The sequence below is a fragment of the Megalops cyprinoides genome, chromosome 3 (assembly GCF_013368585.1).
Source record: "Megalops cyprinoides isolate fMegCyp1 chromosome 3, fMegCyp1.pri, whole genome shotgun sequence".
Taxonomy (NCBI): domain Eukaryota; kingdom Metazoa; phylum Chordata; class Actinopteri; order Elopiformes; family Megalopidae; genus Megalops; species Megalops cyprinoides.
In genome coordinates, this window is record NC_050585.1 from 24,411,144 (window position 1) to 24,663,134 (window position 251,991).

At 42.1% G+C, this 251,991-nt stretch overlaps 10 protein-coding genes and 2 long non-coding RNA genes across 13 annotated transcripts; 7 read left to right on the forward strand and 5 right to left on the reverse strand.

The window, feature by feature from the left end:
- Window positions 1-3,534: 3,534 nt before the first annotated feature.
- Window positions 3,535-4,242, forward strand: LOC118774071. The gene is made up of 3 exons (XR_005004805.1): window positions 3,535-3,601; window positions 3,782-3,879; window positions 3,963-4,242. It is a non-coding gene; the product is annotated as an uncharacterized LOC118774071 (long non-coding RNA).
- A 12,455-nt stretch (window positions 4,243-16,697) lies between these two features.
- Window positions 16,698-23,454, forward strand: LOC118774728 (ras-related GTP-binding protein A). Its single transcript, XM_036524185.1, has 10 exons — window positions 16,698-16,797; window positions 17,784-17,911; window positions 18,332-18,431; window positions 18,912-18,978; window positions 19,740-19,962; window positions 20,064-20,159; window positions 20,245-20,367; window positions 21,381-21,472; window positions 22,635-22,750; window positions 22,991-23,454. Exons 2-10 carry the CDS (start codon window positions 17,885-17,887, stop codon window positions 23,092-23,094), a joined length of 948 nt encoding a protein of 315 aa, XP_036380078.1. The 5' UTR covers window positions 16,698-16,797; window positions 17,784-17,884; the 3' UTR covers window positions 23,095-23,454.
- A 16,118-nt stretch (window positions 23,455-39,572) lies between these two features.
- Window positions 39,573-40,455, forward strand: LOC118774729. Its single transcript, XR_005004826.1, has 3 exons — window positions 39,573-39,649; window positions 39,830-39,927; window positions 40,011-40,455. It is a non-coding gene; the product is annotated as an uncharacterized LOC118774729 (long non-coding RNA).
- A 31,256-nt stretch (window positions 40,456-71,711) lies between these two features.
- Window positions 71,712-77,591, forward strand: LOC118774844 (endothelin receptor type B-like). The gene is made up of 7 exons (XM_036524390.1): window positions 71,712-72,124; window positions 73,232-73,344; window positions 73,847-74,051; window positions 75,303-75,452; window positions 76,323-76,456; window positions 76,634-76,742; window positions 77,069-77,591. Exons 1-7 carry the CDS (start codon window positions 71,831-71,833, stop codon window positions 77,201-77,203), a joined length of 1,140 nt encoding a protein of 379 aa, XP_036380283.1. The 5' UTR covers window positions 71,712-71,830; the 3' UTR covers window positions 77,204-77,591.
- A 13,524-nt stretch (window positions 77,592-91,115) lies between these two features.
- Window positions 91,116-100,588, forward strand: LOC118774835 (vesicle-associated membrane protein 7). 2 transcript variants are annotated; one of them, XM_036524374.1, is made up of 8 exons: window positions 91,116-91,249; window positions 95,320-95,558; window positions 96,176-96,233; window positions 97,881-98,018; window positions 98,983-99,073; window positions 99,356-99,423; window positions 99,513-99,605; window positions 99,741-100,588. In XM_036524374.1, exons 2-8 carry the CDS (start codon window positions 95,413-95,415, stop codon window positions 99,807-99,809), a joined length of 663 nt encoding a protein of 220 aa, XP_036380267.1. In that variant the 5' UTR covers window positions 91,116-91,249; window positions 95,320-95,412; the 3' UTR covers window positions 99,810-100,588. The 2 variants fall into 2 exon arrangements, with proteins under 2 accessions (XP_036380267.1, XP_036380265.1); XM_036524372.1 differs by lacking the exon at window positions 91,116-91,249 and adding an exon at window positions 93,150-93,270.
- On the reverse strand, window positions 99,852-111,495 carry LOC118774437 (calnexin-like). The gene is made up of 14 exons (XM_036523782.1): window positions 111,433-111,495; window positions 111,187-111,260; window positions 110,269-110,327; window positions 109,946-110,087; window positions 109,738-109,819; window positions 108,904-109,096; window positions 108,600-108,789; window positions 108,144-108,257; window positions 107,714-107,870; window positions 106,852-107,046; window positions 105,972-106,091; window positions 105,384-105,486; window positions 103,922-103,986; window positions 99,852-100,061 (listed from the first exon to the last, which is right to left on the reverse strand). The coding sequence occupies exons 1-14, from the start codon at window positions 111,493-111,495 to the stop codon at window positions 99,852-99,854; spliced, it is 1,767 nt and encodes a 588-aa protein (XP_036379675.1).
- A 904-nt stretch (window positions 111,496-112,399) lies between these two features.
- Window positions 112,400-118,795, reverse strand: nup62l (nucleoporin 62 like). The gene is made up of 13 exons (XM_036524960.1): window positions 118,722-118,795; window positions 117,869-118,164; window positions 117,280-117,710; window positions 116,793-116,891; window positions 116,205-116,324; window positions 115,739-115,849; window positions 115,037-115,160; window positions 114,686-114,830; window positions 114,479-114,528; window positions 114,124-114,258; window positions 113,461-113,572; window positions 113,176-113,242; window positions 112,400-112,577 (listed from the first exon to the last, which is right to left on the reverse strand). The coding sequence occupies exons 2-13, from the start codon at window positions 118,150-118,152 to the stop codon at window positions 112,486-112,488; spliced, it is 1,770 nt and encodes a 589-aa protein (XP_036380853.1). The 5' UTR covers window positions 118,153-118,164; window positions 118,722-118,795; the 3' UTR covers window positions 112,400-112,485.
- Window positions 118,796-119,739: 944 nt separating this feature from the next.
- Window positions 119,740-122,091, forward strand: dnaaf6 (dynein axonemal assembly factor 6). Its single transcript, XM_036523045.1, has 6 exons — window positions 119,740-119,856; window positions 120,016-120,082; window positions 120,990-121,095; window positions 121,362-121,458; window positions 121,576-121,661; window positions 121,833-122,091. Exons 1-6 carry the CDS (start codon window positions 119,770-119,772, stop codon window positions 121,960-121,962), a joined length of 573 nt encoding a protein of 190 aa, XP_036378938.1. The 5' UTR covers window positions 119,740-119,769; the 3' UTR covers window positions 121,963-122,091.
- A 2,688-nt stretch (window positions 122,092-124,779) lies between these two features.
- LOC118774438 (cyclic nucleotide-gated cation channel-like) lies at window positions 124,780-131,974 on the reverse strand. Its single transcript, XM_036523783.1, has 6 exons — window positions 131,868-131,974; window positions 131,416-131,526; window positions 128,520-128,681; window positions 127,835-127,942; window positions 127,117-127,223; window positions 124,780-126,200 (listed from the first exon to the last, which is right to left on the reverse strand). Exons 1-6 carry the CDS (start codon window positions 131,972-131,974, stop codon window positions 124,780-124,782), a joined length of 2,016 nt encoding a protein of 671 aa, XP_036379676.1.
- A 5,503-nt stretch (window positions 131,975-137,477) lies between these two features.
- Window positions 137,478-170,916, reverse strand: LOC118775256 (plastin-3). Its single transcript, XM_036525078.1, has 16 exons — window positions 170,824-170,916; window positions 155,320-155,427; window positions 153,120-153,283; window positions 149,340-149,469; window positions 148,990-149,122; window positions 148,773-148,854; window positions 148,199-148,364; window positions 147,558-147,700; window positions 145,404-145,499; window positions 142,564-142,759; window positions 141,639-141,717; window positions 140,738-140,855; window positions 140,274-140,407; window positions 139,733-139,856; window positions 139,509-139,633; window positions 137,478-139,066 (listed from the first exon to the last, which is right to left on the reverse strand). The coding sequence occupies exons 2-16, from the start codon at window positions 155,378-155,380 to the stop codon at window positions 138,934-138,936; spliced, it is 1,884 nt and encodes a 627-aa protein (XP_036380971.1). The 5' UTR covers window positions 155,381-155,427; window positions 170,824-170,916; the 3' UTR covers window positions 137,478-138,933.
- A 20,679-nt stretch (window positions 170,917-191,595) lies between these two features.
- Window positions 191,596-198,305, reverse strand: LOC118774377 (charged multivesicular body protein 1b-like). Its single transcript, XM_036523721.1, has 8 exons — window positions 198,133-198,305; window positions 196,746-196,843; window positions 196,483-196,629; window positions 195,627-195,695; window positions 195,236-195,343; window positions 194,325-194,368; window positions 193,786-193,858; window positions 191,596-192,344 (listed from the first exon to the last, which is right to left on the reverse strand). The coding sequence occupies exons 1-8, from the start codon at window positions 198,146-198,148 to the stop codon at window positions 192,300-192,302; spliced, it is 600 nt and encodes a 199-aa protein (XP_036379614.1). The 5' UTR covers window positions 198,149-198,305; the 3' UTR covers window positions 191,596-192,299.
- A 10,176-nt stretch (window positions 198,306-208,481) lies between these two features.
- Window positions 208,482-210,915, forward strand: LOC118774439 (terminal nucleotidyltransferase 5C-like). The gene is made up of 2 exons (XM_036523784.1): window positions 208,482-209,083; window positions 210,269-210,915. Exons 1-2 carry the CDS (start codon window positions 208,482-208,484, stop codon window positions 210,849-210,851), a joined length of 1,185 nt encoding a protein of 394 aa, XP_036379677.1. The 3' UTR covers window positions 210,852-210,915.
- Window positions 210,916-251,991: the final 41,076 nt, after the last annotated feature.

Sequence of the window (251,991 nt, forward strand, 5' to 3'; positions counted from 1 at the left end):
TATGTCCATCCTTCTACTGTAAGTGTAATTATTTTTACAGCTGATGGACATACAACAGTGGACTATGACATGAGTGACATAGCTCAGCCCTCCTTGGGGTTAGTCATGCTCTTATGCTCAACATTTTTCTTCGTGGTTTTGGCTGTAAATGTTATTTCTGTTAATTTAAAATATGTAAAAATATGACAAATGTTTTTATTATTTTGTAAAAAGTATATGTATTATTTCTCTTAAATAAATATAAATATATGATACTGTATACCATATTATTGAAAATATTGAAATATTTCATGGGGAGGAGGGTGTTGTTGGTAGTTGATGCAGCTGGCCTTTGATAAAAGGAAATGGGCATTCCTAAAATAGTTTCAGCGGAAGGGAATAAACTTCCTATTCAAGATTTTGGGTTTTGGATGTTTCTCACTTGTGATTTCACTCCATTTGCATTTCTCCTTAAACAGCCAATAAAGCTACTTGCAACATATGCAGATTTTTACATATTTTAGGTCAGGAGGAAACTTAAAAAAATACCAGTCTTGTAAAATATTTGGTTGACGTCTTCCAGTAAATGGAAAGAATGGGAAATTAAGCCTTCCTTACTTATTGTAACAAAGCGAGGGACGCTGTTATTGAGAGGCAGGATCTTGTAACCTTTCTCAGTTTTGCCTTCCCCTGATTGTGTGTTGCCAGTAAGCAGTTTAGCTGCCTGGCCTAATAGGAAGGAAACATTTGTCAGGCTCATCAGAGAGCTAGTTACTATTATTTTCTGTTTCAGTGTACTGTCCCTTTTTAAGTTTCACTTCAAAATAAAAATCCCAGTGAATTCACTGAAGGAACCACATCTGCTGTTGCACTGTGTTCATATTATTGCACACCTCACCCTTGTGTTGTGAGAAATCACTGGGTCACAATATAAATCAAGTCATAGTATATGCTATATGCTATGTTATCATTGTTATAATATCAGAATTTACCCTCTTGAAATCCCTCTGGCCACTTACAAAAACATTTTACTCAAACCCAATAATCATAAGTATGTTATTTTGTTACATCGTATAATCTTAAATAAATTGCATTTGAAAATGATTAGAGTACCAGAAGTATTTCTTTAGCATTAAGATTTTTTTATTACACTCAAATTCAGTGTGAGATGTTATTAATTTGATGACACATTATGGTGAAGAATAAAAATTGACAGCGGACAGCTGCACATGCTTGTTATTGCAAAAACATGTTCACAACAAAAAGCACATTTTCCAAGCAAAATAAGTCAGATAAGATTTTATATCTAATGAAACAAAAACAGCTAATTCTATTGTTATAGTTAAACAACAAAGAAACCCTACAAACAAAGAAACCCTACAAACAAAAAAGCTAAGTTCACAACAGAGCTAATTCTAAAACAACAAAAAACTGTTTACCTTCAATTAAAAGTCAATATAAAAGTGACCATTGCTAACGTAAATATGATTAACTATAAAGAAATGAAAACAGTTTAACAAATAAAGACCATTAGTAAACAATGCAGACCACATTACAACTCTCAAGCTATATTAATGTAAAGTGAAACTATTGGTTGTAAGGCAGCTACTCAAACAACTAAACAAGTGATGTGACAAACAAGGCTATTGTTGGATGACAGTGCATGAATTAGTCCCAACAGAATCAGTGTTGCCATACTGGGCAGTATTTTTAATAGCATTGTACATGAACGCACAGTGGCCTTAGGCTACCTTGGTGGTATTCCTGTTTAAGTGCATTATTCCATCGTTATTATATATTTTATATGTCAGATTAGTAGGTCTTTGCCTCTTGTACTATCACACTGAGGTTGTCAAAGTCTCTTTCGTCTTTATTGCACTGGTGAATGGTGCTTGTGACTGCTACAGTTTTAATCATTTCATCCTGCCATGATATTTAGGGGCCGAAGGTGTTGGAACCCTCTTGTTTTTACTCGGATTATTATCATTATTCTTCTGCCACTTTTCCAATTTTGCCCATAAAACCAAAACCGTGCATCAAAAAGTCACTAAATTTGGTAGGATGGTAGAGGGTCACCTCCTGAACAATCGTCTACAATATGGTGTCCATAGGTCACATGACCTGGCAGCCATCTTGGATTGAAATTGCCATTTTCAAAAGCTCAGCCCCCTCGGCTCATTTGACGAAAAGTCACGAAACTTGGTATACAGATTTCCCTCATCACAAGGAACAACTTTGCTTCTTGAACCTTTCAAGTCCGCCATATTGGATTTTGAGCTAACTTGCATAAACAAAGCCTCACTGACAAGATATTCCAAATTTGAAAGCAATCCGTCAAAAAACACAGATTCCATAAGTGCTTAAACACGCCCCATTTTTAAGCCAATTTTTAATATGTGAAAAATATACTTAAAAATTCTCATGAACTGTAACTTCAATTGATGCAAAATTCCATTTGTCGGGCCTTTGGGGTATGTAAATTGCGAAGGAATAGTCGCTAGGTAAAATATATGGTTGGATATCATTTCAATTTTATTGATTCCAGTTCTTGTCGAATCTCGGTTCCAATTCCAATATTTTTTGGAGAGAAAAAAAGAACAAATATTTCAAGAACAAAAATTTAGCCTACCTTTATTCTTGGCACATTTAGGCTAGAATCAGTAAACTGTCAAACTCATAACAGTTCTACAAACAAGGCGGTTTATCAAGTAACGATAATTTGAGACAACAAATTATGTTTTTTTGTCGTTTATTTGGTTTCGCCGACAAAAATAATTCCTTCAGGATTACATTTACAAGAGGGCATTACAATAGTCCAGATAAGACCTGAACCAAGATAGAGCCTTTCCACTTATACCAATCAGGTTTTCAAGTCGGTCTAGGAGAGAATGAGATTATCGATAGGATTGAAGGCTGCACTTAAGTATAGGAGCACAAAGTACGGAGACACAGCTATTGTCAGAGGAGAGAAGCAGGTCATTAAGAACTTTAATGAGAGCAGTTTCCGTGCTGTGATGCAGTCTAAACCCAGACTGAAAGACTTCCATATTATTGGACTGTAAAAAGGAACTTTTGTTACCACTTTTTCTAAGATTTTTGAAAGGAATGGGACATTCGAGATGGGCCTGTAGTACGACAGGTCATTTGGGTCTAGAGTGGGCTTCTTCACAGAAGGCTTGATGACTGCTAATTTGAAGGACTGAGGTACATGTCCAGCCATAAGGGAGGCATTAATAAGATTTAACAACGCTGTGCCAATTTCAGCTGGCAGCTGTTTTAAGAATCTTGTCAAAATGGGGTCTAACAGGCAGGTGGTGTTTTTAGATGAATTAATTAGGGAGGAGAAGTAGCTAAATTCAATGGGTGTGAAAGAGTCTGGCCTAGTAAACATATCTACGTTATCTGAGACTGAACAAGCGAGGCTGGAGGCAGAAGTAGAGGAAGGTTTCAATTGTGTCTCATATCTTTATGATTTTGCTGTTGTAACGGAGCGCCTGTACCTTTAAGCAGAAGCAACAGCGGCAGTGCGGCGTCGCATCAACTGACGTCACGGTATGCGACACTAGTCATGCTAATTGTTTGCCGTGGGATCCCTTTAAAAGCCCGGCACTGCTGCAGCCAGGTAGGCGATTTGAATTCTGTTCGATTTGGCATTTTGCGTCTTATGCTCCAGTCGTTATCGTTGTTGAGCAGTAGTTGAGTGCCCACGTCTCAACCGTGAAGGTATGTTGGTCAACACTTGCTTGACGCTGTGATTTTATGCATGCCAGATTCGGGTTGCTAACTTCTGCCTTTGTTTTAGGGCCAAACACTTGAAATATTGCCCTTATCGTGCGTCGCAGTGTGCCGTATTTGGGGTACCACTCAATCGGTGGGTGCGCGTCCTTGTTTAAGTTACCGGTACGTAGCCATTCAGTGTTTTAGAATCATCGTCAGCGATTCTTAACCTGCTTGTCTAAACTACTGCTATCTACTTTACTTAGGCTGCTTTGCTGTGTTGCGGTGTCAGCACTTAGCAACGGGAGTTCACCTCTCTTCGTCTTCGGCCGTGGTGGGTCGCTTACCGGAAGTACACAAGATCAAGGCTGCATTTTGGTCACCGGCTGCTGTTTTGTCATCAATAACCCTTTTAGTTTTATGACTCTTATTTAGCGAATGCTCTATCGCGGCGGCACCGTACGAGGGTGGCCGGAGCATCTGAGTGGTAACGTGTGATCGTGTGTGTTGGTGCGTGTGTGCGTGCAGGTGATTGTGTGAGTTAGCGTTGAGGGCGCTGGGTGTGTGTAGACGTGCTCCGTGTTGGCGTGGGGTGCATGCCCGTGCGTGTGTGTGTGCGTATGGATATCGGGTATGGGGTTTCCTGGTGGGTAGCATGAGGAATGATCTACTGTGATATTGTATTGTAAACATAACCTTCTTTGTTAGCTGTCTTGGTTGTTGTTGTTGTTGTCTATTTTCGGTTTGGGTGTCTTGCGTCTGATGCTAGGCCCCACCTGTGACTAGTCTGCCCTCCTGGGCCCGTGTGTTTCACCTTGACTTTTCACACATTCCAGGATTGGTTAAGGCACCTTGTTGTGCCCGTTGGGGAAGTGTTGTGTTGTGATTTGTACTGGTGTTATTACCTGTGGCCATAACTGCTATTTGGTTAGCCCTGTGGGCTCAGACCTAACTGGTGGGGCCCTTTTCTGATGTCTTATTATTGTCTTTCTTTTCTTTCCTGGCAGGACTGGGGACATCCAGTAGGGAGGCTTGACACCTGGTGGTGGGTATTTGTGTCTTTGCTCCACTATCATTTGCAGTGTAGTGTCACCGGGGTGTGCAGTGCAGTGTGTGTGTGTGTGTAGCCACGTGTGGTCCTTCTGACCCTCCTTCCAGACAAGGTCTCCCTCTGGTAAGCTCCGCTCCTGTTCATTCTAGTTTATTTTGTGTCTTCGGTATCCGCTATCGGTACGATATTCCTCTGTGTCTAACTGGGTGTTTAGCCCCACTAATGAAAGTGTAACCATCAGACCAATCAAAATAAAGCGTGTATCCAATTTTAATAGAACCCCGTCTCTGCTTCATCCTTGCACGAACCTGTGTGCCTTGGTGTGGATTATACAGGAAGCTGGTTGTATTTGGTAACCGGTGGTTAGTTCCCACCAGGCTTATTTCCTACATAGAGATCAGACCTCCAGTAGGTGGCGTAGTCGACACAAAGCTCTAATCATTGCCCCGGCGCCTCTACATTTTGGCGCAGTCGGCAGGATTCGCATAAAAGAACAGAGACGGGTGTTCTATTTTGTGAATTTGTGTATTCCATCCCACCGCTGTAATTCTTCTGTATGGTTGTTGTATGTGTGTATGGGCGTCTGAGAACGACTGAGTAGGTGGTGTGATTCTTGTTTTCCTTTGTAGAGACAAAACAGCAGCCCGTGGTCGGAACGGATTTAGGAAACTACAGTCCTTTTTGGAGTTGCTTCTCAGTCATCTCCTGTGAGTTGTGGTAACTATAAATTTTGGCACAGTGTGTCTTGGTGTGAAATGGCGGAGGAAATGCAAGAGCTTAGGGACCTAGTGGCCCAATTAAGAGCGGAGAATGAGCGTCTTAAAAATGCTGATCTAGGGGATGCCTCTGGCGCGGCCTCTGCTGACCCTAGTGTACCAGTCATATCGACTACTGAACGGTTGGTTTTTATCCCAAGGGAGAAGAAGTGCCCAATTTTTAGGGGTAGCATAGGTATAGGTATAGAGGAGTGGAGGGAGGAAGCAGCCGCCTGTATGCGGGCCCGGCATCTGTCTACCATTGACAAGGCATATTTTCTCTTTGACCACCTGGAGGGCGAAGCCCGGGAAGAGATTCGTTATAGGTCGAGGGAGGAAAGGGAGAGCCCAGAGAAAATTTTTGAGATATTACAGGAGTTATATGGTTGCCCACAATCGTACGTAGCCCTGCAAGAGGCCTTTTTTTCTAGAAAGCAGCAAGAGGGGGAGTCGTTGCTCGAGTTTTCTATTGCTTTAATGACCTTAATGGATAAGGTTAAGGGATGTGCACCCCAAGGCATTATTAATGCGGACGTCCTGCTTCGAGACCAGTTCACGGAACATGTTAGCGAGGGCGCCCTACGTCGTGAACTGAAACGATTTATTCGCAACAAGCCGTTGGCCACTCTGATAGAGGTTCGCAAAGAGGCCATTCGCTGGGAACGCGAGGGCTCTGCTGAACCACCGCGGCCACGTAGTTTCTCCCTCCCGTCTGGTGGTGATAGAGTATTTGGGGTCTCTGGTACCTCCTGTTCTGCGACTAGTGGCCCTTTTGGCAGGCCTGAGCCAAAGTCTGACATGGAGGAATTAAAAGAAATGTTGAAACAACAGCAGATTCAGATAAATAATCTTACTCGTAGTATGGCCGCACTGCAGGAGCCCCCCAGGCGTGGTAGGTTCCCCCGGGGTGGACCCCTTATTTGCAGACGCTGCCAGCAGCCAGGTCACTATGCGAGGGAGTGTGATGGAGAGAGAATGGTGGGGCCACCACCCGCCCCTTCCAATAACGACCCAGGGCCCTGTGAGAGCAGGCCCTCTCGCTCGTCCTGGCCCTCGGAAAACTAATACCCGCCGGATTGAAGAGCCACAGTCCGGGTGGGGTTTTCCTAGGCTCAGGTACCGCTTTTGGTTCTCCCAGCGCCGCAAAGGGCTTACTGTCTAGTTGCCCCCATTTGCTTGTTTTGATGGGTGGGATCCGGGTCCCCTGCCTTATTGACACGGGGTCCATGGTGTCTACCATGACGGAAAGCTTCTTCTGTGAACATTTTGAACCTTTGGGCCAGGAGCGCTTACAATCTTGCCATTGGCTGCAACTTCGTGCTGCTAACGGCCTAGCGATTCCATACTTAGGCTATTTGGAACTGGATGTAGAACTTTGTGGTAAGGTTATGCACAACTGTGGCGTTCTGGTCGTTCGGGATCCACCAGGTGACATGTCGCCCCAGGTTCCTGGGGTACTCGGTATGAACGTGATAAGTAAATGCTACCAGGAATTGTTCGGGCAACATGGTCCCACATTGTTTGATCTGCCTTCTGTGTCTGCAGCACCCTATCCGGTGGTAAAAGCCCTGCAACACTGCCATCAGGCTGTGATTCAGCCCCCGCCCAAGGCTGGTGGTCCAGTAAATGTTAGTGGTCGAAGGCCATGGCGAGTACCTGGGGGGACTATAAAGATGGTTGCAGCCACCTGCTCAGAACAGTTTTCAGGACCCGGCACTTTGTTTGAGCCAACCGACTCAGGATTACCTGGGGGATTGTTGGTTTCACCGGCTCTCGTACAAGTGACCCAAGGCTTGGTGCATATTCCAGTGGTCAACGTGGGTTCCACAGATATCATGCTCTATCCCCGTACTAGGTTGGGACAAATGAGCACCGTTTCTATTGTCAGTTTGCCTCGGGGCATTGTAGAGGTTCGTTCTATTACTGCCACCTCTGGCGGCCAATTGCCCACACCAGTAACGATTGAGGAGCAAATTAGGGCTATCGACCTGTCACCGCTGTCTGACTCTGAGCAGTTACAGGTCCGGGCACTGTTATTGAAATATTCTTCGGTCTTCTCTGCACACGAAGGGGATTTGGGTTGTACGACCCTGATTTCTCATGACATCCCATTGTTGGATCAAGTCCCGGTTAAACAGCGCTATAGGCGCATTGCACCCTCTGATTATGAGGCAGTTAAATCACACATAAACCAGCTTCTCCAGACCAATGTCATTAGAGAGAGCTGCAGCCCTTTTGCCTCACCCTTGGTTCTGGTTAAGAAAAAGGATGGGAGTTTAAGGCTCTGCGTGGATTATCGGCTGTTGAATGCTAAGACCCGGAAGGATGCCTTTCCCCTTCCTCGGATTGAGGAGACTTTAGATATGTTGGCAGGTGCCCGCTGGTTTTCCACCATGGATTTGGCCAGCGGGTACAATCAAGTCCCTGTCTCTGAGGGTGATCGGGCCAAAACGGCATTCTGTACACCGTTCGGCTTGTTCGAGTGGAACAGGATGCCTTTTGGCCTTTGCAATGCGCCAAGCACCTTCCAGAGACTCATGCAACGCATGTTTGGCGACCAGCAATGTCATTCCGTTTTGCTTTACCTTGACGATATTGTCATCTTTTCGTCCACTGTAGCGCAACATCTTCAGCGGCTGGAGATGGTCCTGACACGCCTGCAGACAGAGGGCCTTAAGGCTAAGTTGAGCAAGTGTGCGTTTTTTCAATCAGAGGTGCGCTATCTGGGCCATATTATTTCTCAGCACGGGGTTGCCACAGACCCTGGTAAAGTGGAAGCCGTCTCCAATTGGCGCCGGCCCACTAACGTGTCCGAGCTCCGCTCGTTCCTTGGCTTTGCCAGCTATTATCGGCGCTTTGTGGAAGGCTTTGCAAAAACAGCAGCTCCTCTTCATCGGCTGGTGGCTGAGTTGAGCAGAAGCAGGTCCAGACGGGCGTCAGAGCAGAATACACAGGAGGCTTGGACTGAGGAGTGTGAGGTGAGTTTTGCGGACCTTAAGCGTAAGCTGGTCTCGGCACCGGTACTTGCTTATGCCGATTTTAGCCGGCCGTTCATCCTGGAAGTAGATGCGAGCCATAGTGGTCTTGGGGCAGTGCTTTCACAGGAGGAGAACGGGAGGGTACGGCCTATAGCATATGCCAGTAGGGCTCTTAGACCAACGGAACGAAATATGAGCAACTACAGCTCTATGAAATTGGAATTTCTGGCACTTAAATGGGCCATCACGGAGAAATTCAGGGAGTATTTGCTGGGACAGAAGTGTGTGGTGTACACTGACAACAACCCTTTGAGCCACCTCTCATCTGCAAAGCTAGGGGCCGTAGAGCACCGATGGGCAGCCCAGTTGGCGTCTTTTGACTTTGAATTAAAGTATCGATCAGGGAAGTCAAACCTCAATGCTGATGCCCTGTCGCGGCAGTATCAACCCGACACAGAGGGGGTGCAGGACCTGGCTCCAGGGACGGCAGTCCCTGGACTGCTGCAGCAGGTCACAGCCCCCGGGGACGGCATTAGGGCGACCCAACTGGTAGTCTCGGTGTTGCCGGCTCATGCCCCCCCTGACTTGCGCGCCTTACAAGAAAACGATCCCGTGATTCGGGCAGCTCTGGTCTTTTGGAAGGACCAGAGGCGACCAACTCGCGAGGAAAGGGAAAAACTTCCGTCCCTGGTGCTCGTTTTGTTGCGTCAGTGGGACCGGTTAATCGAGAGTGAGGGAGTGCTTTACCGACGCGTTCTTCACCCCAACGGGAGTGAAGAATGTCGTCAGCTGATTTTGCCAGCCTCTTTACGGTCAGAAGTCTTGCAACAACTCCATCAGCAGCATGGTCACCAAGGGGTTAATCGAACCCTCGAATTGGTGCGGCAACGATGCTACTGGCCACGAATGTTTTCTGAGGTGCGCAAATGGTGTGAGGAATGCCCTAGGTGTCAGGTGGCTAAGGAAATTGGGCCCCCTGCCTCCACGTTCATGGGTCACCTGGTGGCATCGCGACCCAATGAAATGGTGGCAGTGGATTTTACTACTCTGGAGCCAACTACGAGGGGGTTAGAAAATGTACTGGTAATTACCGATGTTTTTAGTAAGTACTCCATTGCAGTCCCCACACGTGACCAGCGGGCCCCAACTGTGGCCCACGTCCTAATAACGGAATGGTTTTACCGCTTCGGGATCCCTAGCCGGCTTCATTCTGACCAGGGGCGCTGCTTTGAGAGTGTCCTGATCCAACAGCTTTGTGTTATGTACGGTGTCCAGAAATCTCGAACAACACCGTACCATCCGGCGGGGAATGGCCAGTGCGAGCGGTTTAACCGCACGCTGCACAATTTACTGCGCACCTTGCCTGCCTCCCGTAAGAGGGACTGGGCAACTTGTTTGCCGCATGTGGTTTTCTGTTATAACACCACCCCTCACCAGTCCACAGGAGAATCTCCTCATCTCCTGATGTTTGGGCAGGAGCCCCAGCTGCCAGTGGACTTCCTCCTTGGGCGAGTCCGTGAGCCGGTTGGGGGCCGGGTGTGCGATTGGGTCCAGGAGCACCAGACCCGGCTCCAGGTAGCCTTTGATGGGGCCAGGGAGCGTCTTGCAGCTGCAGCAGAATATCGCAAAGACAAACATGACTCACGGGTGCGGGGTTCGGCCTTAAAAGTAGGGCAGTTGGTGTATGTGCGTGACCTCGGGGTGCGGGGTCGTAATAAAATTCAGGACCAGTGGAATCCGGTGGTGCACACAGTTCTGCGGGCCCCGTTGGAAGGTGGGGCCGTGTACACGATTGTCCCTACTAATGATGCGAGTAGGCCGAAACATGTGCATCGTAGCATGTTGAAAAGGGTGTTGGGGCCGCAGGCCTATAACAAGTCCCCGGGGCTAACTCCACTGGAGGAACCGCCCCCGGGCGATCCAGGGGAGTTGTCTAGCGAGGAGGATGTTCTCCTTGGGGAGCAAGTATTTAGTACTGATCATCCTACTCCAGCCATGGCTGAAACATCCCAAGATGAACCGCTGCGGGGCTCTGCGGGCCCGGATATGAGTAACCGGGATCCTCCCCCCAGCGAATTGGCTGTCGAATCCATAGGCGTTCAGCCAGTAGCGCTCTGCTCTGGCGATAGGGAGCACCCTCAGCGCCGCACCACCCGGGTCACAGCAGGTCAGCATTCCAACCCCCATCGCTTACCATGCGGAGTGCGGACCAGTGACCTCTGACGAATCCATGTTCGGTGGGTCCACACTTTGTTCAACTTTGGGAAGCGTGAGCTGTATCGTCGGGCCGACGATAAAAGAAGCGGGGGGTAGATTGTAACGGAGCGCCTGTACCTTTAAGCAGAAGCAACAGCGGCAGTGCGGCGTCGCATCAACTGACGTCACGGTATGCGACACTAGTCATGCTAATTGTTTGCCGTGGGATCCCTTTAAAAGCCCGGCACTGCTGCAGCCAGGTAGGCGATTTGAATTCTGTTCGATTTGGCATTTTGCGTCTTATGCTCCAGTCGTTATCGTTGTTGAGCAGTAGTTGAGTGCCCACGTCTCAACCGTGAAGGTATGTTGGTCAACACTTGCTTGACGCTGTGATTTTATGCATGCCAGATTCGGGTTGCTAACTTCTGCCTTTGTTTTAGGGCCAAACACTTGAAATATTGCCCTTATCGTGCGTCGCAGTGTGCCGTATTTGGGGTACCACTCAATCGGTGGGTGCGCATCCTTGTTTAAGTTACCGGTACGTAGCCATTCAGTGTTTTAGAATCATCGTCAGCGATTCTTAACCTGCTTGTCTAAACTACTGCTATCTGCTTTACTTAGGCTGCTTTGCTGTGTTGCGGTGTCAGCACTTAGCAACGGGAGTTCACCTCTCTTCGTCTTCGGCCGTGGTGGGTCGCTTACCGGAAGTACACAAGATCAAGGCTGCATTTTGGTCACCGGCTGCTGTTTTGTCATCAATAACCCTTTTAGTTTTATGACTCTTATTTAGCGAATGCTCTATCGCGGCGGCACCGTACGAGGGTGGCCGGAGCATCTGAGTGGTAACGTGTGATCGTGTGTGTTGGTGCGTGTGTGCGTGCAGGTGATTGTGTGAGTTAGCGTTGAGGGCGCTGGGTGTGTGTAGACGTGCTCCGTGTTGGCGTGGGGTGCATGCCCGTGCGTGTGTGTGTGCGTATGGATATCGGGTATGGGGTTTCCTGGTGGGTAGCATGAGGAATGATCTACTGTGATATTGTATTGTAAACATAACCTTCTTTGTTAGCTGTCTTGGTTGTTGTTGTTGTTGTCTATTTTCGGTTTGGGTGTCTTGCGTCTGATGCTAGGCCCCACCTGTGACTAGTCTGCCCTCCTGGGCCCGTGTGTTTCACCTTGACTTTTCACACATTCCAGGATTGGTTAAGGCACCTTGTTGTGCCCGTTGGGGAAGTGTTGTGTTGTGATTTGTACTGGTGTTATTACCTGTGGCCATAACTGCTATTTGGTTAGCCCTGTGGGCTCAGACCTAACTGGTGGGGCCCTTTTCTGATGTCTTATTATTGTCTTTCTTTTCTTTCCTGGCAGGACTGGGGACATCCAGTAGGGAGGCTTGACACCTGGTGGTGGGTATTTGTGTCTTTGCTCCACTATCATTTGCAGTGTAGTGTCACCGGGGTGTGCAGTGCAGTGTGTGTGTGTGTGTAGCCACGTGTGGTCCTTCTGACCCTCCTTCCAGACAAGGTCTCCCTCTGGTAAGCTCCGCTCCTGTTCATTCTAGTTTATTTTGTGTCTTCGGTATCCGCTATCGGTACGATATTCCTCTGTGTCTAACTGGGTGTTTAGCCCCACTAATGAAAGTGTAACCATCAGACCAATCAAAATAAAGCGTGTATCCAATTTTAATAGAACCCCGTCTCTGCTTCATCCTTGCACGAACCTGTGTGCCTTGGTGTGGATTATACAGGAAGCTGGTTGTATTTGGTAACCGGTGGTTAGTTCCCACCAGGCTTATTTCCTACATAGAGATCAGACCTCCAGTAGGTGGCGTAGTCGACACAAAGCTCTAATCATTGCCCCGGCGCCTCTACACTGTCAAAAAAGATAGTCATCGCTACTATGAATGCAGGGGTTGGCTGATGCAGGGCTCTTAGTCTAGCGACAAAGCTGAACAAATACCTGGGATTGTCCTTATTTTTCTCTATTAGGGTAGAAAAATACGCAGATCTGGCAGCTGTGGGGGCATACTTGTAGCTTAGAAGATTTTCTTTCCAAGCCAGGAGAAAGACCTGTAATTTGGAGGAACGCCATTTTCTTTAAAGTTTCCGTGCAGCTTGTTTGATAGCATGGGTCTGGTCATTGTACCAAGGTGCAAGCTTTTTGCAATATGGTAGTGGTTCCCAAACCTGATGGGCAGGTCAGGACCTGTAGATCTCACAAAGTTGAACGAAAATGACTGTGGGGAACTGCGTGTGCTTCCCTGCGGGGACCACACTCTTGGGCAAGTGAGAGATGTGCAGCTTTTGTCAAAGCTTGACAATCACAGTTCTGGTAGATCTCCCTTTCAGCAGAGTCACAGTTACTTACAACATTTATAACACTGTCCCATTCCCCTTCTAATCAGAAAGGAATCACACGTAAACAGGCAGATACGCTTTCTTCCTACTTTGTGAATGTCCAAGGCTAAACACTTCTGAGGAACTAACCCTTATTCAGCAGGATGAGAACACATCTGAGGATCCAGTTTTTTTTCCAGTGACAATGTAGACAAGTCTGTGCCTGCTCGCACAGAACACACAGGAGCTGTATCACCACCAGCAACCTCACAGCAGTATCCAGATAGGGTTAGACACCTACCCCCATACTCGGGATGTCAGGGATCACACATTCTGAAATTGCAAACTGTGTAACTCAAGTCTGTGGACATGTACAAGTATGTAAAAATTCATTTTTATTCACTTAGTAAAGGAAGATATTGTAATAGCTTGTGTGCCTGTTCTGCACATATGCATTAGTGCACACATCCATGATAGTGGTCAGTAGTATTTTATATGACTATAACTCACATGATAGGATGTGATTGGGAAAAATTGTTTTTTTTTTAGTTGTGCACTCAACAGTGGAGGACATGTGTTACTGTCTTAACACTAATCACAGGAAAAGAAATCAGAAGCCCACAGCTTCACAGCAGAGAACCAATGAAAAACCATAATGTGTGCTGAAAGAATTAAGGTAAGATGCTAGGCCTACATGCATCTACAGTGCATGCAGCTATAATGCATAAAAATATTATCTAATAGTGTTAGTGTTACATGTGGTGATCGTATCTCACATGGAGATGACTCCCTCAGCCGTTGCTAACTATAGCGCATATTCTCTGGGCTAAGGACCTTACCAAATGATGATGACTTTAGCTCAGCTAGTCTAACTGTACCTTGACAGCTGGCAAGCCTATCATTAGGCTATTGGTAATTAAATATTATTTTTGACAAAAATATTTATTAACTGCCATTTTTTAATTAAAATAAGTCACAGAGTTTGATGCATAATTTGATAGACTATAGTCTAAATGGCATTACTCAATTAACACAACCTCACAAAATGATATTGGGGTTGATGAATGTGTAACACTAGTTGTGTAATGTTAGCTAAACTATATGCAGTTAGCATCACTCAGGCTCGCTTGCCTGCAATTATTATGAGCAAGCTGGATCAGACCCCCACACTGGAAACAATGTCAGCGGAGTCTCAACAAGTCCCCTTCCCTCCCCTTTTAGTTAGTAAAGTAATGTACGATGAAATTAAGCTGTATGTAGCATAGCTGCATGTTTTTGCTGTCTCATTACTTGGAAAACAACACAAGCCCTTAAGGCTGTTATCCAACTGACCTTAAGAAAATTAGCTTGTTAGTTAACAAGTAACTACACCAGAATTGATCAATCAGAAATGATAGCCAGCTATGGTTATGCTAAATCATATATAAGCGTATAAAACTTAATGTTATTTTTACCTTGATCAGTGAGCAAACTTATCACTGATCTAACCTGAAATTCAGTAATAAATAGATTGGCTAGCAGTATATCAATGTTGCTACCTATATGTTGTTCAAGTCTATCATCTTTTTCTCCCTTACATGAGAATGTTGAGTTTCTATAAAGTTCATTCTCCTCATTTAAATGTCTCCATTACAGCTGCCAGTGATCAATAAAGATTTCCAAGTGTTTAGCTGTTATAATGAATTGCTTTTCAAGACAGCTGCATGAGCTTATGAACAAATTTGAAATGTTTGTCCTTGTTTATACCAAATGTTTTGGCCATATTAGGCAGATGCTTCAGAGCATCAAAAACAAGCTCTTTCATGTGGACAGTTGATGATTACCTTCCAAAGCAAGGAGTAGGGCTGGGAATTATTGAGGGAGAAATAGTTGTCTTTTTCTGTACCGTTCCTATAGCCTACATTTCAAAGTATCCAGTATTAATTTATCTAAACTTGGGATAATGTACAGAATAATAATAAAAAATATGTTGACTTCTGTATCTGTTCCACAAATGTTTTTAGGCCTATTAAAAATCCAAACCTGGAACTGTGACATCATAACATTTACCTTCTATGCAGGCAAACCAAAAATTATGACAATATATGATGCATATAATCTTTAGGCAGACAATAAATAAAATGTTTCAGTGCAGTGAAATATTTCAGTGTAGTGCTGAATTTCTCCGGCATTCATGCCATAACATGTTGCTTTTGCAGTTTTACAAGCAATGTCGGACACCTGTTATACCACACTGTAGAGTGGTAGGTGAAACATTAAACACTAAACACTTTTTTGTCCTGAAACATCTGTTGATGCTTGAATTATCAATTAAACCATGAATTTGCTGATGCTGACTTTGATATATGAAGCTATGGTATAACAGAGATTACAGTGTGGACAGAGGAGGTGGCTTGGACAATGGCTCATCTACCATGTTTGAGGTACACCAGCAACACAGTAAGATTCAACATAGTAATGGTGACATTGTGTGCCAGCCATGACATGTGTGATGTCGTGTGCTAGCATTGTGTGCCACCATTACTGCTCATAGAGCATTTTCTCATCTTTGATGATACCACCAGGTATCTTTTTCATAACTTTCATAACTTTTACTTTTTAAAAAAGTTAAGAGCTTTTTTAGGATGTCCTGTAAAATAAATGACACAGAAGGCTGAGTCCTTACAAACATTTACCAATCTAAACTTTTATATAGAATTTAAACACAACTTAAGGCCACACAATGCATATCTTATATGAAATATCCAAACTTACTGCATTTATATTGCATATCCTATACTGTGTTTTCTTCCTTACCTTCTTCTTCTATTAGTTTAATTTCCATGTCTTTTACATAACTGGAAATCCTACAGTTCAATATTATGTCTTGCCATTAGTTTCCACTGTACAGATAATTAACACTTAGGCAACTGCCAAGTGAAACTCAAACAGATGGGAATTTCTGTTTACACAGTCTGCTACCTTAGACAAGCAGGGTTTCTTAATCCTTTACATTGCTTCATTGTTTTTTTTTTTTTTTGTCTACTCTTTGTACCCTGTGATCTTGCTGTCTCCTTCCTGCAGACATGATCGGAGCACTGCAGATTAAACCCTGGTTTGAGAGTGCATCCATCCAGCCAGGGTAGACTATAGTAGTAAACTTTTATAAACAGTACACATTTAAATAATTGACTCTCATTGCAGTTGAACTGATGTTGTTAGTAGCCATACTATGTACAACCATACCACAGACTATGATACAAATCTATTTGTGGTGCAATTAGAAAATTCCCTCAATTTTAATATAATGCAAATAAATGTTTTATATAAGGGGACAGAATTGTACAAATTTTTCAAACATGTAGAGTATAAAATGTGTATAAAAGGTCTGCACCAGAGGGAGGCTTTCACTTATTGTAATTTCACTCTTTGCATGACCTTTAGTTAAAAGGCCCACACTCTAACTCTGTCAGTGTGTTTAACCCTGTAAACGTATGTATAACTTTACAAAACGAAATAAGCCATTTTGAGGGGCACGTTAAAAACGTTTTTTCTGCTTCCTATTAACAGCACACCAGCTTATATTGTATCTTAGACGGGTCGAATCTAAGTAATATTGGACTTCTTATTGCATGCCTGGCATTGGTTGAGAGAACTACCGCGATATATTTTTTTAAACTAGCTAGTCATGTGACGAAGTTGGTCCCTAGGTGGTCACGTGAAATAGATTCCTGTTTTGGGCCTGGCAGCACGCACCTGAGACGGCATAAACAAGGCAGGCGATGGGACAGATACGGACATAATCAAAACGAGTAAAGTTCTGTTGTTGTCATGGTTGGCTTTGTGTATGCAAAGTTTCATGTATTCACATTGTTTAAAATGGCTAGCAGGCTAGCTTCACTGCTTCTGGACTGTGTGCTGTATCCAAACTTGCTAACACTCACCTAGCAGGCTAGCCTTGCTTTACATTGGTGAAATAATGCAAGTTCTGACTCAGTTAGTAGTTTGTTACTTCCTTTACAGTAGTCCAAAACTGTGTCCACATTTAATCAGCAATAATGGAAATATCGTGCGGCTTTTGGACACTTATTCTGACATAAAGAGCTAGCAAGCTGGCAAAATACAGTGACCGTGCATTATCAGCTAGGCGTATGAACCGTTCAGTGCAACGTTGTAGTCATTTAGCTAGAAAAGCAGATACGACTTCTTATTTTTCCAGCGAAATTAATTGAAAGCTTGGTAACGTGCTATCTTAGATATATTAGAGTGTGAACTTTTTGTTATTTTCAGAATAGTTCGATCAGCCGTATTCTACATTCAGCTAGTAGCTAAATGTATATTTATTCAATCAGAGTAGCTACAGCTTGCTAGCGCCAAACGTTTGCAATAGCTAAAAAGCTCAAATAGCTATCAAACAGAGAAAGGCTGTTCCTTTACAGTTATAGTTACCTGTTTCATTGGTTATACTGAAAGTGTCTTGACAGGGTATTCATTTAACCGCGGTCAAAGCTACAGTAGCTATTCAATCAAAGCTGTTTTTTATATATATATATATGTATAGTGAAAGCGAAATATTTTACGTGTTTGTTTAACATATTTAAGTATTGAAGTATATATAACCAAACAAATCACTTCTAGTTTTTATTGTAGCTTGTTTTGTAATTGCATTGTCATTATTTTATTATTATTATTATTATTTGATCTTAACCAATGACTAGCTAGCATTGTAAGAATTATTTCAAGTCATCCTAGGAGTCAGTGTTCAATGTCATATTTTTTTGGTCTTTTACTTCTGAAGCAAAAAGGAAGACCTTGCTGAGAGAAACTGCTACAGGGGGAGACAACAGTATTTTGGGTGTCAGAAAAGGTACATTCTGTAGCGAACAGGGCACCAGGGCGATGTCGAGTACAGCCATGAAGAAAAAGGTGAGTTTTCCTGGCTAAGTGCTTGTTCTTGGAATTTATGAATAAAGTTGAACCACACATTTGAAGTCTTTTGTCGGTAGCGCTGTGTTGTGTAGAAACGAAATTTAGTCTTTGTAGTGAATCAATAATGTAGTTTAAGTTTTATTTTCTTATTGTAAACTAGGCTACCTTTCATTTCTGTTAATGTGACAATAAAAGGCTGAAACTGGCAGTGGCTGTCCTGTAGATGGCACTATTGTTATATAGTTGTATTAAATGCATATGTAGCTATTTTTGTGTATGGCATGTGTTTAAGCACAGGATTAAGTGTGCTGTGAAAAGATTCATGTATAAGATGAATATACGTTCATCCATCTTGGTTGGGCTAGCCTGGTTCAATAGTCTGGATATTGCACTGAATGCATTTTGTTTGTCATACAGGTGTTGCTGATGGGTAAGAGTGGGTCAGGGAAAACCAGCATGAGGTCAATTATTTTTGCCAACTACATTGCCCGGGATACCCGTCGGCTTGGGGCTACAAGTAAGTATTGTGCTATTACTGGTTGAATGGACCCTGTGCACTTGTGTTGCCCTTGGAGTGAACAGAGATGTTCACAGATGGCTAAAGAGTCAACATGACACCAACTAAGCTATCCATTATATTTGCATAAAGAGTAAAAACTTAGCCACTGATTCATAGGGGATCTTATGGGAGGGGTCCTGGGAGAGTTTGAGGTTTGTGTCTCATGAAGACCACCTTTGCAGAAGGCTTTTAAGGTTGACATTCCAGGGACTGTGAATGTGCCTACATTGAGGGTCCCCTTTTTGCTGTGCCAACACTGCATAGGCTGGCTGCTGTGGAATGTGTACATTCCCACTGAGATGCTGTTGCTTTTGCCTGAATTGCTGTATAGGTCAACATGTCACTGCTCTCTATGCAGTCTTTCCCTCATCCCTCAAATAAAATAGATTTTACGGAGCTATATTAATGTAACTGTGTCTCTCTTTCTCTGTATCTCAGTTGATGTGGAGCACTCTCACGTGCGTTTTCTGGGCAACCTGGTGCTGAACTTGTGGGACTGTGGAGGGTAAGGCTGTTACTCTGTATCGCCTGTTTTCTGTGCCTCTCCCATCTTCCACCATGCTGATGAGTTTTCTCCCTGTCCAACTGATGAGAGTCACCTACCTGCTCTTGGCTGACCTTCCTGAAGTGGGCTTTGTCTTTATGTAGTTTCATAAATTTCTGCAGTGTTTGTCTGAATAGCATACCTACTTCATTTGTTCTTTGAAAAACAGCTATTCTTTGCATATTCTGTATTAATGTATGTATGTGTTAGAGTTTTGTGAAATCAATCCTTTTTGACACTCACAGATAAAAATTGATTCCTCTCAAACCTAGGTAGAGTTTGAGGGCAAACTAAGCAGAGTCCAGAAAAGTACATTTAAATTTGGAAAATAAATGTAAAACTATATGTTGTGTAACTACGCACAGTTGAGATAATTTTGAGTTGTTTCCAGGGTGGGTTTGATGTAAGGCTGTGAAGAACACAGCTGTGTTTACATTATCAAATAACTGCATTATATGCTGGCCTATAGACACTGCCTTGCAGCAAGCTTACAGTATTTAAAGTTCCTACATTCTTACATTGTGTTTGTACAGCTGGTATTTTTTCCCCAAGAGCAAATGACGTAAGGTACCTTACAACAATACAGTAACTTTGCTTTCAGGAAAACCCATGACCTGAAGGACCTCAAAGAATTTGAACCCATGCCTTCAGATTTCACTGCTGTAACCACTACACCAGACTGCTTAATGTACTGATTTAATTGTCTGCCCCCCACCCTCAAGGCAGGACACCTTCATGGAGAATTACTTCACGAGCCAGCGGGACAACATCTTCCGCAACGTGGAGGTTCTGATTTACGTGTTTGATGTGGAGAGCCGCGAGCTGGAGAAGGACATGCACTATTACCAGTCCTGCCTGGAGGCCATTCTGCAGAACTCCCCTGACGCCAAGGTCTTCTGTCTGGTGCACAAGATGGACCTGGTGCAGGAGGACCAGAGGGATCTGGTGAGCATAGGCTTACACACCTGAACTGCAGACCAAAAACAATATTCAGCTGTGGTGTGTGTGTCTGCATCTTCAACCCCTTTGTTCTTCACTGTTTCCAGATATTTAAGGAGCGTGAGGAGGACCTGAAAAGACTCTCTCGCCCCCTGGCCTGCACCTGTTTCAGGACATCCATATGGGATGAGACTCTCTACAAGGTGAGGTGCTGAGAGAATCCCTCTGTCATTTTGTCTGTGTGATTGACCCCCTTACATAAGCTGTTCTGAACCTTCTTCTGCACAGGCATGGTCTAGCATTGTGTACCAACTGATCCCCAATGTGCAACAACTGGAGACAAACCTGCGCAATTTTGCCCAGATCATTGAGGCTGATGAAGTGCTACTTTTTGAGAGAGCCACCTTCCTGGTAAGACCTGGGGCAGGGGGGCAGAGAAACTTCAAATCCACTCAGTCATTTCAGAACAGGCAGAGAAATTGGGTTTCCAGTCAGTCACTACTGGACAGGCAGAGAAACTAAGGATCCACTCAGTCACTGTAGGGCAGGGAGGGAAACTGGTCAGTGGGGACAGGGAGTTGGAGAGGGATCTGGGGAATTTGCCGCTTCAGTAGAACTGCAGGAACAGTAGGACTGCAGCAGGAGCCTCAGTCAGGCATGAATAGACAGAGGCCTTGTCTAGCCATAACTAACAGGCAGCCTGTTTCAGCACCTGCCAGCATCTTTGGTGGGATATTAACAGCAAAAACAAAGGCTGTTTTACACACCCGCTGCCATTTTCCCTGAGGCCTCCAGTGTGCCCTCCCAGATAAATAAGATGTCTCCTGTCATTACATTTGGGCTCTGAGAACAAAGCGCTTGTTTATCCACTTACCGGGAACTTTGGTACTATCAGACCAGAAGACATTAAATTCACTTTCCATTTGATAATTTAATTTCATGGGATCAAGTGTGTATGAGACCATTGTGCCATTCATTATTCATTGTATATTTTCAGTTTGTGTATCCTTCAGATGATGACACTGATAAAGATTTAAATTGAGATTTGTTAAGAGGATATGGTGGAACTTAACAGGAATGCAGGGCTATTCTCTGGAAGTGATAGCTTTACAGTTTTTAATATGTACATCTTCTATGTGAGGTTTTCTGGAAAGATGTAAGCATTTAAAAATTTGAACCTCTGGGAAAGTGTGTAGTTGGGCTTTGTAAGCACACCTTATGTAAATGGTCCTGACAAGCTTCATTCAGAAATGCTTTGCCTTTCCAACAGAACACTTTGGTTGGGTGTTTATTTTCTCAGTCTGGATGTTGATTAAACCGTCAATGTCAAAATAGTTTTTATGACAGTTTGTCGGTTGGACATGTGATTATATTAAACATTAAAACTGTTGCAAACTTCATCACTAATGTCGTGTATCTTTCAGGTGATCTCTCACTACCAGTGTAAAGAGCAGCGTGATGCCCACCGCTTCGAGAAGATCAGCAACATCATCAAACAGTTCAAGTTGAGCTGCAGGCAAGTCCTTCCTCCTTGAGACCCCTGTGTGATACAGTCAGATGTGATCATCCTTGCTTCTGGCAGCTCTGACCCCGCTCTCCTGCTCCCTTCTCTGATGTCTTTCACACCTCTTCTTTGTGATTATTGTGGATTCGTAGGCTTGTCAGGTTTCAGGTTTCTGTCATGAAACTCCAAGAATCTGACAAAACGTGTTTAAACAATGGGTCAGAAAGGGGTCTGTTGGATCACTGCAGTGAACACCCACAGCGTGAGACTGTCAAAAAAAGGAAAATAAAAAGTATGAACAGGGGCACATTTTTGGATTTGCAGTGCTCATCCAATGCCTTGTCCCTCTGGATACCTTAGTACATCAATAAAACATAAGTATGGATGGGCACATGTGCTTTAAATTGATCAACTAACATTTAAAGTAACACGAGATAAAAAAGGCTGTTGGCTAGAGATCTAATGTTTATATAATGCATATAGAACCTAATTTTCTTTTGAGAATGATACATGTAACAGGTTACAATATCCAAGGTAAGATAACTAACAGCAGCTAATAAAGTTGCCATGTATTTTTACTTCTCACATATTTGTGGCTAGCTAGCTTTGAAGGACATTTGTGAAATATGTGTCTATATTTTGTCTTACCACTGTATCTTAGTTTTCCACCTTTTTCTTCAGAAATGTGTCCTCATTAGTTTGCCCTGAATACCCAGTGACAGTGTACGGTGAGGTTTTTTTGTGCATGCCTACATTTTTTGACCACAAGCATGGATGTTCCACATATTGGATAATTGGAGTTAATTAAAAATACAAAAACAAATTGTTACATGTGGTGGAGTCGCAATGTCATGCTATGTGGTCAAACTCTTAGTAATTTGAGAGGTATTAAATAAAAAGGGCATTATTTCAAGACAGGACAACAGTTAACACAGTAGTGAGCTAAAATAGGGAAATTAAGAAAGAAATAAGGCTACCAGAGTGACTTGCCTGGGGACATGAAGTTGTACAGAATATGGCATTCATAAAGGACTGATTTAATTAATACTCCAGAGAAGGGAGCAGCAAGACATATTCAAATGGAAAACAATGCTTGTGGTCTAGTGTGGCATGTTAAATGGCTTGGCTATGTTTCCATCATGTGAAACTCATCTGTTGAATTTGGTCCTTGCAGTAAGCTGGCCGCCTCTTTCCAGAGCATGGAGGTGCGGAACTCCAACTTTGCGGCTTTCATCGACGTCTTCACCTCCAACACATACGTCATGGTGATCATGTCGGACCCCTCCATACGTGAGTATCCCCTGCTGCAACCCTCATACAAAATGAATGCGTTCTCACGCATCAGCCTGCTGCAATGAACCAAGTATCTACATGTCTCAGATGCAGTGAATGCCTTACTTGCGCCCATAGCTTGTTTTTATTGCATTTTTGAAAATTAGCTCTGATTTTGCTTTATCACAAGTTGTTTTGATGGAATCATATTTTTTTCATGATGTGCCATCACTAATATCTGTTCCCTCTTTCCCCCAGCCTCGGCAGCCACGCTGATCAACATCCGCAACGCCAGGAAGCACTTCGAAAAGCTGGAGCGCGTGGACGGCCCCAAACACAGCCTGCACATGCGCATGCGCTAGAAGCCCCGCCACTCCAGCCATCTGCACAGCTTTGGGTCGAGTCACTCAACCAATCAGTTGCAAGGGAGCAGCTGTCGCAGCATGGGTGGGCTTGCCCCGGAACTCTGCGAACCAGCATGTGCCACTATCTCACTCAATCATACTGTGTTTTCTACCATGATACTAAAAGGAAGTCCTCAAACCTACTTGTCTTTGGAAACATTGGTGTGTTTTTTAGAAGGGGGTGGGAGGTTTTGTGCGTGGGAAGCTGTTAATGAACTGTTAATAAGGACTGTGATGCTTTACTTTCAAATATATGTGTTTATCTTAATCTTCATTGAGAAGCAAAGTTCTCTATGAAAATAAAGGGCTTGCACAGTTTTTACGCTGAAGGAGTTCTGATTAATTAACTGGGTCATCACCATAAGACATTTTTTACAAAGCACAGCAGCGTTGTCATGTATTCTGTCAGAGGAATTTTTTTCCTCTGTAATGAATTTCACTTAGCTCTTTCTGTACAGTGTTGTACACTCACTGAAATTATCACACAGTTCACATATGAACATGAAGAGGCCCTTATAAAAATATCCTGTGGGACTGGCCAATTTACCAGGGGCCTAAACAGAAGAATCAAAGTGAGTGTAGGCCAATATTTTGTGCTGAATTTACATTGTTGGATTGCCAAATAAATATGCAAATAAAATTTTCTTCTGTTTTCTTGACCTTTATTGTGGTGTGGTTGGGGTTTTGTGAATATGCAGATGTGGCCGCTTTGCGTGTAGCAATAATACAAAGTGGTCAAGGTAGATTGTGGATTTGCAGTTTTGATTGGCATCAAATTATCATGAATGCTTGGATTAAATAAAAAACTTAAATACTCCTCCCTAATCACACATTATTTGCAGCACCAAAAGTGAGGAACGTGTAGGCAGTGACAGTGATACTGGATTACCTCAAAATTTAAGATTCAATTAAAATCATGCTTGGTGGGTGAATAGTGTTGTTCATGACCTCAGTGTCCTCATTACTCATTTATGCATGTATTCTGTAGTGTCTGAAAACAGATGAGTTGCTTAGTTTGTTTAATCTGCACTATGTACTGTACATTGTGTCTCTGCTTAGACAGTGCCTCAAGACACATTCACAACATATCCTGCAACTCCTGGACCATTGATGTGGAATTTCCTGTATTAGGAACTGAACTTTAAACACGTTGGACAGAAGCGCTATAGTTTGGTTGTGCTTCTGGAAGAGCGCTTTGGGAATGTCACAATCCAACTGATGTCTCAATCTACCAGACTCTACTCTGTCTTCCCTCACATTGTCACTGACCCATACAAACTGTTCTCTACCTTTTCTTCTTTGCTCTCTCCACCCTCTCCCCCACCTCTCTCTTTTTTTACTTCTGCTGACTTTGTTATTTTGAGGAGGAAGTTGACACCATCTACAACTCTACAACTTCTATCACCCCCTGACCCAGTCTCACTGCCACCAGCTCTCTGTTACCTGCCCTGCCCTACCCACATTCACCCAGAAACACAGAGACCTTGGAGCTCCAGATGTCTCGTCACCCAGCTACGTGTTTCTTAGATCTGCTAGCCACTCCATTTGAAAAGGCTTTTCTTTCTCTCACAAATCCCCTTCATTCCGTAAGGGATGTCTGTCCTCAGTCTCAACCTTTCTGCGGCCATTTACACAGTGAATTATCATGTCTTCCTGTTGTCCTTGGCACCATTCTCAGCTGGATTTCATCCTACCTCTCAGGGCGCACCTATCAGGTGCCCTGGGGTGGAGCCATATCAACCTCTCACATCCTCTCTACAGAAGTCCCTCGGGGTCTGGTCCTTGGCCTCCTTCTGTTCTCCTTATAAACAAGATAACTTGGCTTTGTCATTTCCTCCCATTGCTTCTCATATCACTGTTATGCTGATGATATGCTGATATGGTAATGGTAATTGTTCGTCTCTTTTCCCCCATCTGATACTCAGATTTCATCACGGATCTCAGCCTAGCTAATGTTTCTTTGTGGATATCTAAAAATCATGAGACTCAGTTTGGCTAAGACCAAATTTCTGTATATTCCAGCCAAGACTTCTCCATTCAGAGATCTGACCATCACCCTAGAAAACCACCACAGTGTCAACTTCCCAGACTGTGAAGACCCTTAGAGTGACACTTGACCTGTGACCTGACATACATTTACCACATAGCAACAGTCAGCAGGACGTGCAAGTTCTACCTTTATAACATTAGCAGAATTCATCCCCTACTTAACCCAACACCTGGTACAAGCCCTGGTTCTCTCCCGCCTAGACTACTGTAACGCCCTCCTTGAAGCCCTGCATGTGTGATCAGACCCCTGCAGCATAATCAGAATGCTACTGCTTGACTGATCCACAATGTCCCCAAATTCTTTTGTGTCTCACCCCTTGATCTCCCATCACTGGCTACCAGGGACAGTTCACATCTTCCTCAAAAGTCTGGTATTAGGCTACCAAGCGATGAGATGAATGGCTCCCTCTTATCTTCAGATTTCCCATCTCTCCATAGTAGCCAAACCTCTGCTCCCAGCTTCTTCAAGTTGACAGAGCTCATCATCAGATCTGACTGCACATCCTGCTTGATGATGACACTTTTCTTGTGTCACTTTCCCACTTTCTTTCTGACTTATCCTCTACCCCCTTCCCCAATAGCTTTGATGCCATAAAACTCAGCTGTAATGAATGTGTTCCTCTGCCAATGGGACTGACAAACAAGCACAACTCTGTCACTGGCGCCAGGGTTGCGCATCCTCCCTTTGGCTATTGGAAAATATTTGTTATTCCAAGGGAAAATCAAAATATTGAGCGGAGTATAAAAATGGTCCACAGTTCTGGAGTAGAGTTGAAATTCAGGCAGTCCGGGGGGACAAGAAGCTGGACTGACCCCAGCTTCCATTCCTCTCCCTGTGAATTAAAGACTGCTGAAATCCCACAGACTCCACTAGTATGCTTGGCTCATAGACTTTTATTAGGAAAAAAGACTTGCATTTGCCACTGGTGTGAATACATCTGGGTGAGCATGTTGCCTGAATAGAAGTGTGGCTCTGGAATTGAGCTTGTGGCTCAGCTCATCCATACAGTAACACCTGTGTAATTCAAACCAGCATCTTACAACAGGGCTTATAAAATGTTCTTTAAAAGAATGTTTGTCCTTTCTATGGGGTGAGGGGTGAAGTAAACTACTGTTCTATATAGTCTTGTTGTTCTTGCTCTATGTCTAAGCTAACACAGAGCATCCTCATCACATTGCTGTCACACACTGTCACACACAAACACTTCACATGGGGTTAACTGCAGATCCACATCGAAATGCCATTGCTCCATCCTCCTATGGGTATTTTTTGTCCATGGGTGGAGCGCTAACTCTTTGAAAGGTTTGCAATGACGCATATGGAAGCGAGCGAAAATGGACTTTCAGTTGCTCGCCCATCTCCACTCTCCCCCTGTACACATTGCATTTAAAATCCACTCTTGGCATAGTTTCAAATGAGATCATATTTACAGCCTTATGTGGGTGTGGAGGGATTTTGTCTTTCCTCCTAAAGCCAAATGTGTATTCAGTACAATTGTATTGATCCAGGTCTAACAAGGTGTCCTTGCTCCTGACTGTCAAGCCAGCATGGGCAGCCAAACTGAGATTGCAGCTTTTCTCCACCTCTCCATTTACTGGCATCTGTGCTGATAAATTTGTTAGGATGAAATATCTGGGGACACCTAATCTTGAACAATGACTCTTCAAAAAGAATAACACTAAATATTATGACCTGGATATCAGAATATTCTTGCCAATACAGGGAATTTGTTTGTGGAATAAGGGGTAAAAAGAAAACAATATGCTGATGTGCTGTACTTCAAATAATCTGTCCATGTATATGAAGCCAATTCTAAATATGGATCTTTCTCATCTTCTCTGCAAGGCTTTAAAATGTGTTTATGAAATGACTGGAGGACAGGGATTTAAACACTAAAAATAAACGAAGAAAATCTTAAATAAATTGCTTTTCAAATATACTCAAGATCAAATGATTGACCTTGACCTGACCTGATAGACCATCACTGGACATGATCTTGGCTCAACATTTAAAACTTTCCAGAAAACACAAGATGAGGAAATAATTATTGTTCCATCATGCACACAGTAAGTATGATTAATTATATATTAGGCAGTCTCACTGGTGCCCAGTTAGTATCAGTCCTGCCAGAACAGATGGGGAAACTAATGGATAATGAACTTTTGGTTGCTGCATTCACAGGATGTTGAACTTGAGGACATGGTTCATTAACTGTTGATACCTCAGTTTCTACTGTTTGAAACCATGGCATTATGTCATTATTTTAGGAAAAGGTTGAGTGTAACAATCCACATGTAATAAGCAGCAGGAATTGTTGGAAGGCAGTAATATTTGAAATTGAACAAAAACAGGCATAGCAAGTAAACTTGATCTGTGAGACTGACACCTACAGTAATTTGTTTCAACAGCTGGGACTTAAGGGGTTTTAACTTGTTTTGTTGGTCTGCACTCATGACCAGATGACATCAGACTGTTTTGAGTTCAGAGAACGGATTGCTGAGCTACAGAGAGCACTATCCATGGAGGTTGCCTCCTTCCCCACTAATCACAGCACAGAATTATACTGTGGTTGCTCTCTTGGGACCTTATACAATCTAACTGCAATATGGCTCTCCTTGCTTTGGAATGACATATTTAGGAATTTTGATATATTGGAGTGATATATTCATGCAGACTGTTCCCATTTCTTACAGCAAGGTTTTAATATATTTTAGTAACCCATATATTTGCAAAATAAGTCCAGAAAACACCTAAATTTGGTCTTCAAATTAAAGAGGAAATTCAATTAGGCCCTTTGCCAGCTGGTGAACAGGTGCTTTTCAGAACCCTATATATGATTTTTGAAAAGATTTCTAAAAAAACACTGAGATGTATGTCTCTGCAAATAAACACTTTTGATAATCAAACCAGTTTAAATATCCCCAATATTCATCTACACAGCTATGGGAATATTGTCTTGGTTTATCTGAATGATAGACATAAATCACAAAGCAAATGCTTTTGGACGTTACTAAAATGGACTGGCTTTATAAATTACTTTAATGTGTAAACATTACCAATCAAGAACAACTGGATAAGATAAAACCTGTCTGAAAAGGCTCTGTGTAATTAAGACAGAGATGTAGATTACACTCTTCACAGAAGGGTTTCATTCACTCAGAGTGCTTAGAGAGAAGCGTTAACATAGCACGGAGCAGAAAGTCATCCTCATGCATACAGTCTTTACAAGAGGCTGCTGCAAAGTAGAAAGATCATATGTGGGGTAAAATAATTTCACCTTAATTTTGAAGTAGGGATTTAAAAAGACTGGGATTTTGTGTCATTAACATTACATTTTCCTCTCATTTGGGATTAGAAAAAAATGATAAATTCAGCATGCTGTATGAGTTACAATAAAAATGAACAGTGCATTGCATTTTTATTGAAATTTTATTCCCAACTGGTTGGGAGGAATTTCCCTTATATTCACATATTGCAGGGATATGCCTGTTTTTGAGTGCTTGAAAAGTCAAGGCTGAAGTTGAGGTATTGAATGCCTTGAAAGCACATGAAGATAATGTTTAGATTACAGCTGTTTGAGGCCATTGTAAGAGTTCCATTCGGAGGAGTGAGCAGACTGTAAACACTATTCAGACCTAATGAGCGAACGTGATTGAGGTTTGGCACACCTTCTTCCACAGCCATGCGGTGTGGAACTCAGTCAGTGTAGAATGCACTGGAGATGGAGGCAGACAGATTGATTCAAGGGAGAATCACATGATCAGACATGGAGTTTTTGGCTATACTAACAAGACACATGCTGCATTCCAGTCATACACATCGCACAGATTATTGATTATTTATTATCTTACAGTTGTTTCACAAGTGATTTATAATGTTAGCAATTACATATGATAATATGCCTAATATTCCTTTTTACATGAGACTTTCTTTGGTACATGCAATATTCTACCTACCAGTTGTTGATATGGAATGCTTTATTCAGACTGCTGTATATTAGATAAACTGGTGTGAAACACCAATGAAAGGATATATGCAAAATAATTATGTTCATACCCTTAAATTAACATATTTTGCAGCATGCAATGTTGGAAAAAAAAACAACAAAAACAGTTTAACATGGTGTTCTTATTCATAGATTTCACCTGATATCATGAAATAGAAGTGTGACATTTTAGATATTAAAATATGCACTAAGAAAGCTGGTTGCAATAAAGAAAGAAAAGACATCCAATGATGTATTTATTATTTAATGTATAAAAATCGGAAGTCCAAAGGATTATGCTCTTTTTGCTTTCTCTAAAAAAGGTCATTTCTATTTACAGCCAACCATAGGCAAGGTGATGTTGAAAGCAAGACATTCCAACTGTTACCAAAGGTTATTACATAGCTATCAAAGCTATTTGGGGTACCACTCTCATTTCTAGACATGGGAGCTCTCAATACATCTAACAGCATAGCACAGATTATTTTGTAGCACTTACTAAGGAGTCATCATTGTTATTCACAAAGCATCAGGAAACCACACAAAAGATCTTTACTGGATAACCCTTCTGTATACATATTGTAGTAGAAGGTAATTAACTGTGCAAGACAATAAGTCAAAAGGAAAATGTCTGTCTAATAAAGAAGCAGCAGCAACACAGAATAATTATTCTAACAATTAACAGCAGGAAAAATAATATATCAGTACAGCTTTGAAAGAGATTCATCTCATGCAGTACAGGCCAGCCAACAGAGATAAAAACAGACAGATAAAACTTACATCGGAAAATCACAGATGCTTATGGCATTAGTGGAACAGCAAAGATACTTACAACTTTAGCTAAAACAGGTTCGTTCTTTTTTAGGCTACAGCCCCATATGGTTATAGCAAGTTATAAAGCTTAATACCATAAAGTATCACCAACAACACTTGTGTAAAATAAACCTTTTTAGATTAGGCAATAGAGAGCCATAGATCACCTTTGTGAAATGTCACACCCAATGTACACATTGTAGAAAATAGTCAATTAGAGCACTGTTCACAGTGCCCATTATATCCTTCCCCACCGTTAAGTCAAGTACCTTCAAATTTTAAGCTGAACATGTGTCAAACTGTTCAAATCTTTTACGCAATACTCTCCTTGCAGTCCTTTGTGGCCTTTGCTGGTCGAAAAAAACAATCTCAGGATTGATGACTGTGTTCACTTTCTGCACCTGTCTCAGACCTCTGGCCTTCATTAAGTCTACTGGCCTGGCCTCAGCTGTGACTGTGGATCTGTCATCTGTTATGTATCCCTGTCTGAATTCTACCAGGTCAGGCAATCTGCCTGCAGAAAAGGAAAAGCCTGGACAATTTTAATCATTCTTTACATTTTGGGGCTCCTCCTTAAGTGGCCAAGAGGGGCAGAAGAAAGGATCAGAGCATATTGTGGTGCAACGCATAGTCCCTACTATTACCTAATTCAGGGTGCACCGCATATACAGGGCTTCCAGGTCTTGGTTAGCAGACCCGGGTCATCTTGAAACAGGAATAGTTGGTAAAGCTTATGGGACAGTGTGTCTGGACAGTGTCTCTGGACTGGCAAGGATCTCTGAAGCAGTGGCGGCTGGTGAGCTGGAAACAGGGGAAACCCAAACATTACCTTTAAATCTATCATTACATTCAACCTGTTCCCCTTTATCTCATGCTGTAGCTTTCGCAATAGCACACAAAGTTCAGACAATCTGTGGTGTTTTGCGAGCGTAATCATTGATTCCAATTACGCGATTAGTGTTGATTATTCTGTGATTTATTTGTTTTATGTTTAAATCAAGGAGGATAAAGGGGGACAGGTTGAATGTAATGATTAGATTTATTTAGATGTTTGGGCTTCCTCTGTTTCCAGCTCACCAGCCGCCATTGATCTGAAGTGTTAGCTGGGGATATTTACCCTACCTTCTGGTAGTGCAACACAACAAGAGGTGTGTGGCCAAAGTTGATGTTTGTCTCTCTCCACTATGGTTTCAGTGTGTGCCGTTATGAGTTCCTTGTGGATGCCAAGTGGTTCATCTAAACCATTATAATCTTTCTCATTGAGGCCTATACGTATGTGACCATAGGCTAACACCTCTGTTCCTCCAGGTATTCCAGTGGGCTGTCTTGATGATATTGACATATCCCACTCTTTCATGTTTGGGCAGCAAAGTGTTTCTTCGTCTCACACACATAGAGCTAATCTGGAACTGAATCAAACATTGAAAATGTTCAGCCAAATGACAGAGACACTGTTTGCTCCGTGGGGGCAGGAAGTAGAATTTCTGTTGTCATTTTATTTACTACTGGGTCTTTCCAAGTATAAGAAATGGGATAATACTATTTCAAACAAACTACATTAGAGCAAACAAGGAGGGTATTAGGAGGATATTAAAATCTTTCATCTTGACAGAAGGAGGGTTCGCAGCTGTGCATCAGTGCTGTATAAATAAGGCTATAGTAGCATACATAGCTGGTGTATTAATGTGAGATTAGAGTCAGGGTTATGGAAGGGTTGGGTTATAGATGAGACTGGGGTTATTTAAATAACATGTAAATTCATGGACTGGAAACATTGACCATTTCACATTAGTACCATAGCTGTGTAACAATGTTTATTTACAGTTGTCAAAGTGGAACATATTTCATGTGTAATAGTGTCAGCATATTGCCTGTTATCCTACAAAGTGTTATCCAGATGATGCCACTAGGGGCTTAGCTGTGGATATTAAATTCTCCTGGGACACTTCCCACAACATATATTTCCACTCCATCAATAGACTGTAAACTGTAGAGTGAGATATGAGGTCACTGTTGGGTTTCCAGAGCACTGAACTCAGTTGCCAGATGCTGTCTCTTTTGGTGATGGATGTCTCAGAAAAAGAACTTGAGAAGGATGCGGGCTAGTCAAAGGTACAAGATAAATATGATTATTTTTTCAGAGCCTTTTTACAGTTGAAAATGTTGATTAAAACACTAAAATACTGTGACAACCTAGTTCATGATAAAAGCAGTGCAGGGTTGTATTGTTGGAGACTCCAACAGATAGCATCCTGAGGTTGTTGCTACAGGCCCGTTGATCTCCTCTCTAATCCTTTCTCATGTACCCTAGGTTCTCATAACCTTCTGACCCTTGCTAATGTTTGGCTGAGGTTGAGGTCCACTGTAATTGAGTTAGAGCTGCTCTCTCCAGCCAAATGAACTTTGCACATAGGAAGCACCTCACTGACTTGTTGATTGGTAGCATGTGTTTTGTGACGTTCTTGGTTTCCTCACACCAGGTCATCCTTTGGACATTGTCAATTGCCAGGACAGAGAACTAGATCTTGGTGATCTGGCAATGTGAAATTCACACCTATTTTGAGGGCCTGCAAATATTTTCATGAAACTAGTAATGAATTCTTTACGACATTGGTTCATCTGAACTACATACTGTCCTTTTAAAATATTTCTTTTAAAGTTATGTTCAGACAAGAACATTGTGATTAAAACATACTGCTACGTCACTCACAAATGACAGTCATAAGGGTAATAATTATTATTATTATTATTATTATTATTATTATTATTATTATAGTATCCATAGACAGAATGTAGTCAAAAGTACCCCAAAGTCTCTCACAGAATCCTATATCACATGTACATGCCGGGTTGATAATACAGATTCTATCAGTTGTTTTAGAGGGACGCTTTCTCGAGGACTTTGGTGACTATGTATGAGGCGAGAACTCTCCTTTTCAAGGTGTAAGTTTCTGACTTGCGAAACAGAATACAACATCGGTCATTTGCACAATCATCATATCTTATCCTAGACAAAGAGCTGTCAAAGCTACCTTATTTCCCCCAAGAACCCCTGGTCGACTGATAGGAATTCCACTCCACAGCCAGGTGAAACGCTGAACTGGTGCTTTTTAATTCAAATGAGGAGAAAAAAATTACAACATAGCTGATACCCTCCAGGACTCAATTTCACACAACAGGAGTTTGTATATGTATAATTTATATGTAATTATTTAGGCACTTGTTTTATTTGGACAGAGGTGCATTGACATTAATTCATACAAAGCTCTGACTTGCAGACCACATCTGTTTGGCATAACAAGGTCACATTTCATGACTAAAGGAGAGGTCCTTTGAAGTGCATACATATATTTCAGTGTGGACAGCTTTGAACAAAACAGCAGGTTTCGCTGTGGAGTTTGTGGAGGCGCTGCTACTGTGATCAAAGACATCAGAGCCCAGTTTATTTCAGACAATCGGAGAGCTGATGGCCTATCATTGTGGCCCTCAGAGGCAGCCATCCAGACAGTGTCCCAGTGCGTACTGGGCAGAATTAGGGCAATTATCTGAAAGAAGGACTTATGTAAGTGATTATGGACAAAGGGGCAGTGAGGCCTGAAGAGGATGGTCTGTGAGACTTGCACACTGTGGCCTCTGTTTTTGGGAAAATATCAACAGGTTGTTTGCGGGTCACAAGACAAGATGCATGTGACTGGTGGGGTTTGCCAGTTTCAGCTGTGCTCTGCAAGGGGCCTGCTCCACAGGAATCCACGTTCATTCAGGAGCTACTGATCATACTCCACTGACTTTATTTTCAACGCCAGATCATTGCACCCAAAGCCCAGCAACCTCTTTTAAAGACCTACTTTCAAATCAGCACCACATTCAAGTCAGGTGACAAAAACTCTCGTGGGAACCCAGCTCTTAAATCACTTGAATAATTTATGCAGGTTGGTTGAGAAAGCTCTTGTTTTTGTGCTATCCAATTTTTGTTGTCCTTTAGTATTGACTAAAGCAAAAGTTAATTGGCAACTGACAATTAACTTCCCACATGTATTATAGATGTACTATAGATGATACATGAAACCTGGATACTGTTGTGAAGCATACTGCAAATGTTTTCTGGCCATTTGCTATCCAAGATGGTAAATCAAAATGCCCTGTCTGTTGATTTTCAAATCATGCATTAAAAAGACATTGCCCAACATAACCACAGAAAATTGGTGATATTGGACAATGGGCATAAAATCCAACAAAAGGTCATACTTTGAAAAGTATGGCACATTTTTACTGATTACATTTTACAAATTAATGGTCATTTGAAATACTAATTGAAAATGATTGTAAATATATTGGACAATTATACTGATGTGCATTGTCAAGGTAATCCAGCCGTAGTGGAACACAAGTCATTGCTTCTATTTGCTTCTTCAAGGAACAATCATGGCTCTTCACATTACAAAATTCACAGGTTTCCTTTTCACTCCCTTTTATTCAGGCATTATAATGTCAGCTTAATGTTACATACAGTAGCTGGCTTCATTAATGCCTAATCATGTGGCCTGCAGTTACACTACAAAAGGGAAATTAATTGTTGTTAGTTTATGCCATTTTAACAGATTCATCAAGAACATATTCACATGCTTCCGCATTACTATCCAAAGAGATTTACTGTTGCAAGGATAGTGTGACAGCAAGTAATTTGTAATGGGCCCATAAATTTGTGCATAGTAATCAACCCTGAAGCAAAAACCCTAGAAGTCTGTTTGTCTGCCTGACTCAGGTGCACTGCAAAGTAATTTGAGGTAGAGTCTGAGTGGATGCACTGGGGTCGAGAGGCCTCAAGTGCTCCCATAGAAAAGGAAGAATGAACACAAAGACCAGCAAGTCTCAGCATCTTGTGCATGCTTGACCCGTTAATGTTGTGGCTTTTCTCCCACATACATGCAGACCATGAATGTTACTACACATTTTACTAGGTGTTGAGAAAGGAAATTACCAGGAAATGGTGGCATTTTGGCTACAGCGTCATTCCCACAGAACCCCTTCCGTTAAAATGCAGGAAAATTGCAAGAAAGAAGTCTCTGTGGAAACTGGGTTTGAAAGAATCAGGCCAGCCCCTCTCATCTCACCTTGAGATCCTCCTTCCCTGGCATTCTCAATCGTAGTAGTCTGTTGCCCCTAATTTTTGGCACCAGTTTGTGCTAGTGATCTCCATAAATACATATTCCAATTTTTTGCATAGGGTGTATAGTTTCAGTGTTATCACACTAGTTTGAAAGTTATTTTATTTTATTTTGATATTTCCATAATGTTCACAGTGGAAAAAAACACCATAAATATTACTGTGATGCAGTGTTGCTCAGCATTCATGTGTAGAATTCAGCATATGACTGATTTGAGCAATTCTGCTCTTGAGACCATAAGATCTCTCACCTTCTCAGTCTCACAGCTGTTGAAACAAATGGTGGAGTCTCTGTTATTTGCATGCTGTGAGGTTTTTGGGAATGGTGCATTACTCACACACATCTCTTTAATGGTGTACCACCCATAAGAAGTAACAAACAGATGATGACATTATATATATATATATATATATATATATATATATATATATATATATATATATATATATATATATATATATCCAGATTAAAAATAAAATGAATGGAATTGGTTATTAGTTACGCATGTATGTATTAGTATGATAAATGATAGTCCTCAAAATATTAAAAAAATATTTTTAAAAAAATCATGACTCACTGAAAACACAAATTAGTAACTACTGTACATTCAAAAATAAATAAATAGATAAATAACCTTGGCAGAGTTAACCTCACAGACTCCACAACCTCTTGTTTGGTTCTTGTTACAGATCTTTGTTGTCCCCTCATGGGGGACAGAAAACAACAGACTTTCCTTCAGTTGCCCTCATAGAGAAGGAATCTATACCTGCTCTCTCACAACAAATGTTAACCTGAGGGAGGACTGGCATATGTGCACCACCTCAGTTTCCCACCTTACATTCCCCAACAGCATAAAGAATATTATTACTATCAGAGGTACTGCACACTGAAGCAATCTCCAGTCTTTGTATATATTCTCTTTTCCTAAACCAGATGAAACGGTCTGGAGGATGTGCCTCCATTCATGCTGACTGAGAGGTAAAAACAAAATGCCATACCAGGGAGCCAGAGTCTGGAGGGTTGAGAAGAAGGAAATATGACATATGATCAAAAGACAGAAGAACTGCAGCACTGGCGTGTGACCATGAAAATTTTCCATGAGGAGACATTAAAAATATGACAGCCCCTGACGGGTACCCACAGAAGGGAATACCACAAGGTCTACAATTAAATATTTAAGAGAATGAATATTATGAGATGCATTCAAACCTCAGCCAGGCATAGCCAGAGCTCAGTCACAGAGAAAAGCTAACATTGCCAGGAATCAGCAGATGATTGGAGAACAGTGTAACCAAAATCAGTGGCCAAGCTTATGTATATAAACAAGCTTTGGGGGTCAGGGTCCACAAACAGGATCAGTACCCCCTGAAGAATGCTGCAGCCAAGCTTGAGCTGTCAGAGAGTGGCAGCTCTCTTTTGCTCCCTCTTCTTTCCTGTGACTAAATATGCTAGTAGTTTCAGTCTGTCAGCTCCCTAGCCCGTTTACTGTCATGCCAATGAATTATGCAGCAATTGTGACCATCAAAATGAATATCATTACACAGAGAAACAGAGGGAGTTTGTTTTTCCAACTTGTGTGCTAGGTTCCATATCCTGGGCTAGGGGTGCCCCCCCTCTCCTATAGTTGGTATTAGTACTGTATTGATCCTCTTACTCTGAAAAAAAAAATACTGTGATATATCTTTATGGACATTGAGGTTCTTAAATGAATTTAATGAACTCTTGAGTGAAACTTGTGGTTGTTCAACTTTATTGCAAGCTTATGATTCAACTTTAGAATAAGCTTGTGGTACATCAGGCTTCTTCTTTGCTGGCAGGAACAGAGAGAGGGAAGGATGCTGTCATTTACACTCAGGAAGAGATAACAACTTACATGGCAAGTAATTGCTATGACTCCATACTTTAAGAGGATCTACTTAGATGTCATTTAAGAAGTGGCTTTTGTTATGGTTACCTTTCAATTTACCACATACAGGAATATACAGGAAAAGTGTCATACTACATAGAACCAAACAATTTCTATTCTTAATGTATATATACATAGTCAGTTCTTAATGTCATCAGTTTTCAACACAGCCCTGGAGTGTCAAACAAACAAACTCGCATACATAATGTTCACAGTCAAAATACTCAGGGACGATGCATGAAATTTTCTAATGGAAACTGACTTGCCACAGAACTTTGGTGCTCTGTACTGAAGGGAAGTTTTGGAAATACACTGAACCAAAAATTCACAAAATTATGCACTTCATGCAGTGTCTCCATTCTGCATGCTGGCTCAACTTCATGAACAATGAGCTCTGTTGATTTACAGGCTCACAGTCCACAAATGTGTTGAGTCCCTGCCATCTCATACAATAAGGGCTACAGTGAATATAACTTGCGGTATGACAACAAAACCTCACATTAGATATTGCATGATATATGCCTTACGAACTGGAAAGAGAATGTTTTTTTTTTTTTTGGACATGACACCCCTCACTGTCATCTATATGAAAAATAAATCTGCAAAAATATCAGCAGCTGGGCTTGTGTATGTGTTGTTTATTATCACATGTCCAAAATCTAATGCCTATATTCATATGCAGACTAAAGCCACATTCCTTGGCCCAGAGACAACTTTCAAGTTGTCCCAGTGTGGAAGACCTGAGTAATTCTTCCAAAATATGAAGTCACATCTAATATATATGCTTACATTCCCTGACACATTCTCAGAGTGCTGGTATTAGATAATCCCGGGCATTAACTACAGGTGGTGCTATATGAGTTTCTCAGCACAGACAACTCATTTACAGTGTTAACAGAATCAGAGGGTAACTACAACATACAGATCACTATAATCCTCATTGACCAAGGTTTGTGAACCGAGACCTTAAGGTGAGACCACCTTATCCTTCAGGAAAAATAGGAAGAATGAACCAAATATTTAAAATCATCAGAAACTGCACACAACTGTTTTAATATTTTCAGACATAAATAAATTAAGATTTTACTCTAGATATCCCATTCGTGTTTGATTATCACTGGCATTCTAGCATTTTCCATTTTCGCTCAATGTTCCAAGGCATTTTCTTTCAGGCTTTAATTTGAGGAAAAGTACACTGTTCGTGAGTTTTAACCAAAGATGTAATTTCTAGATTATCAGTGTAGTATGCCCACCCATTGCTAACCTAATGAGGAAGCAGTAAGGGAAACCATAGAGGGTCTCAGACTCAATCATCAATCATCAACAGTTATCACCACCTCTGCCTTCTGAATGTCAAAATCAACCCTAAATGTCTTTTCTTTGTAATTTTCTAAAGTTTAAAGTACCGTATGTTCAGCATGTGTTGACAATAGCATATTTTTACACTTTCTTGTTTTGAATATGATCAGGGAAAAAGAACCTCTTAAAATTACTTGATCTATCAGAAGGAAACAGTTGGGCCATAGCTGTGTGATAGATAGTGATGAATATTTTTTCATTGTCCTCCCTATGAGAACTATAGGACAGACATAAGCAGCAGATCATGCTGGGTAATTCCCTATGACAGCAGTTTGTACAGCATGAGAATTTTCTTTAATCTCCAGTAAAACATATAATCATGCCTGGAAAAGGATTGTGACTCTCAATAAATAATGTGGAACAGCTTTTCATCTGCTCATCCTTAAAAAGGAGACATGCTGTACACCTAATACACATGGACTTTGGCCAGATGTGGAGGACTAATGCAATTGATCTTTGCCTATGAAAGTATCCCAGCTTGCACGTGTCGGTGAGGTTCCTGTAAGGTGACATCATTTCAACGGCGTTGTTAGAATCACGTACATTAGATGAGTAAGTAACCTGCCATCTTGATAGGATACAGTGTAACATGCAAAACATAAAGTCTGCAAAGGACTAAATCTGCCATAGAAATCGTAAACAGGCGTACAATTCCTCTCTCATTGTTATCAGCCAATTACCCAGGAAATGCAACAAATGAAGACCAGAACCATCAATTCACACTTAAACAGTGACTTTCATCAAGAGCAAGTTTCAGGATGTCTAAACTAGAACAGGGCTGTGTAAGGAAACAGGAAACAGATTTTTAACCTCTGTAGAAGATTCCATCATTAAGGAAGCCCAGACCATTACTAAAAAGCATGCTGTAGTTGGCCCACTCAGTGAGTAACAACCACAACGACTGACAAAGACCTAGTTCAAAATAGCAAAAGGCAGCCACATGAGCAGTCAAGCTTTCAAATGAATTGTATCTTTTCATCTTGATTTAATCCCTTTCCCACATTTAAGATCTTTTCTCTCTGCCCTGGCAAGAATGCAGTGGCTTTGTAACTATGAGAATGTTACACATTACCTGAATATTATGCTATTGCATGTGTAACGGAGCGCCTGTACCTTTAAGCAGAAGCAACAGCGGCAGTGCGGCGTCGCATCAACTGACGTCACGGTATGCGACACTTGTCATGCTAATTGTTTGCCGTGGGATCCCTTTAAAAGCCCGGCACTGCTGCAGCCAGGTAGGCGATTTGAATTCTGTTCGATTTGGCATTTTGCGTCTTATGCTCCAGTCGTTATCGTTGTTGAGCAGTAGTTGAGTGCCCACGTCTCAACCGTGAAGGTATGTTGGTCAACACTTGCTTGACGCTGTGATTTTATGCATGCCAGATTCGGGTTGCTAACTTCTGCCTTTGTTTTAGGGCCAAACACTTGAAATATTGCCCTTATCGTGCGTCGCAGTGTGCCGTATTTGGGGTACCACTCAATCGGTGGGTGCGCGTCCTTGTTTAAGTTACCGGTACGTAGCCATTCAGTGTTTTAGAATTATCGTCAGCGATTCTTAACCTGCTTGTCTAAACTACTGCTATCTGCTTTACTTAGGCTGCTTTGCTGTGTTGCGGTGTCAGCACTTAGCAACGGGAGTTCACCTCTCTTCGTCTTCGGCCGTGGTGGGTCGCTTACCGGAAGTACACAAGATCAAGGCTGCATTTTGGTCACCGGCTGCTGTTTTGTCATCAATAACCCTTTTAGTTTTATGACTCTTATTTAGCGAATGCTCTATCGCGGCGGCACCGTACGAGGGTGGCCGGAGCATCTGAGTGGTAACGTGTGATCGTGTGTGTTGGTGCGTGTGTGCGTGCAGGTGATTGTGTGAGTTAGCGTTGAGGGCGCTGGGTGTGTGTAGACGTGCTCCGTGTTGGCGTGGGGTGCATGCTCGTGCGTGTGTGTGTGCGTATGGATATCGGGTATGGGGTTTCCTGGTGGGTAGCATGAGGAATGATCTACTGTGATATTGTATTGTAAACATAACCTTCTTTGTTAGCTGTCTTGGTTGTTGTTGTTGTTGTCTATTTTCGGTTTGGGTGTCTTGCGTCTGATGCTAGGCCCCACCTGTGACTAGTCTGCCCTCCTGGGCCCGTGTGTTTCACCTTGACTTTTCACACATTCCAGGATTGGTTAAGGCACCTTGTTGTGCCCGTTGGGGAAGTGTTGTGTTGTGATTTGTACTGGTGTTATTACCTGTGGCCATAACTGCTATTTGGTTAGCCCTGTGGGCTCAGACCTAACTGGTGGGGCCCTTTTCTGATGTTGTCTTATTATTGTCTTTCTTTTCTTTCCTGGCAGGACTGGGGACATCCAGTAGGGAGGCTTGACACCTGGTGGTGGGTATTTGTGTCTTTGCTCCACTATCATTTGCAGTGTAGTGTCACCGGGGTGTGCAGTGCAGTGTGTGTGTGTGTGTAGCCACGTGTGGTCCTTCTGACCCTCTTTCCAGACAAGGTCTCCCTCTGGTAAGCTCCGCTCCTGTTCATTCTAGTTTATTTTGTGTCTTCGGTATCCGCTATCGGTACGATATTCCTCTGTGTCTAACTGGGTGTTTAGCCCCACTAATGAAAGTGTAACCATCAGACCAATCAAAATAAAGCGTGTATACAATTTTAATAGAACCCCGTCTCTGCTTCATCCTTGCACGAACCTGTGTGCCTTGGTGTGGATTATACAGGAAGCTGGTTGTATTTGGTAACCGGTGGTTAGTTCCCACCAGGCTTATTTCCTACATAGAGATCAGTCCTCCAGTAGGTGGCGTAGTCGACACAAAGCTCTAATCATTGCCCCGGCGCCTCTACACATGTGTGCTTATATTTTCCTGCATGTTTGATTTAAATCGGATTGAATTTAAATTTGACCCAGGTTCTTCTCTCAGAATAGCCTTAGTGATTACCCACTTAAGAGGCCAGATGAGGAGCCATCCTTGGGTCCCTAAGCCTTCTCGCATTCTACTCAACTGGATAACAGATTCTGGAACTCAACAGACTCAACTGGAACCCCCAACTACCCCCAAATTCTAGACACCTTAAACAGATCTCCCCAAAACACACATTCTAGACATTTTAAAGTAAGATACCTCCAAACTGCATACAGCTTTTTAAAAAGCAGCCATAATACTTTCCTGTTTGTATGGCTCCTTCCTGGTATTCTTTCCCCCTTTCTTCCCTTCATACAATATACCACTGCTTCCCTTGTGAAAATGTGGCCTCTTTCAAAAGATAAACTGTATCAGCCAAAGCTGGGCCACTGTGAATATGCCTTCTTTATGATTTATTTTAGGCAAAAGACAGAGGGGTTTATGAAATGTGTTACCAATTTTGATGTAGGTCTTATGTCACCCTTCAGTTGATCATTTCCTGCCTCCTCCCTCAGCTGTCTTGTGGTTCTCCATGATTTTATTTATTATGTTTCATCTCAGCATTCCACCATACATCTTTACTTATTCTGACATTATGAACACAAACATGCTCATTTATGTCCCCTGACACAATCTTACATGGATGTGAGAGAGGTAATTGATTTTTTGTTAAGAAGATTGCCATCTTGAATTACTGACAGAATATTGCTGTTGTGTGCTTGAGTAATGAAAATATTTAGTAATATTAATTGATAAGAGGTGAAGTTTGAGTTACCAGTTGTACTTGATAAGAATGCATCAGTGCATAAAACAAATGGCTTATGTGAGCATTAATACTACCTTTAACCATTTCTCCAAAAATCAGTTTTATTTGTCTAAATTGGCCTAATACTGAGCACTCAGTCAAGGTTCAAAAGATATGGCTTTAAGACAAATTTTTAAGATCAGAGTTTTAAAAACCTATTATGTGATATTATCTTGTAGAATAAACTGTCTGTGCTATACGATAACCAGTAACAAATGAAAGGAAAAAATGGAAGAGCTGTCTGACGTAAATCACGGTAGACATGAGCCCTGGAAGAGTTACTTTGGGAGCTTGGGTGGTCTGCTAGATATCATTTACAATGTAACATTGGTCAATGTGTCAGCCTGCTGATGTTCAGATGACAAGTTCAGATTTGCAGTTTTGTAGAACACGATCAGTTGCACTACACATTTTGGAGAAATATTGGAGAAGACAGAAAATGCTTTTTCAGGATGGAAAGATCAACTAAACTCGGGTTGAAAACCATTTGACAGTCTGCTGTAGACGGTTTAATTTGACAGTAAGAATTACACAACACAGGTTTTTCATTCAATTTATACTTTAGTATAGCAAGGCCTTTTAATGGGAAAATGTAGACACAAGGCTAACCAGTCCAATGACCAAACCAAAAATAAATGCTAATATGGGTCACACATTTGCAGGAGGAAAAAATATAATCAATATAAAGGAGGTGACTCAGCATTGCTTTCACATAAGGGAATTATTAATAAAGTCAGGTAGGAAGTAAATTCACCAGTAGTCTTTCTTAGAATTTTAAAAGGTGTGCTCTTCCTCACATTTGAATGTCTTCTTATAACTCTGTTAACATTGTCAACATTTGTTAACAAAATTTATATTTGATTTGTAGCCTTCTCTGCTCAGCTGTCCAAGGGAATCAAAGAACCCGTCCTGTGTTCTGCACGGAATGATGGACCTCATACTCCCAGCAGCAGAATGCTGCACAGGCTTACAAACACATTCTCTGCCTTGACCCTGTGGAGCAATAACAGGATAAGAAAGTGAGAGCTGGACACAAAGACAAATACTAATCTGAGCAGTCTGTTGGTATTACAGGCTCAATCATCTCTTTGGACCATTATGTGATTTTTTAAAAATTCATTAAATGGTCTTTACCTGAGCAGAATCTGAATTCTGTTGGTACAGCCATGCAAATGGAAATTGCAGGAGTTCCCATTGATGTTTCATTGTTCAAAAATGTTCTGTTGAAATCACAATCTCTTGTGATCATATTGCTGAATGCATTATCCGTCGAGTTATTTATAAGTACGTATAATACTTATTTATTTGTTAAAAAAGTACAGTAGTTGTTTGAATAGTATCCTATTCATCTCCTCACTCACTCCATCAGGAAGATCAAAATATCACTGTCAAAGAATATTTGGTCCCTGAGTTGAACCTCAATGTTTCTTGCATAAGCAAACATGCTAAACACTGCACTAGAGTCAGATCTGATTATCTCTGTGTTACATTACATTCCTTTTGTTTGCAGATGCTTTTTTCCCCAGAGAAACTACAAAGCTAAAACATTTCCACATTATCCATTCATGTAACTGGATATGGACCGAGGCAATTCAGCTTAATGCTTGGGCACAATGGCACCAGGGAATTGAACTGGAAACCTTTGGGTTACATTCCCTGCCCCTTACCTCAATAACAGACTGCTGTCTTCTGCTGTATTTGCAAAATAGCTGGCTCATACATGGGTTGTTATTTTGTTCACTGTGTACCATGCTAGGTACAAAACCATATTATAGCATATATGACCAATTATCACACATAGCTGTGAAACTCAGTGCCATTTACAAAGTTATTGTCTTAGAAAGTGAAATCAACCTGTCAATGATTCTGCTAATGGGTCCAGGATCTTTCATACATAGACGGCTGGAACTGAAATCAGAGTGCCAACAGTGACCAGGGTTTGACTCCAGCTGCTCTCTGAAATTTGCCACAATAATACACTCAGTGAAAACTTTATTAGGTACACCTCTCTAATACTGGGTAGGACCCCCCCTTTGCCCCCAGAAATTCTTCATGGCATGGATTCAACACGGTGCTAGAAACATTCCTTAGATATTCTGCTCCATGTCGACATGATAGTGTAACAATGGAAAGTGAATTGCAGGAACTGAGAGAGGTGATTCTGCAGCTGAAGGCCGATAACGAACGTCTGGTACGGGAACGCGCAGAAGCACAGAGCCTTCTTCGGACCCAAGCCACTGTGAATGAGCCTACACCCTCCACTGGTCCAATGTTTTTAAACCCTGAGGGTAACACCCTGGTCACTGAAAGGGTATTGTATGTCCCTCGAGAAAGAAGGTGCCCTATGTTTCGAGGTAGTACTGGTGTGTGTATAGGAGAATGGATGGAAGAGGTGCGCTTGTGTATGCGGGCAAGGCATTTGTCCACCATTGATCAGGCATATTTTATTTATGACCACCTGGAGGGAGAGGCAAAGGACGAGATAAAATTCAGACCTAGAGCTGACAGAGAGGACCCAGAGAGAATTTTTGCCATCTTACAAGATCTTTATGGGTGCTCACAGTCATATGTAGCATTACAAGAACAGTTCTTCTCTCGGAAACAGTTAGAGGGAGAGTCCCTTCAGGAATATTCCCATGCTCTGATGGCGCTCATGGAGAAGGTAGTCCAGAGTGCGCCTAATAGAGTGCCTAACTCTGCAATTCTATTAAGGGACCAATTTGTTGATAACGTTAATGACACTTCTCTTCGTAGAGAGCTGAAACAGATTGTCCGCCGTCATCCAGACTATACGCTGCTAGATGTCCGGGGTGAAGCCATCAGGTGGGAGCGAGAAGGAATGCCCAGTGAAGCGAGGACAAGGAGTTATTCTGTTCCTTCCATTTGTGGCAGGCAGTGTGAAGTCCGGGGGAGGCCAGAGCTTAGGCCTAGTGCGGGATGGGAATCTGAAATGGCAGAATTAAGGCAAATGTTGAAGCAGCAGCAAGACCAAATTAGTCAGCTGACACAGAGCGTGTCATCGTTGCAACACCCTCGCAGGCAGTACAATAGGGAGGGCCCAATCATTTGTAGGAGGTGTGAAAAGCCAGGACATTTTGCACGTAACTGTGTTAACGAACGTGTAGCCCCTCAGGTCCAGCCAACCTCCCATCTACCAGCCGTGCAGACTGCCCAGCAGCTGTCGGGAAACTGAGGCCCTCTGATCTGCGGAGCCACAGCTCAGAAGGGGCCCTCTCTGGCTCAAGTCCCACTATCCCGGTGAGCAACCAGCCTGTTGAAAAACTGTTAGGTTCTTGTCCACAAGTAATGGTAAAAATCGGGGGTGTGAATGTTCCTTGCCTGTTGGACACAGGTTCTATGGTCTCGACTATTACCGAGAGTTTTTTTCGGCAAAATTTTGAACCTTGGGGTGGGGAGAAACTTAAAAATTGTCACTGGCTAAAGCTACAAGCAGCAAATGGGCTTGATATCCCCTACATTGGCTATTTGGAGTTAGATGTAGAGGTATTGGGAAAGGTGGTCTCCAAGCGGGGGGTATTGGTGGTTAAAGACCCCCCGGGCGTTTTAAATAAACAGGGAGTGCCGGGTATCATAGGAATGAATGTGATACGTGAATGCTATGATGAACTTTTCAGACAGCATGGCCCTGCCCTGTTTGATCTCCCCTCTGTGCAGCAAAGCGGCAATCCCTGGCAACAGGTTTTACAGCACTGTCACCAAGTCTCGGATACTTTAGAAAAACCGGGTGTCCTAAGGGTTAGAGGCGGGAGAGTCATACGCATCCCAGGGGGCACTATGAAACTCGTAGCTGCAACGTGTTCCCAGCAATATGCTGACCCATTGGGTGCAGTGTTGTTTGAGCCCCTCGATCATGGAGAGGCCTTGCCAGCTGGTTTGTTAGTGTCTCCAGCTATGGTGACAATACATCGGGGTACTGCGTATATTCCCGTCGTTAATGTGGGGGTCACAGAGGTTTCCCTCCACCCACGCACTAGGATGGGTGTATTGAGTCATGCCTATATTGTCAATCTGCCCAAAGGTGTAAGTGCAGTGCAGGAAAAGCCCAGCCCCATGGTTACAGCTAACCTCTCCTCTCAGACTGTTCAGGGGAAGCCGGCCCTGGAGTATATTGATGCAGTTGACTTGTCTGAATTAACTGACTTGGAACAACACAAAGTACGTTCTTTGCTGCACCGCTATCAGTCTGTGTTTTCTGGGCATGAGGGAGATTTAGGTTGTACTAACCTTATTTGCCATGAGATCCCTTTACTAGATGAAGCCCCAGTCCGCCAGAGGTACCGACGTATACCTCCCTCAGAGTATGAGGCCGTTAAGGCCCATATTCGGCAGCTGCTGGATAGCCAGGTCATCAGGGAAAGCAGCAGCCCCTACGCCTCCCCCATTGTCCTGGTGAAGAAAAAAGATGGCAGCCTACGCATGTGTGTGGATTACCGACAGCTAAACAGCAAGACACGTAAGGATGCTTTCCCACTCCCTCGCATTGAGGAGTCCCTTGATGCTTTGTCTGGGGCACGGTGGTTTTCCACCATGGACTTAGCCAGTGGCTATAACCAGGTCCCGGTAGCAGAACAAGACAAGGCCAAGACTGCCTTTTGCACGCCCTTTGGGCTGTTTGAGTTTAATCGAATGCCCTTTGGGCTGTGCAATGCTCCAAGCACCTTTCAAAGGTTGATGGAACGCATGTTCGGGGACCAGCGCTTTCAATCCTTACTGTTATATCTTGATGATGTGGTGGTCTTCTCCTCAACAGTGGATGAGCATGTGGAGCGTCTCGAGCTGGTCTTGGGTCGCCTCCAACAGGAAGGCCTGAAAGCAAAGCTGGAGAAATGCTGCTTCCTACGGAAGGAAGTCAGTTACCTTGGGCATGTGATCTCCAGCGCTGGTGTCTCCACCGATCCCGAGAAGATCTCTGCAGTCTCCAATTGGGCGCGGCCTGTTGACGTCTCCGAACTGAGGTCCTTTTTAGGGTTCGCCAGTTACTATCGAAGGTTTGTTGATGGCTTCGCGAAATTGGCTGCCCCCCTGCACCGCCTGGTGGCCGAGATGACTGGACCAAGGAAGGGAGTACAGAGAACCCTGGAGGGCAACTGGACAGAAGAGTGTGAGCAAGCGTTCCAAGAGCTGAAGGCAAGGTTAGTGGCGGCACCTGTGTTAGCATATGCAAACTTTTCTTTACCTTTTATCCTGGAGATTGATGCTAGTCACAAAGGCCTGGGCGCTGTTCTTTCCCAGGAGCAGGATGGCAAGGTCAGGCCCATCGCTTATGCCAGCCGTGGACTCCGGCCCACTGAACGGAACATGTCTAATTACAGTTCAATGAAGCTGGAGTTCCTTGCGCTAAAATGGGCTATGACTGAGAAGTTCAGAGAATATCTGTTGGGACAAAAATGTGTTGTGTACACAGATAATAACCCCCTGAGCCACCTTACTACTGCAAAGTTGGGGGCCACAGAACAGCGCTGGGCTGCCCAACTGTCAGCGTTTGAGTTTACCATCAAATATCGTCCGGGTCGCTCTAATGGGAATGCAGACTCTCTATCTAGGCAGTATGGGTCTGACGGATCCGCCACCATCGAGAAGACCTTACCAGGGACACCACTTCCAGAACCCCTGCAACAGAGAGGCGATCAGATGGAGAAAAGGGAAGTGATACAGTCCCTCATCTCCGCATTACCATGCCACTCGGCTACTGACTTGTGTGTGTTGCAGGAAGCAGATCCTACCATAAGTGTCTTTCAGCAGTTTTGGCGGAGGGAACGGGCACCTGACCAGCACGAGAGGAAGCTACTCCCTAAGTCCGTGCTAGAGTTGCTCCGCCAGTGGGATAGGGTGGTGGAACTAGATGGGCTCCTCTACAGGAGTATTTATCGGCCAGATGGTGGGGAGCCAGTCTACCAGCTGCTCCTACCAGAGGCGTTAAGAGAAGAGGTGCTTCTCCAGCTGCACAATGACCATGGACACCAGGGTGTGGAGCGCACCACAGAATTGGTGAGACAGAGGTGTTATTGGCCAGGGATGCACCAGGATATTAGGGACTGGTGCCACAGGTGTGAGCGGTGCACCTTAGCCAAAGCCACCCAGCCTCAGGTCAGGACCTTCATGGGTCACCTGCTAGCCTCTCAGCCAAATCAGATATTAGCAATCGATTTTACCCTTTTAGAGCCTTCAAGAGATGGGAGGGAGCAAGTATTAATAATGACAGATGTGTTCTCTAAATACACACAGGCCATCCCCACCAGGGACCAGCGTGCTTCAACCGTTGCTAGGGTGCTCGTACAGGAGTGGTTTTATAAGTTTGGAGTGCCAGCTAGGATCCACTCGGACCAAGGCCGAAATTTTGAGAGTGCCCTTATACAGCAGTTGTGTGACCTTTATGGCATCCAAAAGACCCGTACCACACCCTACCACCCCCAAGGAAACGGGCAGTGTGAACGGTTCAATCGAACCCTGCATGATTTGCTGCGCACCTTACCCTTGACAAGGAAAATTGAGTGGACCGAATACCTCCCACAAGTCACCTTCGCCTACAATACCACGACCCATCAAGCAACCGGGGAGTCTCCTTTCTTCCTGATGTTTGGTCAGGAACCCCAGTTACCCATCGACTTCCTGTTAGGGAGAGTGCGGGAACCGGCACCAGGTGGGGTGGTAGAGTGGGTTCAGGAACACCGGCGCAGACTACAGGTAGCCTATGATGGGGCAAGAGAGCGACTGAAGGCAGCAGCACAACGTCGGAAAACCAAACATGATCAAGGGGTAGGTGACGTTCAGCTGAAAGAAAATCAGCTAGTCTACCTGAGGGACTGTGGTGTAAGGGGTCGGAACAAAATTCAGGATCAGTGGAGTCCCACTGTGTACAAGGTCTTGAGGGCACCAGAAGGAGGACCTGTATACACAATTGCACCTCTCGACAATCTGCAGCAGGTAAAACATGTTCACAGAACCATGTTGAAATTAGTTCCTACAAACCTTGCTCCTGATCTTACCCTTAGGAATGCTGATCATGCCCCGGCACCAGTAGAGGATTCCACTGAGGAGGAAGGGGATCTATGGATTACGACCGAGACGTTAGCACCTGCAGCACAAGCCATACTGCCTAACCCAACCGTCGTATCCCCAGGCTCTCCTAGGGATGGTCTAGGTCCCAGTGGTGTCCCACTGCGTAGAACAACCCGTACCACTGCAGGAAGGCACACTAACATCCACCACCTACCAGAGACAACAGTGGGGAGGGTAAGGGGTCATGCAGATTCCCAGGTACCTGGTTCTAGTGGTATGCGATCTGCTATATTTAGACCCTGGAATTAGTGTAGTTTATCGTCGGGACGCCGATACAAAACCTCGGGGTATATTGTGGCATAGCTAGCTGGTTGGACGCCCAATGCGCGGTTACCAGGCAACCAGCTACTCGGTTGGCGGTCAGGAAACACAATCAATTCCCTATTCCTATAAATAGGTTGTGGTAGCCAAAGAGAAAAGAGAACGTCTTACCTGTCTGGTTCCGGTTTTCCCCTGGGCACTCTGAATACATGTCCCGAGAAGGTAGGCTGGCGTCTTCATCCACTTGTCGTACTGCTTTTGGCAAATCTGACGAGACTTGTTCATTCTAGGTTCCTGTGGACAGACGGGCGCTGCTTGATTGAGATCGCTGTCATTATATTCCCAAGGATGGCTGGCTGCTGTTTTGCCTGAGTGTTTTAGCTAGCTAGCTTTTATCAATTCTTGCCTAGCGCATATCGTGTCACCAGACCCACGGACTTGCCTAGCAAGCAAGCCCTCTTCCCAGTAGCTAACAAGCGACGGGTTGTTTACATTCTGTGTGGTGTCGGGTATCGATAATCTTTAGCTTATTGGACAAACCAACTGTAGAGTTGGGGCTCGGCCTCCGTTTTGTTTTAAAATTGTTTTCTTTTTGGTTGAGTGTGTGCGCGGTGTGAGACTCCGTGTCGGTGGAGACGGGTGACCGCGCGCTTCGGAAGGGGATCTTTTGTTCACTTAAGTGTGGGTGTGCGTGTGCAGACATTGAGTCACCTGAGGTTGTTTCACTTACTTGTACTTCACCATTTTGCAGTGTGTGAGTGTCGGCTACGGTCACGTGTGCTTGGTTGGTCCCTTTCCGGTAAGTCACTGACTCTCCCCGGTAGCTCTCTCACCCGCAGGCATTACAGCCGTACCTCCCCTACTGGCGTGGAGGAGGAACAACTATTTATTTTTTATTGATAAAATCTGTGTTTTTTTGTGTGTTTTAATACTTGTGTTTGCTTTTGCTGGAATAAACAACATTTTTTTATGGGATTCACGTCTCTGGTTGCTTCATTAAATTGAAGGGGCCTGTGTAAGAAACCAACGTGTTACCACAAAGGGGTAGAGAATTAATTCCTTGGGTGCAACTCCCAAGGTGGCGTAGTCCGCATAGTAGCTCCTGCTACAATAGCATTATGCAGTTGCTGCAGATTTGTTGGCTGCACATTCATGCTGCGAATGTCCTGTTCCACCACATCCCAAAGGTGCTCTATTGGATTGAGATCTGGTGACTGTGGAGGTCATAGGAGTACACTGAACTCATTGTCATGATCCTGGAACTAGTTTGAGATGACGTGTGCTTTGTGGCATGGCGCGTTATCCTGCTGAAAGTTGCCATTAGAAGATGGGCAGACCGTGGTCATAAAGGGATGCACATGGTCAGCAACAATACTCAGGTAGGCTGTGGCACTGGTATTAAGGTGACTAGTGTGTGCCAAGAAAATGTTCCCCATGCCATTACACCACCACCTCCAGCCTGAACTGTTGACACAAGGCAGGATGGATCCATGGATTCATGTTGTTTACATCAAATTCTGACCCTTCCATCTGCATGTTGCACCAGAAATAGAGATTCATCAGACCAGGCGATGTTTTTACAATTGTCTACTGTCCAGTTTTGGTGAACCTGTGCCCACTGCAGCCTCAGTTTCCTGTTCTTAGCTGACAGGAGTGGTACTCGGAGGGGTCTTCTGCTGCTGTAGCCCATCCACCTCAATGTTTGATGTGTTGTATGTTCAGAAATGCTTTTCTGCATAACACTGTTGTAATGTGTGGTTATTTGGGCTACTGTGGCCTTCTTGTCAGCTTGGACCAGTCTGGCCATTGCTCTCTGACCTCTGTCATTAACAAGGCATTTTCGCCCAGAGAACTGCCGCTGGCTGGATGTTTTTTGTTTTTCGAACCATTCTCTATACACTGCAGAGACTGTTGTGCGTGAAAATCCCAGGAGATCAGCAGTTTCTGAGATACTCAAATCACCCCATCTGGCACCAACAATCATCCCACAGTCAAAGTCACTTAAATCAGATTTCCTACCCATTTTGATGTTTGGTCTGAACATCAAAATGGGTAGGACTGATTTTATGCATTGAGTTGCTGCGAGATAATTGGCTGATTAGATATTTGCATCAATGAGCAGGTGTACAGGTGTACCTAATAAAGTGGTCACTGAGTGTATAAGCCAATTATATGACAATATACACATTATCAAATCTAATACATATTACTCACACATATGGTTTCCCCTGAATAAAGGGTAGGGTGTAATAATAATCAGTGTTTACCCTATATCCAAACAGTGGAAAGGGTCCCCTGATAACAATAACATTAACATTAATAACTACAGTGACAATAACCTGAATTAATATAGCATACTACTTATGTTATATGCCAAGCTAACTACTAAACAGTTTATAGTGACTTAAGTTTATGCCTATGGCTAGACCCATAGTAATTGTGCAGTGCAGGGAAGAAACAAGGATGACGCTCATAATGTATAATTGAATCAATTGTACAAAAACAAAACAAAACAAATAAAATATCGGAGTAGCAAGTCAGATGTACATTTTCGTTCAATGGTACAAATTTTTGGGTCCTTCATATTAGTTCCATATGTATGAAACTGCCTGAAGACCAGGCTGGTTATTCAATCCCCATTCACATCACATATTTAATGAAAACAAAACCACGGGGACAAACCCAGTGGAATACATACTAAAGTGCTTGCACATCAAACCAGTACAAAAACACACACAGATACTGATGGACAGCACACAATTAAAACAAACCAAATCCTGAGAGTAATCTTAAAGGATAGCATACACACACTAAAAGACACTGTACAATTAGAGAAATGCATGAGTTGTAGCACACAGGAAATATCATATTGAGCTCTGCTCAACAACAGAGATAAAGTATTTAATTTTCACCATTCCCTCAGCACCAGAGAAAGCATTTTCAACATTCAGAAGCACTTTGATGCGTTTATCAGGGAATGTTTAGTAGTGCTGATGTGAATTAGGAGAAATTAGCTCTTGGGAACATAACCAGTCAGGCTGTTCATTTTTCAAGGACTCCCAGGAGGATGATGAGAAAATTCAATGGGGCTAGCAGCACCTCAGCTCAGGGAACTGACATGCCACTCTGATAAGTCACAGTCCCTCACAGCTCTGCTTCTGCCTTAGCTGATCTCTTAGACTCTTTCCTTTAAGGCTTATTCAGTCCCACACAACAGGGTCCAGGTGCCCACTGTGTTCTGCTTTCAGTGTGTGTACCCAGAGTGCAAGGGCAGGCAGTTTTACTGCTGTGGGTTTCTGGTCATTGTCAGGCAATATCAAGGCTGGGCTCAGTCCTGAGCCACAGAGATCAGCCTGCTCTCAGAAAGAGCATCTTCACTAACTGAGCCACATGGAAGCCCTTTTCACATTTTTCTCAAGGGGTTAAAAGGAGCTGGACACTGCCAAATACTGAGCTCAGTCTCATGACTTTCAGGCTTCATTATTATTACTGGAACCATGCTACTAACAAGCAGGCTGCTATACCATGCTGCAAAAGCAGGTTTTCCTAGACTGTCAAATTGTCTTGTATGTATGTGTTCTCTAACTATATACATGGGTTCTTTGTTATCAGTATGCAGCAGGTTCATGGGGATTGACTAAACTGTGGATCTGAGGGTGTGGGAGGAGTTGTTGTAAGAGACACCTGTGATACACTTCCTGATCAGTGGGTCCAGCAGGGAAAGATTAGGGGTGAAAATGGCTGTGCGCTTGTTGGTGGCAGGGGAGGGGGGATGGTTTCATGGGGATATCGAACTCTAGGAACTGTGCCTATCCCTGTTGCAGCCTTCTGTCCATTCTGACTTAATCACAACTTCCTACAATGATCAGGTTGGCACATGTATTCCACAACCCATGGACTCCACAACTTTAAAAAATGAACCACCACAACTGAGATTTTCTAATATAGAATGGATGCTTTTATATCATCAACATGCTGCTACAGATGATGTACTATGTTGTAGTCAAAAGACTCTGTAGGTATTTAAACTGATTACCCCTTGTCTCTTAAACTAAGCAGATATTTGGAAACTGTGGCCAGAGGTGCCTCTCTGGCCAGTATATTCTACCTCATTATATGATTGATTTGTACACAATAAGCACCTTCATTATGGGTGTACCCATTGTATTTTCCTACACTTTGAGATGATAAAATGAAGGGGATATCCTGCAGAGATATCAGCTTTGTTCAGCTTCACCCACTGGTTCCAATAACAGATTAGATAACAAACCCCATGATGGCAGTGAGAAACACCAGTTACACAGAATTCACAATCATTCATTTGTCTTTTCATAATTCCTGATTTTTTTCAAGGTTGCATTGATTCCACACCATATTACTTTGAGAAACATTATAAATATATTCTGAGGTAAGCTTTCATTCAATCCATCCAAATTCAAAATGTATATGTCACCTATCTTATAGTAACATTTATTTCAGAGTATTTATTGGGCAGTGATGGTAAACAGGTGAAGGAATAATTTCTTACTGGAAGCAGGAAAATACTGAGTTGGTTGGAACAGATTTCAAAGGGATCGACATTTGTTTAGGTAGGGGAAAATATCTACTGTGTATGTGTAATTTGATGGAAATATGTGCGCTGTTGAAAATATCTGAGCATTTTTCCCATTAAGGAGAGAAGTGTCCAGCAGTCATTTCCTGGCTCTAAGCTGTCCCCTCACAACTGAAGCAAGCACTCAGGGACCATTTACAATACCTGCTATTTCAGCACTGGGGAAATCTGACTGAGCCTCTCGCAATGAAATCTCAAGATGGTCATATCTCCAAGTTAGGCTTCAGCACCTCCGACCGGGTCAATCTGTTTCACATGCATTCACATGTCGTGCCTAATATTTCACTGCCAAGCTGACTTTGGATAACCTTTGATGTTTTTTGTAATTCTTCCTGCCCCATCTTTCAATGTCTCTCTTTCACCCCTCTCCTTTTGCCCTTGTTTTGGTGGGTACTTTTTACTTCCTCAGGTTCAGCGTGGGAGAAAGGAAGTATCCACCTATCCTGATTCTCAAACATCTCTTCTTTTTATATTAAAATTGAATGGAGAAACCTGACCCTTTGGCCTGGCCGGTAGTGATGCACAATTTACAAAAGCCCCTAAACAAATAGTGGGGCCATTCACAGCTGCACTGCCTCTGCACTGACGTCAGCACAGGCATGGAGTTCAGTCTCCCAGGGAGTCCCATGTCACTGTTAGCAGCTGTCTGTGCCAAGGGAGTACTTTCTGAGCAAGATGAGCTAGAGAAGACATGATCCGCTGCCTGAACAAAGCCAAGATGCAGGCTTTGTTCTACAGGCAATACATCCAACAGTAAAACATTCATCTCATTTACAAGGAGCCAGCATGTGAACACTTTTAATTCACACATCTAAGAATCTATTCTCTCAGAATTCAACAGTGCACCTCTGTAGTTTTTAAAAGCTGACATTCCAGCAAGCCTTTTCATGTTCATTCTGGTGATGAGGCCACCTTATCAGAGTCCTTATCCAGTAGATAGAAATGCATTGCTATACAGCACACCTCACTACTTCCTACGGAGCAGCACTGCATTTTTCATCTGCTCAGGTACCTCACTACTTAAGTCTACAACGCCTGACAACAAGGGCTTTTTGGGGAGTTTCTCAGAAGCAGACAACACCGATGTGACTGAGACTTTGGACTGTACTCACCTTGGCCTTTTCACTGTATTTGTTGTTGTTTTTCATTCTATGTTGTTCACACAGAAAGGGGCCAGTGATAAACTGTCTATAACCAACATCTTCCCGCAGCATAAATTATTCAGAAACAATGTTCGTGAGAACTGGACCAATATGCAATTTGTGGCCCTGTTCATGTTTCATAGATGCATGAAAACATTTACACAGAGGTCTGTTCTTCATTAGACCATGCCTAGCAAGAGTACGCTTACACATTAGCGTTAGCATAATGTAGACCGTGCCTGACTTTGAGAAACCAAATGTTTGGTTTTGTTGAGATTGCCAAAAGTCTGACACTGAAAACAGCTTACAAGCACAATATGGTCAAAGTTTTAGCAACATGATCACACAGTGCCTACAAACAATGCTTTAGAAGTGGTAAAACAGCAGAAAATAATTGTAGCAGTGATAACTGTACTTGGCTGTAAGATTAGATATTTTGGCCGACCAGTATAAAGCCCTGTTATGAGGGGGGAAGGAGACAAAATCTTCTGTTGGTTTTACTCAAATTAGAGCTGGCATAGTTCAGCTGTGTGAGTGTGTTTCAAGAGGGAGAACATTCTGTATGACAATTTCAATCACCCAGAATGGGGTCTGTCTTACAGAAATCTGCCATTAAAAAGGGCTGAAGCTGAACTAGGAATAGTTAATATTTTTGACTCCTTATGTGGCTTTTTGCTTGTGTTATACTCTGCCTTACTTGTAAGTTGCTTTGGATAAAAGTGTCTACCAAATGAATAAATATAAATGTAAATGTAATGAACAAAGACAAGGCAGTAAGTTGAGAAATCTTTCCTGTGCAAGTGTTTGGTAAGCACCTACAACCTCAGGCACTTATACAGGGGCAATCCAAACTGCACCCTATAGCAAAGATCCAGCTTGCAAGGTAGCTAACTAGTAAATGGGTTGCACAATAATAAGCAACAGTAATGTTTTTACTCACTTACCCTACATATCTTCTCACACTAAAACAACCATTTTAACCACTAACTAGTAAATCAATTGAACAGTCACAAACATTAGTAATGTTAGCTATCATCTCACTATGGGATGAGGCAGACCAACTTGATTACTTTAAGTTACTGTGAGTTGAAGGAAAAACCTGACCAAGCACTTTCAAGTACATAAGCACTTTCAGCAAAGGAAGGTGAGAGAACCTCTCAGTTCTAGACAACTGCTAATGACAGTGCTGTAATCTGTTCAACTCAAATATAAGGCTGTTTTGCTCTGTGGTTGTGAGAGATGGCAAAAAGTGTGTCATGAAATATGGATATATCTATCGAAAACTGCCTGTTGAAGGTAATGGATATCAGTTGGGAGGACAAGGTTGCTCACTCATAGGTAGTCACTGCCTATACAAAGAAATGGAAAAGGGGTCTGCATAGGCCAGATACTCCAGAAATCCATAGACAACCTTTCCATGGGCACTAAACTAATCCACCAGGAAAAAGAAAGAGGCAGTTCCCATGCCATCTGGAAGGGAGAATGGACAAAATAACTTTTGCTAAACAGGGAGTGGAAAGGATAAGTGAGTAAGAAAATAGCAAAACAGCTCTAGAATTTCTCTTTTGTCATATATCCCAGCTATGTCAATATCCCCGGAGTCCACTCCATTGTCCGCTGTCCACTCAGCCCAAAGGGTCGAGCTATCTGGTCTTAGCTTAACCTTCATTCTAATGGAATGGTGTCTTCTTTCATGGTATTCACAGCCCTGCTGAGGGTCTCATCCTTCACTCTCTCCAAATTTGCAGATAACATTTTTCAGCTTTAGATGGCTTTTCTTTGAATCCAATCCATGCCTGTGAGCAGTGATTTAGTTGGTTACTGCTTGCTTTTGAAGCAGTGAATCAGTGAGCAGGGTGAAGTCAGTACCCCTTTTTCAGCCGCAAGATTACCCCAACAACTGCAGATGGTAGAATGCAGATGGCCAATGTAATCAAAATTTAGGGGACTGTCTCAAAACATTAACCTGAGCAGTCACACATCCATTCATTTAATCACACACAGAAAACAAACCTTTCCATTCAATCTACACAGTCAATTTACTCTTTACTCAAAAAAATCCTTAGGCCGGGTCATAACCTGCCTGCTCTCACCTAAATGATGACCATGTTTTCTTCACAGTCAATATCAAATGTTTAAATTTTAACTGATTTTAACACACAGTCCATAAAAAACTGTTGGTCAGAATTGGCCTGAGAGTATGTCACAAAGTCACAGTTTCTGCAACAGAATGACAACACTACATGACATCATAAAAACTTTTCATTTTTTCATGGATGTAAAGTCAAGCATAAAGTCCCTTCTGAGTAAAGAAATACTGATGTTACAATACCTTCTGCTGTTGGTAGCCAAAGATTTATTTTAAATCATTCAGTGTGAAAGACACAATATGTGACTCTTCATGCTTAAATATAATTGGCATTTCCCAATCGTAAAAGGCTAAAAGGCTTCCAGATGTGGAATTTGTAATACACAATGTATATCCTTTCAAAATATGTGTCATACTGTATGTGTGTCATGTATTATAAATATACATACTGTTCATCTGAAATCTCGTGGCAGGAAGAACTGGGTGGAGATGATCGCTGTGTGATGTATTACTTATTGTAGTATTGAACAATTGTGGATGAATACTTTTACTATGACAAAATATTAATATTTTGTTGATGATATTTATATTCATGAATGCATTAAAAACCAAACTGCTTCATGTATGGCTTCTTGAAGTTCATCAGCCACTTTGATATTACTGCCCTTGAATTAAATTAGGCAAAGTAGCCTTGCTGTCACGCATGGCACGCTGTCACACCCCATTGTCACATATGTCAAATAGCATGACTGAAAAGACACATGGTTCAGATCCAAGGTTTACATACACAACCAAGCACCATACTGATCCAAAGAAAATATGTCTTAGCAAAAGCATATGAATTTTGCTGTGGAAATGGGATGTGTTTTTCTAGTCCAAGTTTAAATCCTTTATTCCCATGTGAAGTTGCAGGTTACAAATTACAGCACTCTTCATTGGGACTATATGGGAAGCTAAAAACAGACACCCAGCCTCAAAGGCTTTAGTATCCCCCTGATTTTGTGGGGGGATATGCAGTTGACAGTTATTTCTGGCAAAAATGCTTGTCAGCAAACCAAGTGGTTCACTCAGCCGCAGTGTTTTCTCTCCATACTTATCTCCATACTTATCACTGGAAACACTTCAAGTGAATTTTATGGTTATCTGAGATTTTTTTCATTGAGGAAATCCACAGACAAGCAATTTTCCATCTTTTGACCTTCACAGGTTCAACCAAAAAGAAAAGGAAAGACCTTCAACTACCTTTACCATGTACATTGCATATTTCAAACTTAAGCAGTCTCATAGACTTAGGTGTGAGCTGATATTGCTCATTTTACTAAGCACAGGCAGTTTGCTTATGAGCAGTTAGAATAATAACAGCAGAGTAGTGCTAGGACCGTGCTGCCAGAGCTCCCTGGTCTCACTGGCAATAATCTCACACTGCCTAGGGGTGTGAGTGGCTCAAGAAGACTTGCCAGGTGCTTTATTGTAAGACATCATTCTCACAGATCTCTCAGGGATGGACAGGGATTTGGAAGAAGCAGGCCTTATGGATGGTGGGGGAGCCTAGATACTTTTGGAGATACTGCCAAATCTTGAACAAATAAACCTGTTTTAAGGGCCCATCCCTTCACTCCCTTTTCGCATGGACCAAAAGGCAGTGATGCTTACCTGACTAGCCAAGATGGTGAGATGTGATGCATGTTGACTAAGAACAGGAACAGGCTCCGATAGTTTTATTAATGCACTGATGAGATAAAAGACAGCAGGACGGGTAACAGCTGGTGTTTGTTTCTTGCTCTCTCCCTCTCAGTCTTATTCTGTATCTTATTCTCTCTTTTTATAACCTACATACATCCCATTCCCTGGACTCTATCCCCTGCGCTGGCTTTGGTGGAGGTGAGCGGCTCAGTATATGTATCCCCTCTGTCTCTGACAGCGAGGGTGAAGTTCTTCTGGGGTCTCAGGAGATTGGCAGCCATCCATTCATGCAGCCGCACCCAACAGCTGCAACAGTTCCCTGTTCATCTAGCCGTCCCACTGTCCACACATCACTGGCTCAGAATCAGTTCTTCTTCTCTGTCCCAGTCCCCTAATACTTGTCCAGTCTCCCCTGCTGAGGAAAGCCTCTGATCCCTCCCAAATCTACGGTCTGTCGATGAGACAGTATGTAATAGTCTTCGACTGCTGACTATTCACTCAGACAATATGTAGTGCAGTCTGTAGCAATAGATGTTGTAGAATTGTTTTGCCATTTGTATAAAAGCATCACTGAATAGACTTCATGGAATAGACAAATATGTGTGTTCTCCTATCACTGCTATGCTGATCTCCTATCACTGCAATGTTGATGACACTCAACTAATCTTTTCTTTTCCTCCCTCCACCCCCCAAGTCAATGAAAAGATCTCTGCATGCCTGGCTCCAGATGGATGGCCTCCAACCACCTCAAGCTTAACCTGGACAAGACCAATCTGCTGTTCATCCCGACCGAGTCCTCTCCTCTTCAAGAGCTCTCAGTTACTGTTGATGGCACCACAGTAACCTCCTCCACATTGGTGAAGAGCCTGGGTGTCACCCTTGACAACAGGCTGGACTTTAACGACTACATCTTGCAGACATGATGATCATCTTGATTCCTCCTCTTCAAAATCAGGAGGTTTCGCCCTTTTTTGACCACCTACTCCACCCAGCTGCTTATCCAGGCCACCGTGCTCTCCCACGTGGACTACTACAATGCCCTCCCTGCAGGCCTCCCAGCCTGCACCATTTGGCCGCTGCAGCTCATCCAACACGCAGCTGCTAGGCTGATCTACAATCTCCCAAAGTTCTCCCGCGTCACCCCTTTACTGAGATCCCTCCACTGGCTCCCGGTCGCAGCCAGGATCCGCTTCAAAACCTTGACTCTCACCTTTTCTGCTGCAAAAAGACTGCCCCGACCTACCTCCAGGACCTCATCCTACCCTACGGACCCTCTCGACAACTTCGCTCTGCTACAACCGGACACCTTGCTCCTCCCACCAACAGAATAAAAGGCCCACACTCCTTGCAACGTTGTTTTTCCATCATCGCCCTCCAGTGGTGGAATGAACTCCCCACCCCCCTTGAGAACATCTCTTTCACTCCAACCCTTCAGATGTGGGCTGAAGACACACCTCTTCAAACTCATAAGATGCATAAGACATCCAATTATTCCCATTTTCACTGTCACTGGTGTGTTCCAGCAGGTGAAGGGTGGTCTATAGAATATATCTAGTCTATTTTAACAGATTGTACTGAGGCAAAAACAGTAGGGCATATGTTGATATATGAGCTAAGCAAACGCACATGCTGTAATAAACTTGCGTGGCTGCATTGACACTTCCTATTCTGATTCAGTTAGAGAGAAATCTATATCTGTACTCACTGTAGTTGCATTACTGTACTGTACAGTACATGTGCAATGCAGTTGTGAGTTTTTTCATTAATGCTGTAACAGGATTATAATTTTTCTGCTAAATGTTTAAATTATGGATTATACATCATACAAATGATTGCTTAAACATGTCACTGATCCATTTTCCATTTCCATCTTTGAGAAAGATTGAATGAAATGTATTTTCCGATATGCTATGAATCAGTTTTCACAAAACTGAGATTTTCAGCTCTTCAGCCATTTAAGCATTCCAACAATACCTCATTTTTCAAACAGTGTACTAGAAAAAACATCACATACATCAGCATGAAATGATGTATCAGATACAGAAATACATGTGTCTTATTTGGATTTCTGTGGTGTTTAGCAAGAGACAAACAGCAACACTACACAGAACCCATGGCAACAGAAATTGGATTGACCTGTGAGTCCATACATATATCCTCACTGTGCATATATTAACATAATGGATCTCAGAATCACTTTAAAACATCTTGGCAGGGCAATATGTGCACACATGTGTCTCATCACCATGGTGTGCCTTAGCAGTACTGACACATTGATCTGTTGGCTCTGGTCCATGTACATGCGGCTTCAAGGCTCTGTTCAGAAAGCTCTGAGAATTGACTAAACTCTTTCCTAGATGGCAAAAATTTTCTGTAATCTAGTCTTCAGAGACAGAGAGAGGTCTGCGCTTGACAGAGGAGTACACGATCAATGAGAAGAAAATCGAGGATAAAGCAAGATGACAAAAGAGGAACAACATACAGTACAATATCAGATCTTGAAGAAGACAATACTTTTGGCTATGGTTAGAGAATTTTGTTATATGAAGTTAATTCTGGCATTGGCCCAATTGTTTTAAGGTAAAATTGCCTTTACTTCGTGACAGCTTTCCCCTACTGAAAAAGCTTGTTGTTTGATAAACAACAACCTGGCCATGTACATCTGTTGTCTCACCACAACAGTTGGAAGTGAACCCATGTAATGATGAAACACCACAGAGATTTCATGAACAAATTCTTTTTAAATAGATTAAAATGCATTTAGCAATGCAACACAGATTTATTGGTAAATCTCAGCAGAACCAGTCTTGCAGATTTTTTCAAGAAGGGGGTCTTTACTGTAGCAACTCAATGCATGCTCTTCACATTAAGTGCAGGAACAGTATTCTCTATGAAAGATATGTAGTTGTGTTTTTTGTTCATTTGCTTAAACTAGTTACATTTAAATGTTTTTCCTGCTCATTTGTTGAGTGTTTCATGGACATCTCTGTATGTCATAATTGTTATTACCCAGAGTTCCAGCTGATCATTCAGAATATTAACTGTTGTAATTCCTGATATTTTTAAAACAGTAGTGCCATAACCTGTTCTTTTGAAAGAGGATGTGTTTATTCTGAGAACAGGAAGAGACTGCCAGGGTCAAGCCTTTCCTCAGTCTGTCCCAGTCATGACAGCAACAGCAGGAAGTCAGAGATGACCAGATAAAGTATGTGAACCTACAAAATGTGAGGACATCATAAAATTCACACAGGCACTTATTCACACACATACATACACACACACGCGCACACACACACACACACACACTTACTCACCAACAATCACACATGAGATCACATTCCTCTGTGAGAGAAAGATATGTATATATATATATATATATATATATATATATTTTTTTTTTTTTTTTTTTACCAATGATGGGATATCAATCTTTGCATGTTTAATACATTTCACATTTTGTCAATTCATCATTTATTCATGTCATGATGTTCCTTTGTGGCAATGCAAATTGCAAATGCTAAGATGTTTAATGTCAGTTTTAGTCCATTATAATAATCTTTTGCTTGGAGTACTGCAAATAAAATGTCTTCACCATCTTTACATAAAGAGACTTGGGGACTGCCTGAAGGGACAGAAACTGTCTATATTTAGAGTCTCACACATCTATTTCAGGACTTTGGGCAAAGATTTAATTCAAACACTTCAATCTGGCATCACTTGACAAGAAGTCTTGTTTAAGAAGTGTCTGGACCTATTTAAAAGCCATTTAAGAGCCATGTGCTGTCGTGTGCTACTGCTGAAAGAGAAGCGCTGTTTGTCTTGGCTTACCAGATGCCTAACACACTGCACTTTGTCCCCAAGCAGAAGCTCTCATTTACCCTGTCACTGAAGAAGAGATTTAATTGTCTTTAATAATCTAATAATCTTTTTAAGACTCAGTTTAACTTTGTATTTGATTTGAAATTGTGAAATAGGAAAGGGGTGGTTAAAAATAGTATGGGTGACTTAAAAGAACTCTTCCTCATTCTATCAATTTATTGAGGATATCATGTCCACTTATTGTTGATGTTAAGAGTATAAAAATGATCCTGGACCATTTGTAGAGGGGCTCTGCCCTTTTGAAACACTGTATCTGATTATGTTAAATACAGCTTTACATAAATGTATGGTTTGCCCCATTTTACTCTCTGAGAGAAATACATGAAAGCTTAGTTGACTGTATTCAATGTATTCAAGAGACACATTTACAGTAGGCACATTAAAACCATAATCAGCAATATACTAAATGGTGGTACCACTTTCGATTAGGTACCCAAACTTATATGCTCATTACACATTCTTCATTCATAGTGCTCAATATTATGCATATGATATGTGGTCTTAATATGTTACTCGTGTCTTATGCAAAAACCTTGCAAAAACTAAGCCTTTTCATCAGATTCACCTGTCACAATTTGTCTTCATCTGAAATTGTAAATGACTGCTCAGGCATTGTGCAATTGGTTATTTGTTTAACTGTGAGGTCACACCTCCTAATTAAGAATATCAGATAATATGAATAGGAGGAGGACTGTGATTACAGGGATGACAAGGCTAGAACAGGGAGGATTGGTTGAAAGATTTATATTCCTTGTTTTAAAGAAAAGAAAAATTGTGTGAAGTACTAATGACTAATATAATAATAATAAGTAATCACAATTTCATACCATAATTGCCTGTTTCAAAGTTATGAATGACAAAATAATGTTGAAATATATTGAAAATTAATGAGTTATTTATTCTTTATTTTCTTTATTTCTGTCTCCCAAAAGTTTAAATGTTTAATGTTTAAACACTGAAAATATAAAACATGTGAGGAATAAAATACAAAACATGTTTCAAATGGTGCATATACTTTTATCTATTTTATTATTTTTTAATATATGATATTGTATGTTGTAAAATAAACATAGAGTGTGAGCTAATTCATATATGAATAAAATAAGATATGAGAGTGGTCATAATAATGCTGTCTGGCCAGTAGTCTCATGTCAACTCTGACATCATAGTTTACAATGACATCACATTACAATGCTTCGAATGACCTTCTATCACCAATGCTTTGAATTGCATCACTGAGGAATGAAAGCTGTAGAAGCTGTGCTGTAGGAAGGGAAGAAAGAGCAGAAGCTAAAAAACATGATAAACAGATGAAAATTGAATTAGACTAATAAATACAATATCACATGTAATTAGACAGGTTCATCTTTCACAGGCTTGATAGTAACTTCAGTCATCATGGAGGCCCACGTGGCCCAGGGGGAAAAAAAGTGTTAACCTTACGCATTTCATCTCTTATTTACACAACACGTTATCTAATGCCTAATGGATTCAATTCCGTCAACTGAGAGGACCCTACAGAAATCGGGATCCTAGGGAAAAGTTAAAAAAATGCTACCGTCTTCTCTCCCGCCACCCTGTTCCGCATGTTTAGAGTAATTTGTGCAAATAGTCTCTGTGGGCGTGCACGCATACATGAGAAGAGGATTAGATTAACACAGGAATTCCCTCGTATTGACTCTCATGTCACTGGCCGGTAGAAAACAGCAAGCTCTTGTGTGTGTGTGTGTGTGTGTGCGTGTGTGTGTGTGTGTGTGTGTGTACTCTGAAAGGCATTTCATTGTTGGCCTGGCACTGGTTGAGCCAAAACCAGAAATTCATATAATAACATTAAATTCCCGCTGAGCGTGTATTTAAAAAAATTGCAATTAGTAAAAATATTAACGATACAATATTTATTTAAATGAACTGTTTGTTGTTTTCTTTTGAAATGTTACATGTAACTGCTACACATGGCTACCTCTATCATCCTTTAATTTAAAATTTCAGTGCAGGTAGTTGTTGTAAATTGCTGATTATATTATGAGTATGACCGTAACTTTTCCGGCTAGCCAAGAAAATTGCCCTACTGATACCGCGAAGAACTGACAACTTGGATTACTTGTCACGTTTCCAGTTATGTAAGACTCATATATAAACTATAGAGTTTTTGTTGAGGTACATGGAGTGTTAATTTTACAGTTTTATATTGTATGTTCCTGGTTACTCATAATTTTCCGTTAAGTCGCAGGACGTATTTTATTTAACGCTCATCGTTCATTGGCCGCTGTGTGAGTACGGCGATGTGAACGCGCGCCTTCAACCATCCAGGCGCGTCTGTGATGCCCATTGGTTCTCAGCTAAGATCTTGAGGGCCAGCAGACAAAACCGCTATAAAGCTTGCTACTGTTGGCTCGAGTCATCAGAACGGGCGAGATACTAAAACGGAGTAAGGATCCAGCCAGATTCCATGGAAGGGCTGAAATAAATTAAAAAATTTGACTGCAGTCACACTGGGGTAAACTTATAGAATGCGCACGGTATTGCATTGGACTGGAATAAAGATTTCATCTTGCTTCAGGATATTTACGAGGACAACTTGGTTCTGATTTCTTGTCAGCAATTCTAAAGGTAAGTGACTCATGATGAATCAAAGCATGTAATCTACTATCCGACAAACAATCTATACCGCAAATGATAGCAATGAAAACAATGATATAGATGGCGTGAAAGGGAACCTCTCATTCGGTGATTTACATGGCATATGGTGCTGGCATGTAGTGGCTGATGGCTGTATACTGTAGACTAGGTTGTATTTTGGCATGTAAAGTAAACAAATCCAGAGACACTGAAAAGGGTGTAATGTGTAACAGCTGACATCCAGGAACGTTAGGCTGACAGGTGTTAAAATATATGCATTGGCACCTTACACCAAAAGTACAGGTGGGCAGCAAAGGATAGTTAGAACTTTATTTAAAACAGGACATTACATGGCTTGTTGTCTTTTTATTGTAGAGCTGCAAATCTGAACACGAAATGTGTTTCAACGATAATAGCTACATATCTCGAAGTCCTTTTTCACCTGCTGCGGTGGATGTTTCATGCAATAAGTCTGACTCACACTATAAATAACGAAGGCATTTGTCTAGCGTGTCCCCACAGCAGTTTGCGTCATTTGTTGTCTTTATTGCTTTTTCCATCCTGTAACTCCCACAAGGCAAAATACTACCAGTGTTTTGGAAAAGCAAATGAGGGTATGATAAGAGTGGAACAAAACGGATTTCAACAGGAACAGGAGTGGAAGAAAACACCTGGGCTCCAGTCAGTTGCTGGTTGATACTTATGCTCTAATATGCGTAGGAGAATAGTTCAGAATTACATTTACGATAGCTGTAGGCCTATAGACTACGATTTAAAAATAATAAAATAAATATTCCATATTCCGTTCAGGTAAATCACTTCACCCAGTACTATTCGTATACTTATCAGACTCTACTACCATAATTGCCATTGTTGCTAAACTTATGTAATTTAGTAATAATAATTTTAGTCATTATGTGTACTTAGGGAGTTCGAGCGAAAAAAGAGCAGGGATCCTAAAGACGTAACTTCAAATTCGGCATGTCAATCGCAATGATTTTGAAGTTTAGCCAGTAGCTCCGATAATTAGGCAATTGGGCTTCATTCTATACAGGCCAATGACACGGTCACGTAATGCGCGAGGCTACGGCGAATTATATGTACATATTGCGACATGATACATACATAAGATAAATAACATAATTGTAATATTATAATTATATTTTATGATTTTAAAACTGAAAACCTGTAGTTACAGTTTACTTTTATTTTCAACTGAATGTAACGGAAATTACAACGCCTTGTATATGTCAATCAAAAGATAACACCTAACCGTAAGTAGGGGAAAAAGCCGCACGCTTGCAGTTTTAGAGGTCAAACGAAATAGCTTAAAACACATGTAACAAAACAGTACTAAACGGAAATCTTCAGTAATTGTGTCAGTATAAAGTGAATACCAAAATATATAGGTAATAAATAATTCCCTTAATGTTTCTAGAGGGGGTTGAGAGTAGTATGTATTTTTATGAAGGACTCACACCATCTGACAACTGCACAGGTCACAGTTAGGGGCATAGCTGGTTCCCAGAGTGTGTTGACCTGACTGCCTGGCCTAAATGTTGGGTTTTAAAAGTTGTCAAAAGAGTCCGGAGCTGTGTGAACTCTTGCAGGCACGTACGCTCATATTTTCCATGTAAATCTTCATGATATTTAGGTGTGGTAACACTTAGTGTCTGCTTTGGTTCCACCCAATATAACCCCCACCTATTTCTGTGTGATAACAAAGTAATCTTTTCAGGAAAATGTTTTTTGAGGAGGAAGGATGTTGGATGAGGCTGTAGTTTTAAAGTGTCAAGAACTAAAGGTGGGAACCCACAGCTGACGATCAGTCAAAAACTGCAGTGTGTCGATGTATACATGCAACATGTGTACATGTAGTCTGAAGTCTCTTGTCCTTCATGGCCTTCTTCCTTGATTCATGTATTCAAGTAGAATTGATGATCTGATCAGAGTGCAATAGGCATCTCCATGAAAGCACCTGACATGAGCACCAATCAGAAAGAGGGCTGACTGTTCACCCAAGAAGAAGAAAGAAGACACTTTTATGATAATGATTCAGACAGACAAGAATGAGGACAAATTGAACAGTTTTTTCTGAGGAGAGGTCAGTGCTGTCTGATATATCTATACTATACAGCATCACACTATTGAAATACAATCTCTGGCAGGAGACTGAGGACCACCTAGCTAGTATTGTTTAGCTAACTAAGCTATTTTTCCCATGATAGCTAGCTAGGTGCGTTTTTTTTTTTAGTTAAACAATAAATGAATTAACAAATATTTTACTACTCTGTCAGGAAACGTTTTTGTGTATATCACAGGCAGATGTAACATAACGCAACTTTGCAGGACATAGACAGATTGAACATCAAACTGGACAGAGATAATGCCATTGCTTATGATTGAGAAGGTAGCTGGTGAGTGCTGTTAACTAGCTGTCAGAGGAGAGGATAGCTATAACTTCTGGTCTGAACAGTGTTCATCACCTAAAAAAGAGTAAAAGAGCTATCAGTCACAGTCACTGACTGACAACTGTATACCACAGAGCACCTTGATAGACTGACAGGTGTGTGTGTGTCCAGCTTAAACCTACCCCTGAATCCAACATTGCCTTTTTAGCATGGAGGTGGTTTACCGGTTTTTTCACTTGCACAAAACAATTTCCTCAAAAGTGGTGGGTCAGTTGTGCAAACCCTTACACACCCCCAACCCATATCCTTTACAGCTACTTCAGCTAATTCAATTATCTGAATATAACACCTGTAAGTACTGATTACCCAATTGTCTAGTCTGTATGGACATTTGCAATTCACTCCAGCTGAGACAAAAGGCTGTTAGAACCACAGTCTTCAATTCAGCAGAGAAGGTAGGCAGAACATGCTGGGCTAATCAGTCATTCAGCTTCACGGTGTAATACAGAAACATGTTTTTGACAATATCTATGCAATTAGAAGTACCGAGGCTCCATTGAAAGTAAATGTGGAAATGCTACTAGTCTGTGTTTTGAGCCATACAGTAAATGCACAGTCTACCTGAAAATGACTATAAGTGTGCATAACCAGAACAGCAAGGCTCTAAGAAAGTAGCTATGTAAAAAAATGTTATACTCTGCATTAGTCCCCTGCCTCTAAGACCACTTTTCCCTAGTTTACTTCTCTCTCCCTTTCCCTCCCATCTGTCAGTGCAATGGCTCCCAGTACTGCTCCCAGCTGCAACAGCCAGGTGCCTACAGTCATCAGATTTGTAAAGGTTTTACTCTGTGGCATATTAAACTCCTTCTCTCTAAATGTAAATATAGAAGAACAGTACTTAAAAGTTAATATTTAAAGTCAGTGTGCCTCTGATGCATATAAATAATCCATGATTTACTGCAGAAGGGCTGAATCAGGCAGAACAAACTGTCTGTATCTTATAGTTAACCGAGCATGCAAAGGTGGAAAATACATCTTGTCCAGTTACAGGACCTACTAAACCTTAATTGCTGTAGTAAAGTGTATCTCCTGTTATGCTCCCTTTTCAGCAGAATTACCTCATGAAAATACACAAACATAGGCAGAAGTAAATTCAGTGTCATTTTAAATTGTTTTAGGCATTCTTTTTGCTCATTCATTTTGTCCATACCCTTTGGCAGCACTCATTTCATTCCTTAATTTCCCTTCTTCTTCTAATCTGATCTCAGAAGATCAGCACATCAAAGTGACCATTCCATCTATTGCTTTGCCATCAAACAGTCAACGCTCAGGGACAGGGATTCAGACATTTAAGCAAGATTCTCATACACATTTCCTTCAAGACCAAAGTGAGAGTGAGCTCCTCATCCCTTCAGCACAATCACTGCCCCATTGTATGTGTTACTTACTAATCATATTTTTTCTTCTTATTCTTCTTATTATAATTATAATTATCAGACGAGATCAGCATTGTGATTCTAAAATCGCATTCAGAGAAAAATGTATAAGATTACCATCAAAATTGGAATCAAGCCTTTGAAGGGGATCACTCCTTTGACATCACGCAAAGTTGATTAGAATGAAGTGTTTATAGAGACTTTTTTTGGCAGAGTGTCTAATAATTATCTCTATGATATGCAATTTGTGTGAAATTCAAAAAGAAATTGTCTGATTCATACAACCTATCTGTTGGGTTATCTTTGGAGGACATCATTCTGTCTGAACAATTATCCAGCAAATGTTCAAACAGCTAAAATTATTGTTGAATTAAAGAACGTTTAAGTGTGGGGGGAGAGGTGCAGGGGTATACATAAATGACGGATGAATAAATTCCACAAGCCTCTCTATTTTTCTTGGGAGATTTTCCCATCCTTCTCTTGGCTATAGCATACTGAACATCTCTGTCTTGCCTGGTGAGGCTCTCTGGTAAAGGTCGTGACCTTCTGCCCTCACTGCCCTTGTCTCAGACAGCTCTTAACCCAATATTATTATGACAAATGGCTGAGTTCACTTGCGAGGTCCTTGCAGGACCAGTCTGTGTGCATCAACTTGTCACTGCAAAAGTGCGTGTAGTTTGGGCCAGTCATTAAGTTGCCAACATGATTTCATGACTGAAACACCAGATTAGATTTTTTTGTTATGAAAAAAAAAAGATCTTGAAATTGTAACAGAGTTAAGAGGCTGTTTGAGGTTATTTTCATTACTGGAATTAGTTTCCTCCTGTTTTGAAAAGACAGCAAAGAGCAGCCACTCACTTGTTTTAGGTTCTGATCAGCAGGGGAAATACCGCACTCAGATTTTTCATCACTGGAAGTAGAAGCAGGTGTGAAGAGGCACAAGAAGTTTGGGGCTGAGCAGGACTAAGGCAGGATGAAAGAGGGCGTAAGGGAGGTGCACAACTGGACAGTCCAGAGTGCTGTGAGGACTGAAATGTCTTGGATGAGAGGTCATTTAAGACTGTGCAGCTGGGGGGGGGGGGTAGCATGAGCCAGCCAGCCGGCATCTGAAAATATTGTTTTTTTCACTCATGCAAGTGAGGTTGTGCAATACCCCGCAAAAAATTCATTTAGACTGAAGCTCTCTGTTTGCTTTTGATGAGCACAGTTTGTGCAGTCTTTGACCAAAGTAACATGCTTTGCACTTCAGTTGGAGAGAAGGAACAAACCGCCCATGGCCTGCTTCCTTGTTTTACCCTGTGTCTCTCCATTGTTTCTATCACTGGGATCTTTTGACAAAGCTGCTTTTTTCTGTCTGTTAAAAATATAGTGAATGTACCAAAATTCTGCATGTCCAGAGGGCTGGAGGCATAACTTGTGCTGCAGATGTTCCTGGATGGTTAATCCTCTCATTTGCACACAAGCAAACTTGTGACCACTGATGGCCCCCCCTTAACCCAACCACCCTCTCAATGCTCCAAGCAATTCTACAGAACAATGTTCGTCTCATGACTTCCATCATGGGAGGAATCCACTGACATGCATACAACCCAAGGACAGGCCAGCATCTGCTCAAGTAATGGCGCAAAGGGCCATTTGTCAGGGACTTCAAACTCTCTTGTTCTAATACCACAATAAAGAAAAGAGCGATTACAGATCTAATGTCGAGAGAAGAACAGTGCTCACAGTTGTTCATCTGTTATAGTTCCATGAATCTTCGAGATAAAATAAAACAATATGCTTTTGTTTTGTGCAAAGCGCAGACACTGATGGCTTTTTAAAGCAAATATTAAAGAGTGAAAATGCAATGTTGGAGAGCTTTTATTATTAGGTTGCAAAAATCATGGCCAGCAGAGAAGGCTCACTTTACACACACAGATCTAATCAAAATTGCTACATTGGTCAAAGATTTCATAAAAGATAAGATTAAGCTATTCAGCTTGATTTCCTGCATGGCCAAAGTCCCAGAGGATGGCAACCCAGAGTTCTAGATTCACAGCAGCCTCTACAATAATTAAAGAATTACATATGAATTTGAACAAGTATATGTAATTTTTTTTTGATCAGTGACATCCAATATATCATGGACCACTACTTTAATGAGTGGAAGCTTTATTTGTATTTTTTTTTTTTTTTACTAATTTGGTTTCCCTCCCACAGCAAGCTCAGTATGCTGAGAGAATATCACAAGGGAGCAAAACCTCCTTTGTAGACATCTCCTATTGTCATTATGGGTAAGAAAGCACTGAGACCACCTGTGTGTATGCTCAACAGGTCAGTGAGGAGCTGTTACCGGACTGCTGCCAGACGTGTGTCTCCCTTCATGCCCGTGTGGAGGATGAAGGCTGTGGTGTTGCTGGTGCTGCTGGTGGCCAGTGCTGGCGGGGACCGCTTTGCACAGGACACCACTCAGAGTGGCCCTGTGAATGAACATTCCAGCCAGGGACCCGATGGGGGAATGGCCCTGGCAGAAAATAGCTCCTCTCCTCAGGCTCCCCCAGCCAGGCCCGTGCCTCCACGGTACCTACCACCTATGTGTACCAAGCCCACTGAGATCAAGCACGCGTTCAAGTACATCAACACAGTGGTATCCTGCCTAATCTTCGTGGTGGGCATCATAGGTAACTCTACCCTACTGCGCATCATCTACAAGAACAAGTGCATGAGGAATGGCCCTAACATGCTCATAGCTTCCCTGGCCCTGGGAGACCTGCTCTACATTCTCCTCACCATCCCCATCAGTGTGTTCAAGGTGAGTTGTGATGGGGAACCAGGAGAACCAAAAAACGTGGATTGGGGATGATAAACTCAGTTTTTGCCTTGATGAGTTGATACAGAAGTTTCTTTGCAGCTGCAGTAAAATATTTCAACTTATTCTAAATAACATTAAAGTTTAAATATACTGTAAATATGTAAATAAATATAAGGTAGTCCATTACCTATTTTATGGGATCCACAAGAATTTGTATCAAAGGAAATCCCCCACTTTTGACAGTGAATCAGGGTGTTGCTACAATTCAACACGGTTTTAGATACAAAGTGGAAAGGCAGAACACCAATTGGAGCTGTCTGCAGTTTGGTAGTTGGAGCTACCCCCGGCTTTCTGCATTTATACCCAGTGAGAGCAGAAGCTTACAATAGCAACCTGTTTGCGCTCCCTCACTGACTTATTCACTTCTGGCAGACACAAGGGTGTTCTTCCAGCTTGATCTGCACCATGGGATACTTTGAGTGCAGGGCTCTTCTAAATCCACACTCACTCATTTCTGCTGCTGAGAAAGTCCACTGTGCAGTCAGCAGGAGCAAGCATAAACCACTGGAGTGAATCACATCGTGTTTTACCACATTGGGTACAGATACTTATGCTCTACTTTATGCCTCTCAGAGACGTTTCAGTGAGGAAATATAAGCTACATTAAACAATGAGGGGTAAATACTCAGCCAGAGAAAGGTCAGATTTTGGATTTTATTTACAATCCCACAGAGCTAGATAGCTATGTTTGCATAAATCTCAGACTTTCATATACCCCTGTCTGACTCCAGTGTTCAGGTCCTGAAGAAAGGCTTGGGGAATCTAATGATTCCCATGTCTTTTGTTGACAGTTCCACACTGTCCAGTATAACAATGTTTGTATTGTAAGAAATATGCTGACTTTAGGGGGGATAATATATATGCTGTTTCTTAGGGGGGATAATATCATTATTGAGTCAAAATCAGTTATATTATCCCCCCTAAGAGACATGACAATGTTATGAAGACATTTAAAGTTGTTAAAAAAAAGACTTTTGTACCTTTGTCAGACATTTTATGTATTTAGAAGCAAGTGACAATTCTTTCTCCAATATCTGTTGAATCAAGCTACTGGCAGAGGATTGGCCATTTGGAGTCCTTATTTGCAAACTGACGCCCTTCATCCAGAAGGCCTCAGTGGGCATCACTGTGCTCAGCCTGTGTGCTCTCAGCATTGACCGGTGAGCAATTCATCTCCTCCTACATCTCCTGACTGTTTACTAAGAGACAGGTCCTCATCAGACCTCAGGTCTGGGGACTGGCATAATTATTAGCATGAGCTCATCAGTCTCCACTGCACAGTTAAATCCTATAATTTACTACAGATTGACTTTGTATAGTCTCAAGTACTTTGAATGTTTTCAAAGAAATAACAACAAACACATTTAAGACAGCCCGTGAGAACCCCACTGTAGCTCAAAAATCCTAATTAGTCAGTTGTCTGTTCTCATTTGACTCAGAGGGCTTATACTGGATCATAACTAAACAAATGATAGGGATGTACAGATAGGATGCACTATCTATAATCAATGAGTAGCTTGTATTTTAAATACTCAGTGCCTAATTGTATAATTATGACAGGCCTCTTAACCCTGTTATTAATTAAAGAAGAAGTCACATTGTTCTGGTTTTGGATGCTGTCACTGTGCTCTAAGCTGCCATTGGCCTCTCCAAAACCACCAGGTACCATGCGGTGACATCGTGGAGTAGGGTGAAAGGCATGGGTATTCCCCTGTGGAAGGCGGTGGAGGTGACCCTGATCTGGACGGTGGCTGTGGCTCTGGCCGTCCCCGAGGCTATAGGCTTTGACATGATAGAGATGCAGTACCGTGGGAGCAAACTGCGCGTGTGCCTGCTGCACCCTCAGCAGACCACACCGTTCATGAAGGTATGACAAGAACACCACTCTCCCAGAACCGTGGCCAAAGCTATGACTGCTAAGTAGAATGTCTTTACTTGTACCCCATGAACGGAACACGTGTTTTAGATTTTTTTTTGTCTTTTGGGTCACATTTACATCTCAGTAGTGTGTACCACTTGATCTCATGGATAGATCAAAGAGATTGTGTTTCATAGATAAGTGTCACTATGTGGTAAGCTGGTATAAATTTCACTGCAGTGAGAATGTATGTTGTAGAGATATAGTGGAGACAAGAACATAATTTACTGCATGCCGTACATATATGGCTCGAAGCACAGCTTCATAATATAAGCACAGCATGTAGGCCACCCCATAATTTTCCAGGGAAAAAATATAGTGTCAGGTTCTCATCTGAATCACTAAATCACAGAATTTTATCCAAGAACTCTGAGACAATCAGCTCACTGTACACTTCAGTACATTTAGCTGCAAGGTCCTGACTTCAGAGATGCGTATTTTTGTATATCTCTTGCAGAAAACCAACAGTATTTTAGGCACAGTTGTAAGTTTAGCCTTTGATAGGCAGAGATTTAGGATCATTAGGTGATCAAAGGGCAGTTGTTGCAATTTAAAGTTCTATGTATAAATCATCTCAATTACAATGAACAAGGCTTGTTTTTTAAAATGTCAATTACAGCTGTGTGGTCTAATATTGTACAGGGTAAACAAATCAGATATATTTCTGGATCACAAGTTGTATGATCTCTCATTTCACCACAGCACGCAAAGCAACAAGGCAGACTTGTGACAGTTAACAATGTTACAGAATGTTGAAAATGTTTGAAGATTAGGGCAATTGAAAGGTAAAAAGAAATATTTAGCCACAAAAATGCTTCATCAGGGCTGCTGATAAGGAATGTAGTGGGTGGAATAGCTTAGCTAACAGCTAACATCACTGTATCAATGCAATTGTATCCCCAGTGTTGCATAATTGTGTTGGCCAGGGAGTTATGTAGTGATTTTCCAAACCATATGGTTCAATAAAGACCAGACCGTTCACAAATTTCACAGATGAAAATTGTGATAGTCACCTTATCATTTCATACTGTTGATTGATATGATCCATTCTCAGTTAACATCCCTGGTTGAAGGCTAAATCACTTCACGTAATTACAGTCAAGGACCTTCAATGTCAGTCAGTGTATGTTTTCATATGAGTACTGAAGTGCAGTGAACTGCTTTGGTGTCTAAATAAATTTGCTTCATCTTCCCCTGCAGTTTTACAAGGATGTGAAGGACTGGTGGCTCTTTGGCTTCTACTTTTGCCTGCCGCTGGCATGTACGGGTTTCTTCTACACACTGATGTCCTGCGAGATGCTGAGCCGCAAGAAAGGAATGCGTATTGCCCTCAATGATCATATGAAGCAGGTACCCTTGAGCAGAACAGCTAGTGCAAGATAACACATTGGTACACACCACTACTTATGAGCTACTGATGAGAACTGTATAAAGAGTATTGTAAACAACTATCAAAACAGCTTATGAGCTGAGGTCGGACTGTCTAGCCTCAACTGGAGATTCAACCACACATTGATTCATCCTTTGCCAGGTGTTTAGTAGTGAAGAGGGTTTGAGCTTCTCCTCACTCCCATTATATGGCATGTATTCAGTTTTGCCCAACTCTGAGACTTAAGAGGCCTAACTGTAGGCTAAAGATTGAAACTCAAAAGGATTTTTCACTCAACGAAGGAGACAGCAGCTGCACAAAAGATAGCGGAAATCCTACAGATGAGAAAATTATATTAAACTAATTAGGATACAGGGAGCAGAGCCAGAGCAGAGCCATTTTAGCCAGAGCAAAAATATTTTAGCTGTATTTCCTAATTAGGCTTGCTGAATATTTGACAAGAAGCCAGCTGTGATTCAACAGGTTGCCAAGACAGACTCTCAGGACACTGGCTCAACAGAAGAGCACCAGTACAAAACTGCAGATTTATAGACCCCAGTTCACCAGGGAATAGTCAGAGTCACATTCCAGGATAAGGACTAATATGATAATTATCTAATAATAATAATAATAATAATAATCTGATAAGACCTCAGTAAACTCAGGTCTGCTCAAAGTCTTTTGGCAGCTTTTTCTATTCAACTACAATTAAGAGATGGATGATAAAGCAAACATAAAAAATCACCTGGGAAATTAACCTGTGTGAGAATGGGAACAAGCTGGGGAGGTTGTGGACAAGTGGGTCTCCATGCAGTTAAGGTTCTGTTGACTGTTTTCCCGTGTCACACCAGCGCAGAGAAGTCGCCAAAACCGTTTTCTGCCTGGTGGTGATTTTTGCCCTGTGCTGGCTACCTCTGCACCTCAGTCGCATCTTGAAGAACACCATGTACAACCTGAATGACCCAAACCGCTGTGAACTGCTCAGGTAAGGCCTGAAGCTCTTCATCCACCCATGTGTGGTCTGTGCAGTCCATCCCAGAAGACGTGTTGTAACTAAACTGCAGTGAGTAAGAGTAATTAATGTGTTTACTCTCATGTCTCCCTCTCTGTTTCTTTTTCACCACGCTGTCACCTTTCCCTCGTGACCTCTGCTCTCCATTAGTTTTCTGCTGGTGATGGATTACATTGGTATCAACATGGCCTCCCTCAACTCTTGCATCAATCCTGTGGCACTCTACTTTGTCAGCCAGAAGTTCAAGAACTGTTTCAAGGTGAGGATAAGGTTGTCAAAGTCCAAGGACCCTTTTGAACTTCCACAAAGCCAATGCATGTTGTGACATCGCCAGGCCTCATAGCTCATAGTCAAAAATCTGTCATGCTTCAGACATGCCTTCTGATCTGAGGTTAAATAGGGTGTCTGTGATCTGAGAATCTTAACCACACACACATGTAATCAATGAAGTGCTCTAGTGAAACAGTTCTGTTTTTTTTTGTTTTTGTTTTTGGTGTATCAACTATTTTGATTCAGACAAGTAAAACAAGCATTTTCTGATTTTCTGCCATCTCTCCCAACCTCAACATTCCCCACCCATTCTAGTCGTGCTTGTGCTGCTGGTGTCAGAGTTCTGCAAGGAACATCGCTGCTGACGATGTCCACTGGAAAGGTTACTGCCACGAGAATGTCCTGGACCAGATGAGCTCACGGTCCAGCCAGAAGTACAGCCCCTCTTAAACAGCATACAACACTTCAGGGGGCTAAGGGGCGACGATGGACACACAACCAAAAACAGCCCTGCTTTGCCACAATTAAGGACACATGGACTTTTGGTGGGCAATGTGGACCTATGCTGAAACAAGACACACCTCAACACAAAATTCCCACTGAGCTGAACATGCAGCAACCACACCGGACTGGGGTTCTACCATTGTGGCCCATCAGCAGGACAGCTGGGGCCAGAAGATATCACACCCTTCATAAAATGTGACATCCAAAACATAATCAGGCTGGCACGGCGACGTGTGGAAAAACAATAATTATGTCATCCAACAAATCATATCATCTACCTTTTACCCCTAGTTTTACATAATAGGCTACATGGACTTCTCTGTGGGACATAGGACCTCTCCTCCTAAAGCCTTGGAGCTTTAATCAAAACCAACTTGGCTGTGTGGACAAGTAGAAGTTGCCATTCAATTGGCCTTTCAAGTGGCTCTGGTGAAAAAAAAAGCCATGATGAGATTAGAACACTGTGATATTATCTGTCTGGGATGACTCACCCGTCTGAACTGACTGAGGATTCATCTGTACAGATCAAGCTGAAGGGATATGGATGGAAGACTTTATGTAATGTTGTGTATTACAGTGATATTTATCTGTGTATATACATTTTCTGATGCATTAATATACACATAAACAAATATATTCTTTTAACAAATTATGATTTTTAACTGTAAACTACAATTTATCATTTCAAAGGCATAAAGAGTCCATAAGTATATTTTTGTACACACAACCCATTAGTTTTTAAGTGATAAACATTAGTACCTCTGACAGATATGTTGTCACCATAAAAGCCTTTTCATATATGTCACAGAAGGTGAAACTTGTAAACTGGAATGGCAGGTAGGTACGCCATTCATTAAGTTACAGATTGTCAGAGCATACCCCATACCTATACAAAGGACTCTGGCCCTTTTTGGAGTTTACCATAGAAATTATTACAATGACCCTGAGGTCTGACTCATCACAAACCTCTGTGCTATGTAACCTCATTTAAAAACACAGAGTTGTGATACAATCTCATATGGCTAAACAATAAATGCCAAATCTTAATTTTTTGCTGCAATACCTCTTTAAGAATGTGTCAGGCCCCCCAGTTACACCTCTCACCATTGGTCTGCCACCATATTTAGCCAATAGCCACATCTGTTTATTGTAGCTACCTGTAAATCACTTTCTTCTCTTGGTGACCAAGAGATGACAGCCATCTTGGTTGGCCATGGAGGCTAACTAGCTAGCTAGCTAACTAAGCTAATGCTTAAAATATATCAGCTATAGTGTGCAAGAACCTTTCTAAAGTTACTTTACCTATCATTTCTGATTTAACAACCTCGTATGTAACTTACAATAAGTAGCAAAGTTAAAAGGTAGGCATTAACATCCCAGATCTGTATTTGCTGCAGTCAGTCGCAATCAACCACGTTCATGTTAAAAATTTCAAGCTACCTAACACGCTAACTGGCAGGTCACCAAGGTCACTTGCTAGGTGGGTCATTCTGTTTTCAGCCAGTGGGCCCACAAGCTAACTCGTTGGTAGCTATCTCTGTAGCTAGGTGGCTAACTTGCAAGCTAGCTACATCAGTAAGTAGGCAGCTATCTAACTGCAGGTCAGTCAGTTTTGTACATTGGCATTGATGTTTTTTTACTGAAAGTTGAACTGTCACACAAGGTTATACTTATTTGTCTTAGCGTGTTGAAACAAGTTTGAATAATATACATTTATTTAGAACACACATTAGGAGTGTACAGATGGTGTATATTTATTTAGAAACCATGTCCTCTGGCACAGAAACGCCTTCAATTTATAACTAGGTGTCTCTAGAATTCTGAGACATTAAACCATCTGTCAGGATGATTTAATTCAATTTATGGATGCGAGGAATCCTGGCTTATGTAAGGCAAGAGATGCTTGCCACTCTATTACAAAATTAGCAATTCTGAACAGTCCAAATGTATGTGCTAGTTTTCTTTTCTTAATATTACATATTTTGCTGATCAACCAATAATAAAATTGGGGTGGCTTTGGCTGTTATTTTAATTCACTTTACCATTCAAAATGGGACAGAGGAAGAACTATTATGATGGTTCCTGCACATCAGATAAAAGTACCTACATTCAGTGAAATTCCAAACTGTGTGTGGTGATGATTTGATTTGAAAGATGGTTTGATTTAAAACTAAAGCAATTTCATAGTAGCGTTTTAGAAACCAGGTAGCCAGTTAACTAATTCTATTTTTAGCAAGATAACAATATCTTTAGTTGGATAGTTTGCTAACTAGTAGCAATGTCAAATTATTCAAATTGACTAAACTCTGGCCTTGCTAATTACTCAGCTAATAAACTTGAAAATTGAATATGCTACCCAGCTAGCTAGAAAATAAGGTTAACAGTGGTTTACTCCTGCTTGTTACCTAACATTTTATTTTTAGCTGTCTAGCTGACATGTTAGTTAGCTGGCCACTGTCTTGATGCAAAGATTCAACATTCGTACACCATGAACGTGCCGTGACTAAACAAATTAACCAGTAATATTGCCACCATTATCTTCTGTTATACCTCATCAGTTGATGCATATTGTCATTGTAATTCATAACATATAGTGCAAAAATAAATTATATAAAAACAAAAGTGCTTTCAGCATACAAAAATGCCATATACTAAGTAAGTCCTTTAGTAGAAATGCTTACAAAATAGGACTGCCATTAAAATTGGTGAACCATCTTATGCAGAAGATCTACCTGATGTCAATATACAGTATTTTCTATGCTCCATCTACCTGGTGCTCATGCAACATAATGCACCTTTGGTATTATAAACTTATAGGTCTATATTACCTCTGAAGCTGTTGTGGGTCCTAGTGTTTTGCAACAGCACAAAATGCTTTTATTCCTCCTCAGGACCCTTGAGAGCACACCATTTTTCTTAAAAAGTACTTATTTTGTCAAAAATAGAGGGGCGGAACATGAAAACTTTATCTGTATTTGCAGACTTGTTTTTAAATTGATGCTGTATGAATGTGTATTCCCTTTCACTGCAGACATTTCACTGCCAAAAAGTGGATTTGTGTGCCCTATGTGTTTGTAAAAATGTACAATCAAGAACATTGTGTACACTTAAACTGGACTTCCAAAACATGAGGCCAAGATATTGCATTACATATTCTATACTGGTTTTTTAAATGCAAAAATAATACATTTGAAACATTGCTTTTTATACTGTACCGAGTTGTAAGCCAATATGCCATAAATAAATACTATTTTATCACATCTCTGGCTCTGACTTTCTTTAGCCTTATTTGGAGCAAATTAAATTTCACCAGTTTAAGTGCATTAGGGAGAATCAACCAAGTGCAGGGGCAGAAGGGGAGTAAACAGAATTTAACTGCATTCTTGTAGACGTAGTAACTAATTGAATCACTTCTGCACAAATGAGTGCCTCTTGCTACTGTCTGGCCTGCGGTTTTGACGTGGGCATGAGACTACTAGCTCACAAAGGCCCAGACAGCTAGAACTGCACTGAGGGTCAGATAAATTTAGTCACATCTCAGCAGCATCTTGTAAAGAGGAGCTGTTCTGAATTTCACTCAGCTGCAGCCTTTTTGAACAGGCTGTGTTCCCTTACCTTCACACAGTCCCAAAAATAGAAAGCTACTCAGGGATTTACTGACTCAAACCACCTTCACAGACAAAGAATGGGCAAAATGACAAATTAGCAGAAATAAGCACTAAGGGCAAAGTGTACACACCAATTAATCTTAGGTTACAAGGCAGCCTTGAAGGTCTGCATTTGTGTTGGAAGATTCAGGGTAGGAAGATTCATCACAGCAGTAATGAATCAATCAAGCCGGTGACAGGAGGCAAACCATGGTCTGCAAGACATCAATGGTCTTTTCAAAGAGTAGGGTAGGTTTACAGTTATTATTGAATCAAATACAACTTAATTTTTCACCAAACCTCAAAATGCTAGGAGATCTTTGTGAGTAGAAGCCAAGACTCCCGAGGCTTCAGACTTGAGGTAAATCAGAATGTGATGTATTTTGTAGGGACATTTCATTGCCTTTACGGAAACTAAAAATACTGGAGGTTATACACAATAGGCTAGAAATGTGCATGGTTGAAAAGTGCATGAAGAGGGAAACAAGTTGCTGTTAGCAGACAGAGATTGTGCACTTGTAAAAGAACATTTAGGAACACTGCAGTGATGCTTATGCACATATGAAACTAGTCTTCTGTAATGTGATATTAAGTACAGTGGCAGACCTGCAAACTTGCATGGCCTAGCTTCGGGCCGCTAAGGTGTATTCCCTCCGACGGAAACATTAATCGTGAATGAATTCCTGTTAAGCCATCAGTCTACTGTGAATGTTCCACCTCGATGGCCTTCAGGATCTTTGGTTTCTTCCACTGATACCAGATCTGATCATACCTTTTTGTAAAGATATTCAGTTGGCTTTACCAAAGTTCATGGCCATATGACAGTTTTTGGATGCTGGAATGATCATCCTACCACTGTCTTTCACCTTGGAAATTAGTCTTTATCACACTTTCAAAATTGATAGTGAGCAGAGAGTGTCTAAAAGATAACGGTTGCCACCTAACAGAGAAATAATCATATAATTTCCCTGAGCACCACTAAAGCTGGCACTAATGTTTGTTCATTTTGACACAATATTAAGTCAACAAAAATACTGTTCAAGTCTTAAAGCCAGAGACCACCTCCATCAACAGGGAGGAAAGCTGTCAAGATGATTTAGAGCCTGAAGCTTTAATATCCATAGAGGTGAAACAACCAGAAAGTGAAAGGGGAGGTGATATGTTAGAAAGTTTCAGTCAGTTGCAATGTAACCCGAGGGCCTGATGCTTAGAGGCAACATGTTGATGAACATAGTCAACAATAAAAGCTGTATATCCACTCAGTAACAGATACACCTTTGAAAATGCAAATATATTTTTGTATGTTTCTTTTCCTGTGTTTGTGAGAAGTATTGGCCTGCTAAACCACATGTATAGTATTCTAAGTGACCTTTGAAAATGTTTATAATGCTATTTTAAATGTTTAAACATCAATATTTCAAACTATTTTGACCTAGCTAACACCACAGAGGTGTTACTGCAATGGATCTGCTGTGCAATTTCTCTTTTATCGCGTTTTTACAATGTATTTGTTTTTATGATTGAATTTACATTGCAACCCAAACTCTGCCCCACTGACATTTCAACAGTCAGACAAGTGTTTGATCACATTTCTATAATCCAAACAAGGATCAAGTATTTACCACCTACTGTGGAATTAAAAGCTGAAAAAAACTGCAAGAACTCACTGGAATCACAAATAAATACATTGTAATTTATTGTAATTATGACATCACATACAAAAAAAACAAACAAACATCAAAAGCGATCTGAGAGCCAAGATTATGACACGCTTTTGTTCAGATGGTTTCCAGATCAGGCGTGTACCCACTGCTGTGTATGGGATTATGTGCAGACCTGCAGATACAATACAGTGCAGTGGCCTCTGAGAAACTGGGGACTCCATCCACCCATCCAGATTCTCTGCTGACGCTGTGAAGCAGTGTGCGATCCTCATGTCACATATGTGGCCATGTCGTCAGACAAACACAATTCTATACAAGCTAGCTAGCAAGCAAAGGATTACACAGAGTGAGCGTGTTGACCAGGTTGCATATCTCACCGCTGCTCCATTCACACATGCTCCTCACTGGCCTTTTTCCTGGAGGGTGTCTATTACACTATGCCACATAACACCATGGCACTGGAGGACACTGGTGACAAGCCTACCTGCTAGACTCAGAGTGACAGGGGACAGTTAGCATTCTCATGAGAAATGGAGGTGCCATAGGGATCTGCTCTGTTCCCGCTTGTGACTGAACCGCACCCTTGTTCGTGGTCATGCCCGTCGGCTGTTCTAAGTTGTCCTATTTTCATTCTTGGCAATCCTGACCACGCATAACGAGATTATAAGACGACGTCAAAACATTGATCCACTCAAGCAATTGTCACTCATTTTTGAAATGCGATGTTCGTAAAGTCTGCGGCGACCTTTTGGTAATAGTTTGCACGTGATCCTGGCAGATCTGGTTAACTCTGCAGTGCTTCCTCTATGAACTACACTTCAACTTCTACCACAGAAAGTTTTTCTTTTTATACAGCTACTCCAAACAAAAGGATAATGCCAAACATAATAACACTTATGAATAAAATTCATAAAATAGCATTTCTAAAAATGTTGACTCTGGACAACAGCATTTTTATCCATTTACAGATAACAAAGCCAGCTGTGGTCTGTGCATGCTGACATGTTAGAAGGGCAGGTAAAAGTGAGCACACTCCACATTAACAAAGCCCAAGGGCAAGTGAGACCTTTCTGTCTCCAAACGGCTACATGGCAAAGATATCCTTCCCACGGAGAGCTGTCCAGGGCTGCAGTCTGGAACGGTGGGTCAGTGCCTTTCCTTTATTTAAAGGATGAGACAGGAGGAGGAGTGGTACCCTTAACTGGATGTTCAATGCAAGAGCAGTGGTATAGTCATGGGAGTCCTGCTGGGCCCTGAGATAGATAAAAAGAGCTAAAAAAGGTTGGGTTTGACTCACCTCTTAAGTGTTGAGGACATGCTGGCACACCTCCTTCGGGTTATTTAAGCCCTTGCGAAGCAGCTCCACAGCCTGTAGTCCACCTAGAGAGATGGTAAGATCTCAAGATCTCAAATACACACACACACACACTCAAACATGAAGAAAACACACACACACACACCTTACACCAAGAAATACCTGGAGCACCTGTGAGGAATATAAGCCTTTGGGGCAAACAGTTTCTCAGATGTTCTAGAGCACTGCCCAAATGCAGTTGTAGTGCACATGGCCTCTGCACAGCACTGTCAGCAAGAGACTTACTGGACTTGAGGAGTCTCCCTATATGGTCATCCTACCAGCTCAGAGCAACCCTCTGCAGCTCATAGCAAAGTACATTGTGAAGCACTCTTTTGTTAACTGCAATGACCCACAGGCATAGCCAACCACAAAAAACACCCGCCTGAGCAAGTTGTTTTTACATGTCTGTGTGTTTTGAAACAGCCCACTGCAAGATCGAGTCCTAAAGTATGGAGAACTCATACTGGCACTCAGGGAATCTATCCCCAGCCACTGGGCCTTTGGAAGTGTGCCTATAAAGGAGGCACCTCATTAAATATGTGAAATCAACCAGCTGCAGACCCAACAATGAAGTTCACTCCAAAACTGGCACTGCAAACTCTTTCCCCTGTACTCTAAAAATGCCTTGATTTGATCTTTTCCCCTGCTTCACATGATTAAAAACGGCAATTCTGTGGAAAGTATGTAGATGGCCCACTTACATCGTATGCCATCCAATTGCTGTCATTTTCAGGATTGAAAAACGCTTCAGAAAAGGGAAAGAGAACAAAAGTTACATTCTGCTCAATGTGTACCTTCCAGAGTTGTGCATGTATGTACTATATGAAAGGCACATTACCAAACATACAGAGAAATGGATATAACCAAACATACAATGAAAGGGACCTCACCAAACATACAGTGGAAAGAACATTACCAAACACACAGTGAAATGGATATAGCTACTGGCCTCCTCTTTGCTTATCTCTGACATCTGAATAGTTCCCTGCACATGCTACAATGGACACGGTCTTTAAAAAATGCAGTTATTGCCTTCATGGCTGGTTCTGACAATTTTTATAGCTCTTGAGCTAAAACATTCTGTTTACAAGTAAATAACCACAAAAGACACCATTAATCTTATTTTAATCATCTTCAGTCACATGGGTTTTACAAAGAATGTTAAAAGATGTGAAAGACAGTCATGTTTATTACTATTCTCAGAATTATGTGGTACAACCGTTCTATTTTCCACACAATTAAACCATTAACGTACAGCATGACTGGGGGAAAAAAAAAACATGTTAATGGCTCCAGCTTAAGCACAGACAGTTTTTGCTTTATTAATACCTCTAGCACCAAGTCTTACTATACACAATATGTGACAATTCAAAAATAAATTCAGAGCCTTTCAGTTGTGGTGGGCATAGAGGAGAGCAGCATTTGTTTTTTGAATTCATCTGTTTAATGCTGTTCTTTCACCATTTATACAGGAAAGCTGCCTTGGGTCCATCATCAGCTAGAACTTGAAGCTTTCAACAGCTCCTTGCTCTCCTCAGAGCTCTGCTTAACAGCAGGGAAGTGCTTGTTTTCTTGCTTACCTGGGGTTGAACATTTGTTTCTCATAACCTCCCCTGACCTGGACTCTCCAGTGAGAATCTTCTCCCCCGCTCCCCGTCACTGCTGGGAGGCGACTGCAGCATAAAATGGGCTGAGCTCAAGTCCACAGCATTACCTCACCTCATGTATGTGCAGGCCATTTGAGCTCTGCCAAGTGTGAGCCCAGAGACTGAGCGAGCCACAAGCGAGGTTCAGGGGCCATAGGGGACTGCCTCAGTGACAGAAAGTATATGTTCAACATATCTGAACTGCAAAGTGCCTGAATGTGCTACTAGTACCAATAATATGCTTATAGGCTACCACACTAGATCCACAGATGATCTGGACAAATATTACTCCTAGAATCCCTTTAAACCACTCAGTTGGCTTAAACAAATACACAGAATGTGACTCTGGAATCTGACTGCATCTAGATGCTGAACAAGCTTCCAGCTCCTCCATCACCACATCTATTGCCACAAACTGCTCTGTTCAGCTGTGGTGTGAGGGTCAAAGTGTCAAGCCCTCTCAGGAGCACCACCCACCAGCCAAGAAGTCTGGCTCCCCCTCCCCCCCCCCTTTGCCATGTGTTAGTTCTTTGTTTACTGTCAGCTTTTAGTTTCTAACCTGGAATTTCACATTTTTGAGGAAAACTGTGTACACACACGTTATACACACACACACACACACACACACAATAACAGTATTTCAAAATAAACCAACAAAACTGGTTTAATGTACATCCAACTGCATGCATATTTATTTTGTTATAAAATAACAGAAAATACATTTTAACCCATTTTGGAGAGGGTCCTTTTACTGGTGGGTGTGTGGGAGGACTGAGATCTGCAAAAAGAGTGGCTATAGTAGTGTGGAGCCACCAGATATATGTGGAGCTTTTCTAATGACCAGGTACTAAGTGGAAACAGCAATCCCTCCTGGCTAAAGCAGTCCAAAGGTGCAATCTGCAGTGCTTTCAAACAGGAGCATGAAAAAAGAGACAAAATGTGCACTTGTGCAGTGTAATATTATACAAAAGTTATTATCATATCAAAAACGAACAGATGAGCCTCTTTTTAAGGGAACAGGAAACAATTTCCTGTTATCAAAGAAAAAAAAACATCCCAATATTTTTAAGAATATTTTTAGAATATTTTTGGCATGCAACCTTCCCAACAAAAAAAGAGTCCTTGTCCTTGTCCTGGTGTTCTTGCAATAAAAGTCTTGTTGTTGTAACCCACTGCATACAAGATGTAATACTACAGCGAACCAAAACCAGAATAGCAACCAGAATCAAAACTCTTCAATAGGTTGGTAAGTATGTAACACACTGGTTCTCAATACAGCAGTTTGTTTCCAGACACATAAGCACATATCTACATGTAATTACCACCGTTGAAAACCACCCAAAGGCATTCACAATCTATACTGATGGCCTAAAATGCTGTCTTTTTGTAAAGGAAAGAAAAAATGTGACTATTGTTTTCTTTGAAATTAGTGTAAACAAGCACATTGCATGCAAATACCTTCAGTGTAGTCTCCCCACCATTTCCACTTAATCTGTCTCAGCAAACCACTGTCACAGCAGCAAACACTTGGCGCTGTCTGCAAGAAAAACAAAAGCTGAAGGAAAACTGCTCGCCGGCTGCAGCCATGCTCCACAACCACAAAATCAACAGAATCAGAAAAACCGGCAATCAAACCAGTTATTGTTTCTTCCAGACGGTCTGTCTATGGGATAACATAAATAACATGAGCGGTTCAAAAGGCTTGCTGTGGGTTTCTCCTATTAGGGCAATGTTTCCTTTATTGACCATGACAGCTAAGTAAGGCCATATTCAGTCAACAAAAATCAATTATATATAAAAATATCTGAAATACCTAATCAGCTTGTCTTAGCATGTAATTTTTTTTAATTTTCTGGTATCTCCGCCACAGCATACCGGCACTGAAAAGTGTATAAACAGAAACAGGATTTACATGAAACATTGTCCACCCTAACCCACATAGCCAACAGTTAATTTTCCTATACAGACTATATAATCTCAGAAACATAAGAACATAAGAACATAAGAACATATGATGACGAGAACAGGCCATTCGGCCCAACTAAGCTCGCCATTTCTTACTAAGCTCGCCATTTCTTGTTATGCTAGGCTTATGCAGAAATCATGAGCAATGTTACAGTTCTTGAAAAGCTAATATACGTGCAACAGGTTCCCTTATGTAGAGCAGATCTGTACACAGAGGAGGGCAGCATAACTATAGGCGTGTTTGTCTGCTTTCTCACTGCAAGAAAGATCAGGAGGTGCATCTCTTCTTTGAAATGAAAGTGGGTCCATCTCTGTGGTCTGTTCTATCCAGACCACAAGCTGATAGGAAAAGTGTTGTAAGGGTGTGAAAGTCAGATGACAAGACTGGAAATGGATTACTCTCACGGCATGCAACGGCTCGTATGTTATCTGCTTGTAAATAACCGTGTGTCTTCACCCGCGTGCAGCCAAATGGATTACTGTGGCAGAATGCCTGAAAGTGAGCATGTGGGATGGAATTTGTGTTTTTTGTGCTGTGTGCCACTCGGTGAAAATGTCCAGGCAAAAGGCAATGACAGTGATTCCTGTTGACGTTTGTCTTCCAGCTGTACTTACAACAGGCACCAGACCTCAATCGGCCTGTTTTTTTCTTTTCATCAATTTTAGACGCTGCACATTCTCTGGTAGTGGGTGAAGAAACTGACCAGTGTTTTGTCCAAATTTGTGTGCCCTGCTCACTTTTGCACGAATTAACCTTTGCGTGTCTCAGCTACTGATCATGTAAGCTCCCTAGACATGCTCATTTGTCCCCGCAATTACAGAGACCAAAATATACTTGTAACTGTTGACAAGCTTTAAACCAATCCTTGCGTCAGAGTTGCTTGGGTGTGTAAGGAGGACCAGTTTCAGGTCAATGGTGAAGAATGTGTCAGTGTGTCTATCTGATACACAGGCTGAAATGGGGAACACGTAAATAGACTGTCTATACCACATGCCCTCCCCACCCCGCTTCGGCTACTCAAAGCAATTAGATTAGGAGCTAAAGGGACTGTTTTGTTTCTGCATTTTTGGCACCAAGCCCTACGCAATACGACAAGCTGTGCCAAGGCTTATCAAATAATCCAATTTAGAAAAATGAGTTCTCTTGCCAAGATCTCTCTGCTGGAAGGAAAAAAAAACCTCTTTTTCACTAAGGGTGCATGAGACCAAAGGGAATGGAGTCTTTAAGGCATTTCACTCTTTTTAGAGCTTCCCAGAAATATAAATGGCTTCTGATTCTATATGGTATATGGGAGCAGTGTAGTCTACATATTCTGCAAAAATAACCAGAGAATCAAAGGGCTATTTATATGCATAAGTACAAGTGTGTGTATGTATGTATATATATATATATATATATATATATATATATAAATGATAACTAACATACCCTCCCCTTTCCTCAAATGTTACAGAGGTCATTAACAATCTGAAGGCAGAGAAACCTTTCATTTCAGCTTTACTTCCCTGTCTGAAAGCCTGGATTTACATTATAACTTGCAACAAGTAACTTGTGTGGGAGGACTCTGCTTATAAAACTGTCTCATCTTGGTTTGTTTCTTGAATTATACATTGCGGCGATATCAGGATCAGCTCAAGGGGTACTTCACACAAGCATGCAAACATACAGCATACTGGCTCTCACTTCAGGTCTGGATGCATGAGTTTATTCTTGCTCTCTGAGGGCTGTGTGATGTTCTGCTCACAGAACTCCACCTTGGGGCTAACGACATAAACACACATAGCATTATTAAATGCTTGCTAGTGGAAAATGCTGAAACTCACATGGATTCTACAACAGTTACATTTTCCCTTTAGCTTTCATCATAGGTTTACATACATGCTTCAAGGGAAAGCTCTACAGTGTGCACACAGAAATAACAGTCAAGTGCAATGGTATGGTCTTCCTCATGCAGCACACTGGTCACACGCCCTTTGTCCACCCACTCTGCCTGCACCTGTAAGAACAAGAAAATAAGACTTTCAGCTTTGGTCAAAATCAATTTTGCAAAAATGACCAGGCTAAAGAGATCCAACCAGAAGCTGCAATATGCAACCAAAAGAATGTGAAGCACAAAACAAGGTCCCGCTTCATCTCTGTTGCTTGTGTTGCTACCAAACTCTAGCATTTATTTTTACCAACTCTGAGCCTGATCAAAAAGCACATACCCCAGAATTCCTACAAGGAACATGAAACAAATCATTAAGTGAGAATTCAGTCAAGAATGCCAAGCTCAAATACGTCAGCTGACAAAGCTGACAATGCTGTTTATATTGGCCAGCCTTGGCAAACAAACCCCTACAATTTACAACAAGATAGAAAAAACACCAGAGCACAGGCCAACGCAATCAGTGCATACAACCTCTCACTATTCTCTGTCAGGAAACATGGCGTTGGAATGTGACCTGAGGACTGTCTTGCTCAGGGAGATGCTGAGAATTCAGCAGCTAGCCCACCAACAGTCCTCCAACCCTCACACACATTGCAGGCACTCAGCAGCAGTTCTGAAGCCACCACTTCTCACCAGCAGTATATCATTCAGGCAGAAGAAAACAAGCAGCATGAAAAAATGTCAGAGACAGTTGTTCAGAGATCAAATGTCCATCAGCAGTTCTGGATATGCCAGTGTTGTGCAATGACGTTGTTACTACTCCTGAAAAAGAGACACATTAGGTGAGCTGCTAAAGGCACGCATCCCAAGCAAAGGGAACCAGTCATACTCTCAGGGTGATGTCACCTTCTCCAGCAGACTCATGTCACCTCTGAGCTCCTCTAACTCTGTACCCTCTAAATTCCAGCTGCAACATCAGCCAACCAATTAGCCTGAGTTGACAGAACCCCTTGCCAGAGCACAGATGTACCTTGTGAGACTGAAAAAGATAACTGAACTCATGTATCAGACACAATTAGCACAGTGAGGTAATGCCACAGACAGGTCTATGAGCCAAAGGGTGCCATCAGCAGCAGTCGCCAATTATCAGTACAGTAGATTTTTTTACAGGGATTATTACTGACATCTTAGCACAATGATGAGGGCATTGTCTGATACGTGGCATCATGCACTCCTGGCCTGCTGCATCAACCCTGCCATCAGCATCATTGTCATGCCAGTCCATTTCATTGAAGCTACTTCTTGTATCTTTTAATTTTTAAGCATATTCCATGCTGTTTAAGAGGGAAGAAGCATAAATATACATAAGCATAAAAAGCATAAATACTTCATAGCAAAATTTACTACTAGACAAAGTCCGAAGTGCAAGGCAAAATCACTTCCCAAGTTTAAGAGAGAAGCCAACTGAATATAGATGCTCTTCAACTGCTTTTTAAGAACCTGTTCATAGTAGCGGTGTTACATCAGGATATTCTTTTTCTTCTGGTGGAACAGAGCACAACAAATTTCTGTCCGCGACAATGCATAATGGTACAGTATATGTATCACTAAAAATCTTGACATCGTGCCCTCATTATCAGCTCTTTACTGCCCCCGAGTGTGCATACATAGACAGCAAACACAAGAGGCCAGCTGCAGACATAACGTTGCGTGCATTTAGATTTGAGAGGCCAATTAAACGGTGCTGGAAACCGTGGAAAACGTAGATCTAGCCATCTTAGAAGCTGGTTAATCAGCTAGAGCTTCAACGACAACTAACATTATGTTCAGCTAGTTATCTGGGTAGGTAAACACATCGGTAAGTAGACTCAGAGTACCAGGCTACGGAGTGTTCTCTTTCACTATGGCTGAAAGAACTGAAAGAATGTCTCACCAGTAATTATTTTGTCTTTCACTTACCATTTCTAGAACAGCTTTCTTTTCCGTGTCTGCCCCAGTCGTGCTTCCATCTGTTTTATTTTATTTATTTATTTATTTATTTATTTATTTATTTTACTCGGTTAGATCAGTCGATGGTATGTGACGTCACACAATTTAAGAAACTCGGGGCTGTTTCTTTGAATGTACAAGTAAATGGATTGTTTCTCCGAACTGTCCAACTTGAGACGATGTTTAATACTGATCGAGTAATATTAAAGTAATCATAACGCCAAAATCGGATTTTAGACATGTTCTGCATCTTTTTTTCCCAGACCATTTCATTATTAATGGTAACATATCACGGTGTCTATTATTTTTATTATTATTATTTACAAAAAAAAAAAAAAAAAACACACACACAATGGTTGAGATGGTAATTAGACTATACCACGGACATTCGACTAGCAGGTCCATCGTCGATTTCCGTCCTTTGGCATCGATGTTGAATTATGGACTCGGTGTGTAGAAAGAACCATTGCAGATTATCTAAAAATACCAAAAGTTGTGGACTTGTTATTTATTTATTTATTTTTCAATGATGCTAATATACTGCGAGAATTTGTCACAAAGAACCATTTAACAGTGATTTGATAAATTCCACTTCATTTATATATGAGAAATGAAAACAAATGTAGTCCTAATGATGCAACTGATAAACCCCATAATTGCATCACCCTTCATAAAAGAGTTGCAGTCAACATCTGCACGGATGCAGTTCAGTCACGGCACATTCAGAAGGGACAGTGATGGTCTGATTGGACTGATGTTACCATGAAACAACAGGGCTGTCACACAGGGAAGATGCTTTATTGGCATGACAATCAAATTTGTATGCTGACAACATGTTTATCCTAGCATACAAAATGACCAATAATAATCCAACAGCACAAAATGATAATTATAGCTCCTGCTAATAATTTACAATAATTCATGCAATCTCTGTGGATGGAATTTTGCTAATTTAGAAAGTGGCTTTTACATCCTGATGTGTTTCACATTTTGTGATGAAATCAAGATTTGTCCCCTCCACTCGGAGTGTGCTCTGTGGGCATATAACAACATCCCATTTTACTGACTAGAACCACGTATCAATCTGATTCATTCGTACCTATGTGCCTTGTTCTGTCGGCACAGACTTTGTTGTGAAACTTGTCTCTGTTGTTAGACTGTATGCTCACTGTGTCTATAACGGTGTCTATTTAATGCATCCAAGATGAATGTCTTACATCATAGAGAACGAATGTTCCACAATGGGTTTATTTATTTATTTATTTATTTATTGATTTATTTTTTACAGCATTTTAGGATGCAAGTTTACTTGGGCTTTTTACGATTGCCCCGAATGGGAAATGTCACCTTTGTGCGTTCTTATATAATTTAGTTGACTCTGAGTGTCTATATTGTAATATTCTGAGCTCAAGCTGTTTGGTGTTAACATAGGCCAGCGCTGTGACCCTCGGGTCTAATTGGTGGAGAGGACGCATTTCAGGGGAAATCTCTTGGCATTGCCAGCCTTGTCCTGATAGGAATGGAAATCGCTTCTTTTTGTTAGATCCAAAATTGGGTCCGTTTTTGTATGTTGTATGGAAACTCAAAATACTGTCTTAAATTAAGATGGTGCACAGTGTAAAGTCAAAAGTGAGTCACAGTACCGGAACTCTAAATAACTACCGGAACTTCTTCGATAAAACCGTGAGTACTGTAGGGTGTATAATCTCCCTAGTAGTAAATTATGTATGATCACATGATCTACAAGCTCAAGCGGAAGTGTCCCATAGATGCAGCAGGTGACTGGATCAAAAACAGAAGTGATTAACAAGCTGTATACAGTGCAGTTTTTAATGCCTAAAACGAACAGTTTGGCAGATTCAGACGGTTCGGAGGTACGGTGTGCGTTACAATTCTTTTGGTTATACAGTTTGCTGGTCAAGTTCGTTTCTGCACGCGCTGTTTGTGTTTCGCTACCTTGGTAGATAGACTTGCTAAATACAGATCCACTGACACAGTAGCTGGCTATCAGTGTTTTGACTGTAATAGTCGTTAACTATTTGCCTAGCTAGTAAATAACTATATAAAATGTTAGACTGGAGGTTTCACAAGTCCCACGAGCGTATCCCGCGTCTGCAATGCTGTCAAATAGCGAACTAGCGTAATAGCTAGTTAGCCTCAGCGCAGGGTTAGGTATCCAACTGTGCGGTTAGTCTGCCTTAGCCATATAATCAGCGCCCGGCTAATGTATAACGTTTACTGCCTGTAAACTAACTACGTTGAAATAATGTTTGGTACAGCCAGGTGTCTAACACGGTGCTGGCTGGGTAGTCTAACATTAACTGGCTGGTTAGCCAAACGATTGGACAAAGATGTCCGTTTATGCATTTAGCTAGCTCACAGATTGATAGCGAGACCACTCAGGCATTGTACTAATGTGAATAGCTAATGTCTTGGTTTGTGAAGAGGCCTAACGTTGCATATGTGATGGATCGATGAGGTCGGGCAGTAGTACTGTTTTTTTTTTCTTTTCATCAGAAAACGGTTAGTATGAATGCATTGAATTTGCGTTAACTTATTACATCGCTCACAAGCTCGCTCAGCGTGCATTTCACTGAATTGCAGCTGATACATCGAAATTTGGTTCTGTGTGATATTTTATTTAAAAAACACTGAAATTAAAAATTAACTACTTTAAGGTGACATTGGTTTTATGTTATAAAATGTGGAGACTGAAATATGATGTTTGCACAAGTATTCAACCCCTGTGCACTGGGAGCTCCAGATTTACACAGATGAAAACAAACGCCTTACCACTGGCCTCTACCTTTGAAGTAACGTTAAAGTAACTGTCTCATTTTCTGGATAAAACCCCACTTTGTGTAAGCGTCATTGGCCAGACTGAATGTGAAGGGAAGATGAGGAAATGAGAATTCTACAGAGGTTAGAGATAAAGTAATACAAATTCATACATAATAATAAGAACTGTATAAATCTGGCTTGTTTGGGAGGATGTGAAGGAAGAAGCTGTTACTCAAAAAGAAACATCTCAAAGCACATCTGCCACAAAGCATGAATGACCCAAAGATGTGGGAAAATATTTTGTGGTCAGATGAGTTATTCTGGCAAAAATTAAAAGAGCTATCTGTAGCACAGATCCAACACTGTCCACGCCTCAAGAAACACCGTCATGCAGTGGGGATGCTTTTCATTAGCAGGGACTGACTGAGCATCTTGTTAAAATCAAAGGAAACAACTGAAGCCTGGGAAAATGTTTACCTTTCAGCAGGATAGTCACCTCAAGAACAAGGTTAAAGCAACACTGGATATACACCTTTTTGCTCAAGAGCAAAAAGGTGTATATCCTACAGTGAACCAGTCCTAGTCTCAGTACCATTGAGAACCATTGGCACTGTTTGAAAATTGCAGTCCAGTATCATTCAAAATATCATTCCATCATCCTGAACAACCTGGAGCAAATCTGCCAAGAAAAATGGGCAAACATCAACTCTCCAACAGTATACAAAGCTGGTAGATACTTAAAAGTCTTAAAGTTGTCATTGCAGCCAAAGGTGAATCTAGCAAATATTGATGTGTGGGGTTGAATACTATGCTGCAAGCAGCATATTTCATTTATTCATTTTTCTTGAAATATTTTTTAACATAAAACCAATATCATGTTACAATAATTCATTTTGGGTTTCAGTGTTTTTAAATAAAATTTCACACAATGAAATTTCAATGTATCATAAGTAATTCAGTAAAATGTAAGAATTGGTCAAAGGTCTGAATACTGTTGTAAGGCAGTGTCTGTATATATATAGAGAGAGGCTATAGATGCTTAAGTTCAGCATCATTCTGTGTACAGTTGTTTCTGCTGCAGCCACAAAGGTGGGGCATTTTAATACTGACAGGTAGTTCTGTTATCTTTTTCTCCTGTACAGCTGAGCCTCAGAACTGTGGATTGAAAGTTTGCCCCTGCCACCTTCCATCTGTCTGTCTGCTGGTGACCAGTGAGTTGAGTCCCCTGCTTTGGCATGGCAATCCTGTTTGCTGTGGTGGCGCGTGGTACCACCATCCTGGCTAAACACGCCTGGTGTGGCGGGAACTTCCTAGAGGTGACTGAGCAGATCTTGGCCAAGATCCCCTCTGAAAACAACAAGCTCACCTACTCCCATGGGAGGTGGGTAGCCATGCACTGCTTGTTGGATGTCCAGAGGTTGTCTGCTAGTTGTTGTGTTTGCTCCGCTGAGACTGTGTATGGGAAACTGGCTGTCAGTCTTGGCTTCCTCGGGTGCTAGGCTCAGGCCTCAAGCCCATTTTAAACAGAAATTTAGTGTACTGTACACAGTTATTGGTAGAACTGGGTGTCAGATGGGAGTTGAAAATGTAACAGCAAAAAACAAAACATAGACTTTGAGTACATACTGGATGCTTACACTTTTTTGGACTTAAACATCACTGATGTATGCTGCTTTTTTCAAACCACACTCCTTGCTTGACTGATTCTTTAATCATCCATATGATGTTGCATTTTCTGAATTACAATGCAGTAAATGTCTTGAGTAAAGAATACAATGAACTGTTATGTATTATTTACAAAAATGTGTATTGATTGGGCTGTTCAAGTCATTAAGGGCAGAGGTTGAAGCAACAGCAGAAAAAAAAAGAACTGTATGCCAGGAATATGGTTGGTCAGACAGATTTACCAGCACACTGTCTTCTTTTGGGTATAATTTTGTATTACACTGGTTGTCTTAACAGTAATATTCAGAATGTCTTTCTTTCCTCTACATGCAGCTATCTCTTCCACTACATCTGTCAAGACAGGATCATATACCTGTGTATCACTGATGATGTGAGTTTTCAGTTTTTATCTCCCCTTTTAATAATTTCTATTTTGAGTGCAAAGGATTGCAAATTTGTGCCCAAAGTGAGGCATTTCTACAAAGAGAAATATCAGAGTGCGCTTCTGTGGATTAAGAAGGTAAAATGTGTGATGTTTACAGATGCTTGTGTAACCAGCCTTAATTATGAAAGTGTTGCCCGACAGTACAAACAGATCTAAAAGTATGAATCCATCTCTAAAGAGAAAAAAGGTCATGTTTTTCTGTTTAATTACATTAATGGCCATTATATTCTTTCTGTTATGCATGTATAACATTTAATAAATATTTCCATTTAATGAGCACACATTTTACTGTATTTTTTAATTAAGGCCCCATTTCAGTCTACCTACAACACACATTGTCCTTAGCAAAGATGTTAAAGATCAGCTAATTCGTTGGTTTAAGCATTATTAAGCTGCCATTGACAGAAATTGGAATATTAGTGTTTGAGGAACATAATAGCCACAGAAAAATGTGCATCAGCATTTTTGAAGTGACAAAATGACAAGAAAACAAAACTGAAAACAAAACAGTTATTCATTACAGATGACTCAAACACTATTTACATGTTTTATCTCACATACGTACAGTTGCAGAATTTGGGTGTTACTAAAATGTGAACAGCAGGTATACTAGGGAATAGGTTATATATTGTATGTATTGTATGTTATTCTATGGTATGTATTTTTTATTTATTTTTAATTGTATGGGGTACTTGCTGAAAAAAAATAGGCAAGTGTTGCACATGTTTCGAGGTTGTGTTAATACATATAAAAAGCTAAATTATATAAACGTGGCATAGTAGGATACCAGAGTTTCCATTCCAGGAGCAATCAATGCAGTGGAGAAGAGAATGTGTGCAGCAACATGGATCTTTAAAGAAATGTCATTTCAATTGAAGGGGGTGGTTCGTTAACTACACTTTGGCTAGCTAGCTGTAGTAGTTTTAGTAACAATAATTATTCATTGAGCAGACAGTAATAACAAACATCTGCAGTGTGATTGGGGAGTTTGGAGGATGGGATGAAATTTATTTTTCTCTGAAGTCTTTCAAGTCAGTAACAGCGGGTGTTTAAAAATAAGTCAGGCACTTATTTTTAAACACCCGCTGTTAATCGTTATGTCCATCATTACTCCTTGTACATTAATTTTTTTCATGTCTACGTCAACATTTCTCTTTAGTTTCACTAACTGTCAAATCCATAATGTTGTGTCAGAAATGAAAGAAGCAACTCTTGCTCTAAATATGTGACTTTTAGGGGGAAGCATTTTTCAGTTAGAAAGGACAAGAGGCCTGATTTGAATTTGCATGTTTGAAATGCTGCTGAATATGTTCCTTTTTACTGTAATTTGGACATAGTTGTAATTTGGAATATCATACTGTTATAGCATTGATTTTTAAACTGAATCCATGTCTGTCCTTTTGTCATCCTTCCTGGACAAAGAATATGCTAAATGTATAGAGGTATAAAATACATTTTGTGACCTGTGGAAATAAAAGCTGGGTTGAACAGGTGTGATGGGTAAAATGGTCAGACTAAGCAGCAAGTGCAGAGAAGATAGCTGTAAATGATCACAGCTAGCATGACGTCTTTGTGCACCTCATTGGCCTGTAGGACTTTGAGAGATCGCGGGCATTCAGCTTCCTCAGTGAGGTGAAGAAGAGGTTCCAAACAACCTATGGGTCACGGGCACAGACAGCGCTACCCTATGCCATGAACAGTGAGTTCTCCAGCACGCTGGCTGCGCAAATGGTGAGTAGACAAGGATCATCTCCCAGACACCTGCTTCTCTTATTTAATTAACTGTACCAAATGGAATTAACTGAACAAATCAGCTGGTGCAGTGGTTGCCAAGGGACCTCTTAACTACACCCTCGACAATTCTACTTTTAAAAGGCACTTCTGGCTGCAACTTTTTAGTCTTAATGTATTCAACTCAACTAAATTAAGAAAATGGGCCTTTCAAGGCTTACATGAAGTGCTCTATAAATCCCACATCTTTCCCTGCTTTTTATTCTTATGGAACCTCTGGTGCATTTGAAATCATATGGCTTAATGTTTTCATGTTGTAATGACAGAACATGATGTAGAAAATGGTGGAAACCAGTAATAGCACTGAGATTATGGCTGCAGTGTTGAGTTCTGTCTTCATTACCGACTTAAACTGATCCTAATCATGTTGATTTACACATTGCTTATTCTCAGCTTTTTGTCATGGGCTCTGCCCTGAATGCGGGTGTTGGGGGAGGTTGGCTGCAGAGATTAAGAGGCCCTAAGATCAAGTCTGCTCTGTACATGAGGGCATGCATTTTTTAGCCCAGTCCCATGATGTGTGTGTGACAGGGACTACTACTGTTAGGCAAAGCACACAGGAAAGAGCCACGTGCTGGGCTGAGTGCTTCAGCCACAATGGGAGCAAGCAAGCCACTGTCGGCATAGTGCCATTGAGATGATAGAGTGACACTAAAACCACCTTATTTGGATTACAGAGAGTGTGTATAATACTTGTAGTGCTCAATATTAATTTTCATTTAGATGATTTTGAGCACTTCTGCTGTCATGTGCATGACTTTGCTGTAAAAATGCACTTTTCCTGTGATGGTTGCTCCTGGCATATGGATGGAGTTTGTGAAGACCTGGTCTACTGTTAATCATGTGGTGATTTTTTTTAGGTCTGAAATGATGTGGCATGTCTCTCTCAACCCTCCCTCAACAGAAACACCACTCAGACCCCCGGGGCTCAGATCGCGTGACAGAGACGCAGATGCAAGTGGATGAGCTGAAGGGCATCATGGTCCGCAACATCGGTAAGCCACACCCACAGAGCAGCACGCCGCTGTTTTCTGGCATACAAGTTTAGAAGTTACAGAATCAAACAGGATCCTCTACCACTTGGCCAGGTTCCTGAGATTTACGTTTTGTGCAAGAAATACCAGAACCCACCGGTTCTGAGTTAGCGCCTGAAGGTGGTCCTCTAATGTGACTACATGAGTACAGAAGGGCTCAGTGCAGTAGAAAAGTGTCTCTCTGCTTTTCCGTTTTCTGTTTGTCATGACTGTCTCTCACTCTCTGTCACTGCTGTTCCCCAGACCTGGTGGCCCAGAGAGGAGAAAAGCTAGAGCTGCTGATCGACAAGACCGAGAACCTTGTGGACTCTGTGAGTGACAGTAACTTCACCATGATAGCCTTCTGTTCCCCCACAGCAATGCCAGCGCTAACTTACTTCCCTTTCCCTCAATCTGTCAGTCCGTCACCTTCAAAACCACCAGCCGCAACCTGGCGCGTGCCATGTGTATGAAGAACCTGAAACTCACCATCATCATCGTGATAGTGTCTATCGTAAGTGTCTGTCTTTTGTCCACTTTTGTCCTCCAGTGCTTTACTCAGACGTGCTGTTCCCCCCCTTTAGTTGGAGGTGTAAGCTAGCATGGAGGTGGCAGGAGCTCTAACAGACCAGTTTTGGATCTTCCCCAGGTCATTCTTTACATCATTGTGTCGGCGGCCTGCGGAGGACTGAGCTGGCCCAGCTGTGTGAAGAAGTAGGAGAGGCGGAGCAGCTCAAAACCACTGCCTCCCGATCCCGTCCTACCCAACCCGGTCCGTTAGGTTGGGGGAAGGGGGGGGCAACCGAACCACTTCCAAGACTCGATCCCAGTTGAACTGAGCCCCATTCCACCTCTTTCTTTTCTCCCCGTTCATCTCCTGTCCTCTGTCTCGACTTTTCGCTTCGTGGAGGGAGATAGCCATGGGCACGCTTGCCTTATCGACCGGAGACACAGCAGTACGGAAACATGCCTGCACAAACAAGTTGTACCAACGCAGTCACCCCATTCAGGCGCAAGACTGATGATCATTGCTGTACAGATTGTGATTCATTGGCATTTACTCCCAGAATGATTCATTCATTTAGGTATGCAGACAGTTATTTAAATGTTATACATGTTCTGCTGGTGTAATGACAAGAATGAAGACTTTACAAGGCGGTCAAGCCAAAAAAAGGATGGACCTCCTGAGGTCAAGGGGCTGAATTGTGATGGAGGTCATCTGAGAGATTCTGGCCCCCAGAGCACCTTTGCTGTTGTGCTGCTTTCCTCTCAAGTCCAAACTAAGTTGTATACAGAAACAGTCTTTGCATGTGATATTTAATCTCATTGTTATGTGAAGGTTATCGTCGCCACACTGCCATCTATATATATGAGTCACAGACGCACAGATCACTTTGGCACAGAGTGCAGTGTATGGTATTCATGCAGTTTTTGTGGCTTCACTTCCCCACCGTACCACTTCCTCAACAGTTAAGATTTTTTTTTTTTTTTTTTTTTTATGAGAAACAGGTGAAGTCCTGGATTGGGCAAAGCTCCAAACCGTGAATTTGTTCCACACCCCTGTGCTGTCAGCATCTCTCTGTGTCTACCTGTTTATCTCTTGGTGCAAGGATGAAAAAAGGGTGAAGCGTGTCCTGAGGACACAAATCTGCTGATGTCCCGGCGTGTTATGCGGGAATGCAGAACAGGTGACGAGTTTGCTGTGTGTTTGACAGCTGTGCAGAGCGCTGGATGGACGTTCTGGTGTCTATTCTGCAATTGCCATTTGAATCCAGAGAGCTCTGTCCCTTGGTCTCAACCATTTCCCATGCGGCTCACTGTAGGAAAGGCACCAATGGGATGGGGTCCCTTTTCACTAGACAGTTCTGCACCAGTGGATGGACATGTTTGCGCTGTCTTTGAAGCAGTGATGCAGTGGACATGATGACCTATGAGACTCCCTGTGAGAAGTGAAGACAGTGTCACTGATAACCTCATCCATTTCCAGCAGACTGACAAATTTTTGTTCTGTGTAGGGAAGCATTTGCACAATATTTGTTTATCTTTAGCTTCCACTCACTAGTTAGGAAAGCTCTTCTATGATCTGGCATTGCTCTGATCACCATGTTGGAGCTCTTATATTTTGAGCAGACATCTTGCATAATAAGGCTCCGGACTGAAGTGCAGGGCTAATGAATTGGTCTTCTATGCCTGCTTACTTATGTCACAGTGTACAAAAGTGACCATTCCATCAAAGAGCCAGAAGGCCGGGTAAAATCCCAACTTTGATTGATGGAGCACTGCTACCCTATCTCCAGCAGTTATTCTGGTACCAGGATTTCAGGAAAACCTCAGCCGCAATGTTGAGCAGGCCTGTATTGAGTCCCCGCCTCGTGTAGAGGCACAAGAGCAGTTCAGCAGGTCTGGCCTCCTCCTGCACGTGTGTCTCCACCCTCCCCATTTTGCTTGCGCTGATTCTATTCTGACTGTAAGAAAGGACAGGACTGTGGATGCAGGGCAAAACGTGAGCCCCAGAGAGAACGCACACGTAGAAATGCTACCAGGTTTCAGAGCAGTCCCTGCATCAGCCCCTCCCACCATGTATTCAGACATCCTGGTGGCTTCTCTCTGCTGTCACAAGCTCTGTTGAATGTTCATTTCATGTTCGTCTGGGGTCGCTGGCTCCTGGTGTACATTTGTATGTGTGTACAATGCACTTTTAACCAGCTGAGTTTTCTTCCTGCCATCATGTCTTTGTTCCAGGTTGATTTTGTTATTTAATTCTTGTTTTAAATACATATTTGAAAAAATAAAATTACAATGTAGGCTACGCTTCTTTTGGTGCAGTTGTTAAAGTAGAGCACAGAACTGTAAGATTTCTTGTATAATGCACTTTTTACATCTGAGTATTGTAAATTATGTGTAAGGACATAGGCAGGGCCCCAGGGTAGTCTAGAAATAATGTTTATTAATTGAATGATAATGTTATTGCAAGAACATCTCCTTAAACTAAAACCAAAGTGAGTTTTTAAGTTTTCATAAAATAAAAGACATATTAATAACTCACTCTGGCTTTTTGATTTGATAGACAAGAGAGAAAAGACTGATCAACAGGCTCCAGACAAGCGCTATATTGTAGCTCTAATTAAGCTCCAGAGTTTGTGTAATTACATGAATTCAAGTCCAAGCTTTTTACACTGACTTGAAGTGCAATGTCAGTAAAATTTGCATGCTTTACCTTAATTACAAAGCTGGATAAGTGATCAATATTCATGACTTCATTGCTTATTATTTCTTGAAAGCACCACACGTTAAATAATCAACCTGCTGCTCGTCTCAAACAAACTGTTGGAATAAATGGAGTTGGATTCATCGACATTACATTACTCTCAAAATGTGACATTACATTACTCTAAATTACATTACTGTGTGTAAACCTGGACTTGAGCATGTCCAAATGAAAACACACTTAAGTGACCTGTACAGTCAGTTTAGCTGAGACATATTGGAGGTTTTTTATTTTTAGGCGTATAGTAGGGGTGCTTTTCAGGCCAAAATACATCCCAGTGACCTTTAATTGTCAAAACTGAAATTGCTTGTTTCAGTCCTGAGCAGTATTCAAGTCAGGAAAGGAGAGGAAGACTGACTTGGGGCAGTAGAGCCATGGTAGCCAAATTGGGTAGGATTGTGCATTTTTTTTCCCCACCACACACCTTCGAAATTATTTGGAAGAAGACTTTGTAATGTGATATCTTTGGCTGCATCAATCTGTTTACGGCTTTAAGAAATTAAGCACACAAATATTATCTTTGAAAGTCATATTTACCGTTTACTTCAGGACTACATTTTGATAATTGAAAATAGAGTTCCTTTTTGTGTTTGACTTCCACCCTACTTTCCCAGGACATTTGATACAGTAAACTCCACAACTAGCTAACACTCACTGCAGACACAGAGAAGGCTAGATTACTCAACTCGGGATCCAGTTTTGACATCTGTCATATGAGAGCACGTGGAAGAATAAAGCAAAGTGGATTCTTCTAATTTTACAGTACAGCAATTTTGCAAAGTGGGACAGATTCTATGATGAATGTTTCTCAAGAGACCAAGAATAGATGCTGAGCGCAGGAGCAGAAGAAATGAAGAGCAACAGAATGCAAAAGGTACCTACTTATTCTACTGCGATGTCTCTTGCAGCTCTTCAGAAGAGCTTTCCCCGAGTACCTAGTGCGCTTCAGGTTAGCTACACCCATGAGTCAGTCCAAGCTGTCCTTGTTGTTACTGTGGTCAAAGTTGATCTGTGACTCAGAGTATCTCAATAGAGATGTACCAGTAAACTGACCTCTGGTCAGTACAGTAATTCATTTTTGTTTTCTCAGTATGTGATCCATGGGTCCAAGCCCTCTATGATGCACACAGATATTGTTCACATGATTTCAGTGCTCTTCCAAGTGTCAGTGGTTGTCATTGCTTGATGTCCTCCACATTGCCCCATGGGTACCTTCCAGGGCCAGGTCATTTCCTACCAATCTGAAAATACAGCATAAATGAACTTCCTGGAGACACGGCATGTGTGTCTGTTGCAGTTTTAGAAAGTTAATCTAGCCGTGAATCCTAGCACAAATCACCTAAGAGGCTTAAGTATATTGGGATCATAAACAGAATATATAAATATATAATTTATATACAGTGCTGGCATTGGTGCTAGAACTGCATTAAATGGAGTGAAACTCCAGTTGTACCAAGTTGTACCATTCATTGAATGAAGCCTGGCAAGCATATTCATTTTTTAGGTGAAAGAGATGTATCTCCACAAGAGCTCAGAGCAGACAGAGAGGAAACTGCCAGTACCTTGAGTTCCAGGTCTGACTTCTTCTGGGCCTTCTTGGCCTCCCTCCTCCTGGGCCCCACGGGGCCTGCAGCTGCGTCAGTAGGGAGTGAGGAGGACATGAGCAGGTGGGTTAACCAGTGCGTTTCCAAGTCAGGTTAAGCTAATTGATAGTGTTATTATTATTGTCATTATTATTATTATTATTATTATTATTATTAGAAGTAGGAATAGTATTTCTGTGTTCCCCAATAACTACACTGGGACATTGGATTTCCACAAGGAAGAAGTCCACAAGGAAGAGCTCCCCTTACTGGCCCACCTATAGCAATCCCAGTATTGATCTGCTTTTCCCATCTCTCTTCTAAGATCTAGCCAAGTCCAAGCACACTGAGCTTCAGCTGGTTGGCATGTGACAGCAACAGGATGGCATTGCTGCTTGCCACTATACGTTCTAAGGAAAGATGTATGTATTCTGTTTAATGTGACACTTCCTTCTATAGTTTTAATTTGGTATTAAGAAATAATGAAATTGAGAGGTTGTGTGGAAAATACTTTTCTGCTTATAAAAGTGGAAAATCGTATGAGCACTATGACAGTACATTATACATGTACACAGATATTCAGTGCACAACTCAATGGTAAAGTAGGTGCAAAAAAATGTTTTAAGGCTAATTATGTTTGTAGTCATTATTTATAAATTTGTGAATGTTTTGAATTAAAAACAGCACCAAATTACATGTTGATTAAAAGTGTTAATATCTGCCAAATTTGTTCAGTCCAAATTTGCATACAAAATAATTTCAATAAATTAAGCATCAAATTACTCTCATGGGATGGATGTTACGAAAATGTAAGTCTGTGGATTGTTTAGTTAATGTCCATATGTTGTGATAGCACTACAAACAATCAACAGAAGTTCTTTAAATGATTTAGGCTGCAGCTAGAAATTCTGATGTAAGGGAAACCACCTGGGAATCAAAGAATGAAATTCTGCAACAAATGTAACAATGTACTATGGAACATTCTTTCAGTTTAACACAGTCCTTCAAGGTTGATTTAGATTTGCATCAAAAACCTGGTTTCTTTCCTTGTGTTGTCTCCAAGTTTTTTCTGCCATTTTCAGCCTGAATGAACCCTTCATCAACCTGAGTCATTGTGAGAGAAGGCTGCATAGAAACTAATTTGCGGGCTTGAACACAATATGACAATATGAAATCTGATCAAACACTTCACATTTTAGAATGGAGAATATAGTTATTGTCAACTCACTGGCAGCTACATAAGTGGACAAGCGTCTTTTTATACCTTAAGAAAAAAAATGGGTTCACATGCTTCTGGGTGTCTCTCGATACCCACTGCAGTGGGTTTCTGCTGAACTTCAGAGGTAGAAGTCAGGCTTCACTTCAAGGCAAATTAAAGATGTTTGAGGGGGACACATGATCACAGAATATAAGGTATTGAAAGAGGAAGTGAAGATCTCACCATAGTCTCTTAGGCTGGTGAGCCCCTCTGGGTCATGGGGCCTGTCTGGCTGGGGATCATCTGACTTCTTGTAGTAATATTCCTGGTCAGGTGGACCAAATCGCTGCAGAGCACAAAACAGCCACACAACTATGAGATAATCAGTAGACCCCTTCTTCTCTCAGACATTTGAATTTCTTCAGTAAATGATTGTGAAATTAAATTCTGTGAAAAATTAATCACATTGATTGGATTCATAAGAATCCATTTCAGAACCTGTAATAAACAATAACTTGCTTTCCTTTGCAGGATCCCAAATGTACGATTAAGTGTGTGGGAAATACATTTCATAAGAAACAGAAAGAGGTACTTTTTGGAGCCATATTTCCCAACATTTGCATTGGAAAATGGTCATTTAGAACTTTATTTTGTAAGTACTGTATAGAGAAAAATCCAAAACCTGTAATAAACAATATTCAGCTTTCATTTCAGTCTCACTTGATTCTGTTTTGAATATCATCCTGTTGAATGTCCCTTTGAGGAGCGATAACATTTCTATGAAGAGAGGGATTTGACCAGAGAGGAGTGTAGCAGTGCTAGGACTCTCACCTTGTCTGGCCACATGAAGCTGACAAAGAGGATGACCGGTAGGCCCACAGTAAAGACGTACACCCCCCACAGCCAGGGACGCTTGTGTGTCGCCATCAGAAGCTGTAGCACCAATCCTGGCTGAGCAGAGGATAGAGAGCGAGAGAATATTTCAATAAACTAGAGCAATTCTGCAAGGAGAAATTTTCAGCATCCCCTCTCCACAAATATGGAAGGCACTGCTTATATGTATAAAGTGCCCTAAGAATTTATACATAACCCTAACTGAACAGAAATAAAAAAGCTATGTTATATTTTAAACGCTATATATATAATACAATATGTTTGTTTTAGTGTTCCCTTTGGCAACTGTCTATTCTATTTTTTTGTTTGTTTTTTTTTCAGACTTGACTGTGTTAATTGTGTTAATTAGGAAGTCTTGAAAAAAGTATGGGAGCGAGCGGTCTAGCATGATAATTTATTCAGGAAAATTTTGAAGGTTTTGAATACTCAAGAAAGCAACCAGATTATATCAGTGGGAAGTCAACCTGAGTGGAACAAGGAGTGATAGGTTGATGCACTATGTAAAATGTGTAAATGATGCTTTTTGCATCATCACAGTAGTGTGGAGTAATTGCTACTGCTCTGAGTCAACAGCAAAGAAATGTTGCTTCAAAAGTAGTTAGGCTTGCCACCCAACTGGTATTATACCAGCTTTGATGTTTTTAATGGACTTTGGCCAGTAATTTGAGTTGATCACCTCCATGATGTGGCCTCGAGTCTCACAGGTCAGAACAAGTGACACCTGACTCTGTATTTATGTTTTTTTCAGGCTTTTGGTATGGGTGACCCAGTTAGGCTGATACTGAGCATGCAGATGTTGATGCAGATTGCCACTTACAGTCTGCCTCTGTCCCCAGGTGTCCTCGGTCCATTCGTAGGCTACCTTCAGGTCGGCACACAGCAGGATGTTGTCAAACAGCACACCCCCTTTCACAGACCACAGCTCCAGCCCCACGGCAGCCACGGGGCTCAGCTGAAGCTGGGGGTCCTCAGAGAATGCTGGGTTTGGGATTCTGCGGGGGCGCCACTGCCCCTATTAGACAGTGGCACAGGGTAGGGGTGGGTGGGGGGAAGGGGGACGTGGGAACTCAAGATTAACCATCAGCACTCTTGAAATCCATTTGCAGAGGTGTATATATCTATCGGCTTTACTTAGTGACTTTGAAAGGAAACTGACCCTGGTCCAGCTGAATGGCATGAGCAGTGTGCTCCTATGGCTGTCAGTGTGGGAGCTGTGGCAATAAAGGTGCACAGAAATTTAGTGGACATTGTTACACTAAATTGAAAAGATGTGACTGTGTGCTATAGATGCTCTGCATTTCACCAAAAGCACTGTATTCAGTCAACTGTGTTCACTTCTTGTGATAATTGATCTAATTATATAAAGAGCTTCGTAATAATCAGAAACAACTCCAGCACTCTAGGACCAGGGTTGCTCACCAATGTATTGTATCCTCACAGTAAAATATTTGCCACTCAAGGACAACATTTTTTTATCCTCAATACATTACATCTCAGCTTATCCCTCACTCTAACGTACATAAGTTGCAGTATTTTAAACTAACAGTAGAGGGGGCTTTATTTTGCTCATGTTTCTTCATGGTGTGTGATGGATGCAAAATGATGTTACTTGACAGCACAATGACAGCAGTACACATCTGCCTTTTCACTATTGTTACAGTGAAATATTAGAGATATACCTGATAGCTGGGGTTGTCAATCATTGGGGGGCTCCATTTCCCCTTGTAAGCAGGGTTAGAAATCAAGGGTGGACTCCATGGACCACAGCCAATAGCCCGAGAGCAAGCAGGGTTAGGAATCTTGGGTGCCTCCCACTTCCCATCCATCTCATCGTCCCTATTGGTCAAAGACACAGGAAACTAAAGGCGTTTCTTGTTGGACTGTTCCTATTTTATCAGCTGAAAGAAATAAATACACTCTTTCAACTATTAAAACATACGTTATAGTAGCAGAAAATGCCAGCATCAGAAGTATCAAGTGACAAGGTAAATACTTAAAAAGCATCATTTTACCTACTGTTTCAAGTAATTGTGGCTATAGTAGAGTTAGTAATAATAGCAATAAAGAAGCTAAGGGATAAAAGGGGTTAAAAGGAGTGGCCTAACTGACCAGTCTTTTGGACGCTGTGCCTGAGGGTCATGGATGAAGGGCAGCTCATCCGGCAGCCAGCCAGGGGGTCTCTGGGCTGAGGGGTTAGGAATCAGTTCAGGAGTGTCTTCATCCCTGGGAATGGTCAGTAATGAAAATGACACAGAAAGCCAGTGTAAACTATGACCTGTGTCACACAGAAAACCCACAGCCCAAATTGAAGCATGGACTACAAAACGGATGTGCAAAGTAAAATACACAACTGAAAACCTTCTCTCAAACACACACAAGACAAGGATTCACCACCAATATTATCTGTTGTGGTGTCAGAGCTACTACATTAAGTCCTCACAATGCTTTGCAGTGCTGCAGCAATATTATCTTGTTATGAGCTGACAGGGATGATACAATAAAAAAACAAAAAAGATGAATTGGATCATCCAACATTTTGTGTGTTAGCTCCTGAAACTCGTGTACCAGTCTTGAGGTTTGGTTGCTGTGGGGTCTGGAATAAGGGGTCGGTCATCCCAGGTCTCAGGCTTGCGATCATGGGGGTCAACAATTTCTACTGGGGGCCTCAGAGAGGGGTCCAGATCTTCCAAAAGGCTGCCTTTACTAATTAGTGATTGGTCTATGAGGATTTCATAGCTGTTGTCAGGGAATAAACCTAAAACAGGACACAGAAAACAGAATGGGATGATTCCATTAATTATGGGTCAACTTCAACCACTGTACATGGACTCAGCACAGTATTAAACATCCGTCCCTCAGTTAAACCTACGCAGCGTATAGAGATGAGGCTTTTGGTCAGAGAAGTATTCACTTAGGTCCATGTCTGGCTGCCGGGCGTGCCTCTCCTGATGCAGTCCAGTTACAGGGTCCCTGTCGCAGAGGATGAAATGGATCTTGTAGGTGCTGCCACATTTGTCAGGGCCAAACATGATGGAGTAGGGGGTGGCGTCATTGAACTGGCTCTGAAACAATATGAAGAGATGCATGTAAAGAGTGCTGTCCTATATGGTCACCTAATAGATAAAAACACTGACTAACAAAGACATACCAAGACATAGTCTTATGTAGCCGAACGGCAGCAACTAAGTGGAGTTGGGCTTGGGTAGTAATTTGATGGGGGACCTCAAAAGAAAAGCAAGTTGCTGCTGGAACTGGCCATACAGAGGTATATTCTTCACTTCATAGCCAAGAGTTTAGACAAAATACAAAACCAATACCTCAGTGCAGTGATGGAGAACTATGATGTCATCATTATGACGAGACAAAGAATCAAGGTGGTCGCGACTCACTGAATTCAGTGGTCCCATGGTGTTAACTGCAAATAGCGGGTGAGTTCCCTGGTACCCTTGTCAAATCTCCAATCTGATTATCTCTTCATCCCACAATTTCATTTGCTAAATAAATCCTGGCCTCTCCAACTTAGTTGATGTGTGATGAGCTGAGTCTGGTGTACAGCGTTAACCACACTGACTTTAAAATTACTTTTAGATCATTTAAAAGCGATGTAATCTGCTATATAAATGCAAAATATTATGCTACACTTCTAGTCAAACAATACGGCTCTTATTAAACTCCAGGGCAAGCAAGCCAGTGGTGGACTCACCAGGCGAAGCTGGTCAGAGTGGGAGAGCAGTTTGATGTAGGCCCCTCCACAGTCAATGCCATTCTGGAACAAGACCTCATACCTGTGCAGACAGGTATAAGAGCAAATAGTCATATCCTCTGACCCAAAGTAGTCAAATGACCCTTATAATTGACAAGCTGTAATGGTGTATGTACAACATGATCTAAAAGGTCTATGTGGCACTCACTGCAGGATAAGGGGCTTGAATCCAAAATAATATGGAGAGCGAAGGTATGCAGAAATGGCATGGTGTCGGCCCGGCGACTTGAGAACCAGGCCCTTGTTCCCAGTCAAGTCTGGATTTGTCGGCTCTTCCTGAGCCCACCGTCCTATCAGGAAACATAAACATATACAAGTTCAACACAGCATACTAAGGAGATGTCCATTCAGACCACAGCTTGTTGATCAGTAGTGGTATCATAGATCTGACTGTTATGTCAGTGTGCGATACACATCTATACAAAAACCATTTGAAACTGTGTGAAGGGAAAACAGTGAGACCAAGCTCACCATCATACTTGAGTGTGTCCTCTTCTTCCTCTTTCAAGGCTTTAGACAGAACCCACTTCCTGTGACACAGACAGGAGAGATATAAGTAACAGGTACTATACCTAAAACAACGCCTACCACATAACATTGGTTTCCAAATAATGCTATGCAAACTGCTATTCAAAGAAACTCCAGTGCTGTCCTCCACCCGGTTTCAAAGGTATACTTCTTAAAGGCTTTATCCTCAAGATGAATGGAATCATGGCATATGCGTCTCGTTTTTAAGGGTAGTCACTGTGTGCAAATAGAAAATAATGGTTTCCACTTACAGGTGGAAAACATAGCACCCATGTGTATGCTCTGATGAAGATCCTTTAGACTGAAATGTTTATTCCTTCACCCTTTCAACAATCAACCAAACAAATTTGATATTGTAACAATAGCCATTTCTACCCACTTAGCAAATACTGATTTACAACTATAGTGGATGAATGAGAGACATCTGAGTAAGAACTTGTTCATAAAAGTAATCATTTTCAACAGGGGCCACACAAAATATTCCCACACTCTTTCAATAAAAAACTATAAGCTCTGCTGCTAAAACAAGATTTTTTTTTGGAACTGCAGCAACCTTGAAACATTGGGAAAACGAGAAAGGAAAGATACAGCAAAACATTGCACAGCCCATGGAAGAATAGGTTTATTTTTAGTCAGTTAATATCAATCAACAAAATAATATCAATATTTTATCGTTTCCTCAGTTACACCCGCTGTATATTAAACTGAATTCATTTAAACTTTTTAAGGACGCATACTGTAAACTTTAGTTTTAGAAAATATTTTTTAAAAATACACAATTAAAAAAAAAATACACAAAACTGTAATTAGAGATGGGTAAAAAACTTGATTTGTGAATGCCAGAAAGAAGTCCTACAGTACCTGTCCAACGGGCCTGAGTCGAATGTCTCGGCAAAGTAAGCTTCTTCTGGTATCTGTGGTGATCTATAGACATTCTGCGACAAACACGCGAGCTACCGTCAATATAAATGGATCCTCCACTAATCACATAGAAGATATCATGACATTTTAAGTAGTTACACCGAAATGCATTATCATGCAATAATAGTCATTACATTATACTAGGATAACTGACATGTCTCGTTTCTCCTCCGCAAAGTGACTGACCTTCGCTTCTTGGAAAGCCAACGCCAAACGAAGACAAATGCACACCGCAAACTGCAGCAGCATCTTTAACAATGGGAACTGTCTCATATACAATGACAAGGAGTCAAACGTAAAAACAAGCCTTAGTTTACCTTACAGATACGCGACAAGATTTAAAAAGTTCTGTGAGAAAAATTCCACTTCCTTGAGGTCCTTGTGTAGGAACGGACTTTGATCCTTGGCCGGCTGTTCACATAGCAACAAATGCGCTTTCTCAGATTTTTTTTCTCATATGGACCATTTTGGCTTCAGTTGGTAGCAAGGAATACCACCCTCTCCCCCCGCCCGTTTATTATTTTATTATATAATTTATTATATATTTCGCCGATTTTACAAACGATTCCATTCCTTCCAGCGACCTAAAGCTTTTATATTCTGTGAGGTTGCGACTGAAGCTGTTTGTTTAAAAACCCGTCAGTAATTAGTTAACTTACATTAAATTATATTACGTTACATAATATTAATTTAGCACACGCTGTTATCCAGAGCGACTTCCGGCGCAAAAGAGCAGAAGTGTATCCATTCGAGTTGAATGAGCAACAGTGTCAGATCAGGCTAACAACACTCCCAGACCAGTGAGTGTACACATGTCAGTGTAGACCAGACCAATTCTTTGTATTCGCTATCAAATTGAAACTAACCAGGGCAAATGCCAATAACAACAGTAACAACAAATAATGGACAATAAGGGACAAAAATTGTACTATTTTTGGGGATCTTGAAAATATGTTCTGTTCCTTTACAATTAACTCATAAAAAGCACTGCATTAAAATAATCTTAATGTAAACTGTTTACTGAGTAACTGCAGAAAAATAGCAGCAATCCAATGAATAACACAAGTAGAGAAAAGTCAAATTCTTTATTGTAACAAAAGATTCCCCACTACCCCCCCCCCCCCCAGAACAAAATTATGCTAATTTTTTCCCCAAAAAGCTGCTTTAACAAGTATATTAAGGATCACACATGAGTACATCCACAATAAAATCTCTTTACATTTTTTCTGCACACTTGCATTATTCAAATGTGATGCGAAAGCTCTTCTCCTGCTCCTTGCGCCGGTTATCACAGAGCTTGGACACCTCCTCTACACGTCTCTGCAGAAGTACTGGGAACAGGACAGGACAGGTTACTCTTACAGTGGGGACACATTACATTACACTTCTGCTCAGCATACACCCTTACCCACAGCGACCCAAAGATGATATTTTTACCATACCCGTTTCTACAGCTGACTATTGGCTAAGGCAATTCCAGTTTAGTGCCCAATGGTATAACAGCAGTGGCCCATCTGGGAATCAAACTGTCAGCTTTTGGGTTATAAGCCCAGCTTCTTACCACTACATCACACTGCTGCTCATAGAGAAGTTTATGGCCTTGCTTTGATGGATGCTGGAATCAATTTAAGCTTGAGATAACCACCCACAAAATCATGTGTGCTTAGGTATGATCCATGAGCACAAGCATTCCCAAAGGCTGACAGAGGTCATTCTAACAGTGGCAAGGAGAGGTGATGCCAGCAGTATTGAAGCATAGTTACTACACTGAATCTGCTGCTTTCAGCATCTCAACTCAATTAAGAAAGCAGCGGATCCCCCTTTGTTATTCAACTCATTTTTGTTCACCACCAAATCCTGTCCTAAAACACTTCACAATCTCACAGCTACACACGTCACCTAAAAGGTGAAATCTATCCATATACTCACATGAATTTTGGTCTATCCACTGCAGGGAGTCCATGTGAGCATTCAGAATCTTGCAGATCTGCTGGAGCTGTAAGAATAGTGAAAGAATGATTGGTTCCATTGTGATTCCCACCAGGGCTTATAGTTTCCCCTATGTACTATCTTCTCTGCAGTCCTTTAGTGTCTCACTGTCCTCTCATGCCAATTTCCCACCCCTATTCCTCAAAGCTCCTCCCTCCCCATTCACACCAGGCCCAGAGGGTTTGGCCACCATCTGCCACTCCCCCACGGCAGTCCGGGCCGTACCGGGTCGCTGGTGTCTGCCGACCCGCTGGATGTGTTGAGGTGCTCGATGATCTCCTTCAAATCCTGGGACATCCTCTTCAGCTGGGCGTCCACGTTCTCTGCCAGCTTGTACCTGCAGGGTGAGGGGTGAGATCTGTCTGTGAGCAGGATTCAGATCTTATCCACAATGCAGCCCCATTGTTCAAGGGGCTGAACACGCAGAGCGAACAAATACTGCCCAGACAGGGCACCTTATATCTCTGTTGTCAACTGGGATTTGTTTCCAGATATAAACCACACATGTGAATTAAATCTAAGGTAACCCAGCAAAGATGACTGAGAATCCAACACTATTTCCCTTATTTCTGATGTTTCTCAACAGGGCTGGTTTTACGGGTGTGCTGAAGTGGGCACTGCCAGTCCAAATTTTGAAGAGGAAATATATGATTTTATACACAGTAACCCCACAGTAAAGCTGTATTTACACAAAACACTGCATATTAGACTGTATAGCATGAATGAATGAAACACTATTTCCATGAACAAGAAAAAATTCTGCTACAATTAATTTGCCCACCCAACACCTTTCACTGCCTCCCCAGTAGGAGCAGTCTAAAAGCGGGCCTGTTCCTCAGCACCATCTGTGATGCGCCCAGACTCCCTCACACAACGGGGGAAACCTACGTCCTCTCCCGCTCCTCATCTGCGTTCTGCATGTAGATGGTTCCACTCTGCTCCTTCACCGACTCCTCAAGAGGAGACAGCAGATCTTCCAGCTCCTTCTGCTGGGACAGGATGAAGTCCAGCTCCTGGTCCAGCCTGTCAGGGAGGGTTCAAATACAAACCTGTTGTTATAATCACACGCCGGCACAGGCTTGACGCTATGATTCATATATAGTCCACGTCCTAAAATCCACTATTCACCTCCTCAGTATCAAACTATCAACAATACTCCTACTCCACAACTGAGGGTAATAACTAGCACAAAGTGAACATATAGCACTTAAATTACATGAGGTGTAAAAACTCCAGCCTGTACCTTCTCTGGTCCAGCTTCACCTTCTCCATCTCTCTGTGTAAAGATGTAATCTAAGGAGAAACATAAACATACTTTGAAATACTCTATATGAGTTTGAGTTCACTTCAACAAGAGAAAGTTCAGCATAAAGCCAGCAGCAGTGAGGGTGGCAGTGGCAGTGAGTCCTCCATCCCCGATACTGGTGACACAGTAACCGAAAGGTCCTACCTTTTCACCGTTCTCCACAAGCATGCGGTCCCAGGCGTTGACCTGTGTGGCCTGCTGGAGGAAGTGCCTCTCCTGGTCCTCCAGCTCCAGACTCCACTTGTTGATGAGCGCCTCCAGCTGGGCATACGACATCACCGGAGGCGCACTATAAAGGGGGCACAGGGCAGAGGTCAGGATTTCAAACTGATCCCCCAGGTCTCGCAGAGTGTCAGGGGCAGACTCAGACTGCACCTAACGAAAGAGTCAGCTGCAGCAGGGAGGAGGGAGAGGAGAGCTAGGGGTGGAGGTGTGATTATGTGTGATGGCAGCACCGAGATCATGTGTTGCTGACGGAGCTGGCCAGGGTCATACCTGGCAGCGGCAGCAGTGGTAGAGGTGGCCGTTCCTGTGATGGGGGCTGTGGTGCCGGTGGCAGTGGGACCTGCAGGCTTCGTGCCCAGAGCAAAAGCTGTGGCAGTACCAGTGGTGGCAGCAGCTAGAACAACAATCAAATGATCATCATTGTTGTGTGCAGGACTAACAACATTACTGTATATATTAGCTTACTACACGTCCGTAACCACCTAACATCGAATACATTATCCACTTCAGATTGAGCAGGTTACAAGACCAGTACGATAACCAATGATTATTCAGCAGGCAAACTGCTTTGGGAGAAAATGAATGAATGCTCAGTTCGGTTCAGTTCTTACTACATGACCACATGTGCTCTTTCTGCCCTGGCTCACGCATCGTCTTCCATCAGAAGACCAATACCTCTTCTGTTAATGCAGAAGAATAGGCAGATACTATGTGACTCCTTTATTTCAGTCTTCCAACACTGAGGACATCCAGAACAAGCAATAATTATTTTTGATCATGATCCTTGAAAGCAGCCTGTTTTTAATGCTTCATTTTCATGCTATAAGTGTGTCAAAACATGCAAATCATCATCTCGTAAAGGTCGCTGTCCAGAGATGATGTGTCTGAACGTCAACTTGGCAGGCCAGCAGCAGTTGCCGCGGATAGTGCAGTTCTTTTGACATTCCTAAGCAGGAATGTCCCAGCATGTACCTGTTGTGGCCGTGCTGGTAGTGGCGGCTCCCAGGGGCTTGAGCATGAAGCCCAGGGCCCCGCCGCCGGCTGAGGTGGTCGCGGGGGCTGCAGCTGTTGTAGCTGCTCCCACTGTGGGGCACAGGAGAGGGGTATGAACAGGGCAGTTGTGCAGTACAGCACGTGGTCCTCCACTCTCTCCAGGTTTAGAAATGGATTCTCTTTCACTGCTGCATTCCTTTTTACCACTGAAGATCACATCTACCCACCACAACCAAAACAGTGAATCGTATAACCATATAACACAATGTTTTTTCTATATGAATATGAGCCATCTATTGCTGAAAGAAACCCTTCTAACGTGGCTGCCCAAATATGGGTAACCACTCACCAAATTTGTAAATTAGTGATTTCCCAACCCATTCTCTGTGTGTGTGTGTTTGTGTGTGTGTATAAGTGTGTGTAGGTTTGTGTGTGTAACACTCACGTGTGAAACCTGTAGCTGCCGTTGATGCAGCAGTTGCTGCCGCAGGGGCTGTGAAGAGTGAAGAGGCTGCAGCAGGGACAGCCTGGCTAGGTGGGGCTGTGGTGGCAGGGGCTGGAGTGGCTGGGTGACAGAGAGAATAAGAGGACCAATCAGAAAGAGAGAACCTCTGGGATCGTTGCTGTGACAGCCAAGGTAACAGGACCCCAGCATCAGAACAAGGCATTTTACTCACCTTAACTAATGAATATTTACTAAGCCATGACATACTGATGACATAGACCCGGGTTCTTTTAACCCGAAAGGTTACGTTTTTGGGTTTTTTGGCCTATAATAAAGTTTACACTGTTATAATTTATGGGCAAGAACCTGTATATTGTTTACAAACAAACTCAGCACCAGAATGTTGACCAAAACAAGATACAACACGGTTATAATACCACTGAAGCCCACTGACTTCAACCTCAACTAATATAACAAGCCACTGTTCCTGGTACCTGCCTGTGTTTTACAGAATTTACTAGGAACACACTATGGATTCTGCCCCCTTCTGACAAAATATGGCAAATCTGAAAGATCTCCTGAAAATACCTGCAGGTTTGATGCCGAAGGAGAACCCTGCCCCCTGTGTGGTGGCCCCTGGGGCAGCTGCAGTGGTTGAGGCTGGGGTCACAGCACTCAAAGTGAGACCTGTGAAGATGGACAAAGCAGACAACACTGAAATTGTGCCCACTAAGGCTGACAGCATTTACATTTACAATGCTGTCAGTTTAATTTGACCATTACCATTTTCCATTCAGGTTTTATCATTTACTCATGGAATCCAATCAGAACATTAACATGTTTCCTTGATAGTAAATCCAGTCAACTTAAGAACAAACTGAACTATGATATTTAAAAATGACACATCATGCTAAACACCTAAGAGAGGATCTGCCTAAACATGGGTCAAAAGCCAGTCTTCCAAATATGACATCAGACCTTTCAGTGCAGGCACCATAGCTTACAAAAAGCCACTTGTGAGACCACAGAATGGATGCATGTCCTGCATCGTAGGCTTGTGAACCTGTGGATTCACCTGTGGACTGGCCCCCCAAGGTGAGGGTAGCAGTGGGCTGTGCAGGGGCGGCAGCGGTGCTCGTCCCAAAAGAGAACCCGCCCCCGGCTGCGGACGTGGGGGCCGCTGTGGTGATGGCGGCGGTCTGGACCTTGGCTCCAAAACTGAATCCCCCTGATGCCTGTGAAGCAGGGGCTCCACCCAGGGTGAACCCCGCGGTCGCTGCTCCCGCTGCAGGCTGGGCCTGGATCTGTGCTGTGGCCGTCCCTAGCGTGCCGCCTGTGCCAAAGGTGAACCCCCCACCCGCGGGGGCCATGGTGGTCTGTGTGCCGAGCGCCCCCCCGAGGGAGAACCCTGTCCCCGACGAAGGGGTCGCGGTGCCCAGCGTCAGCCCTGTTGAGGCAGGCTGCGAGGTTGCTGGTGTGTTCAAGCTGAGCTTTGAAGCAGTATTCCTGCAGGATGAAATCAAAATTAATTAATATTAATTTTATTTATATTTAAATTAATAGGATTAATCAAAATCTGCAGTCTGTTCAATACAGACACAGTTACGGATATGTTTTCTGTCAGTAAACAGATGGACACGGTCTCTACAATAATGTACACTCACCCGAAGGAGAAACCACCCCCAGAGGCGCTGGTTTGAGCTGTGTTGCCGAAGCTGAAGCCCCCCGTGTTGCCAGTGTTGCCCTGGGCAGGCCCTGAGAAGAGTCCCGAGGTCTGATTAGCAGCAGCGGGGGGCTGAGCTTGGTTGGGGGTTCCGAAGGTGAAGCCGCTCCCAGCAGAAGAAGTGCTGCTGGATATCCCAAAGCCAGAAGCTGGGGCGGCCCCTGCCGTGGTCTTTGGCGTACCAAAGTTAAATCCGCCGGGGGCACCGAAATTAAAGCCACTCATCCTGCTCGCTTCCTGGACAGAGCATGACAAGGAGCGAGAAAAGGTCTGTTACCTGAAATCAAACACTCTTCATCACAATCCACCATCCATGATCCTACCCGCACTTGAATACTAAGTGACCTTTCTTACCAAACTAATGAGCCATTTATAAAAACGTTAGTGAGTTTTAAAAATTATCCAAGTTACATAACTAGATAGGAGTTTCAAGCTCCTACGGTATCTTGCTGGTTAGCTAACTAGCTAGCGAAACTGCTAGCCAGTAAGCTGTCAAGTTTGCTACCTAGCTAGATTCCTATAAATATGTCAGCGCTTTACTTTTCATATTTGTATCTAAACAATATAAATATACGTCAACCAACTCTGTAGCAAGCTACTTACACACTAACTGTCTATTAAAACAGCACCGTTTGGACTAGTCTTGTGAGGACTAAACGTGCGCCACACCACAGAAAGACAGGGCAAGTAAGCAAGCTAAATTCCAAGACTCAGCTTGTAATACGGAAGTATTGTGAATACAAACAATGGCCTTACTTCAAATTACCTAGCTAACTAATGCAACAATAACTTACAGAACTTTCACTTGATCTTCAAAACCAGAGATAGAGCGTATCTCCTGAAAATTAGCGGCAACGCTGTCACTCAAGCGTCACACATTGCAAAAGGACCCAAATAGGTAGCTACATCAATGCCGGTCACAAACGAACTCTTAGTACGCATGTGTGGGGAAAAAGTGTAAAAGGTGGGAGGACACTTATAAGATATTTTCTCAAAGTTATGCTGCTGCATTGACCATCGTACTGTTTCACAAGTAGATTTTGTTATTCAATAATTAAAATAACTGAACTTCAACCACAAAAAACAGCTTGTTTGAACAGATAGCTTTCTATATCTAATGAAAACGGAATCGCCGTCAGCGTTGCCAGGTTTCTTCCAAACCCTCATTCAGAGAGATTCCCTCGCAGGCTTTCCTTTTGTATGGCCATGTATAACCATTAGGTCTGGTTAAATCCTAGGCACGCGCAGTTATCAACAACTGACCATATCTGAATGGAAGTTATCAATGGTCACCAGCCACACACAGAAAATCACTTTTAATTTTGTTCTTCTTAAATGCTGGAATCTCGAGAATCTTTGGCTCTGAAACTGCACTGAACCACTTATGTGTATAGATAACTGTCCGAGCTTTCTCTGCAAATGATCTGTATTTTGTAAGTAAGGGACAATGGACCAAATTCATGGAAAAATATTAGGACAGGGCTTATACTGTAAAATGACCATATTGTGAAATACTAAAGCAAATGAAACACATACTTGTGCACTTTAAAGCTTCAGTGGGAAGTATAAAGCCATTTCCTCTCATTAAAACCCCGGTGACTTGGAAAGCTCAACAATCTGGCAACCACCGTAACCCTGGTAACCAAAGCGTTTCAGCCGAGCAGTCATCCACAGAAGTCACAAGCAACGCACTTGCGTTTTCTCAAACATTCATTGCTAGTTATATTCTAAAAGAAAGAAAGAAAGAAACAAGAGACAGAGAAAGGGGAGTCGTCGCTAATTTCTCATCAGAAAAGTTGAATCAACATTAGCAAAGACAGACTGGCAGGTCATTTGCAGACGATGGATAGATTGTCTTCAATAGATTCTCTGCAAGCGTTATCTGCTCTGCTGTCTCCGCCGGACGGAGATGATGATGAGGACTGCACGGTAACTTCATGTCCCATCCTATTAACATACCAGTTTGGTATAACTGCGTTCATATTGTATAACTAACATTACACCTAGCCTTACGTTCGCTAACGTTACCTACGTTAGTTCTACCTAGCTAATTACACATTATAACGCTTATGTGCATTCCCATTTCAGTTCGCGACAGCAGCTGCCAGGATGGGCCCTGGACACATTGGCCCTACAAAATCAGAAAGTAAAGCGGGTAAGTGAATGGTGTTGTTTGTCATCTCCTAAAAGTGGTATGCACGCCACAACAACAACATTTCTTTATTCTGGTCCTGGGTTCGTTCTAATGTCTTTTTTAAAAAGCAGTTGAATACTTACCAATATTTTACGTCTACCCACATTTACTTTGCTCAAAGTTTTGTGTTAAAGTGGTTCGTTTGTGCCAGTAAAATTATTATTTTTTCAGCATAGTCTTGTTACCGTCCAACTCTTACATTTCAAGTCGATGTCTAAATGAAAGAGTACCTATAACATTAGATATCTGTTGTATTTTTCAAGGCTGGAAATAATTTAATTGAATAACCACTTACACTCATCCAATTAAAGGGAGTAGCAATTTGTATTATGTAGTTGTTCAAGGTGTACAAATAATCAGTAATAGTTACTTGTGTCCTTTTTCCTGCACAAATACCCTTACAGCTACACATTTGTTTCACAGTTAACAACAAATACCTGGTGAATGATGTTATACCCAGCTCAATGTTCACTTATCAACTCAATCAAACCTACATGATCAGGTTGGTTCAGCTGGGGCAACAACAAGCATACTGTGTGCACTGCCAAAGCTGACATGCACTAAGCACTAAAACGCAGTTGGAATAAGCTCAGATTCTAGCTTTCTTACCCAGAGTGGTTTACAAAGCCACTTTGGCAAGATAAAATTAAGTTGTTAACATTGTTGTAAAACAGACTAGCGCTCAGCTATACATGCATATTGTATTCTGCCCCATTATGCAAATTCTGTTCACGTCATGTTGCAAGAAAGCTGATTAGAATTTGTTAAAACTATGGGTTTGTGTACAGATATGGCACATGACATATTCTTTAACAGACCTTCACCAGCCATGTTGATATCCTGCAGTCATTATTGCTTGTGTTCTCAGCCACATCAGCCTATATGAAGAACAACAGCAAAAACATCTGGAGTGAAGAGGAGGTGGCAGAAGGTGCGCAGTTTGATGACATCACCGATCCGCGGCCACAACCTGAGTATGTGCATAGTGGTGAAGTATAAAATAGACCTCAGGATCCTGATAAGCTATTCGTTACACTTATAACTCTCTGAGAGAAAAATACTTCCTAGTATCAGCATGAAACTTGCCTTTAAAAAATGTATAGACAAAAAAGTCTCTTGATTCTCTTTTCATGACTTACAGTATGTTTGGTACCTGAAAACATGTATGTATGATATATTTGCACACAATACATATGCAGAGTGTACATTTTATAATGTGACTGTGTGTGCATTTGTGCAGATATGAAATTGTGCTGAAGCAGAGAGTGGGGACGGAAGACATCTTCTTAGGCATGACCAGAAAAGACCCCTCTTCCATGTGTTGTGAATGCATAGTGGTAAGTATGGTCTCTGCACACTGTCCTCAGAACCCCTCCATCGCACTAATGTCCTCATCGTGCTGTTGTGGCATTACAGAAACACAGTAATGTAACGGGCAATATGGTCCTCTTCAGGTGAAAATTAAACTTCCCGGAACAAAGGTGGCTGAAGTCATCCTAGATGTCAAAGAGAAGTTCCTTGATCTGAGAACACAGAAATAGTAAGAACATGTTCATCCTCTCTCTATTTACCCGTCCTACTGTTTCAACCCCCTCTATGTTGAGTGTGCGTCCTCAACTGTCCAGTTGTTTTAGTTCTACTCTCCATGCACATTTGACTGTCCTTCAGGATGTCACAGCATGTCTCACATCTCCCTCTCTTTCACCCACAGTAAGCTGGGCCTGCACCTTCCCCATCCCGTGCACAGCCAGGAAGGAAAGGCCCAGTTCATTTCTGAGAAGGAGGAGCTGGAGGTGACGCTGCCCATGAACCGCCCACTGGACTGCATCAACTTGGCCTGAGAGAAAGAAAAGGGAGGGGAGACGCAGAGACAGAGAGCAGGAGGGGAAAGCTGCGGCTCGGCTGAACTGCTCGTCGCTCCAAACCTGCGCCTCGGCAACAGTGAGGCTCCTCACACCCTGAGACCGAGAACACAGACGACACGCTTACATTAGGAGGTTCAGATATAGACCCTTCCTGTCGCTCTTTGTGGCTGGGGCTGGAGAGGAGGTCAGTGAGCAGCAGGTGACATAGGGATGCCCTTTGCTTCTGTCTAGAGAAATATCCTTGTTCAGGCTGCCGTTTGTTGAACATGATTGAATCAAGCACATAGCTTTATTTGGTAACTCTTGAAGATCCCAGATTACTGACTTCAATGAAATCCTCTGTATGGAACAGGGAACCAGAATGCATCAGCGTTATATTCAGTTTCAGCTAATTCACATTTTTCTGTATACTGTTTGCAACTTGATGCTGGAAGTGTCACTCAGTGTCTCTGTACAAGTGCCTTCAATAAAAGAGAATCAAAACAATTTAATACGAGGCTGTTACTAATTTGGTATGAAGGGATTCTTCAGACATGTTTTCGTTAATATGTTCCCTCTCTAAAAAATAATGCATATGATTCAATGAAACTTGATTAGTAGGCATGAGACGATACTTGTAGCTCAGGAGACAATACATTTCGCTAAAGCGAAACATGTTTTGTTTTCTTTATCTTTTAATTTTTTTTCAGGTATCAAACCTCTAGCCGTTAATGATGTAGGCTACCAGGGGTTTGAGTGCCATATCGCTTTTATAAAACGAATCCGTTATTGGTTGAATTCTGCTTGGCTACTTTCAATGAGAACAGAGCCTAGCAATAACAAATTGAACATGTATTGGCTACATAAAACTGCCAATGAATGTAGTACCTACTACATTCCACTAGCTAGCCAGTGAACAAGCTACCTAACAAGCTTTGTTTATGTATTATTCAGTAGAGTTCACTGGCATACTAACAGAACTACCTGCATCTTGAAAGAGATCGTAATCATCATTTTTGGCACTGTAACTTATTTCTTACTGATGTGGATTGTGGTATAGCAGTGAATTTTGTCATAACTGAAAGGCACATTGACCAATAGGAACAATAGGATCCAACTAATCGTACTATATAGTACCTTTTGCCACTGCTGAGTCCTGATGGACAGAACAAGTAAAGCAAGTGAAAATTCCATTTTCCAGGGCCACAAAACATTTCAAAACAGCCATATCCCATCTCACGCCTATTCAGTTAATTGGTCTAAGCCCTGAAATAGTTAAGAGAAAAGTAATTAATTCTGTTTACTTAGGTTAAGTAGCAATTGGGCTAATTAATTTGAACAGGGATATTAATGAGCAGTAGAAGGCTGAAGATATACCTTTGGTTATCTTTTGGCAGTTCAAGCACTGTGCAAACAGGAGATACCAAGATCAGAATACAATTACCAGCAGGATGAAATCTTGCTAATGAGGAGCTCAACTGGAATGAACATGACAGTGCCCCTAGGACCCTGTGGACCCTGCAAATGGTTGTGTGCAGTTGCTCAGAGTTGCGTAATTACTATTCCAAAACATGAAAAAATGTCTCTCTCAAGCATACAGTATAATTAATAAAGGAAGTAAAAAAAAACTATACTTGTGCACTAATAAAATGAGATGTGTACAATGGGAAACAAATAACGCATCATGAGTCAGATTCAGTCTGTACATAAAAAAGCATTTAAATGTCATTTCAAAATAACAGAAACTGCAACACACAAATGTTAAACATTTGTAGTGTCATTGCATGCACCGAGTTGTGTTTTTGGAATGCAACTTTGCAATTTGTGTGAGGAAAGTCACATAAGCGTGTACCTGACACAACAGGACCTCAACGAGATCCAGATAATGAGAACAAGTGAGGAAAGTTATCAGAATAATTACAGTGTAAAACCATACTCATGTTTATATAAATTAGAACGTGACTGCAGGGCTAATCGGATTTCACTTAAGATGATTCTGGATAATGGCATTCATACAGCATTTTTTGTAAATAATGATTTTCTTAGTATAAAATTATTAGCAAAGTTAGTTTACAGTGGCACCAGCTTTATTGTCACATGTGCAAAAGGGAGTCTCAGTGGTTGAAATGGACAGTTGGAGGCTATTGCCAGAATATTCCGCTCATGGTGTGCTCGTGGCCTTGCTGCACTTCAGCGGTGGGATTAACGGAGGTGAAATCCACAGTGAGCTGGCTCTCACCTTTTGTCCCCAGAGGTTGAGGATTGTGGGTGGCTCTGATGTTGTGGGCTGTTGCTACTCACTGGGGGCCCAGTTCTAGTAAGGAGTGTTGGAAAATGGCTGTGTGCCTCCTGTTGTCACCATCAGCGTAAATCATTCCCAACACAAACTGTTCCCATCGGAGAGGTCCCAAGTGGAGTCCAAGAGAAGAGATGTGCTCTTCTAGTACAAGCTGCACCAAGACGGTCACCTGCCTTAGGGATCCCACAGTGTCTCCCGTATTTCTTAGTCATTCCTTGCTGCTGTCAATTAGGTGTCAAACTGTTTTTCTTAAAGAAATGTTTCATTGTAAAAGACAAAAGATCCAGCTGCAAAAGAATGGCAGTCAAGTTATACAGTGAACATATCCTCAAAAAAGCTGATCAGTCTTTCCTGATCTGGATGCGTGTGCAAATGTATGGATTCAGTTAATATGTCTGTATGGTGCATGTGTGTGTGCGTATACATGCACATAATTGTGATAGAAAAACAGCGTGCATGTCTGAGAGCAGTCTATGAAGCCCTCAGTGCTTCAGTGCCTGAACCCGTGGCAACGCTCAGGACTGGCTGCTGGCCTCGCCAGGCACGCCCTCCGCATGGCTGGCACTCTCGTCAGCGTCAGTCGGGAGCGCGTCGCCGGCGCGGCACAGCTGCCTCTCCATGGCGGTGATGCGCTGCTTAAGCCTCTGCTGCGTGGAGGTGTATTCATTGAGCAGCCGAGCGAAGCGCGTCTGGAGCACGTCCAGTGAGGCCTCCAGCCGCTCCACCTTCTCCTCCATGTCCTCCCCTCCCATCCCGCCCCCCGCGCTCTCGTCCAGCAGCCCCTCCTTCATCAGGATCTCTCGCCCGCGCTCCTCCAGCACCCTCTTGGCGTCGGGGTACTCCGTCACCGCCTCCATCAGGTCGTCCTTGGACAGGCAGAAGAGGTCGGAGTAGCCAATGCTGCGGATGTTGGCCGTCCTCCGGTTGCCCATCTTGCTCCCTTGGATGTTGAGGATGCTGATCTCCCCGAAGCAGCCGCCGGCCGTCAGGAGGGCGTACTGCGTCACCCCATCGTCCGCCACCACGGCCAGGCGGCCCTCCTTGATGATGTACATCTCCTTGCCGATGTCGCCCTTGCGGCAGACGTAGTCCCCGGGGCTGAAGACCTGCGGCCGCAGCTTGAGCACCAGCTCCACCAGCAGCCCGGCCTCGCAGTCCTGGAAGATGCGCACCTTCTTCAGCGTCTCCAGGTGCACGTTGATGGCGATCTCGGCCCGCAGCTTGTTGGGCAGGTTCTTCAGCACCTCCTGCTCGTCCACTGCCTTCTTGTTGGTCCACAGGTAGTCGAACCACTTGATGACGCGCGTCTCCAGCTCCTTGCTGACTTTGCGGAACTGCATATAGTGCTTGATAGCGTCTATGCGGGCCTGGAACTCGGCCCGCGTGGCGTTCATGTTGGAGATCATGGAGCCCACGTTTCCCACGATGGTGGCGAAGATCAACACACCCACCAGGAAGTCAAAGACGACAAACAGGTACTCCTCATCGCGAGCGGGCGCTGGCATCTCTCCGATTGTGGTGAGGGTGAGGGTGGACCAGTACAGGCAGTACACGTAGCTTCGGGTCAACGAGCTGTACTCTGGGTTTGTGATGTTGGGGTACACCCAGGTGTCTGAGCCAAACCCGAGGGACTTGGAGATAGCGAAGTAGATGCAAGCGTTCCAGTGGATGATGACCAGGATGTAGAGCACCAGGTTGCAGATGCGGAAGATGTTGGGGTAGTTGGTGCGTGTCTCGGTGCGGTCGAAGAACTCGAACATGCGGGGGAAACGCAGCAGCCGGTTGAAGCGCAGCTGGGGTGTGTGTATACCTGTGGCCAAGTAAGCCAGATCTGTCGGCAGGATGGACACCACATCCAGCTTAAACTGCATTGTGTGGACGTAGCTGTCCCTCAGCTTGGCCAGGTCCTTCACTAGCAGACCCTGTTCCAGGAAGCCTGTGGAAGGACAAGGAGACACCATTAGTAACGAAGGCAGGTTTGGTTGTGGTTAACAGTTGGCTCATTTGCCATTTGGTTCATTTGAATATTTTCCTAATTAAAAAGCTGCACTCCAAAGCAGATGCCAAAAAGGTGCTTGCTACAAAGCAGGGCTCCTTCTATTCACACACCCTAAGTTATGCACACTTAGTTTTGGAATCTATGTTCTGTAATCATACAGCAGGGGGCAGTTGCACTTCCAGCATGAATGACAATGGCTGGTTTTGTCAGTCTTGAAAATTTATTAATGAGCAGACTGGCAGTTAAATGCTGAACCATTGAGTCTGTTGGGATCAAAAACACTGATGACCTTTTTGGCATCATGAGTGTTGATTTTGTGTACAAAAGTCTGTGGTCTGCCATTGATCAGTTAACGGCTATTGAGCAGTTTGGTTATGCTAAACAATATTTGGAGGTTTTCTGGCCATACTTTCTTTAGGTTAGCGATAGATTTTGGCCCTTTTCTTGTTCTGTTTTTTTTTATACACACATAAAAACTATAAAAACTATACTGTAGAACTGAACTGTGGGTTAATGAAGTGGTTAACTGTGGAGTTGTTCCCACAAAACTCCACAGAGGCACAGAGACAAGACGGGTTAATCCTCTTGGTTTGGTTCCCTTTTTGACCTGGTTGTGTAATTGCCTCCTGGGAAGGACGTTAATTCTTTCTTCTCCCATGCATTATCTCTCACTCTCTTTCTGTCTCTCTCAATCTCTGTCTCTCAAAGACACACACACACACACACACACAAGTGAGTTTGAACTTGGCCCCTTTCCGGTCCTTGATGAATTGGCTGTTGCTCTAGGATATGTTAAAAAAAACATTAATTGGATGGGGGTAAGATATGATGCACAAGAATGGGGGGGTCTGACCTGTGCGCAGCCGAACAAAGGTGTCTAGGATGTAGATGGCATCCGAGACGTAGTCCAGCACTAGCCAGAGAATTAGGTGACTGGTTTGCAGCTCGTCGAAGCAAGCCCTGCAGAATGACAGCGGAGAGAGGGCACAGTGCATTCAGGAGACCTGAAGCTGACAGAGGGCCTGCCAAAGAGCACTCCTTCCCAGGTCTACAAGCATCATTGTTAACAAGGGAGGTAATCCCAAACATGCAGGAGTGACCTAATTATGAAATGGGAACATAATGAGGCAGCAGCTGTTCTATGTTGTCTCTCTGGATAGAGCCTGACATTGCGTATCACACACACTACCTGAGCAGAACCAGTCATGAGTGCACAGGGACACTTAATAATCTGTGAAGTCAAACAGTGATAGACAAAACTGACTACAAAACAGCTTGGTTTGGGTGTTTAAAAAGTACTATTTTCTTTTGCGATGAAACCAAATTGCAGCCAAATTTGTGCTGAACCCCCACGACTCTGCTGTGTAAGAAGTGCGCTTGATATGGGGACACAGGCGTGTGGGGTATTGGTGCAGCACAGAAGGATTATCCCACAAATAGTGTCCCCTGGGCTGGCTAGATTACCAGCTTATGAAATCCACACTCTTAGGTCAAACCCCTCACTAATCCCTCCTGTCTGACCATCTAGAAATCAGCTGTTCAAAATGAGATGCAAGAGAGGGCTGCCATACCTGGCCACTAGGAGGCACCAGTTGTAGAGCACAGCACCAGCGATGACAAACAGCCAGCGGTAGTACATGTCGTCTGCGGGTGCCACGACAAAGGCCTCCCACTTCTTCCTGTGGGCACAGAGCGGCAGAATAAAAATCACAGACCTTTGATTTTGTCAGGCACAGCAAATTATCAGCGTTCTGCTAATATATCAACAACACAAACAAAAATCCAAAAATATACAATTTATAAGCAAAAATAGGCAATTTATATAGAGTAGTGCTCTCCATTTTGTTTCTTTTGAACAAAAAACAAACAACAGTACATCTGTAGATAAAAAATGGACAAAAAAATGCTACACAGCAACACAGGCATAGCTGCACAGAGGAGATGTGATACTGGATGTCTGACAACAAAGGGAAGAACTTTCTAGGCAGACAGTTAAGGTGAAATGCATTCTTAGCTGCCACTCTGTCACCTCTTCTCCCCAGCAGCACTGATCACTCAGCAAGCTGTTCAGGGACCAGTGCTGGAAGGTATTGAGGAGAACCCAAGTGTCAGGGCGTAGCAAACCCAAATGGGAGGAAGTACACACCCAATGGAGCTGTGGGGTGAGATGGACAAATGTGCGCGCACACACACACACACACATACAGACGTACATACAGACATGACAATTGCAAATGCTTTAGGAGGTAGCCATACTTAACGCCCTCCTTTCCATCGGTGCCATTGTTGCTGTTACGGCTGGGGGCAACTTGCAGCTCAGGCCCGCGGAAACGCTCCAGGAAGGAGTCCGGCCGCTCCTCTTCCTCCAGAAGACTCTTGTGGGCCCATTCCCTCAGAGTCACTACCAACCTCACCAAGCTAGGAGAGAGTTACAGAGCTTCACATCAGCCACAGGAGGCCACTATGAAGTGATACTGTTTATCCGTTCCAAAGAACTGGCAGGATCATAAAAAGCTTATACCACCTATGATTCTCTAAAAGAAAAAAAATCTACTTGGTCACTAATAAACAAACACATTTACTATTCACACATTGAGAATGTTTTTGTACGTATAGTGTGCATACAATGAAAATGACAAAGAATTTTGAATTAATTCAAAATTCAATTTTTTTCATGCTTGGAATTTGTTCCTTCAAATGAGTTTCACGTCTGCTCCAGACCAGTTGGCCCACATACACAAGCACACAAATTTCAGCAAGATTTTTTTTGGAATTCTAATAAAAGTGTACAAGTATCATGTTTATATGTGAACTAAATTGCAGTTGAAACACTTAATCATAAAAACGTGATTCAATTTGAAATAAACCAAAAATATTCTAACTAATGTAATTCATAGCTTTATTCTGCCATCTTGTCATTCAAGCCTGTGAGCTAAAGACAGCAAGACATTACATTTCATTACATTACATGCATTTAACAGACAGTCTTATCCAGAGCACCTTCCAGCACAATAGAACATAAGTGTATCCATTCAATTTAAACAAGAAATAGTGTCAGACCAGACTCACAACACTCCTAGACCAGTGAGTGTGAGCATAGCACTATTCAAGCCCTACAAGTTAACTTGTGCACTCTGACAAAAAGCAAATACACTACGATACAACAGTTCCTAGGACACAAATTCATAACACATCAAAACACTACACTTAAAATTAACATCAAATGTTAGAAGTAGCAGTTGTTACGGGGTGGGGATAGAAGTGGAACTGACATGCAGTTTGAAGAAGTGGGTCTTCCATGTTGGAAGATGGTGAGCGATTCTGCTGTCCTAACCCCCATGGGGAGTTCATTCCACCACTGAGGGACCAGTACAGACAGGAATTGTGTCTGAGAAGAGCGACCCTATTGGGTTGGGACAGTCAGTTGCCCTGTAGATGAAGAGCACAGCAATCTTGAGGGAATATAGAGTTTGAAGAGGGCTTGTATGTATGAGGGGGCTGTCCCATTCACTGTCCTGTATTCCAGCACCAAGGTTTTGAACTGATGTGAGCAGTAACAGGAAGCCAGTGAAGTGAGGTGAGGAGGGGAATAACTTGACTATGTTTAGAGAGATTGTAGACAAGTTGTGCAGCTGCATTTTGGATTAGTTGTAGAGGTTTGATTGCACACACAGGAAGGCAAGCATACAGGGAGTTGCAGTAGTCCAGGTGTGAGAGGACCAGGGCCTGCACTAGGAGCTGTGTTGAATACATAGTGAGGTGGGGTGGATCCTTCGGATGTTGTAGAGGAAGAATCTGCAAGCCATATTCACTGCTGTCACCTGAGAGCAGAAGGACAGTTGGCTATTGAGCATTACATCAAGACTATTGACAGTGCTATTGGTTGTAAGGCTTGTAGAGTCTAGGTTGAGGGAGAGCTCTTGAAATGGGGAGGACTTGGATGGGATGAAAAGCATCTCGGTTTTATCCAGGTACAGCTTCAGGTGGTGATCCACCATCCATTGTGAAATGTCTTTCAGGCAAGCTGAGATACATGCAGAAACCTATATGTCAGACGATGGAAATGACAGGAAGAGTTGCATGTTGTCGGCATAGAAATGATATGAAAAACTGTGGGAGGAGAGGACAAAGCCAAGAGATTTCATGTAAAGAGAGAAGAGCAGGAGGCTGAGTACAGAGCCTTGAAGGACAACCCACCCCTCCAGGACACCCTGAAGAGGTAAGACTTAACCCAAAAGAGAGCGGTGTCACCAATCCCCAATGTAGCCAGGGTAGATAGAAGTAGAGCATGGTTCACTGTGTCAAAGGCTGGAGAAAGGTCTAGAAGAATCAAGGCTGAGGATTGGGATGAAGCTCTGGCTGTTTGAAGAGCCTCAGCAATGTTGAATAGGGCAGTCTCTGTGGAATGACCAGCCCTGAAACCAGACTGAAATGGATTGAGAAGGTTGTTCCGGGAGAGAACAGAGGAAAGCTGGTTAAGAAAGGAGGATACAGCAACGAGAGAAGCCTATGCCTGAATTTCTCCAGAGAACAGGGCTATGATTCAGACAGATGTTTTGATCTAAAATTGATTTAGATGTTGGAGCCCTTTGAAAATCGGGATTATTTTCAGTGGTTTATCGATGTTGTGGACTGCTCACACAGAGAAAATAGCTTCCTTTTTCCCTTTTGACGGCATCAACTGCACCCATGGCTCGGAGGTCAGAATGTTCTAATATGGGATTGTTGGGATGCTTACCTATGTTAATCAGAGATACCCCTCATAAGCATCTAATTTAAGAACACTGGGTGTTTATGCATGTTTCATGTATCCGACATGAATTTTTAGTACGCGTTTTTTTCCAAGAGCAAAGTATGATCATTTCCACAAACATTTTGATGAATGAGGCCCTTTGTACTTACACATTGGATCTACTTAATGGAATGAGGGGAGGGAGAATGATAGGGAAGGGGTTATCTGACTAACCGCTTCAATTTCAAAACTACTCACAAAACTCTCAGAAGCAAGGTTACTAAAACAAGCTGGAGGGAATTAAATCTTCTGTGCCCAAAGAACTGCCAGTGATTCAGACTGCCTGGGAAAACAACCTCAGTATTCCACCCCGCTGTCAGTGAATCTATTACACTGGGTTTCTGCTGTACCCAAACTCACCGTGACAAGGCACCTCTCCCACGAAACGAGTTCCGTGAGCTGGGCCCATGAGGTTCGAGGGTTGCCACCCGCTGTAGTTCCGAGGATGTGTCATCACACACAGACTGTATCCTGCAGAGACACCAGCACTTCAGTGTATTCTGCAACAAGCCATACCACATTTCCACTCTTCCACTGAGACATAGACAGGGAGACTCACACAAAACCAGGTAAGGGCTTGAGAAAACTGTATTGCCATGCCTCACCACCATTCATACAGTGCATCAATGGCAAAGACCCATAGCTACTGGTGGCTTTGCCAGCAATGGACCAGTTACTTCTTTCTCTGTGTGGACCTTAAATACTCGCCTCTCATTGGCCCATGTGATGCATCATGGATAACCAATGGGAAGCAATTCACCCAGTTCTATTGATTTTGACCGAAGACTGTACACACACACATGCATACTCACCGGCTCAGCGTGCTCTCTGCTCTCTCAGGCTCCTCCTCCAGAGACGTCTTCACTGACAGCCGATGGGCTGACAGGTCTGTGCTCTCTGCTGCCACCTGGCCTGTCATCCTGTCGCCCTGTGCAGAGAGAGGTGTGGTCACACACAGACACACTCATGTGTTTGCCATGCAGCCCAGCCAGGTAGCTGTTACCAGTGGAAAAATGTCACTTGTCACTACTGTTACAGTATTTTTAAATTGCATTACTGCTTTAGAATTATCTTATTTTATTTGATTTAGTTCAATTGTACATATACAGTACTTCAGGTAAAAATGTCAATAAGAAATCACTTTGGGAAGCCATGCAAATTACCGGTATGCGTTTTTTTGTCAAATCGAGACATCCTTAAATCATGGATAGAAAGACAAAAATTCAGATGCACTCATCACCATCCATGCACACAGAACTATTATAATAGTATCAAACCCCCTATATTAGAAAAAAAGTGATGATGCCTGTGATAGCCCAAGTTACTGTTCTTTTTAGGATTATTTTCATTACACTACATTACAATCATTTAGCAGATGATCTTATCCAGGGAGACTTCCACCACAATAGAACAATAAGTGTACCCATTCAAATTAAATGAGCAGGTGCCGGACCAGGCTAACAACACTCCCAGACCAGTGAGTGTGAGCTTAACACCATTCAAGCCCTACCACAAGTTAACTTATTCAATCTTACTAAGCAGCAGACTAGGCAACAGAAGCCAACTATACTCCCATATACTACCAATTTCCTACAGTATTCAGAGTAAGTATTCATCCACCTGTATTTATGGAGGTTTGTAGAAGACTGCCCAACATTAAAGTATTAGTTCTCACAGCCTTTAAGTAACACAGTTCTCCTGGGTTATGGAAGCGTGTTGGAGTGTCTTCAGCATTCCATGAACTGACACAGTATTAAGAAAAAGTGGTGGTCGGTCTCCATAGCGCTGAAGTGTTTTTGATAGTGTGTGACAGAGTGGAGCATGGGGACGGCCATCCAATGGGGACAGTCTGCCAACAGCCCTCACCTGGGGCTTTGGGGAGAGAAGCCGCTGTCACCGTGGAGACAATCTTTGCATCCATAGCAACAATAGGTAAGACAGCAATGACTTCTTCCCCCCATCAAACTCAAAGAGAAGAGAGAGAGCCTCTCAGCACATGCTTGAAACGTTGCCTGTGCTTTGCCACTTTGACCGCAAGTCACCGCACACCACCATTTTTACCTGCCTGATAACTAGAATCACTACCTAGAGAGACAGAGGGGCAGGGACCAGGAAAAATAGGCTACCTGCACACAAAATTCTGGGGTGCTTTTCATATACAAAAACACAGTTGGTTGGCCGTAACATATAACTCTCCTCAGTCATTGCCACAATGCCACCATGCACTGTGAATGACTGAGTTGGCTGCTGTGATCATTCTGTGATTCAAAAAGCTTGGGTTTAAAATCGCAGCTTATCGAAAACCTTGAACTAGAGTGCCAAGCGTCACTGTGAAACAAAGGAGGTCAGTAGAGCACAACAAATTACCAATGCCTCTGTTAATTACTAATAAAGTGACTCATGTTACCTCTGTGTCAAACACTAAAGAGAGGGTGGAGGTGAGGCCTGCAGTAATCATGGCAGAATGGAACAGACAGTTAATGAACGATTTAGAGCCTCGTTAACAGCGTTTTACTAATTGGCCGTTCACTGGGGAGCCCGGCAGCCTCAGACACAGCACTGTGTTCTGCTCTGTTGCCCTCTGTATGCTCACAAACACCTGTAAACAGCGTGCCTCACATCACTACATAGAGAAAGAGAACCAAAGCATAAGAAAGCTAGCCAGTTACATCACCTGATGACCTCAGAAAGCTTCCAATACTTGCACACAAGAGTAACAAATCCTGCTAAATGTTTGCACAGGCTAAAGCATTCCCCCACAGCTGCCGTACCGGGTGGCCAGTGTGTGAGGCTCTGAGACCTACTCTGTGATGTTTTGCAGTGGGTTGGAGCACGTTTAAGTTGGGCAAGAAAGCATAGCTTGTATGTGGAGCAGAGGGTGGAATGTGCAAAATCTTAAGACACCTGTGCACACTTGTGTTTGCGTGTGAGAAAAAGCGAGTGTCTACTCTGTTGACGCAGCAAGGGCGCATTCGATAAAGTCAGTCGGGCACTTACCGGCTTGTCCTGCTTCCCGTTAGTCCAAAGAAGCCTCACCGGCCGTCCCGCCTCGAAGAAAATGCTCCTTCCCAGTCGTCACTCCCCATAGCAAAAGACTCGGAGACCAGGAGCATAAACTCTTCCCCAGCCAGCCCCTTCTCCAAATCCCTTTCTCTTTCTCAACCTTTTGCCTTGTCCTTTCACACCACTTCTCCAAAGTCCCCTGTCTGTCTTCGTCTCAGTGTCTGTCTGTGTTAGAGGGGTCACTGCCTCCCTGCTTCTGAAAGGTGCCGGGGCATCGTGCAAGCAGTTGATCCCAACCAAGGTGAGATGAGAGTGGGAAGAGGGAAGAATGAGCGGGAGGGGAGGGTTTGTGTCGGTTTCAGGCAGGCAATTAGCATAAAATGCTCCACATGACACACACCTATTCCCTCCCCCCTCTTCATCTGCACAAGAGGGAAAACAAGGCAAACTCTCCCTCTCTGTCTATTCACACAGGTCTGCCCACGGAGGAGTGGAAGAGGTGAGCACCATCCAGGCCGCTTTGTGCATACATTAGGGCTCGTTTCCTCTCAAGGAGCAGAGACTCTTGTCATTCAAGACCCCTCTGCTTGCTTTGAAGTGTAAGGAGGGTTGCCAGTTTCATGCTCTACTCCACACCAAGAGGCAAACCATTCTTTACACTTGGATAACCTATCCTGACTTGTTACACGCTTATGACTACAGTACTGTGCTAATTAGTACCGCACACAACAACACTGTTAAGTTTACTCCCAGAGCAGCACAAACACAGAACTCCACAAGGGGTGAACCAACCCCCTACCTCTGGTTTTCTCTTTCCTCTTCATCAAGCTCTCTGACAGACTGTGACGGATGTTTGCCAAGAAGACTTGTTAGGCACTCGCGAGAGAGTCCAGCTACACCGGGGGAACGCTTGGGGGACAGAGAGGGGCTGTTTGAGCGACAGAGAGTGGTGGCAGCATCTGTTCAAGCAACACAACAGCACCTAGGGCTCTGTTTGTTTTCTCCCCCACACGCGCTCAGTACACAGCACGGTCCTGCTTCCAAACTCTGCATCACACCAACAGAGACTCAACCACTCACCCACCATCATAAGTGACTGCCTTACTGACCCACTCGCTCCCACCCAGTCTCTTTTGGGACTATACTGACCCACTGACTCCCACACTAATTCACTCTCTCTCCCTTTCCCTTACTTCCACACCGTCTATCTCATGACTATACTAACCCACTCACTCCCACACTGTCTCTCTCATGACTATTCTAACCCACTGACTCCCACACTAATCCACTCTCTCTCCCTTTCCCTAACACTCTGCTTTAAAAACTCACTCACTCCCTAACTGACCCACTCGTTCCCACTCTTACATCATCCCTTTCAAACGAATTTCCCTCCACACTGACTCGCTCACCCCCCACCCTCTCACCGTCCTACCAACCGACTCACTCCCACACATTACTCACTTACAGCCAGGGTTCGAATTACGGGTGGGATTGGGGGAGTCTGACCCCCCTAATTAAGACTTGGATCCCACCAACAGCATTGGCAGTGGGTTACTTTCAACCTGTTCCCCTTTATCCTTCTTGATTAACAATAAAACAAATAATTTACAGAATAATCGACACCAATCACGTAATTAGAATAAATGATTATGCTCGCTAAACACCGCAGATTGTCTGAAATTTGTTTGCTATTGCGAAAGCTACAGAATGAGATTGTTTAATTAACAAGGATGGCAATTTGAATAATTAAGTAGCAAGTAATCCCAAAGCTTTGTCTTTTAAATGTTTCACATTATAGCTTTCTTGTGTTACAAAATTCAAATTACAAAACGTAGCTAAATTTAGTGAAATCAATTTAAATTACTGACAATAAACTTTTAGGTTAGGTTGAGTGCAATGAACAATAACGTTTAGAACACAGACCTCACAAAAGCTGTGATGTGTCATGAGCATTTAATGTAATTTAAATTGACAAATGCCATCCTTGTTAGCTCACGTTGTAGCTTTCGCAAGCACACAAACTACAGTCTGCGGTGTTTCGCGAGCATAATCATTTATTCTAATTACGCGATTGGTGTCAATCAAGGAGGATAAAGGGGAACAGGTTGAAAGTAATGATAGATTTAAAGGTAGTGTTCGGGTTTTCCCTTGTTTCCAGCTCACCCGCCACCACTGCTGTTGGGGGGGTCCAAGTCTTAATTAGGGGCGTCAGATCCCCCCCTCCCCCCAATCCCACCCGTAATTCGAACCCTGCTTACAGCGCCACAGTATCACTACGCAGCCGTAACAATGCAACACAGGGAAGTTTGCAGAGGGGGAGTTCACAGAGAAAGCTGTTAGCGCAGTCTCTGGAGCTGCCCTGTCGTCCCCCTCCAGACTCCACACCCATCAGAGGAGAAAGAAGAGACGGTGCTGAGTGCCGGGGACGTGTCCCCTGGGCTTTCCACAGCGTACAATGAACAAGGAGAAAAACAACAGGGGAGAGCAGATTTCACCTCTGTGGTACATGTTCACTATATGACCTCAGAACCATGGGTGAGTCTTCGTTGACTTGTTGTGGTCCAATTAACCAGCAGCAAAATGAGCGAAACAGTCAGTTTGACGACTCATCAGCTACGTTTGATAGTGGAGTTTGCTGGGCCAACATGCTAGCTGATATATTAGTTAAAATGGATTTAGCTTGTTGAAACACATCCGTGTTGTTGTAAAAAAACATAAATTCCTACAATGCATCAAACCATTTACAAATACACATAAAACTCAAAGAAAAAATCAAATCAAAAAATCATCTAAAATCAGTGAATAAAGTTTGTTATGAGCAAAGCTACATGTACACACCTCAGTGTACATTGCAAGTGCAACTTGGGAAAGGGTCAACAACAGTAGTTAGGTAGGTCTGGGTGTGCTGTGCTAGCTACAGTCCATCCACAATTTTTGCAAGCTGGTGCCGTAAACATTATCACAGCAATCGAAGCAAGTGCAATCTCTGCAGTGTTTATACAGCATATTTCTGTAACCACAAAGCCTGTGATGTTCGAGTGACAAAAAACCACAAACACTCAAGTAAATTTGTTATGCAGAACATTGCCATTAGATTGACTCATCTTAGGTTACATTGCGCCTCAATTTTTGTATTAAATAACGTTATATAACCATGCTAAATAATCTTCATCACGTGTGCTGTTTTGAAAGCTAACTCGCTAGGTGTTATCCGTCTCTCACCTGCTGCTAGCCATTAGTTGCCAAGTGTGTGAAAATCTGCAGTATCCTCTCTGTCACAATTTCTGTACTAGACACTGTCATTCCTCCTTCAGTTCCTTTGCATATTAGGACACATTAATACACAATAACACAAAAGGATCAGGTTCGGCTTTTGATAACATGGGTTACACACAAACTGAGAGACACTGTTACGCTGCAAATAGATTTATTTTCGTTTGAGTAATTACCCCATAACAGATTTATTTAACAGCTTGTCTCATGATTACAAAGCGTAATGCAGCCAAACATCGTTATCACAAGAATGTTAGTATTAGTGTTGACAATATTTTCCACTTGTAAAAGTACTTTCAAAAGTAAACCTCTGAGCTTTGCCATATTTTTATTTTTCCGTCATACAACACCTGGTGACCTGGCACACCAGCGTGGAATTCTACACATCACAAAGTCTCTTCTTCAGATTCCAGGATGTGTTTTCTTTTAAAAAAAAGATTGTTCATGCATAGTTAATTTTCTTTGTATTGTTTTCCTTTATGTAAAAAGCACATTTGAGTAAACACGTACACTAGACACAGACTAAAATGCGTTCATAGCTATGGAATGTTTTAAAGCTTCTACCTGAAATTTATGTGTTTTGTATTGTTTTGGTAATTTGTACAGACATACATGTACATATGTATATGTATGTATGTGTGTGTATGCAACAAGAAAATAAGCATCTGTTTCAATGGTACATCAAGCCACGAAGGAAACACTGACACAGAATCACTGAGCCAATTAGTTTCCAAAGTCATCAAACAGGGGTGCAGCTGGTTTAAAACATCAGCTGTGCCTTGCGGCCAACCACACCCATCTTTCAATCTCATATCCTCCAGAAACAAGTATGCATATAAAATATACCAGGCCAGAAACCGGCTTCTGTTCATGAGAGAGATGTATTGCATGTGAGATATGAATGCATTTCACTGTGTACCTTTGCAGATCAAACCTGCGCTTGTGGGGTTTTGATCAGCAATCTGGTCTGTTTATGGTTCAACCCCTTTCCCATGTCAGCCTATCCCCAATTCCAGCGTGGCTAATAAAATTCTTCAGTTAAAGCTCCTGTGCAGGGATTAAAAAATAGTGTGGTAGTGTGAACTCTGTTTGCAGTATGAATAAATAAAAATAACTTTGAAATACAACCTAAAATTAAATTTGAAAACATTGGCTAGATGTAGCATTCACACCACTGTTTACTGGTGATGGCCAACTTCCAACATGCTGATTTCTTCCCTGGAAGAAGGAAGTTTGGTTTTGGAGCAATGATAATCTCTTTCATGGGAAAGAGACATAGAATGGCATCATACTTCTGGAGACAAACACTTTGATTTTTTGACAGACTTCCTTCAAGCAGGAAGTTGAGGCTGAAATTGAAAGCTTTGAAACTTTCTGTATTCTTCTAATTAGATAAAAATGGTCCAACAAAAGGTTGCATTTATCTCTACCCCAGCAGGGTAATTTAAGTGGAAAACAGGAAGCCCTATTTCTGACTGCACAGGGTCTTTAACATCTGCTCAGAACATGTCTGCATTCATTCCTTTGACCAGAAGCCTTTTATCCAGCAAATGGCTTGTGGGAGAGATTTTTTGGCTTTGCAGTGGCGACAGGGCACGCTCATTACACCCTCTTCATTCCCCGGCCCATCAGGCAAGCGAAGACCGTCATCACCAACTTGGGCTTGACTTCCACCAAGTCGTCGGGGAGGGCGTAGACGCGTGCGCCTATCTTTCTGGCCATGGACACGGCGTACCTGTCGAAGTAACACAGCTGATGAGGTGGGGTAGGGCAGCTACAAGTGTGGACGGAGCATTTCAAACACTGACCTACAGGTGAATGGGGCATTATATACAGTACCAGTCAAAGGTTTGGACACACCTGGGTGCATGTTTCCCATTATGTTAAAGAAAAGTGTGTCCAAACTTTTGACTGGTACTGTTCATGAGCATATGGGCCAGTGCAAATCCATTCATTGACCATTTCAAAAGGAGATACTGGCTGTCTGACTGTATGTGCCACACGGCAGGCTGTGCCCCCCTTCTACTGTTACTGCCTGGGTAAACAGTGTGGATTTATGGTACTAACAACCTCAACTTTACAATGTAATGGTCTGCCATAAGTTCCAGTGCAAACAAGTGGCATGGTCTCACACATTACAGGTTACAAGGTTCAGCTACCAGGATGTGTGCTCTTACTTGGCATTCTCCAGCTTGTCATCCTCAGAGAGGCTGCCCGTCTTAACCAGATCGTAGTTGATGCTGCCCGGCTGGATGGCATCGATCAAGTCCACCACTGGCAAGCTGGAGCTGATCTCTTTGTCCTAGTGAACAAGTACAAGAATATTGACATACAGATGGCATGCGGTTGCATCGTATCTCTGGTGTTACTGTTGATATTACCCAGTGCATGGACAACTAACCTTGAAGCTTGTTATCTTTGTTGTCTTGCCAGCTTCTGACAAAGTCTGATTGACCCAATTGATGATGATATCATCATTGACCTTCTGTCCATCTCCCAGGTCTTCGAGTACATTCAGTGTATATCTGCAGACATGGCAAAAATCAACAACATTAAATATCAATACAGCCTGAAGTTTTTCTACAAAATTACCCCTCTGTCTAATTAAATTAATTTCACAAAATTCCCTTACTCTCCTTCAGATCTCATCAAACCATTATGACTTATTGAACAACTGTCAAAAGCAGAACAATGCAAAGTTACTGGTTTGATTTCCCTGCTGACAGGGAACTGCTGACAACTCGCTGCAATACGAGTTGTCTGTTGATATTTGCAATCTGTTGATATTTCCGTCTTCAGCGTTCCTTCGCTTGACGGGACCTGCCAATGTCACACACACACACACACACACACACACACACACACACACACACACACACACACACACACACACACACACACACACACACACACACACCTGTCACACAGATGTCTCCTCCTACCTCCTCATCAGTTGCCACACTAGGGCCAGAGTGAGAGTGGCATTGCCATCATTCAGGTCCTGCCCACCGATGCCCACTAGGGAGAATTTGGCCTCGTTCTTCCCCAGCTCGACAGCATAGTTGCAGTTCTCAAGCTGTTCAGGCAGATGAGAAAATTGGTAAGGATCAACAGAGATTCTCTCTATGTGCTTTCTGCCCCCCCCCCCCCCCCCCCCGCCACCAAAAGAAATCTAGGATCAGCCTACCCAAAAATAATGCAACCCTTATGTGAAACAGGCTGAGACTGAAACAGTATCAGTGCTTTACACTGAAATACACAATAATATAGAATGATTAAAATAGAATAGCTGATATTAAATATTGTACACATAACATATTGTACACAAAAAAACAAGGTACAGAAGACTTTTCCACAAAGAAACTGGTTAGATAGGTTTTTTATTCATTACATTCATATCATTTACCTTCTTCATGTTGGCCCCAATTTTCGGATAGGGTGGCTTGTTGACCTTGTTGCTCCAGTCCACCGGGACCTTTATTTTCTCATAAAGCTGCAGGATGACCAGGGCGTCTTGCAGGTCTCTGTGGGTGAAATGACAGTAGCTATAGGAACCACTCAACACAGTTTTTTCTCACTGTCAGTCTGACCTGGGAACCCGTATTGTACCACTATGCTTCTTCTCACTGCTATTACACATACAATATCAGTCAAGTTTGGACACACCTACTTTTTCTTTATTTTTACTATTTTCCACATTTTAGAATAACAGTAAAGACATGAAAACTATAGAAAAACACAAATGGAATAATACAGTGACCAAAAAAGGGTTAAACAAATCATAACTATTTTATATTTTAGATTCTTCAAAGTAGCCAAAAAATATTTTTCTAAATTGCTTTTTTTGTAAAGAAATTCATACATCAACCTCACTATATCTGTGTAAGAAACAAAATTCAAGAATTTAAGCGTAAGCCTTTAGATCAAAATGTCTTTGAATGCATGTTTTCCATTGTCTTAATCAGGCATGTCCAAACTTTTCACTGGTCCTGCATGCTGTTAGGTGCAGCAGCTCATATTCCCACTTTTCCCAGCTGCACCTCTTCAGCTCATGGAGCACGACAGCACCTTCAACAAGTGTTTTGTTAGACATCGACGTACAACTTTCTGAGGGAGAATCTGATACTGGGACAAGTATTATGAAACAGAATCATCACTAAACTGTAGCAGGTATGACAGTCAGACAGCATTAGAGCATGTGAGAGCACTCTGAGCATCCCTCAGCACAGCAGTATGTGGGGAAAAAGTGCTGGGTCACAGAAGGCAATTAACCCAAGTGTTGGCTCTCCCTGTGGAGGGACACCTACCCATACAGGTGGTTGACGTGAGGGTTCACGCCCAGGGAGTTCATCCAGTTACGGAAGGTCCTCTCCTCTCGAGTCTCACCTGGGGACAGAGAGCAAAGTCATCAGTACTGCGGGTGAGCAGGTTATCAGAGAGATGAGGATAGTGAGGTCATGTGCTTAACTGTCACCCAAATCATCTGATCTGAATGACTCTCAAGACTTCAACATGCAGATGTTAGCCATCCAATTTTTACCCAGGCGTTTGGAAAATTGCAGTGTATGGTGAAACTTGAAAATAAAAATATTCATAACTGTGGCATTATTTCATATAAATTCATATTTTTGCTTTGCATCAGATAAGATTAGATATGTAGGCTGGCACAAAACGCTGGAATTGGATTTTTTGCATTCTCATCTTTCTATTTTACAAAGTCCAATGAAATGCCTGCCAGCTTTCAATCTGAATTTTGAGCAGTGTGGTAGCTTCACGCAAGAGTCTATGTCCCAGCAGGGGGAGCTCTAACCCAAGAGGTTGTATGTAGCTGCATAGACTGTGTGCTGTATACCAACACAGGAACTTCTCCATTTGATAAGAATTACTAATCGCAGTGTTTACGGACCACAATTTCAACATTCTTACCGCAGAATTAATGGTTGCTTGTTTATGCCCTGTTCATCAGACCGTTTCATCAATATTTACCCCAGAACAGGAAGTTAAGATGGACCAGACTAAACTCCTCATTTATTGGAGTGAGATGTGTGTGACCGGTGACACAGTACGGATGTCTGAGGGCATATGATAAAGACCATGACGCATCGTCACCTGAGGTATCCAGCTCACATCCTCCCTACGACATCTCCTCACAGTGGAGGTCTAGTGGAGTTACAGTATCTACTCGCATAACCGCATTCAACGTAACAGCGCCCTCTGTGGCCCAACACGCACCCTCCAGCAGCCCCCAGTCGATATCCTGGTTCTCTGGCTTGGTCAGGGCGGGGTACTTGTTGAAGAGGTTGGCAACAAAGGCCAGGTTGAGTTTGGGGTTGCCGCTGACGACGTCGGCGGGGGTGACGAACTGCCGGCAGCCCAGCCTGTCTGCCTGCTGAAGCATGTTCTCCGCCCTCTTCAGGTCGTCCTTCTCCTGCAGGACACGCACAGACCCGGGGTGTGTGCCAAGGCCAGAACCAGGGGAAAAAAAAAAGTCAGCACCACAAATGAACGTGACAATGAGTTCCAGACAATCAGGTGCAAGGAATAAACAAACTTTTTATATTGCCATTATGATATTCAATGCTTTGTGGGCACTTTGTGACCTCTCTAGTGACTATAAGGATCAGAGGTCACCACAAAAATCTTGAAATGGTTATGTTCATGTCCTGTAAGCCCTCCTGCTCAGACAGAACTATGTACTTTAGCGACACAAAGACTGGAAAGTACACTGGAGCCATGTGGACCCTGGAATGACCCACAGAGTAAACAGCACAGAACAGTAGCAGGATACCCGAATGAAAGGGCCATTCTCACGCACCGTCTCTCTACCCCATTGAATAACTCATGCTCTGGGCACCAACCCACAGTAGCCCACGGGACTGTTATTCACTTAAATACACCCCCTCTGCCCCATAATTCACTTCGACAGGAACTCTCCCTACACAAAACCATACAATATCCAATAGATTCTTCTAACAGAGGAAACGTGGGTTGTGATCGACAGCATTGCCTCTTTAACTGAACTCCACGCTCTAAACAGGTGTTGCTTTATGTCATCTGGTTCAGCTGATGTCACTGCAGGCGATTATCTGGGCTAGCCAGAGCTCTTTCTCAGAAAATGACAGGAAATTGCAGCATGCACTTCCAAGACCTTGTGATATCAGACTGTGCACCATACGCTGGCTATAAGGCTAATCAAGATTAAAGAAAAAGAGTTGATCGGTAGTCTTCCTTAACTAATGGTATTACTAGACTGGTGCCACTTTAAAACAGCAATTGAAATTTGGCAAGAGCTGGGTATAATTAAATTAGGAATTGTGGTTGAACTAAACTTATTTGGTACTAACTGTCATTCTACAAATGTCAATGCCCTGTGTGCAAAGTCATTTTGGATGCTGTTTTGAACTTTTACGCATACCAAATCAGACTTTGGACCAATTTGAAGACTCCATATACTCTGCTCCTTACAGTAGTTTTGTAGTGGTGTTTGTGGTCAACAACGATGAGAGATGTAAAAGTACGATAACATCTGGATTGAGCCTGGTCTCTTAACTTTGAGGAGTATATAGGGTGAGTCCTGAGCAGCAGTTTACATCACCAGCACGCCAGCTCAGTCCCCACAACGCACACTTGGCAAGTGAGACTGTTTTTATCTTTCCCACATTCCTGCATGAATTAGCAACCTCTGTCTCTAATACAAAAATGGTAATGTACTATATAGATATATGGACAAACTTTATCTCTCTCCTCTTTCTCCATCTTCTCTGCCCCACAACACAGACACTTGTGTCACAACTGCTGCAGAGCACACCAACTGCTCCCTTACCCCCGACCCCAAAATCAAGCAGTCATTTCTCACGGGAAATACATGCAAGCACTTGACATGTTTGACAGAGGTATCTATATGACAGCTGGATCTCTGAGAATGCACAGCAGATGCACATATTTCTCAACAACAATGGACAACAGAGACCACAGAAAAGAGCTTCATACAGCCTACTTATGCGGGACATGGCTGTGTTATGCAGGAGACAGACAGTGAGACTTAGGACTTTCAGCAGTTACAGAAAAGTGAACAACATATTCTTGTGTTCTTGAGTCACATGTGAACGAACAACATATTTTGGAAATTTTTAGTAATTTGAGTGTGGCCACCTAAATAGTCATGAATGCCAGTAATAAGACATCAGTGAGATATCAGTATGTATTAAAAAATAATATGGAGTACCCCATGGCTCTGTTTTGGGACCGCTTCCATTTTATCTCTACACATACTCTCTGGCAGGCAGTTCACATATACTGAAAGAATTTGAAGAATCTACCATAAGAATTTCCCTTAGCACTCAGAACTCACATACTGGAGGTAATGTGAAACCCACGTGAATTGAAAATATTTGAATTCTATCCCTCCCCATGACAGTTGGATTTGCAAACATGTTTCTGTTACCATTAACATATTTAGTACAACTTTATAAAATTATACTGTATATAATTGTATATACAATTTTATATCATTTTATTATTACAATTACAATAAAAATATAGCTGCAAGCAGCAATGAAGGGGCCAAGCACCACAGGGCCACCAGGCAGACAACTAATAAAATCAATTTTGGTGAAGACTTGAGAACATTTGTGGGAGGGGTAGCAGAAAGATTGTTTTCATTAAAAAAGGAATCTAGGAAAAAAAATTGTAACAGGGTCAGGAGTTATGCCCAAAAATGTTAGCTGAACTTTGATCTGATGGTGGCACTAAAGGGATTGATTTGCTAACCCCAAAATTGGTGAGTCCTCTATGAGTGTGCCAAATTTCACAGAAATCCACCAAGGGGTTCTATGGGCTGCCAGACTCCCATTGCAGAAAGTATAACAGTGAAAAATTCTAACAATTACAATAGGTGCCTAGCACCTTCAGTGCTTGGCCCCTAATTATGACCACTGGCCACCCGCTGTAATTCTGTTGATTTTAAAACCTACATAAGTCTTCCAATTGTAATGAGATTTAAGACAATTCAAATGAACACCCATGAGTATAATCTCATTTGGTCACACAAATGATCCTAGGAGAGCACTCACGCTGAAGCCGGCCATGTTGATGTCAATCCGAGGCTCATCTTCTTTGGTCCCTTTTGGTGCGATCTGATTCAGGAGGTGGTAGTATGCCCTGGAGTCCTGAAAGGGACACACACACACAGTTAATTTATTCTTTACCCTGGCATACCATATCAGCAACAAAAAGGTTAATTCCACAGATGACATCGGCGCAGGTGGGGGGAAAAAAAACATGAAGCATGAGGACATGCTGTGTCCACTGGCAGGGTGGTAAAAGACACTGGAACTGAAACTAAAACTTAGACTTTGAGAGGGACATTAGGGTGAAAACATACAAAAAGCATTCCTACTGATGTACATGCCAACACAAAGCTGACAACTAATAAAATACGAATACAAAAAGTACCTTCACCGAATTTGAGAAGTCTGACAGCTGGACAACAGAGACAAATCCACAGTCAGATATACCATACAGCACACATACAAGAACAACAAGAATACTCTAGCACACTGACAGGTTCTATAGAGAAAACAGTGAAGAAAGATGGATTTGGAGAAGTCCTGGGTGAATCTGGTACTGTACCTCAGCAGGGCCTGAAGTGACAGGCCTTCACTGCATTGCTACAGCCAACCTTATCTTTGAAGACAGTGAAATGAGACACTTCAAAGAACAATAAATATGTTCTGGGGCTGGGTCTCATAATGGCAGAAAAGGATGTATTGTTGTTTACCTACAACACAATACTTGCAGGTCCACGCTTTACTTAAAAACATCATTAAAAACATTTTTAAATAATGTTCCAGAATTTTTGGGGGACTTACACAGATAAACATATATCAAACCAATTTTTATTTCTTATTAACAAAATACAAAGAAGACTGGCTGTTGAAGATTGAAATTTTCTTTCAAGGCTTGTTCAGAATAAATACATCTTTTAATCTGTACCTCCACACAATAATTTAACACCCAGTGATTGCTGTGTACACCCTTAACACCAAAGTAGCATTAGATTACTCGCTTCTCTCTTTGAGGAAAGGGAAGAGCAAATGGAGCTACAATATCATACATCAACATCATGAATATTTTTATATGTTACGTTATGTATTATTTAAGCCCTGACGAACTGCCTTGGAATGCCTTTGTTCTTCAGAGTCTTTAATTTGCAGTATAACTACAGGCAGTCTCTAAAACGGTCATTTTGCCTCTGTTAAAGTATCAGTGCATGTGCCATTGCATTTCTCAGCCGAGGCATGAGACAGTTTATCATCAAACAGCTTTGTGAGAGCAAGGGTGGGCAAATACACACTTACGCTGACCCTCCTCCTATGTATGCTGCTGACCTATAAACTAGGCACTTTCATTAAACCCTCAACTCTCCTGTACCACATGGAGGCTGTATGATTATGAAAGACCATAAATAGCTATGGACTGAGCGTATCAATAACTGGAGTGCAGAGGCGAAGCGATAAAACTGGACACTTGAAACATGAGATTTAAATCTCTACCCTTAGCTTCTAACTGGATGGAAAAGAGCGTGGGGCCCAGCCAATGCCAAACTCGCAGATGAACTGAGAACATAAAGTAAGATATATGAATGGGTAAACCACTAACTCATGTCTCCGTTCCCTTCCGTCCGAGGAAACCTGCTTGCCAGAGGTCTGGCCGGAACATACCGCCATATATCTCTGCTCTCTTTGTACTGAGGGCACGGCTTCATTCAGGGAAGCTGGGAGCTTAGTTTACATTACATTACATTATTGGCATTTAGCAGGCGCTCTTATCCAGAGAGACTTACATAGGCTACAATTTTTTAAAATGTTATTCATTTATACAGCTGGATATTTACTGAGGCAATTGTGGGTTAAGTACCTTGCCCAAGCGCACAGCAGCAGTGCCCCAGCAGGGAATCACACCGGAAACCTTTTGGTTACAAGTCCTGCTCCTTACCACTAAACTACACTGCCATCCCTTTATCCACCCCACTTTATCTGATGAATGTCAGTAGTAGGCCTGGGTTTACAGTGAGAAAAATGTTTTGTAATGCGACTGAAGAATGGTCACAGTGAAATGCCAACCATTCTTTTTTCTTCCTGTGGTTGCCTCATGCGAAGCAGTCTGAGAGGGCCTGTGGAGTTCAGGCTTGGTCTAACAGTGAGGGGCTCCCCAAGGGTCTGTACCTTTATGTCGGAGCTGAAGTTGTTGATCTTGTTCCAGCCGGCGTTCTCCAGGTGGAAGTTGGCCCAGCGCAGGAGCAGCTCTTCGGGGGAGAGTTTCATCAGGTCCTCCAGGGTCTCGCCCTCCCTCAGCAGGGCCGCCAACGCTGGAGAGCGGAGCACCGACGGTCATTATCCACACGAGTTGCTCAAACCTCTGTCCCCACCAGCCACATGTGGCCAGTCATCTCCATTCTCAACATGGTTGCTAATTTCTCACTACCGCCATTTTCTTCAACTTCAACCTACCTACAATGGGGTTCCCCTGCCCACCACATTGCAATGGTATCCAGTTACACATTACAAATTTTAAACAGAACTGCTTTACTGGTCAGATCAGATTGCAAGTTCTAGTTATTTTCTCACACACTTAGTTTCTCACAAGTGTCACAAATCTCCATGCAGTGCTGAGGTCACCCATCAGAGAGTAAACTGGAGAAGTGCCAACAAGGCAAAACATTCCAGAACGTTTTACAAAATATCTGAATGGTGTTAAACCACTTCATGCTGCTGATGCCAAAAGGATCTTCTTTAATTTGCGAGTGTCTCCTAGCCAGCACCAGGAAAATGGACATGCAAAGGCTGTGTTATGCGACTGTGGCTACCTTCATTCCTGCTCAGCTCGATGTCGGCGAACAGGCCGATCTTGATGATCTGCCACAACAGGCCCAGCACCAAGTGGGGCTTCCCTTCACGCAGGTCCAGCGCCCCGATGTTGACCACATGGCACCCGATGGCAGAAGCAGAGTTCAGGGCCAGATTCAAGTTCTCCTGCAGGTGGGGAGGAAGACAGAAAGATTCCATCAGTTTTACACCAAACTGCCCACAGGGAAAAGTTACTTATGTGAAATAGAGTGACATATCCATTTATACAGCTGGATATTTACTGAGGCAGTTGCAGTTTAAGCAGCTTGCCCAAGGGTACAACAGCAGCATTCTAGCAGGGAATCAAACCAACAACCTTTTGGTTATGAGCCCTGCTCCTTACCACCACACCATACTGCTGTCCAAGTTAATGTTAATTGTGTCCGCTTGTTTAGTTCTACAATATGTCTAATGCAAGTTACATACCCTGCCCTAAATAAGAGCATGTACTAAATATATTCAATGTAAAATAATAAAAATGTCCCAGCTCAAGAAAAACCACTAGGGTAGAGAACTGGAGAGGGTATAACTGACCTGTATTGTGAATGGCGTCAACTTCTTCTTGTTTATTGTTCTCTCATCGATCGTGTCGGGCACAGACAGGTTGATCATTTTACTGCGACACACATGAAAATGCAAAGCATGTTCAGTTACCACAGACCCTGCAGTCATCAATCAGAGAGGGAGGCAACTGCACAGAGCTCAGACCAAAGGAGCCAGAGATCTGGGATTTCCGGCGGTTCCCCCTCACCAGAGCACAATGCCGTCGCCCACGGCCTTGAAGAGCGAGTCCGTGTTCGGATCCATCGGCAAAACGTGCTTGCAGTCTGGGTCGTTCTCCAGTGCCGTGTTGATCCAGTTCACAAAAGCGAATCGCTCCTCCTCTGCACCGGAGAGCAACACAAACACTGAGAAACACGCCGAAAACACAGGTCTCCTTTTTCTAATTTTGGACTGAATATAATAAACCGTCCAAACCACAGACGTAGTCCTGAGAAATGGTTTGACTGTTGAATGTTTTACTGCACGATGGCCAAGGTTGTGGCTAACAAGCCAGAGCGCTGGGTTGGCGGCAGGACCGGTGCACAATGAACGGCTTACCTGAGAAGGAGTGTTGGGTGCCCTCGCTGGACAGCTCCGAAGTGCCCCCGATGGCCAGGATGCCCTCCTTCCTGTTAATGGCCTTCCTGAAGCTCTTGGCAATCTCACTGCTCTTCAGCTCCTGGAAGATCTGAGGGTGGGCAGCAGAGACGGAGGTTTAGAGAGCAGAGGAGACATTCCATCTCTCCCTTTGTGGACCCTCTGACGTCACTGCTGGAGTCTGATCAGCCTGTTCTTACATCAGGTGCACACCGCCACTGCTCTCAATGTGCTCTGGTAAATCTGGCCCGCTGCCATCTCCAGAGAAGCAGTAGGGGCGCATGGGTAAGAGACCTTGTGCTGTGGAGCAGGAATGCTCGCATTGCTTTGCAGGAAAGCTCGTACTGTAGAAGACACATGGTTATGCTGCAGGTGCAGGTCCACTTGTGTGCTATGTTGAAAAGCATGAGTGCGATGTTGCAGGAATGCTGTGCCTCGTAAAAGCTTGCACTGTGGAGACACAATGCTCACATGTTAGGTAGCACACACTAATATGTTGCAGATGGAACACTTCCATCATAACGCAGGAACTGAGCTATTGTAGTAATCTTATCAGACTTATATATCAGATTTTACCAAAAAATCTAAATATTTAAGGGGAAACAAGACCTTGTTTTAAGGAACTGGTTAGTTTTAAAGCAGAAGGTATTTAAATGTTTTTGTCCATGTTTCATGTTATGAAAGATAGAAGAAAACACAAAAATAACTACAGAATCGGTGAGTAGCGGCACAATACACATACACAGCATAAGATAGGTCTAGCTGCTTCAATCTAGATTGGGTTTGTTTAAAACAATGGTTGACACTATTACAGGGATGGTCAATGTGGTGGATTTTGCAGTGAGGATACAGGAAACAATGTACATGTGCAACTCAAGTGAAATATTTATTTACATGTACATTATAAGGTAGGCTAGGTGGACACATCTACAATGTAGAGTTATCTGCTTTTCATGTATAGAGTCATAGATGATAACACTAATGTCAGGGTGCTGACAGTAAAACTGCTTTGCCGCTGTTTCCTGCGCTTAATACAGGAACCTAATGGATGGTATCCTGTTCACTTGAATGACATGGAAATAAACAGCTAAAATCACATTTAAAATTTTAATGATTCAAATGTCTTCAGAGGAATGAAGGATTCTCTGGTACAGGTACCGACTCTGTTGTTTATATATCACCAAAGAAAGTCCTCAAAACTTACAAAATGAATGGTAAAGACCAGAAATCAGATATGCACAAAATGCAAGCCAATAAAAAATTTAAGTCTGTACGCATCCGTAGTTTTCAACTGCAATATAAAGAAATGTGTGGGAGCAGCCGACAAAATTCTGAATTTGGCAACAGAAGTGAGAGGTGGGTCTTTGTGGCTATAGCTGAAATGACCACAGATCAGACGATTATTATTCTTGGGGAAAGCATTACACAGAGGGAAGACTTTGCAGTAGGATTTCAGAAACAGACAGGTTCTTGCTAGTCATCTACACTGTGCAGTGCAAAATGGACATACTAGGAGTTCAGTTTATGTTGATCCAAGTGAAAGTGGTAATCACCGTGACCCTTCCTAATCAAAAGTGAGGCTGTTAATTTATTGGTAAATGATTTTGTTGTCCACGGCAGTGCCTGAACAGCTCCGCATTGAGGGATGTTTCTCTCTCTGTGTGTGGGTGTGTCCTCTATCACTGCTCTTTTGAAAACAGCAGCTTAATATGACATTTGCATTCGTACTTCCTATTTCCTTACAAGTACAGTTTCAACAAAGAAAAGGGCCTCTAGAGCTGACATGGCCAATGTAATCTTTGCATTACAGCGATGGTCTAGAAGTTAAGGGGTATAGGAATTCCGAGGCCAGAAACAGTTTTCACAGCTGGCAGGGTAGAATTACGTGTCACAGCTCTGCGTTGTTTTACTTAGGAGAGTGCCAGTAAATGAATATGTAACTTTTAAAAATAACAGGGAAAAACGCCTGTGGTTTTTTGGTCCTGCTGCCTTGGTCAGAGTGGACCCTGTCTGCTTCCAGAATCAGCAAGCTTACGATCGTTGTGCTCTGAAAGGCATTCAGATCTTTTAAGTGCTCGCGTATGCTGAAAGCTGGCCTGAGCATTAAGCGCGCGTTCATGCAGAATATCGGAGGCAGCTCCAGCTGTGTGAACATCTCAGGAGTAAAAATGAGAGCTGATCTGAGACCTGCTCCTGTACAAACTGAAACACCTCTTATTATACTCCAGTGACAATATCATAAAACTAGGAGAGCTCCAATGGTGAAAGAAAATGGTGAATAGAAGGGTGTGTATTTTGACGGGCGGGTGTCAACTGGCCATAAACATACAGCAACACATCACTGTCACTCAACAGAACCACTCTGTGACCGATCAATGGGGTCTGAAAAGGCCATTAAACCAAACATGGCTTTCAATTATTTATATACAACAATAATTATTGTGACATCTTTTGGCTAATTGTTATTATTTATTGTTTTTATTTTATCGTAATTATTAACATAAAACCATATCATGTTAAATCCAGTGACTGATCTGGACAAATTGATATAAAATAAAACATATAACTTCAGCACTTGACTTCTAAAATATTTTTTCCAAATCCTGCTTGAAAAGCCTCTTTCAGAAAACAGATTTCAAATGTGCAGAATGAGAACTTTCCCAATGCTCAGCCTCTAATCCCCATTTATCCTGATCCAAAAATCACCGAATTCCTGCTTCTGACTGTAAACCCGAGCGCTTTGTCTCTGTGCAAAGCCACGCGCCACGCTGCCAGGGATTATGTGACAGCCCTGAGTCACGTGACGCCCGTAATGCCACACAGATTGGGTCACAGAGGTTTGTTTACACCGTGGGCACGGTGACATGCTGGTCAAATAATGATGACCACCGCGGTGTTCGTGTCCGCCTCACAATTATCCCTCTGTCTCTGATGACTCGCTTACAAAGCAACATGTCATCTCTCACTATGGCGATGCAGTCTGTCATGAAAACTGACAGCCTCAAACACTGCTGTCTCAAATTCCAGGCCACTACGGAAGTAGGTCCCCTGGCTCATCTTAAATACGACAGAGTTTGGTGCACTGTGGCTGAGAAACAAAAAGAAGATTGTTGCCCTTGGCCTCAGACATGTCTAGTGAGAAAAAGTCTCGAATGAACTCCAACAAAAACAGACTAGCTTATTTCATAAAAAAAGGCTACAAATGGTAGCCTTAGCTGAAAAAAAGGGCAATGCTGAATGAGGTTTTTCATTCAGGTGCCAGAGGCCACAGCGTTGCTCGTAACCGAAACTACTCAAGGCTTCTAAATTGCTGCTCTCGGGTCCTTCGTGAAACTAAATACAGCGTTCTGTAGCAGTCTGCACTGACCTCATTTCCCCCCCGAGCTCTGAGGATAGAGAGAGAAAGGCAGAGGGTCGAGAGGGAGCGCGGTTCAGCCACTTGCTCTCGCACGACCGCACACGACCGCACACGACTGCACACAACGGTGTGACCACAGGTCCATCTAGGGAGGGAGGGCACACCTGTGGACACTGTTCCCTGGCGGCCTCAGAAAACTAGACTTCCTCCTCCTCCTACATCTCCACTCCATGCTAAACTGTCCAAATGTGGAACTGGCATCACAAATCTGTGCACAATGCTGGCCGTGGCCCAGCAGGCAGGCGGGGAAGGGGCCGTCTGTCACAGGGAGAGCGCAGGCATCCGGTGCATTAATAACCCCCCAACCAGCACAGACTACTCACAGAGACAAACTCGTCGAAACTGATCTTGTTGTCCTTATTGCGGTCTCCCTCCTGCATCAGCTTCTGAATGATCTCCCTGACTTTGTACCCCGGCAGGGGCAGGTTGGCCTCCTTGAACAGGTCGTGGAGCTCATGATCGCAGATGAAGCCGTTGCTGTCCAGATCTGACGCAGGAGAACAGGGAAGAGAGAGAGAGAAGTTACTCTTCATCATAAACTATTCTGTTCTTACTGTCAGTGAGAGGTACTTATGCCCGAGTCACCTCTCATCAAAGCTCACAAAAGGGGCACTTTCGTACAGAATAAATTGGCTTTCTGGCATGAACATAAGAGTTTTAGGGGCTTACTTCCTGACAGATTGGCTCTGCCAAATATTTTATCTGGATTAAATGTCAAATGCCTGTTCAAATGCCGTTTAAGTCATTTCTGATATTGTTGTGGTGACCCTTTAGGTCACTGAAATGTTTCATGACCCACAATTAAGATGTACAGACATAATCTGAAACATTAAAGCTTTGAACAGTTCAGTGTATTCCTTGACTAATATGTGAGCAAAGTGATAGTAGTCCAGGCCTCAGTAATTAACCATAACTGTCAGAGTAGGACCTTATATTTTAACAGGGTCATTTCTGAAAAAAGAACCCCAAGAGAAAACTGTATTCCATAGGTATTAAGTACAGAGAATGTAAAATTGGAAATTCTAGATTTTGTCATATGCTGAAGCGTATTTCTAGAATAATCAAAGCTCGCTGAAGGCTGGCACAAGGATAATATTTAAAAGAAGAGCATATAATTAGCCTATTCAGTTCTCTGCATAGGAAAAAGGAGTGCCCCAGGTTTAAAGTCATTGAACAGGGGACAAGTCAGAAAGCATGTCAAATTCATGTGGAACGACCTGGCAAGGAAACAACCCAGACTTGATTTAAACATCTTCGGCTTGAAAGGACTGCAGACAAAGCAGGGCTTAATGAAATGAGTGACTCTGTGAGTTTTACTATCTTAGCAGCACATCCTTCTGATCTGAGTGTAGTGTAGAGTGACTGCCGGTTACCATGACAATAGGAGACCCGCCTGTTTACAGGCTAATCCTGTTACTATACAAACGGTAACCTGCATGTGAGAAGCCAATGACTTCTGTCAAAGTGATTCACTATTAAGGCTAAACGAAAGGGGCTAAGACTATGTTAACATACCTGTGTTTAAAACTTGTTTAACAAGCTAACTTCTACTCTTCCGCAAGTTTGCATTTTGTATGGTAAAATATAATTGTCCATTATAAGGCCCTAAGCAAATAAAAGAGTTGAACATCATCATGCAGTTTACTGTGAAAGGCAGATATACAGTAAAGTCTGCCTATCTTGCAAGATAAATTATGTTTATGTTGAAACATTTAATAACATGGCGTGCCTATAAAATTAGGTGAGACTTTAACTTAGACGCAACAACCAGCAATAAGTTCAACTGGGCCACTAAAATACACTTATCAGCAGTTGTACAGCCCTATTCATCACCCACACCAAACACGCACTCCTTACTCAGAATAGATCTAAATAATACCCCAGTCACTGTTGTTTTTCCTGCAATTCAGCTCAATTACAGAGAGGCGGGGCTGTGTGTGTAGCCTATTAAGGGAGCAGAAAAGGGTTAACAGGCTGGGTTCACTGTATTGGCCTGTTTCTAATAGTCATGTTTAAAAACAACTGGGGCGAACCTAAAACCAGAATAGGATTCAAGAGATGAACACCTGTCCCACTACATGAACCACAAAAGGCCCCACCGAAAATTCAGCACATTGCTCCTTGCTGCAAATTTGGGGGCACCTGCTACCACCTGCTGCAGCACAATGGACCTTTTGGTGTGTGGCTAGCCAAACGCTTCTGCTGAGCCTCTGACTGCTCCATTAGATAAACAGCTGACTGGGCTATGACTGTTCCCGTTGCAGTGTCATAACCCCGTGGGTGTCCATTTAATAGCCCTCAGGGCTGACAGCTGCTGGGCAGGGACAGCTGAGGCTGGTGGCTTTAACAGCATGTGGGGACAGCGGACGGGACTGTGCCCTACAGCCAGTGCAGCAGCCCACATACACAACAATAAACTCCATGCACGTCTGAGGCACCAGAGACAGCTGTGAGGCCTGTTTCGGTAGAGCCCCCGTCGATACTGGCTTTCACCGGGTCGGGCTGAGGAGGCCGGAGACTCACCCACTTTCCCGAAGGCCTCCCGCAGCTCCTCCAGCTCCTCTGTCGAGATCTTGGTCACCATCTCCGCGGAGACAACCTGCAGCCGCTAGTCCGAGAGCGTCACCGGAGCTGAGGAGAGAGGGGACGGGGGCGTTAGTCAGGGGGTGGGGGGGGGGATGACACGAAACACGGTGGTGGGACTCCCCTGAAGCTCACAGGGGATCGGCATTGCTGTGTAGGCCGGCTGACGAGGTTACATTTACATTTAGATGTATTCATTTGGCAGACGCTTTTATCCAAAGCGACTTACAAGTGAGGTAGACTACAGGTTACTGATCCATTCAGTGCTCAGACTTCAATAAAATTACTGTAAATACCATCTCCTGTGATGTCATGAATGAGTGAATGACTCCACCCCTCTGTGTAGAATCATACTTGACATTTCAGTACCCAATGAGAAAAGTGTACTGTCAGATCCAATCATGTTGTGTTCACACTAGTAGTGACATTTCTCATTCCTGGGTTGTGACGTGAGGTAAGTATATTTAACCGTGACATACATTCTGAACAGCACTGCGGGCCATAATCACATTGCCCATTACTCATAAAAGGTACCTTAGATTAGGCGGAGATTACCAGGCAAGGCAAAGCTTTACTGAATAAGGGTATGTGTAGATGATGCATTTATGTAAAGCAGCTTATGGTCTTACCATAAAGGCTCCACATAAACATTTTTGCATTGGCTTAGTGTTGCTTATTTTCCAAAAAATAAACTGCACAGCATGCTCTTTAAAGAAATGTTTCACTTTCCCAGATGGGATCTGAATTGGTGCAATTTGTTTAGTTAGGAACACGCAAAAAACTGATATTAGATTCACTTTTTACAAAAGTTTACACAAAGTGTAAATAGTCTTGTCATTTAGTAGGATAACTGCTAAAGCTCCTGGGCCATTTGGTTTGAAGTACATAAATTCTTCTAAACATACTGCAGCGACATGAAAAATCTGGCCAAAATCTGGAAGCAAACGCCTCAGGCTGGTTTCCATGCTGCCTCGAGCGTGATGCGCCTGAGGTCTGCAGGCCATATGAGGCTCAGGCTGCTTGGTTAGCCGGTCTCATCTGTTTGAAGTGTGGAAATCTTTGCACTGATCCAACCCTCAGCTTTAAGCCAAAGGCCTTTTAAAAGAACAAGATGCTGGACTCCACTTCTGTTTCCATCACGATGGTGTGCACGGAATCACAGCGTTCCACGAAGAACTACCTTGCTATGGAAACCTATGGTAGCATGATGTTTTTTTCTGTTTTTTTGTTCTGTACACTGTTTGAATGTTTTATAAATGAAAATCACAAACCACAGATTTAAAAACAGTTCAATCTTTCTGTCTGTTGAACTACAAAATGTTCAACACCAGTCTGTCTAAATGGAATATGCCTGTTTGCTTTCTTCTCAATTCGAGGGAGCTGTACTGTTGTAATGTGGAGAGGAAAAATGCCTCCCTTACACAGCTGCAGGGACACTGTGCTGCTGACAGCGGTCTCTGTGGCACTGCAATCTGACCATCAAGGCATTCTTAATGTATTTATATTGCACTTGTTATTGAATTTGGTATTGTTATTTCTGACCGTATTTGCCTTCCATGCCCTACCAGTTGAGATAGGTTGATATCTTCTAGGAAGCACTCATTAAAAAAAATAAATAAAAATCAAGTTTCCATGCAAGCATGTATTTCCAATGTACACTCCTATCCAATACCATAAAACAATACTATCTCCCTAAAGTGAGTGACAAGATGCCCAAGTAACTGTAATTATAGAACACAAAATTAAAAATGAAGCCAATGTAAGACATAGCACAAAAAATGGCCTACTGTTAATGTGGGCAACTAAGCAACACTCACATTTCCCTGGATTTTGTGAACTGGGGTAAACACTGTGGAAAAAAACCCTCATATTATTCAATTCCAGGCTAAATGTTTCTTAATAATAGGTTCAATAATCAATGTTGTTGTGGGGAGGTATGACCGATACTTGAAGCGTGCACAGTTACAATAATGCTAGGATGTAATCAAGGGTGACGCATCAGGCTGCAAACCGCAGTTAGCAGGTGGGCGGTTGCATGCTGCAAGTCACCTCCTGGAAGGAATTTCCCGTAAGCATGAACTCAGGCAGTACTCTGGCCACCATGGCAGGGGGCTTCAGAGGGCTGTGGACCACCTGCGTCAGACTGGCATTGGATGTGACAGGAGAGAGCTGGCGGCGTGGAGGTGTGTCCATATCTACAGTATTCCTGGCTCACAGCGACCAGCACGCTCCCCCACATCACCATCAACAATGGACTCTGTTCCTTCCTCCCACTCCCCTTCTGAACAATAACCAAAGACCTGCCAGTAGATTACAGAGCGAATTCCCATATACTACAGCATGACTCCCTGCTAAAACATGTACAAAATGCAAGCCACACAAACTGAAACAGGATTAAGAAAACTGACTAAAAAATTCCATGTGAACGGGTGATCTCTGTTCAGTTATATGCCAGGTGATGTCTGAGAAGCTTTTTGCAATACACATATTCACAGAAAGGTGAGAATATGAATTTCAGGGAGCATTCACAGAGCAAAGTTACACCTTTGGGTGGAATTAGAACAGACAACACATCTCCATACATGAACTCTTTCTTCCTCTTCCCCCACTGCTGAGTTACGCCAAGTCTTACAGTTTCTGAAAATAATGACGTGGTTGCAAACAGGTCCTCCAAAGACAGGAACGCTCTCCAGGTAGAGGATAGCAGTGACACCCCTTCCCCTGTCCTGGGAACTGCGTAGGGCTGGCCAGCTGGCTTGTGCTGGGAACTGCGTTACCTCTTATGACCTTTCCCTTCTGCTAAAACTGTGCTCACTCTCTCTCTCTCTCTCACACGCACACTTTTCCAGCTTTGCCTTCAACTCTGTGCTCTGACACATAAACACACACACTACACCCTACTTGCTAGTTCAGTCATTAGGACAGTCATTAATATCTGACCACAAGAAACTTGACAGACAATACCTGGGCACACAAGCAAATAGTCCTTCACTCCAATGGTCAATTAGAAAGAGGGTTAAACTCAAACCCTTCCTTTTTATGTTTGTGCATCTGACTCTGGTACTGAGGACAAGACTTAAAAGGTAAGAGGAGGACTTCGGTTTCAGGGTAAATTCCATTCCTTTCCTGTCTTAATCCATCTCCCTCCAGTGCTAATGTCATCCCCCGCTAAAAAGAAAACAAAACAAAAGCCTATGAAAATCCTGTTTCACCTACATTCAGAGACTGTGAAGACACAACACAACGCTAAGCGCTGACTGCACGGGAGCCGCGGCGACTCAGACCCGCGCTAAGCCCCTCATCGCTCCAAACAGCTAAATACCAGCTGGCCTCTTCATGGGAAAAACAAACGGAATTGCTTGCATGTGTGTTTGGCGGCGACTCTTGTGTCTCGGTCTCTTTGACCCGCGCTGCTCCTCAGTGCTGCTTCTTGCCAGCTCCGGGCCGAGGCCAGAAGCAGCACTTAGCACCTGAACACAGGCGCAGGCGGGCCGCCCCAAAAGCTGCTGCTGCTGCTGCTGCTGCGCCCCTGTTCTGCCCAGGCGAGGTTTTAAAGAGGGCGAAGCGGGCCAGGGCTCCCTCCGTGCCCCTCTGAGCTAATGTTGACCGCCAGCATTCCTGTCTGGATCACAAAGGCCTCAGACACTAAGTCATAGGGGAACATTTCCTGCCAGTGAAAGAGAGCTGCCTCCTCAGTGCGTGTGTGAGTGTGGGGGGGATGTGTGCACGCGCGCGTGTGTGTGTGTGTGTGTGTGTGTGTGTGTGTGCGTGTGTGTGTGCGTGTGAGTGTGCGTGTGAGTGTGAGTGTGAGTGTGAGTGTGTGTGTGTGTGTGCGTGTGGGCATGCCTGCTTTCAGTTCTCACATCTCCGTTCCCATATGAGCTGGAAGACAGCCACACTTACATAAGAAAGACCTTGAAACACACTGGTACGCTGACTGCAGAATGCACACACTCCAGCACACGTTCAAGAAATCCCCCCCACTGAGGCTGACATCCATAACAGTGATGTCACTTCAGCACAGCGCGATGCTGGAATTCCTATCAGCGAGTCTGAAAGTACTTTTCCACTCGCGGGCCGACATTCTTGTTGTGCAGCTTCCGTGTCGAAACTAATTAGCAGCTATCTTTGACCAAGGGCTAACAAACTCCCCTCAAATGACACACACACGCACAAAACCGCGAGCCCATCTGGATCAACATGCAGCCGTTCCTAGCAGTCTTCAGTTCAGTTTTAGCCCGTCACAGTTCTCTCACCCCTGAATACAATGAACTTAGGAGCTCAGAGGTGACCAGCGCTTTCCTATCTCTGGCCCTAAAAATGGCTGGTGACCCCTTGCAGGTGGCACGTGACCCCCTGCGCATCGTGCACCCGGCAGCCCTGCCCTGGCACAGTCACTCGGTTCTGAGTCAGACAATGCAGCGGGGCGAGGTTATGCGTCAGCTCCCGAAAATAAACAGGGCAGGAAAACAACCCTCACGCGGTCATTTCTCCTGCGCTGGGGCTTTGATCCCCGGGGATCGCGGGAGGACTTCTGCATTTCGACCTCAGAGGTGTGCCGGACCGCTGTCAGGCATCCGCAGGCATGGGAGGAACTTGCCTGCGTTTTAAGGGAGGGGCGTGTTACACTGACACAGGGCTGTCTCCCCACTGGTTTCTCAGTGTTTGTTTGCACATTGTAAAAGGCCTAAGTTGGACACATGGCACTGTGTCATATCTTCTTATGGTGCATCTTTTGGCAGAGGTTTTACATCTGATGTGTCCAGTTTAAAAATAGCTTGCCCTCAGCCACAACTAGAAAGCCATGTGATGGAGATAAACACTCAGTCTTGAATAAAACTATACAAAGAACTTCATTCACACAAAATGACATCAGTGAATGTAGTAAAACACACCTTAAAAAACATGATAGTCTCAGTGTAATGAAACAAGGTGGAATGTATGACACAGAGGGACAAATGAAGCGAGAAGAATCCTTTGACACACCTGTATGCAGCTAACGGCTATTTCACTTCAAGTCCCACAAAGCAGCACAGGAGGGGAAAACCGGAACATAACACAGGCAAATCCACAGTTGTCATCCCAGCAACTCACAGGGACCTGAGGAGTGGCTAGGGTGTGTTATTGAGCAGTGCAACAATGAGACCCTGCCCCGGATGACAAAACACACAGTCGAACCTGTGACCTGTTCACCAGTAGGGCTCAGCCTTTAACTGACTGAGCCAGTCAGAATCCCCAATCTATCCTTTCCACATCAATGTGGAACAACATTACATTAATTGTGTCACTACAATGAAAACATAAGGTTTTGCAATAACATCACTGACACAAGCAGCATGAGAAAGCTATAGGCCTACTCATTAAGCCTAATGCACCATGTCGGTACAATGTGTATAAGCCCACAGAACACAAGGCCACGGACACGGAAGTTCCACAGCACTTTTTCCAGTCTCTCCGCATCCAGTGACACTCCTGAACAATGAAGCACCAATCACTGAACCACCAATCCACTGCTGTCATTTACATGACTGTCCAAATCACTGGAGAGCATATCACTACCATACATTTCTATGTACAGGGCTCCTCAAGGCTGCAATTTTCCAGTGTTCACACTATCAATTTAGGCTGAATTTGAATTTTATTGGGATCACTGTACAAAAATACTTAGTACATGTCAGGCTGGGATCATGCCTATAAGGCTAACTACTCACCATTTTTCAAAAACTAGCTTTAGGTTTCTACTGACTGAGCACCGCATAAGATTTCAACACACACCTATCACTGCATCCAGCGTTTTCAGTTAGATTATTACTATTCAAAACATGCTCTTTTTTGGAGCCACAAGCCACAAGACTAAAAAAAATCCTTTACATTAGAAAATCTAACAGAGAACAAACTGTACCAAGCAGCTGCTTCTACAATAATGTCACTGAACTGAGAGCAGTACAGGCCCTGTGCATTAAAATCTGTTGATTCATGCTTTGGCTGAACGCCTGCCTGGGTAGCTGGCTCTTTCAGACCATGAAATTCCTTTAGCTCAGGTTTCAACACTACACAATGGAGCTACTCAAAAACCAGTTCCGTCTCCGTATCCCACGCAGGTCCTCAAAGAGCACTGCACCGAGGTGATAGAAAAGCAACCGGTAACACAAACGGGCATTGTGACACACCAAAAAGTCACAACCCGTTTCGCTCGACTCATCACAAGCTTCCAGACTGAGTGTCCCAAATCGGTGAAGTGCTGCTTTGTCGCCCGCTTGAAATTCGTGACTCCTGAGGCTCGGCCGCTCATGCATGCTTCCTCCGTGACACCGAGACAAAAGGGCCCTGCGCACTGTGGGCTACCTCAATAACTTTACCCACCATTACCCTCTGAGGTGTACCCGCTGCTCTGGGATTCCATTACATTACATTATTGTCCTTTAGCAGACTTCCATAGGTTACAGTTTTTGTTACACGTTATCCATTTACACAGCTGGATATTTTACTGAGGCAATTCTGAGTTAAATATCTTGCCCAAGGGTACAGCAGAATGGGGAATCAAACGAGCCCTGTATCTTACCACTGTGCTATACTGCCACTGGGAAAGGAGCAGTGTCACATCCATGCTCATAAAGTGCACAGTTTGCTGAAGCAGTGAAGCCTCACAGGCGAATCACATCCCCTCTGCCTTCACACATCGACGGGGACGGACGAAGGTGAAAGAAGCAGGGACTCCGCCCGCTGTCTGGGAATGCGCTGCTATCAAGTGACCCGCGGAGGCGGTGAGTAAAGCGCAAAGGCATGCCACCAAGGTTTGAGCGCGCTTGTCAGAGATGTGACCTCATCCTGATCGCGGCCCGGCAAATTCAACGCGTGGCCAGTGACAGAAAAGGAAATCAGATGGCATGGAGGCTTAGCAAACAGGTGGGGCAAAATGATGGCACACCCCTTCTGTGGCAATGCGGCAGTGCACTGCTAGATCGAAGCCAAGGGCTATCACCGAAAGAGGCCCTTCCTACGCCTCTCTGCCGATGATGCTGGGGTCCATAATTTACACCGTAGTAAGGGAGTCATCAAAGTGACTGAATACCAATTCAACAGACTCCGTCACATCGGCCCACAGAGCCACATTAGCCTGACTGGAAAATCCACCACCTCCTACATGTGAGAGGATGCACTGAATGTGTTCCATGAAACAAGCTAGGGATAAACTGGCATCAGTGTCTAACCATGAGACCGTCCTTAATGAAACAAGACTAGACAGTCTTACTAAAAAAACAGCTGTTATATGGAACAACTGGCTAAAGAGGACTCAGAGGGAAAAGGATCAACTGGAAATACCAGGGAGGATACCGACTACTTTATATGAGGCGGAACACAGTATCATACTACTATATGTTATTTTTGGGGGTTACTGCCACTAAAATATATTTATCTATCACAAATTCATATAACAGCTGTATTAAGGCTGACAGCTCAAACATGAACTGCAAACATGGAACAAGGTTTGTCTTTCAAGCACTCTCATATTAAGTCACAACTTCAGCAGGAAAGTTCTTGATGACATCCAGCCTTGTTGCAGCCTCCTACAGTCAATGTGCTGAAATGTGAAAAGAATAGAGGCCATTTCTGTGAATGTTCTAGGTGCAACCAATGGGAACTTGATAAGTTCCGCTTTGAGGGCTTCCTCTGAGGCTCAGCTCCCTGGCCCACAGGAGGCATGGTTATTTCTACAGCAAACAATGCACAAAAGCCTCTTCCCTTTCAGGCAATGCAAAGGCTAATTGTTTTCCTGAATGAAGGTCATTGAAACCAATTGCCCTTTTTTCAACTGGTGGCTAAACTGAAAGTAATAAGGGGCTCAGACGGCAACAAAAAATTCCAGAAGTATTGCTGGTGTCATTTGTCAGGGTGGGTGGCTGGACCACAAGCTAGGAGGGCAGTTCAACACAAGGTTACAGCCATGAGACCACAGGCTAGTATGTGCTTATTCACAGGCACCTGATTAAATAGGCACTGCAAAGATCCACTAATATTTGGCTGCCTAATTTAGGTGGATGCCTCAGTGGAATCACTGATATTGCATTGATCCACCCTGATGTTATAAAATCAAGATGAATCTGTGCAGTGCCTCCCTGAAAGTGATGCTGAAGTGAACAGCAAGAAAATGACTAGAAGGCCAACTTCCCATTAGGGGTACAGAGGCCCTGTGTCCTATAGCCTCAGCCAGCATTTCCTTGCGAATTACATACGAAAATGTTTTCCTGATCCACTTTCCTTCATTCCGGGCAAAGCTCTTAACAGCAGCTGCATATGCTTATACAGCTTAAGATTAGATGGTGCACGAGACCCTCTGAGATGTATGTGAACTTCCCTGTTTCCAGGAATCTGACCAATCATGCTACAGATGGCCGCAAAGACACCTATGCACAGGAGGAGGAGGGACTAACATAGCAACAGAAAAACCCTGCAGGTTTCTGCCAGCCCCGCCCCTCCTTGCCTGAAAATGAGCCTTCTTTGGAAACCAGGCAGTGAGTCACTGCAATGAGTAAGAATGGACTTGTTTTAAGTCATAGGTCTACTGTGCTAGTTTCTACTGTCATACACAAGACAAGGACAACGGCATCTATCCCACCATTCCCCCTAATCCTACTTTCCCACACAAACTGAATCCCCGGCTGTATTCAGCTTTGAGTGTCAGCAGGACGTGTTCCACGAAAGCATCCCCAATTCTCACAGACAGATGCCAGGCTATGTAGCATCACAGCATCACACATCTAACCAAGGGTTAATCTGGCTGGTCTGAAGCAAATGCAGCAGGTTAACTGTCAGGGCACCCTGTCAACCCATTAAAGCAGAGGGTCACCCCAGAGCAAAACAAAATCACTACTTCCAATATGTGCCAACAGGAACACAGCTACCTCCCTCGTGTTCCTTGGTTGATTCTGTAGTAGCAGCTAGTAGCAGCTGCATCAGAACTAATCACACAACAGGGCCCACCGTATACTATCAGTCTTAGGAGGTGGCTGATCACCACAGAACTCCAACTGAGCAGTGTGAAATAAATCTTGCTGACGGAGTTCTTCCCAAAGAAGGGCTTGGTCACCTCTGCCCAATCAGCTGACTCCCTTCTCAGTTCTCTTACACTGAAGATGCACTTCTCCCACATTCCCATCAAAGGGAGACAAGTACTCCTTTGGTATGTGATAACATTCTGTCAACGCTGCCCTTGTTCTCCAGCTGGAAGCCACACTTTTTTCTGTGGTACATTTTGAACTTAACCACAGGATTAAGCATCAATCAGCTTCTGCTCAATCTTTCGATGTTAGGGGGGGGGGGGGGGGGGGGGGGTGAGGCTGTTTGTTTTAATGTGGACAGATATCAAACAGTCTGATGTAATGCTTACATGTGCTCACAGCCATGTGCGGCGTAGTTAATGACTAATAACTTCCACTGACCTCAGGGGTCCGGAGACAATCCTCCGACACCGGCCCAGATGGCCCGGCTTACCTGGTAGGCCTAATTAATTTCCTAAATCGTCGATCCCCGTCGCATAGGGGGTAACAGACGCTTGCTGAGGACAAATTTAAAGGGAGAGAAAGATGATCCGTCCGGATGGCGATTTTAATACGGATGAAAGGGGGATCAGACTAACCCCCCCCCCAACTGTGGATTCTCCTCAGCTGCCAGCAGACAGCAAGCGAAGCGCACACAACCGAAGATGCTGGCAAAATCACCTGTATTTTCATGATCTGAAATGAAGTGAGCCGTAACTCAAACAAAAACAGTCTGTATGAAAGCGGACAGCACCTGGATTCAAGTGGACTTGTTGCAAAGGCCTCCAATTACACCCACACCACACTAATGTGAGAAGGAGAAATGGGTTTCTTTTCTCATTTTTCTGTGTGAATTGGGTACTGGGCTCGTTGAGCTTAAGAACAATTTCAGTTGCCAATGGAAAGGACAGAATTTAAAATATTTGAAATATGTGTAATACTATACCCTTTAAGTCTATCTAAAAAATGTGTATTACAAAAAAACTGTATTCTGTGATGTTTACTGTGCATTGAATAATAATACAGTTGGTAACAAGACAAATATAACTAAACAATGGTGAAACCTGTCTCATTTGCTTCACCCGTTAAATGATATTTACCATCCGTGCATTGAAAAACACATTTAATAGTCTGGTGTGTCTGTAATATTACGCGTGACTTCAATTTAGAAGCAACAGCTAGCAATAAGCTCAACTGGGCCACTAAAATACACTTATCAGCAGTTGTACAGCCCTATTCATCACCCACACCAAACACGCACTCCTTACTCAGAATAGATCTAAATAATACCCCAGTCACTGTTGTTTTTCCTGCAATTCAGCTCAATTACAGAGAGGCGGGGCTTCGTGTGTAGCCTATTAAGGGAGCAGCTTAGCCATCATCTCTCTGCTGGGGTGAACCTGTAAGGGCTCTAGTGCAGAGTGTCAACACTGTGGGTGACACTGAAATTAACTCCAGGACAAAGAGGGACCCTTCGTCTGGATGCACATGGCTGTGCATCTGTGCTGTGCTCCAAAAGGAGTCTGCCACCCCTTCACACCCAATCCCTCCCTGAAAGAATACCTAGGAACAACCCTCACCATGTTGTAAGCAGAGCTGAAGAACTCCCGACTATATTAAACCCGCTTCACGCATCAATAGCAAACGACTACTGTTATCATTACTCCGTGGCTGCTTTGGGCCCCGAAAGTGAAGACACGAGTTCTCCGAGCCTGACCCAGTCACAACGACAGGCCGCAAGCATGACCTCATCCACCAGCACTCCAGCGGGCACCCTCCCGCTGTTGTCATTTTCGCACATGTCACCCAATGCCTCAGTAAACCACAGGAATCCGGGGGTCTGTCAGGGCCCCCGAATGGAGGCACGCGGGCAGAGCTGCTTTATTTTCCATTTCTGTTAGCTGGGAGGAAATACTCAGGCCTGCAGCCTTCACGGACAGGGCCACAAAAGGGCCGTGAATCTGACTCGTTTTACTGACCAGCGATGTAAAGCCAAGTCCCTGGGACGGTGAACAAAGTTCTTATGCAGACAAGACAAAGCAGCTCCTTCCCAGGTGTGCAGCCTGCAGCCAGTCTCTGCTGAAGGTGTGTGTGTGTGTGTGTGTGTGTGTGTGCGTGCGCGCGTGCGTGTGCGCGTGCGCGTGTTTGTGTGTGTGTGTGTGTGTGTGTGTAAAAGCAGCACCCTCCAGCTGGTCTGAAGGGCTGAGGCACACGAGGACAAACAAACTGTTTATGATAAACAAGAGGTGTATGAGTAAGATCGTCACTTTTTGTGCCCCTTGCATAAAGTGGCCATTTGCGATTTTTGCCTTCCACAGAGGTGGCCCTTTTTTCCCTTTGCTTCTATTGCTGCAGTAGTGCGACTAGGAGCTCTGGAAGGGACACAGCTGGCTCAGCTCAATGAATTTGCCTGCCTGTGTGATCACAGAGGATGATACTGATACAATCATTTAAAATTCAAATGACTGGATTACTTTGCAACGGACCAGGAAAACATTCCTCATTACTCTGAGACAGACACAGGCGGTCTGGCAAGGTGGGAACACTGCAGAAATAGCCGATCCGATTCAGCAGCAAGTCTCCACTTCAATTACTGAGCCGAACGTCTGTAGGCTGGTATACCCAGGGAAACATCCATTTAGCTGTCAGAGTGCATTGGATGCCATTTGGGTTCAGTCTAAACAAGCACATTCAATTATGTTAAAACCACTGAAAAACAGTGCGCTGATAACAGACACAATACGCTTTCACCATGGAAATGAAATATTTCTTGAATATTTCATATGGTCCTAATGCAACAGGCATTATGTTGTTGTCTTTTAGCACACATGCTTATCCAGAGCAACTTACATACAGTAGGTTACAGTGTTATCCATTTATACAGCTGGATATTTACTGAGCAGTAACTTACCCAAGGGTACAACAGCAGTGTCTAAACAGGGACTTGAACCAGCAACCATTTGGTTACAAGCCTTGCTCCTTACCACCACGCAACGCTGCTGTCCCTTAAATAGGTTGCTTTGGATAAAAGTGTCTGCCAAATAAATGTAAATGTAAATGTAAATGTAAATGGGGATCGTGTTATTTCATTTCCACCACCAGCAATGTGAGATTGAGAATCATTTTTTGGCCTGTGTTCACATTTTAATACTGATTTCAATGTGTAGTTATAAAAGGTTATTTATAGACAAGGCAACGCAAAAGTGAAGCTAGGCACCAACAGACCAGTTCACAGCAGCTGTAAGTGAAGCATTTGCTGCACTGTATTTCACTTACAGCACCACCTGGTTCATTTGAATGAAGCAGCACATTACATAAGGGATAACTGTGAAGCACCACTTCAGCTCAAGCTTAACAATATCTCCCTGTGCAGTGCAAAATGAAGTGACAACGTATGAAAATACATTAACAAAGCACACGCAAAAAGTATAATGACATTTTTCCATAATATTAGTGTGTCTTGTGTGCTGCTTCAGCTCCCATGTCTTACTATTTCATCATTAATAATAACACAGTATCTAGATCTAGATCAATCTGAGGAAATAAAAATTAAAGCACTGAAGTGTAGGCAGTCATTTTTCAATCAATGTGTTCTAACAATTAGGAAGATTCAAAGCAGGGAAAGATGCTGTGTGATCACTTCACCATGCACATCCTAAACCCAAATATGTCCATATGCTGGATAACTTCAGCTGACTCCCGGGAGTCTATAGAACATCCCCTGCAGAGAGTGCATGGTCCTATTCAGAGATCCATTACTGGACCTTCTGACCGGAAATTCCATATCATATTTCCACAATAAGCAGTCAGCACATCCCTCTCTGTGGTACTGAGTAGCAGGGTTATTGTCTCTGCCGCGTAAGAGAGCAACCAAACAACAAACTGCTGAGAGCTAGTAACAGATCAATAACAGGAGCACTCCCAGTCAGCAGCAAATAAGCGCTACGATCACACCTTACCCTGCGGCACCGTATGTTCAGTCACCGTCACGCACGGCGACGCCTTCACACACACCCACATGTGCCGATTACAAGCAGCACTGGCTCCCACGCATGACGCCGTGGCAACTCCCGACAAGAAGTGTGATGCCTTTTAATGGCTGTTCTGGACACAGCTACCATTGTGAACCCGGCACAACCCAATGCCGCATCCCCCCCCCCCCCCCCCCCCCCATTAAGTAGCGAAAAAAGAAGGTGATTCCCACCTTACGATAGCAGGGAAACGAAACACTGCTGGGTTTTGAACACCGCTCCGCAGCGCTGTGTAATCTAAGCCTCAGGCTGCTTCTCACAGTACAGCACAATCACTGGGTCAAATCAAAGAGGCCCCACATCAACGCCGATATCGCGTTTCACTTAACGGCCGCTGCTTCCTGTGACAGCCGATACACAGGCTCAGAAGATGAACACGAGGTTGAGAATTCCTTCGCTTCTGAATGAAAGTCACAGAGGCAGCTCTAATGCCCCACCGTGGAGCAGTTTTACAGCTCAGTCGAGACACTAGCAGGAACACGCAGCCTCGATCTCAGAGAACAGAACAGAACGAAGGTGTCAAGGGGACAGCATTCCACAGCAACATTTTTGAAGGTGCTGTAGAGATGTCCGCTTGCAAAACAGAACTGCCAGAGGGTTGGCGCAGAGCAAAGCCATGTGGACACCACCCCTTACCCACCACAGAACTAACATGTATGAGGTGACTGGGAAACTGGGAAGTGAGGCACATACCTGTAGCCAACAGATTTCAGATCTCAGATAGAACAGTGATACCTGTAATCACCTTACTGAGAACCAAGGGCTGACACGGACTAATACCACTTTGTCATTAAAATCACAACGCTATGAAATGTTACTGCACTCTCCTGGTCCATCTCCATAATTGTTCTCTCTTCCAATCTATCTAGCTTAATTTCTCTTAAGGGTAGAACTGGTAAAAAGGTTAACAAAAAAGCATAACACAATGATGAGACAATAACTGGCTGAGCAAGCCTTGCTCTGGGAACAATGCTTCTCTGCTCAGAGTACAAGGAAAATGAGGAAGAAATGTTGCGCGTGTTTGAATTTATGGCCAACCAACACTGCAACTGCCATGGTAAACTCAAGCGCAAGCTCTGGAATTCAAAACGCAAATGTGCAAGATGGAAGAATGCAGCCAGGCTAGTTGTAAAATTCCAAGTGAAATTTTAATTTAAAAGTGGAATGCATTAGATATGCAGTTTGTTCTTTAGACAGAGACAAATATGTAAGATCTATGCTACTTATTATATAGTACACATCAGTCGACTAATAGACTAATAAACATGATTTTAACTTAGACGTTCCACCACTAAACAAATTGTTGCTCACATCTCTGGAAGCCCGGAAACTAATAACAGAAGAGCATGTTTCTAAATGTCAGACTTAACTAACTACATGCATGCCGTACATTAACGTCGACACTTTAATACTTTAACAAGACACTGCTCCAGCTGATCTAAAACGCAAAGCTGCGAGCCACTGACATGTTTCAAAGGAAACACAGTGATGTGGAGCAGGCGTGCAGGCAGCATCGCGATCTGACCGGCTTGTCTTGTTTTTTCCCTTCCTCTTCTTTTAAAGCCATCTGGCTAGCAACACCGACAGCCAAATATATTCGAAATGTAAGTCATAAACCCATTTGTTCTTTCAAAAAAATGCAACAAACATGATGCATACAGCAACAAACGCAGGCGACACGCTGTAAGCTACCTACTCGCCAGTTTCGAGCATCCTGAGAAGTGACCGGACATCGCTGAAACTGCACTGAACTGACTAGCTAATTAACACAAACTGAACAATGCCCATAGAAATCTAGCTACCTAGTCGGTATTAGCTATCTTGCATTCCCAGCAAGAGGAGGAAATCGGCATTTTTGTGGGTACCTCAGAAATCAAAGCGCTAAGTGGGTATAAGGAATAGGTACCATCGAGTTAAATCCGAACAGGCAACGCATTTACTAACAATACCGTGCAACTAGTTACTAGTTACTAAAATTCCCTCTTTTTCTTGTAGTTAGTTAACTAACATTGATCAAAACATGAAAATGCCAGAGTGCATTCCGTTGTTCATTGTGACAACTGACTTCACACATCCAAACCTAGCTCAACCAGCACTTAAAAGACAAACTTTTAAAAAATCCTCTCAAAGTAATGTAGATAGCTACCTCTGACCATACTAGCTATCACGCAAGCAAGCTAAAGTTCACGTTATATTTTACTGAAGAGCAAAGACACTGGCATCATTAGCTACCGAGCCTGCTAACTATCTTGCTGGCTAACGTTTGTAAACCGATATAAGAACTTCGCTACATTAAATTAAGCGTAAACCGATGTATCAAACAGTCATCGCATTAAAACAACATAAATCATACTGTAATAAAGCATGAAACTCACTTTTAGGTTCCCTTAGCCAACGCGCCGTCACCGTCCCACTCCCTCTAACACACCCCACGACTTCCTCCCCGTGCCAGACTCACGCAAAAGAGTAAAAAATCGGAATGTGCGACTTCCCGCCCACTCTTATTCTAACTGGACGGGGCTTTACTCCTTATTCTAGGGGTGCAATCGGACGACACAGTGACGCTGTCGAGTCATTGGGAATCTGTCGCCCGTTTTTCAATGTTTGATTTGACTTCCTCTTTAAATTGCGTTATTCATACAGCACGGCCATATGTGTGATGTGGCGTTAAAGTTGTAAGGCTTCCATTGTTTACTGCCAAGTACAATATGAATTTACACGCTGTTTTAGTAAACGTGGTTGAGTTTTCCAATGGAGCAGAGCAAATCAAACTAATCGATGACTCCAATATCACAAACTGATTAGTGTCGCTGTTAAAATGCGTTATGGGGATAGAGGGTGGCGTGGGTTGTGTCCTCCCTGTGCCAGACTTAGGCAAAGAGCAGAAACTGTAATCTTAAAACTTCCCGCCTACTCTTCTTCTAACTGGATAGTGTTCTACTAAAGTACTCCTTATTCCAGGGTATAGTTGGGCAACACGCTGTTCATTCATTGGGAGTATGTAGTCCGCCCGTGGGGTTTGGCAAAACAGGGATTTGGCATCCTTTTGAAGTTGCATCATTCCACGGTGTATCGGCGTCAGGTGACATCGAAGCTGCAAGGCTTTCTTTGTTAACACCACGTAGAGTTGGCCTAACCTGTATGATTATGTTTGTATTACAGTGAAATAGAACAAATAAAAACCGAGCTTAGTAACTACAATACCATGCCCCATTAGTCCCGATGTGTTAAAATAGTTAAGATGGCGTTGGTAGTTGGGGATTTCTATATGGTGAAGCAGGTTTAAAGACCTTTTTCCAAAATTATGCTGTGACTGGAATTGATGCCAAGGGCTATCCCACTTCTGTAAATTTGCGCCAAAGTAATTAAATGGTTGTAATATTTCTCTGCCTGTGAACCAGTCACGTGCTAAGAAGAATATGACTTATTAACAACACACCAATGAGAACAGTGGTAAAAAGAAGACATCCAGATACAAGAAGCTTTATCCGATTCATGATTCAAATTAAATTCTCACTGACTGGATTATATTACAGAACATTTGATTTAATGAGGTAATTTTCTTTGTTTATTCTCCTTTGAGTGTAGAAGCAATTTATATGCAGACGTTTTACTGAAAACATGCCTTATACAGTAATATTATTCCTTTGTTTCAGTCAGCCTGGTAATATCATTAGAATCTGAAAGGAATATGGTGACATAATGTTTTCTCCCAGTCGTTGCCTGCTCCTTCTTCAGGAAGACTGGCCAAAGTGGTCACGTATTTCCTCCATGAAAATTGGAGGAAATTCCGCGGTATGGGATAACAAGGGGGTGCAACTGCAAAAAAAAAAAAAAGAGTGCATTCAAAATAACAGCCCCCCTCATGGACTTACACCTTTCCTTTACAGCTTTTAACTGGACCATCTCTAGTTGTTTCCTGTTGACCAATATTATCTGCATCCCTACTCCTCATTGGTTCCTGTTGCTGTGAAGTTTTGTTCATTTTGAAGTTTTTGGGCTATCACAGCTCAGGAATCAAGTCATTTTTTTTTTTTTTTCTATGCAATCTTAAGGCACTTTCACATCAAATTCACATACATCATACCTGTAAGTTTTTCTTTGTCATGTAACAAACTTTCATGGATTCCTTATGAAATGAAATTAAGCCTGTTTGGTTATTCCACTCGCTGCTAAATAAAAGGTTGCTGGTTTGATTCCCCTTTGGGGCACTACCCCCCCCCCCCCTCCCTTACCCTTGGGCAAGGTACTTAACCTACGATTGTCTTAGTAAATGTCCAATTGTATAAATGGATAACATAAGCCAAAAAAAAAACTGTAACCAATGTAAATCACTCTGGGTAACAGTGTCTATGAAATACCAATAATAACAAGCGCTATGTTGATTTAACATTGCAGGTTTTCACTTGTGATTGATTTTGTTGTTGTTTACCTGCAATGGAAGTTCTCTGAACATGCAGACGTGATGGAGAATGTGGACATTGTATGTGCCATGCTCTTGATTTTCCTGGGTGTTGTTCTGTCCTTTTACCCAATAACTGCAGTTGAATTGGAACATAGTGAAAAAATGATATTTTTGGAAACAATTTGCAAAGGGAACATGAGGCAGACAGTTGAAGTTGAATTCAGAAACATCATTCCATGAGTGTTAGGTGCCCATCTGAGTGACTCAGTTCCACTGTAACTGAATGCATTTGCTTTCAAACTCAACACAAACACACAATTTGATTTAATATATATATATATACACACACACACACACACACACACACACACACACACACCCCTTGGATTTCAATTCATATCCAGACTTCTCTAATAAAATCTCTATTTTCTCATGCCAGGCACTCAGTCTTTTGATCTTCTTCTTTATTGGTTAATTCTGCCGTGGACTGTGTGGTTGTTATGGCAGCAACTGAAGAATAAGATGGTGTTAAAGATTTCTCCACAATGTGGTCAGTCTACAAGATGCCTGTTTTACAGGGGTTTGCCCATATTTTGTACCAACCAATTAAAGTTTGGGTGTGTCACTGTAGTTTCACAATGTGTATGCGGTCAAGCAAGTACTGAATATGGCATGTCACTTTCACTGCCTATTGAATGCATATAGGTTATTCTGTCGGATGTGTATTCTACCATGGCTACATTAAAAAGCACATTTGAATACTCTCAACCTCTACTAAATTATATGCAGCAATCTGAGTGCTGGAGAGTCCACTGTAAGTGTGTTTCAAACCAAAATCTTATTCTCACATTCTCAAAAGGTAGAAAATGCATTCTCACATTATAGAAAATGGAGAATATCCAGTATCTTTTCCAGTACACATTCAATCCTTTATTTTTGTTAGCCTATTTCAAGGCACAAACTATAAATACCCCAAGGTTATTTCCTGATGAGACATGCAAATCTCCTCACACAACGTCCTGTCAGCAGTGTTGCACTTTTTGCTTTCCTGAGTCACCCTGGCCCGTCTAATGGTCACAGATAAAATCTAGCCTGCTTCAGAATCATGTTTCTTCTGCTGAACGTGATGCTAGGCATTGAGAGCCCAAGGGAAACTCAGTGAAAAGATTACATTGTCATCCACCTCAAAGGGCAAGAGCAAAAGTCCAACAATGGCCAAGTCTATGTCTGTGTCTGATTTTATTGACAGTGCTATCCATGCAGCACCATGATTTAATGTTAGTCATAGAGAATCATACATATTCTAAAAAAAAAACCCTGCAATCATTCAGGCTATTCAGGTATGGCTAAGGTTGCTGTTTCTTTGTCCTGCTGTATTACTGCTCAATGCAGAAACTGTAGTTCTACCCAGCCAACCAAACTTCCTTGTGAACCTCATAACTACATCAGATCCCTCACCATTAGTGTTCACAGAAGGACTGAACAGGCAACAGATCAACATTGTATTTGCCCTGTCTTTCTTGCCTTTATATGGGCCAAGACATTTGACTGAAAATGGACCTCAAACACAGGAGCCTACAGCTTTAAATTTTTTTTCTGAGATTATTTGGTCATTAATGCAAAGCCATAACATGCTGCCTTACAGGCATTCAGCAGTCTTAAAATATTAGGTCTGGATTACACTGCTGTAATCTGACCCTTTTCAGACTAAACACTCCATATATTTATTAGTCTATGTATGAATTTACATGAAAGACCATTGCTATCTATCAGCATTTTTATATCTGCTTGGTTTGGTCTGGTTTTGGCTATTTTTTTATTTATTTATTTTTTGCAAATTCATAGTACTCTAACCAATTCAGATTCTTAGCCATTTGGCATCAATCGATATTTGACTGTTCAACTTGAATTCTGTTTTAAACTCATTGATTTGCAGGGAAGATATGACATAATAAAGGCAACTGTAGCAGCCAGTGTTGCCAACCTGTTCATTATGTTGCTAGATAAAGCCACTTTTATCCAATCCTAGTAGTATTTACGCACAGAAGCTGTCATACTTAGTATTTTCTTTACTTAAGCAATAAAAACAGAGACATTTTATGGGCTTATTGTACTCTAGTGCCCTAAAACAAAAAGACAAAATGTAAAAAATAACATATTTGTCTCTCCGGACAAACTTCAAGACACACCTTTCTAGGGTTTACTGTGTCCAAAAAGGAGTTCTTGGATGGAAATCTCCAAACTTTTTTGTTCTCAAGTAATGGCAACACTCCTAAACACGTCTCTAAAAACAGACATCAGATTAAAACCATTGTTTGCTTGTAGACTCGCCAGCCATGTTTTGTTTGCTACATAATTAGCTAGGCAGCTTGTTAGTTTTTTTTTTAATCACATATTGAGCTAACTTGTACTTGGCTGCACGTTAGCTACCACTCAGCTATTTGTTTTACATGTGCAACGTGGTTCTATGTCCTCTACAATATTGACCCTACGAATCAGTAAGGATGTGCTTTTAACCAATATAGTTAACAATAGTGACTATTCCCCCGATACAAAAGTGGAACAACAATCTTTGTGACCTTCTGCTGAACTAAGTAGCAACCAAGTCAAGGTGCATCCTAAGTGGTACTAATCTGTAGGACCTAGTTACATTAGGTTGCTTGATGTCAATACATTACGTTACATTACATTACATTACATAATTTAGCAGATGCTCTTACCCAGAGCAACTTCCAAATAAGTGGAATTATTGCTTGGTGCTTAAAAAAGATGAAAAGACACTTCATGGTGCAACTGATCATTTTCTCTGATTATCAAGATATGTGTACAGTGACTATCATAAGAGATAGCTTGCTAAGTTTCTAACCTGTTCAAACTAGGTAACATATAACATCAGTGGTTTCACAGGGCACCATGTGAATGGGTTTTTGCAGTAAGTTGAGAGGACCTGTCAGTCAGTTGGATCAATGTCCATGGGGAATGGAAGCTTATCTAGGCTGACTGGATGAAGAATACTCTAAGGAAGTAGCTAGGAGTGTGGCATTGTAGTGAGGAGCAGGGATCAGAACCAAGAGGTAGCTGGTTAGAATTCTGGCTGGGGCACTGCTGTTGAACCCTTGGGGGATGGTACTTAACCTACAATTGCCTCAGTAAATATTCACCTGTATAAATGTATAAAAGTTTAGCCTATGTAAGTATTTCTGGACAAATGTGTCTGCTAACAACTGACAATAATATAGAAAGAAATGTACCAGCACTCCCAATTTGACTAGTTCCAATGGATTGCAAAACAGCAATGGGTATGGGACATATTTGTTTGAGAACAAAAAGGCAGCATGTGCCACCTTGCTCACTGCTGCAGTGTTGCCTGCAGGTGCGGGACATTACAGGCTCACCCATTCTGTCACTGTCTGGGACCACAGCATATGGTCCCAACATGAATTGTGGTAAGTGAAAATTGTGTCTCCTGTTACTGTTTATAATTCCTGCTATTCATAAGCATTTTATGTACATGTTTGCTTCAGTTTTCAAAGGGCATGCTCTTTTACAGTTTCATTTAAAGGATTTTAAAAAGTGGGTGAGGTAAAACACAAAAACCAAAAAAAAAAAAAAAAAAAAAACAGAGGAATTAAAAGATCTCCCTTCTCATTAGAATAGGGATTTGAAATGACTGCATAGCTCTTTCTCTGACTCTAGAGAAGTGGTGAGACTTTTCCAGTTATGTGTCAACCTGTTGCAAATTTCATTAGAGCATTGTCACTCAGCTGTTTTGATTTCATCTGATCTGACGGGACAGTCAGAGAGGGGACCCTTTGCACTTCTACAGAAAAGGCCTCGTTCATAGAAACAGAAATATTAAATGGGTTCTACTTAAACATAATAATTGAATGTATGCAAGCCATTCGTATTAGAGAGGATAATTTTGCTAATATCAAATATATGCTATGAATTATCTAGCAGCTCTGTGTTTGCAGTTCTTCAAGGCTATAAGTACCAGGTGTATGTGGATGTGGGACTGAAATGACCATATCTACATTAAAACTCTGTCCTGCTTGATTACTAAGGTTCACTGTAGTGCCCTGTGACTTACACACTGAACCTACATTGCACAGACAAGGCATTTAACAAAGAATTTAACTACCAAATTAACAATGATAAACAGATTACATTAATGTAAATATTTGCAATCCATATTAATTCAAAATATAAGAATGCTATTGTGATTGTCACTTAAATCTCCCCATGCATGAGAAAATATTTCTTGTGCATCAATTTCTATAATCTCTTCACTTTAAATAATCCATGAAGAGCAGATATTTATATGATGTATAGGTGTTATGACCTTTGCTCGATCACCAATTCAATCATGAACAGTATAATGAAGATGAGCCACTCCTGCCGTACTCTGTCACAGATAGAATGCACAGCATCTAAATGAGGCTACAGTACGCTCAGAGTTCTCCTTTTTCACGGGCTGGATGAGTCAGAGTCTCAATCCGATAAAACCTTTGAACTGGAAAAAAGTATCCTTAAACCAGCAGTGTGGAAGTTATGCAGATACACTGAGTCCTTTTGCTTGTTGACTTTTAGGGTAATATAATGCAGCTCTGGCTTCCTATTGGATATCCAGATAGAAAGCATTCACAATGGCTCCACATCTACCCAAGAGTTCCACTCTTTATAATCCACAATGGTTACATTCCCCCCCTCTGCTCATGAGTAGTTGTCAACTGACCATTTGACCCCTGAAAAAATCCTTATTGCAAGTACAAACTAACTTGATCCCGCTGTAAACCAGCTCTTCTGAAGAAACACATATTTAATGTCGACTAAATGAGTTTAGTCTGATATGGAATATGGAGTGCTTTTCCAGGAAGAATTAAGAGCACTTGGGAACAAGAATAGATGATCAATAAAATTGATTCCACAGAGGGACAGGCAGTCTTTCTGCTGATCGATCACAAAAGCCAGGATGGTTTTGATAGATGTAAACATCACTGATGGATTTAAAGGCATAGAGACACCTGGAGGTAATCAATCCCACTTTAGTGACAAGAGGTGTGTGGGTTGCAACTCTCACAAGGTTCAGGCAACTTGTTTTCTAGGAGGAGAAGGTGAAGCATTAAGATGTGCAATGTAGGAGTTAGCAAAGAATTCAAGTGCTTGTCACCATTTATTTCCATGAAAATTATGAGAGGTTCAAGAGACATGAGCACACCATCAGAGGATTAAATTAAATTTATATGGCAGATGATACTGAACTGGTAACTGGAGTATTAATTTCCAAGGCTAATTGAAAGGAAGTGTCTGTCAATGCCGCTAGATGTGGAAATTTGGCAGATATGCTGAGCATCCTCCATTGATCTGGATGAAATAATGTTTTTTTCAATGGCTTCACCTTCAAAAAGAAGCGCTTAAAGGCTTAAAGTCGCTGGTTAGCATTATGTGGCCACTGCCTAAATATTATTTTTAAACAGAACACAGGTGTGTTTTAGGTGGACAGAAGATGTAAGCAGTGTGTTGTACTTTCAAACTTGAGGGCTGTTTTTCAAAAGTGGGACAAATGTTGACCTAGAGAAAAATGCCGTTAATGTATCCTATTAGCTGAAAAAACCGAGGGAGGATTTGTTGCGTTTTTCTCTATCCATGTGTGGCCTTAATTCTGAACATGGTGGGCCTTAACTTTAATGATTGCAGCTCTGCACCATTCTCTAAATTAACTCAGGCAATTAATTACATTAGAGCATTAAGGAAGCTATGTATTCTACAGTAATGGAGCAGCTGAACTGCATCCAGTTACTTACAGCAAGTGTAGTTGAAATAATTCTTAATCATCATGCTCTGACACCACCACAAACTGTCACATACCACTAAGTCAGGAATCAGACATGTCCTATTCTTTCTAAACTTATGAAAACACATACTAAATACTACTATTAAAAAACATAAATATGTAGTATAGTACAGTATTACTAAAGAGTAATTATGAAAAAATAAAAAATTACTCTAAAGGAGTAATGAGAGAAGCCATTCAATAAATAAGACAATGCATCATATCCTGCCAGATTTGTTTGTTGCACTGTATGACATGAAATTTATTCTTACTTTATTCTTGCTTGATTTATACTGTCCCTTATACTATACTGATTTATACTGGGAGGATGTAATCAGAGATGATTCTGTTATCGGAAGCAAGTTATTGTTTTATCCTGATTGTACAATGTGGAAGCCATCATGCCTCCTGTTTTATGAAGCTGACTTGCATCTGGAGATGCTCTGGCACCAGATCATACAGCAGCTGCATACCTGGCAAGGCAAGGTAATTCTGCATAGCTGGAACTGAACTGGCACTAACTGGAGAAGAGTAGGATGTTGCTTTTGACGCCCTTCAACGCCCTTCTACACCCTTCAACGCCCTTCTCCATTCTGAATGATTCATGTTGATTCAATGTGGGTTTGGAGCTTTATTTCCAAGCTTTCAAAGGAGGTTATTTAGAATTCAATTTTTTCAAGTGTGTATTTTCAGCTGTGCTTTCTGGCAAAAGCTGGCTTTTTCAGCATGCATAAAAGGGCCTATAGCCTGAAGACACATAGGAGTATGACCTATTTGCCCTGGTGAAGCCTCCAAGACCAAAACACCACATCAACTTCCCTTTGTGGTTCTCTGTTAGCCCCAGCATTTGCAGTACTGGCTGAATCCTTGTGTAATGCTGTACGTCCTCTTCATTTTGATGGGGATGGGTGACATGAAGACCTCCTTAAAACTTGAAAAGCTGTGATCACTGTCAAATCTCATTGCATTAATACATGCACACACTTTCTGATTAAAATTACATAACTGAAGCCTGGCTTAGAGTGGCACACCTTACAAAAGTCAGTCAAGACAATGAATACTCACAAATAACTAGGCATACCTCCTCAGCCCTAAGAATTCAATTTTGTGCAGCATTTGAAGGCCAATTACTATCATTGTACTTCACAAAGAAAGCTGAAAAATTTACAGTCTGTATTGTTGCAGCTTTTGATACAATTTGAGATATAAACAAAAGCTACCACTCTGGGTCTTTTCACAACTTTAGGGATGTCCAGGAATGATCCAGTGATGCTAAAGATAATTTGAAAAGTATTTAAAATAAGCCCATGAAAGGACACATTACACTAAGCAACTACAACTCCTCTTATAGAACCTTTGTTTCACACAGTTCAGGCAGGGAACACCCTTTGTCAGTTGCACTGTGTTACTGTGTTTCATGTCCCCACATGTCACACAATGTTATCTCACTCTACTTTTCCACAGGACTTATTTTCCCAGAACACCATCCTTCCTGTCAAAAAATAAATTCCTCTCTCCTCAAATTTTCCTTTTTTGATAACTAATCACCATTATCTCACATCTCTACACACCCTACACATATTCTATATATACTGAGAGTGATGTCTTTTTGTTGTAAGTGATGTAATGATCACTCCTTTCATTTATTTAGATTGCATTACTTTATCAGATTGTTTGTATTGCTTTATCTGTAATAAGAAACAAAATCAGGCCTCAACCTCAAATATGCATGCAACTCATAGTTACTAGCCTCATTCAGTATAGATTAACAACAAGAACATCTCAAATTTGCTGGGAAACACAAGGTCAAAAAAAGTTAAGGATTCTGTGAATTACTGCTTCCCTGACACAAAAGACACAGTCATTACTGTATGTTTTAATGCAGTTCATTCTGGCTTCAGGGGGGAATAGTAATTACTGACCCACCTTCTTTCATTCATTGCTCACAGACTATAGAGAGCAGATGGAGCCTCAGGAATATGGCATTCAGGTTACCAGGGCCAGAGTTATACTGTCTGCATAACACTGTCTGAAGGATTCAATATGGTCATTCAAGCAGAACTCCTGATACATACAAACAAACTCCTGCCCCACATATGCAATAAACCTTGTTCACTAGTTACAGAGAGAAATTATGCTCCTTTCACAGAAGTGCTACTTGATGTCAGTGGTGTTACTACAAAGAAGACATACAACCATATTAAAATTGTTCACAGAGACTAAAGGCTCATGTGCTGCCTATGGTGTGAATCTCAACATTACTGTATATTTCATTAAGGCTGTGTATCAAGTGTAAATTGACAGGACAGGCCAAGGACACGCTGTATTTGCTCAAGAGCCTCTTTTATGAAGAGTTCATCCTCTGCTTTTTGTTCAGAGGGCACCTACAGAACCAAGACCCAAGCCTGCTCTTGATATAATTAACCATGTGACTACTGATGAGCCACTGCTTCTAGGAACAGCTGTACAAACACCCTGACCCCTTGCCCCAGTTGCTAGTACTCTGAGCTGAGGGAAGAATGCAGGGGCCCAACCTGCTGACAGTTGGACGCCTCCGTCAGGTGTTAAAAGCTTCCGTTTGGAACAGCCATCAAAGCCTGTTGTGCCTGCGTATTTCTTATTTACTTCTTACACTGTATTAGAAAGTAAACAGTTTTGTTCATCTGTGTGCATTCATCTGTGTCTTTTGGTTACAATCTTTTTAGCTATACTGAAAGTGAATATTCCACTGAAAGTTGGAGACTGCCATAATGCTTTTGTCACATTGTAAGAACAATGTGAGACTGTTGTGAGTTAATTAGGAATGCAGATTTATTTATTACCAATTATTGTTCCTTTTGTAAGTCAAGTCTGGACTGCACCTTCCCCTGGGCCAGTGTGCCTACATGTATATTTTAGAGGAGAGAGAGGTGTTTCCAATTTACAAGTTATTTTGTAAATTGATCTTTCTTCAATCAAATTCATTAAACATGCCTAGAACACTGACCTAGTTCTGTGTCTGCCAGACTTGTGTGATTTTACGGCAATTTTTTCAATAACAATTCCAAAATCCAAGTCCAAAACTGAATTTTTGACATCTTTGACCTGATATCTTCTGGTAATTACACCCTCCATGTGAATTAGCACCTCTGTTTCAAAGGTTTGGTTTCAAAGTCCTTTATTTTTTTACAATGGGACGTGACATTATTTACATCAGAACAACTCCATGGTTGTTCTAATACTTTGCAAACATAGGTGTGAGGACAAGCTCAGCGTTTGGTCCCTGTTTATGCAACGCAATTCCACCATAAGCTCAACTCTCACAGCCTTCAGCTATATCAGCGTAAAATTCATTGATCACTGATACAGTGCCAAAGTGGATTTTTAAATGCAGTGATGAAATGGCAGTTGGAACAGCTGAGTTTGCGGCACAAGGCCACATCTTTGGTTTTCCTTTGATGCAGCCAGCAGGGCAGCAGGGTATAATCATTTCCCCTAAGGTCATGTGTATCAATAAGACAAGAATAAGTATAAAACGAGAACAATTAACATTTCACATTATTATAGCAGTACACACAAACACAGTTGGCTCCAGAGGAGTAATTACTAGCAAGGAAATTGTTTTAAGAAAAAGGCTGATTTATATTAAGCAAAGTATAGCTTCTTATATTATGTCTGACATCCTTTAATTGTGTGGGGAACAACCATTACTGGTATTAAATAATGTGATTAATGATATAGTTAAGGAATGAAAAATGGGAAAGAATAATCATTATTTCTTGTGATTATTTAGCTAAGACCTTGGGGTCATTTACATTGTTATGTTATCAAGTAATTAACATGTTTCCTTTTGGTTATTAAATATTTGCCTTGTGTGATAAATCAGTCCTATTTTTCCCACGTTGGGTGCATTAAGGTCACTTACATAGGTAAACTCTGATAGAAAGCTCAGTAAACTAATAGCTTCACATTAACCAAATGAGCAACACATTTATGTCAACAATACATTATCACAACATTATTGTGTGATTGATAGCATGAGTGCGTATGCTAGTGATATTATAATGGCTGGTGTGAGGGAAGGGTGAAAAAAAAAAACAGAATAGTTTGCTTTGTTGACTTTCGGTTGCTCACTCAAGGGAGTGCTTTTCACTTTTCTGTTAAAGTGATTACAATAAACTGAATGCTACATGATGTCACACTTGGCATTTAATGAGTGCACCGCCCCATTTTGGTGGTGCATGAGAATGTTGCATGACTAATATAGCATTAACGAGTCTTTCAAGTAGAATGTTTGTCTAATGGGCAGGGCTCTGTTGCAGTCAGACTGAGCCCTCGACTCGTACCCAGCAGTCAAAGCACGGCTGTTACACAGAGCAGATGTTTAACCCTTAAATAAGGCCACTAATAGTACCAGCTCCACCCAGCAATTTAACTAAAGGAGCAATAATAATGGGTGTTATTTACCATTGCGGCAGTAGTATTGCGCAATTCAGTTTTGCAGCTGAGCACCCCTTCTAGCCAGGTTTCTGATTCAGTACTGATTGTCAGCACTCTACAACACCAGACATTTATACTATGACTCTTTAGCCAGATCTACCACCAATGTATGTACCTCTACATAAGGTTACAATAAAATTCACACCATTGGCTAATTAAACTGAATGAGGTGAACTTGTTGAAGCTGAAGCTACAAGTAAAGGATGTAAAAGCACTCTCAGAGCTGTAAGTAGATGTAACATTTTGAATAGGGAGGATGGAAACAGAGTATAAAGCACCTCTCATTCCAGGTGATATAAGTACCCAATTGAGGAGTCCAGTAGCTTGCATGAAACAGGCAACACTGACTATGGAGCCAATTTCAAAACACAAATGTGCTACGTTCACTAATAACAGGGAAACATGAATGACAGAAATTGAATGATAAACCTAACAGTTTAACATTCTGGAGTTTCCATTCTCTGCTTGGTGGGAGGTACCGTCTGTAAGATTACCAAGATATAAGAAAAAAAAATGTCCCGTGACAACCTGCTTGGTGGGCAGCTGTTTCCACTTTCTCTGGATCCTGTTAGCTGTGCACCCGGTAACCCCCCTCCCACCTGTTGAACTCATCATTGGGTCCTGAAGGGTAACACAAGTGCCAATAGAGTGTTCAACATCCCCAGCTGTTGTGACGCCGGTGACTGGTGGTGACTGTCACCTGCACCTCCCCCCATCCTCTGTACAGTATGCCTTGTCTCTCCAAATCATCACACAGAGGGGGATCCTGTCCTATTTGTGGTTACTGGCTCACTGCATCATGTGCCTATAAACCCATGAACATATGTGTGGTCTCGGAGCTCTCTTTTTCTCATACGTGAGACACCACTGACTTACTGCAATAGCGCCCCGACCTTTACAACAATAAGGTTAAACAGTTGTTTTTGCTCAGCACATAATAGCCAGTATATGGAGAATCTGAGAAAGACACAGCCTTTGTCCTATGTCCGCATCTTCGTTCTGCATACATGAGAGAAAAGACACTAGCAATAAGATGGGTAATAAACAATTTTTATGTATTTTGGTAGAGTGCTCCTTTAAGGTATAAAGGCTGCCTCTAGTCTATTTGAGTGAATTCATAAATACCTGGAAAATTCATAAATCTGGCAACCACTAAAGGGGTTTTCAATATAAGGTTACAAATTACTAATTTAAAATTTTACAAATTACTATTAATTATAACAAATGTTGCTACTGCCTGTTGTACTACTCTTGCTATTCAGTAATAATAATCACTATTGATACTGATATGCATTTCTCTAGAATTAGATGCCCTAGAAAAGTCTGAAAAGCTTGTTGCTGTATCCTGAAAGAGCATGTTTCAAAAAAAGTTTATATTTTTTCAGAAATGTCATTGTTTTGGAATAGTGTTGTAAAACACATCCTCTTTGCATACATCCTCAAAATTCGATTTCCAAAAAATACATACTGTGCTACAGATTCCTATTAAAGGACATGGACAAATACACCTATTCTCAGACTATCACAAACTATGCATAAATGAAGTCCATACCATTTAGTGACAGGTTTAAAGTGATTGCATGAAGACCTGCACAGTGACTGATTCAGCTGGGAGCAATAGGTTAGGTGACAGGAGAACATTGCTGTGTGATGGTTCACACATAGAGATATAATGACTATAATGGCCCTGCTCTATAAACACCAAGGTCAAATATGTGCAAGGGCTGGGCAGTTATCATTAACCAAAACAATCTCTCCTCAAATACTTCACAATAAAATCTGCTTTGATTTACAAGTTCCAGTTAACTATTCCATGCTTTTATGCCCATTCAGCTCACAGTTTTGTACATGGTGCTTTTTATGAAAATAAACAGAATACTACACCAGTAGTGTTAATAGAGGCATGGATCGAGATGTGCAGAATCACTAAGAGTTTGAGCTGAACTCAGTTATCATTTGTTCAGCAGCAGGTTGAGGAATATCACCTGTGCATTGTAAGGGAAGTGAGTTACATTGTTCAGGTCATAGTGGCAGAGGATGCTGGGAAAAAAAAACAGTAACACCTGAGTGAGTGAAGAACAAGGGGGTAAATTTGCATCTTCCTATTTTGCATCTTGCCAACGATGGATTCTGGGTAACAACACAAAAGCTGTTGAATTACCAGGAGGAGTCAACAGACAATATAAAATCATCCCTGTCCCCCATCCCATCCACTCTTTAGTGACATGATGCAATACTGCTATTCAGTCATGTTCATTAACAAATCCACATTTATATATATAGTATGGCACCATGATTCATATTCCTAAATATTCAGTAGGACTGAAAAAGCAGAACTGGAAACAGAGAAGTTGCTGTGATGTCCCTGTGTAGCTTCCCCTTTCTGTTGGTTCTTAATTCCCTTTGACTGATAGCTCAGCTTCCCTTTCTGAACAATGGGTGTTTTTTAACAATCTCACAGTTGACTGAATTAACCTAAACATTCAACAATTATGAGAGCCGCATTTGTTACATCTGTGGTCAGTGTTCCCTTTACAAACTGGCCCTGAACAGGATAGCTTTTCAGAAAGAAGAGAGTAAACATTTGTAATGAACATTATCACATAAAGGCATATCAAAAGCATCAGTGTTTATAATCTCACCAACACGGTATGTTGACTATATTCGAATGAGTACATTTTAAACAAATCCCGGGCAGTTATGTAAATCTTGTAAATCCTGTGGTTCTTAAGGAATACAGTTATTCATTCTGAAGCCCAGTTTTGAAACACAAACAAACTGTGTTCCTCCAAACACAACTTTATACTTTATACCATTGCATGCACTTTCAAATATGTGGAGAGGGAGAATGAATGCCTGTGTTTGGCTCAGATAACTGTATCTGGCCAAAATAACCCACCCCTTGCCAGATTTGGGGCCAGTATAAAGTCAGAACTCAGAGGATCAATGCCAATATGAGTCTTGAAGTACGCATGAAAGCTATGTGAAAGGTTTCTCCTGTACTTCACTGCCAGCAGTCTGGGAGGATGTCATGGGCTCATTACAGAGCCTAGATGAGTGTGGTCTGTTGCTTGGGGATGCTGTCCTCCACTTCCCTCCATGTTTTCATGGTTGGGCTTCCATCAGCTGACAGCCCCACTAACACACTAACCACTCGTTAACCTCCTGGTGCTGCCGCGTCATCTCATAAGCTCAGTGCCATTCCTTTTAGAAATATTGCGGGGACTTTATGTGCGTGCTGGAAGAGCTGTTCCCAACAGTTAACACGTGGTGAATGCAGATTATGTTTTTAACCCCTCTGCCCTGCCCAGGGCAAGGCCACTACCCGGGTCAGCGCTCACACTCTCAGCACTGAATTTAGGAGACACCTCTAAATTTAGACTTGGCGCTGGAGCCTGGGGGCACGTCCAGCTGTGCGCGCCCCGCTTGCCTGGCAGCCTGGCGGGTAACAATGCAGTCATTCTGCAGGGAAACATTCACTCCCTGGCCTCCAGACGCTGCCACTGGGAGAAGTCGGCCTGCATTGCCTTATATGGTATTTAGGGCAGCTTGTGGTGTGATTGGCTTGCTCTGGAGTGACATCTGAGCTGAGGCTGCTGATCTGCAAAGGGAGATAAACAAACAGCACCTGCCCATTTGTGCCAGTGCATTGTGCCCCTTGACCCCTGCTTAGGCTCTTGTTAACCCCTACCATCCATGTTGAGCAAACCCATTCAGGTTTTCATCCAAGCTCCAAAATTCTGCGTCTTGACTGTTACACTTCTGTCACAAAACCCAGGTAATTAAGACATTGACAGCTCAAAGGAAAACACAAGGACTCCATCCAGTTGTTTAAAAAGCATAATATCTCCCTGTAAACATAGCCTGCGTGGGACTAACCTAAGAAACAAAGCTGAGTATTCCACAGACTATGCTGTTTAAGATTCTTAAAGACAGAAAGACATCAAAAAGAATTTAGTTAAACGTATGTGCTGTTCCACGGCATTGTTGCGTTAACAGAGGCAGCAATACCTCAAAATGACTAATGTTAGTCTTATCATTATTTGTATTATACTTAAAAAAGGACTGTATATTGAAATATGTCCCCCTGGTTTAAAGAATTAAGCAAAGGCCATTTCTTTTTAAAGGATGCACTGTTTATAAGATTTCACTTTAGATGGATGTGATTTTTATTAAGGGAGTGCAATGTATTTATTCTACATTATAAATCGTTCGTGCTTGAGCAGGATGGATCAACCTGCCTTTAGGTGATTTCTAGTACATTTTTTTCACCCAGCTCCCAAGAATTCATTGAATGCAATTTTCCCTTTATAATCACGTCAGAGATATTGACTGATCAAACGTGATATTAACAATGCTGCCATCTAGTGGAGTAAACTTGGTAAACTCGAAGTAATTTTGTTCTAGTGTTTTTATATTTCTGCAAAATCAAGATTTATTCTACCGTATTGGAATTTCATGTTGACCTTGAAATACCTGTAATAATTTACACCATATCTATAAATTTAAAGTATTAGTAAGGGGAGGGGCAGAGGCAGGGGCTAAAGAGTGAAATTTAGTATAAGTGCCACATACAGTATGTTTATCTGGGTATCTAGTATTTGATACACAATAACAACATTAGGAAACTCAGAAACATTTAATTATTTATAAAATAAAGGGGCAGCCTTACCAATAATGTAGGACTAGAGGCTGATATCAGAAATGCACCAATGACTTTTTTTTAATGACTTTTCAATAAGAGGAATCCTGACAACACAAAACATGTTTAAAAGTCAAATGTTTAATACTGCTAAAAAGTGTTGTTTGTTTCTTTTTCTCGTAACCACAGGCTGCATAGTGCAGAAATGCCAATGGGGGATAATATGCTATTTCTTCTTACCATTCACACCAGAGGTACGGTCATCTGTGCCAATTCAATCCACTAATTCAAAGCCCGTTCTCAAATTTCCAAATTTCCATCAAGAGACAGGACAGGTCAGGGACCATGTAGCAGCTGAGAGCTCATCTAAATATCCATTCATGTGAAGCTTTTTCTGCTACAGGAGTCAATGAACTCTCAAAATAGAGGCTGGTGTCATGCTTGAGGGCATGACAAAAATGGTAACTGCTTGCACTGGTGCAAGATGAAACAAACATAGGTCTTCCTTTGAGTGTCAAGAAACACACTGACTGGAAAATTGCTCAGGGTGCTGAATCTGTCCTGTCAAAGGAATGTTTATTCTGGTCATAGACTACAGCAGGACTGATCTTGTGTAGGTCTCAAGTGGCTCAGTTGACAACGCATTCACTTTGAAACCATACACCAGCCACAAAGCAAATATACTTAGTTCTGCCAGTGATGGGGTGAATAGGTCAACCAGGGTTTCCTGGGTTCACTGCTCACAGCGACTCTGAGATTCCTTAGGTGTCTGCAGTTTGCACAGATGATGCCAATGGAGTGGCGTCTATCCTCCTATGAGTGCCCACTCCACTGTAGTATGCTGTGTGACCTTCAGTGTGAAAAATAGACATTAGCTTCACATGAGTATATTGTAGGACTGCATTTGTCTGCTGTGTGAGTGCTGTGTGAGGCTGTCACGGTGAGAAGAGCCAAATGTACTGTTCCAAAACATGGTTGCATAAATGGTAAAAAAAGAAATGGCCTTCTTTTTATAAATATGTGGAAGAATTTTGAGGATGATGGATTTATTTGCGTGTTGATGGCCCGGGTTGTTTGCAGTAGGCTATTTGATGGTCACCTACAATATATAAAAGGCATTCCATTCAAATTTCATTCTTTTGATAATATGAAGGAAACACTGACTAATTCTCAGCATAACTGTAAATCTTAGCAAGGTAAATTCATTTTATTTGCTCAGTAAGATAGCCTTTTCATTCAAATCTGCTTTGCTGAAACCTTAACACAATCTTATTCTTAACTACCAAAAAGCCAATAAATCCACCAACTACTGAAGCTTGCTAGCAAAATCAACAGTAAGTAATGCTGTTTTAGACAAAAATAACAAGTAAATAAACACCATGTTGACAATCAAGCTAACCCCTACAGAATGCATTTGATAAATTGTACACTTTTATTGCTGTTGCTATTAATTTTGTTTTATCAGCATTGGCTGCCTTGCTAATATTAAATCTAGTATTACTACACCTACAATCCTACAAAGTTTTTGAACAAGCATGAATGTTTTCCTGTTGAAATTGTATGCAAAATTCCAGGGACCCGTCAGATATTCTGTAGTCCATCACTGTTCAGTTGTTTTGTTCAAAAGTCTGCTGCAACCGACAGGCTTCAAAGGCTGAAAACACACTCCATCTGTGCTCAGATTGGTAGAGTGACGTCAATACTGAGCGGTTGGCTGTATCACGTCCACTTCTCTGAGCGGAGGAGTCTCTCTTGTGTGTGTGATTTCACCCAGGAATGAAACTCATTAGTTTACCTGAAGCACCGTCTGGAGTGCAGGGCTATGCGGTGGGATCACTTCTGCCATAAGTCTGTGGATGTGCTGTCGTGCAGCTGAAATAATGATGCTCGTGTCAGAGCCTGGGCACACCCAGCCAATAGTTACAAACACAAACCTCACACACACACTTGGACACATAGAGTACACATAGCATACACACACACACACACAAGCACACACGCTGCAGACTTTAGTGATATAGAAAGCTGTCACACTTCTACTAGCGTATCCTTTTCAATATCACTGGTGAGAGTGTTTCAGCAACATTAACTTAACTTTCCGCAATCTATAATTGGATCAATATAACCCTGCATGCAGCGCTCCACATTTTCTTGTGGAGAAAAACTGTTTCTGAGCAAAATAGTCTGTGTTACTCGTGCTCATTAAACCAAGCGATGCCCTTGTGAGGCTATATGAAGAAGACTGGAAATGATGTTGAATGAAAAATTAGAACCCAAACCTCATGCATTCCCTTTGATGCAGTGTGCTGTTTTAGGGTTGGAGAGAGGTGGCAGATGAACTCTGAAGAGAGTACGGAGCAGACTCTTCAGTAAGGGGCTTCACCTTCACTGTTGTCCCCTCTGGCTGAGGAGAAAGTCTTGGCCATGTACAAAGTAGCCCATTGACTGTCTGTTACACAGCACTCCGGCCTGCTCCACTGCTAGTTACCCCACGCTGATCATCCATGCTTTCAGGCACTACACAAGACAGCCCACAAAATGGTCCCCTTTCTGTTGCGTTGATCGTAGAACTGACACATTTCACACTTGGAATCAGACATCCTCTTGTGTAGCCGTGCTTGAGGGCTTGGTTCCCAGGGAACACCTTGGTCCCTGTGCCTGATGGTGCTCTTCATCACCCCTTTGACCACAGGAGCTGCGCCCACACTCAGTGTCACTGTGTTGCTTGCTGTGGATGCCATTAAAGGGACCTTTCAGACACACACACACACACACACACACACACACACACACACACACACACACACACACTTGCACACAGACAAACACAGAAAGATGCACTTACACACAGTCATACACAAGACCCTACACATGCGCACACAAATTAAAACCCACAATGCATACACATACGTATGCTGAATACAGACACACTCAACTCAACACTCAAGGTGCTGCTCAATCCAGTCTATCCATATAAAATCAGATGAGGGTACATAAGCCAGAAAAAAAGTCCAGTCCAGTCCTGTCTCAGTCCACAGAATCTTGCAACAGTACTGATATTGATCTAATGCATACTGAAAGACAGACCCGATACATTTTGCCTATTTTTACCTCCATCAGTGCACTATAATATTCATTGAATAAGTACAACAGCAGTTGAGTTAGTCACACACACTGACATATAACCATGATAACTGTACCTGCTACTGTACCTCCACTGACCACACAGTGCTGATATGGGCTATTTCTTACCAGAATCTAGTTAAGACTGGTTGACACAGCTTGCTTCATTCTTCCCTAAGCCCTATAGTTCATGATGCCACAGCCTTATGGCAGCAGCCCTAATTCAGGGCTGAAATTATCTTATCCAAAAGACAGAAATCAATAATGTGCAGAAAAAGCACAAACTGGCAAGAGAACATTTTTTAATGAAATTATTACAATTTCTCGATGTTCAACACATTGGTTTGATACAGTAGGCAAAAGATAAAGCCTCTTGGCAAGTACCTACAACCAATATTAAAAAAATACTCATATTCCAAAGCCTTTGACACCAACATCACCTTAATTAACTTCAAAGCATGGACAGAAAACAGGAAATAACAGCAAACATAACCAATCCAGAATCCAAATCAAAGTCTTTGTTCTTTCTTACAAAGAAATTCCCACAATCTCCCACAGACTAGGGAAAAAATAAGCATACAAATATCAAATGATCTTTTAAATGTCAGAAACAAAATATTAGTGTAAAATGCTTGCGGAGAAAAGCATAAGTGAGTACTGGTGGGGGGGGGTTGGGGAGAAGACATGATGTCAGGGCTGTCCTGGACCATGCATCGGAAACACGATGCTGCTGAACACTAAAGGGTGGAGAGAGGGGTGACGGGTAGGGAATTAACATCAGAGGAGCTCCTGTCAGGCTCTTCCCCCCCGGCCGTCTTACTTTGACACTCGTCTATTTGAATGCCTTACCCTGCTACTCATATGGGTCTGTGGACCCTGTCCCTGACCTCCAGAGACAGTTTAGTGTAGGAATGACAGAGCCCTCTGTCAAACGCGTGCTGAATAAGCTAAACAAACAAATGAACAAAGACAGGCAGCTGGCAATGCTGTCACTCTTCCCACGCATATTTATATATTTACACACACATTTTTTCCATGAATGAGCGCTTCTTAGTGTTCTTCTGCAGTGCGGCCTCTTGCACCACAAGTACAGCATGATAACCAACGAAGGATCGATGAGCCCAACAGGAGCCAGTGAAGAGAGAACAGAGCTCATCCCTTAGGGAGGGAGAGCGGTTTAGAGGCAGAGTTTAGGGGGCAGAGACACAGAGCTAGACGAGATGGAGAGGGAGAGGGAGAGGAAGAGGGAGAGGGAGAGGGAAAGAGAGAGAGTGAGGTCTGTAATCCGTGTTCCAGGTTACTCAGCGTGCACGCAGTCCAGACCTTCTCCTCCCTTCAGGCACGTTGCGGTCCCTCGCACCCCCTTCCTCTACACCTGGTCTCGGAGTTTGGCCAGTCTCTGGGACAGCTCATCCTTGGGACAAAACACATAAATAAAAATAGCACAGATCAGCGCTCACCAATGCAGCCATGTGTGCAACGTCTCTCGGACTGGGCCAGGTCACCTTGGGTCAAGTTCATTGTGGGAATCCAAAGTTTTCCAAAGGAGACATATCTTCTAAGGTCCCACTTAATGAAATTTAATCAAAACGTCATACATGCTAATTGACATCTTCATATTAATACATGCTAATAAATCAATCTGCTTCATTACACATTCCATATCCTTTTATGCAAATCCTTTTATGCAAATCACAATATGAAGTCATAATCATATACAGCGGAAAACTGGGGAATCAACCTCATTTCACACATCAGAGGTAAATGCACTGAGATCAAGCTCATTCAGACACTTATGATTTTCTACTCCCAGGCACAGTATGTCGGTTTAAATGCCATCTGTTGCAAGTGATTTGTAAATGAGGTGGGGGTGTTGTAGCAGCACAGTTAAGGTCATCTTTGACTTTAACCCTGAGGCAAAGATCTTAGCTGTTAGGGTAAGATGTTGACCCCTGCAGACACTACAGAATAGGAAAGCAAGACGCGGAAGACAGGTGCTACAAAAGGCCATCACAGCAGGGTTCAGGTACAGTATGTGGGACTTTCTACTCTGCTGGAAAAACCGGCTTATCCAGACTGCAGTAGTTGCCTGCTGTCTGAAATGTTCTCCCCCGCGAGTGTGAAATCTGATCCACTGAGCATGGCCTATTTCGATTTTCATGTTGGCAAATACATTTCTGCTGCTGACATGAATAGACAGAATCATTTTTTTGGTGTTAGTCATTTTTTTCTATTACCTTCCCAGGTTACTTTAAAGACTTAATAACTATGGACTTGCACACAATACAGAAACAGACTTGGTGTCATTTTAAAGCTGTTCACCTGCCCCGGTAATATTACAGCATTTGTGGTTCGTAAATAGCCTCCACGTATTAATCTTTCAAATACAGAACAAGACAGCATCAATAAAGTCTTTTACATAATTTCCCTAATCATAAGTATAATCATACCTAATCATAATCATAATATTTACCCTTGTTCATAGCATCACAAAGAGGAATATACACCTTAATTTAGATTCCCATGATAATATAAATATTTAAAAATGAGAATTACTGCATTTGTCAATTTTTGGGTATGATGTTTTACAGCATGTTCAGTACCACCAATTAAATAATGGCCTGTGGGCCATTTCAGTAAATTGTAAATAAGAGCCCACAGTATTTTCAGTAGGTTGCCCACATTATTTCAGTAAGTTATAAATATAAGTGGCCACACCATTGCAGCAAGTAAATGTTTCTGTATGTGACTGAGGATAGAGCATCAAATCAGCTGTAAGTAGTAATATTATGCTGGTTTACGGATCCTTGATTCAGACTGATGGGAAAATGCTGGCCTTTTTCCAGTTTTCCTACCTGCTCGGCAGATGCCACGCTGGTGCTGATTGACCCTGTTTGACCCTGCGGAAGCTCCATATTCAGATCCAACCTGTGGACAGTGGAAACACAACATGAATAACCTCAATCACTGTGAGCCACAAGCCACTGCACAAGAGACCTCAAGCAGGACTGTCCCCCTTGGCACACCAGCATTCAACACAGACACAAACGGGGAAGTTGTCTTTCTCTTCACCTGGCATCAGGCTCACATCACCTGGGCGTACACTGGTGTGTTCTGGTAGCCCCCGCTTCTGAACAGCCAGCCACGTTCACTTACACTGCCCTTTCTTTCTAGGCCTTGATTGGAGTATCATCACCCACAGTGCACCTTGGCCACCACAGCACAACTGTCGGTGGGTGCACTCGGGGGTGTCATCTTGCCCAGTACAGATGTCTTGGGCAATACTGAGCATATAATCTGCGATGGCGGTGGGTCCGGGATGGGATCTCCCACATAATTTGTTATGGTAATCTTTGAAAGTGTTACGATGATGATAAACAACCTCTTTACTCACCCAGTTTCATCTGCCATCTCCTGCATCAGGGTGTCTACCTGGTTCTGAAACACAGACATTTGCACTTTCTGTCACCACACTAGACAGGACAGGACAGCTTGGTCCATACAACCAAAAAAGACTTCAATTAAATGAATGTTCTCCAAGCTAATAAAAGACAGAAATGCATCTACTGCTCCGATACAGTGTTTCCCAGCCCTGGTCTTGGAGGCACACTATGCATGCTGCTTTTCAGCCCCACTGAGCACTTCATTTATTAGGCCTGATTAGCCTTTCAATTAAAAAACTAATCTGAGTTTGATGATACGTCATAGGTAAGTGCTGCCGATCCACTGTGAAAGAAATTAACTCATACAGAGGTTTTGGTCTTCAGACAGGTAAATAGAAGGACGTTTCTTCAGCTTATTCTTGATCATTTGTACCCCATAGAAATGAGTGATACAAGCTATTACACAACTTAATTGCTTGAGCCGCTTGAGCTGAGGCAGCTTAAATTTAAATGGCAGGTGTTAGAAATATTTTCAACAAATATCTTTACCTGTATCTTGGAATCAATCTAAACCCACATCAAACAGAACACTTGTTTCACAGCCAAAAGGTGTGAAATACAGACAAGTCTACAATAAAAGCCCAATCAGACCCAAGGACATGCATTGGGAAATACAGTCCTTCATGGGAAACATCCATAACCAAAATATCCACTGATAGTTATTAGGAATGACCAGTAGAGGGCAGCATGACATTGACTGAGGTCAGAGTTGGTGATCCTCTCCAGAAGTTCTCTGGTCACGACATCAAGTTGAACAGCAAGTGTGAAGGATATGCTGTGCAAGACCCAGCTACATCTGTCAATTGTGACGGAAAGCAAAACCGAGGGGAGGCATGAGCAGCATGGGACTGTGCAGGTCTACCTGCGGGGTGGTGAGTGTGGTTGTGCTGCTCATGGTGTCGTCCATCTGCGCAGTCTGCACGTCCAGAGTCTCAAACTGGTGCTCGAACTTGTCCATGAGGGCCGAGATCTGGGACGGGGAGAAGAGACACTCATCTTCCAGAACTTTCCCTGATAACATCATGCCCAAATAAATCAGAACATTGTGTCTTTACAAAGTTCAGTCAAGCAAGGCAGGATAGTCCGTTTGGTCCTGAACGAGTGTTTTTTCAATGTACTTGTCTTGATGTACTTGACTGTGAGCATTTGGGTATGCTTCACGGGCCACTGTAAATGACTGCAGACACACACACAAACAAGATGGGCCCACACAGCCCTGCACAGAAAAGTGCTGACACAGAGACACACTGTACCTTCTCCAGGTTCATGCTCTTCAACGCAGCGTCCATTCCTTTCACCACCCCAGCCATCGACTTGGTGACCTGAGGACAGAGAGGGAGGCCGAGGTCAGTCTCCATGGTCAACATCTTAACAGCCCGTGAAACAACTGCATACACAGGGCTCTCTATTTTTTTTAATGATATTTCTTTGAAATCAGAGCTGAAAGGTGTTTTTTTTTTCTTTTGAGGTGTCAGGAAAAAATGGCTTCAGGGAAACACTCCCCAACTGTATTCCTCATACAGTGAATAACACTGAAAAACCTCAGTACTCCAGAACGGTTATTTTATTTACACATACTCATTTAGCAGACTTACAGTGACTTACAAAACTGCATACACAAAAGTCAGGCTAACAGCTGAACTGACACCAAGTCATTAGTGTCGTAACCGATAGTAGACGTCACTACATAACATACAGCATTCTGCTAAATGCCATAATAGGTGCAAGATGAAGTCTGAGTGTATACAACATGTTATGGCATTCTGCATATGCACATACAAGAGCAACCATACCATTTCAAGCAAGTATATCATCTAAAAAAGTAATATCTTGTTTATGTTGAAAAAACAAGAGTGCCTTGATTGGGGAATATGAGTACTGAATCCTCCCCCAGACTTGACACAGAACTAGGAGCTCTGAACTCTTTGAACAACTAATCCTAAGGGATGCTGTTGTATGGAGGCCCATTCACATTACAGTCTCTGTCCCCAAGCACAGATCTTGGACTGTTCTCTGCTTTGCACCTAATTCTCTCTTACGACTAGGGATGGATAAACTGATCCTGGATCGGCGGTTTGGGGGCAGAAACCAGCAGGAGCCCCCTTTTACCTTGTTCATGGTGACAGCAGTCTGAACCCTGGCCGCCACCGCGTCCACGCGAGCGCTCATCCTCAGGAAGTTGACGGACTGGTTCTTCTGCCGAATAGCGTTTTCTGCGTGTATCCGCGCCACTTCCATGTTCCCCTTCTGAATAGCCTGTGCAACGGGGGCAAACGCACATTACGACACTGTGACCCCTATAAATCTCAACTGTGGAAAGGACATGCCCCGCTGTGTCGCAGGGATGGCTGGGCATCATTGTAGAGGCTTACCTTCTTGACTTTAGCCTTTTCTACTTTTTCCTCTTTGTCACATTTTTTCGAGCTTCTTTGCAGCTCCTTGGCAGCAAACTTCAGGTTGAACAGATGTTCTGAAGTGGGGGGTTAAGGACTCCTCTTTGCTCTCACTGTGTGCAGACTACAGATTTTATTGAGACTAAGAACTACTTGGGATAAAATCTGACAGGGGCAGGGGGAAATCATATCCTGTTTTAAAATGAATGCTGAAATGTAAACTCAATTTTCAAGTTTCATAAACTGCTGAGAGGCAATTACCTAAAAAATGGAAATTGTGCAGCTTCAAAACCCACAGAAAGTAGTTATATGAATGAAGAAGAAACCGTTTTGCTACATCATAATTACGCAATACATATCAATGACGTATCTATCTTGCTAGCGCAACCACCACTTCATGCAAAGCAGAGCTCTGATTGGACTTTTTGACGGTTGAAAATATGAAAAGGACACACGGAGATATCTAGCTTCGGTCTACACTCAATAAGGAAGATGTTCTGTATCAGGGGTGAGGATAAAAATAGCAGATATAAAATGGCAAGTGCGTAATCTATGCTCAAGTCTACCCTTGATAATTCCTCTCATAATGAACCACAAATTAAGTGAAGTACCGGATTTGACTAAGCTCTCGAAGATCTTGCTCCTCCCATTGGGTGACGACCTTCTATTCTACATCAAATGAATATGATGAGCACAAGGTGCCGATACACGTCTTCAAACAAACGACTCACAGAGCAAGGTAATGTGATTTGCATATGAATGGGATTCGTGACGGGATCTGGTGACGCTGTGAAACAAGACAACGTGACCGATAGGGCCTGACTTCGGTGTGTGTGTGTGTGTGTGTGGGGCAAGAAACAGAAAGATATAATTACTAACAAGGAACAGCACACACACACACACACACACACAAAGCTTCCCATACAGCAATCTAAATGTTTTCAAATCCAGAATGTTCAACATAAAACAGAAAACGCAATTCTACCTAGCAAGTACTGTTACAACATCAAGCTAACACCTGTTAGTTCAGCTCAAGTTGCTTGTTAGCTAGCTAAACGGGTATCGTAAGCCTGACTTGTTCGTAGTCATCTGTCATTACTTCCATCATTTAAAAACAGCTAAGTGACAAATAAACAAAATGAATGCTGCCCGTAGCCTGGCAGCAAAGGCTAGATAGTTAGCTATAACCGACATGCCAAAACCGACTCACCATTATCTTTGGATATGAATTCACCAGCTACGTAAATAGCAAGTTATTTCAGAACTTCCAAACCGTAGCTAGCCAGCCAACTAGCTACTACAACAGGCCCACTCACTACGACGGTATTTCCCACTGTCATTTGTTTTTCTTGTATGAAAAGGATACTGTCCATACTTGACATGTTTGTAGGCACTCTGCCGCTGCTGAAATTAATAAAAAAAACTACTTAGTTGTCAAGGGGTCTCCAAGAATCTTCTTAGCGTTCGTTTTAACTCAATTTCTTCACTTCCTTCTCGTTTTATTTTTGTTCTCCCAGTACTTCCGGCTACACAACTGGAATGGTGACATCACTGTCAGATGTTAGGGGCGTGTTCTGCAACGTCAGAGGCATTCGGGAACTCTGGAGGACCGACTAGGCGGGCTCAATACATATATTTTTTTGCAGCTATAATGCTCGCTTGTGGAACAAGTTTAGTGACGTCAAATTTGTACTTTCGGAATCGGGAGCGACTTGAACTGACCTTTTGTGAAACATATTTGCTTGCGAGTTCTTCGTCTTCATCACGACAGTCCTATCTGTGTGTGTGCGCGCGCGCGTGCGTACGTGCGTGCGTGTGACTCGTTTAATCTTGACCATTGATACTATCTCGTGACATTCTGATGGAATTTGCAGATTGTTACATTTACAGTCTTTACAAAAGCATACCTTCTAAAAGACAAACATGATATATGGCGAATGTGCTATTTAATAACAGATTATCATCAAAGAAATAACTGAATTGAGCAAATTTAAGAGAGACTGTGCTCTCCTCAACCCTCAATCCCTCTGTATTAATTATTTTATGATTTTTCATTGTTGATTTCAATTAAACACCAGTTGAGAGGATTCTTCCCAAAGCAACACACCAAAGCCACAGATGCTCTTGGACTAACGAGTACACCTGAGGCACAATTCTAACGATGGATATACCCCAACCCCCCACATTCCTCACATTTTCACACATCTATCAGTGCAAAGTGGGTGTCTTGGGGAGGGGGGTTCACTGTGACTGTAGTCACACAGCCGGTGTTGACAGGGGCAGGGAGCAGCCTTGATTGATGATTAGCTTTGCGTCTCCACATCACGAGAGCAGAGAGAGGATGAGTCACCCTCTGTCTGATATGATATTCACGGTGAATGCAGCAAACCAGAGCCAGCGAGCCGCAGCGTCTCCCCGCACTCCAGCCTGCCTCTGTTCCGCCAGCTCACCCCCTAATCACCGCCGGGGCCTCGCTCTCCAGCACTGGGGGGAAGAAGAGCTCTCGGCTCTCTTCAATTGTAATGGTCACTCATTTCATGCACTGCTTTCTGTCATTTTGTGTAGTGCTCAGTTATTTTGTCTGATGCTTATTGCCATTCTGCGTAATGCTTATTGCCATTTTGTGATAGATCACTGGTGTTGGAGCATAATAACAGACACGTGAAGCAGTGTCTACTCTCCCTCACTCCCTTTGGCTTTGTGCCATAATGAGATTGCTATCACTTCCAGATTGTGGGCTGTAAACTAAGTGAATATTTATTTCCTCCCTTTTCTGGTCATTCTCTTTTTTAAGTGGAAAGAAGCAAAGATGCAATGTTCTAATTCTATTTTTCTAAACCTCTATGCCTGATGTTTTTGATTCCAAATCCATTGCTGTTGTAGGACCACTAAGACTATTAATGATAATAATGACTATAATGATAATAATGATAATAGTAACCTTGCTCAGGTTGTGACAATAAAAACTTCTGTCTCTCATGATGAAATGAATAAGAAAAATAGGTCAGTTTAATAAACTGATATATTTATGAACTATTCATGATATCTGATACAATTACAGAATTAAGTCAATTAAGTTTAAAAACATTTTTAAAACTTAACTGCAAATGAGACTCAGCACTACCCCACACACGTAGTTAACTTCATTTAATATCCCAACAATAAAAATAACACACACAGTATTACATTTCTAAATATTTTAAGCATATTTAAGCATATCACAGCCAATATTATCATTTCAAAAGTTCTAAAATGCTGTAAAGTCTGTAATGTAACTGCATTCATGTTAGGTGAATATTTTGGTAAAGGCATTTGCAAAAATATATACACATCTGCACATGCATTTTTGGCTACATGTGGTTCACTATTGTTTTAAATGAGATGGTCAGTTAGGTTTTTTATTGCATATTGTGAGATTTTCTTTTAGAAAAGTATCTTCTATCATAACAGAAAATCCTTTTTTTTTTTAAAAAAAAAAAAAAGGTGGTCTCAGGTAGTGGCTAAGCTTAACCTGTTTAAGGGGCATCTGTGTAAGGCATTTTGTTTATATCCAGCAGGATTATTATAGTCCATTGCTCTACCATGCTTTTCATGCTGTAATCATTAGATCACACTGTTCTCTGGTGCAGTATGATCTGCATTTATGTGGATTCTTTGTGAAACTGAAATTGACAATTATTGTGGTGAGTGTGAGACCATGTGTCCTTGGGCCATGTGGATAATTTGGCTGTGAACCCAACTTGACCCTTTTAGTTCTGGGGCCAATCAGCTATTGCGTACAAAAGGTATTGGAAATCATGTCATGTCATGTCAATGTCACATTAGGGAACTTTCACCTGCACCACTAGGCAGAATTTAAAGACATCCATGTGCCTAAAATGATGCAAACACAAGATCCTGATGATTAAAGTATGGATTGGAAAAATGATGGCTTTTAATGTCTTTTACTTCAGAAGCTCTTGGGCTCTTAGTCTCTGTCCTGTTACACCATCTTAGTCTCTCTGTCGAAAGGTCACTTTATTGTACTTCAATCGTAATGGTCTGGTATTTGACAGATGAAAACCTTCTGTCTGGTGGGAAAAGTGTGCCTATACTTATAACAAAAAAGCTAAGCAGTTTGAGTTAACATCGATTGTCAAATTTAACTGTTATTTGTTAGCAATGAGGTAAAGAAATGGAGCATAGGGGGCACCTACTAATGACCTGGCTGTAAACAAGAGGTGTTTACAGATGTTTTTTTTGTTGGTTGAACATTTTTAAATTATTATATGGTATTTATGTGCTTTTGTTTACAGTCTGAAGCTGCAACCCTACTACCAAGTAAATCCTATAGCTTGTTTTTTGCTAATATGAAAGCCATTGCAGGCTCCAAATGCCCCATGCAACTGAAACTGAAATGTAAATACTGACTTTTCACATTCTTTTAACTTTCTTTTTGTATAGTCATCCAAAGTCTGATAAAGTTATCAAAGAGTTCAAGAATGACACCCTCTCCAATGTATAGATAGTGATAGAAATTATCTGAGTATATAATGCTATTATCCATAGTGATTTTACTCTTCTGCCTGGAGAAAGGAAATTCAGCCCATGAGAGCTGCTCCATCGGTGAGCTGTCGATCTGGCTCATTCCCACATCAGTGCAATGGCAAAGCCCTCTCTGTACCCTCTCTGGACTGCAGCATTGTATGAACACATGCGCTCATTTGGTATAATACAGATGGACAAGAGGCACAGTGTCCAAGAGTATTTCAGAGTCCATTTCATTTGCATATTTTGTACAGTATAAGTTTTGTTGTTCAAAATCTATGAAACCTGTCACTCTTCAGGCATACATATGCTTCTCAGCATTGTGTTAGAACTTACTATCTATAACAAATAATAGAAAAACTAGCTGGCTATGCCCTCATTTAAATTGCCTTTAAATGGCTCTGTGGAATTCTAAGACATTTTTCCAAACACTGCACATTTCAGTATGGCCATATATTCCTTAGAAATCTTTGAAGTTTGTAGTATCTCTTATTGTTTAAAAAGTAGTGAATTTATAGGTGTGCCTATTAACCCTTCCCAGTTCAATAAACCTGCATGGTAAGACACAGATATACCCAGACACAGATTTTAAAAGCTTGACACGTTAAAAATATTTAAAAGGACTAATCATAATGATGTTGATTTTGATATGGCTAAACATTACTATTTAACAAAATTGGATTCTCACCGCATTGTGAATCTTCGCCTCATAGATACGTATATACCATTGGCAGGGATTGACTGTACAACACAGACTACCTTAAAATCGTGACGCCAGGTTGCCATGGAAACTGATTTACGCTACAGGGTCTGACTGGGAGAAAACAGTGCGAGATATTTAGGAGTTTCATTTCAGCACCACGTTCTGCTTGGACAGCGTCTGCACAAGGAACTCCGGCTTCACTCCGGTCTTACCTGACTGTGTCAAGACAGCAACACCTGCGGCTTGGAAACCCTGTCGGATCGTACCTGTTGGAAATCTTCTAGGCGTGTTGTGTGTCAAGTGTCGTCGATCGGTAACTCAGGTGAGTTGTCTGTCGTATTTACTGACACCCCGATCACTATCGGTACCGCTCATGCGTTAGTTACGACGTGCGTGACGGTATTCAGATAAATGACAACGGACAAGTTTGCGGCGCACCTTCAGAACATCAATTACAGACAATACTATTGAAATAGAATTGACGGCGATATGTCGGCTAACTATCGGAAAAGAATTGACTGCGATATATAGGCTAACTATTCGGCTAGATAAATACCCAAACGATTGTTTAGAATAACATGGCCAACTCCATGCGCCACTAAAATTACAAAACGACTGCGCATTCAGTTGCACTGAAGGGGCGTAAAGTACATTCAGCGTTCTTGTTTGCGTACCGGGAAAGTGGTGGGCTAGTCAAGCTGATCACCCCGATTAAGGTATTTAAAAGGAACACGGTGGTTAAGATATTTGTGATCAACCTGGAACAAATTTAACGTGTTATTACAGAAGGATCATTTTCACAAGTTTATACGTGATCAGTTTATTTTTGCTTGGAAAAGTTTTAAGTACATTGTCAAAGCAAAGCAGCTCTATCTGCTTGACATAACGCAGAATGTCGTTGTACCCTTCCTATGTAGCTAGTTGCTTTAATTGATTCTTGTCATTCTTGTTAAATTGTTGTTGCTGCTGATTTGCTTGCGTTTTCGTGAGCTAGTTCATTGCGTGCATTGTCTTTGTTAGTGCGTTTATTAAATTGTTATTATTTTTTTCTAATTAGGGGATTGGGTGGTTGTTAAGTAGCCTAGTGCAATGAAAAGACAGGTCCTGAAATTCCAAAAGAAATGGATACAAACAGGCTGTTCCGCTCAAGTAACAATGCTTCTTACACTTCAGACTTCTTACTACAGAAATCTATAGTAATCAGTTGCCATCCTGGGGATTAAATCTACTTTCACTGTGATTTTTAGAGGCACACTTATCTCCTGGGGGTGCAGGATTATCATCTCACTACAGAATTGTCTTGCACAAGTGGACCTCTTTTATGTGTATGCATTTCCTTCACGTGAAGACCATATGTTGTCAAATCAGTCTCTATAACCTTCGGTAAAGTTGTTTTAGGCGTCACAAGACAACGAGTTCGATAGTTTTACGTTGAGATTTCACAATAAACTACAGTTAAATGCTCTGTAGGTTATAACGGAGAACATTCCTCACCTCTTCTCGGCAGAAGATCCGCTTTGTCAATTCAAAAGTAGTGTCAAACTGTGTTTGTTCTCTTTGTTCTCTGTCTCGCCTATATATATATGAGGTGTATATAAAGCAGAGAACGATTCAGGTGGAGACATGCATCTGGGTGCCGTTTTTTCCAGCTATGACTCATACAAGCTTAGTTGAGGGAGAGGAAGCAAGCGGGAGGGGAGGGACAGAAAGGCGGCGGGGGGGGGGGGTTAAAAGGGAGACAAAATCCTGCAGCATCGCCACATTTCCAACATTGCCGCCCCGTGGAGTGTTTTTTTATTTGTACTCGGTCAGTACCCAGGCATTGCCATGACGCTTACGAAAATTAACCTTGGTGCATAACCCTCCTTGAAACCAAGCGCGGGGCATCGTTTGGGATGCGTCCCCAGCGTCACTTGAAAACTTGTTGAAATGACTCGTTTTTGGCATGCGTTTTCTTGGCGCCCATTGTATACCTGCCTCTTATCTTGCTTTTCGACTGATGCATTAAGTCGGTATTGGCCTCGCTGCTATATTTTCTCATTAAACAAACGGACTCACACTGCTTTGGGCCACCTTAAGATCCATAAGGTCATGTTCTTTTATGTGATTTTATGCATGTTGTAAGAAGAACTTATCATATTCACTATTTGAATATTATAACAAATGTAATGATATTCCACAAAATTACATATATGGCACACAAATGCATGATGTACACAGCATGCTCAGTGCAAAACTATCCAGAAAGGCAACCTGCTACATGCAGTAAGGAACCAAATTAATAGCAATACAAAAAAAAAAAAAAAAGCATAAGAGATGATTACTGGACATCTCTCAATCTATATTCATCCTTTAATATTAATCTACTTTCATGGATCAAAGTGTCAGAAGAGCTTAATAGTCTCACTTAGTCATAGTCATAAATTAGCATCTTCATAATTGCATGCCACCCAGGTGCAAAGTCACCAATTAATTCACAGCCAAGTACAGAAAAAAATTAGCCACAGCTGGCAGACAAAGTGTTGATCCCCATTAAAAATAAATAATAACAATGAGGATCCTGGCAGTGTGCAGGACAAGAGAAACAAAGACATTGATTGCATTTCTTTTGTTTCAATATTATAAATGGAGACAGAGAGGGAAGACGGCTGCTTTTATATCAATGACGTTTTACATCAATGGAGTACTTTGCTCATGTTCATTGCAGCCTATAATTAAGTCAGTCACACCTCAGCTCAAATGTTGTGATTAGCTCCCTTTCACTTTCTATTTCTTTCTATGCTACAGTTCAAAATGCAACATGCAGTCATTCTGAAATAACATGTTTCTAATTGTTTCTGAGCATGCTATTTCCTCTGATTCCACCACTATCAAAACTCTTTTACATCTGACATAGTGGCAATGAAGGTGAAAGACAGTTCTACAGATCCAAACTTTAAATATTAGGTCAGGATGGCTGAATTTGGACAGGAAAAGATGTTTACAAGGCACCTTGACCCATTGGTATATCAGGTATGGGGTACGGTAAGGACACTGCCACAGATGTGACTGATATGAGATTTGGACTCAAAAAAGCTGTAACACCATCCGATGGCTATGCTGGTGTTGTTGCCCATACTGCCACAGTATGACATAAGTGGGTATCTGCACTTGTTGTGACCATTTAATTGATTCTGGGGTTTATCTTAACGGGTAACCCTACCACATACCTCCACATTGCCTGAACCTGTCTTCCAAGCCTGCCATGAGATCATCTGCATCTTTCCTATCACTTACTGTTGCACATTGTTAGGCACCAACACAGGCATGTGCCCTATATACATGTAAGTGTTTAAGGCAAAACAGAAACTGATTTTTTTTGTATCTAAAATTCAAAAGTAGCATATCCATTGCCATAGGCTGAGTACTTTCCAGGAGTATCCTCTAATCCTGCAGTGAATATGTACTGTCTTGAAAGCCGCAGAGTAATATCAATAATAATAATATCAATCATCATGGTAGTGGTATATGATTACTTTTCAAGCAGTTGAAGGGTCCCAATTTCTCTCTCGTTCTGCCTTAATTCAATTCTGTATGCCGAGAACGCAGGCATCAGTTCAATTCTGGTTCACTTCCAGATCAAATTCTCCAGGGAAATGACATCTAACCCCGTGAAGGTTTCATCTCTCCTCATGGAGAAGGTCATGGTGTTCCTCCGGCATGGTATACAGTGCGTACAACTTCCAGAAGGAGCAGGGCGAGAGACGTGCGTAAAACGCCCCTCTCCCCCTCCCGTGGTCAGCCGATGCCACAGTGTAGAGCATCTGCACCAAAGACCCACATATCAGCGCAGCTCAGGAGCTCTGAAAAGGGCCCATTATCACCCAGCTTCACAATCCTGCGCTCTGGAGATAAAGGGGCTGTTTTTTTTCCCCTCTGTTTCCCATGCCCCCCTTCTCAGAGGGAACGCATGTGCGCTTGTGATGGGCTCAGGAAGTGAAGGAAGCAGCTCGCGTGTCGCAGTGGAGACCTCGCCTCTGACTCACCTCCTCTGCAGAGATGCTCAGCCATTCCCTGCCATCCCAAGTTACACAAAAATAGGAGGATTAAAATTATTGTCATGGTTACTGTTTTGCCTTTTTTTGAGCAGATAATTTCGCTGCCTAACGTGAGCGCCTGGCCATGCGTGTTAGTACATGGGCAACCAGGTTAGAAGGCTGTGGTAGTTTGTTGATTGAGAGAGACAATTATATTTATGTATCTGTTCATGTTGGAACTATTTACATTTGTACATTTTCTTCCATTTATCAATGATACTGGGATGATTAATGCGTCAAGCCAGCAATGAGTCATGCTGCTTAACCCTGCTTGTTCCGGAGTGAGAGAATCAATATGCAGCGTCTGGGACGGGCTGCCTCGCTATCCTTGTCTTTTAATTGTAGTACTAAAATAGACATTTAAGGATTAATTTGCTCAGATCTGGTTTTAAAAACAATAATAAGTGAACATACGTTATTCGCACTCCATCTGGATTTAAAATAATTGCCTTTTTTCAGTTCATTCACTCAAATAGATCATTACATCCCTTGTGTTTCTAATTCACATCAGCATGGGGAATTTAGTACGGGTACTTGTGTGCCCTAAATCTTAATGGCTTGCTCCCCGAACCTTGGTTGGTTACGTTTTTTGAAATGAGGTGTCATTTTGAAAAACAAGCCACATAATGACAAATGATGGAGTGCATTGCAGTGGTTTCAGAGAAAATGGAAACCATCTATTGAGTATTATGGAATTTTACACAATTGAGCTAAAACTAAAACAGCTAACTAAAGCAGCATTATGCTATGACTGTAAAGTTATAAAAAGGCTTTGTTTAAATAACTAGCTTGTGGCAAAACTGAAGCTTTCGGTTTTATTACCAGTGATCATTTTCTATCCCATCCAGCAGTTAGTCAGATCGGAAAAGTAAATTTGTTAAGGAACACTTTTGCCTGTTGACCTGATTTATATTTATGATCCTACAAAATATACCAAAGCCCACTGTCAACAATACAGGCCTCTATCCAAGATTCTCCTTTTCTCTATCCCTGTCCTCTTCCTCTCCCACTCTCCATATGGGGTGAAAAATCAGCATTGGCATGTTGGAAACATTGTCAACAAAACTGTGAATTCATGACAGCTCAGGCTCTGGGAACATATGCTCTTGAATTTTTTAGAGGAATGTGTGCAATGTATTCCTGTGCCAAACAGAGTCTGATAATATTTATATTACAAATACAGATGCCTTTGGCTTGTCTGTTGTGCCTTTATTGTCTGATTAATCACAATGTCCCCAGCAACCTGCTGGAGGAGCTTTCATTGAGTTTGAATGCCTCAAGGTGCTAGGGTATTACCTTCAACAAAACAGCCAATATTTCTAACAAGCATGCTGTTTTACTCTTAAATTTACCATTGTGTTTTATACCGCACACAGGCAATGTAAAACTGAACGCATTAATAATTGCAACGTGTAAATGTCTGGAATTCATTAGTTTAAAGTATCTGCTATGGTGAATGACAGTGAAATGTTTCTTTATAGATTGCACTGGGGCAGGACTGAGTGGTAGTAATACTGTAATTGTACTGTTGATCATTACCACTATTATTATTATACCTACTATTACCCTTTTTGACATTGATGTGTTTTTTTCCCACATTTGTTGTCACACAGATGCTGTATGTCCTACATGTCCTACATGTGGTAATGTGCTGTTGGTCACTCTGGAGGGGACCTGCTCAATGACCTATTGTTTACAATGACTACTACTACTATTACCGTTGCTACTGCTGTTACTATAGTTTACTAATGTAAATAAACAGTCTCATGTGTTTCAAATTCTTTTATAAGCAGGACTTTTTAGCACTTGCCGAGATGCTCAGCCATGGTTTGATTTATGGTGCCAGAGCATTTAGAGCTCACAGCTCATAAAGACCAAAGAAGAACCCATTAAAGTAATTATTGAGAGTCAACACCATTCAAGGTTATAATATACATCATAAAGAGACAGAGGTAGAAGGAAGAAAACATCATAGTACATACATTTTTTTCAAAACAACACACATTACATACACATATTACCTTGATTCTGCGTTTCCTCCCACAGAATCAAGAATACTAATTCATAAATGTAACTGTGAAATGAAACCCACAATTATGACAGCTGAGTATGTAGGAAAAAACATTACAGTGGAAAAGAATAAAAAAATATTTTAGTGGTTTCAATTCAATATCAATTCACACAAGCAGCCCTGGAAAAAATTGCTCCAAATATGTGACAAATGGCATACTGTGTTGATTTGCACAATGACAGCTTTCTCCTGCAGTGAAGAGCTAATTAACAATGTTGTATTAAGTTTGGATTAAACTGTCTAGGAAATAATGATTATTATACAGAATACAATGATCCATCTTGTTCATTTAAAAAGCTTTTTTTCTATCTTGTTTCCTGTTGGCACAGCAGGTGAAGATGACAGAGCTCAGCACAGACCGCCGCTTTCACAACCTGACCGAGGAGCAGGTCCAGACTTTGCACCAGGTCCTTACAGAGGTGATCCCCATCCATGGAAGGGGAAACTTCCCCACACTGGAGGTGAAACCCAAGGACATCATCCATGTGGTGAAGGAAAGGCTAGTGAAGAGGGAGATCAAGGTCAGGGATGTCCGTCTCAATGGCTCAACCGCCAGCCACGTGCTGGTCAAGGAGAATGGCACCAGCTACAAGGACTTGGACATCATCTTTGGGGTGGAGCTGCCTCGGCAGGAGGACTTCCAGATCATCAAGGAAGTGGTACTGGGCTGCCTGCTGGACTTCCTGCCCCAAGGCGTTAACAAAGACAAGATCACTGCCCTGACCATGAAGGAGGCTTATGTGCAGAAGATGGTCAAGGTTTTCAATGAGCATGACCGCTGGAGCCTCATCTCACTTTCCAACAACCGTGGAAAGAACGTTGAGCTCAAATTCGTCAACTCGTTGCGCCGGCAGTTTGAGTTTAGCGTGGACTCCTTCCAGATCATCCTGGACCGTATGCTTGAGTCCTACCTGGAGGCTGAGAGGAGGCAGGTGGCCCAGTGTCAGAAGCTGGTCAATGAAGCGTCTTCAGCTGAGGGCAGCAGGCAACTGGCTCCAAATGAGGAGCCACCCTCCACCTCTCATGATTTGAAAGAACCTCCAAACCAAGTTTTGGACTTGGACTCTGTCGAAGCACAGACCTTTCCAAATGTTGATGACCGCCTATGCCACAATGAGGAGGTAGTGTTGCAAGAGGATGATCTGCCTCAAACAATGGAGGCAGCATCTGAGACAGCAGAGGCAGTGGTAGAAGTGGTGGAAATGATGGAACCAGAACAGGACCCAGAGTCAGTGAGTACTGAGGTTGATTTAGAGCCAGAAGTAAAGGTAGAGCTGGAAGTGTTGCCTCTTTTAGAAGAGCTCACAGATGCTTCACCCCCTGAAACACATTTACATGTTGAGGCATCTCCAGAGACAGAGAACCCACAAAGATCAGAAACCCAAGCCTGTATCAAACTTTTGTGCCCGGAAGCAAAGGACATCCCCTGTGAATCTATATCCTCCATTGATAATTCAGTCATCAAAGAGTCAGCACCACTTAACGTACCATGTGAATCCCCAACCCAACCCTCCACAACCGTTACAGAGGAAACTCAGAACTTATATCTTGAACATCCATTGCCACCCCCTGCCAAGAAAACCTGCAAAAAATCTCAGATGGTTGTCCTTAAGCATTCCTCACCAAAACCTCCGCGGAAAATGTCAAAGAAGGTGACCGCTGCACCAGTCTCTCCTGAAAAAACAGCCTTAGTAAATGAATTTCCAGTTCTTACCAATCATGTATTAGATTCTGTAAGAACTATTTCAAAAACACAACCAAATACATCTGCACCAGAAGAAAAGATAGCTGAAATCACAGAGTCTAAATCTCGCAATTCACAAGACAAAGAATGTCAAGTTGAGCTGTTAGCTGTGCCCACCCTGACCCATTTAGAACTAATTCGGGATCAAACCCCTGAGTCTCATGACACAGAATCACAAGTTGAAACAATGTGCTCACAACGTCAGCATCATGAACCGGAAACTCACAGGGAAGAGGCGGTGCCTCGTAAATCAGAGCCAGAATGTGAGGAAAAGAGCCAAGAGCCTGCAACCCAGCAGCCACAACTTGATTCCCAAGCTGTGGATTCACAGCACAGGGCAGCGCCGAGTAGCCACACAGCAGAAGTTGCACCTCTGCCCAGTGAGCCCCCTGCCATCACAGTGGTGGCAGAGAGCATGTACGGTGACTTCGAGCAGGCTATGGACCACCTGCGCTACCGGTTAATCGCCACTCGCAACCCAGAGGAGATACGGGGCGGGGGCCTTCTCAAGTACAGCAACCTGCTGGTGCGGGAGTTCAAGCCGGCCAGTGAGACGGAGATCAAGACCCTGGAGCGCTACATGTGCTCGCGCTTCTTCATCGACTTCCCCGACGTCAACGAGCAGCAGCGCAAGATCGAGTCCTACCTGCGCAACCACTTCATCGGCGAAGAGTCCAGCAAGTACGACTACCTGATGACCCTTCGGAGGGTGGTCAATGAGAGCACAGTGTGCCTGATGGGCCACGAGCGTCGGCAGACCCTCAACATGATCACCATCCTGGCCCTCAAGGTGCTGGGTGAGCAGAACGCCATTCCCAACACCACCAATGTCACCTGCTTCTACCAGCCGGCGCCCTACATGGCCGACCACAACTTCAGCAACTACTATATCGCCCACAGCCAGCCACCCCTCATCTACCACCCGTACCCCCTACACATCCACATGCAGACAGGCCTGGTCTAGCTCACACAAGTGGGTCAGAGCAGGAATGAGCACCACTAGGATTAACTGCACCATTCTGCAACAACAGTAGCCGCTGCAAAAAAACAAGACAAAAAGAAAAATGAAACCCCCTCACAAAATTACAAGCATGAGAGAGAGAGTGGCTAATGCATCAGCCTGTGTTTCATTTCAAATCAAAAAAGGGTGAAAATCTGGGAATAAAAGCAGAACACTCCAGACCAAGCCTTGGGCAGCAGTTGCAGGCAGTCCATGCCTGAGACCTAGAGTGGAGTAGTTCCCTCCGGGGAAAAGAAACAATGAGTCGAGAATCAGGGTGACAGAGTCAAGGCCATTGCGCGTGGTTTAGCCACTAAGAAAGCAGGGACAGACAATCAACTTAAGAGGGTCCTCTCGATCTTGTGTCTGCATTTCTCCTTTATTGTCCACTAAGATCCATTCCCCTTGAGGGACAAAGAGACACTCCCTGTGGTTTTTGATGATGCCATGCACATTTACTATACGCGGCTGCTCTGTCCTACACAGCTGTGAGGTCCAAAAGTAAGCAGCACCTTTTCAGAAGTTCCCAGCATTCCAAATGACAAGTGACTGTCATCTCTCTTTTGGGATGGCAGCATTAATTCAAGAGAGGCAGAGAATGTTTTAACAGCAAGCTCCAAGCAAGTTAAAACTGCCTCCCTAGTAGTCCAGAGTTTGCCATCAGCTTTGCAGCACCTAACGTTAAGGACAAGCATCCCACAAAACCCATCAGAAAATCACTAATATATCAACAGCACCGATGGAATGATAGAAATGTGGTCTAATCTTTCAATCAGGAGCCAAAGTGCTCTGTGTTCTTATAAACACAGACTTTAAAATAAACACTGCTCACTGCAATGCTGGACCATTGCTGGACCCTTATTAAAATAAACCCTCAAAAAGCTTTTAGAAGTGATCACGCACTAAGGTTTAGCCAAAACCAACTCACAATGACAAGTCATGCCTGTTAAGATGATTGTTAAACACTACCAGCCCCATAAAGGTTGAGAATATCATGATAGACAGGCCTTAGGTGGAGACCACAAGGACTGATTTGTTCTGTAGGCCCTGACATGTATGGAAACGTGCCGAATGACATTTATATGATTGCAGTGTTGTTTATAGGTGAAAAGATAGCTGAACTGTATATGAACAAAAACAGCTTAAAGTTGTGGTAAAGTTATATGTCTGCAATTGACTGGAGGCAATTACGTGAAGTCTCCCACTCCTCTAGGCTCTGCCAGATTTTCAGATTAAGCTCTGATGAAAAGTTTATAGCTTTGAGCCAATCAGAAGGCAGTGCTGTGTGTTCACCTCCTAATTCATGTCTTTATTCATTTGTGCCCATATACGTGCATGCAAACCTTTACTCTCAGAGAGAGATCATTATCGCCAAATTGCTCTAATTGACTGTATTTGAAGAAAGTTGAATGAACATGTAAAAGTAATTAATGATCTAATGGACACAATGGCTGTGTTTTGTGTATATTGCAGCAAAGTTCTGCATTTGTATTGTGACGATAAATCATTGTCCAGGAAATAACCTACAATGTGTGGTTCAGCATTAGACAGAACGGACTGAAGGAGTCAGATGTCACTACCATCACATTCCACTAGGGAACATCTACATTCAATGAAATAGCTTCACTATACTTAAAATAAAAATGTTTATTTTTTACTTGCAAAACATGATAGGGCTGTCAGGGAATTAATTATTTCAATCTACTACACTTTGGTATTTGTTGATTCATCATACAATCGATTGGATTAGATTTTCATACTAAAGCAACCATTTCAAATTTATGGTCCTTGTCAGTATACCTGTTGCTTGTATAAATCTGTACTGGTATACTCTTTTACAATACCATTGTGAAGGGTGCTAAACAATATAATTTCATTGATCTGATTAAGTTATATTGATAGCATTATAGTTCATTACTGTCATATTGGTTTATTGTCTGTTGTTAAGAGCCTAAAGTCCCAAACCTACAGTCCCTTGGGTTTTCTGACACAAGGCTAACACATTGCTAAAGAGACTGGTCTTCTGACTGACTCTGACTGGTTACACAGCCTGTGTTTCATTTTGTGAAGTATTGGGTTTTTATAGTCTTTTCCAGAGTGTTCCTGTCTATGTGCCTATCTGTAGATCTCATTAATCTTACACTGCCAACCGTCCATGATGGAAGATGACTCTGGGGGCCATCTGATTGCTGCTTTGTAAAGTACAGATTTGTCTTGTTGAGTTGATAAGAAGACCTGCCGCAGCCCCCTTCCGAGTCCCTTTCTGAAATGAATGCTAATGTAGACAGAAATGTTTTAGGTTCAGAACAGATCGAACACAAGAAAGATGATTGCCCCAACTATGACCAAAGATGGATTTTGCGGAAAACTCACACAAGTGCCTGTGACTGAAGTCACGACAGCATGTCCATAAAGAGAGAAATAAAGTCTGGGAAGCGGGGAGCTTATATGATTCAAATCTGGGATTCCTCCTTCTTCAGGTGTATGTAATATTTTTTTGCCCTTCTTTAGAGCTCCTTTAATTGTTGTATACAGCAAAGATTTTTCAGTCTGTGTTCGATTATGGAAATAAATGTAATAAAAAGCTCCTGGAGAGTAATATCCTTTTCCGTTTCCACCACTCAGGTACCCTGTTTTAAAAAAAAAAACATAACACCAATAAAGTTTTGGTCTGTGAGTGTTGATGCTTGTAAAGCGGAACTTGTTTTTTTACTTAAGAGAGATAACTTTATTGATTCCCAAGTGGGAAAATTTTTGTTTTCATGCTACGTTAGGGATGAATTTTGGAAAAATTTGAGGTCCCATTTCTTCAAAGTTTTAGTGATTCCACTTTTGCGATGTAGCGTATGAGAATCATCTCAAAAGGGTTTCAATTACATTCCTGACCTGGACCAAAAACTAGTTTTCCCACAGGTTTCAGTTATTCTTTCACCATTCAAAACTTCATCAAAAAGACAAACTATATTGTATATGTTTGTTAATACACTCTTAACACACATTACACTCCACATGAACAACATTATGGTCTGAATCATTCCACACATAAGGCAATGTGTATATAATCAGACCAATTACTTAATTATTTAAGGTCCATGCCAATAATGAGGCTTGGCATTAATGTGACCTAATGCAAGGAGAAGCATTCTAAATATGTTCTGCAATGCCTATGGCAATGTAGAACTACACTACATGCAGAGCAGTGAAATGAAATGGAACCTAGATCAAGTCAAAATCTACACCATCCCCCTCTGGTCAGTCATCTTGAAACGCTCTGCAGGACCATGACCAATTACAGCATGAGGTTGTGACTTGCACGGGAGGTGAGGGTAGCCTGATTCTAATCCATCAGGATTCCAAATGAGTGTTGTTGCTGGAACAAATGTACACTTCTGTCTTCAAAGAGGGCTCTGTCAGCTCTGATTGTGTCATGGCCATCAGGGTTACAGGGGTCTCCAGCTAATCAGCCGTAGAGAAGGCATCCTGAGTTTGCCCGCAACTGTCATGCTAGCGTCCATTTTGCTTTACAGGAATAATCTGTCTGGGTTAGAGTTCAGTTCAGAGTTTGTGCAGGGGTTGTTCGGGGGTTTGAGTTTGGTTAATTATATGTAATACAACATGTTATTACATGAAAATGTCAAATATTAGGGCAATGATGAATAAAAGATGCCCACTGGGGTTTGAGATGAAGTATGTCATTTTCACCAGCAGAGGGAGCACTTACAAGACACCGGCCCTTATGCTGCATGGACAGGGTGGACATGCACATGTACTGCTCTGCCATTGTTAGTCTGAAAAGGTCCCTTGTTAATTTTTAAACAACAGTCATGCAAAGCGAAGATACCCACAGCAATGTTTATAACTGAATACATTCATATGTCAGTTTTAGCTGGGAGTTTGGAACAATATTTTGTCTGGTATATCCAATTTCTTTTAACAGTACTTACAAACTCCAGTGAGAACACAAGGAGGTAGTTCACTTAGCCTTCTCTCCCTTCAAGTCATGACACTCTCTATCACTGTCCCAAGGAAAAAGCTTAGGGGCTTTGATCAACAGAACAGTAGGTCTGGGCAAACAGCCACTTTGTCACTGTAGCTGGCCTGTCAATTAGAGAGATTCTCTGTCATCTTTGGCTGCAGGTATAGTAACAAAGTGGATGCCCAGAATTCTTATATATAAACACATATAAACCTTTATTCTCAGAGACTTTGTCGTTGCCGCATTCAGGTCAAATTTGTTTCATAAACAGGGGACAGGTAATTTGACTCCTCTTCAACAGGTATTAAAATCTGATGTGTGGCTTCCTGTTCGTTGATGGGTTCAGTTTGTTCCTGGAGTCCAGTGAAATCCAGATTTGACTGCTCTCTCTCCTTCCGTCTCTGTCTCTGTGCGTGTGTGTGTGTGTGTGAGAGAGAGAGAGAGAGAGAGAATGTCCAACTACAAATCAGGTAGATAACTCATTCAATTAGGCTATTCAATTATACAAAAAGAAATATGTCTTTCCTGTGAATGCAAAGAAACCTTTTGACAGCATTGAAGGGCTACTTTTAGCTATTACTTGGTAACCTTTACAAGTTCCCTATGAAACAACATAGCAAATCGATATAATTCAAAACTCCCTAAAGCCATAGACCTAACAAATACTTTTTCCTAGATCACATCTCACTAACTATAGGAACCAGACAAGGCAGAACTATTCCATTGCAATTCCCCTTGCCTGTTGTATTGTGTGCTTAATAATGCAAAGAGTACAAATAATTGGATGTCATACAGGGACATGTAAAGAAGTCAACAAAGTTGCCGGCAGCCTCAATTTCTATTATATCACCCATTTTCCTTTTGTGTTTGCCAGTTTGCCTGGATACTGAAACAGCTAATGAATTCTACACACATTTTGGAGTGGAAATGTCAGGCATGTTTTTTCTTTCCTACACATAAAGCCAAAGGCTCAAAAATGAAGTGTGAGTTAAAGATATGTGTGAAGGTATGGAAAGGAAAGGTATGTGTGAGAAGTGTTTATTTCTACCTTCTGCAAAAAAAAAAAAAAATGTTGTGCCTTTAGAAAGCCTAGAATTATCTTTCTTTCTTTCTTCTAGTCTGTCCAAAGCTAATAAAACAATAGATTATTTAGCCGATTAGAAACATTTAGCAATGATCGTCTTTGGGAATCGTTGCAAGTGATTTTCTAAAAATCTATGGCAGCACATAGTACATAGACAATTTTAGAATTCCAAACATAGGATTTATTCAAATTTTCAAAATTTTTCATTATCCTGTGGAAATAAAATGCCCCTTGGTGAATGAGTATATACCCCCGGAACTCAATAACTGCTTCTGCTTGTTGCAAATCACAGATGCCAAGATTTCCATCACATTATACAATCTATTCTTGGTTTACCATGAATCTACATAGCCACGTTAGACTTAAGGTGAGAAGTTACATCAGCTGAACAAAGAAAATGTCAGGGGAAATTAAACCACTATTGTTACCATACATGAAATAGGGTTTTCACAGGGCTCATGCCAGCATCCAACACCTCCTAACCTGTCTTCTTCAAGTAATTATGTCCATAGTAATATAATTTCCTATTCAGAAAATCCAAAAAAGCTTTGTAATACATCAAAGCATGTTAATGGGGCTAGTTAAGAATTCTCCTGCTGAAGTGGCGATTTGCTTTCCCATAAAAAAAAAAAAAAACAGGTGCATAATCACTGAAAACCTGGGGCTGCAGACAAACAAAAGGCTTTCAAGCCGAATGGCAAGTAATTGCAAGCTAAGATTGATAGCACATTTTGAGACCTGAAATGTCCCGCAAATAAGCTGAGTTAACATTAAGAGAGTAATGAAATCTATGTTTAGTGACAGTCAGGTTGTATATGACGAAGGCCCAAACCAAATGTGGGGGAAAGTGAAAAACAAACCGTACAAAGCAAAATGAAAAGAAAGAGGATGCTATGAACATATGAGGAGCTGGCTCCTGGCATGTAGCTGCATAATAGTAGCTGTTAATGTTTGCCTTCAAGCTTTAAATTGAAGCATGTGGTCATAAGAACTAAATGGCTAGCTTGCCAGCTCAGCTTCGCTGGTTTGCATTTTAGCTAGCCAAGCTAGCAGCAGCTAGGTCATCATTCTCAGGTGAGGAATGATTGCTAGCTAGCAAACGACACTCTAGATCAAATTAATACTTGAAGAGTCAAGCTGAAATTAAAATAATAATTTGCATTGATTTGGTGGTTGGCCTGCAGTGGTCATATGATGAAATCATTGAGGACTTTGCCTCAAGAAAATGTTCACACCACTATTTTTAGACTTTCTGAGTACAGCTATTTTGGACAGTAGAACAATGTTGTTTACAGTTCATTGAATGCAATAATGTGTTATGTTTAACATTGTTATATTTCACATTTATTTTATTTACATCTAACATTTATTAAGTTGTCCTAAACAATAAAAATACTTAACTGTTTATTTATCCAATGCATACGTGAGGATATTGTGTGGGGTGTGGGGGGTCCACACTCAAGATCTTGCTGTGGTCCCCAGAAAGATGGGGCCAGCCTTGCACATGTGAAAATGTGTTTGACTGCCCTCTTTGGTGGGACGTATGACCCAAGACAATAGACAGCAGTTAACACACATCTACACATCGTGTGCAGTAAAGTTGCCAAATAAAGTCATGCTCTGTTCTGAACTGTTATGTGTTTTTCCATGTCTGGCATGGTTTGGTATAGCCACATCTGCACTCATCCACGGTCCTTATCTGATGAATTTGCATTTAGAGCATTTGATAAGTATACCAGATGATCAGTAAATTCAGTGGAAAGTCAATAACATATGGCAGCCATGTTGAGCATGGCCTTGGACCAAGAAACAACATGTATTTTACACGTGTGTGAACAGTGTGAAATTACATTACATTACATTCTGATCCATGTGCTTTAGACTCTCATGTTGTACATAAAGTCTGGTAATGGTTATTCCCTGGTTGTTTGAAACAGAAAATGCTATCATTTGCAGAATGGAAAAAACTAAAATAAGTGTGTATCTCACAGTGAAAGAAGTAAAACTGGTGAAATAACATGCTGTCAGTGCAATGCAGAGTCACACTGCATCAGTAAAGAAACTGCATTCAACGTAAAATGTTGTTTGAACCCCTACATCGGATGCCTTCTCTGCAGTGCAACATTTGTACTTCCAGTGGAGGGTCATTTAAAATGATCGATAGCAGTGGAAATAAGTTCACTTTCCTGGCCACAGTAAGTCAAATGTTGATGCTGGATTTTCATTTCATGCAGCTCCTGCCAAGACAATGCCAACGAACATGCTGAGCTTACCTTGCACCGTTTTTACCATCATGAGATAGCAGAACCCCTCAAACCCACTGATTAAGCCAAGGCTCATTATGGGGGCTCATGATCGAGAGGGTACACACACTGTCTGTGTGAAAATGCCGTTGTTTATAGAACATTTATAGAACAACTGTGCCATTACAATGCAACACTGTGTTGAGTATCATGAAGCAAACCACATAATATGGCCATATGCTGCTTAGCTTTGGCATTTGCTGTAGCACTGATTATAATGCAATTCATTGCTTGCCATCAGAAATAGTTGAGTTTATGAAGAGATGGAGTTCAAGTACCCCAGCTTTCACCTGGTGCACATGCACAGTTGTTGAGGCCTGATAGCAGCAAAATGAGACCGTAGTATTGGAACTAGAGCAGAGATTCAGACTTTTTTTTCATCTCTTTTCCTCAATCAATATTAAACTGCATGCCAATAAATCATTGTCTTTACAAAATGAAATCATTCATACTACAGGGATGTATATACTGATATACAGCAAATTGGTATCAATATCACAAAAGACTTGCATCATTACACTTAATTACAGTGAATAATTATTGCCATTGGCACTCACAGTTTTTATTAACACATGTAAAATACATTTCACAACATGAAAAGTATTTTTGTTCTGTTATTGTTACGAGTTTTGGTAAATTTAGGCTTAAAGGAACAAGTGGCAATTTCAACATTACTTGCATCAGTGTGAGTTTCCATAGAAGACATATATACAGCCAGCTTCTAGCCAGACAGAGAAGCACGTTCCACTATTACAGTCATGTTATTAAGCCTGTTTCTCCACTGTGCTCATGGCCATTTTTGCCAGCAATTGTAAAATCATCTGTATGAGTGTGGGCACCAAGGACAGAAGCTGGTAAAAAACTGTTTTAAATGCTGTGCATTTGGCAGAGATTGGTGCAACCTTTCGGAAAAGACAGTCAGGGTAAATGAAGAATCATCAAAAACACACTACACATGTGTCTGCAGTAGTGAAGATTTAATCTCACAAAGATTTGGAATGGGGCTGTGGTGTTGCCTTCAAAATGAACTTAGAACATGGAAAGCAAGTGAATTACCTTCCCTTCTCAAAAACAAGGATTTTTAGTACAAATGCAACTCCAACTAAGTGACAACCTTCTCATCAAATCTTCTCCAAAAAAGTAAAAAGTCTTATCGCAACATACAGAGCAGAAACGGAACGTGTCTCAGACCAGGTCACATGTGAAATTGCACAGCCTGTTCAATTTTTGCCATTGTTGCAGGTGAAACACAAGATACCAGGAGACTCGGGCAAGTTGTTGCTTAGGTATGATGACCATCAATTTGTAGTGTATGAATGTTTTGTTGGTTTTCATCAGACAGCCATAACAGATGGTGAATCATTAGCCTTGCTCCTTGAGAACTGGAAAGCTTTGATCTCCATAAATGGAAACTTGGAGCCTAATGGGATGGGCTAGGATGGTGAAACTAGTGAAGACGTTTTTAAAGACTACTCTCTACCAGTATGAGCAACGCTCCGTGTGCATTCTCCATCCTGATAGCGTGGATGTGTGCAGCAGTGCACCCTTGCTCTGAACCTTTACTGAGGTGTCAGATACATGGCATGCTGTTTTGGGTTTAATGCAGAATGAGGGGATTTTAGAGGCAAACAGTAACTTTGAAGTCCCTCAGTGACATAAGATGCAGCTGATGTGTTGAAGTGCTAAGAGGCATTCTAGGTCTTTCTAAGGCAACACATTTGCACAGTCAGACAAACTACTGAAAAACTCATTCTTTTAATCCAGTGCCTGTTTACAATCACTGATTATTGCAGTTGTAGAACCATGTTAGTATGTCATTTTGCCTCTAAATAAAAAGTCAACATTAAGTGAAGTCTGATCTTATTGTAAAAAAGTGTGGTTTGTCACTTTATTGACAATAGTGGATGTGCAAATGTAGCACCTTGTGACTCCTGGGTAAAGCAACTGTGGTATAGTGGGTTAAATTAATTACTTTAACTAACTACCAAAGGACAAACCAACAATAATTTCCTATTCTGAAGATGAGAATACATTTTTTGTTGATAAACTCCATTTGTGCACAAGTGTGCTTAAGTAGGTTTTCACCTGGCACCTCAATCAGGTCAATTTAATCAGGGGTATTGATAAACATGGAGGACATAGAAATGTATTGCGTTGCATTTTTATGCCAGTCAATATTGAAGTACAGTGCTTCTATAAATGTATTGCCTTCGTATAAGCAGCTTTGCTACCATGAGAAAACATTGAGTGTATACCCTTCGTGCTGGAAGAGTTTGAGGACATATAAAACTGACCTCTATGACACATTGCTCTTGTCATCTCTCCAGCCTACATTTCTCAGGCTATTTCCTGACAATCAAGAAACTGAACTCTTTTTTAACATTTTTTATCTGGTTTGGCCTTGCTGTTACAAATAAAGGAGATGGCAAAAAAGATATTTTAATGATGCTGAATGTGTCAAGCTTTTCAGTTATGCACAGTCTCGTAAATCTAGCCTGCTGACGTCCATTCATGACGTCTTTCAAAGCATTTCTGAGTGCAAGTGACCCAGATGTCAAAAGAAATTGCAAGTCTATGGCAACTCGTTCAGAGTTTGAGTAAGATTTGACAAGACCCTTGCACACAAGCATGACATATAATGGCAAACATTCACCAAGTGAAGAAATGTTTTCATTTTAGAGAAAATAAAACCTTGACCCAAAATCAAATGAACAAATTTACAAACTCCAATGTCGACAGTAGGAGCATGCAAAATCTGTGGAAGTGCAGGAAAGCAAAGAACTGGTCTTATTTTAAAAATGGGTGGGTAGGTTACAAACATATCACAGGAGAAACTATGTTCTTTGACAGGTAGTTAGGCAATGGGAGTCTGTGTCTCACAGACAATTAAAAACAGCAAACACCTTATGTTACCATGTTGCCACAATGTCATTGTGGCATTGTAAGAATTCATTGTATTAGGTGGTTAATGTGTGTCTTGAGTCTTGATACAATGCACTACTCACCTTGGCAATATTAAAAATTTATTCTGACTTCATAGTGTATTTATTTTCTTGCTGAAATTACTCGACACTACAGAGAGGGATAATTTTCTAACTTCTCTGTTTGGTCTTCATTTGTAGAGAATATTTAAAGAAACAATTTTGTGTACAAAATCTGACCATGCTGTCTTGTCCCTTTAAAAAGAGCTAATGATCTCAAAGTAATGCTCTGAGTGCAATTTTCTTTCTGCTGACTTGGAAGCTTGGGGGTACTGTTAAAAAAAATGGCCAACCTTGTATGTAATCAATGTAATCAATGAACATGATTAGTTCTAATGTGGTAAGAATGACTGATGTACTCCAGCAAAGCCTTTTCCTGATGTGATATCATTTCTATACGACTATGTGATGATAAAGTAGAGCCATTTTGTCATTAAATTCTAGTTTTTTACACAACTTCTTTGCTCTTGGACAATCAAAAAACAAATGAGCAAATGGTTTGCTTTTGCTTTTTATATTATTTTGAGGTCTCAATTGATTGGAAGTCATTGGTCCTTGTGTCATTGTGTTAGGCACACCACACATGTAGTGACGTCACCGACCAACAGTGAAATAATGCAGGTGAATATCTGACAAACCAAGAAGGTGCCCAAGGATATCTTGTTCTAATTAGCGCATAATAGACACCTCCAGAAATCTGACGTTTTTCGTCTGCCAGTCCATCCTCCAATCAATAATTATGACATCAAATGGAGATCCTGACAGGATTTGATTCAGTTCTACCAAACATAGTGTGCATTCCTTTCAATCAATGAAGCCCTTACGGCTCATTTCTTCTAAATCACTTACTGAAAAGCACGAAGCCCTTTCAGAGCTTGCTTGTTACTGCTGGAAAATGGAGAAAACAACTGGCTTGAAATCTATTCCCTTTAGTAGCATGTCAATTTACATTAATTATGAATGAATAAGTGCCCTGACTCTGTGAAAAGGGAATTTCTGTGACATGTGCAGAATATGCATATGCAGAAGGGATGGGGACCTGTGCAGCTGAATGGTTAAGACACTTGCTTTGAGTGCAAGCTGAGCTCTAAGGCCGAGGTTCAATCGCAACCCTGTCATTTGCCAACAATAACTAGGAGCCCACAGTGGCTGGACAAATTGGTAGTATTCTACTGTGGACAGGGGTGAGTGGGTAGGCAAGAGTGTTTTCATTATACCACTCTCAGGCACCCTGCAACTCGTCAGGTACCTGCGAGTTGCTGAGATGATGTGAGTGGAGTAGCGCCTATCCTCCACTAAGTGTCGCATTCTGCTGTAGTGCACCATGTGACTTGTAATGCAAAAACTATCCATTGGCTGTGGGTAAGCGTACTGCATTCATATTACCTTAGTGAGGTCTTAGTGATGCGACAAGCCTAGTATACAATGGGTGATTTCACGATGGAGGAAAGCATAATGGGGGAAGAACATAAAAAGTGCAGAAAAGGATTTTACAGTTATTTATGGAGAAGACTGGTTAATTAAGGCAGCTGTACATAAATAACTATTTGGCTAGCTAACAAAGCAATCATGGCTTCATTCTGATACATTGTGATATGGATAGCTAACAAACTTGCAATTTACTGTAGCATGGTAATGATTGTACCTGCCTAATTAGCTGTGCTGTCCATTTGTTTTCATGGAACACCACTTTGACTTTCCAGCATGACGTGCCACCTTGACTTGAAGCCATGCTTTCAAGTACGCCTATGTATAGTTAGAAATTGACAAGTGGGTAATTAGAAGCTCTGCTCTTGCAAATGTGGGCCACTAGCCAATTATGTTGGTAATGAGCCAGAATGTCATCAGGCATATAGTCAGACCTGCGCTATACCTGTTAAACAAGGTCAGAATACATTTGATTTAATGAGTAATTGCAGTTCTCTGGTAAAATGCTGTTTGCATTAATCATGAAGATTTGAGTAGAATTGTTGAAATGTATTTTATTTATTCACTGTAGTTAACTGATGATTTGTCATTTCACCATTGGCATTGTCATTGTCTCAAGGAGTGAGATTCATTGTGACACTCCAGTACTTTATTTTTTGCTTGTAATGGAGAGCATTGGGCAAAGCAAAGTCCCTGCAGTCCCTCGTGGCTCTCACCTCTTCTGTGGTGATGGATTCTGGGCTACTATTGATTTCAATAACAGCAAATCAGACTGCAGCCCCAGCCATTGCCTTCATGACCGCTCAATCCATCACGCTGCACAAGCATTATACAATCTCCCTCTCCCTGATCTCCCTCTGGATGTGGAGTTGGCTCATTGCCAGTTTGGACTGTTGAATGGGAGGGCTGTATTTGCACAGTCACCGTGAGGTGAAAGGAGGAGGGCTCGGGCCTGAGAATGTACTCTCCCTCTGTTACAGAAAGTGTGGGAGTGAGCCGCTTTTTCGGATTCCCAACTCATACACACACAGCATGCACTGTGTACCTTTCAGTCCTTATTGTGGATTAAACCAGTGTGTATATTTTGGGGGATTGGGGAAAAAAGACTATCTACAGTACACCTCCTCGGCCAGGAGGAGTTGAACCATTGCAATATTACAATGCTGGAGCATACGGAAAAGGAGTTTACCACCCCTAAAACACTAATATAGCCGTTAAAGTGCAGCAGAACATGACAGTATACGCACCTCTTTTTTCTGAAAAAAATGTGTTAGTGGTGGATTATGCAGAAAGTATCAAACATGTGTAAGGCTCACAATAGCCTGAGTCACTCGCCATGCAGATATCAAGAAAACGACTGAATAATCTCACTGTCATAATGGCTTTTGGAGATGTTGAGTGTATCTAGGTCAGAAAGTAAAGGTGGGCAGTATAAGGGGAGTGGTGACTGATCTGGGATCAGTATCACCTCTCCGTTACCCTTCAGCACTTGATTTTGAAACTGGATCTTTTATTATAGGGGTGACTGCAGAGTGTCTACTATGACTATGTGAAATCTTCTGGGAAGGGTGGCAGGACGGAATTAGGTGCAGGTTTGAGCGTGTGTGTGCATGTGTGCATGTTAAGCACTGACCAGGGGCTGATGTAGTAATTGCCTCTAGAGCTGACTAATTGGCTGAAATGCTGGCACAGGAGTGTAGCGTTCAGGCAGACCTTATTAACCTCACAATTATTCTTTCCTACAAAAAAAAAAAAAAAAAAAACAGCGAGCGCCTGCATAAGTCAGATGTCTGTTGTGGGAGCTAATTGTGGCAACCAGGAGACACTTTTGCATCTTTCGTTTTTACAAACAGGAAGGAAAAATAAAAAAAAAACAGAGTGTGTTTATTTTAGTGGCGTGTCTTTTAATTAAATACCTCATACAGACAGCACGTTATCTGTTGACGCACATGGCAACAGGAAATACACAGTCTAACACTCAATAATCTACAGCCTCACAGAAGGGCATGTAAAATAGAAAAAAGTGGATCTAATATTAACACTGTATTTTGAATTTATGCCACCATTGTCAACTGTTTGGTTACCTTTTCAATTGATCAGATTCAGTTGTGTTGACAAATAATTTCGGTAAAACAATGTCTGTTCTTATATGAGAAAGTGTTTAATATTTACAATAACCTATTTCAAAACATCTGATATTGCTGGATATATTAAATGTTTTGAAAACATCACAAATATTTCCAAATGCCTTTGAATGCAGGATGTTGTTGTCTTTTGCACAACTGTTTTTATACAGTATAAGCAACCAAATTGTTTTAAATAAATGCAATCACTTAAGCAATCAGATTCGGTTAACCAGTGCACTCATATAGGCTGATCTGATTCTCATAAGTGGTTGATTTTTAAAAGTTCCAAATGAAGGGATTAAATGGATCAGTGTATTTTAAATTATGTTTTTCTCTTAATCAACTGAGAACAAACCTGTCAGGGGGAAAGGACCCAGGCACAGACAATGCAGACAGTACAAAAATCATCTTTAGTGACAAGGCTAACAATCACAAGCAAAAATCACAGTCAGAAACACAGTCCGAGTCAATAATCCAATGGACCAAAAATCCAATGGAAAATAGGCAACATCCAAAAACAGCAAGCAAAAGATAAATCCGGAACAGGCAGAGTCGGTAACAAGCAGAGACAGAGCAGGCTAACGAACGAACGGCAAGAACAAAAAAAGAAAGATACTGAGACGATCTGGCAAAGGATAAAGAAAACAGCAGGGTATATGAAGGCAGGGAAGTGATGAGAGGACGAGACACAGATGTGCGGAACAGGCTTCAGGTGATGGGCGTGGACAGGAGGGCGGGGAGGCAGGCGGGACAAGGAAACACAAGAACCTGTAAACAGAAACAAAAGACACACCCACACAGACAGACAGGGAAAAACACACACAACAGGAGGGCCTCAGGCAGCGATCCTGAAAGAAGCTTAGGTAAGTTCTTCAAACAGAGCAGAATGGATATGAAGCATTCAGTATTTTCATACAATTCTTTCTTTAATAAAACATAAATAAAATCACTAGTTAATTTCTTGGATGTGACCCTGCAAATCGCTGGCAATGTTTGAAGACCAATGCTGTAATCCAGTCAATACCTTTAACTGAATTAAAACATGAACTCATAGTTTAAAACATTAAAGGTTGTCCTAGAATCCTAGACAGTGTAGGCTGTGGAATGCTCACAGTGCAGGCATTTCCTTTAATGGTCCGTGGCAAGGCCTGCACTGTGGGCATGGAGGCTGTTGTGGAAAGGCAGCAGTTTCCATCTCTATAACCTGTCTGTCTTATTTCTGTAATGCTCGCTGGGGTCTAGGTGCTTAGCTAAAGTGTACAAATTTTTCTCAGAATATTTTATGAATGGGATGCTTCGGTAAGTAACATGAGGTAAAAGCTGCACGGTATCAAATTAGAGTTCCTTTTTCATTACTTGAGCACCATGGCATTCAAATCAGTATCATACTTCAAACAAGCCGATTCTCTAACGTGGATAGCTACATGCAGACTTTTACATAGCTTTGAACAGCTTTAAGCAGTATAGGAGTGAATCTTTACCAGTGATTTTGATTATTATATGTGTAAGTGCCCTGTAATTTGCCATGTTAGCAAAGTTTGGTGTGGCAGTAAATAGTATTGTTACAAAGCTCTAAGCTCTAATCTGTTGCTGCTGTGGCCTCTGTGTATGAAATGTAAGGCTGATCTGTGATAGTAGAAATGATGAGCAAACAGAACCGGGCTGCTTGCAATAGAGTTTATTTTGTCTGGGAACATATGGATCATTGCCCATCTGATGAGCACTTTTTTATGTGCATACATTTTTACACAACTGACTGTATGGAGGTTTCTGACCTCTTTATGACTTATGATTGTTCTTGACATTCTCAATCCAGGCCCTGTAGAAGCATACATCCATGAAAGTAGCTGGAAATGTACAAGGCAATGTGGTTTTTGCTGTAACTGCCACACCATACAACTTATCATCACACACTAGTCCTCCACCAGAGTCTCCCTAGGGCAGAAACACAGAGAGACAAATTCAGGTAAAGTCCATTTCCACTGGAAGAGACTTTTTTTAATTACAGTATTAGTTTGGATCAGGCGCTGACAGTGTTCACACTGTGGGCATAGTGGACTTACAAAGCTTAGATCCACTTCAAACTCAAGTCCAGATATACCTCCAGCATAAATGAATTCATCACTTTCACCTCTCAAACAGTGGTCTCTAACCTCAAGTTTTACACACTGTAGTTGTTGTGGAGTTTTTCCTGCATGTAAAGAAGTGAAAGTAAGTGGGAGAGGTCATTCATCACATCTGTCCATTCGTGTTGTGCTTCAAGTACATTTATTAAATAATTCAATTTAGATTTTTAATATATAACAACTGTGTGCATGTACTACAATTTCAATAAAACAACCACAATAAATGTTCAATGAATTAATGTGCAAGTGAAGAATAAGTTCTATCATGGCTACTGTGTAATAGCTTGTTTTCTGTGCTTTGCTGAAACAAGGAGCACACTTGTGTCAGTATCAAAAATGTGAGCACAACAGACAATAACAATAAATGCTATTTGCATATACAGCGTTAGAGCCAACTGCAGGTTGTGTGTATACAGTCAATGTATTTTGATAAGATCAGAGTAGAGGTGTTAGTGATTATGTCGTCTCCTTACCACCACAGTCACGACCCAGGCCAGCAAAGTTGCACTGCTCTCCTTTATTAGGTCGAGTACATGCTGTGACAGGCGGGAGTTGAATAGTTGGGTAGGTAACAGGCTTGACAAGTTTGATGAGCATGATGTCATTGTCTTGAGGATTGGGATGGGGAAAGACATTCTCCTTTGGAATGGTCTGTGCTGTTGGAGAAGTTTTCCAGTCTTGCAGCATGGAATACTGACCCGGATGCACCACCATATTACTGTGGGACAGAAGTGAAAACACACACACACACACACACACACACACACACACACACAAAGTAAGAGAAAGAGAGAGATTAATGATATATTCATCATGGAGAGAACAATTTGAGGTGTCTGTCAAGTACATTGATGTATTGTCTATAATATGTGGTGATGGGTAAAGTGGTTCCTTTTAAAATTTTGTTTGATGTGTTCTTTGTGCTTATTATTTGTTGATTCTTTGTGTACAGAAATGATGATATGTTGACTTTCAGTTCACGCTGATATTTTTCCTGTATACCTTCATGAAAATATTTTGGTTACACAAATTATTATTTAGTATTAGGTTACACATTAGTATTGGAGATACTAGTTACTGTATATGGTGATTAATAGGTAATTAGCACTTGTTGATGATGTTATCGATGCACAAACGCACCTATATTTGCAGTGAGTTGCAGTCAACACCCAGTTGGCATCAATAAGGGAACCGCCACATAAAAACTTTTTAGTCTCCCCGTCTTTCCATCCAACAATAATCACATGGTAGCGAGCTTCATTATCCAGACAATCGCTTTTACAAGGATCATACATAATTATGACCCTTTTCTCAGGGTTAGCTGAGCTTAGTGGAGTTGCACCTGAGAGAGAGAGAGAGAGAAAGAGAGAGAGAGCTCTTTTCTCAGTGCACCATGAACTATAACATTTAACTACAGCAATGTGTTAATATATAATGTGTTAATGTTATTCTGCTTTATGCCAAAACAAACACCTTCAAAAGGAGTTCCTTCTCTCTTTGATTTGTTTCCTATGCTTCAGTGTTTCAGAGCAGCTAAGTGTGAGTAGGGATGGGCTGCACAGAGGAGCTACTACAAGTGAAAACAAAGAGGAGTGACTACAAATAGATTGCTTTCTCTGAAGTATTTAGGTGCATATAAAAATGGCCTCACCAGAAAGGCCGTTTCCATGTACAACTGGTTGTATATGTGGTACAGCTGACTTAATGTGACCAGCATTTTGTTACAAATTTTTTGGCAGAAGCAGGTGTGGAACCAATGAAAGAGAAAGCAGTATGGCACAATGCCAAGTAAATTGTTTCATGAAGTGAACATTGAACATGTTCAGCAAGATGGAGACATAATTTTCTGCATTAATAAAAGAGGGAGAACCTGAACATTATGGTTCTCCTGTATGCTTGCTGGTTCCAAGTGAATTAAAATGGAAAAATGTGGGAAAACAAACCTAACACTTATCTAATGACACAGACCAAATGATTCAGGAGGTATTGCATCTACTAGAGGTGTGAAAGGGGAGTCCGTTCTCGACCTATGGGCTCTAGGTAATACCACCTTTCTAAAGGGCTGCATATCCTGAGTAATGATCTGTGAGATGCTCTGTATGTTTACCTAGCCCTCTCTATTCTCCCAACTTCCGCATATTGGCGACAGATACTGCCCCAGGGACCAGGACAAATTCCTGAACCTTTTGTTTATTTTACATGGGCCATCCCTTGAAAGAATTAAGAAAGTTCTAGTATTCACCTGAATGAGCAACAGGGAAAATGATAATTCTGATGATCAATTTATGGGTTTCACATTACCCTTCTGAATACCGGTACTACGACAACACCCATTTAATCACTGCAAGCAAACATCACATAATTGGTAGTGCTTTACCCCAAGGCTACAGGTTTTTATGATTCCACACTTTGCTGGGACTTTCCGCTTCTCCTCCTGATCACCATCCATATTGACAGTGAAACACACCAGATTACTCTTGTGGGGGTTAGCTCAACTAGTGGTGTTTGTTCAATGTCTCAAAATCTTCCTTACAGCATATGTTTATTGCATCATTAATTATATATAGTATTATCTGCAATAATATACAACTTTGTAGGAGACCCAGATACCTTGTCAGTTTTCCTTGCAAAGAATCCTTTATTTGATTTTGTCTACATACATACGTGTGCATGCACACACACACACACACACACACACACACAAATGTGGTTTATATTCTATTTTGACAAATGTGGAAACTATTAACAGAAGAATAAGGACAGAAGAAAAATTAAACAACAAAAAGAGTTAAATGTGACAAAATTCTCTTTTTTTTCCTGATTTTGATTATTTCTTTTTTCAGAATTAAATTAACATAAGACCTACCTGCTGATGCAAAGGAAAAGAAAAACAGCAGATTGAGAGTCTTCATAATGGTTCCTTCCATATTCAGTTTGCTCAGCACCTGTTTTCAGATATGTGTTAAGCACACTTTTATATAGCATGGAAGTCAGATAACAGAATGCCATTCAAATAAAAAGTCCATTTGTATTTCATTTCCATACTATGTATATTTGTTCATGTAAATGTTGCACAGTTGTGCTAGAATATAGAAATATGTTTAATGCATATATCAAATATATACTTATTACATTGGTACATCGTGCTTGTATACTCTTAAAACACTGTGGATGGATTCCACAAACTATTTCAATGAAAATATATAGTTGAGGAAACCTGCACAAAAACTATGGCATATGACATCCATGATCCCAAACTCCAAACAAAGGCATTCCCAATCCTCCATCCCCTATTTTTTAGGTTATAGGGTGACTTTTAATTATGTTTCCCCTTGCTAAAAGTTTTCCCTTGCTAGATACCTTTTGTTTCATCTTCTTTGCTGAGGACAGTAGCGAATTTGTGAATTTTCTATTCCCCTGTGTGCTTATGTTTTTGTAATAGGGGAAGTGATGGCTGTACATCGTGACTCCTTTCCATGAAAGGAAAACTGTGACTCCCTAGGCCCATAAAGGAGTAGTTAAATGTTTAACTATCTTTGAATAGCAGACAAAGAACCACTCTTTTGCTATCAAATGTCCAGGAGTTACTTTAACTATATTTGCATACCTGACATATGTTTCCCTTTTTGTAGTTAGACATTTAATTATTTGAGTGAAACATTTAAAGAAAAGATAATTCATAGAGAATAAACCTCTAACAGTGGTGTAGTAAACTGTCTTGTATTAATTCTTACCAAAACTATCCAGTAAAAAGTAACCAGGATAACCATACTACCAAATGTTCACCTTTAAGAGCAACAAGAAGGCTTTATCATATTTTTCAATGGTGTCATAGTATTGTATTTGTTGTAGCTTTGACTTGAGTAGAGAAAAGTACAAAAAAACAACATTTTTACAGTGCTAGCTAACATACCACAGAAACAGCTGAAGTAGCAAATGTACAAAGTAAGCACCCTGACTCATGGCCTCACTCAACTCAATCAAACTCAATCAACTCAATTCAATTGATTAAAACTAAAACAAAAACATGTTTCTTTACCCTGAGATCACCCTGAGACCATGGTGAAACACATTCTAATCACCTAAAACTGCTGGAGAAAAAAATGAAAATAATAATACAAAATACTCTCAAATAATACATTGTATAAAATTCTAAGGCTGCAGATGAAATGTCCTTGTTTCAAGTATCATACATAGAAAAGCAATCACCATTTATATACCATTTACATAGTTGTTACATTCACAAGGCCAACAATATTAAAACAGAACATTGCTTACATGTACTGATCAAGTCTTATTTATAAACATAATAATGAATTTTTTATTTCTAAAAGTTTTTTCAGTAATAAAGTCCTCGAATTTAAGTGCTTTTTTAACTGTGTGTTCACTGCAGGTTATAGAAGATGGAGTCTGCACTGGTGAAGGGGGTGTGCTGGAACCACAGTTTTGCTTTGCTTTGACAAGGTTGGAAAACCACATATGACTAAGGCCCCAGCCTAGCAACAACTGATGGAGCATTTTCAACTGCATGTCAGTCAAAGCCCTGGCCTTGCATGTGGTAGATTTAGGGGTCAGTAGGTCAGGGCTCCAGACAATGCAGTGAGTGTGGATGATCTTCTAGTGTGCTCAGTGGTGTCAACACCTGGCTTAGATGGCACTGGAGGGGTAGAGGGTAAGTTAGGTAAAGTACCATTATGTATCCTAAACCGGATGTGATGGAGTGCTCTCTCCTTGAATCCGTCACACCAGGACTATCGTTATCCATTCTCCTCAGACCCACAAATAGCCCCTTCCATCTGGGTACAAGTTTGTTTCATTGCTGAGCTGGATCATCTAAAAGCAAAAGAGCCCCTCCTTCATGAGAATGAAACACCATCGTTGTCATAAAGATGTTTCTGTACTTTTAAAGTAGCTGATTGTTTATGCAGTACTAAAAGCATGTGCTGGGGTAATGCTTGGAGTACAGTTCATTAACATATTGGTGGAAGATTTGGTTTCCTTCAATGAACATAGAAGAAGAAAGCCGGTGCTGGAGTGAACACTTGAACTGAAGGCAAGTTCAAGTTGTGGAAGATACTTATCCCATTCTCCACCACTCTGAGAGATGTACTTCGCAACGTGGTCCTTATGCACCCTGTTCGGTCTCTCAACCAAGCCATCTGGCTGAGAATGATGTGAAAAGTTTGTGTTTTCTCAATTGCTACCAAACTGCAAAGCTTTATCAGAACTGACTCAAACTATCTGTCCTTGTTGGTGTGGATAGACTCTGTGATTCCATTTTGCCGAATGTACTCATAAAAAATGAGCTACGGTGGTAGTTCATCACAACTGGAACATATCTATTCCCTTGTGAGGTGGCAGGTAACTCTATGATATCTGGTCCAGTTTTCTGGAGTGGCCAGGCAGTATGAATGGATCGCTGTGAGGCTCTCCCATTTGCAGTTTGAGAATCACGTGTTTGGCATGGTAGGCAAAGAGCACAAAACTTGTGGATGTGACGGGACGTGTATGGCCAATAACAGATTCTGCAGATTCCAAAGTTTGCAGTCATTTGTTTCTTTTGGGGTGAGACGTCTGTTTGCATCTGCAATAACAAGCTCTTTTTCTTTTTGATTTGAGCAAGCACTGAACATTGTACACATGTTAACATACACATAAAAACATGCATTTGAGTATGAACATTTTCAGCAGAGTTTATGTAGGTATAGGTGCAGGTTAGTCCTCCACATATTGAGTTTAAAAATGCAAGTGGTCCTTAAGATGGGAGTTAGCATGCATATGAGCTCTGTGATCAGTGGTATAGATAAAATTTCAGTATAATTGGAATCATCTTAAGTAAATACATTAGGCAAACATTTATACTGCTTGAAGGTAATTTACAGTGTAATATAGGTAGAGCAGAATTGCAAAACTACTGTTTTTTGTGATTTATTGTGTAATTGGACGATGGTCCTGGAGAACACCTGTGTAAACTTTAAGACAATGATTTTTGTGTAACACATGCGTACTGATGACCATAGTTACATTTCATTATATATGTATTCACAATTTTTTTCAGAAATAAGAACAATATCCACACAAGTGTGTGTACTCTACCACGGGGTGTAAATCCTTTTACAGCATTTGGTTTTGTGTCATGTGATCACTTGGGGTGTCACTCTAGCCAGAAGAATCGGAGCACACAATAAGCACAGCATTGTGGCATGTAGCTTGTGCGGATCAGAGTGAGTGTGTCTGAATGGACCTGCGTGTGTGTGTGTGCGTGTGTGTGGGATTACACAGATCCCGAGGGGAGTCCTCAGCTGGGTCACATTAGTGCCCTCATTACCAGCAGCCTGCCACGGCACATCGGTCCCCCGCCGCTCCCTTGCGCCACCAGGACCAAAGGCTTTTCATTTTAGAGTCATCTGAGGACAGAACTGAAGATCTGTACAGCTCAACAATGTGCAGCTGAGCTCATAGCAGGTGTGTCAGTGTTCTTCTGCTCTCTTAAACATTTGAACACACCGGCGCTCACACACACACACCTACGCTCACAGACTCATCCCCATTACACACACGCGCATGCACATACAAACACATGTACAAGTGCTGCCAGTGATTTACAAGGCAGTTCTGTAAATGCCATAGTACTCCCTCTAATAGAAAATAAAGAATCTCATTTCAGTCATCGACGGAGTTATGGTAGCTTAATTGCTGTATATGTTTCAAGAAGGGGTGAGAGGGTGATGGAATTTCAGAATTTCAGCTAATAATAAAGACCTTTGGAAATGGGCACATTTTCAAAAGGTTATTCCACATCAAACTGAGCTGTGGCAGGCTGTGGGATGGAGTGAAACCATGAAATTTATTGAGGCAAACCTTGAGTATCTGTCCTCTCTTGGGCAATGGAGCATTATGAGCACAAATGACAGTGCAGGACCTATGGCCAGCGCAGCAGCAGACTGGCCCTAGTGGTCCCCCTTCTCTGTAATTATGAACAGTGTTCTCACACACACGCTGGCACATGCTGTTCTCCCTCCTCCTCCCTGTCAGACTGTACAACTGTCAAGCGCAGGTACCAGCTGATTTCATTATTTTCAGAATCCTTTTCACCCATCATTGTGATAGTAAACACTAAGTAACACTGTGTCCTCAAACTGGTAAACTTGCAAAACAGTTGCAATGGAATTCGTACTGTGGAGTATAATTTCCCTTATGTTGTTCCTTAGAGTCCTGCCTATCAGTTATAATTAGAGGATGTTTTGTTTTGACTTCTTTACCTTGGCCTTCTCATCATAATATCAGAGAATGTCTAAATACCCATGGTACCAGGCTAGATATACCTGGATTGATACTATTATAACTCCCTATCTAATTGGTTATAAACACAATCACACATTTATAGCCCAGCATAGTGCTAATGTCAAATTACACTAAGGAGGAGGCACTGATGGCGGCCATGAAGACAAGGGCCCGCGGAGTGGAGACGGCGGGTGATTCGAGCTGACGGGCCAATGACCCGTGACAGGGCCCGTGACGTCCGCACACCCCCATGTGTAAGACAGATAGCGTCAGCGTGGGAGCAGCGCTCCTGACGGCATCACATGCCACCGTGTCTGCTGGGGAGGTAAAAATCACAGAGTTGATACGGAGGGCGCGGGAAGGCCGCAGCGAGGCTGTTATCCGGGAGGGGCTTGAAGGCCTCACGTTCAACACTTCCGTCCCCAGTGGCTTCGAATACCATCCTACTGTTATTTACTCTGCTCCGTGTGCGTGTGTTTGTGGTTGGGAGGGGGGTGAGGGGCAGGCCCTATGGCCCTGATTATCCCCTCATCATCACAGATCACTGCGTATTGTACATTGCTACAAATTACTCTGATTTTCACCACAAATGCATCCTTACAAGGAACGGCTCATCATATCCTCATCCTCACCCCATGCCCATCCTCTTTGATCATTTTCATCATCTCTATCACAGATAGAGACATGTAGCCTGTATATATGTATACACCTCTATATATACCTGTATATGAATACCTAATACCAATACACATTACATGACATTATTAGCATTTAGCAAAGGCTCTCATACAGAGTGAGTTACAAAAGTTACAATTTTTACATGTTATCCATTTAGAAAGCTGGATATTTACTGAGACAATTCTGGGTGAAGTACCCTGCACAAGGGTACAGTAGCAGTGCCCCAGCAGAGAATTGTACCAGCAATCTATACATCTATATACATGTAACTATTACGAAAAATACCTACATACATATACCTACAGAATATCTACAATACACACGTGCTGTATGTCTGCATGTCTACCTACAACCACATGCCCAAAAATCTTAATATTTGGGTTGTTCTAAACTTACATCAAAGTTGTATTATTGCCCTCCTGGTACTTGAATACCAGGAAATCCCAAAAATAGTTTTCAAGTTACGTTAAAACTTCCACATGTCTTTACAAATATTATTGTCAACTGACGTCAACAGCAGTCATCCAGATATTTATCTCAAAACTTCCATCTGCCTTTACAAGTAATATTGTCCACTGTTGTCCTCAACATCTCCCAAGCACTTTTCTGTCAGTTATTCATAGTAACATCAACATCAATTTTAATAGGGATATTCATTTGCAAAAAATACCATTTGCCCTTACTTTTTATGCCTTTCCCTTCATTTAACCATCTATGGGGTTGTCCATTGTACATTTGGCTTGTTTCACTACAACAACCTCTGTGTTTGTGCAAGAGCACTGAAGCAAGACAAATGCAATCCTCCAAAAGACTTGCATGCAGTCGATGGCTATTTGCCACTCTACCAGTCGCACAATGCACCACAGTGGGCTTGGTGCTGATCTGAGGACAGGCATTCCCCATATCTGCAGTGGAACAAAGCCAAGCAGCAAAGCAGGAGGAGCGCCTTGCTGATGAGCCACTCGGGAGCCCTTTGGAACAAATTAAAAATGATTTTGTCACACCAATGATACACTTTTGGAGACCAAAACACATACATAAACAACACACATTATACATAAAGATACGCATTTTTACACATATTGTAAAAAGATACATTGAATTGCCATGCTTTACTGCAGTAAAAAGTTGCACGAGTGAAGTACAGCAAGGTCTATAAATATATTGTTCATGATCTCATTCGTGTCCAAGCTGTGATATGCTAACACACTTGGACACACGTGCTCACTCTGGCCTAACTCAATCCAGAGCTTTGAACATGACAGCCAGAGATGTGCGTCAGAGGATAACAGGTCCGGAAAGGTGGGGGTGGGGGTGGGGGTGGGGGGTTTGATAAGAATGAGCTGTGAGGGAAGATAAACAGAGGGTTCAAGGCGCTTGTGTTTCCTGCCCCCCTCCTCTGACGAACACCTCTGTCAGTCCGGTCATCCCTCACGCCGGGACCCATCACTGAACGGACAGAGTTCTTCACCGCCGCCGAGTGTCAAGATGGGAGCTGCATGTCACGTCACTCCTTTGCGCTGGCGCAGATATTGTCACCCTCCAGCTCAGGTCTTTCAGGAGAAACTGGAAAACAGCAACTACGTTTCAAACATTAGCTTTTATAGATGATATATACGTGACAGAATTAAGTTAAGAATAAGGGAACTGATATGACACTGTGAGCAGTGATGCTGAAGGCTAAGCACAAGCAGTGGATGCTAGTAAGCAAACTGATTTATTGAGGATAAAGCAGCTATATTGTTTGACAGAGAGACTTGCAATGAATTAAACTGATAAAGTGCAGCCCAGCCCAGATGCATGGCAAATTACATGGTGATCAGCTCATCGCCTCATAAGCAGAGGAGTTCTTTAGACTTTTTTCCCCTCCATGCAACCCTGTTTTGGAATCGCAAATTAGGCAACCTCTGCACTCCTGCAGGAGTGCTGAGGCAACAGAAATGCAATTCTCCAATACACTCACATGGAGCCAACAGCTATTTTTTTCTGTCACATTATAAGTCATACAGTGCACGATAGTGAAAATGACACTCATAGGTAGATAGGTGCTACTCCTCTGACATCATTTGAGCAACCTGCAAGCACCCAGTGAATCACAGGATGCCTGAGAACCGTGAGACAAGGAAACCCTGGCCAACCTTCCCACCCCTATCCCTGGGGGTATGAAGCCAATTTGTTCTGCTGCTGTGGGTTCCCAGATGTTGCCAGATGACACAGCTGGGGTCTGACCCAGGCCACAGGGCCCAGCCTATGCTCAAGGTAAGCACCTTGCCAACTGAGCCACTTGGGAGCCTTGGGAAGAAGATTTTTAAGTGAATTGCATAATGTAATAAAAGGGTTAATTCCTATAATTCTACAAAGTGTTGTGAACATATTTTACAACTAAAAGTGTTCATACTTGGCATACTGCTTCAAAGTGGAGTCATGTCTCAACCCAACAAATTTGGTTCTGAATATTCAGCCTGGAACTGAGGTATGCTCATTTCCACACATATACCAGTGTAGGGAAGTGATTGGTAAATGATGGCCATATTGCATTACATTACATTACTTTATTGTCATTAAGCAGATGCTCTTATCCAGAGTGGTTTACATAGGTTACAATTCATTGTATCCATTTGTATAACTGAATATTTACTGAGGCAATTCTGGATTAAGTACTTTGTCCAAGGGTACAGCAGCAGTGCCCCAGCGGGGAATCAAACCAGCAACCTTTCGGTTATGAGCCCTGCTCCATATAACTATGCTACACTGCCACCCCTTACATGAAATAAACATATGTGTTTATTAAAAACTGATGCCTGACTGTCCATAAATGATATTTATGCAAGTCAGTTTATGAGAACATTATGCTTTTGCTAATGTGCTAATATTTGAAAATGGCTGAAAATGCATTGTGACAAGGTGAAACATGGTATAGCGTAGTAAGGGGAACATGTGTAGACTTCTGGGGCATTACAACATAAGGCTGACTTATTGGACAGAAATTGTACATAAATATTGTCAATATTTGGCTATCGTGTTAGATTGGATTTTGTTATGAAACATGGGTGCCAATGGGGGCTCAATAAATGCATGACACTGTTGCCTACAAACCTATAAAACTGAGATTAAATTCAAGCAATCTGTTCAGGAAGTTATTCAAAAAATGGAAAAGAATAATAGCAAGACCAAAAATGTGTAAGTTCCTTGTAAAATTGGTAACTGGCCCTCTGAAAATCTCTGCCATGCCAATTAGTATGACAGTAGATACCATTTAGTCAGACCACCCTACCAACAGTGCCAATGTCATTCAACAAATAATGTAAAGATAATGTTTTCACACAGTGTTTTTACATGGGTGGAGGTGGGTTGTTTTAGCTGTAGAAAAAATTCTGTGAGAGATCACTTGAATATTGAGCAACAAGATGGAAAAGTAAACCAGCATTCATGTAAATCCCAGGGACGTAAAGCGCTGCACACAGTCCCGATATTAAAATCACAAACTAAGGAAAAGGATGTGAGGCTGGTGAACAAAAAGAGCACAATCCATGTGACAATAAATATTCTAGTTCAATCCAGGCCATCACCCTAACAGAAAAAGACAATAAAATAAAGACATTCACACTACTCCACTTAAGAGATCCTTTTGTTTACCAGAAAAAAAACAGATCCTGATTTTGAAGTGTTTCATGCAATGCCACCTATGGTTTCAGCAAAATCATACACCTGGAATATATAATGGCCAGTTTTGATAATATGAATGAAAAAGAAATTAAACCAGCTAATGCAACATTCTTTTTTAATGGGAAAGAATTTCATATAATGACATTAAATTAATAGGTAGAATATGAAAAGAGGCAGAAAAAAAGGCCTTGAGGATGAGAGCTGCCAATCCCTTCCGCAGGCCCAAAATGTGACATACCAGAGACGGTCACATCTTAATTGAGAGATTTTTCATCAAATAATCATGAGAAAAAAAACACCCCTAAAGAGCAAATGAGAGATTAACTGTCAAATTAGCGCTGGAAAATGAAACGTCATATATGAAAATGGAAAATGTATCCCAAATCAACAAACATTCTTCTTTCTCAGTTTAGATGTTTGTGAGGCTGATATTGTAGAGAGTATTTCCTCATCATCAGTTTGTGCCAGTGACTTTTTTTTCTTTCTTTTTATGCTCGACTGTGATTGGCTAAGACTTATCACATGGAGCATTCTGACCATTTGCAGGCTTTAAGGGGGAAAACGGTACAGTTGAAGGCAAAGAACTAACTTACTGATGGACCAGGTGGATGTGAGAGACCCGGAGCTCCCGCCAAGCTGCTGAGGACCAAGCTTAGTTTCATTAGACCGCTGACATGGCAATGATTCACATCTGAGCCGGATATTAAAGTTGTGCAATGCGGCAATACGAATGACGCAGGTCATCTTTAAGCTCAATTAGTGAGAAATTGGCTGAGCCGCAGCTGGGCTTCACTGATGGCAAATACGTTCAATTAATTACCCGAATGTAGTCACTCAAAGTAGGAAAAACTCAGGTCTGCGATTACTTAATCAAGAGGCAATTAATCGGATTGGGGGAGGGGGATTCACAGCTGTGTATGGTTGCTTTAGCATTTGTTTACGCGTGGGCCTCTGCCCATCTCTGAAGAACCTTTACCTCAATAACACTAACCCTGAACCCGACAAACAAACCTGATGACTGTGGGTGTGTTGTGGGGCACAATATTCAAATGATAAAACAGACAGTACATACTTTTAAACAGTTTAGTGTCATTGTTGTTAGTCATTTACGCTACACTCTGCATTTTGTACTGCTAAATGTGATATATATTGGCATAGACTCTGGTAAAGACTCTCAAGTGAGCGATTCTGTAGATGAACAGTTTGGATTGCTCCATATTATCACTGTTGTATTTATTTTCCTGAACAGAAAGCTGTCTGATTTTTTTCCACTGTTGTCGTTGTCAGAGTATAAGGTCTACTGCAGGGGTGTCCAAACCTCTCCTGGAGGGCCACTTGTCCTGCATGTTTTAGATCTCTCCCTGCTCCAACACAGCTGATTCAAATGATCAGTTTGTTATTCAGTAGCTTCAGGAGTTCGTTACGAATTGATCATTTGAATCAGCTGCGTTGGAGCAGGGAGAGATCTAAAACATGCAGGACAAGTGGCCCTCCAGGAGAGGTTTGGACACCCTTGGTCTACTGTGTGCAACTGCACCGGTGTTCCAGGTTGAGGGAACATAAAAGAGCCACTCTACCTTGCTACTGCTCTGTGTGCATGCATTCACAGGAAATGTAAGGTCCTGTGGCCCAACAATGTATGTTATGTGCATTACATGCATATTCTATGTGGCAGTCTAAGTGGGTAAGGAAGGGATAGAGCATAACCCGCAGGCAGTAACAGGTATCACTGAATTTTAGGTGGGATGGTTTACTTGTGGTCATCATTCCAACAGCATTGTCAACTGTTACAGCTCTAAAACACAAGTGTCTGTCATAGCTACTCCCATTCTCATGCACGTAGCATCCTTTTCACCAGTTCCGTCAATCCTTAAAAATATTCGCTCCTTTGCAGTGTAGGGTGTGACGGAGTGCAGCGCGTCCGTCACTGGGAATGGCGGCTTTTCCGCCTCCGCATGAACAATGACATGAATTAAACTGCAAATAATGCTTTACCGTCTGTTTGTATGATGTTAATGTGTTTTGTTGGTATGCTGTAGGATGTCTGGTTAAGGTCTGGGATTTATCTAGAGTCTGTGATAACACTGAAAAGTTGTAATGTATGTAACACGGAATCAATGAAAGACACAAAACACGGTACATTGTAATTAGAATCGTAATTTATTTAAAGCGGCTATGTAAGGGTTCTTTAAGTGCGCACAATTAACATCGGAACACTTGCTAGTTGGCTGTTAGTTATACTGTTTCTAAAATGTATGTACCTACTTACTGGTGGTTCCTGTACTCCTGTTGTCTTCTGGGTGTGAGCGAGCAAACTGGGGTGCAGGACGGGGAAGCTTTTTCTGTGCTCTTTTCACGGTCCGATAAGGAAGCGCTCATTGGTGCAGGGGTGCTCCGTGCGATTTTATTTTAATCGTTAAAGAAGTGTCTACGGGCATTAATAAAATGGGAGATGCCTCTGAAGTGAGAGGTCATGCCATTGGACCTTTGTAATAGGGCCTAGTTAGTATATGGCCATTGTCTCAGTGTTCTTTTCCCTTTTTGCCACAGTGTTTTGTTTGTTTTGTCTTTAGTGCCTGTATGCTTATAACCCTGCCGGTAGCCTAAAGTAAAATAAAAAGTTTTCAAATTGGAAACTTTTGCCTGCAGTTGTCCCACATTCAGTCTTGACCACATCTCCGCTTGGGCACACTCCTTTACATGAAGGTAGGGTGTCCATTGCAATATTGATGTACTTTTGCAATAATGATTTTTGCCATTTGTAGAGATATCTTGGGTTCATGTTATTGAAGTATGTATCCTGTAGCTGGAACCCCAGCTATATTTCATCATCAGCATGAAGGTTTGCTGAGACATCGTATGTGTCAGGGCTCAGGCGCGGACCACGGGAGCTTCGGGTTCCAAGCAGGTTTATTGTATACGTCAGACAAGCTCGCAAACACGAAACAGGCAGGGACGAGGCCAGGAAGGCAGTCCGTGGGCAAAACCAGGATCAAGAACAGGAGCAGGCAGGGTCCAGAACCAGGCAGGCGGGCTATCAGGTGATCGGGGCAAGGCGGCAGGCAGGAATCAGGTTGGAGCACAGGCAAGGTTGAAAAATGGCAATAACACAGACGGAAAACCGGCAGGGCCGAAACAGGCGAGAATACACTGTAACGAACTAGCAATGGGACAGAGACAAGCAGGGAAGATATAGGGCTGGACTGATGAGGTATCGCTGTCCAGGTGTATACAGCATGCGCTCATTTAGCACTCACAATAACATTTTTAATAATAATGATCAAATGAACAATGTATGTTTTTTTCCTTTCACACTCAGTTTAGAGGTCACACATAAAATAGTGCAGGGTTGTGGATTGGCCATCTCTATCAAGAGTGTCAAGAATTACACAAAATACAATGCAGTTAATTGAGATTTTGATGGGAAGGTTGTTGGGAGAACATATTTTCCATTCTAAGTTACATTTTGTTGCATCTCACAATGTAAGAATCAAGGCTACAGTGTGCAGTTCTCTGAGGTTTGTCCTCATGAAAGAACACGACAATATGCAGCATCTCGAAGCTCTTTCTGGATACCACAACACTCAGAAACAACAGCCAATGGAAACCACCCACTTCCAGCTCTATAAACCCGCTTCTTATCAGCAACTCTCCAAAAACGAGCTTGCTCTGGTCGAAAAAGCACATAAGACAATGAAACAATATTCACTGTGCAATTATTCTGAATGTTTGGTTCTGTGGGAGAAAAGAGAAGGAGAAAGTGGGTGGGGGGAGAGAAGGCTCCTGCTGCAGTGTGGGACAGATAACAGGGCTCCAATAACCAGGGAGGCTTGACGAAGCCTGTCTGCGTCCCGTTTCCATGGAGATGCAACGACTGGAGATGGACCACTGAAGGGAGGGAAAAAAGGATGGCGGGACGCAAAAAGAGTGTGAAACCATGGAAGCATGAGAGGGAGAAAGGGGGAAAACAGAGAGGCAGAGAGCTGTAGACGCAGCGGAGCGAGGTGATGACACAGGGTAATTGCTCCCGTTACAGGAGTCACTCCCGGGACCCTGGGTGACGTCGGCATTGACATCAGGTGCACGGTAGCACATGTGCCGAGGTGTTTTCATCAATTTCCTTAATGGCCTGCCACTCTGTCCTCACAGCCCCCCCTACCCCTACACTCCCACACCCCCACAAACATGCACACGCACACATATGCCCACATCACCATGTGCAGGAGAGCCAGTCATTGAGGATAAAATGATGGGGGGGGGGGGGGGGCAGCTATGCCATGCTTCTTCAAGCCTACCTGCAGAAGTGGCTGTGGTCCTTGGTGCCCCGTGGTGCACTGTGTTGCTCTGTTCACTGAATTATGCTGATGTACTTTGCGAAATGGAAACAGCGAGCTGCTGGCATTTCTGTGTACCAGAGAGAAAGGGAGAGAGAGAGGAGAGAGAGGGAGAGAGAGAGAGAGCATGAGAGAGAGAGGGGGAGAGAGAGAGAGAGAGAGGGAGAGAGAGAGAGAGAGAGTGAGAGAGAGAGAGGGAGAGAGAGAGAGAGAGGGAGAGAGAGAGAGGGAGAGAGAGAGAGTGAGAGAGAGAGAGGGAGAGAGAGAGAGAGAGAGGGAGAGAGAGAGAGAGGGAGGGAGAGAGAGAGAGAGAGAGAGAGAGGGGGGGGGGGGCATTAACACACTGCTGTGCACTGGAGAGCTGGGATGTAATGGTAATGGCATGTTTGCATTAGTACAGTAAGTGCTGGATTTTGCCAAAAAAAAAAAGATTGAACATCATGTTCAAAGCCATTTCAACAAATAACATTAGGATGTATCCATTACCAAATGACATATAACATATGATGCTCTTCTTGGAGGTTTTTTGTTTGTTTTTAAGCTGCTTTATTCCCTATTTGCTCTGAGATCACACGAATTGACAGTCCCCTCTCATGTAACACATTTGAAACCTGCCATCTGTCTGAGTGATATAATACCTTAAAAGGTATCTATAAAGTTGTAATTTAATTCATCAATCACACTTTTTAAGGAATGTTTTGCCACCCTGCAAGGTGCGGGGTACCGGGATATCACATAGTATACTGACTGAAATGGCAAAAAAAGATTAAATTTGCATGTAATATACAAAAACAGACATTACAGAAAATGTTCTGATGTTATGCGAATACATGTGCACTTTTCATTTGTATGCATGAAAGCAGATCGCTGTCGGTAAACCAGCTTTTGAAGGAATTACATTTATGGGATGCAAGGAAAGTATAAGAGAGAACAAACACTGCTGAATCTACTAACTCTAACTAAGACTACAGGTTAACATGATGCCACTGTGGTGGCATGCTGAAACGGCATTGTATTTTCTTAATAATTATTTCAGGGTTTTCAGCATAATTTTACAAGTAGCAATGTAAGTCACAGCGGGATATTTCAATACGGCAGTGAGATTAATATTATGACATTCAATACTAATACAGTGGCAGTAGCTTTTGTACCATTCCTATGGCTCTTATAAAATACATGTGTAATAAAATGCTGTAATATTTTGTTTATCCCACCAAAAAAATTCCACAAATGAACCTTACTTGGGGGGGTTTCTAAAATAAAGGCCAATTGAGTAACCATGGCTTTGTGTTGAGTTTATTCTAATAAAGTGAAAATGACCTCACAGCGTTTTATTTCTACTCATGATAAACAGGCTTTCCTTCTGTTAAAAGGGAAAGGTTTTTGGCTGCAGTACCTGGGCATATTGTCATCTTTTATTCATGACCAATACATTTTCTAATTTGGGCCCAGAATTTTCAAACAGTAAAAATGAACCAATTCAAATACATCAAAAAAATATGTCCTGCAGTTAAATGAGCAGTATTAAGTTGTTATTCATAGCACATATTGCTCTTTGACAGGGAGCTCGGACCTGAGGTTCTAGTGTTTGCTGCGCATCTCTCTTTCAGACCTCCCCTGCATGATAAAATCAGGTCTTTTTTTCAGGATACAGTCATTGTTCTCGTGTGCATTTTCGTTTAGCGCGGTACGCTGTTGCACAGCCAGATTGTACGCGGCTGTAGATGAGAAGCAGAACGGCAGGTCATTCAAGGCCACAGGCGGCCACTCCACTCAGGCAGCAAACATGTGGCTGTTTCACACAGCCCTTCATTCCACAAAAAGAAAAAAAATTGATTGAGAAAAAGAAAACCGATGGGCCCGTCGGCTGTTTTGAACTTGACATTAACCAAGCTTTCCTTCTGATTCCATAGAAATAGGATATGACGCATGTACAAGTTATTTGTTACGTGATGAATTCTGGTTGTCTGTAGCTTTCATGTTGATGTTTGCCCTCAGTTAGGTGAACGCCTGTGGCTGCACTGCCAATGGTGAACATACAAAAGAATAGGGGCGGCAGTGTAGCATAGTGGTTAAGGAGCAGGACTCGTAACCGAAAGGTTGCAGGTTTGATCCCCGCTGGGCCGCTGCTGCTGTACCCTTGGGCAAGGTACTTAACCCACAATTGCCTCAGTAAATATCCAGCTGTATAAATGGATAACATTGTAAAACAACTGTAACCTATGTAAGTCGCTTTGGATAAAAGCGTCTGCTAAATGAATAAATGTAAATAGCATAGAGTTCCATTCAGTGACTACAGCGGAAAATCTTGTGATGTGCTACAGACTGAAAAAAAGATTTGTTTAGAAAGTAATCAGGGATGATTTTTTTTCTACTATGTTTTAGAAGCAATGTGAAACACCGTTGTGTTGGTGGTGCTGTGACACAATTCACTTTCTGAAGTGTTGAAACTGAGAAGACAGCAGATGAGACACTGAGATAATCCAAGATTTACATTTGTATATCGGGCGCACACACTCACTTACCCCCACACACCCAGTCGCCCCGGGTCGGATCCCAATCAAAGGTACGGTACTGCCTCGTCGAGGTGTGCGCACGGACACGCGGATGCGGTGTCACCGGCTGTGCCTGTGTGAAATGAAAGCCATCACGGCCACCGAGCGGGAAGTGCCACACATCACTAATTCATCAAATTTATTTCCATGCTGACTGCAGTCACCACTCCTAATCAGAGAGGACAGAAGGGGGAATTCACCTGGGGGCTTTGCGGTGTCACTTGTGTCTTGGCAGCAACGGTAAGTAGAGTCCAGAAATACACGCCGCTCTTTCTTCATACCATGTGCTGAGAGGATTTGCAGAACAAAATCAGATATATCTGAACTAATTACATAGCTATATAGAGGTATATATGTATCTTATGGGAAGTCTAAATGTCTGCTGCTATAAGACAAAGGCCATTCTCAGATAAAATCCTCCACTCTCCTCACAAGTCATACGTATCACTAGTAGCATAATGCACTGTGGTAATGTGATTTCTTCTATAGTACATGCTTGCCTATGTTTAATGGGTGGTGTGTGTATATCTTGCCAGTTCGTCTGTGTAATACTTAAGGCATTAGCCCTCTAGCTAGCCCAAAGATCACTCTGAAACCAAAGGTGGTGTCACACAACCCTAAAATCCAGCAGTTATCAAATAGAATAGGGACAAGTATATTCTACTGTTCACATTTCAATAATTGCATTTATTATTGTTGCATTCGTATACCATCTTTCTCCATTCAACAATTTCACCGATCACTAATGTTCAAAATATACCTGGGTGATGCATAGCATCCACGAGATGAAGCGGAAAGGCAAAGACATATGCAGCAAATCAAACTTTGAGATTAGAAAAGGTCCTGAACGAGAATTTGGCTAGTGCACTTAGGTGTCTCCAGCACCTCATTGTGGTACTGGTATTCTACTTCATCCAGAGGGAAGATCACATTCAACCGTTTTTGGTGGGTCTCTTATCCAAGATAACTACAGGAGCTACAGGAGTGTTATGGCTGGTGACCACATGATAAAAATAACGGTGAGTAACTGCAAAATAAAGCGTGACTGGAAATTAATTCACATCTTCACGGATGGTAGTATCATTTAAGATATTCTACAACTCTGACAGATGACTCATTTTAAATGCTGGCTTCGTCATATAATAGGACATGCCAGTGCTGTTTTGGACAGTACAAATTTACGTCTTGCAGTGTTCTAGCATACAAATGGGGGGAAGAATGTTCAGAATGCATACAATGTGTGTGCCTGCTGCTTGTTTGTTGACACTTCCTTTATGGAAGTTATTGTCCCTACAATCCCACGCAGTGTCCAGTTCTTTCTGAGTGCTGAAAGGGAACAGCCCTGTCATTAAACTCAACAACCCCAAACTGAAACAAAAAAGTCAAAAGGCAGGATGATTCTCTTATAGTGAATTTGTTTGCTGTTAATGTCATGTCTTTCAAAAGAACCACAACCATATGCTTTTTCTTGACCAAATCCCTTGAGTTTCTGAGCTAAGCCAGAGGCATTTTAAAAAAGGAAAAACTGGTCATTTCTTTGTCTGTGCCACACAAAGCCATTACTATATCCTTTGTGTTACAGAGGGTAATACAGCTTCTCACTCATACCAATCACAATGGCACCTGTGACTATTTTGGACCAATCTTTAATACTTTATTCGTAAATGAACACATTTATGAGCCAGAGCTTTTCCACCCCTCTGTGAACAATATGTGCAGCACATTGGACATGGACCCAAGGTGAAAGTGTATTGTATTGTGGTACGGAGAAGGTGAGAGAGCTGATTGTCTGCCTCAATCGTTTATAAAGCTCTTTCCCCTTTCCAGAGTGAGCAGTCATAGATGATGGAGTTGTGTGGAGTCCTGGAAAGTAATGTTTGTGCAAGAATAAAATGAATTGATGTGTAGATTTCCACTGCTTGGTGCTGACCCAGATGGACCAGCTGTCTCATATATGGAAGACAGAAGGTCCTTGGGGACACAGGTGTGCACACAGTCTTGCTATATCTAAAAGAAAATATATTTCAAAGTAAGTGTTCTAAGCGTTGTTCTTGCTTTATTTGGTTTAATTATTAACTCACTCCATTTGGGCCAGGAGAGCTGAAACAGTACTTTTTTATCCCACTTAATACTGTCCCCATTCCATATGGAAGAGTCAGAGATGGTTATTGCCAAAATGTGTGGTAACTTTTATTTTGATTGTTCCACCACTGCAAATTTATTACAGGTTAATTCACCTCTGTTTGACATTTTGCTGTGATCCAGAAGGAAAAATGTTTTCCATAGATATGGTTTTTTATAGAAGCCTGAGGGGGGAAAACATTACCTGCAGACCCAGGAATCTCTAGGTGACAAAGTCAGAGGAGATGGTTGGCAGGGAATGACACTTATTCTGTTTTTACATCTTCTCTTTTAATTCCCCAGATCTCACCAAGATAAAGAGGCAACTGACTGAACCATTCAAACTCTGTCTACTTTCTGCAGTAGATAGAAGCAGATCAGCTGGTTGAGTGATGCCTCCCATTCCTCTGTGTGCTCTGGTTACTTTCTACACCTAACAACTGATCCAAAGTCAGTACACCCATTCCAATTCCAAACTCTAACTTTTAGCTGAAACATGGTGAAAAACTGCCTGTACACCATTCTCTTCCTGAACTGGATGGAAACATTGATCAGTGTCGAATGGAATCTTTTTTTTTTTTCATGTGCACTGTCATCGGAGAAACAATCTCTCTTTGGATTTGCCTATCACTCAGAGTTAGGGCCAATTCTATTTCAGGTCAGTCACTTCAGGAAATGAATTGAAATTCAATGTATTAATTGAAAAATCTTCATAAAACGATGAGAAAATCTTAATTCATTAATCGAATTTCACTTCATTTCCCCAATTGGCTGAATATAAATGGAATTGTTGGAATGGAATCTGTTGTCTGCATTATGGCTATTCCCTTCCCTGATTATATCATAGCATAATGGGTTTAAACCCACAGTGGGTCTGCTCAACACCGTATACCTTCATACATTAGCTGGATTGGTTTGCACATAGCAGCTCCCCTGGTCTGAATCACTTGGACAACATACATGACCACTGAAACACCCTCCTCACCATCCTTGTGGCCACCTCCTGTACACCACACTGCATCCAAGGGGAGAGGGGGAAGCAGATTCCAAAAAAAAGATTGTTCTGCCTGTTTTCCTGTAATCAGAAGAAAGCTTAACGAGAAACATTTATTAAAGGCACTGGGTGGGTGGCATACCAATTTGTCTTTTAATGCGGGCTTAATGCATTCATTGTAACTGGCTTATGCAGTTTTCTAATGAAGATGTTAGGCTACAAAAAGGATACTCGTGTCTGTGCGTATGCAGCACAGGTTTTAATAAGGGAATTTGCATGCGAGGGGAAGTTGTTTATTTATTTATCAGGCCCCTGCTTTAAAGGTGCCTCAAAGAAAATAATTCCTCTACAATGTGACTATAACTGCTGCTCTTCTGTCCTTCTCACAGTGTTGTTTCTTCTAATACCCCCAAACCAGAGCAGCCTCATGAGTAATTGAATTGATATAATTGAATAATTCCAATTATCGTTTTGCAGCATGAATGTAGCCCACCCCACATATCAGAATGGCATGACCCAGAATCTGCAGAGGAAATGACTGTGGATTGTTTGAGAGTTACAGTTCATTTTCCACCATGTTAGTTGGTTTTTCATTTGAAATATCCAACTATATTTTTGTTGTTTGCCAATATTAAAAACAAATTGAACAGTTGAGAAGCCCCCTTCTGTCACCTCCGATGGAACTGAACAGATTCAATATGCAGGCCAACATTCCTGAATGAGGAGAGTTAGTGAAAGAGGGCACGGGGAATGCGGGGGGTGGGCAATCAAGCCACCCACACCACAGTTTATTGTAGGACTTGGAACAAATGCCAACTGACTGAGCCACATATAACATGGGACTGTCTTTGAAACATATAAAATTGGTTAGAGCGGTTAGAATTATTGACCCTCTTTCATTACATAAATAATGGAAGAGTGAAGCTTCATGAACCCCAAATGGATGGATCTGTAATGTTCAGTCATCTCGATGGTTTGAACAAGTCTTAGTGTTTTGCTATGGAAAACAACATCACATGAGTTCACACGAGTCAGTGATTGACAATCCAGGGCAGATTCAGTCATCAAGTCTCTTCCACATTATTACATTTCAACTGAAGAACCTTACAGTATAAGAGTGGCAGTGAATGTGGGGGTAGCCCACATTATTAACATATTCTATGACATAACCGTTAGTTACACACTGCTGCATCTGAGTTTTGTTATGGTCCAATGAAAGCTGTAGTTTTATACAATAATATCCAAAACTAGAACAAATAACTGAACAAAACAGTCCTTCCAGAAACACATGTTGAAACCGTTTCTGGTATAGAACTGTTCAATAAAGTAAGACTATTCAACGTTGTATATTTCTGTGAATAAATTGTAACCTCTATAATGACACTTTAGTCATTTGTTTTTGGATTAATGCCTGTTTTCTGTTGTCAAAATATTTAATTTTCTGGTCTCCTCTAATTCCATGAATCAAGCCATTCTTTTCAATAAATGCTAATTACCAGATGCACAGTTAATTGGCAAGTTAATTGATTTTATTCATATTTCTATACTTGCCATTTACCTGTTCATTGCAGGTGTAGGGTCCACACCTGAATATCTTCAGGCAATGGCTAATACACTTTTCATAAGAGCCTGCTTGTGATATGAGTTTGGCTTGCACCTCTTTAGTTAAAATGATATTAGGGCTCAAGGAAGCCTTTCCTTACAGGACCTTGAATGTTTTTGTAATGTCTACAGACATTACAAGACTGACACTGGAAGGATGGAGCCTAAGAATTCAATCTGGAGCGACAGGGTAGTAGCATGTAATAGTATATCAGCCATTACATAACTGTTCTTTTCCCTGGTACTGTACTATGCATACATTAAATTGACTTGGACCTCAGAAGAGTCAGAAGAGGACAGGAGGACCTGACATAATATGAACAGGAGCAGGTCACCTATTCGGTTGAATTCAATATTACTGCCTGTTGTACTTTAACTGCAAATTTAATAGCAAATATTTTGATGAATTAGTTTCATTTTATAAAGCTTCATGTTTGGGGTAGCAAATCAGCCAGGTTCATTACATAACCTGAGGGTTATAAAACTGCAGGAGAGAATGTGCAGAACTTGTACAAGCTGTCCTGAACTGAATGAAGTAATGTACCGAAGACAGGGAACGCCAGCCTACAGTGGCAGCCTGCAGTGTGCGATGTCACCGGCTCCAACAGGCGTGGTTCTGAAACACAGGTCGAGTCACTGTGCCCAGGTGGACGCCGATGAGGAAGAGGGGCCGATGATGACGACACCGCCTGCGTGCTTGAGTGGCTGCGGCACACGTCTGACTCACCGGGGGCGCTCTGACGGAGCAGCTGGCGGAGATCCGCCGGCTCAATTAACCGCCGGGGGCCACGCACCGGCTTTAAAAGGTCGGAGGAAGAGCCGCGTCCTCTGTGTGAATCTCCCTCTTACCCTCTCCCACAGCTGCAGCACCCCGTGTGTGCGCTGAAATCTGAGCGTTTCCCCAGCCCCGTCATCGCGCCGATGACTCAACCGCTACTCCGCCGGGTCTCTCGCAGCTCTGAGAAGGTGCTGGAAAGAAAGAAAAAAAAAAAACATCCGAGCTAAAAAAACAATTAACAACTGAAATCTGCAGCTGTAGTGCCACCGCCTACGCATCTTTACGCTCACTGCGCCCCCCCTTGTTGATATTCATTTAGTATCTCCCATTAAATTTGCATCTAGTATTTCTGTGCTTGTTTTGTGGCGCTTCATAATTCCATTTTCAGAAAGGGCCTAATTAATCCTCCATCTCACTTGCACACAGCGAGTGCAGAAAAGGACAGTGCAAATTTGCACCTAATACATTAACATAAGTCCTCCATCTGATCTTTCAATCAAAAGAAGAGTACCATTTGACTCACAGCAGGATAAGAAAATAGGCTTCTTTTATCATAGCCTACTCAATGTGGCCTAACATCTGTGGGTTAAATGAGGGAGGCTGAACTGGAAAACCTTGCTTTAAATGAAAGAAGTAGTTTGTAGTATTTTGTCTTCAAAACTGATGTCATAAATACAGGACCAATTGAAATAGCAGAGCTGCGGGAGAGGAAAATGCTACTATAATTAAGATTCAGAGTCCTTCACAACATGAATTATGAACATATCTTCATTAACAGGTATGACTAGACATAATGTTCAAAGAATGTTTGAAGTTTAAATGTTTAAAATTAGTCGGAAACCCTGTTCATTTTGTATTGTATTATCAATATGGTTAATCAGGGTAAAATTGTGAAAGTGAATTAATCAAAACTAATCTGTGTATACTTTGCAACGGTTATCTGCTTTAAGACCTTTTTTATTAAAAAAAAAAATACACATTGAAAGGACATACAATATACATTGAAAATAACCTTTTGTTAAACCTTTCATCTTTCACCTTGGACAAACTAAAGTGCAGATATGGCAC

Coding starts and splice junctions, on each gene's coding strand:
- LOC118774844 (XM_036524390.1), top strand. CDS start 71,831: ATGGCCCTGGCAGAAAATAGCTCCTCTCCTCAGGCTCCCCCAGCCAGG. Junction 73,345..73,846: donor TGTGCTCTCAGCATTGACCG/GTGAGCAATTCA, acceptor CAAAACCACCAG/GTACCATGCGGTGACATCGT. Junction 74,052..75,302: donor AGACCACACCGTTCATGAAG/GTATGACAAGAA, acceptor CTTCCCCTGCAG/TTTTACAAGGATGTGAAGGA.
- nup62l (XM_036524960.1), bottom strand. CDS start 118,152: ATGAGTGGCTTTAATTTCGGTGCCCCCGGCGGATTTAACTTTGGTACG. Junction 117,711..117,868: donor GGGGGTGGTTTCTCCTTCGG/GTGAGTGTACAT, acceptor TTCATCCTGCAG/GAATACTGCTTCAAAGCTCA. Junction 113,573..114,123: donor GATGAGGAGCGGGAGAGGAC/GTAGGTTTCCCC, acceptor CTCACCCTGCAG/GTACAAGCTGGCAGAGAACG.
- LOC118774438 (XM_036523783.1), bottom strand. CDS start 131,974: ATGACAGGCCAGGTGGCAGCAGAGAGCACAGACCTGTCAGCCCATCGG. Junction 131,527..131,867: donor GCAGAGAGCACGCTGAGCCG/GTGAGTATGCAT, acceptor GTGTCTCTGCAG/GATACAGTCTGTGTGTGATG. Junction 128,682..131,415: donor GGGAGAGGTGCCTTGTCACG/GTGAGTTTGGGT, acceptor ACTCTCTCCTAG/CTTGGTGAGGTTGGTAGTGA.
- dnaaf6 (XM_036523045.1), top strand. CDS start 119,770: ATGGATAGATTGTCTTCAATAGATTCTCTGCAAGCGTTATCTGCTCTG. Junction 121,459..121,575: donor TGTGTTGTGAATGCATAGTG/GTAAGTATGGTC, acceptor GGTCCTCTTCAG/GTGAAAATTAAACTTCCCGG. Junction 121,662..121,832: donor GATCTGAGAACACAGAAATA/GTAAGAACATGT, acceptor TTTCACCCACAG/TAAGCTGGGCCTGCACCTTC.
- LOC118774835 (XM_036524374.1), top strand. CDS start 95,413: ATGGCAATCCTGTTTGCTGTGGTGGCGCGTGGTACCACCATCCTGGCT. Junction 96,234..97,880: donor ACCTGTGTATCACTGATGAT/GTGAGTTTTCAG, acceptor ATTGGCCTGTAG/GACTTTGAGAGATCGCGGGC. Junction 99,606..99,740: donor TCATCGTGATAGTGTCTATC/GTAAGTGTCTGT, acceptor GATCTTCCCCAG/GTCATTCTTTACATCATTGT.
- LOC118774437 (XM_036523782.1), bottom strand. CDS start 111,495: ATGCTGCTGCAGTTTGCGGTGTGCATTTGTCTTCGTTTGGCGTTGGCT. Junction 108,790..108,903: donor GCCTCATCTCTATACGCTGC/GTAGGTTTAACT, acceptor GTCCTGTTTTAG/GTTTATTCCCTGACAACAGC. Junction 106,092..106,851: donor CCTGGGGACAGAGGCAGACT/GTAAGTGGCAAT, acceptor TCCTCTGCTCAG/CCAGGATTGGTGCTACAGCT.
- LOC118774439 (XM_036523784.1), top strand. CDS start 208,482: ATGACAGAGCTCAGCACAGACCGCCGCTTTCACAACCTGACCGAGGAG. Junction 209,084..210,268: donor GAGAGGAGGCAGGTGGCCCA/GTGTCAGAAGCT, acceptor ACCTCTGCCCAG/TGAGCCCCCTGCCATCACAG.
- LOC118775256 (XM_036525078.1), bottom strand. CDS start 155,380: ATGGTGACCAAGATCTCGACAGAGGAGCTGGAGGAGCTGCGGGAGGCC. Junction 147,701..148,198: donor CGAGCTGAGCAGGAATGAAG/GTAGCCACAGTC, acceptor TCCGCTCTCCAG/CGTTGGCGGCCCTGCTGAGG. Junction 140,408..140,737: donor TTGGGGCCAACATGAAGAAG/GTAAATGATATG, acceptor CTGCCTGAACAG/CTTGAGAACTGCAACTATGC.
- LOC118774377 (XM_036523721.1), bottom strand. Junction 196,630..196,745: donor AAAAGGCTAAAGTCAAGAAG/GTAAGCCTCTAC, acceptor CCCGTTGCACAG/GCTATTCAGAAGGGGAACAT. Junction 194,369..195,235: donor CCACACTCACCACCCCGCAG/GTAGACCTGCAC, acceptor TCTGTGTTTCAG/AACCAGGTAGACACCCTGAT.
- LOC118774728 (XM_036524185.1), top strand. CDS start 17,885: ATGTCGAGTACAGCCATGAAGAAAAAG. Junction 18,979..19,739: donor AACTTGTGGGACTGTGGAGG/GTAAGGCTGTTA, acceptor CCCACCCTCAAG/GCAGGACACCTTCATGGAGA. Junction 21,473..22,634: donor CAGTTCAAGTTGAGCTGCAG/GCAAGTCCTTCC, acceptor TGGTCCTTGCAG/TAAGCTGGCCGCCTCTTTCC.